At 41.7% G+C, this 288,358-nt stretch overlaps 3 protein-coding genes across 4 annotated transcripts; all 3 read left to right on the top strand.

Annotated features, from left to right (window-relative positions):
* Positions 1–7,264: 7,264 nt before the first annotated feature.
* Positions 7,265–30,408, top strand: LOC307138631 (CUB domain-containing protein 1-like; the record flags this gene model as incomplete). Its single annotated transcript, XM_079837092.1, has 12 exons — positions 7,265–7,380; positions 7,985–8,087; positions 8,183–8,402; positions 16,652–16,849; positions 17,520–17,843; positions 17,938–18,291; positions 19,486–19,683; positions 19,800–19,850; positions 22,817–23,101; positions 28,796–29,152; positions 29,265–29,346; positions 30,081–30,408. 12 exons carry the CDS (start codon positions 7,265–7,267, stop codon positions 30,406–30,408), a joined length of 2,616 nt encoding a protein of 871 aa, XP_079693218.1.
* Positions 30,409–53,316: 22,908 nt separating this feature from the next.
* On the top strand, positions 53,317–156,021 carry LOC307138040 (CUB domain-containing protein 1-like). 2 transcript variants are annotated; one of them, XM_079836144.1, is made up of 9 exons: positions 53,317–53,540; positions 58,958–59,155; positions 72,063–72,389; positions 72,481–72,834; positions 116,574–116,777; positions 152,724–153,092; positions 154,433–154,789; positions 154,891–154,972; positions 155,302–156,021. In XM_079836144.1, the coding sequence occupies exons 1-9, from the start codon at positions 53,468–53,470 to the stop codon at positions 155,627–155,629; spliced, it is 2,292 nt and encodes a 763-aa protein (XP_079692270.1). In that variant the 5' UTR covers positions 53,317–53,467; the 3' UTR covers positions 155,630–156,021. The 2 variants fall into 2 exon arrangements, with proteins under 2 accessions (XP_079692270.1, XP_079692271.1); XM_079836145.1 differs by having other exon boundaries at positions 53,321–53,540; positions 58,958–59,055; positions 155,302–155,986.
* A 26,992-nt stretch (positions 156,022–183,013) lies between these two features.
* Positions 183,014–237,520, top strand: LOC307138039 (CUB domain-containing protein 1-like). The gene is made up of 9 exons (XM_079836143.1): positions 183,014–183,206; positions 193,899–194,096; positions 200,922–201,245; positions 201,337–201,690; positions 226,391–226,588; positions 230,081–230,449; positions 230,631–230,984; positions 231,097–231,178; positions 235,723–237,520. The coding sequence occupies exons 1-9, from the start codon at positions 183,134–183,136 to the stop codon at positions 236,078–236,080; spliced, it is 2,310 nt and encodes a 769-aa protein (XP_079692269.1). The 5' UTR covers positions 183,014–183,133; the 3' UTR covers positions 236,081–237,520.
* The last annotated feature ends 50,838 nt before the right edge of the window (positions 237,521–288,358 follow it).

Raw genomic sequence — 288,358 nt, forward strand, 5'->3', positions numbered from 1 at the left:
ATAAGCGCTGTTAGCAGAGTTATTAAAAGCTACGTCCGCCATTGCATAGACTCCACTCATGTAAACAAAAGCGATAACAGATCACAATCTGACGTCAAACAAAGGAGAGAACGGCGCACACTTCGACTTAACAAGCCGAAATCTCCAGTTTAACCATCTGCACGACAACGCTGTAACCGGAGTTTCTTAAAATCAGTTTTCAAAAAAGTCCGGTTTCAGTAACCGGATACTGCGTTTGCGTCTGGACGAACAGCCAAACCGCATTGAAAAAGCTGCAGTTTTGAAAATACCCGTGTTCGTGTGGACAGGGCCTAAGAATCACTTAGGAGTTAGGAGTTGCCAGTAGGGGTTTGTGATGGCGCTGAGGAGATAGAGACGTGCGCAATCTTTTTAGAAGAGGAAGAATGTTTTTGAAATGTTTGACAATGAGCAGTTGTTTCCGGAAGAAAATTAATTGAAATAAATTGAATTATTTGTATTTATTTATTTTCTCTGTTGTGTTCAGGTCTTTCGTCCGGAAAAAACTGACCATATGAGATTCCAAGTCACAGTTCATCACTTAGCACAGCGTTCGTGGCTCGACTTGTCGAGACTGTTTTCCAAGATGGCTCCTGTCTGTATACGCATAATGTTCTGTCTTTATAAAGTATCTTCTTATTAAACTGTTTGTACACTTACAAAGTTCTCAATGCTTTGGTTTGCATGTAGGGACCCTCATTATGCTACCATGTTAGTGTGAGGCTATTTTGAGCCTTGTTAGTGGTATTAACTAGCATTTTAATTTTACTTATTCTGTGCCCCATATACTAGCGTTATAAGCTAATCTGTTTTTAGAGATAAAACTCTTTACATTCAATTTTCACGAAAACGCATCCCAGAGAAAGATCTACTCGGTAACCATGTGTTAATTACCCCTAGGTTAATTTTTCACCGGAGTTGTCCTTTAATAGCACACCAGATTTGGTTACGACATGGTGGAAAACGTGTTTATCTTTCAAATGTGTATATTCTAAGGAATTTCACCATTCAATGTGAATTTATCTGAGAATATTCTTAAATAAGGTCTATTCAGTGATTGGTTCATGCCTATGAAATCATCCAAAATCCTGTTTGTGGCACAGCAAAGTGTCGTGAATCAACTCTAAGACTGACACTTAAGATTTAGTCCTACACTTCACTTAAAGTATGATTGAGATGCTTGATAACTAACCTTTAAGCACAGCTTTGAGCAAATATTTTTTTTACTCTTAAGTCAATTCTTAGCAGTGTTCTTGTGATTAATTCTCAGATAAATACGGGCCCTGGGGTCCGTTCTTCGTACGTTGCTAACTCAGTTAGCTGGATTTGATTGTTGACGATTTGGCATGAGCTTGGATTGTTTGGTTCTTCGACGCTCATCCTGGACTTGCTGTCATAGCAACAGGTCCGTAAGATTAAACCTGCCCGCGAGCGGCTTATTTCATGTACACAGGGTTAGATTGCATCTTTTTAAAAATTGTCCCAATCAAAAAATCACTATCAAATCATGAATATAAATAATTGGGAATTATGTTTAAAAAAACACTCATTTATCATAAATTTTTCATTTATCTATTATAACTGTTATGTTGTTTTGGTTGTTTGGCTGTTTCCTTTCCTGCATCTGCCCTCTTCAGTGAACACAAGAATGTGCAGTAATCTTAGATAACTTAATCCAGATATTTTAATCCAATCCGCAAATTCGTTTGAAGAACCAAATTAGCCAGAGATCAGTTATCACGATTAGAAGATCTGGGATCTGTCAAATCATCTCAGATGTATTAAGAGAGAGGTACGAAGTAACTGAGCAATCCATGGAAAAAAAACAACACAAGCACTGAAAATTGATGAAATTACATATATTACACAGACTCTTGATATTTAATACTATTAGATTAAATATTACTAGATTAGTTAATTGCATTTGACAGATTTTATTTTAAATAAAACATTTGCAACACGTTTTACAGTATATGCATGTTTGGCCTGAGTTTTGTTGCATTTACACTGTTTTGACCAGCAGGGGTCACCAGTGTATGAAGGTATTTTTGGTGCAAAACAACCAAACAGGTGTTAGAGTGGAATTTGTAGCTGTAGAGTAATTGCTAACTGCTGTATTTATGAACCTAAATATAAACAAAGTAAGAGGGAGATTTATCAGCTACTTAATTTCATTTTTGGCCAAGCAAAGTTAGGCTGTCTCATAAAAGCAAATTAGGTGGAATGGGACAAACAGATGTGGTAGGGGAGAACGGGGTAATGTGAGACACCCCCGGTATCTGGTCAACAGAACACATTTGTGGTCATATGACCATTATGTTTTCAAGCCCCTTCAATTTCCCCTTGGCCATGAAGGAGAGGACGTCATGGTGCTGTGGCAAGCATCTTTTTTTCACAAAAATATTTTTTTGCATATAAAAGTACATTTTCTTGCTGTCAACTTAATCAACTGTTGTGCCAAAGCAAATTGATTCAGGTAGACTGAAAACTTATATCACACATGTTGATGAATTACCAACATATAAAACCATGTGATGATGTTAGCTGAAGATTAGCCTGAATTGCTAAGAGAGATCGTTTTTTCTAAAAAGGTGGGGTAAAGTGAGACAAATGCTGTTGGGGAAAGTGAGACATTAGACACAAGTTAAGTTTAGTCTTAAACATATGTTAATGTAATATTACATTACATATGTTTTAATTTTAATGTCATAAACATTGTAGAAAAGCCATCATGCCAAGGCAATACACCGGGAAGACAACCTGGGGCACATGTTCCTAAAAGTGATGTGGTGAACAAGCTGCCTCAACCTAAAAGGTCTGGAGGAGCCACACGTAGAGAGCAACTACTCATCTTTCCCTGTAATCTTCAGGAATGTAGAGTAGGCCTAGTTGTAGAGTATGACAGTAGGCTGATGTTCTAATCCAGTGGGTCTAGTCCTGTGTTCTGAGTCCCCAGGCTGTTCTAGCTGGTTCTGATTGTCCTTTGAAATCTCGGTTAAGAATAGAATTTGAATATTATTAACTGAATGAGAACATTGAGGTATTCAAATTTAATTAAAATTTTGGGGTTATAAATAATTGTATTTGGGATGGTGACTGCAATGGTAATTTACAAATGTATCTATAATTATGTATGGTGATGTTAATTCATGCAAATGGTTGTTAGAGGTGTGGGTGTCTTGTGATGTACACTCACCTAAAGGATTATTATGAACACCACACTAATACTGTGTTTGACCCCCTTTCACCTTCAGAACTGCCTTAATTCTACGTGGCATTGATTCAACAAGGTGCTGAAAGCATTCTTTAGAAATGTTGGTCCATATTGATAGGATAGCATCTTGGAGATTTGTGGGATGCACATCCAGGGCACGAAGCTCCCGTTCCACCACATCCCAAAGATGCTCTATTGGGTTGAGATCTGGTGACTGTGGGGCCATTTTAGTCCAGTGAACTCATTGTCATGTTCAAGAAACCAATTTGAAATGATTGGAGCTTTGTGACGGTGCATTATCCTGCTGGAAGTAGCCATCAGAGGATGAGGACATGGTGGTCATAAAGGGATGGACATGGTCAGAAACAATGCTCAGGTAGGCCGTGGCATTTAAACGTTGCCCAATTGGCACTAAGGGGCCTAAAGTGTGCCAAGAAAACATCCCCCACACCATTACACCACCACCACCAGCCTGCACAGTGGTAACAAGGCATGATGGATCCATGTTCTCATTCTGTTTACGCCAAATTCTGACTCTACCATCTGAATGTCTTAACAGAAATCGAGACTCATCAGACCAGACAACATTTTTCCAGTCTTCAACTGTCCAATTTTGGTGAGCTTGTGCAAATTGTAGCCTCTTTTTCCTATTTGTAGTGGAGATGAGTGGTACCCGGTGGGGTCTTCTGCTGTTGTAGCCCATCCGCCTCAAGGTTGTGCGTGTTGTGGCTTCACAAATGCTTTGCTGCATACCTCGGTTGTAACGAGTGGTTATTTCCGTCAAAGTTGCTCTTCTATCAGCTTGAATCAGTCGGACCATTCTCCTCTGACCTCTAGCATCAACAAGGCATTTTCGCCCACAGGACTGCCGCATAATGGATGTTTTTCCCTTTTCACACCATTCTTTGTAAACCCTAGAAATGGTTGTGGGTGAAAATCCCAGTAACTGAGCAGATTGTGAAATACTCAGACCGGCCCGTCTGGCACCAACAACCATGCCACGCTCAAAATTGCTTAAATCACCTTTCTTTCCCATTCTGACATTCAGTTTGGAGTTCAGGAGTTTGTCTTGACCAGGACCACACCCCTAAATGCATTGAAGCAACTGCCATGTGATTGGTTGATTAGATAATTGCATTAATGAGAAATTGAACAGGTGTTCCTAATAATCCTTTAGGTGAGTGTATTTTTATGGCTAAGTAATTAGTTTGAGGATTGTCTTATTTTTTTGTAATTAAAGTGAAGTCAAAACTCTCTCTCTCTCTCTCTCTCTCTCTCTCTCTCTCTCTCTCTCTCTCTCTCTCTCTCTCTCTCTCTCACACACACACACACACACACACACACACACACACACACACACACACACACACACACACACACACACACACACACACACACACACACACACACACACACACACACACACACACACACACACACACACAGACATCTGGATGTAAACGGCAGCTGTCATAGGTACTGTGCTGTAGGCTACTCCAGGATGATCTGTCACAAACCAGTGAGCCTCTTTGTCTTTGAGGAACATTAGAAAATAATCTCTGCGGTCAGTGGTGCACTCTTACATTTTTAGCCCACTGTAGGGAGTTTATTGGATATTAAAAAATCATGGGAATCTGGCAATGCACATGCTTTTCGCTTCTTTTGGGGATTTTCCTGTCATTCTCGGAGCTCACAGGTAACAGCCAAACTCACTCTAACATTCACAGGTACTACTACCTTAATGCCCAGTAAATCGGGGTTAATCTTTACCTCTTCACACTTGTGTTCAATCTAAATGTAATAAACTGGTTTTATAATCTCGCCCTTACTACAGGGTTACAACGTTTTGAAGCATTTGATTATCACGTTGAAGTGGTCTAGTTTGGTCAGTTGTTTTGTTCTTTTTTTTTTTTTAAATGCGCCTTTTTGAACGAAATACATGGGTTAATGAACAATGTTAGTTTACCCATATTGTAATCTCATAAGAAAGCAAGACTGACTGCATTTGGCAAGCCTTCTGAACTTGTATTCATTCTCAGAATATGAACAGTTGACGTCAATAATAATATTTTCACTAGTTAAAATGCTAATTCTTGATTCCAGAAATTGGATTTTACTAGTAACAATGTATTATCAATAATTAGGAGTGGCTAGGTCATTGTTGATATTGTTTTTGATGATGTTGAAAGTCTGTGTAAAGTCAACATTAAATATGTGTTCTAAGTTTGTCACACCACAGAAAATGTGTTATTAACCACCCAGCCAAATTTGAATGATAAAGAAAACCGCAAGTAAATAAAATAACTTATAAAAAATCTTGAACAAATAAGCAGTAGGCTATTCTCTGCTCTCAAATGCTGGGGTTAAAATGTTCACTGCAGAAATGGGTGTTGGTGGTGTTCCTCAACTTCACAAAATTAATCCACCTCTTCTTGGACCTGTTTACACCTGTTTACGCCATCTGAAATGCATTCGAGGGGTATTTCAATCCGATCGCTCAATTCACTTCAGGAGGTGGTCGGGCCGCATTCCAGACGAAACTGAACAAGTCTAAATGCACCTGGTGGTTAGCATGTTATAGGCTTTATGACATGTTATATCCAGATATGACGTGCTACTGAAGCACGCATTGCTGCAGACGAGCAGCTGACGCTCAACACACAATCATCTTTGTTATACATTATGATCTGAAGCTGGATTGGAGAGATGAATGACAGACAAATGCTTTGCCTGTTCACTTACCTTACTGAGTGCTCAATATTCACATACATACAAAACAAATGGGCGTGGCTTAACATCCCAGTCAATCAGCACATCTATAACTCCTTATAAAACCGATACAGTTAATGATTCCTTTGCACTAAAAGCATAAGTATGGTGTCATTTGAAATCCATAGTGGACGTTATTGAGTACACTCAATGAGGCTTTAGGGGGCGATTTCGGATTCAGCCGTAGGCTGTAATGCGATCTCAGCTGTGCGCTCACTACAGTGCAACAGTGAAACGGGACCCCTCTCAAACAGCGACCTGCTGCGCCGCGTTCCGAGCCTTGTTTAAAGGGTAACTCAACCCCAGCTCAGAGCCTAACTCCACCCACTGGAAATATTTGAAAAATGCTGAAAAAGTGGGCAGAGCCCAGCGGAGACAGAGGGGACGAACCGAGGGCGGGACTGAGTGGGGGGGGCGTGCACCTGTGACGGATTGATGACAACTGTTCATCAAAAAAAAATTCGCAAAGATCGAGAATGACTGGAGTGACGCCAGTAGCTTTGCAACAGAGCGGTCATTTGAAGAAGAGGACTTTTCTCCCCTACCTTCACTTGAAGTGGAGGAGGGTGGATTGTCTGTAGACACAGGGCCAGAGCCTTATCAATTCCAGCTGCTGGCTCAAACTGCGTTAATTCCCGATGATGATGATGCTAGGGAAGCAGAAGTGCAAGAGAGAATGAACAGTCAAATCCTTATACTGAATGCCACTAAAAATAGATCAGATACATGCAATGTATTTTCATTCAAATGAACTGAATCAATAAGCAGCGCAGGACCAATAGGTTCAAACCTAATAGCCTATTATAAACAGATTTCCCCAAATAAAAGTTAGCCTGTATACGCCAGCACGTTACGGTATTGTTGTTCGCTACCACAGCAACCACTTGCGTGTCACGCCGCATTCACACGGGGCTTCGGCGTCAACGCTTGACGGAGGGCGTGGCTGAAGCTTGGTGCTGACGCGACCGTCATAGTGACAACAGCCAATCACATTACTTGCCGCTTGGACCACAACACAACACAAAAAAAAGCGCCTTTTTTGACAGCTAGTCTGTGTGAGACGAAATGGATGCCGGTTTGGTTGTACGTGCAAATGCGATTGCCCGTGTACTTCTTATCTATGCACTGCATAGGCTCAGGCGACGTGGCTCTCGAAATTGTTGGGTGCACCCAATTCTGAAAAAGCGCCGACAGCGGGGAGAATATCACGTTCTGGTCCGGGAGCTGCGGCTGGATGGTTCGCTGTTTGAGCAGTACTTCAGGATGTCCCGGGACACCTTTGACGAGTTGCTCGGCAAGGTGGGTCCCCTCATCACCAAGGCTGACACAGTGATGCGGTTGGCAATTGGACCTGCCGAGCGACTCGCTATCTGCCTACGGTAAGGATCTTTTTTTTGTATTATTATTATTTGTTTTATTTAACAGACAGACATACAGACCAAAATAGTGCAGTAACGAACAATCTAGTAATTCCATAAGTGAAATAAAAGTGTGTAAATGTATAGGTGTGTGGGTGGGTGTATGCATAAGCAAAGTAACAATTTATTATTTATTACCATCTTCATTACCATCACCACCACCACTCCACTAATATAATAAGAGAATATACGAAAACCCTCCCCCCACATCTCTTCAGTCCCTATTTTTTTATCTATATTTATAGAACATAATACTTCTGTGGTTAAGTTAAGTGTTTTAAAAGTCATACTTTTTTATTTAGTTAGAAGCAGTGTTTTTACTACAAGCATTAACTCATTAACAGCTTGTTTGAGCTTGTGAAAAATTATGTAATGCTATATGTACACTACACATACATACTGTACACATGACCCGTTTGTTTTTCTAGCCTGTATGGTAACCAGTAAAAGGAGATTAGGTATGATGACCATAGACAATCTGATTATCACATGCTCATAGTAAAATACACAGTACATACATACACTTTAAATTTTATGAATTTTGTTCATTCTTTTTTTTCACCAGATACCTGGCCACTGGAGATTCCTTCCGAACAATTGCCTTCAGTTACCGTGTTGGGCACTCTACCGTCTCAGGCATTGTGAGGGAGGTGGCCAGTTCTCTGTGCGTTGGAATTTTCCAAATTGTCTTGGTGCCATCGATGGGAAACATGTAGTTCTACAAGCGCCTTCAAATTCTGGGTCCCTCTTTTTTAACTACAAGTCAACTTACTCGCTGGTTCTTCTGGCCATTGTCGATGCCAACTACCTTTTTAGGGTTGTGGATGTTGGGGGCTATGGCAAGACCAGTGACAGCGGAACTCTCCACAACTCGGCATTTGGAGAAGGCCTCAGAGATGGCACACTCGGTTTACCACCAGATGCTGCTATCCCAGGAGCAGAGCAGCATGGGCCTCTTCCATATGTGTTTGTGGGGGATGAGGGCTTCCCGCTGATGACCAACCTCTTGCGGCCATACCCTGGACATCACATCCCACCAGAGAAAAGGGTGTTCAATTACCGCCTCAGCCGGGCTAGGTTGGTAGTTGAGTGCGCCTTTGGCATCCTCTCAGCTCGGTGGCGGATGTACCGCCGCGTCATTGCAACCAGTCCAGAGGTTGCAGAGGTGTGTGTGAAGGCCACATGTGTGTTGCACAACTTCCTGCGCATGAAGACACTGGAAAGGGGGAGAAGATGCGCACACAGAGCTGAACCCACCATTGAGCCATCTTCAGCTCCTGAGGCCCTGCGAGATGCACCAAGGATGGGCTCCAACAAGGCCACCCGTAGAGCTATCCAACTCCGGGAGACGTACTGTGCCTACTTCAACCAGGAGGGTGCAGTGCCATGGCAGCCGAGTTCATAGAGTACGCCAAAGGCTCTTTTCAGAGCCACAAAACCCAAAAGCTCTTTTAAGAGCTACCTATATTTTTCTTAAAAGTGCAGATTCCAAGTGTCATAAAAATTATTTTTTACATTACAATAACATGTTTGTTTTATATTTCATTACCATGTCATAATGTACATAGCATTTGCCCTTTCAGCCCAAAAGCCTTAACAGAACAAAGAAACTCATACAGGTTTGGAACAACTTGAGGGTGAGTAAATGATGACAGAATTTAATTTTTTGGGAGAACTATCCCTTTAAGTGACTGCATTGCGTCGACAACGCTGTATGATACGACAAATTTAAAATACTTACTGTATTATTCTATATGAACATGAGAAAACAATACAGCCATACGATTATTTTAATATGTTTATTTTAGTGCTGTATGTATGTAAGTGTGTGTGTGTGCAGTTGTGAGTGTAAAAAGTAAAATGTAGATCAGTATGTGTAGAAAAAAAAGTTCACAGGAGACCCTCAGCAGCCTCCTCTTCAGCCTGGAAAACCAGACGATGTATATCAAACCGAAGCCTGGCCCTCCTCAGCACAGAAAGCCTACGAAGGGATGGCAAGAGGCTCCGAAAGAAAACCTCATCTTCATCTGGTGTTGGAGGCGGCGGTGGTGGTGGTGGTGGTGGTGGATGTGGCAGTGTGGTCATCTGCGTCAGCGGCTCAATTGCTGCCAACAGTCCTCTCTCAAAAGACGACATTTCCCTTTTTTTCCTCTTCCTACCCCTGTCATTGCTCTCGACAGTTTCCTCCTGCTCTGTCTGTCTGTCTGCATAGTTACAGCAAAAATTGATAATCAATGAACATGGCATGATTTTAATGTCAAATCATTCTTTGAAATAATTTATTATATAATGTTATTACGCATTAGGTGTCAACGGTTGTGCAACATGTGTGGCCTAAACTTTGCAGCATATGGTTCAGCTCTACACATTGACATTGATTTTCTAAATGACTTAACCCTCCTTGATAGTGCTGAAATAATAATGTATTTGAGAGCTTTGTTAGGTTCTGCCTGCCTGTGTCACTGCCTGCCTCATCTCCTCTGCTTGAAGGGGCTTGCTGGGTGATGACCTGGCTGTCCTCCTCTGGCTCTGGACTGATGGACTGATGTGAAGGGGGCAGAGGTCGTCTGGGGATGTTGCTGGACGTCTCACGGTCGGTGAGGAATGGTGTGAGAAATCCCAACACCGCCATGAAACGCCAGGGTTGGGTCCCAGATGACCCTGCCCCACTCCTTGTCATTTCCCTTTCTTTTCTCTTCTCCTTCCTAAATCTGTCCCTCAATGACTTCCAACGGGTCCTACATGTATCCTCTGACATGCAAAAATTTAAATAAACAATTCATTAAAATACAACAAGTGTTGCTCAAGTGTTTAAACTTGTTTATTTATTAAAATAAGAACTGAATTAAACATGCCAAATAAAACAGGTTCTGGTATAGATTTCTATTATGCAAGGTTCGTAATACAGTTCATAATATATTTATTTTGTTTTATGATGTGTTTATCATCTACCAGCCAACTGACAGATAAACGGTCCAAATCACCTTACACTCAAATGTAATTCATTATTATGTGTATGAAAAATGATCACTTTAATATTTTATACCTCATTTGGCTGGGGGATAGCGCCTATTTGAACCACACATGATATATGCTGCCTGTCATTCAATGATAAACACGTACAGAATACAAGCATGATTGATACATACCAGATTCTCCAACCGTCTCTGCCACCTCCTTCCAGGCCTGGTCTCTCCGGTTTGTGTCCCGGTATGTGAACAAAGATTGGTCGTAAAGGACCGGGTGATTACCAACCGCAATAATTAGTTTTTCCTCCATTTTAGATCGTTCTTCTCGTCATTTACACTCTTCATTCACCGGTGTTTTAAACGAACGCGATTGGCTAGCGTCTGCTCTAGGATATTTGCATAGGGTGATCTGATTGGATGACGCCTGCGTTGGCGCTTGAAAAGTTGAGAAATCTTCAACTTTTGCCGCTTGCAACGCGAGTGAAGCGCCACGACGGAACCCACAATTCAGTTCGGCAACGCATGACGTCACCCATTCAAAGTAAACGAGAAGCGTTGACGCCGACGCCCCGTGTGAATGCGGCGTCAGGGTTTGAAAGCACGTCTCCCACAACACACACCCTTGGTCCTCTGATAACTCATGTCGTTGTGTGAAGTATGGTTTTAGACTCTCCTCTGACACATACAGTAGTGGCCAAAAGTTTTGAGAATGACACAAATATTAATTTTCACAAAGTCTGCTTCTTCAGTGTTTTTAGATTTTTTTGTCAGATGTTACTATGGTATACTTGTATAATTACAAGCATTTTATAAGTGTCAGAGGCTTTTATTGACAATTACATTACAGTTTATGCAAAGAGTCTGTAAACCCTCTCCACCATAATGGAAAAGGCATTGTTCGTCACCAAACTGTTCTTGGATGGTTGGGAGAAGTTGCTCTCGAAGGATGTTTTTGTACCATTCTTTACTGTGTTCTTAGGCAAAATTGTGAGTGAGCCCACTTCCTTGGCTGAGAAGCAACCCCACACATGAGTGGTCTCAGGATGCTTTACTGTTGGCATGACACAGGACAGATGGTAGCGCTCACATTTTCTTCTCTGGACAAACTTTTTTCCGGATGCCCCAAACAATCGGAAAGAGGTGTAGCATTTTAGGGTTACATATATTATTAAATTTAATTTAGCTCAATAGGGAATTATGGGTATTAATATTTAGGGATTTATGATTAATCACAGAATAACCTCTAAGGAGTGGATTATTAATTCCTCTGGTCTGTTCCGTTTAATGAACGAGCAGTACAATCCTTATCAACTCTCACAAGGTCTTCTACCCAATTTTCGGTAAGTTTGTCCCTTTGGCCACAAAGGACAAACTTTCCGAACTATGATATTAATTAAAGCATTCAAAGATACTTATAAGAGCTTGTAGCTTAGATCTGACATTAAAGGGACTCGTGTTTTGTGAGCAACAACAATGACAATCAAAACGTGGATACAATGGTTTTAATAATTATTGATACTACGATTACATACGACTAAATAAAGAATACATGTATATACAGAATAATGGAAAGTATACGAGCGTATGGGATGCTCAAAGGGTTCGGTTAAGTACTAGTAGAAATGGTGGTGGGAGTTTCCGATTAGAGAAACTGGAGCGAGAGACAGTGTACCAGCTTAAAGGCCTGTTCACACCGGGACGATTTTCGCACGCGTTTATCGCCGACGTTTAACGCCTCGGGACTAAACAATGGGCGCCAATGTGAGTGTTCACACCGACGCGCAAAACGCCAGGCGTAAAAGCGTCATTTTTAAAAAAACGCCTCGGGTTCGTTTTTTTATTTTGACGCGGCGCGTAAAAAACTGGCCGACCAATGAGATCGGCGCTTTTGTTCACGTGCCTGGAGCTGCTGAAGTGACAGTAAAACACGACTTGGTGGCGCTCAAGCACAAAACGGTCTTGCCGAGCACGCATTGATACGACGAAGAAGTAGTAAGTAGACAAAGAAGAAGATGAACTGCTAATGCTGCTTGCCAGTTAGCAAAAAGTGTGTGAATGGTTTTGTCCATATACATAATATGTCTATGGTTTTGGCAAGCACGTAAATACTGTCTCTCTTCTCCTTCTGTGTGACAAGCGAGTGTCAGAGGCTTAAAGTGCCGCAGCACCATCTTGTGTACCGGGAGCGCATCGACTGAATGTGCACGTTCACTCGGCGCAGCGCCAGTGAAAATCGCTTGGGTGTGAACACTCAAGACGCGCCGAAAAACGGCACGAAAAACGCTGGCGATAAGCGCACGCGATATTCGTCCCGGTGTGTACAGGCCTTAAGGGTTTTATTCAGATTACTTCTGCATGTATGAGGTATGCACGTGGTCTACAATGAACAGAGAAAACAAAATACACTGTAAGTTTTCTAATATAAACAGTATTACAGATAACAAAACAAATAGACTATACAAAATGGGAGTAACAGTAAATCAGGTAATTAAAGTGTTAAATATGAATTATTTGTAAACCATAGGTACGCATTACTTTGGTAAAGGGTATTCAAGTATTCAATCATAAATATATAAAGCATAAATAGGCATGCAAATCTAGCCTACCTGTCTAAAGCATACTGCAGAATATATACAACTAAACAGTATTAAACTAGCTCCAACATTTTGCTTGACATGGACTATAATAGCATATAATGTAAAGCAGATAACTTACTTTTTAAATCAATCACTCACGGAATCACAAACATGCATTAGTCCATTTTGTGCAAGCAACAACAAGTCAGTCTCTTCACCTCTGTATCAATACTGCCTACTGAGACTTGTCCAGGCATGTCCTGGGTTTAAGCATTAATAACTTATATACAAAGAAATACCTGCAGGGGGCGTTGTTGGGCTTTCATACAGAAAGTAAAGAAGGAGGATGAGAAGAAAGGCAAGGAAGAAGGGTATGGTCCGATCAGAGACTTTCCAAAACATAACCACTAGAGCCAGTAAGAACCATTATCACCTTAAACAGGGGTACAATCTTAAAACGCATCTAAATTTCGATAGAATTGATACTTGCATGGTTTCTTTGTGTTGTGTAAAGCAAGATGCGTGCGTTGGCGTTTCTCAGAGTGTTTGTGCGCTGAAGCGCTCTCTCCGTTTGGTCCTTCCGGAGCTTAGTTGGTCCGCGGGAGATTTAAAGGGGTTTAGAAGCGAGTGTCTTGGAAGGGAAAGTTCATCTCGTCCACCCTGAGAAGGTTCCTCATGCGCAGTGATGCCGGTCTTTTGATGCCGGCTGTGTCGCGGAGCACGTCGATCTTCAAAGGAAACAACCAGCTTGGCTGGGCCGCGCAGGCTCGGGGCCCGAAGCCCGCGAGCCGCGCTGATGTGACGGGAGGAAAAGAAAATTTGTCTCGTCGGAGTCCTTGCAAGTTGACTGAACCAAGATGTGCTTGTGTTACTGTCCTTTAAAGTCCATTAACCTACGCCCATCTTCCCTGAGATGACCAATCATTGGTGTGAATTTCAGGTGGGAGAGAATTTCTTTGTTTGGACTTTATTACTCGATGGAATGTTCTTGCGGGAGGCCAGAATAAGTAAAGTTTCACTCCAAAAGGACTAAACATACTAATGGTACATCTCATAATCATATACTTTGCACCATTGACTAACACAAAGAAAGAGAAACCTTTAGACATCAAACATGCCTTGGTTTAAACGCATAAAAATATCTTCTTTACAGAGCCATTTTGAGCATTTAGGATGGCTTTTACATCACACAAACATAAACAATATAGGAAGCATGCATATACTTAAGAAATCATCATATACGTAATTTCTGGGATAGTTTAATTAAAGGCTAAATAAAGAGGAATGCTTGTGTATGTGCGTGTTGAGGTGATTCTCCGACCATTCTCAACTGCGGGGTGAGTTAGAGGTTCTGGCTGATTAGGATCTGATTGAAGCTCTCACAGGACCATCATCGTATCTTCTGGTCACCCTCTGGCTGGTCATTAACCAGTCAGTGGTGCAATCTAACTCAGACTTGTTGGAGCCATTGGAGCAGGGATTTAATTTATATGCAGAGCTGTGGAAGAGACGAGCTTCTCTGATGTTCCTCAAAACGACTCATCCCTTTGGTCCCGTGAGAGAGAGACTCCAGACGCTACAGAGGATTCATCAGAGAAAATGACTTTACCCCAGTCCTCAGCAGTCCAATCTCTGTACCTTTTGCAGAGTATCAGTCTGTCCCTGATGTTTTTCCTGGAGAGAAGTGGCTTCTATGCTGCCCTTCTTGACACCAGGCCATCCACCAAAAGTCTTCGCCTCACTGTGCGTGCAGATGCACACACACCTGCCTGCTGCCATTCCTGAGCAAGCTCTGCACTGGTGGTGCCCTGATCCCGCAGCTGAATCAACTTTAGGAGACGGTCCTGCCCCTTGCTGGACTTTCTTGGGCGCCCTGAAGCCTTCTTCACAAAAATTGAACATCGAACCTTGAGTCTTGATGATCCGATAAATGGTGGAGTTAGGTGCAATATTACTAGTGATCTCCTGCCTTGTCCTCACCAACACTTTCACCTGTGTTAACAAGAGAATCCCTGACATGATGTCAGCTGGTCCTTTTGTGGTAGGGCTGAAATGCAGTGGAAATGTTTTTTTTGGCATTAAGTTCATTTTCATGGCAAATAGGGACTTCAGTTTTGGGACTTCAAACTTGCAATTCATTTGATCACTCTTCAGAACATTCTGGGGTATATTCAAATTGCCATCGTAAACAATGAGGCAACAGACTTTGTGAAAATTAATATTTGTGTCATTCTCAAAACTTTTGGCCACGACTGTAGTTTGGCCAAACATTCACAGTATAATTCCACACTTTGCATAGTGTTGGATTGTTCCCTGCTGAGTTTGCTATGTGCTTAGCAGACACAGGGAGTTCATCCACCTGGGAAAAGTAGAACACAGCTCCTTCTTCCCCTTTACAGTCTTTGTCCACAGTGGGTAGTCTGGACATAGCATCAGCATTCATGTGGTCAGCTGCTTTTCGGTAAGCCATCAGCACTAATGCCCAACGCTGCATTCTCAAAGCTGCCAATGTTGGTAATGCTGATTTTGGTCCAAGTATCGCCAGCAGAGGCTTGTGGTCTGTGATGAGTGTAAATTTCCGTCCATAAATATATTTGTGGAACTTTTTCACCTACACACACCTACATACTTACATACAAATGGGCGTGGCTTAACATCCCAGTCAATCAGCACATCTATTACAATCTTCATTAAAAGTAAAGAAACAAAATGATCTTACCAGTGCCGTTGCCACGCTTTCTCCTATTGTGGTCTTTGAGTTTGAAATTAGCTGATGATCAATAAAATGCAGCTCATATCTGTTGTTTTTGGTGACGTGAACTCCATTAAATATGCATATAGTGCAGGGATTGAAGATTTATATCCGTTATGCTGAGACACATTTATGAGCCCAAGTGTAAATGGAATTGTTTGGAAAAATAAGATCTATCTGATCAGTAAAAACACATGACCAGGTGTAAACAGGCCCCTTGATATCAAAAGGTTTAGGAAATTTTATTAAGGAGACTCAGCTGTTTTGTAAATTATTACAACCATGTAATATGCATTTAGCATACAGTGCATCTGGAGAGTATTTACAGCGCTTCGCTTTTTCCACACTTTGTTACAGCCTTATTCAAAAATTGATTAAATTCATTATTTTCCTAAAATACCCAACAATGACAATGTGAAAAGTTTGTTGAAAATATTTGCACATTTATTATAAATAAATTACAAAATAATTACAATGTAATTACATAAGTATTCACAGCCTTTGCCATGACACTCAAAATTGAGCTCAGGTGCTCCTGTTTCCACTGATCATCCTTGAGATGTTTCTACAACTTGATTGGAGCCGTTTAAACTCAAGCATCTCAAGGAAACATTAACAGTATGAGAGTTGGACGCTCTAACAAGGAGGCTAAAGGCTGCAACCTCTAGCATCAATCGCAAGAGCGTCTCTTGAGATCAGAGGAGTGAGGTTTACTTGCACAGCAACTACTAGCTGGCCTCCGTTACACCATGATTTCACAAAACACAAAAATGGTGAAAAACTGTTCAACAGTCTTCCTCCAAAATTCAGCACTGCATAGTTCACAGTCTTTGTAACATGCATCAGCAATACTTTTCTAACATTTTATAATGTGTTTAGAAACAAATCTAGGAATTTACTTTTACAGGGACTGTAGGGTCTTTTTATCATTTCAGGTGGTGCAGAGCTCAATGTTGCTGTTGAACGGGGAACAAGCATCCACATCAATACCAGTGCTGGCATAGATGCACAGTGTGAAGTTTGTATAAGCCAGGTGTGCCAGTCTTCTGTGGTGCTCAAAAGTGATACCCATCTGAATTTCAGCTGTTCAGAGCCAGAGAATGTGTTCACCGTGGAGATCATGAGAGATACTGGTGAGAGCTGTCACATAATAATAATTATTTTACTCATTACGTTTCTCGTTTGGACAATGATATTTCAATCATATTTCACTGGTCATAAAGATATACATCTTTAAGCCCTAGTCCACCTGTACACAGGTATTTTTATAAACAGAGTTTTTTCTCCTTCATTAAAAAAAAAGTAGTTTTAAAAAAAGTTTGGTTTCAGCAACCTGATACTGCGTTTGCATGTGAAAATGGTGTCATGTAAACGTCCTCTCAGGTGCTGGCATTCTCAGCAACATCAAAATAAAAGTCTCCCGTCCTGTCAAATTAAAACACATCGGCTACTTTTGACCGGGAGGAGTATGAGTGTGTCCCCTAAATGAGGAGCAATAGAGGGTTAAATGAACACTGTGTGCTTGTTGTCAACTAAATAAATCTACTGTGTCTTTCTCTAACTAGGGTGACCAAACATCGTGTTTTCCCAGGACATGTCCTGTTTTCAAGTACTGTCCTGGCCCTAATATAAAAAATGTCTATCCATACAGAGGGGGCGTACTTTAAATGTATTGAAATTAATAAGGAATCTTTGAGTAAACTTCGAGTATCATTTGAGTATCTCATTGCCGGGCAGAGGGTCCTGGTTTCTGGCAATCAAAATATGGTCACCCTACTCTAACATAACACATTTATTCAACAGTGAAAAACATTGAACCCAAAGAACACAATGCCTTTCTAAAGTTCAATCGGACCTTCACCTGGAATCTGAAGCCTACAGATACAAAGAGAATCCGTTTGAATTTCGGTATAATTGGATTGCGGCAGATTCACCCGACAGACGGCTGCCCAGACAAGCACGTTTACATGATCACGACAGACAATATCAGTGTTGGGAGGTTTTGTCAGAATGGAGCCATTAAAAAAGTCGAAGTGCTTAATGTTGGCAAACTGTCTTTGGAAGTGTCTGGAGGTCAACCTCTGAACATGAATGTCATCAGTGTATCGCTGGACCATGCCGCTAAGAGTAAGTGCAATGGTGAAGCAAGCTTATATATTTAGGCACAATTGTCTAAGCAAAGTTGTCATATGTGAATTGTTGAACTTTCTTTATTTTACAGTACTGATTGGTATCTATGTTGATCTCCCAGAGAGGAGTTCAACCCAGGATTTCTTTACCCCAAACACATTTCCGGAAGATGCAGAGACAGTATGGTTTATCCACGTGCCCAACTCGTACTACACAAATGTGAGCATTGTGAGCCACACTGTTCCAACATGCCTCCAACCTGAAAACATCCCAACAATGAAATACTATTGGCAGTTGAAGGAACCTCTGGTAAAAATGCTAAATGAAACCCAGCCATCGGTGGAGCTTTACGGCTTTATTCTCCACATAAAGAACTGCAAAATGTCCTGGCCATCAAAAGACCTGATGGTGCACTTTCAAATCTCTGCCATCGAGACAAATGCAAGTATGTAACTTTTTTCCCTTCAAGAATTTGAGTTTTATGTTCTTTTATAGTAGTCATATTTCCATATACATCATAAGTTTACACACCTCTTGCAGATGGTAATAATACTAACAAAATAAAAGGGATCATGGAAATTGCATGTTATTATATATAGTTTCTTTTTTTGGGGGGGTAATAGCCTGCATTGTTTTTTCTTTCAGATATCTCCTCTTTTGCACATTCTGCAAAAGAAGCTTTAACATTTTTGCCAGTTTATTTTCAGATGACTGAATGTAGTCATGCCTCAAAAAATATTTGTCATTTAACAGCACCTTTCTCTCTTTTTTCAATTGTGGATTTTGGAACATACCTTGCCCTGGGCAAAAAACAAAGTATAGCTTCCTGCTCTGCCTCAACTCTTAACCTGTACTTATTGATTGACCCTTGCATTCTTTCTTCCATTTGCATTCCTTTCTGCCTATAACTTTTCTGTAAAACAATGATCTGTAAAAATAAAACACTTTAGCTAAATGCTACTGTCCCATTTTATCTAACACGTTAAGGTAAATTGGGACAGTAACAAAACTTGATTTAAAAAAAAAAAAAATAGAATGAGAAACTTACACATCATTGCATCAAATTGAATTATCACATTTCAGCATTTGAGTAGTTACCGGATTTACATTTGACCAATCAAATGTTGATATTCAAATTAAGTACTGTTATTACAACATTTCGTATGGAAGCTTGTTTACACCACAGAATAAAACCATTTAAAAGATAATCGCGACTTTTTATCTCACAACTCTTTACTCTTTTTCTTGCAAATTCCGACTTTATAACTCAAATATCTGACTTATTTTTTTTTAATAATTATGATATAAAGTTGCAATTATCAATTATCAGAATTTTAAGTTGTCCTGCAGCCACTCTTCTAGATATCCGTATCGACAATTGAAATATCTTGTTAGTCAACCACAAATAATTTCAACATAAAACAGTAATTCCTTTTTTATCTGTTGAATAAGCAGATGTATAATAATTGGGATAACACACAGACAGGTTGGTCAGGGCACCATCACATAATAAAATGGTTTCTTCTTTTGATCATGCTGATGGTTGTATTTTAAAATTGTCTGACTGTTCATAATGCCTTACTTATTACATATAATGTTTTTTTGACATCTATTTTTCTTATTCTTGTCACTGTTGCAGGGCGTTGTGAATGGGATGTGCTTGAGAATCAAATGCTAAAAATCCGTGTGAAGAAAAAGGGTCCCAACTCTGCCTGTTTCTTGAGACTGGGTTCAGCCATAATGGACACGGTCACCATAGCTTCAGGGAAGCCTTATCTCATTGAAACCTTTGACTGTGACGATGATGAACTACAGGGCACTGTCAACCAGACCATAGGTACTCAACTGTGTGGTACGATCCACACCTCTGAGCCATAAATAAGACAATATCCTAAATGTTTTGAGCTTTGTGTCACTGTGTAAAATGCTCTGGTGTCTCCCTGTCACTATTAGAAGGTTCACCAGTTAAATCTATATTTACCATAACTTCTATTATTCAAGCAGGTCAGGGACATGACTTTGGGCAAGAATGTTGTTTGTAGGTACTCCCTAAACTTCTCAGGTACATGATGGTGAAAACCCTTGCAAACATTTGTTTCAGTCTGTTTGGTTGTTTTTGTGGCTTAACTAATGCCGAGTTCAGACTGCACGATTTTCAAACTGGTCGGATCACTGCTCTTTTCACACTGCATGACTATCTGGGCCAGCATTCACTGCTGTGTTCACACTGCATGATAGATCGGCGACAGGGGGTTTCACACTGCATGACTTTACAAGAGGAAGAATCACCGACAGCTCTGTCCCGTCCGCAAAATTACGTTTCACAACAAAATATACGTGAGAAGTGAGAAGGAAACAACGCGAGATCCCACGAGCGTCAGACTGGAGTGCAGAAACTTGTGGTCCAAATTGTCTCTGCGCTGATTTGCAGCAAAACGAAGAAAAATAAAAAGATTATGGCGGAGGAAATGGTTGGGGAGACACAGGGAGAAAGGATTGTGTTCTGCAAAGAGAGTTTGAGGTAAATAAATAATTTTTGCAATGTGCTGCTGTTGCGGCTGGTCAAGCAAATGTTTGTGCTTTGTTTCTGTTTGATATGTATCTATTAAAATTAAAATACTGATATTATGGTCTATAACTCCTCCCCGAACCTCCCGCTGCCCTGTATCTTGCTCTCTCATTGGCTGTCGGTCATCGCCAATGTATTTTTCAGTCAGAACTCATTTCACAGAGCAGGAGTTTGAATCGCAGACAGGTCCAGATATTGAGCATGCCAAATATCTTGCGGTCGTCGGCGACTCATCTGTGATTCTCTCTGATCGCGTCTTTGATCATTCACACTGTGTGATTGTCACTCACGTGCACAAGCACCGGTTTGCCTATGATTTCGGGCATTTGTCGGCGATTTCGCAAAACCTGTCTGCGAGTCAAAATCGGGGCTAAAATCGGGCAGTCTGAACTCTGCATAAGAGAGAGGCCAAAGAATAATAATGTTAAACATAAACGTGAATGAGCAGATGGTGGTGCTATAGAGTTAAAGAAAGTCAGGCAGAACTTAAAAATGGTATAGGTACTTTTTAGATCCTCCCAAATCAGTGTGCCAAATTTTCTTCAAACGGCAGTGGGACAAGAAGAAGAAGAACTAATGAAAACAATAAAAATTGGGTTTACACCTGACCACATCAAGGAAGATAACTAATACAAAAACTAAACTTTAAATGCTATTTCATGCATACTGAGCTTTTTACACTGTTAAAGACTTGGATTCCCATGCTAAACATGGACAAAGTTTCAAAACATAAGTTGGGTGTTTGATGGAGTAGGAGAGAGTGGGGCACAACCAATGCTTTTTGACTTTCTCAGTTTGTGTAAATCCACTTGGGGTTCAGAGTATTTATATTTTCTCCCACATTAATTTCTCACATCTAGTACAGTTATGTGGTTTTCATTCATTAATACAGTGTATACTCTTTTCTTCATTTACCCCGAAAGAATCAAAGTGAAATGTGACAACATGCCTCATAGGTGGGGTATTCCAAAGATTTTTTCATTTTGGCATATTTTTTTCCTCTAAATAATGTTGATATGGCAACTAGTAAATACATTAAGTTGCATTATGCTGGCATGTGTGAAAAGTTTTAAACCATGCGTTACAACTAACGCCGCATTAGGTTGTGCCCCGCGCTCCCCTATTTCTGTGGCAAAAATACTCCTTCTGGTTGCTCACAAGTTTCGGAAAGTTTTTTTCGAGAATGGGTCTGTGTGACGACAACAAGGGCGGAATGTCCTTGTACGGGCCGTATGGGCACTTCTCCTGGAAGGGCGCGCACGCGCGACTAGAGTGAGAGAGCAAATGCACGCCCATCAAAGTGCTTTCCTCTGCTTTAGGGAAGTCGTTGGCTGCGCTGCAGTCACAGGACTTCACGAAATCAACAATGTCACCAAAGATGTGTGTTTTTGGTTGTCAGGGCAAGACAACCCTGTACAGCTTCCCAAAGAACCCAGCGTTAAGGGAATAGTGGATGGAGTTTGTTTTTCCAGAGCAGCAACAGAGTTGTGCAAGTGTTTTTGTTTGTTCCCTGCATTTTAGCAATGATTGTTTTATAAATAAGGCCCAGTTCGATGACGGATTTGTAGATCATCTAATGCTGAAAGATGGAGCGGCCCTGGTGATAGGCGATGAGTAAACTGCTTACTCAGTGTTGTTGGCTATCAGCAATAGTCCATAAACCAAATCATATCCTAATAAACCAATTTTAAAACAAGTCGTGTTGAAAAAAAGTTATGTACAAAGAATGTTATCACTCTTCTGAAAAGAATTGGCCATAAGAGGGCCATTTTCGATTGTCTAACGTTCCATTAAAATAGGTCCGCTGTTTATGCTTTGTAATTAATGCATGTATTTCTGTTGTGGTTTTAAAAATGTTATGAAATAAATATTCAAATTTTAATTACCATGTGTTATATTATTATTGAGTGAAAAATAAGTCTATTTATACATATTTGTTTAAAGTATAGGCTAAACTAAAATAACGTTATTAACCGGTATTTTTTCAAATCAAACCGTTTTCGGAACAGTAATGTTTATTGAACGCAAAAACGGAAGACCTATAATATCGATTCTGCTCGGAGTGAACCAATTGTTTTTTTGTTTTTTTCGTTTTTAAGCCCTGTTGGAATCACTTTTAGAATAAATTTTCCAACTGATAAATTAATATAAACATTGACAGCCAATCAGAATCCACCAACCTTAAAGAGCTCCAGCATTTAAAGCAGCAGACAACATAACTGCAGCTTGTGCGTATAATACAGTGCACAGAATGTTATTGTCCATTGGTGTGGATGCTAATATAGTCATTGTTATAGTATATCACTCTTGGTGTGAATGGGCCTTTATGCTCCTCCAGTTCTTGGCCCATACTAATTATACATTCCTCTATTCTTCACTTACTTTGTTTCTTTATCAACAGAATGTAAAGAATGGATAAAGTGTGCATCCACTCCATTCCCTTTAACCTTCAATTACAAGCCTGAGTGTCTCAAAGAAGTTCTGAAGAAGATGACATGGCACCTTCATGGCCCACAGAACAGTGCAGTGGAGCTACAGTCCCCTACAGACAGTCTGCGTTACTGTCCGTCTGAGGACAAATCCAATAGCATCTTCCTCCTAAATGTGTCCCACATTAACCCTGGCATCACTATTGGGCAGTTTTGTCCAAAAGGAACCATTAAGAAAATCCAGATCCGTGAATCCAGTATTGCAGTAACTGTCTCCGTTACAAGTTTCAATGACTGGAAATTGCCAGCTAAACCTTTTTTAAATTATTAATTTACACAAAACATATCAGGTAAAGGGTTTCATTATAAATTAATTATACATTACTATAAATGGAAGCTGTTTTTTCTCTTGAGGAAAATGTATAGCAAGTTCATGATTACGCAGAACAAAAATGGTGTAGAAACTGTCTGTGGCACACTACCATTCAAAGGTTTCAGTAAAATAAAAATAAAAACTTTTTACAAAAGTGCCAGTTATTGTTATAAATTAATATAACAAAAGATTTATATTTCAAATGATTGGCTTGGTCCCACTTTACATTAGATGGCCTTAACTACAATGTACTTACATAAAAAAGATAAGTACAATGTACTTATTGTGTTCATATTGTATTGCAAGACACTTTTGTTGATATTGAGGTGGGATACGGGTTAAGTTAGGGAAAGTTGTTGTGGTATGGGTAAGTTTAAAGGTAAAGTTATGGACAGGTGTGGTGGTATGGGTAAGTTTAAGGGTAAAGTTAGGGACAGGTGCGGTTGTATGGGTAAGTTTAAGGGTAAAGTTATGGACAGGTGTGGTTGTATGGGTAAGTTTAAGGGTAAAGTTAGGCACAGGTGAGGTGGGATACAGATAAAGTTATGGACAGGTGTGGTGGGATGGGTAAGTTTAAGGGTAAAGTTAGGCACAGGTGTTGTGGTGTGGGTAAGTTTAAGGGTAAAGTTAGGCACAGGTGAGGTGGGATACAGGTAAAGTTATGGACAGGTGTGGTGGGATGGGTAAGTTTAAGGGTAAAGTTAAGCACAGATGTGGTGTGGGTAAGTTTAAGGGTGAAGTTATGGACAGGTGTGGTGATGTGGGTAAGCTTAAGGGTAAAGTTAGGGACAGGTGTGGTGGCATGGGTAAGTTTAAGGGTAAAGTTACGCACAGGTATGGTGGGATGGGTAAGTTTAAGGGTAAAGTTAGGGACAGGTGTGGTGGGATGTGTAAGTTTAAGGGTGAAGTTATGGACAGGTGTGGTGGTGTGAGTAAGCTTAAGGGTAAAGTTAGGGACAGGTGTGGTGGTGTGGGTAGGTTTAAGGGTGAAGTTATGGACAGGTGAGGTGGTGTGGGTAAGTTTAAGGGTAAAGTTAGGGACAGGTGTGGTGGGATTTGTAAGTTTAAAGGTAAAGTTATGGACAGGTGTGGTGGCATGGGTAAGTTTAAGGGTAAAGTTACGCACAGGTATGGTGGGATGGGTAAGTTTAAGGGTAAAGTTAGGGACAGGTGTGGTGGGATGTGTAAGTTTAAAGGTAAAGTTATGGACAGGTGTGGTGGCATGGGTAAGTTTAAGGGTAAAGTTAAGCACAGATGTGGTGTGGGTAAGTTTAAGGGTGAAGTTATGGACAGGTGTGGTGATGTGAGTAAGCTTAAGGGTAAAGTTAGGGACAGGTGTGGTGGTATGGGTAAGTTTAAGGGTAAAGTTAGGCACAGGTGTGGTGGTGTGGGTAAGTTTAAGGGTAAAGTTAGGCACAGGTGAGGTGGGATACAGGTAAAGTTATGGACAGGTGTGGTGGGATGGGTAAGTTTAAGGGTAAAGTTAAGCACAGATGTGGTGTGGGTAAGTTTAAGGGTGAAGTTATGGACAGGTGTGGTGATGTGGGTATGCTTAAGGGTAAAGTTAGGGACAGGTGTGGTGGCATGGGTAAGTTTAAGGGTAAAGTTACGCACAGGTATGGTGGGATGGGTAAGTTTAAGGGTGAAGTTATGGACAGGTGTGGTGGTGTGGGTAAGGGTAAAGTTAGGGACAGGTGTGGTGGTGTAGGTAGGTTTAAGGGTGAAGTTATGGACAGGTGAAGTGGTGTGGGTAAGTTTAAGGGTAAAGTTAGGGACAGGTGTGGTGGGATGTGTAAGTTTAAAGGTAAAGTTATGGACAGGTGTGGTGGCATGGGTAAGTTTAAGGGTAAAGTTACGCACAGGTATGGTGGGATGGGTAAGTTTAAGGGTAAAGTTAGGGACAGGTGTGGTGGGATGTGTAAGTTTAAAGGTGAAGTTATGGACAGGTGTGGTGGCATGGGTAAGTTTAAGGGTAAAGTTACGCACAGGTATGGTGGGATGGGTAAGTTTAAGGGTAAAGTTAGGGACAGGTGTGGTGGGATGTGTAAGTTTAAGGGTGAAGTTAGGGACAGGTGTGGTGGTGTGGGTAAGTTTAAAGGTAAAGTTATGGACAGGTGTGGTGGTGTGGGTAAGCTTAAGGGTAAAGTTAGGGACAGGTGTGGTGGCATGGGTAAGTTTAAGGGTAAAGTTACGCAAAGGTATGGTGGGATGGGTAAGTTTAAGGGTAAAGTTAGGGACAGGTGTGGTGGGATGTGTAAGTTTAAAGGTAAAGTTAGGGACAGGTGTGGTGGTGTGGGTAGGTTTAAGGGTAAAGTTAGGGACAGGTGTGGTGTGGGTAAGTTTAAGAGTGAAGTTATGGACAGGTTTGGTGAAGTGGGTAAGCTTAAGGGTAAAGTTAGGGACAGGTGTGGTGGTATGGGTAAGTTTAAGGGTAAAGTTACGCACCGGTATGGTGGGATGGGTAAGTTTAAGGGTAAAGTTACGCACCGGTATGGTGGGATGGGTAAGTTTAAGGGTAAAGTTAGGGACAGGTGTGGTGGTATGGGTAAGTTTAAGGGTAAAGTTACGCACAGGTATGGTGGGATGGGTAAGTTTAAGGGTAAAGTTAAGCACAGATTTGGTGTGGGTAAGTTTAAGGGTGAAGTTATGGACAGGGCTGTAACAAGTCTTAGTTAATCTAGCACAGAACACATAGGACAGACCTTGTTTTAAAATAAATAAACAAACAGAAAATGAATAGAGTGATAAGTGCTATTCTTGATTGGTCAGGTGCTGCTGGAAAAGATGTGTCTTTAGATGTTTTTTGAAAATGGCTGCAGACTCGGCTGCACGAATAGAGATAGGCAGGTCGTTCCACCAGGTGGGAACGGTCCAGGAATAGGTCCGTGAGAGTGATTTCATGTCTCTTTGCGATGGCACCACGAGGCGTTGTTCACTTGCTGGACGCAAGTTTCTGGAGGGTGTGTAAGTCTGAACGAGTGAGTTTAGGTATATTGGTGCAGAGCCTGTGGTTGCTTTGAAGGCGAGCATCAGTGCCTTGAATTTGATGTGAGCAGCTATTGGCAGCCAGTGCAGACTGATGAAGAGAGGGGTGATGTGGGCTCTCTTCGGCTCTTTGAATACCACCCTCACCGCTGCATTCTGGATCAGTTGCAAGGGTTTGATAGTGCATGCCGGAAGGCCCGCTAGAAAAGCATTAAAGTAGTCCAGTCTGGAGAGAAAAAGAGCTTGGACCAGGAGTTGTGTGGGTTAGGTGTAAGGGAAGTGTCAAAAATGTTATTATAAATGTAATTACAGAAATTAATTACAGATGTAATTATATGCAGTTTTTTTTTAATTATATATATATATATATATATATATACAGTGGGTACGGAAAGTATAAAGAACATTTTTCACTCTTTGTTATATTGCAGCCATTTGCTAAAATCATTTAAGTTAATTTTTTGTCTCATTAATGTACACACAGCACCCCACATTGACAGAAAAACACAAAATTGTTGACATTTTTGCAGATTTATTAAAAAAGAAAAACTGAAATATCACATGGTCCTAAGTATTCAGACCCTTTGCTCAGTATTTAGTAGAAGCACCCTTTTGATCTAATACAGCCATGAGTCTTTTTGGGAAAGATGCAACAAGTTTTTCACACCTGGATTTGGGGATCCTCTGCCATTCCTCCTTGCAGATCCTCTCCAGTTCTGTCAGGTTGAATGGTAAACATTGGTGGACAGCCATTTTCAGGTCTCTCCAGAGATGCTCAATTGGGTTTAAGTCAGGGCTCTGTCTGGGCCATTCAAGAACAGTCACAGAGTTGTTGTGAAGCCACTCCTTCGTTATTTTAGCTGTGTGCTTAGGGTCGTTGTCTTGTTGGAAGGTGAACCTTCGGCCCAGTCTGAGGTCTTGAGCACTCTGGAGAAGGTTTTCGTCCAGGATATCCCTGTACTTGGACGTATTCATCTTTCCCTCGTTTGCAATCAGTCGTCCTGTCCCTGCAGCTGAAAAACACCCCCACAGCATGATGCTGCCACCACCATGCTTCACTGTTGGGACTGTATTGGACAGGTGATGAGCAGTGCCTGGTTTTCTCCACACATACCGCTTACAATTAAGGCCAAAAAGTTCTATATTGGTCTCATCAGACCAGAGAATCTTATTTGTCACCATCTTGGAGTCCTTTAGCAAACTCCATGCAGGCTTTCATGTGTCTTGCACTGATGAGAGGCTTCCGTCGGGCCACTCTGCCATAAAGCCCCGACTGGTGGAGGGCTGCAGTGATGGTTGACTTACTACAACTTTTTCCCATCTCCCGACAGCATCTCTGGAGCTCAGCTAGTGATCTTTGGGTTCTTCTTTACCTCTCTCATCAAGGCTCTTCTCCCCCGATAGCTCAGTTTGGCCGGACGGCCAGCTCTAGGAAGGGTTCTGGGTGTCCCAAACGTCTTCCATTTAAGGATTATGGAGGCCACTGTGCTCTTAGGAACCTTAAGTGCAGCAGATTTTTTTTTGTAACCATGGCCAGATCTGTGCCTTGCCACAATTCTGTCTCTGAGCTCTTCAGGCAGTTCCTTTGACCTCATGATTCTAATTTGCTCTGACATGCACTGTGAGCTGTAAGGTCTTATATAGACAGGTGTGTGGCTTTCCTAATCAAGTCCAATCAGTATAATCAAACACAGCTGGACTCAAATGAAGTTGTAGAACCATCTCAAGGATGATCAGAAGAAATGGACAGCACCTGAGTTAAATATATGAGTGTCACAGCAAAGGGTCTGAATACTTAGGACCATGTTATATTTCAGTTATTCTTTTTTAATAAATCTGCAAAAATCTCAACAATTCTGTGTTTTTCTGTCAATATGGGGTGCTGTGTGTACATTAATGAGAAAAAAATTAACTTAAATGATTTTAGCAAATGGCTGCAATATAACAAAGAGTGAAAAATTCAAAGGGGTCTGAATACTTTCCGGACCCACTGTATATAAGTACAATGTAAAAACATATATGTTCACAATAATGCATTGTACCAAATTATTCATTTAAATGTAAGTACGTAATAGTTAAGGCCACCTTATATAAAGTGACTCTAATGCTTTTCTTTTGAACTTTTTATTCATCAAATAATCGGGGAAAAAATATAATGGTCTGCATAAAAATATTATGCAGCATAACTGTTTTCAACATTGATAATAATCAGAAATGTTTCTTGAGTGGCAAATCATCATATTAGAAAGATTTCTGAAGGATCATGTGACACTGAAGACTGGAGTAATGATGCTGAAAATTCAGCTTTGATCACAGGAATACATTACATTTTAAAATACTGTATATTACAGTATAAAACAGTTCTTTTAAATTGTAATGATATTTCACAATATTTTGTTTTTACTGTATTTTTGATCAAATACATGCAGCCTTAATTAGCATAAAGAGATTTATTTTCGAAGACATTTAAAAATATAACCAACCCCAAACCTGTCAACAGTAGTGTACCTGCTCAAATAAATTAAGTGTGAGTGACTTGATATCAAAAATAAAAACAGTTATTGAGCTTTGCTGTTCTGTCTTTCTCATACAGAGCACTATATATTCACTGTGGCACCAAAAATTGATGACCCTACCGTGTTGTCGACCCCAACCTGGCCTTCTGGGATGAAACCCTCCAGCACTGTGTCCTGGATCATTAACACGGAGATAAAGAGCAATCTGAAGTTCAGGAATGTCAGCCAGCCCAAGTGTGAGGATGAGGGGGACATAAACATTGCAGTGCAGACCATTCGGTCTCAAAAGATGCTGTACAGCACTAAAAAGGATAAGAAGATTAATGATGTCCTGGTCCCAGAAAGTTTTTACCTAAACATGACTAACTGCAAGTCCCCGACAGGAGCCTTCAGGGCAATGATGGAGATCACACTTCAGAATAACACAAACACAAGTGAGAGCCTTACTTTCTTTTGTCCACTAGATTCCCACTAGAATTTACATATAATATATCAATCGGGGAAAGACTTTAAAAGATGAAGTGAAATGTATCATTATGTTTTCAGACAAGCTTCTGGAAATTATCCTGAGTATCGTGGGCATTGTGTTAATGATCATAACAGCTGTGGTGATCTGGACTGTTCTCAGGTGAGAGTTTTCCAAAAAACATTTTAAAATTAGCAGAAAGCAGCATTTACAGGGGTTCAAGCACTTCAAGGCCTTTTAGCCGCATGACATGACCTCTATAAAACTTCACATGCTTGTTGAGAATATTATTTAGAATGTCTTTTCTTCATTTTGTGAAGGTTTTAGGTTTTCGGGCAAACTGTATGGGTCACTAATGATTTACCCAGCCCCAAGGTTTCACACATGTAAAATGTGATACATTAGTTTCCTATTTAACACCGTGAAACTGCTTTGAAACAATCAGCATTGTAAAAAGCGCTATATAAGTAAAGGTGACTTGACTTGATAGCACCCATCTGATGGTAATTTCTTTCAAAATTGTCACTGTCTTTTGAGGCCAAACAGCCCAATGAGTTTCATTTGTATCAGCCATTTTCACCTTTTTCTGGTTATAGCTCCACCAAGGGGCCAAACGCTGAAAATGTGTTCATGTGACATGAGAATGAGTCCATACATACATGTGCCAAGTTTGGTTAAATTATCCCATTCCTTTCAAGAGTTACAGCCATTTAAGTGAACGTTGCACACTCTCTTCAAACATTTGGCAAGGGTTTTTTTTAATTAAAATAATTATTGATATTAGGTCTCCAGATAATCTGCACTGGTTTGGTCCGATTAGCGCTTGAAACCCTAACAGTACAAAGTATAGTACTGGAATGTTTTGATTCTTAACAAAGTATCTTAATATTGCACAGGAAAAAGAAGAGGAATAAGGCTCTCCCAGTGACCGTCTACAATCCCAGTGCTTTCCTTCCAGGCCTCCATGGTATCCCCGGAACACAAGAGGGGGAGGATCCTTACACTTATGAGTACATAGATGATAGTCTAGTATATTCACATCTGCTTAAAGATGATGCTGAAAAAGAACAATGTAAAGATGAGAGCAGCCCACCTTTACCTGACAGACCACTCAGAAAGTCAGTCACTGACAGCAAGATGGTTGACAATGAGCTCTATGGTAATACTCAGGGACAGTCAACTACATCTGGCTCACCAAAGTCTCCCATCAAAACCTCTGAATGAAACCAGACTGTGTGGGTGAGGGAAAAGAGGTCTTGATGGAATTGAATAGAAATTTTCAGCTGTAAAATAATTTGTTTTAGTTGTCTATAACGTTTATATATTTAGTGATTTTATGTACATTCATTTGCACCATTTGATGTTAAGAGATACATTTTCTAGAAAAAAGAAACCTGTTTGCTTTTAGAAATGGTTTTATATTTCAAAGTGTTCTCTGTTGCCTTTAACTGAGTGACCTCACTGGTGTAGACTGAATATGTGAGCGTTGACTCTGTAGTGACTGAGGCAAATCGGACACATAATTGCCTGTTACATTTAACAAATATGCTTTAAATACTTTGTGCTTAGTAACAGACCTTCCCCCAACACAACAGGGAAGGATCCTCGGTTACCCTGGAAACAAAACTGATAAGACGTTTTACGACCCCAAAGGAATGTGGCCACATGGAAAGTCCACAGGGGAAAGCCACAAAGCCTGTAAAACACACGCCTTTGCCTCTAGTTACAGACAAACCTTCTATAAATGAACAAGCACTCTGGGACCTTGTATGTACACACATAACTGTCTTGTAAAGGGTCCGTTGCATTGTATGTCACTTATGAATGTCTTATGAACAACTTACTATTTCAGGTCACCTCATATGTGTTGTGTCTCCTATCAAATTAATGCTCGCTTCACGACTTACACTTCCATGTATGTCACGTTCTCGTAGGAGGCAATATGTGTTTGTTGCATTAATTAGAGTATAAATGGGCACAGACCCTTTTGATTTCATGTTTGAAACAAAGGGCCATAAATCTCCAAAGGAATTTCCCGCTTGGAAATCCCAACAATCTCATTGGTCAAGTCTACTTCAGGAGGTGGTGACCTACTGCAGACTTCTTAAGGAGCGATGCACTCTTTTTTTGTCCCCTCTCTTTCTTCTCCTGCTTAACGGACACAACACGCTGTGTCTGTGGGCTCCCGCCCCGCAGGGTGCCCACATGGCAGGCCTCCACACACACACACACACCGAGCCAAAGGCCTCACAAGGCCATGGACCAGAAGGCCCAAACTCTGCACGCCATGTGCAATTTTCTCATTCTCAATGGATTCGAAGCAACCACGCAAGCTCATCATTTCTTCTTCATCCAGTGCAGAAGAACTTGATCGCCACGTCAAAGCCATCAGACGGAACCCACAAACTTTCTCCTGCGATTTCACCTCGGACGGTCTTCTACAGCTCAGGCTAAATGCAAGTAAAGTACGAAAAAGAAATCGCTGTGTAGTTAGTAAAACTGTAAACTCCTTGTTCAGACAAAGAAGTTTATTAATGGTGGTTCTTCCCAAAGGTTCGAGACTTTCTGCATAACTCCATCAATCTGTTCTGACACTTTTCCATCCAACCAATTTAACCTTACCTCTTGTCATGTATATATTGTTTATGTCATGTATGTCTACTGTTAGTTGTAGTCTTGTTCCATGATTTAGTTATTAAAGTTTGTGCACAATATATATGTTGGTCCTGACTTATTTTTCTGTGGCCATGAAAAATATCCTTTTCTAAGAATTAAATTAATAATCAGTACAGAACGTCCTTAGGACGAACTGATTGAATGATTGTAATGTTAATGTAGCTATATAAAGTTAATCTATTTAACTGATTTAAATATTCATAATTAATCATAATGAATAATCATGAGTTATGAATAATTATTAATATTTCCCCTCAGAGCTAATTCACTACAACTCAGTCTGATGATTGCTGATGATTTCATATGTATGTGTACGACTGGAATTGTACGAAGACAGATTTTTTTTTAAAAAGCAAAATGAAAGGTCCACCATTCTGATCACTGCATCAGATTGTACCAAAACATTGACCAATTGACCTATCGGTAAGCCCCACCCCCCTTAGTTACTGTTGCTAACTCGGACAAACAAACGGAGTTGCTATATTTTACAATGTACAGCTGTCAGTGTGAAAACCTTATCCCAAGATGTTTTTGGACACAGAATGTAGCGTATACCCTGTCCGAATGATGGCCAAACTTTACTGATTGGTTTATGAAGTTTATTACATCGTTTTTCACTCAAAAAATCATCGTAAGAGCTGAACAAACAAAGCATAAGTGCGCCTTAACGTCTCATTCACAAACTCTCTCTCTCTAGCCCTCTCTCCGTGGCATTACCATTAACATACACAGCAAATTACACAAAAACACTCACAGTAAACAAACATATACACAGACCTTATGCCTTTTCGGGGGTGCAGTTAATAACTGGTAAACTTTGTACATTATCTGCAAAACAACTCCGATAAACTGCGTGCAAGCTTTCCCTTTCACTAACTTACCCATAGACTATAACACCCGTCAAAATAGGAGTCCTCCTTATAAGACAGATAATGCAGAACTTTAAACATATCTAAACTCACAGAAATAAAATGGGAATAAAATAAATATGGTGAGAGATTAATTTGGAAGCGATGGTTTACAGATCTCAATGCAAACGGGAGAAGCCTCTTGTTATGATCGCAGATGATAACGTCCAGGATCAACACTGTTCATGTACTGCAGGGTAAGATTACATAAATTCACATTTAATCAGTTTAGTATGGAGAGATGCACTGAAATGTAGACCTTCGTGTTTCTTACCTACACCATTGCATGAGAACAGTTAGTTATAGTTAGTGGGTTTGTGCGTTAGCAGGGAATTACTAACTTTAATAGGAACTTAATTAGAGTATGACAACCAGAAAATCCTCTCAGGATCCCTGGAATCAGTGTTGCAGTACCTCAGACACGACGTTTACCATTTTTGTAGCATAAACACCATCAAACCGATGACAGCTTCGGATTTTCCGATGTTTCTCTATGGCGCTGACACCTAAAGATATCCGAGTTCCGGTCCCAGCGCAACTGATACTCAACTGCCATTGGCTCATCTGCATTCGATGGGAGGGGCTTACCGATAGGTCATTTGAGATCATACAAATCCATTTGAATTAGCCACCAATTTCGCCAAAGCATAAAAAAGTTACAAATTATGTTTTAGTAACAAGGTTCGGGAGAAGCACGTTCAGATAATTGACACAAGTGGAGAGCACTCAGCTAATCAACAATAAGAGTTATATATACACGCAGCAGTCTTACCTCCATTCATTGACAGTTTTCCAGCACTGACGGCATTTCCGGCAGTTCGCCCCGCCCGCCCACGCTGTCCAGCATCCTGCAATAATAAGGCATAAACATTTCAAAATAAGAGTCCATCCGGTTACACAAAGGGTTTCATTTCCATTTGTCCGTCTAACTTTTTCTCCTTTTTCTCCCACAGGAGCTCAGTTTTCTCTGGCTAATTTTCTCCACTGCCACAGCAGTGCTGTTCCCTCTGCTCCCACAGGAGCTCAGTTCTCTGGCTAATTTTCTCTACTGCCACAGCAGTGCTGTTCCCTCTGCTCCCACAGGAGCTCAGTTTCTCCGGCTAATTTTCTCCACTGCCACAGCAGTGCTGTTCCCTCTGCTCCCACAGGAGTTCAGTTCTCTGGCTAATTTTCTCTACTGCCACAGCAGTGCTGTTCCCTCTGCTCCCACAGGAGTTCAGTTCTCTGGCTAATTTTCTCTACTGCCACAGCAGTGCTGTTCCCTCTGCTCCCACAGGAGTTCAGTTCTCTGGCTAATTTTCTCTACTGCCACAGCAGTGCTGTTCTCTCTGCTCCCACAGGAGTTCAGTTTCTCCGGCTAATTTTCTCCACTGCCACAGCAGTGCTATTCCCTCTGCTCCCACAGGAGTTCAGTTTCTCCGGCTAATTTTCTCCACTGCCACAGCAGTGCTGTTCCCTCTGCTCCCACAGGAGCTCAGTTCTCTGGCTAATTTTCTCTACTGCCACAGCAGTGCTGTTCCCTCTGCTCCCACAGGAGCTCAGTTTCTCCGGCTAATTTTTTCCACTGCCACAGCAGTGCTGTTCCCTCTGCTCCCACAGGAGCTCAGTTTCTCTGGCTAGTTTTCTCCACTGCCACAGCAGTGCTATTCTCTCTGCCCCCACAGGAGCTCAGTTCTCTGGCTAATTTTCTCCACTGCCACAGCAGTGCTGTTCCCTCTGCTCCCACAGGAGCTCAGTTTTCTCTGGCTAGTTTTCTCCACTGCCAAAGCAGTGCTTTTCCTTCTGCTCCCACAGGAGCTCAGTTTCTCTGGCTAATTTTCTCCACTGCCAAAGCAGTGATGTTCTTTCCTAGAAACCTCAATCCTACGTGACGGCCTGGAGATGTTTTAAGCATTTCACTTCTCTTATAAACATGCCGTTCCCCGATTTTTCTCTCCTTTCAATCACCTCATTTATTTCCTACCTTAATACATCAAAGGTTACTTGAGCTGCATCCAGTTTTTTCCACAATTGATGTACAGCGATTCCTCCCCCGAGATAAACAATTCACCAACCTCTCTCTGATCAAAGGGATTCAAATATCCCAGCCCACCTGTTATGTACTTTTAACTGACAGGATCTGGTTAGTTATTAGATGAGTGAACCCCTCTGGGTGCCGGTCAGAGCACAGTTGTATAAGGATGAGGAGACAGGTAAGTAGTTTTTTAGGTGATGTATTTATAAAGGATAAGCTGCAGAAGTATCATTTACAGGCAGCAGAGGCATTAGTCTGAAACAAAAAATACAATAAAGAATAATTAACTTTCTAGCTTGACATATATATAATAAACCATGAAATATACAAATACACAATCCAAAGAAGGAAATGAAGGCATCACATGGTGCATTAAGCTGTACACATTCATTTAACATGATACACACTCCATATATGGATATCGCGGCATATCCGAGTGTAATCGTTCGTCTGATATAAACAGCTCAAAATAACCAAAATCACATAACAAAGGTATTATATCAACAAAGGCAGTGATATACATATCGATAAAGAAGAAATAATCACATATGGAACAGCATTATTAAGCAAATTTAACAGAAACATCGGCTGAGGGCATGTTTAGACATGTCAGAGTGACAAAGCTATAAATAACTCAATATTACCGATCTCAATAAACACCAAAATAAGGCAAACAGGCTTACTTGTAGGTCAATGACTAACACCTTGGGAACTGCTGCAGCAAATAATACAATTTAACAGGAATAAATGTCCTTTCAGCAACGGCTAGCGGACCATTTAAGTTCAGCAGGCAACAGCAGATTATCGCACCAGACTCCTCAGCCCGAAAGTGAGATATGATGTCAAAATAAAAGCCCTCTCTTAAAGGAGCCTTTACAACACCACCCGTCCCGGCACCAGACAACCTATAACGCTGGTATCCTCAAAGGTATTGACACCCTCCGCACAGACTACCAGCCCCTCAATACCGCCCGAACACTCAACGCCATGTTCTCGTAGCCTTTTCTGGTTTCCTTAGATGCTTGAATTTCATCTACATTTTCATCCTCTCATCGCCAATCTAACCATATCAGTCAGAATCAAATTCTGCATTGTTTTCCTGTTTAACACTGTGAAGCTGCTTGAAACAATCGGCATTGTAAAAAGCGCTATAAATAAAGGCGAGATGACTGACCAGTTCTGGCTTAAAGGTCCCATGGCAGGGCATTTTTCTATTATTTTATAATGTTTCCTGAGGTGTACTTATATTGTTAGCATGATTTTTACATCATAAAATGTCATAATTTAGAAATAAAAGGCATTTTTTCTGTAATGATGTTTGCCCTCTGGCTGAATGCCCTGTTTCAAGAGGCGTGTCTGCTGTGAGACTTCAGTAAAAACGCCCACTGTTGTGATTGGCTGACATCTTTGCATTTGAATGAGTATCAGATCTTGTAGCGGAGGGGGCGTGGTTTAACGAGGTCTACCAGGCACGAGCAGGCACGAGCTGCTGCCAGAGAGACGGATGGACCTGAGTTCACTTCTCATCAGTTCTGTCAGTACGTCTCAGTTCAGTGAACTGTTGTAGTTACTAGCATATACTACAGGTTATTAGTTTATTTCTAGTCGGAGGGACTGTCACTCATGTCAGAAAGTTAGTAACTCTAGTAAATTATGGATCAGCGCTGACTGGAGACGCGAACCGTTTAGAACTATTCAGTCCGATTTGGTGAACTGCTTCGGTTCACTAAAAAGAACCGGTTCAAAAGAAAGATTTGTTCGCGAACCGGACATCACGGACCAGAGACGGAGAGATTGCTAACAAAGTTATTTATAGTAACTACTGAGTTGTGAGAGCGCTGGCAGTAGTGGTGCAATGGATCGCAGTTGATGACCCACGGTTCGGCACGCATGTGACCCGCGGATTTATTGCGCTTTTTTTTTAACTTGTGGATTAATCTGAATTGTTTAGCGATCGCAGACTAAAAGACAGTTTTTCTGCCGATATTGATTTTTAAGTTATCTCATTCCTTTAAACTCGATGCTGAGTTTCAGAGAAACATTTTTTCACGTGAACAGGGCATGTTAATCAGTGGCTAGCGGAGAAGTAGAAGAACTTGAAAAGCCTTCCGCATCATTCAAATCGCGTGTACGGGAGCATTTTGGCTTCCCGGTAAAATATAATGATGACGGAAGAAGGGTGGTGGACAAAACTGTAACAGTATGTAGGCACTGTGGCACGAGAAAGCCGTATGAAAGTGGCGCATACATCGAGCATATGGCACCTGCTGACGCCCGTTTCACACTCCGTTTGCAGTGAGTATGCGGTGCGTATTTATTCCGTGCCCTTGTTAACGGATACAGCTTTCACTGCACGCGGCTTCGGTCCGTTAGTGCGTTCAGGAGCGCGTAGCCATACAGCTGTGCAGCAACAGTTTCCGCACAGATTCTATTTTTTGATGTGCTGGCGCTGAATTAAAGTGACAGCGCATCCGCATTAAAACAAACATGTATCGATGCGAAAATCTAGTAACTCCACCACAGATGCATATAATGTAAAGTCCACTCGGTTTCAAAGTCATCACATGGCTTTTTTCCTCGAGTAAAGCAAGGAAAACGGCCTTTAAGTAAACAAGGAGAAATAAGGGAGAGCACCTGTCCTTTCTTGGAGGTGGAAAAACAAAGTTCTTTATGACCTGCAGGATTTCTTGTAAAAAGATTTAAAAACGAAAGAAAAGCGTAAGTTTTAATTTAGAATGTTTGTTATTTTAACATAGTCTATTGTCTATTTTGCAATTTGCATGAGCAACGTAATATATACATCTAAAGTACGCACTAGGCCATATAAATATAAAGTAATGAATTCAATAAAAAGTTGTTTAAGTGTAGTGCGTTTAAACATGATATCTATAAAACAGTGTATAGGCCTACAAAGAGAATTGCAATGCTGACAAGTGTGAGATGTCTACTCTCCCTGAGAATGTTGACATCCTAATCTTTAAAAGAAAAAAACTCAGGCCCATTTTCAAGTCTCAGGTTGTTTTTAGCCAAATTTGATTTATTCAGATGGTTATTTATTTTATTTTTTCTTTGTTAACACCAAAAGTTCCTTGTTAACCTTATAAACCATATAGGTTATGTTAACACCAAAAGTTTTCATGTAATAAATGGAAAGCAAATAAAAATAGTCTCCTCCCCCTTTTATTCTGATCCGAAAAATGATCCGATCCGTGACTCATGATCCGTAGTCGATCCGAACCGTGAGTTTTGTGATCCGTTGCACCACTAGCTGGCAGCGCAAGTTTATTTTGTTTGTATCTGAGAGTTCTGAATAAACACAAGTCCCAGTCACGCCGAGTCCGTCTTCATCATTATTCTACCAACTTTGTAACACATACCATTACAGCTGTCGATATGAACGAGTTACGAGTAAGTGTTGATTATAGCATTATTTTTTGATATTTTCCTATCATATGAATAGCGTCAGTGACACGCATTGAGTACACAGCGAAAACAAAGACACAACAGCAGTAATCGAATGTTCCCTTTCGTTCAGTCACTACGACGTACGTTAGTGACTAACGAATGGGGGTTTCGCTTAGAAGCCAATCATCTTCGAGTATTCAACAGCGCCCAATGGCAGTGCCAATGCCATGGGCATGCGGAATTTGCATGCGTAACTCCGCCCCACCTCGTGGGTATATAAGGAAGTACGCTGGCAACATCGCATTATGTTTCTGCTTTGGAGCCAAGAGGATCTCTTCACTCCTTCAAGCCTGATCTGAGTCTTCGACAGCTTTTCGAGACGAACAGCTTTCCAGAGGCGTTGGTGTTACGGCGCGTTCCAGTGATCATCATACTGCCTGCCTGCTGATCTGCGCAGTGGTCCGCTAGACAGCTGGTGTGTGGTCTCTGGGCGCTTCGGCGTTCTCTGCGAAGCTTCCTCTCCTAAAAGAGCTTACACGTGACGCGTCCTTTTCAGGATGTCTCGTCCGTGTACTTCTGGGTGTGGCCGGTCGTTATCTCCCTCTGATGTGCACAAACACTGCCTGGTATGTTTGGGCTTTCAACATGCCCAGGCAGCGTTTGTGGATGAGTCATGTTCCCACTGCGGGAACATGACCATCGCGGTGTTGCGGTCAAGACTCCATGACCTTCGTACTGAAGTGAGAGTCCCCTCTACCACACCCCGATCTACTGAGTCCCAGAGGCCCAGTACTTCGGCTGGTGGTCAGGGTGACCTGACGGTTACGGTGTGGAACAAAGCCCCGACGCTCATGCCTCGGGCCACACCCCCGTCTTGCACACTGCAACCCGCGAGTGTTCAGACGCAGATCGCGGGGCCGGCTCCTGCCCCCCCGCGCATCTCGTTTGGCGCTCCGGAGGAAGATGCGATGTCGGTCACCGCATCACAAGGTGGGCTCGAGTCCTCTGAGGATGATGACTCGGCTGTGCTGCCGCCTTCGGGCGCGCCAGCATTGCCCGAGTCGGACCTAGAGCTGACAGCCATGTTGTCTCGGGCAGCCGCGAGCTTAGGGATAGAGTGGAACCCTCCGCCCTGTCCCGAACGCTCAAGGCTCGACGATTGGTTTTTGGGAGCGCGCGCTGACAACCGTCAGTCCCCGCCCCCAATACCTTTCTTTCCCGAGCTTCATGAGGAACTCGCGCGGTCCTGGAAGTCCCCGTTGTCTTCCCGTGACCGTTCGGCGACTTCCTCCGCCTTCTCCGTCCTCGATGGGGCGGCAGCTAAAGGGTACACTGGGGTCCCTCCAGTTGAACGTTCTGTTGCGATGCAACTGTGTCCTCAGAGCGCTTCAACCTGGCGTGGTGATCCTAAGCACCCCTCCAAAGCCTGTCGATTCACATCAACCTTGGTGGCGAAATCGCACAGAGCCGCGGGGCAGGCTGCCGCTTCGTTGCATGCCATGGCGATCCTTCAGGTCTACCAGGCCAGGATCCTCAAGGACATGCACGAGGGTGGAGTTGATCCGGGGCTCTTAAATGAGCTGCGTGCCGCCACCGACCTCGCTCTCCGGGCGACGAAGGTGACCGCACGCTCCCTGGGTCAAGTGATGTCCACAAATGTGGTCCAGGAGCGTCACCTGTGGCTGAACCTGGCCGATATGCGGGACACCGAGCGGACCCAGTTCCTCGATGCCCCCATATCCCAGGCCGGCCTCTTCGGCGGGGCGGTTGAGGACTTTGCCCAACAGTTCTCAATCGCCCAGAAGCAGACTGAGGCTATCAAACACGTACTGCCCCGGCGGCCAGCTGCTGCTTCCACCCAGCCGCCGGCACAGTCGCCTCAGTCTGCTCCACGCCGAGGACGCCCTCCTAAGGCTCCCGCCCCTCCCACCCGGTCCAAGCAGCAGCCTTCACCCGGGCCGGGTCGCGGAGGAAGCCGTAGGAAGGCGTCCAAGTCCCCTCAGGCCGCCCCGCGTCCCGCTAAACGCCAGGCCAAGCGGCGCTCCTGAGACGGACGGCTCAGGGATGGGAAATTCTTTCGAGGAGATGGTAGCAGGACCACTCCTTTGTTCTGCTGCTGGCCCCCGGGTCAGCAGCACCCTATGTTGGTCAAAGAAAGAATTAACACTCCCATCCCTGAGCCCACAGAGTCCGGTGATGACGGTGCGCGCCACCCACGGGTCCCGCCACTCGCATCCCACCACTCGCATCCCACTCTGTCGCCAGCCTCCTGGCAGAGCAGACCCCAGTGGAACGTGCGTCCTTCCCTGGTCTCCTCTGTCAGGACGCAGCAGTCAACCGTGCCCCCGCACCGGGACGCCCCTCAGCCTCCCATGTCCGGGCCGGTGACGCTGCATCGCTGCAAGCCCACACCGGGTACGTCTGTACTCCGTATGACCCCGCTGGTGCAGTTTCTGGATGTCTGGCTTCAGCTTCCAGGGCTGTCCCGCTGGATCGCGCGGACCGTCAGGCGCGGCTACGCGATTCAGTTCGCGCAGGTTCCTCCCTGCTTCCGGGGAGTCCGTTCCACTATGATCGGGGCCAACGCCCCCGTCATGCGAACGGAGATTGCCACCCTACTGGCGAAGGGTGCGATCGAACCTGTCCCTCCAGCCGAGATGAATTACGGGTTTTACAGCCCGTACTTCATTGTACCCAAAAAGGCCGGTGGGCTACGACCAATCCTGGACCTGCGCGTCTTGAACCGTTACCTTCACCGGTTTCCGTTCAAGATGTTGACAGCGAAACGCCTTTTCGAATGCGTTCGTCCAGACGATTGGTTTGCAGCGATCGACCTGAAGGACGCCTACTTCCATGTCTCCATTCTACCTCGACACAGACCGTTCCTACGGTTTGCTTTCGAGGGGCGGGCATATCAGTACGCAGTTCTACCATTCGGGCTATCTCTGTCCCCTCGCGTCTTTGCGAAGATTGCCGAGGCAGCCCTTACGCCCCTTCGGCAGCACGGGGTTCGCATCCTGAATTACCTCGACGACTGGCTCATACTGGGTCACTCTCGAGAGCAGGTTTGCGGACACAGAGATTTGGTGCTCCATCACCTAGCCCGTCTGGGCCTTCGGGTCAACTGGGAGAAGAGCAAACTTTGCCCCGCGCAGAGGATCTCTTTTCTCTGTATGGATATCGACTCGGTCGCCATGTGCGCGCAGCTTTCGAGCGAGCGCGCGCAGTCTCTGCTGACTTCCCTTCGTCAAATCGAGGGCAAGAGTGCGATTCCACTGAAACTATTTCAGAGGCTCCTGGGGCATATGGCATCTGCAGCCGCGGTGACGCCGCTCGGATTGCTTCATATGAGACCGCTTCAGCACTGGCTACGCGATCGAGTCCCGAGATGGGCATGGCGGTCTGGCACGCTCCGGGTACAAGTGACTCGGGCCTGCTTACAGACGCTCACCCCGTGGTCGAACCTCAGTTTTCTACGGACCGGAGTCTCCTTAGAACGAGTTTCCAGGCATATTGTTGTAACAACAGATGCATCATCCACAGGCTGGGGTGCCATGTGCAATGGACAAGCAGCCGCGGGCTCCTGGATAGGACCCCAGCGCCTTCTGCATGTCAATTGCCTCGAGTTACTGGCAGTACGGTTCGCCCTGCACCGCTTCCGAGCGCTGCTGAGGGGTCAACATGTACTAGTCAGGACAGACAACACGGCCGTAGTAGCGTACATCAACCACCAGGGCGGTCTACGCTCCCGCCGTATGTCTCAACTCGCCCGCCATCTCGTTTTGTGGAGTCAGAAGCACCTGAGGTCCCTTCGTGCTGTCCACATCCCCGGAGACCTGAACTGTGCAGCCGACGAGCTCTCACGGTTTCAGCCTCTCCCCGGAGAGTGGAGACTCCACCCCCAGACGGTCCAGCTGATATGGGAACGGTTCGGCGACGCACAGGTAGATCTGTTTGCCTCCCAGGACTCTTCCCATTGCTCCCTGTACTATTCCCTGACCAAGGGCACCCTTGGCACGGATGCACTGGCACACAGCTGGCCGTCAGGGCTACGCAAGTATGCGTTTCCCCCAGTGAGCCTTCTTGCACGGGTACTGTGCAAGATCAGGGAGGACAAGGAGCAGGTCATGTTGGTCGCCCCGTATTGGCACGGCCAGACCTGGTTCCCAGAACTTTTACTCCTTGCGACAGCCCCTCCCTGGCCTATTCCTCTGAGACCGGACCTCCTCACTCAGAGACGGGGCACCTTTTGGCACCCGCGTCCAGCGCTCTGGAAGCTCCATGTGTGGCTTCTGGACGGGACGCGGCAGGTTTGAGTAGCCTTCCACCTGCGGTGGTCGCTACCATCACTTCCGCTAGAGCTGAGTCTACGCGACGTCTCTATGCGTTGAAGTGGAACCTCTTCGTCACATGGTGTTCTTCCCGCCAAGAAGACCCCTGGAAATGCCCGATCGGGTCCGTGCTATCGTTTCTCCAGGAGGGGGTGGAGCGAAGGCTGTCTCCCTCCACCCTTAAAGTGTATGTGGCCGCAATATCTGCCTACCACGATCTCCTGGGAGACAAAAAGGTAAGTCAGCACGACCTGATCATCAGGTTCCTGAGGGGGGCGAGGAGACTGAATCCTCCTCGCTCTCCTCTCGTTCCCTCTTGGGACCTCTCAGTAGTCTTAAGTGCTCTGCAGAGGCCTCCCTTTGAGCCTTTGCGGTCGGCTGAGATTAAGTTCTTGTCTATGAAGATGGCTCTGCTGACCGCATTGGCCTCGCTTAAGAGGGTCGGGGACCTGCAAGCATTTTCGGTTGACGAAGCGTGCCTTGAGTTCGGGCCGGCTAACTCTCACGTGATCCTGAGACCCCGGCCCGGATATGTGCCCAAGGTTCCCACCACTCCGTTCCGAGATCAGGTGGTGAACCTGCAAGCGCTGCCTTTGGAGGAGGCAGACCCAGCCTTGGCATTGCTCTGTCCAGTACGCGCTCTCCGCGCTTACGTAGACATGACGCAGTGTTTCAGGACCTCAGACCAGCTCTTTGTCTGTTATGGTGGAGAGCGGAAGGGAAGTGCTCTCTCAAAGCAGAGGTTGTCTAACTGGATAGTGGACACCATTGTTTTGGCTTACCAGCAGCAAGGTCGACCATGTCCCCTTGGTGTGAGGGCACACTCCACCCGGAGTGTGGCCTCCTCTTGGGCTCTAGCGCATGGCGCCTCGCTAACAGACATCTGCAGAGCTGCAGGCTGGGCGACACCCAACACATTCGCCAGATTCTACAATCTCCGAGTGGAGCCAGTGTCCGACTATGTACTCGCCCCTACGGGTGGCCGGTAATGGGCCAGGCTCAGGTGTCTTCGCTTGCTCGCCATTCCACTCCAAGGACTGGATACGTGCGATATTTTCCCTCAGGTGAGCTCCCCGAGAGCCCTGAGCTCCTCCAGCACTGCTTACGCCGACATCAGTTCAGTCTGCCCTTTCGAGCCCAGACCCTCATGTCCGGCCAGGTGCTCCGTGTGCATGGTTCCCCTCCGGCGACCCCCACACGAGTATTTCCACCGTAAGCCTCCTCAGCGAGCAGGTGTCTTTCCCTTGGCAAGTCCCTGCCACCCCTAGGGTTAAAAATCCACCTTCGGCTGGTACCCTAGAGATCTTCCATATGCAGCCCTCAGCGGGTCATATGTGTATTCTCTAAGTCCTCCCCACGGGTAGGCATCTTGGCATTCCCTCACTGGGATATTCTTCCCAGTGTACCTTGGTAATCCTGTGATAAGTGGGAGTCCTTCGTCCGTACTAGTCTTACGACAGGGTACTCACACTTACGCAGGGCACTGGATGACAGCTGAGTGGCGTTGTTGTATTGGAACCCCCATTCGTTAGTCACTAACGTACGTCGTAGTGACTGAACGAAAGGGAACGTCTCGGTTACGTATGTAACCCTCGTTCCCTGAGGAGGGAACGGAGACGTACGTTTCCTTTGCCACGTCAGCTGTGCTGCCTGGAACGCGGAGTTCAGTCTTGGCTCCTGCAGCAGTAACATAATGCGATGTTGCCAGCGTACTTCCTTATATACCCACGAGGTGGGGCGGAGTTACGCATGCAAATTCCGCATGCCCATGGCATTGGCACTGCCATTGGGCGCTGTTGAATACTCGAAGATGATTGGCTTCTAAGCGAAACCCCCATTCGTTAGTCACTAACGTACGTCTCCGTTCCCTCCTCAGGGAACGAGGGTTACATACGTAACCGAGACGTAATCCAGTTTATTGTGGGGCTAGGCTGGCCTGCTTAATCTCGCGCCGCGTATGGCGCCTCCGCTGTGGGCCAGATGCAGTACTTTGGTCGGTGATGTTGAAGGCCGACCGGCCAGTGCAGCCCGAGCCTCGGCGTGTGTGAGGTTTATCTCTAAAGAGATGTGAGTCTGCTGATGTTGAGCAGAAACTCACAACTATATGCATATTTTAGAACAGATAGACGCGATGAGGACGTACAAAAACACAGACTCACAAGATAGAAAACACGAAAACACCATTCTGTCGGGAGAGAGGGAAGCCGCAGCGTGTGCACGAATAATAAAGTTCTGTGTGAACTTTTTAATAATTAGCTACACATCAGAAATCACTGATCACAGATCAGAAGGAACTGAAAAAAGACTTATGTTTTCATTTATACATCCAAACACTGAGAAACTGCCAGCATTCACTCGTTCACCAGCCATGATCTCTCGAGAACAAACAAATATGGCGCTTGCATGGGTGTGCCAAATTCTCTGGGTGGAGGAAAGGGAGGTAACCGTTCCTGTTATGACGTCATAACAGGAAAATTCCAGATCAGCTCGTCTGGGCTGTCATTTTCTCAAAGGCAGAGAAAGACACCCAGAACTCGGTTTTACACCGATCAAAATTTCTAGCCACTTGGGGGCAATATTCAAGCTAGGGGAACTCATATTAATGTTGAAAAACCTCATAAAATGAAAATGTCATGCCATGGGACCTTTCATTTTAATGGAGAACTCTCCCCCGGAACCCCAGTTTCAGATGAATCTAACAAACCCATGACTCACTTTTGGTTCCAGAAACACCTCAAATCTGTTCTCTAACTGTCAGCGTCCCAGCAAAGAATTTCTCAAGCCACTCCTTCCACATCGGGGCTACAACCTCAGCAGCTCAAAAAAGGCCTCTCCCAACAGCAGATCCAAGCCCTCGGGAGATGGTCCTCAGATGCTTTCCAAAGCTACATCAGGACCAACCGTTTCTATATCAAAGAAGCCCACCAAACCCTCATCATTAAAACCCTTCAGGCCATCCACCGGGAGTTTCTTTTCTCCGTCCAGCGAGTATTTGGTCTCCCAGTGGACACAAAACAAAGCTGCGGTTTTGAAAATACCCGTGTTCGTGTGGACAGGGCCTGAGTTTGAGACCACTGCCTTAAATGCTAAATACAATGTAGGCCTACTTCACTTTAGTTTATCATGTGATGTTATGTCAGGACATAGGATCAGCAGATCTTAAACTCATTCTGAAATTTGTAATCTGCACTCATGATTCAAATGAAACTAAGCCATTGGAGGGAGCAAGGATTAATAAAAACATAATTTGCATGTATTACATTACATTACATAACCAGACAATCAGAAATATAACCATAATTACAACTCACGTTGTGTTGACACTAAAGTCTCTTATCTCCACTGATCCTTACATAATCAGAATGTGATTTATTATAATGTATATTGTAAATAAATGGATAAAAGGACAATGTCACAGTGCCTCCTAGAGGACAACTGTTATGTTTAAAACAGTGTAGCCTATTTACAGAAACTTTAAAGTGATATTGTACATTTTAAAGTTTAAAGCACATCGTTTTGAGCAATTTTTGAACAGTTTTGAAAATTTTTTGAAACAACACGCAGCGGCTAGGCGCTCTCAGACCAACAGTATTTTATTTATTTTATTGTGTACACTATGGATTCTAAGTTTGTTATCTCAAACAATCAGTGCACATACGGTCTATGAACGGACTAAACTTCTTAGCATTAGGGAACAGTGCCAAGATTATGCTTTTGAAAATGATGAACACATTCCACCGGAGATTTTATGCCCCTCACACCTCGTTGGATTTGGTAATGTCATGACAGAAAGACGACGTAGACAGCGGAGGGAAAGAAGGCAAAAGCGGGGAAAGAGAGCCGGACTACGGGCTAGGCTACAAGCTAACCCACATAAACCACCTTTACCAAGCCTCTTCATGGCAAATGCCCAATCACTCATCAACAAGATGGATGAAATTCGCCTAAGGATTACATCGCACAATATAAGCAGCTGTGTAACAATTATGACGGAAACATGGCTAAGCAGCATTGTTCCTGACGCCGCTATTGAGCTTGAAGGCTGCGTTGTCTACCGAGCAGACAGGACGACGGATTCTGATAAGAAGAGAGGCTGCGGAGTGTGTATATATGTAAATAATGACTGGTGTAAAGCTACGGACATTATCGGAACACACTGCTCTGCAGATCTTGAATACTTGATGGTTAAGTGTAGACCGTTCTTCATACCTAGAGAGTTTACTGTCATTATAATAATGGCTGTATACATACCACCACAAGCGAATGTTAAATTAGCACTGGAGAAACTATATATTGCTATCAGTACTGTGCAGAACGTATATCCAGAGGGGGCAGTGATTGTGGCAGGAGATTTTAACCATGTTGATTTGAAGAAAATACTGCCAAAATTTTATAAAAATGTAACTATGGAGTCAAAATAGGGCCACATATATCTGCAAAATAACACAATGTTTTGCAAACAAAAAATATGTTTTGCAAAAAAAAAAAAGTTTTGCAAAAAAAAATAATAATTTTGCAAAAAAAAATAGAATATTGAGAAAAAAATGCTTTTTTGCAAGTAAAAAAATAGTAATTGCAAAAGAAAAGTTACCACTGAGAGGAAAAATTAAGTTTAGCAAAGTAAAACTTGCAGCATTGACTTTGCAACACCTTTGCGCCGCTCCTTTAAATCCGCGTTTCCGTCATCCGTGCCTCTGAGGCGCGCAAGCTTTCCTTTGCGCTTCATTTTTCTTTGCGCCTCGCTTTGTGTCCCTGATTTGACGTGGGGGAGGGGTCAAGAGGTTGGGGTGTGTACATGGGTGTGTACAAGGGACGAAGGCGCGTCCTTCTCGTTACGTCAATCAATACAATCTGACTTAAATTTGGCCACTCGCCCTTGAGGCTGAGCAACTGTGCTGATCTCTCGCTGTCTCAATTAATTTGCCCAATCTCATTCACTTTCTATGCAGAGGATGATCCATCGATGTCTAGCATTCTGGTGTAAGGGTTATAAATACCCATGTTGCATGCATGCAGCTCTCAGCTATGTTAACTAACCAAACTACATCAGGAATCATTTCTTGAATCTGTCTGACACATCATCAGTGTTGGGGTAAAGTGTTACAAGTAGAGCTGTCAATTTAACTCATTAATTAAAAAAAAACACATGATTAAAAAAATGTATGCAATTAATCATGCCCAATATATTCTTGTGTTCAAAGACAGTTAGATGATATGCAGCAGAATGACACACAGAGGTCTCGAGATCCATACGGTCTGGGGCTCGCGCTGATGACGTAACGAGAAGGACGCGCCTTCGTCCCTTGTACACACCCATGTACACACCCCAACCTCTTGACCCCTCCCCCACGTCAAATCAGGGACACAAAGCGAGGCGCAAAGAAAAATGAAGCGCAAAGGAAAGCTTGCGCCTCAGAGGCACGGATGACGGAAACGCGGATTTAAAGGAGCGGCGCAAAGGTGTTGCAAAGTCAATGCTGCAAGTTTTACTTTGCTAAACTTTATTTTTCCTCTCAGTGGTAACTTTTCTTTTGCAATTACTATTTTTTTACTTGCAAAAAAGCATTTTTTTCTCAATATTCTATTTTTTTTTGCAAATTTTTTTTTTTTTTTTGCAAAACTTTTTTTTTTTTGCAAAACATATTTTTTGTTTGCAAAACATTGTGTTATTTTGCAGATATATGTGGCCCTATTTTGACTCCATATGTAACCATTCCAACGCGTGGAAAGAATATCCTGGACCAGGTGTATACAAATGTTCCAAGAGCTTATAAAGCTATTGCATCATCTCATCTGGGCTTGTCAGATCATGTTTCATTGATGTTGTTTCCTTTCTACAAGCCTCTTATCAGCAGAACCAAACCAGTGGTTAAAACAGTCATAGTGTGGAGTGAGGAGGCCACCTCACGACTACAAGACTGTTTTGAGTCTACAAAATGGGATGTATTTGCAGAGGGGGCTGATATAGATGAATACAGCACATCAGTTTTGGCCTATATAGATTTCTGTACGGAGACGTTCTGACAACTAAAACTATTAGGATATTCCCAATCAGAAGCCATGGTTTGATGGGAGAGTTCGGTCTCTGCTTAAAGACCGAGATGCAGCATTCAAGTCTGGCAATGTACTGGCTTACAGTAATGCCAGGAGAAAATTGAAGAAAGGAATTAGAGAAGCAAAGTACAGATATAAACAGCGTCTTGAAGATCAATTCAACAACAACAATCCCCGTAGCATGTGGAGGGGAATGAAGGCCATCACTGATTATAACGGAAGGTCTCTATATAGCACTGATGATCCCTGTCTCCCTGTCTCCCTGATTCCCTGAATCACTTCTTTGCTCGCTTTAATGATCAAAATAACAGTAGAGTCCATCCTGGAGCAAAACAGAACGGGCAGGCAACTGTCCTAAAGCATCATCAAGTGAGAGGAAAATCAACATCAACAAGGCGTCAGGACCTGACAGGGTCTCAGGCCGCACACTGAGAACATGTGCAGATCAGTTAGCGGGAGTGTTTACAAGTATCTTTAATCGCTCACTACAACTGGCTATTGTCCCTACCTGCCTGAAGTCTACCACTATTATTCCTGTACCTAAAGGAGCTGCAGTTGAATGTTTTAAAGTGTAACTAAACCCTAAACCAACTTTTTTTAGTTAATGATCTGTAATACTGGGGCTTTATTAATGCTGTTCATTGATTCGAGTAAATGTTTTGACATTTGAGTATACAGTAAAGTGTTTTAATTCTATAAAATATGGTGTAAAACCGCCAAAGTGCTGCCCTCTTAAGGTTGAACGGTGGCTACTGCAGTTGAATTTTCCTATTGGACGTTGTGGTACATCGTGATGTAGGATGGTACTTCAAACGGCTCACTATAGGCTTGTTTGAGATCAGCGAAATCTGCGCAGAACCGATCACCGGTGATCAGCGCGAGATGCATTCCGGTTAGAAATGTGTCCGAGGGCGGTCCGCCTTGCTCTGATGTCATGCTGACGTATGTCAAAAAACTCTCGCGAGCGAAAGGCGGATGTGTTGGATTCTGCAGTTGAGCGCAGCTGCTCTCCACCGACTGCGCGGAGCAAAAGCATGATGGGAAACGACTTGCTGACGACACAGCTTAATGCTTATTGGTTTAAACAACCGTGATGTATGGTTCTTTTTAAAAATGTTTGATTTTAAAACTCTGATATCATGTTTTTAGGTGTGAATATTCCCAAACTCTCTAAAAAAGGCGATCTCTCTGTGGGTTATGTGATTGTTGTCATATTTATAAATATATATATATATATATATATATATATATATATATATATATATATATATATATATATACAAACATGTATGTAGGCCTAATTAAAGTAAAAATGATTGATAAATCATCATTTAGTCACGTGACTTCACTTCACCCCCGCACACACATAAACATCCAGTTTAAACATTAACATCCACATACTGCCATTGCACTTTACTTTCCTATTGTTACTGCGTAACAACCTGTAATAAACCTTGCACATTATACTTCTTTATATATACATATATATATATATTTATGTTAACCACTTATTTCTAAGTCTACAGTTTATCTCACTTATCACATCCACTTATTTTTTTATATTTTTATATTTTTATTTTTATATTTTTATTTTTATCTTATTTCCTATTTTTATCTTTTACTTGATTTATTTATAATTCTACTTATGTTAATAATTTTTATTCTAATTTTATTCTATTTCTATTTTAATTTCTTGTAACTGTTATTTGCACTGTCCATGGAGCGGACCTGTTTACATTTCACTGCCAGTTGTATAACTGTGTATGTGACAAATAAAACTCTTGAATCTTGAATCTTAAACACGTCTTTCGAATGGAAATAAATAACAAAAACTTTGGGTGTCTTGTTCATAATATTTATTTTCATATAAAAGTAACAGAACTTAAATTACATCCAGTTTATCAGCAACAAAGCGCACGAGTGTGATTCCCGCGATATCCGCCTTGGATCTCGCAGGTGTCGGATCCACTACGAGAAGATAGAACTGTCCGTCTTGCCTGCACTTTTTCCACTCCTCCCCTCACTGCAGCCGCCTAGTCTCGGCTGAACTGCAGGCGTGGCGAGGCGCATCTCAAACAAGCCTAATCGCTCACTATCCGCGCCCCTGGCACGCCCTCAGAAATGTTTTCCCCAATCACAGGTTGAGAACGGCTTCACTCCAGTATGAACTGTCATATTACATGAAGTAGAAACATTATGAATGAAACTGACTTGACACTTGCTTTAACATTGTATTGAAGAAAACACGGTTAAATAATGCAGTTGTCAGTACACGTCAAGCTTTTCTTGCGATATTATTGCCGCCCGTCATGTGTACAGATAATTTTCATACATGAGACGCGCTTTCAAACCCTGACACGCAAGTGCTTGCCGCGGACGCAGATAGATTAGGTCAGTTCTCTTGCGCGGCTGCTTCACTTGCATCGTCGGCATCGGGAGTTAACGCAGTTTGAGCCAGCGGCTCGCATTGATAAGGCTCCGGGTTTGTGTCTACAGACAATCCACCCTCCTCCACTTCAGGTGAAGGTAGGAGAAATGACCGCTCTGTTGCAAAGCTGGCATCACTCCAGTCATTCTCCATCTTTGCGACTCGCGAGTCTGACAGCTGTCAATCAATCTGTCACTGCAGGTCTCAGGTGCACGCCCTCCGCTCAGCCCTGCCCTCGGTTTGTCCCCTCTGTCTCCGCTGGCTCTGCCCACTTTTCCAGCATTTTAAAAAAATTGCCAGTGGGTGGAGTTAAGCTCTGAGCAGGGGTTTAGTTACCCTTTAATGACTTTCACCCAATTGCCCTGACTCCTGTCATTATGAAGTGCTTTGAGAGACTTATACTGTTGCACATTAAAGCTAGCATACCTAAGGATCTGGATAGCCATCAATTTGCTTATCGGGCAAACAGATCTACAGATGATGCCATCTCAATTGCACTTCATACAGCTCTGACACATCTAGAGCAGGCGAACAGTTATGTTAGGATGCTGTTTATTGATTTTAGTTCTGCTTTTAATACTGTCATCCCTCACAAACTGATATGTAAATTATGTGAGTTGGGAATAGATACAACACTCTGTTCATGGATTTCCTTACTAATAGGCCCCAGAATGTCAAAATAGGTGAGTGCACCTCTTCAACAATCATCCTGAACACGGGCGTGCCACAGGGGTGTGTGCTCAGTCCAGCATTATTCACCCTCTTTACCCACGATTGTACTCCAATCCATCCGTCCAACTCCATAATAAAGTTTGCTGATGATACGACTATTGTCGGCCTCATCTCAGAAAATGAAGAAACAGCCTACAGAGAAGAGGTTAAGCATCTGTCTCATTGGTGTACTGACCATAATTTGGTCCTGAACACCAAAAAAACCAAAGAGATCATCATAGACTTCAGGAGGTCTAGGAAGACCACCCTTTCACCGTTGTTCGTTAATGGAGAGGAAGTGGAGAGGGTAAATTACATCAAATTTCTTGGAGTCTACATTACGAAAGATCTTTCTTGGTCCATCAATACTTCCTATCTGGGTAAAAAAGCACAACAAAGGCTATTTTTTCTTTGAAAAATGAAGCAGGCCAGGTTACCCACACAGCTTTTAATTAATTTTTATCACTGTACCATAGAGAGTATTCTTTCTTATGGGATTACTGTGTGGTATGCTAGCTGTACTGGTGAAAATCACAAAGAATTTTACCGTGTTGTTAAAACAGCACAGCGCATCATAGGTACTGAGCTCCCAAGTTTGGATACGGTCTATGCTGATCGGTTATACACAAAGGCTAGCAGTATCATCATGGATCCCACCCATCCAGGATACATAATGTTTGTCCCTTTACCGTCTGGGAGGAGATATAGGGCTATTAAGTCCAGGACAAATATGTTAAAGTACAGTTTTTTTGCTAAAGCTGTATTTGCCATCGGACCTTCCACTCATCCACAGCCCCTTTATTCCCTCCAGTAACATTCAGTAACATAATCAACAAGGATTGAGGACTGTTTGTGTTCTTAAATGTGGATGGACATTCAATACATGCACTTTATCACTTTTTATATATTGTGAAATATGTTTTTAGAGTTCTTTTATGTATTTTAATGTGTATGTCTATAGTCAATGAGTAAATGTCTTTATTTATTTATTTATTTATTTATTTTCTGTTATGAGAGCTGCCAATCTAAATTTCGTTGTACTTGTACAATGACAATAAATTATCTTACTTATCTTACTTACTGTTTCCTTCTGGAGCATCAATGAATGTTTCAACCTTTTGTAAACATTGTTTGGATTTTGTCAATAGCTCAGCATTTGTTAATGATCCTGATCTATCTATCTATCTATCTATCTATCTATCTATCTATCTATCTATCTATCTATCTATCTATCTATCTATCTATCTATCTATCTATCTATCTATCTATCTATCTATCTATCTATCTATCTATCTATCTATCTCTTCAATCACTACATTATAATATACAACTTGACTACTAATACTATCCATTTCTGTCCAGTAGTTATTAAAGAAATATACTAAAGAGGTATTAATGTCAAATACGCAATAATGAACGATACACATAATATTTAATTAATTTATAATAATTATTTAAATGATATATAAATAGTCCTAAATGTAATCATTTAAAATAAAAATCCCATACGAAAATATGCTATTATCCATACGATGACACACTACTCTCTCTCTCTCTCTCTCTCTCTCTCTCTCTCTCTCTCTCTCTCTCTCTCTCTCTCTCTCTCTCTCTCTCTCTCGATGTAAACGGCAGCAGACGCCGGTTTTAGTAACTGTACTCAAGTCGCTTTATTATCTGAGGAACATTGAAAACTAATATCTGCCGTCAGTGGCTCACGCTTACATTTTTAACTGTAAGGAGTTTATTGGAAAAAGTCATGCTAATCTGGCGGTGGACGTGCTTTTCGCTTCTTTTGGGTTTTTTACTGTCGTCATTCTCGGAGCTCACAGGTAAAATCTTTACAATGCGTTTAATTTACCCATATTGTAATCTGCAAATCAACTGTTTGTTTGATTGTAATAATTTATATCGACTAATGACAATTTTATTCAGTGTTTCAATGTATTTTACTTCCAAAACATTATTAGGGTACATCCGGGGATAAAGGCACACCTTAAGAAAATTTTGATTTTCACTACTTCCGTGGTGTATGAGTGCAGAAAAAAACTTCTGAATAAAACATTTATTGAGCAACAGATTTTGTGTGAAAATAAATCATAAAAGTGGTTTATTTTGTTTAAAAATCTTATAAATGTATGAGTTGGCAAGGTGGGCCGTTTACCCCACAGACACGGGGCAAAATACACATGTTGATACACATAGCCTACTTAAAATAATTAGCAAAATACTGCTAAAATAATATGTTTTTAATAATGTTAATACTTGTTCAAAACAATAACTTTAGCTAAGTTTGTACTATTTTCTGTTTATTTTGATCAATAAAATAATACATTTTTGTTCAATAAGTAAACTATCATTCAAAGTGAATACCCATTTCAACATTCCCTAAAAGTTCTCTAAAGGTGATGGAAATCCCAAACCTTTATACAACATTAGGGACGTTCCTAAAATGTCCTCATTTGGTTATGAACATGCAGCAGTTTAAAGTTCCTGATTTGACGGAGAAGGGGCTTGCTGCAGCCTGCGGTGGATGTCCAACCCGGCCCACATCCAAGTGTGTCGTCAGAGGCCAGGCCATTGCCGCCCTGCAGCCGATTTTTACGATTTTATTGGTCTTATCAATCACAGTAGAGACTGCCTCTACACCAAACACTGATCCCTAAACCTACCCATCACTGTAACGAATTAAGTACTGATTGCCTACACCAAACTCTTTTCCCTAAACCTACCCGTCACTGTAACGAATTAAGTACTGATTGCCTACACCAAACTCTTTTCCCTAAACCTACCCGTCACTGTAACGAATTAAGTACTGATTGCCTACACCAAACTCTTTTCCCTAAACCTACCCGTCACTGTGACGAATTAAGTACTGATTGCCTATACCAAACTCTTTTCCCTAAACCTACCCGTCACTGTAACGAATTAAGTACTGATTGCCTACACCAAACTCTTTTCCCTAAACCTACCCGTCACTGTGACGAATTAAGTACTGATTGCCTATACCAAACTCTTTTCCCTAAACCTACCCGTCACTGTGACGAATTAAGTACTGATTGCCTATACCAAACTCTTTTCCCTAAACCTACCCGTCACTGTGACGAATTAAGTACTGATTGCCTATACCAAACTCTTTTCCCTAAACCTACCCGTCACTGTAACGAATTAAGTACTGATTGCCTACACCAAACTCTTTTCCCTAAACCTACCCGTCACTGTGACGAATTAAGTACTGATTGTCTATACCAAACTCTTTTCCCTAAACCTACCCGTCACTGTAACCAATGAAATTAGCTGCAGGGCGGGATTTCTGACGTCACACTTGGATGTGGGCGGAGTTGGATATCCACTGCAGGCTGCAGCGAGCCCTACTTGGTTTGACGTCCCATTTTGGTTATTCTATGGTCACACAACAACATTAGAAAGAGGATATTTGGGATGTTAACAGAGCGTTCCCACATGGCCTTCTGCTGGCGCACGTGAACTGATCTTCTGTTCTGCCTTAATATCAGCGTGAAATAAACATGAATCTGAAAGTGTGTTAAAAGATGAAAGACGAAATCCGTATCATGTCACATCACTCAATCAGTGTTTCAACCGTGGAAAGAAAAAAGTTATCTCTAGAGAGGAGCATATTATTGCATGATATATGCACCATATTACATAGGCTATTCATTATAATTTTTAATGTTCTTGATTATTTAATGCATGTATTTTTATTTTGCATGTATTTTTGCATGTATTTAATGCATGTATTTTTTCAATATATCTGGCAAGTTTTTATGACCGCCATCATTTAAATGTTTATATTTCAAAAAACGAATTGGAGTAGAAATATGATTATGCAATTATAAAGTTAATATTATAACTTTATTACTATACAAAAAAACATAATTGAGTGTAATTTAAGTGTTTGTATACAAATCAGTTTTTTTTTTTACCTTCAATATTATAGTGGGCTACTGTACCAGCTGACTCCCATAGTTTACAGCATTAGTTAAAGCTGCTGTCCGTAACTTTTTTTGTGTTCAAGATTTACAAAAATTATATAATGAGAATGTACATCATGTATCCATTTTCCAAACCGTGTTTTTATCTTAGCCTGAATCATTATGGTACACTTATAATAAGTGTTTGTATTGGGACTATTTCAGAGAAGTAGCTCCGCCTGCAATGTTCTTTTACAAGATGTATGCAGCTTTTTTTATTAACTGCTAGAGTGTAAAAAGTTACGGACTGCAGCTTTAAGAAATTAGTTTTCCTTGAGAAAAAAATATATTAATATTGAATCGAATCGAATCTCAAGCTTGTGAATCGAAATAGAATCGAATCGAATTGTGAAATTTGTGTCAATACCCAGCCCTAATATTTAGCTATGTATAAAATAGTATTTATTGAACAGTAATATTTAAATGAACAACAATAAACATTATAAAAGACAATAAGAATTAAAACACAAGCAAACAATTCAATCAAACGTACAAAACCATTGCTCTAGTAAGCCATACAGGACTAAAGTTAAATATAGCCTAAATTTAAAGTCATAAAACTTAATTTTCTTCTTAACCAAAATTGGTTTGCTCTGGAACATGTTATAGATTAAAAAGACCAAAGATTGCCCGCTTGATATACCCAAAATGAATTATATCTGTTTAACCAATATCTATATAAGAGCCAGTGGCAAATTCCAGAAGGACTGACTGAGATGAAGCTGTTCTCTGCGGGTACACGAGCGCTGAACGGCCGCTGGTGGCCTGGAGCTCGCATCTGCGAAAGCGTCTGAACAAATTGTAAAATAGACTCTATGTTTTATGAGTCACATATTTGAGGTCCAAATAACTACATCCTGACCTAAAACACTGTTAAAACTAAATTTCTTGACACAACAGTAGTATTTTTAAAACTTATGGTTGATTTGCTCAACCGCTCTGACAGTCGCTGCAAGCAGAGAAATACAAACGGTGAATCGGTTTGAGTGCCGATACTGGGTGAATATCTCACGGCTGGAAAAGGCTCTCAGCCAATCAGATTCGAGAACCAGAAAGAACTGTTGTATAAAGAGATATATTCTATGTCATGTCAACAAATGGAAAAGTCAGCCGGCTGTTAATTATCATGTCATAATTGTGCCTTTAGTCCCGACAGAAGGGGGGACTTTTACCCCAAATACCATACTTTTACATAATCCTCTGTTATTGAAAAACTTTAATTACCTTGAACAAAGCTGAAAATCAACATATATGACCTTTGTCTCAACATATATTTCATAATTTTAGCGATTCTCATTTGCTACTTAAATCTAAAACATAAAAAAAACATCAAATATTAGATCAAATCAGTGCATAATCAACTTTGCGCTGCAAAAGTGGGTCGATCGCAAGGATCACAAATATCCATCTTGAAAAGCAGATGTTTTGGAAAGTGTTACGGCAAGTTTTTTGGACCTTCTAGTGGTTTAAAGGGAAAAAAACGGTGCTATTTATCTCGGTGTGCCTTTAGACCTGATGTACCCTACAGCTTCCAATTTGTGTTGTTTTGGGGTGCACATCTAAAACAATAGCCTGAACTTGAAACCATTTTTTCTTTGTGTGAAGAACATTGTAATCATCTAAAGAGCCTTTTTCACTATATAGAAACTTTTGTGCAATAGAAAGATTCTGTGAATGTTAAAGGTTCTTCATTCATGGAACCATAAATCCCAATTAAGAACCTTCAATTTTAGGAGTGTAAACAATTACCTAGTTCTGGCGTGAAACAAATACCGGTAGTGTTGCAGTCAGCAGTCTGCAGCGCGCTTTCAGAAACCCGCCACCTTCACCAGCTCCACCTGTATAGATCTGCTGCGGAAGGGTTAATTGTTGTATATTACATGTGCGGCAGCAGTAAGGGAGAGCGGGGCACAACCTAACGCTTTTTGACTTTCTGTTTGTGTAAATCCACTTGGGGTTCAGAGTATTTATTTTTTTCCACATTAATTGCACACGTCTAGTACAATTATGTGCTTTTTTGTTTCATTAATACAGTGTATACTTTTTTCTTGACTTACCCCAAAAGAATGGAAGTGAAATGTGACAACATGCCCCATAGGTGGGGTACATTGTAACCTGTGGTGGGGCACAATGTAACATGACCAAATGAGAGCTTAAAATGTTACCTGATACAATCAAAAATTATCCAAGACAAACTAAAAAAAATTGTCAACAAAATACAATTATTAACTTTTTAAAATAAAATAATGCCATTTTTTAATCATTAAAAATATAAGCATTTTTGAGTTTGACTACAAACACATCGCTAAATACAGCTATACAGCATAGTTCAAAACATAACAATAATTAATAATTTCTGAACATTAACTCTCAGTCAATATTTACCCTTTTCTCATGGTTTCTCAAAAGAATTAATAAAAGTATAGAATATAATGGCATATTTCTAATAGGGGCTCATTGTAACGCAGTGTTACAACACACCCCATCTGCACAAGTGGGATTTAAATCACTGCTTGTGTCTTCTGCTGATTAGATCAGCATTAAAGAACGATCTCAACTGTTAAATAACAGATATAAGATTAAAATAATATTGGATTTGTCTTATTTTAAATAAACACAAAAAACAGAGATGAAAACTAAACTTAAGTAAGAAATTTACTTTTGCTATGGTTAAATACATGTTCAGTAATATCTTCCAGAGATGTTTTAATTTTGGCGCTATTTTTTCTCTAAATAATGTTTATATGGCAACTATTAAATACACTAAGTTTCGTCATTCTGGCATGTGTGGAAAGGGTTAAAACAGGCTTGTTACAACTAACCCCGCGTTAGGTTGTGCCCTGCGCTCCCCTATGTCTTACATGTTCACAGCATTTTCTGTTATTGTATCTGTACTTGCTCTGCAGCAGTGTAGCAGATCTATTCCACCAAGACCAAATACATTAACATTAACATTGCCATATCCATTACCATGCCAATCTCTTACCATACCAATCTCCTGCGAGTTGTCATGACAGAACATTATTTATAACTTAATTTCAATTGAGAAACTGCCAATTTTTATGCTTTAATAAATTAATTAAGACTATAGAATCCTTTAAGGATTAAGACTAATTGTGTCACACTCACTATATCTGTGAAAAAAGCTCAGGGTTAAAGTGTTGTGAAAGCATCTAAAATGTTTTTTTGTTTTTTTTCTTGTTATACCTAGAATCTTGATGTTTGCTTAAGAAAAGTGTGTCTTTGCATAATTTCAGGTGGTGCAGAGCTCCATGTTGCTGTTGAACAGGGAACAAGCATCCACATCAATACCAGTGCTGGCATAGACACACAGTGTGAAGTTTGTATAAGAAAGGTGTGCCAGTCTTCTGTGGTGCTCAAAAGTGATACCCATCTGAATTTCAGCTGTTCAGAGCCAGAGAATGTGTTCACTGTGGAGATCATGAGAGATACTGGTGAGAGCTGTCACATAAAAACTATACTTTAAAATTTTTCATTTAGACAATCATATTTCACTGGTCATTAACCCCTAAAACGACTGCACAGTTTTGCGGCCCTTTAGAAGTTTTGACATGCTCTTACATTTGTACTTTTTTCCATAAATTTAATTTTTTATTTTTACCGTAATATAATGTTAGAAAGTTTACGTACTTGCTTGTATTTTTTAAGGAATAATGTTTATGCGTAGTTTTTGAAAAAAAAGTAAGTCACTGAATTAATGCCACAAAATCCTCAAGACTTTTGTTTTTGCTTCAAACTATTGTGAGAATCATTGTGCCTACTCATTCACATAAAACAATATATTTATTAAAATTTTGTAAGACACTTTTTCTTTATAAAAGCCTGTATGTGAAGGGGTGTGAATGGTCATGAATAATGCTGTGATTTACACATGAGGAGACAATAGAACCACATAATAAGCCGCATAATGAGCTGCATAATGAATGGGCCTTTGAGTCAGGTATGTGAGATTGAGCTGAGGAACAGGACAAAATAAATATATTTTGTTGTAGTTTATTTAGAATATAGTTAACAATATAATGTCTGAGCCAAATGCTTATTACAAAGGCCTATTCTATTTTAAAGGTGTCATGAACTGGCTTTTTAATTTTTATACTGTTGTTTAAGGTCAACTTATGACGTTCGTCATCAGTTCAAATGTTTTTACATTAAAAAACATAATGAATAAGTAAAAGGCTATTTTCTACCCTGGTTTTGTGCCTGTCTCTTGGAGCGCTCTGTTTTTATGGGCGTGCCGCACTGAAGACTTGTAAGTAAACGCCCACTGCTATGACTGGATAATTGATGATTCGTCCCACAGGGCTCGCAAAATTTCTTTATCAAACAAACGCAATGATTTATCTCTCATCCACCCGCAATTCATTGGAATGTTATTTTGTATAACTTGGCCCGCCCGATCGGTGGATATAACCGCGAACCGTGCATCACTAAAGGCCTTTGCACACTGAGTCCGAAATTCACATTTGAAATTTTCGCACGTCAAAAAATTAATTCGACCTCACGTTATGTAAATCACGTTTGCACACTGGCTCCGAAACTTTCGTCCGTCAAAAAAAATTCGGAACAGGTTCGATTTTCTGCGTTTTTCGCATTCGTAATTGGCAATGGTGATGACTGAATCACCAGTGCTCAGATACCTACAATTATATATACAAATTTTATTGTATCAAAAATACTACAAATGTTTTTTATATCAATTGCCCCTGGCAGCATAGCAGCATTCATTATAAAGGCAGTTTGGGCAAGTGTGCAAGATACACTAGCGATGTGTGATTGACCGCTCCGAACATTATAAAGAGAGTGTTCTTTGATCGCTTCTCTGTAGTTTAATCATTTAGATAACAGTTTTGTTTCATGCTACTAACAGAAACGATGTAAACTTGATCGTTTAGTCAATGGCTTGATTCACTGATGCATAAACAGTATTAAACGATTTAGAAAGAAAGTTTGTGTGAACTTGAATAATTATAGCTAACTTACACATCAGAAATCACTGATCTCAGATCAGGCATTAATGAACACTGTTACTCACTGTTTGTGGCGGTGCTGTCGAATCCATATTGCAAAGTCTGTTTGTAAAGCCTGTGCTAACATTGCGAAACGGAATCCATTTTCTACAAATTCTCTGGGCGGGCAAAGCAGAAGAAGGGGAGGTAACCGTTCCCCGTATGACAACATACAGGGAAGATTCCAGATGGGCTCGTCTGAGCTTTATTTTCTCAAAGGCAGAGCAGGACAGCCAGAACTTGGTTTACACCTATCGAAATCTCTAGCCACTTGGGGACCATAGACAGGATAGGGGAACTCATATTAATGTTAAAAAAAAATGTCATGCCATGGGTAAAATTTAACTGAACAATCGCCTCTAACGGATGTCCTGGTTTCCCTAGAATTGTCTTTACAGAAAGTCACACAATGCTTAAGATGTGGTGTCGCAAGATCATGAATTAACTTATACATCAAACACATGCAATGATGATTACTCCTTGTTTCTTTTATCTAAAACTTTCACAGCTTGTTTATAGAGAGTATATAATGGCTTCAATGTTGTTACACTTGCTTGAGACCAGCTTGTAGCACAATAAGATAAATGCGGAAAATCATTGTGTCCATAAAGAGTTTAGCAGCAGCCAAAGGTAACTGATGCCTAATATTCCTAAAAATCATTAAGCTTGCTCTAACACAGCTAGAAACCTTTTTTATATGTTTCTTAAAATTTAAAATTTAAATTTAAGTTTGAATCTATAATCATACCCAGGTATTTGAAATGCTTAACAATATTGACTACGGACAGTACTTAAGTATTTTTACATTCCAAGTAATTTTATTTTTCAAGTATATGTACTTTATCACAGTTCTTCTTTGGAAAACTTTTACTTCACAACCTTCCCAAATAATATTGTACTTTTTACTGCCCTACACTCTAAAAAATGTTGAGTTAAAAACAACCCAAGTTGGGTTGAAAATGGACTAACCCAGCAATTGGGTTGTTTTGAGCAAACATTTAAACCAACCGCCGGGTTAAAACAACCCATTCACTGGGTTAAAAATAACCCAATTTCTGGGTTAAAACAATCCAATTGCTGGGCCCAATTTAGCAATCTTTTTGGTATGATATTTAGCTAATTTCCTTTCTCTTGTTGATATTCAAACCTACTTTTTGTTAATTTTCTTACTACTAATAGAAGATTGTGATCGGATAACCCTGTCAATAAATGAATTGACTTAGCCTAGTTATTCTTTCTGGTTTGTTACTAAATATTAGGGGTGTAACGATATTCAAACCAAACCGAAAAACCGCGATACACCACCCACGGTTCGAACCGCGATACTCTCATGTGCCCGGCTCCCTCCTGCCCCAGCCCAGCTCTCACTTCACCTTATGCCACAGAACTATTTTTTTCTTCCTTGACATTTGATTAAATAGTAATTAGTACTTTTAACAACTAATAAGACAACTAACTAAAAAATATTATTATAATATTATTTACTAAATATACAGTAAGTTTTGTCTTCCAAGTGCATGTCACGTCACTTGGGCGATCAAGCTGCATGTTGGAAGGACAAAGAAAGCCAGTTTCCCAATTTAGCCAGGCAGGCAAAATGCTACCTTGGTGTCCCAGTAACATCGTCATTTTCGTAGCTTGTTACGGAAATAAAAAGTCTCTCTCACCTCAGAAAATCGCTTTCCTGTCCTGTCGGCCATTATACTGCACTCGTAGCGCACACTCTTTAGTTACACGCGTGCCGTATATCACTCCGTATATAAAGCACAAGAGAAACTGAGCAACGTTACGATTTGTAAATAGAACTTTCGCATGATTTGTTGTTTTAAACAGATGGAAATTGCACTCGTTATGAGCACGCAGTTTGTCGCCTGCAAACTTCAGCGGGGTGTAGTTCATCACGGTTAAAATTAGGTCCAAGGTTTTGATGGATATCGCTCACCAACAAAAGAGTGACGGCTAAATAGCTAATTGTTCTCCGGAAGATTTGAGATGGCTTTCATCTGTCAATTGATCGCAGTTGCTTAGTTGGTAAAGCCGATTTCCCATAATTTAATATCACGAAAAAAGAAACGAGCTGGCCGCATGAATCAAAAGTAACAACAGCTTGCTTGTTTTGTCACCGCTGATATATGTTTGTCGGCCAACAGCAGCGTAATGATAAAATCAAGAGGAGAACAATATAACCAGCAACAATTAATTTTCTATGTCTTGTCAGCAGTAAAGTGACTTTGTTTAACTCTGGTTTTAAAATCAAGTTTATCACCAGTTTTTAGTTTAAAATCGGTATAGTTTGCACTTGCAGCTCATGCCCTTCCGTCAGCGTGCACCACCATCACGCACGCAGCCGTGTGTTGGAAAGGACGAGCGAAAAACTCTGTTTAGCCGTGCTCATAATATCAGCAGTTCAGACAGTGATGTAACACATGCCCAGTCTCTCCAGCTCATCAGTTCTGTAACATGTCCAAAAGAAACCCGGTTCAGTGTAGGCCTACTGGTGATTCGGAAACTGTTGCAACCATTTCTGGACTCGAGAACGTTTCGGTTACTAACGTAACCTCGGTTCCCTAAGAAGAGGGAACGAGTATTGCGTTTTGCTAAAACGCTAGGGGGGAATTCCTTTCCTCGAGATATTGAAGCAAATTTTTATCCAAAAATACCATGTACACGCAGTGCAGCTGCACAACTCTCAGCAGGAAGCAGCTGCGTGCTGATTGGCTGTGCCGCTGCAACTGCAGCAACCTATAGCGAGACCGTGGGGCGGGACAGACCAATCAGGTCCTTCCACAAGGGGCAACAGAATTTGCATAGCCAAGGGTATATAAGACCCACTCTCGCAAGGTTAGTCAGGTTAATCGACTGAAGCGACTCCTGAGCAAGTGAGCAAGCACGGCAAGCAAAACGCAATACTCGTTCCCTCTTCTTAGGGAACCGAGGTTACGTTAGTAACCGAAACGTTCCCTTACGAGAGTACTCTCGTATTGCGTTTTGCTAAAACGCTAGGGGGACCAATGCAAAACGCCGTGCTTGCTTAACGGCTCTAAAGCCGACGACACCAAACCCAGGCCAACCTAGGTGGGCCCGTAATATGATATCAATAATTCAGAATGAGCCAGACCTGAGTTGGGCCCTTAATGAGAATGAACACGATATACGTGTAATAATATAATGTATAGACCAGACATAGTCGGGCCAGGAAAATGAATGGCCAGATAATTCGAGCCGTATAAGGAATGTGCTATGACTTATACAATATTTAACCCAGACCGGCCTTTTCGAGCCTTAAGGGGTTAAATCTGTACACAGCAAGAAGCCCAGCCTATAAGGCCAGGACATCTAAATTATAAATCTGATAAAAGTGGACGGGGAGGCACAGCCTGCCGCCGCACAGATATCATTCAGAGAAATGCCAGTAGACCAAGCCCACGAAGAGGTCATGCCTCTAGTAGAATGGGCTTTGATGCCTAAAGGGCAGCTGAGATCTTTAGACTCATAAGCCAGCGAGATAGCATCCACTATCCATCGTGAAAAGGTCTGCTTTGTAACCGCGCACCCTTGGGTGTGGCCGCCAAAGCACACAAAGAGCTGTTCAGTTGCCTAAGCAGCGGAACGCTCTATGTATATCCTCAGCGCTCTGACAGGACAGATGAAAGTGCTGAAGAGAGAATGACCTGTTCTCTGAACGGAGTTGAAAGCACTTAGGTACATATCCATGTCTTGGTTTGAGGACGACTTGAAGTCGTTTGGCCCCAATTCAAGACACGAGGCGCTCACAGAGAGCGCGTGCAGATCACCCACTCGCTTAACTGACACGATCGCCAGCAGAAAAACGGTCTTCAGTGACATGAGCTTTAAGCTCACCGAATGCAGAGGCTCAATGCAGAGCTCTTCATGGCATCCAGGACCGTGGACAGATCCCATATAGGGACTGAAGGGGGGCGAGGTGGGTGAAGCCTTCTAGCCCCTTTTAGGAAGCGAACAATGAGATCGTTCTTTCCTAGTGACAGTCCGTTCACTTGAATGTGATACGCTGCTATAGCAGCCACATAAATTCAAGCGTGGAGGGGGAACGAGCCGCGTCCAGAAGCTCTTGTAAAAATGTAAGCACTTCTGACACTTCACAATCATGTGGGGTCAGACTTCGCGCTTTACACCGTCCGAAAAGACTGACCATTTGCCTGAAAAGAGCCGCCTGGTCGCGAGAGCTCTAGCTTCAGTAATAATATTCAATACATTTTCGGAGAGGTTCTCATGTACCCGTTGATGGGCCAGTGAGAACCAAGGTTGATTTCTCCAAAGCGGGGCTATTAAAAGCACAGCGCATTTGCTCTCCCTGATCCTCTCAATGACCTGAGGTAACATTGAGATTGGGGGAAAAGCATAAAGAGGAAGGTTGGACCATTCGTGGGCCAACGCATCCTTGTGCTTGGAGAATTATATTCGGCATTGAGCATAGTCTTGTGAGGCGAAAAGATCCACTTTTGCCTCTCCAAGAACTGCCCCAATTGTCTGAATTGCACCCGGACAGCATGTCCGGACCCAAATTCAGAATGCCTGGCGCATGAGTCGCTCTCAGCGAGCTCAGATTGTGCTCGGCCCATATTAGGACTTCTTACGCCATTGTGTGCAGATCGATAATTTTCAGACCGCCTTGGCGATTTATATAGGCTACCACCGACCTGCTGTCCGTTCGGACCAGGGCATGGTGGTGCTTTATGTACGGAAGGAACGCTCTTAGCGATAGCGTGACCGCTTTCATCTCTAGACAGTTTATGTAAAGGCTCCTCTCCGAGTCTGACCAGAGACCGGGGACTGGCCTGCCCTCGTGAAGGGCTCCCCAACCTAGGTTGGATGCATCTGTCGAGATAACTTTCCACTTCGTAACAGTGCCCAAACTCACGCCCGTCTGGTACCAGACGGGATTTTTCCAAGGAGCCAGAGCCAACACACAGCTGTGGTCTACCTTGATTTGCAATCGGCCCGAGAGCCATGTGTGAGCTGGAACGCGGCGATTCAGCCAGTGCTGTAGGGGGCGCATGTGCAACAGACCCAGTCTGAGAACTGGCGCCGCCGAGGCCATGAGACCCAGCATCCTCTGAAAGTGTTTGAGAGGAATGCATGCACCGGACCTGAGGGAAACCGCTCGGTTCTGAACAGAGAGCGCGCGCTGTGACTTCAGTCGCGCGCTCATCTGCAGTGAGTCCAATACTGTTCCCAGAAACGAAACTTTCTATGTGGGAGACAATAAACTCTTTGCCACGTTGATTCTGAGTCCCAAGCATTCTAAATGGTTGAGAAGCCAAGATCTGTGGTTTAACAACTGTATCTCTGACTGAGCTATTCTGAGCCAGTCATCAAGATAATTGAGAATTCTCATTCCCCGAAGCCTCAGCGGGGTTAGCGCCGCTTCCATGCACTTCGTGCGGGGAGTCAGAGATAGACCAAAAAGGTAGCACCTTGTATTGGTAAACTTTCCGAGCGAACTGTAGCGAGTAACCTTGTTATCGAAGCCAAGGATTTAATTAATTTGTGGGGCGGGTCACTGAATAACAGGGACCTGTTAGCCCGGATGCATTGTGCTAGTAGCACTGTGAGAGGCGGCGTGCACTGAATGGTGACGCACGCCTTATTGGGTCGCCTTGGAAGTGGCGCTTACCAAGGGGATTGTGTTTGTGTACAGAAGAGCACGTTGCTCACGGGCTCATAAATAGTAAATAGGGAAATAGTGTTCCCAGCCGCCTGAGTGCAGGGAGCTGGGGAACATAGGGAAGTGCTTGAGTGTAGGGGTACAACTTTGATGTTGGCACCTGCCTACAGATGAACTCGTAACACTGTGTTTAGTTAGTGTTACTGTAAAGTGGACGCATTCTTGCGGATTAGTCCACGTGCACGTTAGCGGCAGGGCTAATGGATAGCGCGTGCTCTGCAGGCGCGGGTCTACCTAGCCACTAGAAAAGCTCTGATTCATTGTAAATAATGTGTGGTGGCGTGCACTGTATAATGGGTGCCACTACATTAGAGTATTCGCGGCGTACGCCAGCGAGCGAATTCACAGAGATAAACGCATAACAGCGTCAATGTGCAACTGAGCATGTTTGGCCACAGGCTAGTTATTGCAATGTTACATCTCCAGTCACCTGATCTAAGGGAACTGGGAGAATATCAGGTTTATTGAGTGATTTTGTGGCACTGAATTAACAGTGCTTATGCAGGAGTGCACACTATGTAGTGGACACATTACCTACAGTGTTGAACCACTCCAGCCGCCTGAATAGGGGGACTGGGAGAAGTGATATTTGAGGGAAAAAAGGCGCAAGTTAGGCAGCCATTTTATGACATTGTTATGCTCTAGATGGAGAGCACGTGTTATGACGCGCTCTAGTCAGCGAACGTGCACTGTGCAGAGAGCGCGCGCTGCCATATAAGGCTGTTTACCTTTGGCAGCAAGCGCGCGCTGCAGCGAGAACGGCTGTGACGTAAGCGCGTTCTCGGTATATCCAGCAGCCTGAGTTCGCATGTCTCTCCTCTAGCATTCTCTGCCCGCGGCATATCAGGGCGGCGGAGTAAGAGAAGAAGCGAGTGAAAAGCCCCGTATGCCCGCGATGCCATTAGCACGGCGGGAATAACATTCTCTGTCCACGGCCATTTTAGAGCGGCGGAGGAGAGAGAGGGAGGCGCGTGTAGAGCTCCATATGTCCGCAGCGTCATCAGCGCAGCGAGGATATAACATTCTCGGTCCGCTGCGCGTTTCAGCGCGACGGAATGAGAGGAAGGGAGAGCTCTGTATGTCCGCAGCGGGTATATAACGTTCTCTGTCCACGGCCATTTTAGAGCGGTGGAGATGAGAGAGGAAGGAGTGAAACTCTGTATGTCCGCGGCGTCATCAGTGCGGCGGGGAAAACATTCTCCGTCCGCGCCGCTTCTCAGCGCGACGGAACGAGAGAAAGGGAGAGCTCCGTGGGGTATCACATTCTCTGTCCGCGGCGCATTTCAGTACGACGGAACGAGAGAAGAGGAGCGCTCCGTCTGACCTCGGCTTTATTGAAGCGGCGGAGGACCAATGTTCTCTGTTCACGGCGTAAACACGCGGCGGGCACGAGAGAAGAGAGGTGGAGAGCTAGAAGCTCTTAGAAGTGGCGTTGGCAGCAACGCACACATCATAAACACACATAAACATAGTATAAAGGATATTTTAACGCCGGATGGCTCAGCTGGAACAGCAGGCGGCTGAAGGCGGAGACCAGGTTGGAATCGGTCGTCCTCAGGGCTGCAGGGAATTCCGCTGGGTGCGTGTCGACGGCGGGCTTCGATCCGGAGCTCAACGATTGCAAGTCGCTGAAGAAGAATTAATCTGACTAACCTTGCGAGAGTGGGTCTTATATACCCTTGGCTATGCAAATTCTGTTGCCCCTTGTGGCGGGAATTTGGAAGGACCTGATTGGTCCGTCCCGCCCCACGGTCTCGCTATAGGTTGCTGCAGTTGCAGCGGCACAGCCAATCAGCACGCAGCTGCTTCCTGCTGAGAGTTGTGCAGCTGCACTGCGTGTACATGGTATTTTTGGATAAAAATTTGCTTCAATATCTCGAGGAAAGGAATTCCCCCCTAGCGTTTTAGCAAAACGCAATACGAGCGTACTCTCGTAAGGGAACCACTGTATGTGTAAGTCTACTGTTGAGCTGAGAACTGCTGCCACCTCAATATATAGTCGACAAGACTAAAAATGCAAAGCAGGTTTCCAGTATGTTCAATAGGTTTCTACTGTTTTGATGATTACATTTTAAACATTTACTTTGCCCCCTTAAAACCTTTTAGCTTTATATCAGCTTATTTATTCTAAATAAGCTGTTCCATGAAATACCATGCAATTTTACAAACCATCATTGCGTTTCCAATCTTTAAAATAATGGAGTGAGACTTCCGGTTTGGCGTTGGTAATGGCGGCAGCATAGAGTAACAACTCTCCGACTAAGGTGTTAAAATACCCCCTGTTTCAGATTAGAAACATCAAAATTAGGAAATTAAAGTAAGGGGGTAGGATCATGACAAGAGGGAAAGCGAGGAAGACTGGAAACAACACTGGAAACATGGGAGACGAAGTTTGCAAAGCCACGAGCAAAGCAGACGAGCTAGTTCGGCAGAAGTCATCTAACAACATGGCAATGTGCTGCAAGAGATAAGAGATTTTCGTAGTGAGAACGGGGAAAGCCTCAAAGTAATTCGGGAGGACATACAAAAAATGGATAGCAGGATGGATGAGGCAGAGCGGCGCATAACGGAGTCAGAAGACCGGATTCAAAATATCGAGGACGCCACTTTGGAACTTTTAGAGCTACAAAAGCAAGTTGCAGCTAAACTGACGGACCAAGAGGGCCGCATGAGAAGGGACAACATCAGGATTCACGGCTTGAAAGAAGGAGCGGAAGACGGGGCTCAGTCGATGGTAACTTTCATCGAGACCCTCCTGAGAGCTTCTGCTCCCCTGTCAGTAAGTGCGTTTACATGGAGCACTGTAATCGGTTTAAAAGTCCAATCCGAACGAAAATGCTCCATATAAACACCTCAATCGGAATAAAAATGGCCAAACCGAATGAAATTGTAATGGGTTTGAGAGGGGTGGGATAAACCTTTTCATGAACCGATCAAACGAAAAATTCCACCATGTAAACGATCTGATCCGATTACTTTGAGTGCATGTCTTTCTGTGACGTGATATTCAGCGCGATTACTTTGAGTGCACGTCTTTCTGTGACGTGATATACAGCGCGCGCCTCCTCAACTGAAGAGCGCGCGCCGCGCTCACACCAGGCTAATGTTGACAAGAGAGGAAAGTTCATTTTTCTGAGGTATTAATCGTTTTATTTCGTAACATGTTATGAACATGATGTTGGAATAATGACACAGACATAGCCTGGCTACACCATCTCATCTTGACAGCATTTGTCCTAGGCTTCAACTGCGCCTGACAGAATTTTTTTTTTCCTGAGGTGATTCTTACACTTTACGACAAATAATAAATAGCTTTTATAAAACTGTACAAGTCCTGGTGGCTGTTGAGAGCTGCCATTTCAACGGGGAACATTTAAGCTGCTCTCTGTTTCTCGTTAGTTAAGTTAGCTATAAAGAAAAATTCAACAACTGCTTCAAATTGGTTAAGTAACATTACCCACAGTCTACTTTAATTACTTTTGTTAATATTTATACTTTTGTGATTATGGTATCTTTCCTTAATCATCTGAAATATATATGTGTAGTACTACTAGTAATGATGCTGAGCACGTCTTGAATGCTTCATTCATGTTTCACCGTATATCCTATGTTTTTATTAATAATTTGAGTGCATTTTATTGTTAATTTTGTGTTTTTCAAAATAAATGAATTGAATTCATTTTTGATTCCGCATTCATCATTCACAGCTGTTGAAATAGCCATTGTATAGGACATAAATTAGATTAAACTACTGCATGTCCGCCCACAGAAAAAAAAATTAATACAAAAATTACCAACACAGAACTATTGATCCACGATACTAACGTTACGAATCTGAGGCGGCAGACAAACTGTGTGCGCAGGTCACAAAACGATCCCGACTGAAAGTCAGCACATGTAAACACCAGATCGGTTTAGATAACATCTCATGTAAACAGTCCACCGAATCTTTCAATCGGAATGATTTTAATTGGAATGACAAAAAAGTGCGCATGTAAACGTGGCTAGTGACAGCGTGTGGCAAACGGCAACCGGAATGAATCGCCCAGCCCACAGCCAGGGCTCGCAAAATGTCTTTATCAAACAAACAATGAATCATCTCTCATCCACCCACGATTGATTGGAATGTTATTTCTGTATCATTTCGCCCGATCATAAGTGAATATAACCGCGACCCGTACACGCGCGCGTCGGCTGGCCGGTGATAGCCCATCTGAAAAACACATTGGCCCGGGATTTTGGGCTTTGCGAGCTGGCATTACAAGGCCGAGTCTGATCACGAATGAACCAATAAAACCTTATCCAGCCTGTGACAGCGTGCTAAGGTATGTAATCAATAGATATCAAACGATCTGTAACAATGCAATACTAACACATTTAAAAAAACATGTTTTACTCACATAAGTGTGTTGCACCGTTCCTGTCAGATCCAATATAGAAAGCATCGCATTGTGTTTTAATCTCAATTTGTCTGCAAATCCAGTCTCAACCTCTATCTTGTTTACAATCGATTCCGCATCGTTTAGCTCCACGAGTCGGTGGGCGGGCTTGAGGTGGTGCTTCTGTGTCCTAATATGTCAATGGTCGACATATTGTGAGAGCTCTCGTTTTCTGGGCCTGGTGTCTATAAAAGCTTTTCTTTGACTAACAAGGATGTTTTCAGCTCTGAAACTTACAAGATATTCTTATATCACGATTAACTTTTATATACCAAAGGCTCAAAGGAAAGTTGATTTCTTAATTCATCACCCCTTTAACAACAATTGAAAAAAAATCTATGCAAATACTGAAACAGCCATATGAGCCTTCGTTGTGGCTGGAGCAACACACAAAATATAACAAGTGCAGATTAATTGTAATGTAAAAAATTATTTAAAGTGAGTTTGAATATAATTTTTTGTGACTTTTATAGACAATGGATTATTCACCTCATCTTGAAAATAAATTAAAGGAAACAACTATATTCAAACTGTCAACTCAAGATGTATGACAAACAAGTGTACTCTTTGATAAAAACAAATTTCAGTCAGTATGCATTTTTAATCATGCTAAAATGGTGTAAGATTTACGAATTCAATATTGTACTTATCCATTTCATTGCAAACCACACGCTCTTCTGATTGGCTGTGATTTTTGATTGATTGATCTCGGGTCGAGTCTGGTTTGCCGCTGAAAATTCTGTCATATTGCGTCTGGTTAGGACCTTTTACAGTCTGAGGTTAGGACATGGTTTGGCTGTTTAAATTTGTTTTTCAAAGCTGCAACAGAACTAACTAGCAGCATCATGAGCTGTTTGTTTCCCCTGCTTGTCTGAATGCCAGGGTATGGCAACTGCTATACGTAAACGCCGCCCCTGCTGTCAGGCATGTGCGAATGTGAGTAACTTTAGTAACTTGTGGATCAGCGCTGATTCAAGACGCAAACTGTTTAGAACGATTCAGTCCTATTTGGTGAACTGGTTCGACCAAAGATTGAATGAAAGATTTGTTCATGAACCAGACATCACTAATTTTAGGTGTTCGTCTACTTTTGACTGGGAGGATTATGAATGTGATTAACACTGTGTGCTTGTTGTCAACTCAATAAATCTACTGTGTCTTTCTCTGACATAACACATTTGTTCAACAGTGATGAACATTGAACCCAAAGAACAAGATGCCTTTCAAAAGTTCAATCGGATCTTCACCTGGAATCTGAAGCCTACAGATACAAAAAATTTTACCACGTTGAATTTCAGTACGACTGGTTTAAGGCAGATTGGACCGACAGACGGCTGCTCAGACAAGCACGTTTACATGATCACAACGGAGAATGTCACTATTGGGAGGTTTTGTCAGAATGGAACCATTAAAGAAGTCAGAGTGCGTAAAGTTGTCAAACTGTCTTTGGAAGTGTCTGGAGGTCAAACTCTGAACATGAACGTCATCGGTGTATCAATGAGATATTCCACTAACTGTAAGTGCAATGGTAAAGCTTATATATTTAAGCACAAATTGTCTAAACAAAGTTGTCAAATGCGAATTGTTGAACTTTCTTTATTTTACAGTACTGGCTCGTATCATTGTTGATCTCCCAGAGAGTCGTTTAACCCACGATTTCTTTACCCCAAACACTTTTCCTGAATATGCACGGACAATGTGGCATTTCATCGTGCCCGAGACGTACAACACAAATGTGCTCATTCTGAACCACACTATTCCAACATGCCTCCAACCTGAAAACATCCCAACAATGTGGTACTTTTGGCATTTAAGGAAATTTCTGAAAAAACCACTGAATGGAACCCAGCCATCGGGGGAGACTGGCAGCTTTATTCTCTTCTTAAAGAACTGCAAAATGTCCCGGCCATCGCAAGACCTGATGGTGCACTTTCAAATCTCTACCATCAAAAGAAGAAAGGGTATGTGACATTTTTATGCAATATATTAATAAATAATATTAACAAAATAAAAGGGATCATAAAAATTGCATGTTTTTTTATGTAGGACTGTCCTGAATAAGCTATTTTACATAACAGATGTTTACATATAGTCCTCATTTCAAAATAATAACTGAATCTACATGAATGAACATACTCTTGATTCTTGATACTTGATACTGTGTGTCGTTATCGAGGCGGTTCATACACAAATATTAAAAAAGGTGAAATCATTCACTGATGCTCCAGACAGACACATGATGCTTTAAGAGCTGGGCGGTTTTCACTACCAGTCAAAAGTTTGGACACACTTTCCCATTCTCTTCGATTCTCTATTCGGGCGGGACTAGTTTTCCAGGGCAACGTTAAAGAAATTCGTGTTTCACAGATGTCTTTGCTATTTTAATCTCACACAACCTCTGAGAATTACAGTGCAAATAACCTACTGATTTTCGCCGAACTCAACGGTCCTCTGAGAAATCTAATCCCATCCGAATGTGGATGTCTGTGATCGCTGATGTTGCATTATTCTAACCCTTCTCCTCACTTATTTTTGACCTACCTGAGCCACCGTTTGCGTGCCAATCTTCGGCATACTTTAATGTAGTTTCAATATGGATGGTAGACCATCCGATGAAAAACATACAATTAATAAATTAAGCCAAATTGTGAAAACTATCCATTTGAATATCATACTGTCTGGTAGGAATAAGATACTACGTCTAGATTTATCTGCTCATTTATGCAAGTTTATTATAAACAGCCACTATAAACTTGTGAAGTTGAATTAAATAGGGTGAAATCAGCAAAATTGGTAAACTTCACTTTTTTGCTAAACTGTGCTAAACACAATTAATGTTTTAAACAAATGCCCAAGATCTCTTGTATCTCCAACCATGGGGTTTGAAGGAATATGGGTTTATTTTGTTTTTTTTTATACAGAGAATGATATAACCCATTTTTATTATATAGCCATTTTCAGGTAAATTGGGACAGTGCAATTGGTAAAATGGGAAACATTTTCCAAAATCTTCGTTTTTTTTTCAGTAGACATTTTTCAAAATGTAAAAGATTTACTTATAAAAGAATAGAAACAGAAACACTTGTGGATTGTGTTAATGATGATGCTTTATGTTCAGAAATCCCTTTAATTCCAGCTTTTGTATATTCAAAAGCACTACGCCAAAATATTATTTGTCCCATTTTAGCTGATGTCCCACTATTGCTGACTTTATTAGTGTTAATTTCACTAACGAAAATATGACGAAAAATGTTCGTTGACAACCTTTTTTTCCATGACTAAAGGTCCTTTCACACTGGATGCGATTTTGACGCGCGAATAATTTGCGCGATGGTTTTATTTTTTGATCAGCTGTTTGTGTAATGAGAGCTTTCACACTGAACGCGAATGTGCTGTTGCGAAAAAACGATGTTTTTTTTTTTCGTTTCGATGTCGATTTTTTTAACACTCGCAACGACAGAAAAGGCTTAAACCAATCACATACAAGGAAACAAAGGTGACGAAATGTCCAGTTGATGTCACTAGCCATTCAATCAACATTAACCTTTGCCAGGTGTCGCATTTCTCACGAGATTACAGCTGTAGTTGTGTTTACAGCTGTACAGATGCAGCTGTGTTTGCCCACTATAGGCTACAGACTACGATATTATAATCAATACATTGATTTTTTTTTTTTTTTTTTATCCAATTGCGTCCGCGACTATTGAAAGTGAATGTGTTTCCGTCAGTACGACTGTGGCACTAAAATGTTTACATTGTGACTCAACTGGAAACACAGCAGCTCCGGATCGAGCCGTTCCTGAAGAGAGAGAGAGAGAGTGTGTGTGTGTGTGTGTGTGTGTGTGTGTGTGTGTGTGTGTGTGTGTGTGTGTGTGTGTGTGTGTGTGTGTGTGTGTGTGTGTGTGTGTGTGTGTGTGTGTGTGTGTGTGTGTGTGTGGTAAGATGCGCTGCTACCGTCTCTGTCTGGAGGAGCTCGTCAAATTGTCCCACGGGCATTTGAAAGTAAGTTCGGAACCGGCCATGATAAAGTTTTAGCTCCTGTACAAGATTAGCATTCTCCCCTTCAGACTCTCTGTACTTTAAGACTGGGTGTGCACCCAAAGCCTTCTTCTCTGTCTTTTAAAGAAAATTAAAAGCTCGTCTCCACTGAATGATTACGTGTCCGTGTTTCTCAGCTCTCGCGGCGAATGTTTTGGAATGTTGGAGCTCTGAAACGTCGCAAACTCGCGTCGCGGCTGGTGTGAATGGTTTTAACGCGAACTATTCGCACACGAAATATTCGCTTTTTCTGCTTCGCTTTTTCGTTACGCGTCCGGTGTGAAAGGGCCTTAAGACGAGATGACACAAACGTCATTAAAAGATAACTGTGACTATATCAATGAAAAAAGACGAGACTAAAATGTAGTTTAAAATATAAAAACGTGGCCAAAATCACCTTTGGTTTTGTCAGAAGTGGACCGTTCAAGCGTTCATGCTTGCGGTTGCCAGATTTTTCTATTAAAAGAACACGTATTATATCCAGTGTTTTACCTAAACTTTGCAATCTGGCAACCATGTGCATTCTCTCTCTCTCTCTCTCTCTCTCTCTCTCTCTCTCTCTCTCTCTCTCTCTCTCTCTCTCTCTCTCTCTCTCTCTCTGCGCATGTGCGAGTGTGGTAGGCAGAGTGGAGCGTGTTTGGTTTGAGTGAGCGGAAAAAACTGTTCTTTATTCAGGTTTCTTTTCTTTTTTCCCCCTTTTTGGTAATTGATTATAATCTAGTGAAGGTTTTTGTCCTTTAAGCCGCTCGCTGCGTTTGTCGCGTGACGGTATGGCGTCTGACCCTGTACAGGTTAATCCACACCTGTCGATGCGAAATGGTTGCAGGTGTGTGGCCGAGCCTGGCGTTAGTGTGGAGGATGTTCTCGTGGTGGTGGGAGAATTGGTTGGTTTTGAAAATATTCTCTCAGCATCACGAATGAACAAGGCTATTGTAGTGTTTTTGAAAACGGAGCAGTTAGTGAACCAGCTGACGGAGAGTGGAATCTTTTCGGAGGAGAGTGGAGAGTGGAAAGTTTGTGCCCGTGACTCCTTTAGTGGCTCCGGCTACTAAAGTAACTATTTCAAATGTGCCACCTTTCATCTCAAATGATGCAATCACTAAAGAATTGACACGATATGGAAAAATCGCAAGTCCAGTTAGAATGATCCCATTAGGGTGTAAAAACACGGCACTGAAACACGTTTTGTCTTTTAGAAGACAAGTTTTGATGTTTCTAACTTCACCTGAGCGTACGTTAGAGATCTCGTTCCGTGTGAATAATGGAGAAAATTCATACATGCTGTATGCAAGTACTGATAATCTTAAGTGCTTTGAGTGTGGAAATTTAGGCCACAAACGTTTTTCATGTCCGAATAAAATAGTGGATAATGAACAACGCTTGCCTGTCGATCCAACGGAGAGCGGATCGTCTAAAAACAACAACAGTACTGATACCGTGGAAATCCTAACGAGACGACAAATGCCAGTGACTGAGAGAAAAAGGCCTTCTGAGGGAGTCATCGGGCACAACGAGGTGAGTGAAAGCGATGGTGATGCTGAAGATGAACAAGCTGGATGTAGTTATGCTGTTGTTAGGCATTTAAGTGAAGTTGAAGAAGTGGTTAGTGAGACTGTGACTGATGTACAAGCAGAAGAAGGCTCAGTAGATGAGTTGGATGGAGTGTCTCAATGTACTGAGGATAGCATGAAAGATGATGAACAATGGTTTGAAGGAGAAGATATGTCAAAACTGATGAAGGAAGATTTGTACACTGTAGCTCAAATCAGTGAGTTTCTTGATGAAACTAAGGGTAAAAAAGTTGAAGTGAGTGATTTTTTTCCGGACTTGGATAAATTTGTAGCATCTGTTATGTGGGCAAGGAGACATAGTAATCATGAGGAGCTTTCACAGCAGAAACGTTTCAGATTAAAGAAACACATTACTGCAATCTGACAAAAAAATAAAACCGGAAAAGTTAGGCCAAAGAGGGGAAAAAAAACTAACTAATCACTATGGTTAATATGCTTTTCTTGTCTATTTTCTTTTTCATCTCTCTTCTTATGGAGACTTTAAGGGTGGGATCATTGAATGTTAATGGGATGAGGGATAAGAGTAAAGCCGATATAGTGATACAGTTCATGAGTTTAAAGAAATTAGATGTTATTTTCCTACAAGAGACTCATAGTGATGCAAACAATGAGGCTGACTGGCGATTGTGGTGGAGGAATGAATGTGTGCTCTCACATGGGACTAACCTGAGTGCAGGAACTGCTATTCTCTTTTCTCCCTCTATAAAAGCCAAAGTTTTGGAAAAAAGTGAAATTGAACCAGGAAGATGTTTAGCAGTTAAGGTTGATTTAAATGGTCTTGTTTTTATGTTTGTGAGTGTATATGCACCTAATATAGGAGCTGAGAGAATAATTTTTTTTAATAAATTGAAAGTGTTTTTAGGAAAGCAGCAAGGTAATGGTTTTATTATCTTAGCTGGTGACTGGAACTGTAGAATTAATGCGTTGCTTGATAGAAATGGAGAAGAACCCCATTTTCTGTCATCTACAGTACTTAATAATGTTATTAAAACCTCTAATCTTACTGATATATGGAGAGAAAATAATCCCTCTGTCAAACAATATACATGGGTAAAGGTTAGTGATGGGAGGATTTCAGCAGCACGACTAGATAGACTGTACTTATCAAATAGTATGAAAAGCAGAATTATTCATACAGCCATTGTCCCCACATCTTTCACTGATCACAAATTAATCACTATTGATTGTAATTTGAATTCTAAGAGAAATAGAAGTGTTTATTGGCATTTTAATGTAAAACTGCTACAAGACAAAGTTTTTTGTGAATCTTTTAAACATTTTTGGGAGAAATGGAAAAAAGAGAAAACAAGATTTGATAATGTTATTCTTTGGTGGGAAGTTGGTAAAGCTCATATAAGGGACTTTTGTCAGGAGTATACATCTCACTCTAATTTTAGTTTGAAATGGTCTCTGGAATGGCTTGAAAGAGAAATACTTGCCATTGAGAAAAACATGATAAGAGATATTTCTTCCAATGTACATGAGTGGTCTGAGAAGAAATTAAAATTAAGCTCTATTTTAAATAAAAAAGTTAAAGGAGCTCTTGTGAGAAATAGATTCTTATCTATAAAGGACATGGACAGTCCCACTTCTTTCTTTTTCAATCTGGAACGCAAGAGTGTACAAGTTAACCAAATGTATAACCTGAAGAATGACAATGGACAATGTACATCTGAACCTGTGGAAATGCGCAGACTAGCAGTGAATTTTTATTCACATTTATACTCACCTGAGGACATAGACGTCCTGACACAAAATGGATTCCTACAAGATCTTCCTTGTCTAAATGAAGAAGATAAACAAGCATTGGAGTCTGGGTTAACCTTTGCGGAATTAAGTGATGCCGTAACGGGTCTTTCGTCGGGTCGTACCCCAGGCATAGATGGACTTCCTGGGGAATTTTATAAGCATTTCTGGACAACATTTGGATCTGATTTATTTGAGGTGCTCAAGGAATGTAATCGTACTGGTTTTCTACCTAAGAGCTGCCAACGGGCTGTTTTAACATTGCTTCCAAAAAAAGGTGATCTTACCCTGTTACAGAACTGGAGACCTTTGGCAATTCTCTGCACTGATTATAAAATCCTATCAAAGTGCCTTGCCAACAGATTGAACAAAATATTGTTCAAAATTATACACAAAGATCAATCTTATTGTGTAAAAGACAGATGTATTGCTGATAACTTGCATTTAGTACGTGATGTCATTGATTATGCAATGTGTAATAATATTGATGTGGGAATACTGTCACTTGATCAGGAGAAAGCTTTTGATCGTGTTGATCATCAGTATCTTTTTAAAGTATTAGAAGCTTTTGGGTTTGGAGAGGAATTTATAAAAATGATAAAGTTGTTGTACAATAATGCAACATGTATGGTAAAGATAGCAGGAGGCCTGAGTGTCCCTGTCAAGGTACAGAGGGGTATCAGACAAGGATGCCCAATTTCTGGTCAGCTTTATAGCTTAGCTATAGAACCTCTTCTATGCAAACTAAGAGAGAGTTTAATGGGTTTGAAGGTACAAGGTGCTATTTTTAATGATTATGTAAAAGTTTCAGCTTATGCTGATGATATTACTTTTGTTTTAAGGGATGTTAAAGATGTTCAGGTTTTAAAAGAGATTTTATTAAGTTTTGGTAAAGCCTCATCTGCAAAAGTAAACTGGACAAAAAGTGATGCTTTGTGGTGTGGTTTAGACCACAACATTCCAGTTCTCCCAGGTAATTTAAAATGGGGAAAATCTGGGTTAAAATATCTGGGGGTGTTTTTAGGAAGTGAGGATTACAAGAGACAGAATTGGGAAGGCCTGGTGGAGAAGGTGTGTGCTCGGTTGTCTTGCTGGCATTGGTTGCTACCACAGTTATCCTATAGGGGAAGAGCCCTGGTCTGCAACAACCTTGTAGCCTCAACGCTATGGCACAAAATGAACATTCTGGAACCTCCTGAAGATTTGGTTGAAAAAATCCAAAAACGCTTAATAGACTTTTTTTGGTCCGGTAACCACTGGATAAAAGCATCAACTTTGTTTCTGCCCAGACAAGAAGGTGGACAAGGACTAGTGGATATAAAAAGCAGAATTAAGACTTTCAGACTACAGACAGTAAAAAGATTCCTCTACGGAGTGGATGTAAGCTGGTCTGGGGTAGCTTGTGCCCTCCTTAGAAGAGCAGGAGGGATGAGGCTGGATAAACATTTGTTTCTACTGGACATTCAAAATGTTGATTTGACTGGACTAACTTCCTTTTACCATTCAGTGTTCAAAGCCTGGAGGAATTTTAATATCTCAAGAGACATCACGGATGAGGGAGGTCTCTGGGCAAGGGAGGAACCCCTAATGCACAATTCTATAGTGGACTCAGTGATTTTAAAATCACCATCGATGAGGAATCTTATGAAGGCTGCAGGAGTTGTAAAGATTGGACATTTAATAACTTCAGATGGATGGATGTCTCCTGAAATGCTAGCCTCCAAGATTGGAATAAGATCAATTCGTCGGACACAAAGACTGTTAAATGAAATTCTTGAGAGCCTATCGACGGAATTTAAACGCAGACTGGAAACAACTAATGAAGATATGGATTTAACTTTTCCTGAACTAAGAATAACTCCGGCTGTGGGTATTTTTGAAGAAAAGGAGGGGTCTTGTTGACTTTCAAGACACCTGTACTGGACCGTTTCAGTAAAACTGAGAAGAAAGCACTGTACGTCACATGTGTAAAAGTTTCACACTCTCACCTTTTAGGAGGAGTTAAAGAGTCAAAATGGCAAGAGCTATTCGGATCAGGCTCTTCCCCGAAGGGTTGCTGGAGGGCCTTGTACAAGCCTCCCATTGAAAAAAGGTCTGGAGACCTTCAGTGGAGAGTTGTGCATGGGTTAATAGCTACAAACAGATACAGAGCACACCTCGATCCCCAGGTACAGGAGGGATGTCCTTTTTGTGGGATGACTGAAACTGTCTTTCATTTATTTTTTCAATGTGGGAGACTTGTGCCTTTATTTTCTCAATTAGAAGAATGGTGTACAGTTATGGGAGAAGTGTTTTCACCTATGTTATTTATCTATGGACCAAAGTATAGTAGAAAGAGAAAGCAGATCCATGTTTTGCTTAATTTCTTGTTTGGGCAAGCAAAAATGGGAATTTGGATTTCACGTAAAAGCAAAATGAATAATGTTGGGTCAACTGATGCAATGTTAATTTTAAAAGGGTTAATTAAAACTAGATTAAAGGTGGAGTATGCATACTATAACTTGGTTAAAGACCTGGAGACTTTCAATCACATTTGGGGAGTAAACCAGTGCATATGTGAATCTGATTTTGATGGTGTTTTGCAAATTTATATCTAATTTTGTTTTTGTTTTGTGTTTTTGTGTTTTTTTTTTGTATTATTGTATGGTTGTGTTTTAACTGTGTTTTACCATTTAAAACCTATGTAAGGTTTAGTTAAACCCTGAGAAATTTGTAATAAAGGGGGGTTTAAAGTCAAAAGTCTCTCTCTCTCTCTCTCTCTCTCTCTCTGGTGCATGCTGGGAGTGTGTGAGTGCGTGTGAGGGTGAAAACGGTGAGAGTGTTTGTTTTTTTTCTTTATCTTTTCTCTTTACTTTGAGGTTATAATGGATTAGGTTATTGATTAAGTTAGGAAAGGTAAGTTATAGTTTGGTGTAGGGTGTGGCGGAGTCGGGATGGCGTCCCTCCCTGAGAGTGGAGCGGCGTCTCTCTCGCTCCGGCATGCCGTCAGGTGTGTGGTTGAACCTGGCGTCACAGTGGAGGATGTGTTACTGGCGGCGGGCGAGCAGATCGGGTACGAGAACATCTGCTCGGCCTCCCGTATGAACAAGGCAGTAGTGATCTTTGTGAAGGAGGAAGTCTTGGTCAGTCGGCTGATAAGCAGCGGTGTTGTGGTAAGTGGCGCTTTTATTACCGTTTCACCGCTGGTTACACCGACGACGAGAGTTACAATTTCAAATGTTCCGCCTTTCATTAAAAACAGCGAGATTGAGCGATCTCTGGCGAGCTACGGGAAGTTCGCTAGCCCGATCAAAATGATTTCACTTGGGTGTAAAAATGCGGCTTTAAAGCATGTATTATCATTCAGGCGACAAGTTTTTATGTTTCTGAGTGAACCGGATTTGAATGTTTCTTTTAGACTGTGGCATGAAGGGAAATCTTATCAGGTGTATGCGAGTAGTGGAAACATGAAATGCTTTGTATGTGGAGACGTTGGGCATAAGAGGGTGGTGTGTCCACACAAAGGTCAGGACAGGGAGAATACACAGCAGGGTGCGGATGCTGCTGCAGGTGAGGGATCAAAGGAAGGGGAAGAACAGCCTCAGGTGGAGAGTGAGGTGCGTGAGGATGATGTTGATGATGGTGGTGATGGTGGTGGTGCTGCTGCTGGTGTTGTAGGTGAGGTGAGGTCTATTGTTACTATGGATAAAAATAAAAATACTGAGGGAAGGGGGATGACAGATGAAGGTGAGGTTACGGTGGGAGGAAGTGGAGAAACAGTGATTGGAGAGGATTTGGTGATGGCAAATGAAGGTGAGGTTATGGCAGGAGTAAGCGGAGAAACAGTGATTGGTGAGGATTTGGTGATGGCAGATGAAGGTGAGGTTACGGTGGGAGGAAGTGGAAAAACAGTGATTGGAGAGGATTTGGTGATGGCAGATGAAGGTGAGGTTATGGCAGGAGTAAGCGGAGAAGTGGTGATTGTTGAGGATGGTGGAAATGGAATTGAGACTCAATTAGAAACATCACAGGGGTCTATAATGAGTAATGATAACGATGATGCTTTTTCAGATGTTTCTGAAGTTGGTTCCCAGGTTGTGGAAAATGTTTACACACTGCAAGAAATAAATGATTTTTTGGATGTTACTTTTGGGAAAGTGGTGGAAGTCAGTGATTTTTTCCCGGATGTGGATAGATTTATTGCTTCAGCTACTTTGTTGCAAAGAACAGTAAGCTTTGATGAGCTAAGCAAGAAAAAGAGATTTCGTTTAAAGAAAATTTTAACGAAGTTACGTCAAGGCAGGTCTAGTGCTTCGAATAATTAAAAACAAAAAAAAAAATGGATAAGTTACAGAGAGTGTCTTTTTCACTATGGGTTCTTCTGTTTCTGTCCCTTTTTTCTCTCTTTCTCTTCTCTATGGAGTGTCTGAAGGTTGGCTCCTTAAATATAAACGGGGGTAGAGATAGGAAGAAATTAGCAGTAGTTTCAGAATTTTTAAAGATAAAACAAATTAATGTTGCTTTCCTACAGGAAACACACACTGACGTTAATAATGAGGTGGAGTGGGGTATGTGGTGGGGGGGGAAGCTGGTTTTAAGTCATGGCTCAAGCAATAGTGCTGGGGTTGCTATTTTATTCTCAAAGAACATGAATTTTAACATTTTAGCTGTGGAGGAAATTGAGAAAGGGAGGATTTTATTAACAAAGATAGAGTTTTGTGTTTTTTTGTTTGCTTTTGTTAATGTTTATGCCCCAAATAACGGGTCGGAAAGGGTGAAGTTTTTTATAAAACTAAATGAAACGTTAAAGAAGATTAATGATGGTGTGTGTGTTGTTCTGGGGGGAGACTGGAACTGTACAACGGATTTTACTGTTGATAGGAATGGGGTGGAACCACATCACCAATCCAGCTTAGCACTTTCTAAAATAATAGGAAAAAATGGTTTGATGGATGTATGGAGAATGAGGAATAAGAAGGAAAGGCAGTACACATGGGTTAAAGTGACTGACAATGTGATTTGTGGGGCTCGATTGGACCGTTTTTATCTTAAAAAAACATGGAATAATAGAGTAGCAAATGTTTTTCATTCGCCCAATGGCTTTTCAGACCATCATATGGTTAGTCTAGTTTTAAATCTGAAAGAACTGTCAAGAACAACTTATTATTGGCATCTTAACACCAAACTTTTACAAGATGCTTTGTTTACTGAAAGATTTAGATTGTTTTGGGATGAATGGCGAGTGAAGAAGAGTTCTTTTGAGAGTCTGAGCCAGTGGTGGGACGTGGGTAAAGCTCAAATACGAGTCTTTTGTCAGAACTATACCCTGCATTCTTCATCACGTATTAAAACAATAATAAAAGGACTGGAGGAAGACATTATGAAATTAGAAAAAAGCCTTATGGATGATACTGGAGCGGTGCAGAAGGACTTTCTGAAAAAGAAAAGAATGGAGCTTGGATCGTTTTTACAGGAACAGACGAAGGGGGCGCTGATCAGAGCAAGATACTGCTCCATCAAAGACATGGATGCTCCCACTTCCTATTTTTTTAATTTAGAGAAGAAAAATGTACAACAAAAACACATGTTTCACTTGCGACGTACTGATGGATCCATAACGACTGACCCAGTGGAAATAAAAAGAATGGCAGTTGACTTTTATGGGAAGCTATACAGCAAAGAACCTTGTGACTCTAACAGTGCTGCGGAATTACTCCAAGACTTGCCAAAGTTACCTGATGAACAGAAGGAATGGCTGGACAATGAGATCAGTTTTAAGGAGCTAACGGAGGCGGTGCAGCAGCTGTCCTCGGGGCGCTCTCCGGGAATAGATGGACTGCCTGTGGAGTTTTATAAACACTTTTGGAATATTATAGGAGAGGATTTACATGAAGTATTTTTAAGTTGTTTTAAAGAAAAGTTACTACCTGTAAGCTGTCGCCGTGCAGTTTTATCTTTGCTCCCAAAAAAAGGGGATTTATGCTGCCTGAAGAACTGGAGACCGGTGTCTCTTTTATGCTTGGACTATAAGATTTTATCCAAATGTCTTTCTAACAGAATCAAACATTGTTTACAGTTTTTAATTGAGAAAGAGCAAACGTACTGTGTCCCAGAGAGGTCAATTTTAGATAATATTTATTTGTTAAGAGATTTAGTTGATTTTAGCCATCTTAATAATATTAATCTGGGTATTTTATCATTAGATCAGGAAAAGGCCTTTGATAGGGTTGATCACGGGTATCTTTTTAATGTTTTAAAAAACTTTGGGTTTGGTGAAATGATGTTATCATATGTAAAGTTGTTATATTCTGATGTATTTATTATGGTTAAGGCTGGTGGGGGTCTAAGCGCTCCCGTTCCTATTGGTCGAGGGATTCGACAGGGCTGTCCGTTATCTGGTCAGTTATACAGTCTGATGATTGAACCGTTGTTACACAGACTGAAAAAAGACCTAAAAGGTCTAGAGATTCAGAATGGGGGTGAAAGTGCGAATTTTGTATTATCAGCTTATGCAGACGACATCACTGTTTTTATTACAAGGCAGGAAGACATTAGAAGACTAAACAAAAACATTAATTTATATGAAAAAGCATCTACAGCAAAAGTGAACTGGGAGAAAAGTGTGGGGTATATTATAGGCAGGTGGGAAGAGACGGGATGTCCAACACTTCCAGGTGGCTTAAGGTGGGGAAGAGAAGGGTTAAAGGTTTTAGGGGTTTTTATTGGTAGTGCGCAGTATCAGGTGAAGAATTGGGAGGGTTTGCTGGAGAAGGTGTCTAGCCGGTTGTCTAAGTGGGAATGGCTATTACCACAGTTGTCCTACAGAGGTCGAGTTCTGGTTGCTAACAACCTGGCAGCTTCTGTCCTGTGGCACAGGTGTGCCGTCCTGGATCTACCGGAAGAAGTCATATGTGAAATACAAAGAAAGCTGGTGAACTTCTTCTGGAGTGGTGAGCACTGGATCCGGGCATCGGGGATCTACTTGCCAGTCTGTGAAGGAGGACATGGACTGGTGGATGTCAAGAGCAGGATCAATGCTTTTAGACTGCAAGCAGCAAAGAGACTCTTGTATGACAAAGATTTGTTGTGGACCCATACTGCGTGTGCCATTCTACAGAGGGCAGGGGGTCTCGGACTGGACAAACACCTGTTTTTAATGAGATTGGAAGAAATGAATCTTTCTGGAATTACACCTTTTTATCAGACAATGTTTTATGTGTGGAGGAGTGTTTTTAAAGTGGACAGAGATCGGAGCAGTTCTGCTCAATGGGCTCCGGAGGAACCTTTATTTTTTAACAATATGATCCAGACAAGACTTTTATCATCAGTGACTGTCAAAACATGTCTCATTGGGAAGGGGATTGTGAAGCTGGGTCAACTCATGGATAACGATGGATGGAAAGCAGTGGGAGTTATTCAAGGAATTACGGGCCTACAGTCACAGAGACTTGCATCTAAATTGATTGAAGAAATTTCCATGGTGGTAAAAAACATGTATGGAGAGAACATGGCAAGAGGACAAATGGATAACCATAGTGGCAAACCAGAATTTCCAAGGATTGGCATTTCACTGCAAATAAGTGACGAGGACGAGGGTGAAGTCGCCAACTCAATCCTGAACTCTCGGACTCCTCAACTAGAGTATTTGGACAATGTTTCAAAGAAGGCGCTCTATCACTTTACGGTTAAAGTGATGCATCAGCGGTCACTAAAGCGACAGAAAGCCTCCAGATGGCCAGGTTTGTTGGGACCAGAATTCCTTGTGCGGGACAGGTGGAGGACCCTGTATAAACCCCCTGTAGAGAAGCGTACTGCTGATCTGCAGTGGAGGATTATCCACGGGGCCATAGCTACAGACAGACACGTGGCACACCTGAATCCAGCAGTGGGGGGGCAGTGCAGGTTTTGTGGTGAGGGAGAAGATTTAGAACATCTGTTTTTAAAATGTGGTAGATTAAATAATCTTTTTCAGTTACTAAACATTTGGTTTAATGGTTTTACAGGGGATTTTAATGATCAGGTTTTTATTGGAGGGTTGAAGTATAGTTTTGTTTTAAGGAAGAGAGTAGTTTTATTGAACTATTTAATAGGGACAGCAAAAATGGCTATATGGAAAACCAGGAAGAATAAAGGTCTAGGGTTGGCGGCGACGGATCCTAAAGTGATGCTGATGTGGATGGTGGCAGCAAGATTGAGAACTGAGTTTGCATATTACAGTCTTACCAATAATATTCCTGCTTTTTGTGAAACATGGTGTTTTAAGGAGGTTTTATGTGTTGTACATGATGATCAGTTGGTTTTAGGGTTTTAAAAATGGTAAAATGGTTCTTTTTAAATGGTAAAATGGTTTTGTTTTTTTAAGACATCATGTTTGTAACAAGTAAAAAGTAAAAAATAAAGTATTTCTAAACCTCTCTCTCTCTCTCTCTCTCTCTCTCTCTCTCTCTCGGTGCATGCTGGGAGTTTGGGGAATGTGAGTGTCTCACGGGTGAGAAGAGCGTTTCTGGGGGTAGTTTTCGTTACTATTCTCGGTTTCTTTTTGTACACAAACACTTTTTCTTCTTCTTCTTTAATTATAGGTTAGTTAAATTATATAGATTTTGGGGAAATCATTTTTGTCAGGTAAAAGTTTGTTGCCTCGGCGGAGGGCTGAGATGGAGGTTCCATCCGTGTCGCTCCGCCATGGAGTCAGGTGCGTGCCTGACGCTAGTGTGACAGTCGAGGACGTGCTCGTGGCGATTGGAGAACAAACAGGGTTCGACAATATTGTGTCCGCTTCCAGAATGAACAAGGCCGTGGTGGTGTTTCTAAAGGATCAAAGTTTTGTGAGTAAAATCATCGTGAGCGGCGTTTGGGTAAGTGGAGCATTTGTTATTGTTTCACCTTTAGTATCGCAATCGACAAGAGTGAACATTTCAAATTGTCCACCGTATATACCTAATGCATGCATTGAAAATGAACTGCAGAGGTACGGGAAAATAGTAAGCGGAATTACATTAATTCCACTCGGATGTAAAACGGAGGCTTTAAAACATGTGCTGTCTTTTAGGCGGCAGCTGTTTATGGTCTTAGAATCGCCGGTGCTAGACATCTCGTTTCGAGTTAAACACGAAGATAAATCGTATATGATCTATGCAAACACAAATCATTTGAAATGCTTCAAGTGTGGTAATATTGGCCATAAAAAAATGGAATGCCCTCATAAAACACAAGTTGAAGACGATATCAACAAAACAAATGAAAGTGAACAGGCGGCCGCTAGTGAAGCAGAGAATGCAGGTAAAAGTAAAGAAACAGAGTCGGATAATGAAATCGACAAAGAACAGAGTGAATCGAGTAACGTTACTCATGAACAAAATGAATCTACTGAAGGCATAGGCCAAAAGGAATCGGGTGAAAAAAAATCTGGGAAAAAAAGGGGAAAAAATTATAATTGTGATGAGGGAAAAAAAGAGAGCAATTGTGAAGAGGCAGGGACAAGTGATGCCAAAAAAACCAATCTTGAACGGTTGGATGATATCGTTGTAGACACTGTTGAGAATCGAGTCTATAGTATACCTCTGTCTCAGCTCTCTGAAAGCACTGATGTGACTGAAGAGATGGTTGATGATGATTGTATTTCTGAAATGTCAGATATTCCTTCCAATTTTGACGAGGACCAGTTATATTCTGTAAAAGAGATTAACGATTTCCTTGATGAAACCTTTGGAAAAAAAGCAGAAGTAAAGGAATTTTTTCCTGATGTGAAAAAGTTTTTGGCTTCAGTGATAAGGATACAAAAGACTGTCGGTTATGAAGAGTTAAGTAGAAGAAAAAGATTCAGATTGAAAAAATTGGTAACAAACCTGAGAAAAGAAAAAGTTCCTGAAAATTCTTTATAGGTTATTTATGAAGAAAGCACAAGTGGTGAATTATCTGTCTTTTTTTGTAATGTCCTCTATTTTTTTCCTTTTTCTGTCCTCTTTTTCTTTCATGGAGAGCCTTAGAATAGGATCAATTAATATTAATGGGGGAAGAGATGGCAAGAAAAGAGCATGTTTAAATGAATATATACAAAATAAGAACATTGATGTAATATTTGTACAAGAGACGCATAGCGATGTGAAGAATGAAGTGGATTGGGAAATGGAGTGGAGAAGTGATTTATATATGAGTCATGGTACAAATGTTAGTGGAGGAGTTGCTATATTATTTTCAAAGACGATTAATATAACCAATGTGTCTATTAATGAAATAGAAAGAGGGAGAATTTTGGCTGTACAAGCAAATATAAATGGTTTTTGTTTTGTTTTTATTAATATTTATGCATCAAATACTGGAGCAGAGAGGATACGAATATTTAAAAAGTTATATGAGTTTTTACAACAAAATTGTGATGAAAATGTATGGTTGGTGTTAGGGGGTGATTGGAACTGTACTGAAGATTTTACTTTGGACAGAAATGGAGAAGAACCTCATCCCTCTTCTGCAAAATGTTTAAGAGATGTTCTCAGTAATTCTAATTTAGTTGATGTATGGAGACAGCAACACCCTACAGTTAAACAGTATACGTGGGTAAAGATTTCGCATGATCATATTAGTACTGCCAGATTAGACCGTTTTTATGTTAATAAAAGTAAAAGTAACAGAATTTTAAAATCTACAATTTGTCCAAATGGGTTCTCTGATCACCATTTATGTATAATTGAAATAAATGTAAGGAAGTCACAAAGTCATAGCTATTATTGGCATTTTAATATAAAATTGTTACAAGATGTGCTTTTTTGTGAAAAGTTTAATGTGTTTTGGTTGGAGTGGAAAAAACAAAAAAATTATTATGATGATATTGTCCAGTGGTGGGAAATAGGAAAAGCACAAATTCGAATATTCTGTCAAAATTACATATATAATACAAATGGTAAGATAAAAAAAACTGTTTTTGAATTAGAAAAAGAGATAAAACAGATTGAAAGTGAGCTAATTGTTGGAGATGTTGTGACAGTTGGAAAGCTAGAAGACAAAAAAAAAGCTTTAGCCTCTTTATTCCATGAGAAAGCAAAGGGGGCTTTAATTAGAGCTCGCTTTGCATTTTTGAGAGAAATGGATGCACCAAGCTCCTTCTTTTTTAATTTAGAGAAGAAAGAAAGAGAGAAAAAAATGATGTTACATTTGAAGGATGAAAATGGGAATGTGATTTCAGATCCAAATGAAATGAGAAAAATTGCTTTGGGTTTTTATAAGGACTTATTTGGAGAAGGACAATGTGATATCGGATGCATTGAGGAGTTACATAAAGACTTATTGAAACTTTCTGATGGACAAAGTAAACAACTTGACTCTGGCCTTCAGTTAAAAGAACTGTCTGAAGCTGTTCAAAGACTTTCACCTGGAAAAACACCTGGTCTAGATGGACTTCCGGCAGAGTTCTATAAACATTTCTGGAACCTACTGAAAGACGATTTTTATGAAGTTTTTAATTATTGTTATCAACAACATGAATTGCCCACTAGTTGTAAGAGAGCTGTTTTATCTCTATTACCCAAAAAAGGTGATCTTGGTATGCTGAAAAATTGGAGACCTGTGGCTGTTTTATGTACAGATTACAAAATATTGGCAAAGTGTCTTTCTAATAGATTGAAACCTTTTTTAGAAAGTATGGTCAATGAATATCAAACATATTGCATCCCTAATAGAACAATAATGGACAATCTGTTTCTTGTAAGAGACATAATAGACATTGCAAATTTGAATGGTGAAAATGTTGGCATTTTTGCAATCGACCAAGAAAAAGCGTTTGATAGAGTTAGCCATTTTTATTTATTTAAAACGCTTGAAGCTTTTGGGGTTGGTCAGAGTTTCATTTCATGGATTAAGATGTTATACAATGATGCATCTGTAATGTTGAAAGTAGGGGGTGGGCTTAGTCGGCCTGTTCCAGTGTTGAGAGGAATTAGGCAAGGATGCCCGCTATCAGGGATGTTGTATTCATTGGCTATTGAACCCCTTCTTGGTAAGTTAAGGAAAACATTACAAGGGATTTCAGTTGAAAGGCCTATTAAGTTTGTTGCATATGCTGATGATGTTACAATTTTTATTAAGAATGAGAGAGATGTGTCTGGTTTAATAGAAACATTGGAAATGTATGAAAATGCATCAACAGCTAGAGTGAACTGGCAAAAGTGTGAAGGTTTTTATTGTGGACAAAGCAAAAATCCACCAGTGCTCCCAGGTGGTGTTAAGTGGAGTAAAGAAGGGTTCAAATGTTTAGGGGTTTATTTTGGGACTGAAACATTTAAGAAGAAGAATTGGGAAGGAATGGTGGTGAAGATGTGTAGCCGGTTGTCTAAGTGGTCATGGGTGCTACCACAGCTATCCTATAGGGGAAGAGTTTTGGTGACAAATAATCTAGCAGCTTCGGCACTGTGGCATAAAATGAATGTCTTGGACCCGCCAGATGACATCATTCATGAATTGCAAAAAAGATTAGTGGCTTTTTTTTGGACTGGACAACATTGGACTAAAGCTGCCATTCTTTTCTTACCAGTAAATGAAGGTGGACAAGGATTAATAGACATTAAAAGCAGAATTAAGACCTTCAGGCTGCAAGCAGCACAGAAGTTGCTACATTCGAATAGGTGCTGGACTGATACCGCAAAAGCCCTGTTACGCAAAGTCGATGTTTTTAAATATGATCTGCACTTGTTTTTAATTAATCTAACAGAAATGGACTTAAAAGACACTTCTACTTTTTATAAAACAATGCTGAAAACATGGACTTCAAACTTTCAAGTGAAAAGGAACTGGTCTGATTCTGAATTCTGGATAAACGAGGAGCCTCTTTTTAATAGTCCCTTACTTCAAGCTAAAGTGCTTAATTCAAAAAGCCTTCAGAAAACAATGGCAAGAGCTGGATGCACAAGGATAAAGGACTTAAAACATCATGACGAGTGGAAAAGTCCAGAGGAAATGGGTAATCTGACAGGAATCAAGTCCGTCAGATTTATGAAACATGTAATGGAGGAGATCTTATCATCTATCCCGTCTGTTTATCTTAAGAATTCAAGTGAAGAGAATTTGATCGAAGAGGAGGAAGAGAAAAAGAAGAAGTTTCCTGATCTTACTGTTTCAGCTTTGGTGGAAGAGGAACCACAAGAGGAATCAATCCTCACTTTTAAGACTCCGGAGTTGCATGGTTTCAAAGATGCTTCAAAGAGGAGTTTGTATTTGACCTGTGTAAAAGTCGCTCACCAATCAGTTCTGAAAGACTGTAGAGAAACAAAGTGGACAGATGTGCTAGGGCCAAACTCTTCTCCTAGAAGATGCTGGAGGTCATTGTATAAGTCTCCCATTGAAAAACGAACTGCAGATCTACAATGGAGAATTATACATTGGGCAGTAGCTACGAACAGACACGTGGCACATATTGATCCCACTGTAGAAAAGAAATGTCCTTTTTGTAGTGTAGACGAATCAATTGATCATCTGTTTTTATATTGTTCTAGACTGAGAGGTGTTTTTCAGACATTAGAAAACTGGGTTGAAAAACTAGGTGAAGAGTTTAATGACCATGGGTTTATTTATGGACCGAATTATAAAGCTTCTGAAAAGAGAAGAACTAGCATAATTAATAGCAGAAACTAAAATGGCAATTTGGGTAACAAGGAAAAAAATGATAAAAGAAGAAGTTTTTGTCGATCCAGAGAGAATGTTAAGAGGTTTTGTGTCTTCAAGGATCAGAGCAGAGTTTGTTTATTTTAAATTGACAAAAAATCTGGAAAGGTTTAAGGAAACATGGGGTTTAAGTGAAGTCTTGTGTACGATGGATCATGAGGAAAACCTAATTATGAATTTTTAAATGGTGGTAGGTAATGGTTTTAAATATGTTGTGTTGTGTTTGAATGAGAAAGGTTGAATAATGTTATTAATTATTTATTTACTTATTTTTTTTATTTTTCTTCTCTCTCGAGTGTCTTGAATATGTGATGTGATATATGTAAGTTGTTTGTGTTCAATTGAAAAAAAAAAAAAAAAAAAAAAAACCTTAAAGAGGAAGAAATGGGAGAAACAAAAACAAGAGTTTTTGTTTTTGTATAAATAAAGGGATTCAAACGTCTCTCTCTCTCTCTCTCTCTCTCTCTCTCTCTCTCTCTCTCTCTCTCTCTCTCTCTCTCTCTCTCTCTCTCTCTCTCTCTCTCTCTCTGAGGATTGTGGGTAGCGGCGAGAGTGTTTGGACTAGAGAACGTTATTTTTTTTGGCGTATATTTTTCTTAATATTATAATTTGTATCTAAAGTAAAGTAAAAGTGTTGGTTTATTTTGGAGCGCTGACTACGGTCAGCGCAAACGTTGTGCGCAGGTATGGAGTTAGGCGGTGACTTTTCACGTTTGACTCTCGAACACGGTTGCAAGTGCACGCCGGATGACTCCATTTCAATTGAGGACGTTTTGATCGCGATCAGCAAACAGGTCGGTGGTTTAAATATTAAATCTGCCTCGAGAATGAACAGAGCGCTGGTTATTTTTCTCAAAGAAGTTTCAATGGTCGATGAACTGTTAGAGAAAGGACTTGTTGTGAATGACAACTTTTTGCCGGTTTTGCCTTTGTCAAATCCTTCTAAGAAAGTTGTACTTTCAAATGTACCTCCATTCATAAAGGAACAAACTCTGAAAGAAATTCTCGAACGGTATGGAAAATTAACCGCTCCAATTAAGATGATTCCTTTGGGTCTCAAAAATCCAAATATTAAACATGTCATGTCTTTCCGGCGCTTCACGTATATGATACCGAACGCGCAAAATGAACCGTTGAATCTGGTGCTAAAAATAGCGGTAGAGGGTAAAGATTATACAATCTTTATCAGTTCAGATCATATGCGGTGCTTTTTGTGTGGCGAACATGGGCATCTCAGACAGACATGTCCTAAACAAGATCGTGATATTGTCGTGGCAGATTCACAAACAAACCCTCAAAATAGTGTTCAAGATACTGCCGCTGACGAAGTGACTAATAAAGAGGTTGAGACTAACGTAGGGCAAAATGATAGTAGTAGCGAGACGAATAATGTAAACATTGGAGTTGAGCAGTCAGTAGATGGCGCTGTATGTGCTAATGCTGTAGCAGAGGAGAATATAGAAGCGCAGGAAGTGCCTTCTACATCTAAAACTAGAGAAGATGAAGATCCAGTGATGGAGTATGTAGAAGCAAATGACAAAATTGACAATAAATCAGATGAAGTGAATGAAAATTTCAGTCAGTCACTCACAGCTGGCTCTGGTGTTAATAGGTCTGATTGTGATTCTGATGAATGTGAGAGTGTAGGGAGTGTTTTTGAATTTGGAGACAATGATTCTCAAACAGGTACTTCAGAATTGAGTAGCTGGGAAGGAAAACTCTATTCTGCAAGAGAGATTAGTGTTTTTCTTGATGAAACTAAAGGTGCACGAAATCCACAAATTGAATTGTTTTTTCCAGATTTGAGAAGATTTTTAGTGTCTTGTAGAGATGTTATGATAAATGCAACAGTTGAGGAGTTTAGTAGACAAAAACGGTATCGTCTCAAAAAAATAATTACTAAAGTAAAGAAGATGATTCATCAGGATATGAAAAAAAAGTAGGTATTAGGTTTTTGTAAAAGACAGGTTTGTGTAGAGGTCACTCGCTGCATTAAGAAATTATGACATCCATAAATATTGGATCCTTAAATATAAATGGATGTCGAAGTAAAGAAAAGAGAAGTGATCTCTTTAAATTTTTGGCTTTTAAAAAGTCAAGTGTGACTTTTTTACAAGAAACACACACAGATGTTTTTAACCAGACAGAATGGCTAGGTGAATGGAAAGGACAGGGTTTCCTTAGTCATGGCTCCAGTGCGAGTGCTGGGGTAGCTGTGCTCATATCGGAAAGTGTCCAGGGGAACGCTTCCAATATGATAGAGATTATTCCTGGAAGAATGCAGCGGGTAGACATTATTCTGCAAAATCTGTCTTTTTCCTTTATTAATGTATATGCTCCCAATGTTGGGTATGAACGAGTGTTATTTTTTAAAAAATTACATGATGCTATAATTAATATTCCTCGAGATAACAAAATTATTGTGGCTGGAGATTTTAATTGTACCCTTGAACATACAGTTGATAGGAATCATGATGAACCACATCCTAATTCAGCAGAAGCTCTTAAGAAAGTTATAATGTTTCATTCGCTTGTAGATGTGTGGCGTGAATCTTTTCCAAAATGTAGGCAGTACACATGGCTGAAAATGAATTCTAATATAATATCAGGGGCTAGATTAGATAGGATATATGTTCAGAAATGTCAAAGGGGATCGTTTTTTAATAGTAAAATTAGTCCTACACCAATTTCTGATCATTTTTATGTTTCAGTTATAGTGACAGTATCGAGTACTTTTTTAAAATCTTATTGGCATTTTAATAATGGTTTGTTACAAGATCGTACGTTTATGCATTTATTCACTTTCTTCTGGAGAGCATGGAGAGAGAGAAAGACAGAGTTTAAGTCCCTAAGTCAGTGGTGGGACATTGGCAAAATTCAAATTCAGTCTTTTTGTCATCAATATGCAAAAAACAACACAAAAGAAACTCAAAAGAAAATAGAACAGCTGGAGCAAGAAATTATGAGACTGAATAGTTCCATAAGCGAAAGAGGTGGAACGAGTGTGGATTTGCTTGCACAATATAATTTTCTCCTGAAAAACCTGCATGAAGAAAGAGATCAAGGGACAATAGTAAAAAAAAGATTCACTCAGCTTAATAACATGGACTCTTCAACAACATTCTTTTTTGCTTTGGAGAAAAAGGTTCGAGAAAAGAAGATAATCAGCCATCTTAAATTACCTGATGGAAGAGAGACAACAGAAAAAAGAGAAATCATTTCACAAGTCTTGTCTTTTTATGAGGAACTTTACAGTGCTCAACCTTGTGATTCTGAAGCAACAGATTTTTTTCTCACTGGAATTCCAAAATTGAGTGAAGAGGAGAAGATACAATTAGAAAAGCCACTTTCACTTAAAGAGTTGAGCGAGGCTGTTAAACAACAGGCTGCTGGACGATCTCCAGGTTTGGATGGTCTGACCCCTGAATTCTACAAAGCTTTATGGTCACTGATGGGATCAGATCTACATGCCGTGTTTCTCGAATGCGAAAAGTCAAGAATTCTCCCTCTCAGTTGTAGAAGAGCAGTAATAACGTTATTGCCAAAAAAAGGAGATTTGGGACTCTTGAAGAACTGGCGCCCTATCTCTCTTTTAGGGATAGATTATAAAATACTTTCAAAAGCTTTGACAAATCGCTTGAAGAAGGTCATGGCTTTAATAATCCACGAAGACCAGTCTTACTGCATTCCAAGACGTTCCATTTTTGATAACCTTTTTCTTGTGCGTGATTTATTACATCTGACTGAGTTATATGGACTTGATGTGGGCTTTTTGTCGCTTGACCAGGAAAAGGCATTCGACAGAGTCGATCATGGATATCTTTTTAATGCCTTGTCAGCCTTTGGATTTGGAGAACGTTTCACCTCATGGATCCAGATACTTTATACAGATGTTTATAGTATGCTGAAGATAAACGGAACTTTAACAAGAACCTTTTCTGTGCATAGAGGTGTAAGGCAAGGATGTAGCCTCTCAGGACTTTTATATGTAATATCCATAGAACCATTATTAAGAGTTCTAAGGGATAGGTTGCAAGGTATTTCAGTCCTTAATCCCAATATATCAGATGTTACTACAGTCAAGCTTCTTGCCTACGCTGATGATGTCACGGTTTTAATAAGATCTCAAGAAGATGTTCTACAACTGAGCAAGTGCTTGGATTGTTTTCAAAGAGCATCTTCAGCAAGGGTAAATTGGAGCAAAACAGAAGCATTACTTTGTGGTCAGTGGCAGGAAGAAGTTCCACCTTATCTCCCACAGCAGTGCCACTGGAATATAGAGGGATTGAGAATCCTTGGAATTTATTTTGGAAACCAACGATATATGACAAAGAACTGGGATGGAGTAGTTGAGAAGGTACTGGGAAGATTGAAGAGATGGAGCTGGATTCAACCACAATTATCTTACAGAGGCAGAGTTTTAGTGATAAACAATTTAGCTGCGTCATTGTTGTGGCATCGACTGACTGTTTTAGACCCTCCAGCGGGACTCTTACAGCTACTCCAGAAACATTTTGTGAACTTTTTCTGGGGAGGACATCATTGGCTTCATCCAGGCATACTGCATTTACCTGTGTTTGAGGGTGGTCAAGGTCTCATTGATTTAACCTCCAAATGGAAAGCTATGAGATTACAATCGGCTCAAAAATTGCTTTATAATACCGACCCGCAGCCATGGACTATGTATGGTTTGGCAATTTTACGAGCTATTAGTAAAATAGGACTTGACAAACAATTATTCTTAATGTCTAATAATGTAATCGAAGGTTCGGGTATGAATGGGTTCTATTGGTCTGTATTAAGAGTATGGGGTACATTTAAAGTGGAAAGAGAGAATCATTTTGGTCTTGAAGAACCACTATTTTATAATTCATGGATATGTGATCAGTCTAAATTGCCAAATATTGAAATCAACACTTTTATTTCATCTGGTGTCTTAAAGTTGGGAGATTTGATTGACACAGAACAAAATAAGTGGTTTTCTGCACATGAAATAACTAAACAAATGGGAAGAAGGTCAGAAAGGATAGTGAAGGGTGTTTTAAGTAAGCTGAAATCATCTTTTCCTACTTCACTAAATACGTTTCTTGAAGATTTTCTTATAAATGGTTTAAATCAATGTCCCTTTCCTGAATTATTTATCACACCTCATAATTGGCAGGATAATGGGGATATAAGACAACTCTTTTCCTTACGAGAACTTCAACGTGTGTCCTTTTTAGAAAGCACTAAGCGACTTTTGTACATAGCATGTGTAAAGTCAAGATTTTGTGAGCATTTTAAAAATAAGACTGATACGAAATGGAGGAGTTACCTGTCTGTCCCTGAGGTACAATCACCTTCATGGCATTTGTTTTATAAAAGTCCATTGCCAAAACGATCAGGGGATTTACAGTGGCGTATAGTGCATTGTGTATTAGCTACAAAAACTTTTTTGTTTAAGTGTAATTTTAGTACATCTTCAGTTTGCAAATTTTGTAATGTGCCAGACACTGTTTTTCACATTTTTTCTGATTGTTGCAGAATTATACCTCTCTTGGACCTCTTAGAAAATATTTTTAAAGGCTTTGGTTGGAAATTTTCAAAAACAGCCTTAATTTTCGGGTTTAAATATGTTAAGTCTCAAAGTGAGCGTTGTACTTTCTCCAATTTTTTAATTGGCCAAGCAAAGTTAACAATTTGGAAAGCATATAAAATGGAAAATGAAGACAAAAGAATTAATGTAGTAAAACTGTTTAAAGCCTTGGTGGAATCTAGAGTTAAAATAGAGTATGAGTTTTATAAAATGAATAATGATATGTTCAATTTTAAAAGGAAATGGTGTATAGATGAAAATTTTATTTTTGTGGATGATGATGATGATGATGGTAAATTAGTCTTATTTTGGTGTTTTTGAATTTTTGATGGAATGAATGTTGAACTAAAATTTGTATATTGGCTTAAGAATTGGTATTATATGTAAAAATGTTTGTATAATATGATAGAAAATAAAAGGTGTTAGACGTCTCTCTCTCTCTCTCTCTCTCTCTCTCTCTCTCTCTCTCTCTCGTTCTACTAACGGCCGTTTCATTCTGCAAGCGTGAGCAGTGAGTGAGCAGCGCATATTTTTTCGGTGCCCATGTTAATCAATGAGTGCATTCATATGGAACGCCAGAACGGTAAACGGTATTTACTTTGAAGGTAAATTGATGCCATAAAGAATCGCAAGCGCAGGGTAAGATTTGTGAAAGTGTACATAAGATTGCAAGCGTAAATTAAATTTGCATGCGCAAGATAAGTTTTGTAAAGGTGTAAATTGCTTATCAAGTGTAAGAAAAAAAATATTTGCAGCATTTTACTGTTATTCGTAAGTGTAATTCATGTATTGTGAAACTGCAGCTTCATGTTAACGCAAAATAAATATGATCTGTATTCTTCTGACTTTTTTTTCCGTGCTAAGACTTTTGACATGTTTCTTTTGCCAAGATACGGCCAAAATCATTGCACGACTGTGAACATCGATTTGCAAGCGAAAACATCAGAGTCAGGAACTGCAAAACAGATTGACCGGGTAAAACCAACCTTTGTGTAAAAAATATAAACTGCTGCAAATGTCTAAATGACTTGTTGTGTACGTAGGGCAAAAAAGTTCCCGAAAAAAAACGATTTGTACAGTTCCATCTTTGTTTTAGCTGCGCTTAAAGGAACACTCCACCGGTTTTAGAAATAGGGCTTATTCAACTTCTTTCCTACATTTAGATATGTGGGCAAATGCATTTTTGTCTCAGTGCATGCATTGTTTTAGTTTGGCAGGGTCGCCGCTAGCTTAGCTTAGCATAATGAATGTAATCCTATGTTGCCAGCTAGCATGTCCCGAGTAAAAGTGATCCAAAAAAAACCTAATTACTTCTTGTGGCCTGCGTATTCACAACGAGTACAAATAGCGATGCAGATTAAGACTAGGCGATTTCCTAGGCAGATATTGACTTGGGACTTTATTATGGGGAAGCACAGGCGAAGCACTGCTACTTGGGCGCAGAGATATCACGCAACACATGAAATCCCACAACTTCGCCTTGTCTTAATCTGCATCGCTATTTGTACTCGTTGTGAATACGCAGGCCACAAGAAGTAATTAGGTTTTTTTTGGATCACTTTTACTCTGGACATGCTAGCTGGCAACATAGAATTCCATTCATTATGCTAAGCTAAGCTAGCGGCGACCCTGCCAAACTAAAACAATGCATGCACTGAGACAAAAATGCATTTGCCCACATATCTAAATGTAGGAAAGAAATTGAATAAGCCCTATTTCTAAAAACGGTGAAGTGTTTCTTTAAAGTTTTGGCACGATTCTCTCACTCGCTGAGTTTTGCAAGCGCAAGGAGGAAGGCGGGTCCACCTTCTTCTATAGCCAATCAAATGAGCTGCTCACTGACTCTCGATTTACCCTTATCTGATTGGTTCAATAAACACCCCAGACGCCAGAACATATCTTTATCTTCATTTGGCTCAGCATTCCGAGCTAGTGTGTTAAGAAAGAAAATGTATATTCAGTATATCCTTATCATCATCATCATCATGCCATGATATTAGTTTGTTATCTTGATGCTGCTAAAAGTATAGTATCTGCACTACTGCATGCATAGTTTCACCTGTCTACTGATCAGGGGCGATTCCAGAATTATTATTATTATTATTATTATTATTATTATTATTAGTAGTAGTAGTAGTAGTAGTAGTAGTGTTAGTATTAAATTATTGTTTTTCCTTTAACATGTATTTTAAGGGCCATTTATCATCTGTAATACAATCGTTGGTAACACTTTACAATAAGGTTCGTTAGTTAACATTAGTTAACTATATTAGTTAACATGAACTAATAATGAATTGCACTTATAAAGCATTTATTTATCTTTGTTAATATTAATTTCAACATTTACTAATTCATTATTAAAATCTTGCTAACATAAGTTAATGCAGTGTGAACTAACATGAACAAACCATGAACAGCTGGATTTTTATTAACTAACGTTAACAAAGATTAACTAATGCTGAACAGAGGTGTTGTTCATGGTTAGTTCATGTTAACTAATGCATTAACTAATGTTAACTAATACAACCTTATTGTAAAGTGTTAACCTCTAGATGGCTGTATATCCCTATATATATTAATAATAATAAGTTTATTTTATATAGCGCCTTTCTCAAACCCAAGGTCGCTTAACAGTAGAAGGAAGCCTAGCAACAAACAGACATACAAAATAATATCAATAACAATACAACAAAACAAGCTGTGTATGGAGCTATGTGTTGGGTGTAGAGGAGAAGTGATCATTAAACAAAAAGGTCTTGAGATGTGCTTTGAAGAAGGGAAGAGATGGACAGTCACGAAGAGGTTGGGGGAGGGAGTTCCAGAATTTGGGGGCCAAGGCACTGAAGGACCTGCCACCCAGAGTGGAGAGTCTGGTGCGGGGGATGACTAGGAGGTTTTGGTCAGAGGATCTGAGTGAGCGGGAAGGAGTATAAGGGGTCAAGAGGTCACAGATGTAGGGGGGAGCAAGGTTGTGGAGTGCTTTGAAAGTAAGTAGTAATACTTTGTATTTAATCCGGGACCGAACTGGTAGCCAATGAAGTTGATGGAGAATGGGGGTGATGTGTGCCGATCGTTTGGTATGGGTAAGGAGCCTGGCTGCAGAGTTTTGAATATATTGCAATCTTTGAAGGGATTTAGAGGGGAGACCAAGGAAGAGTGAGTTGCAGTAATCTAGACGGGACATAATGAAGGAGTGGACCAAAGTCTGTGCATCACTAACAGAGAGGAAGGGTCGGAGGCGGGCAATGTTGCGGAGGTGAAAGAAGGCAGTCTTAGTGATTGATTTGATATGGTGATTAAAGGTGAGGGTTGAATCAAGGTGAATGCCAAGGTTTTTGACAACCGGGGTGGAGTGGACAAGTGAACCATCAATGTTAAGAGTGAGAGTTTGAGATTTGGAGAGCATGCTTTTGGGGCCAATCAGCAGAATTTCTGTTTTATCTGTATTGAGTTTGAGAAAGTTGTTTTGCATCCATGATTTTAAATCAGAAAGGCAGTCAGTGAGGGAGCGTGGTGGGGGGTCAGAGGGAGAGGGAGTGGTAAGATAGAGTTGAATGTCATCTGCATAGCAGTGGAAATTTAGACCGTGTCTGCGGATGATCTGGCCAAGAGGGAGGATGTATATGAGAAAGAGGAGTGGCCCAAGAACAGAACCCTGGGGGACACCACGAGTGACTGGAGACTTGGTAGACTGATGTGGACCAAGTGTGACAAACTGTTTTCTGTTAGTGAGGTTTCTGTTATAAACATAAACATGGCTGTGTATTGCCTGTTTGCTGGGTCTTGATTCAGACATAATTAGTTAGTTTTCATTTTATTTGGATTATATATATATATATATATATATATATATATATATATATACACTCACCTAAAGGATTATTAGGAACACCTGTTCAATTTCTCATTAATGCAATTATCTAATCAACCAATCACATGGCAGTTGCTTCAATGCATTTAGGGGTGTGGTCCTGGTCAAGACAATCTCCTGAACTCCACTGAATGTCAGAATGGGAAAGAAAGGTGATTTAAGCAATTTTGAGTGTGGCATGGTTGTTGGTGCCAGACGGGCCGGTCTGAGTATTTCACAATCTGCTCAGTTACTGGGATTTTCACGCACAACCATTTCTAGGGTTTACAAAGAATGGTGTGAAAAGGGAAAAACATCCAGTATGCGGCAGTCCTGTGGGCGAAAATGCCTTGTTGATGCTAGAGGTCAGAGAAGAATGGGCCGACTGATTCAAGCTGATAGAAGAGCAACTTTGACTGAAATAACCACTCGTTACAACCGAGGTATGCAGCAAAGTATTTGTGAAGCCACAACATGCACAACCTTGAGGCGGATGGGCTACAACAGCAGAAGACCCCACCGGGTACCACTCATCTCCACAACAAATAGGAAAAAGAGGCTACAATTTGCAGGAGCTCACCAAAATTGGACAGTTGAAGACTGGAAAAATGTTGCCTGGTCTGATGAGTCTCGATTTCTGTTGAGACATTCAGATGGTAGAGTCAGAAATTGGCGTAAACAGAATGAGAACATGGATCCATCATGCCTTGTTACCACTGTGCAGGCTGCTGGTGGTTTAAAAATCCACCTGCCGCAGTGACTTTTTACCAGCCACTTTTTTTTCCTTTCTCCTTGACATTAAGCCTGTTCACGTGCTTGTCCGGGTTTGTGTGTGTGTGTGTTGTAAATATAATTTATTCTGAAGAAATAGCCTATTCTCAACAGTGTTCAGTCAGCTTTGACATATTTAAATCTGCATATCTTTGATATTTTTACCTTTTATAAAGGGCTTTTTTTCATAATCTTATTAAATATAGGCTATGCTTCAGCTTTCAGTTTATATTCTTAAATTTGATCTATAAATTAAATTAGAATAATAAGACACTGTAGGGCTGTCAAATTAAATAATTTACACTGAAAAATTACAACTGCATTAAAACATGTTATGAGATTGTTTTAAATAGTTTTGAATATACAAATAAGAAAAGTTGGAAAGAATGTTTAAACATGAGAGTAAACCACCAGTAGGTGGCAGCAGGTGACCATTTTAATGAGTGAGTCATTGAGTCGATTCGTTCAAACACTGAATCATTCAGCGCAACATTATTACCGTCAGTTTATTATACATTAGGCTATTATTATCCACTATCGATCGCCACTTACGTTAAATTAATGCAGAATCATTCTTGCATTTTGTTGATTCCCTAGTTTTTTGTTATTGATGTTTTAATCTGTCTAGTAAAATTCTCTAACACTTGCCCCTTCAAAAAATCCACTAGTCCCACAAACATTGTTCTTTAACTTGTAAGAATACACATTTAAGTGCTGTCAAGTTATTAACGAAATCAATATATGTAATAATTCTACATTTTTAAAAATATTTTTGATGTCCCGTGTCACAGACAGTCATACTGACTGCTGCTAATCCAGATATAGACCTGCCGCGGCTCGTATTTGTGAACACATCACACGCGGCTGTGTTGATGGCTGATTGAGTCATGTTCAGGAACGGTTAAACAGAACTAAATTAATATTATTATTACTGGTAAAGTTACCGCGTACCGGACTTTTTCTCACCGCTTCCCAACTCCCAACATGCACACGCATACGACGCACACACATCTGTGCAATTGTCATTGTACTGTAGCCTACGTCAGCGTTGCATTATTATCTCATCCCATCTCACCAACAGTTTAATACTCGCACTTAATACTCGCCCATCCAAACGTAGTCAGAGAAGGGCCTCATCTTCTTTCCGATCGCATGAACGTAGTCACAAGCTGCCCAATGAATCACTCAATTCTCATTAGCTACCTGCCAATGTGGCAGGTAGATTGACAGTGTTACCTGCCAATTGCAAAATTCTCCCGCATTTGGCGCGTGGTCGGGTGTTAATTTCATGCCCTGGGTGTGGGGGATGTTTTCTTGGCACACTTTAGGCCCCTTAGTGCCAATTGGGCATCGTTTAAATGCCACGGCCTACCTGAGCATTGTTTCTGACCATGTCCATCCCTTTATGACCACCATGTCCCCATCCTCTGATGGCTACTTCCAGCAGGATAATGCACCATGTCACAAAGCTCCAATCATTTCAAATTGGTTTCTTGAACATGACAATGAGTTCACTGTACTAAAATGGCCCCCACAGTCACCAGATCTCAACCCAATAGAGCATCTTTGGGATGTGGTGGAACAGGAGCTTCGTGCCCTGGATGTGCTTCCCACAAATCTCCATCAACTGCAAGATGCTATCCTATCAATATGGGCCAACATTTCTAAAGAATGCTTTCAGCACCTTGTTGAATCAATGCCAAGTAGAATTAAGGCAGTTCTGAAGGCGAAAGGGGGTCAAACACAGTATTAGTATGGTGTTCCTAATAATCCTTTAGGTGTGTGTATAGCCTAATGTATAATAAACTGACGGTAACAATGTTGCGCTGTTGACGCTCGCGGAGCCTCTCGAGGAGTAATCAATGTTACTGAATGATTCAGCGTTTGAATGAATCGTTTGTATCAAAGATTCAATGACCTATTCATAAACGACTGCCTCATTCTTAAATGAATCAGCCATTTGAACGAATCGACTCAATGACTCACTCATTAAAACGGTCACCTGCTCCCACCTACTGGTGGTTTACTTTCATGTTTAAACATTCTTTCCAACTTTTCTTATTTGTATATTCAAAACTATTTAAAACAATCTCATACATTTTTTTTAATGCTGTTGTAATTATTCAGTGTAAATTATTTAATTTGATTGGTAACAGCCCTACTGTTACAAACAAAGGTGACAGAGGTGCCTACTGTATGCAGTAAATGGAAAATCTCTACAGCAAAAGGCCAACCGCTACATGCATTCGGTTTGTTTCTACCATTTATTAGTAATGATTTACACAGTTTGTTTACTATTTACCTGAGCATTCAGTATTGTGTAATATAGCATACAGAAGGTGAGGGACATTTTGGGGGCAAAGAAGTGCTGCATTTTATCATTTAAACATTTGACTTTTCATGAAAATTCTATAATCCACGATGGCCACCACCATATGACGTCATAAAATGCAAATTAGATGGTAAAATGTAATCCCTACATAAACTTTGGGTCATCCTTAATATTTCTCTAATTTACAGAAAGTCTCTATCTTTTATCACTTTTAAGATATAGCCTTTTGAAATTAAAGGGTAACTAAACCCTAAACCAACTTTTTTTAGTAAATGATCTGTAATACTGGGGCTTTATTAATGCTGTTCATTGATTCGAGTAAATGTTTTGACATTTGAGTATAAAGTGTTTTAATTCTATAAAATATGGTGTAAAACTGCCAAAGTGCTGCCCTCTTAAGGTTGAACGGTGGCTACTGCAGTTGAATTTTCCTATTGGACGTTGTGGTACATCGTGACGTAGGATGGCACTCCCAACGGCTCACTATCCGCGCCCCTGGCACGAGCTCACCACGCCCTCAGAAATGTTTTCCCCAATCACAGGATGAGAACGGCTTTACTCCAGTATGAACTTTCATGTAACATGAAGTAGAAACATTATGAATGAAACTGACTTGACACTTGCTTTAACATTGTATTGAAGAAAATACGGTTAAATAATGCAGTTGTCAGTACACGTCAGGCTTTTCTTGCGATATTATTGCCGCCCGTCATGTGTACAGAATAGATCATCTTCATACATGAGACGTGCTTTCAAACCCTGACTCCGCTGGGCTCTGCCCACTTTTCCAGCATTTTTCAAAAATTGCCAGTGGGTGGAGTTAAGCTCTGAGCAGGGGTTTAGTTACCCTTTAAGATGTCAAAATCGAATGTTTTAGGAAAAAAACTCTGGCGCCTAAAGGGTTAAGGAGAGACACATGGAAAGTGGGGTGAATCCGATACTGAGGTGGGAGTTGGAGCTTGTAGGTGACGGGATTGATCTGCTGCAGGATGGTGAAGGGGCCAACGAATCTGGGACTCAACTTCCTGCATTGCAGACGCAGTCTGATGTCCCGCATTGACAGCCAGACCTTCTGCCCAACCTGGAATGTGGGAGTCTCTGAGCGGCGAAGGTCGGCTGCCATCCTGCGTCTGCGGAGGGCCCGCTGGAGTTGGTGATGTGCAGAGTCCCTGACCCTCTCACAGAACCAGTAGTCGACTGCAGGGACGTCGGAGGGATCCCCTGACCACGGGAATAGGGGAGGTTGATAGCCGAGTACGCACTGGAACGGAGTGAGGCCGGTGGTAGGTTGACGTAGAGAGTTTTGTGCGTACTCGGCCCATCCAAGGAACTGGTTCCAGGAGTCCTGGTGGCCGTGACAGAAGGTACGGAGGAAACGGCCAATCTCCTGGATTTTGCGTTCCGTCTGCCCGTTCGATTGGGGATGGTAACCTGATGAGAGGCTGACGGTCACACCTAGGAGGGAGAAAAAGGCCTTCCATACCTTGGAAATAAACTGGGGACCCCTGTCCAACACGATGTCTTCAGGGATGCCATAGTACCGGAAGATGTGATTGAACATGAGCTCTGCGGTTTCCATGGCAGTGGGCAAACCTCGTAACGGGAGAAGGCGGCAGGATTTCGAGAATCAGTCCACCACTACGAGAACACAGGTACAGTTGTCCGAGACAGGGAGATCAGTGATAAAATCCACTCCTAGGTGTGACCAGGGGCGGTTGGGAATGGGCAGAGGATGGAGTTTCCCAGCAGGCAGAAGACGTGGACTTTTGGACATGGCACATTCCCTACATCCCTGCACGTACCTTCTGACATCTGATGTCATGTGTGGCCACCAGAAGCGTTGTCGTAGCAGCGAGAGGCCAGTGCCCAGTGAGGCCAGTGCCCAGTGCCCAGTTGGCCAGTGCCCAGTGACGTGTGGGAAGAGTGAATGAGAGGAGTGCGACGTGATCGGGTGACATACTGCAAGCCTGGGGGGGCAACCCGGCGGAACGCTGGCGGAGGCATTGGCAGAGGGCAAGGTTTCTTCAGACCAGATGATGGGATTAACGAACAGCTGTGTCGTGAGAATAGGCTCAGTATCTTTGGGTCTCTCCACTGGACTATGGATGCGGGAAAGGGCGTCCGCCTTGACATTCTTGGAACCTGGCCGGTAGGAGATGGTAAAATGGAAACGGGTAAAGAATAGCGCCCACCTAGCTTGGGGGGGATTCAGGCGCTTAGCTTATCGGAGGTAACCCAGGTTCTTATGGTCGGTAAATACCAAGAATGGATGTTTTGCGCCCTCTAGCCAGTGCCTCCACTCCTCCAGGGCTAGCTTGATGGCGAGGAGTTTGCGGTTGCTGATGTCATAATTGATTTCTGCCGGGTTGAGTTTGCAGGAGAAGAAGGCACATGGGTGGAGACGACTGGGGTTCCCCTGCTGCTGAGACAGGACCGCTCCCACTTTGGTGGTCGAGGCATCCACCTCCACGACGAAAGGCAGCTCTGGGTTGGGGTGGATGAGGAGGGGAGCAGTGGTGAGGGCGGTCTTGAGCATCTGGAAGGCTTCGGTGGCAGATGGTGTCCAGGACAGAGACTTGGGCTTATTTCGCAAGTGTTAAGGCTGGTGAGTGGACTGGAGATGGAACTGTAACTTTGGATGAATCGACGATAGAAATTGGCGAAGCCGAACAATCTTTGCAGCTCTTTAATGGTGGAGGGAATTGGCCAGGACCGGATGGCTTCCACCTTCCCCTCGTCCATCCGGATGCCACTGCGATCGATGTTAAATCCGAGGAACTGCACTGAGGGCTGATGGAATGAGCATTTCTCGGCTTTTAGGAATAGCTGGAAGCTCCTCAGGGGTTGAAGGACCTCCACAACATGGTGGCGATGTTCGGCCAGGCTCCGGGAGTAGATCAGGATATCATCGATGTAGACCAGCACGAACTTATGGAGAAACTCCCGGAGCACCTCATGGATAAAATCCTGGAATACGGTACTCGTAGTGGCCGGTGGGCGTGACGAAGGCGGTCTTCCACTTGTCCCCCTCACGTATTCGGATGAGGTTATACACGCTGCGAAGGTCCAGCTTTGTGAACACAGTGGCACCATGGAGATGTTCCAGGGCAGCTGGGACGAGAGGAAGGGTATAATGAACTTGATGGTGATATTGTTGAGAGCACGGTAATCGATGCAGGGCCGCAAACCTCCGTCCTTTTTACCACGAAGAAGAAGCTCGAAGCAGCAGGGGAAGTGGACGGATGGATGTAGCCTTGCTCCAGCGCCTCCTTGATGTACTCCTCCATGGCCTTCTCCTCCGGGAGTAAGAGAGGGTAGATCTTTCCTCGGGGCACTGGCTCACCTGGCAGAAGATCGATGGCACAGTCCCATGGCCGGTGGGGAGGCAGCTTGGAAGCCCGTTGGGGACAGAAGACGTCGCTGAAGGGGGCGTAGCAGGAAGGGACATCCACCGAACGTCTCTCTACCGGACTCTCGATGGACATGGCATAGACGGGAAGATTTTGGGAACGAGGAGATCGACGCACAGGTGGAGATGGGAAACAGTCCGGGAAACAGCTATCGCCCCACTTCAGGATTTCTCCTGTCTTCCAGGAGATGACGGGGCTGTGCTGCTCCAACCATGGGAGCCCTAGAATGATGTCAGCGGTGGATTCCTCCAGAACCAGCAGGTGTTGATGTTCCACATGGAGGATTCCCACTTGGATGCAGATGGGGCCCACAGAGTGACTGACCTGTTTACGACTGAGTGGCCTTCCGGTTATCGATTGGATCTGGTAGATAGTCGGAGTGGCAGTCGTGCAGAGTTTGAGCTGGCGGCAGATGGTGCCCGAGATGAAGTTGCGGGCTGACCCAGAGTCGAGGAGGGCAGTAACTGGAAGGGATACACTGGCAGCAGTAAGGTTTACAGTAGTGGTGAGGGGTTGCATTTTACGTAGAGATGGAATGATAGCACTCACCAGAGGACGTGGAAACTCTGGTCGGCGGAGGAAGGGAGAGAATGACTGCTGGCCCTGGTGTTCTTCGATACACGACTGCATACGAGTGGCGAAGCGGATGGAGAGTTGGATAAATCGTTCAAGCCCTATGGTATCCTCGTATGCAGCGAGATGCAGCCACACCCAAGGATCCAGACCCTGTCGGAAGGTTGTCATCAGGGATTGTTCGCTCCAACCACTGGCTGCAGCAAGGGTTCTAAACTGGAGGGCATACTCATTTACAGACAGAGATCCTTGTTTTAAATGATAGAGCTGCTCACCAATAGATGAGTCCCAGGAGGGTTTTCCAAACACTTCCTTGAAATGTGCGGTGAAACTGGAGAGAGATTGGATTACAGGGTTGTTATTGGACCACAGAGATTCTGCCCAATGGAGTGCTTTACCAGATAGCTGCGAAGTGATGAACGCCACTTTGGCGCGATCGTGTGGGTAAAGGTGCGGCTGCATCTCCAGGACTAACGAACATTGTAGTAGGAATCCGTTGCATTCCTCCGCCGAACCAGAGAAGGGCGTCGGTCTGGCCATGGGACTGGCACACTTGGAGGGCGAAGAAGCGGTGGTGTTGTTCCCGGAAGTGCTCGCTGGTGAAGGTGCAGGTGGGCTGGAGGGAAGAGCTCGCCGAACGCCGTTGACAAGCTCCTTGAAGGGATCCGGGGTGCTCATCCTGGTGAGGTGCGGTGTTGGTCCGGTCTTCTGTTACAAACAGAGGTGACACAGAGAACAGATGGAAGTGGTAAACAGAGTTTATTTGCAGAACCAGGAAGTGAGCGGATAAGGTGAGTGTCAGAAGTGCAAGTCCAGCTGAATGTCAATGTAGATGGGGGATACTTTACTCTTGATTGCATGTTGAGTCGGGGATCAGGATGATGGAGCGATGGAGACGAAGGAGCCTGGAGACAAGACGAGTTAACACTCAGGAGACTAGGCGATACGAGGGAACACTAAGGAGACTAGGAGGTACGAGGGAACAGGTAGGTAAGGCAGTTGAGTCCGTAGAAGCAAGCAGTAGCGTGAGCATGTGCAAACGAGACCGGACAGTGACTGAGTGAATGCGTGGGGCTTAAGTGCAGGCAGTGATTGCAGTGATGATGACGTGCAGGTGCGTGTGATCAGTACTCAGGTGAAGGTGCATGTTGTGTCTGGGAGAGGGTGGAGCCTGGCGTGCTTGTGACACCTACAGTGTCTTATTATTCTAATTTAATTTATAGATCAAATTTAAGAGTATAAACTGAAAGATGAAGCATAGCCTATATTTAATAAGATGCCCTTTATAAAATGCCCTTTATAAAAGGTAAAAATATAAAAGATATGCCGATTTAAATATGTCAAAGCTGATTGAACACTGGTCAGAATATTTTTTCAGAAAAGATAATATTTACAACATACACACAAAAAAATCCTGACAAGCACGTGAACAGGCTTAATATCGAGGAGGAAAAAAAAAGTGGCTGGTAAAAAGTCACTGTGGCAGGTGGTCAAAAAAAGTTAATTCAGGCCCTGGTTGTGTACAATGTTTTTAGGATTTTTTGAAAGTTTTTTATTTCAGAGAAATGCTGTTCTTCTGAACCTTCTATTCATCAAAGAATCCTGGGGAAAAGTGAGCATATTCAGCATAAGAGACTACTTAAAAAAAAAAAAAAAAAGTACATATGCATTTCCGACCTGTAGTACTGTAAGGCTTTGAATATTAACACAACTGACCACTCTTGTGGGTTTGCTACTGTTACAATTAAAAACCGTATAAGGGCAAAAACATGACAACCAAACACGATGTAAGCAACACAGCTACAACTACTAACATTGATACTGAGTGTGCAAATGATCAAGAATGGACAATAGTCAATCGTATTGGTGGCACCGAGGGGCCCCCAAATAAAATTCTGCTTAGGGCCCTATAAGGGCTTGGGCCGGCCCTGCTCTGGAGCTAATTACCCCCCTCCATCCCCAGCTCCTCCTCTCATCAGTCAGGATTTGGTATTCTGATTCCCCTTGAATCAGACTAAATTCCCGAAATAGGTTGTACATTTTAATATTGACATTACTGCTATCTGCAATACATCATTGGTTCTGTTCTGTTTACCCTAGGGGGGTTTATCACTGCTCTCACTGGTCTTATCTATGCTAGGCTGCATGGATGCACAGGGAGTTCTTGCCCAGAACAGAACCATACCGCCAATCTAAACTATATGCTTATTAACAATCATCTTTGACAATAGTGGTCCTGACAGAACTATCGTTATGAATTTGCAGTGCAAATCCAAGATTTCAAAATTGTCAAAAAGTTGACTCTTCAATAGTATACGTTTGTATTTGACCGATTCGACTGGCTTTGGAATTTTAGAACACCAAATTTCAGAATGTTCAGCAACATTTCCTATGCAATGCTTTGTCCGAATGAATTATTCAGTCACACTTAAAGGGATAGTTCACCCAAAAACGAAAATGTGATGTTTTTCTGCTTACCCCCAGGGCATCCAAGATGTAGGTGTCTTTGTTTCTTCAGTAGAACACAAATAAAGAATTTTAACTCCAACCGTTGCCGTCTGTCAGTCGTATAATGCATGTGAATGGGGTCTAATTCTATTAAAATAAAAAAAACATGCACAGACAACTTCAAATTAAACCCTATGGCTCCTGACAACACATTGATGTCTTAAGACACGAAACGATCGGTTTCTGCGAGAAACCAAGCGGTACTTATGCTATTATTTCATCTCATATCAGACGAATGTCATCAGCTCTCCAGACCGCCATAACTTCCTGCGAATAAGCTCAAAATACCAGCGCGTCATAGATATATACATAGATGCCTCATTAGTACCTGCGCACATCGGTCGAATGAGGAATCTACGTATATATTTCTATGACCGCGCTGGTTTTTTGACCTTACTCACAGGAAGTTATGGCGGTCTGGAGAGCTGATGACATTCGTCTGATATGAGATGAAATAATAGCATAAGTACCGCTTGGTTTCTCACAGAAACCGATCGTTTCGTGTCTTAAGACATCAATGTGTTGTCACGAGCCATAGGGTTTAATTTGAAGTTGTCTGTGCATGTTTTTTTTACTCTAATAGAATTAGACCCCATTCACATGCATTGTACGACTGACAGACGGCAACGGTTGGGGGGGTAAGCAGAAAAACATCAAATTTTCGTTTTTGGGTGAGCTATCCCTTTAAATGTGCATCTCATTCCTAATAAATGAACTAATATGTTTCTAATCCATCACAGTTTATGTGCATTTTTTTGTCGAATAATAGGCTAAATGATCCACCTCGAGCAAGTGTTCATTTTAGAGATTTTGTTTGTCGCTTCCCTGCCATTGACAATATTTAACTGGCTTTCCATCCATCCATCCATCCATCCATCTTCTTCCGCTTTATCCAGGGCCGGGTCGCGGGGGCAGCAGTCCAAGCAGAGATGCCCAGACTTCCCTCTCCCTAGACACTTCCTCCAGCTCTTCCGGGGGGACACCGAGGCGTTCCCAGGCCAGCCGGAAGACATAGTCCCTCCAGCGTGTCCTAGGTCTTCCCCGGGGCCTCCTCCCGGTTGGACATGCCCGAAACACCTTCCCGGGAAGGCGCTCAGGAGGCATCCGGAACAGATGCCCGAGCCACCTCAACTGACCCCTCTCGATGTGGAGGAGCAGCGGCTCTACTCCGAGTTCCTCCCGAGTGACTGAGCTCCTCACCCTATCTCTAAGGGAGCGTCCAGCCACCCTGCGGAGAAAACTCATATCGGCCGCCTGTATCCGGGATCTTGTCCTTTCGGTCATGACCCAAAGTTCATGACCATAGGTGAGAGTAGGAACGTAGATTGACCGGTAAATCGAGAGCTTCGCCTTACGGCTTAGCTCTTTCTTCACCACAACAGACCGGTACATCGACCGCATTACTGCAGAAGCTGCACCGATTCGTTTGTCAATCTCCCGTTCCATCCTCCCCTCACTCGTGAACAAGACCCCTAGATACTTGAACTCCTCCACTTGAGGCAGGAACTCTCCACCAACCTGAAGAGGGCAAACCACCCTTTTCCGACTGAGGATCATGGCCTCGGATTTGGAGGTGCTGATCCTCATCCCAGCCGCTTCACACTCGGCTGCAAACCGTCCCAGTGCATGCTGAAGGTCCTGGTTAGAAGGGGCCAACACGACAACGTCATCCGCAAAGAGCAGAGACGAAACCGCGTGGTCCCCAAACCTGACACCCTCCGGCCCCTGGCTGCGCCTAGAAATTCTGTCCATAAAAATTATGAACAGAACCGGCGACAAAGGGCAGCCCTGCCGGAGTCCAACATGCACCGGGAACAAGTCTGACTTACTGCCGGCAATGCGGACCAAACTCCTGCTTTGGTCGTACAGGGACCGGACAGCCCTTAGCAAAGGACCCCGGACCCCATACTCCCCGAGCACCCTCCAAAGGATGCCGCGAGGGACACAGTCGAATGCCTTCTCCAAATCCACAAAACACATGTGGACTGGTTGAGCAAACTCCCATGAACCCTCCAGCACCCTGTAGAGGGTATAGAGCTGGTCCAGTGTACCACGGCCCGGACGAAAACCAGACTGTTCCTCCTGAATCCGAGGTTCTACTATCGGCCGTATTCTCCTCTCCAGTACCCTGGCATAGACTTTCCCGGGGAGGCTGAGAAGTGTGATCCCCCTGTAGTTGGAACACACCCTCCGGTCCCCCTTCTTAAAAAGAGGGACCACCACCCCGGTCTGCCATCCCAGAGGCACTGTCCCCGACCGCCACGCGATGTTGCAGAGGCGTGTCAGCCAAGACAGCCCCACAACATCCAGAGACTTGAGGTACTCAGGGCGGATCTCATCCACCCCCGGTGCCTTGCCACCGAGGAGTTTCTTGACCACCTCGGTGACTTCAGCCCGGGTGATGGACGAGTCCTCCTCTGAGCCCCCAGCCTCTGCTTCCTCAATGGAAGGCGTGATGGCGGGATTGAGGAGATCCTCAAAGTATTCCTTCCACCGTCCGACGATATCCCCAGTTGAGGTCAACAGCCGCCCATCGCCACTGTAAACAGCGTTGGTAGGGCACTCCTGAGGCGCCGGACGGTTTGCCAGAATTTCTTCGAGGCCAGCCGATAGTCCTTTTCCATGGCCTCACCGAACTCCTCCCAGGCCCGAGTTTTTGCCTCCACAACCACCCGGGCTGCAGTCCGCTTAGCCTGCCGGCACATGTCAGCTGCCTCAGGAGTCCCACAAGCCAACCAGGCCCGATAGGACTCCTTCTTCAGCTTGACGGCATCCCTTACTTCCGGTGTCCACCACCGAGTTCGGGGATTGCCGCCTCGACATGCACCGGAGACCTTACGGCCACAGCTCCGAGCGGCAGCTTTGACAATGGAGGTGGAGAACATGGTCCATTTGGACTCAATATCTCCAGCCTCCCTCGGGATCCGGTCGAAGTTCTGCCGGAGGTGGGAGTTGAAGATCTCTCTGACAGGGGGCTCGGCCAAACGTTCCCAGCAGACCCTTACAGTACGCTTGGGTCTACCGGGTCTGTCCAGCTTCCTCCCCCGCCATCGGATCCAACTCACCACCAGGTGGTGATCAGTTGACAGCTCCGCCCCTCTCTTCACCCGAGTGTCCAAGACATACGGCCGCAGGTCAGATGAAACGACCACAAAGTCGATCATTGACCTACGACCTAGAGTGTCCTGGTGCCATGTGCACTGATGGACACTCTTATGCCTGAACATGGTGTTCGTTATGGACAACCGTGACTAGCACAGAAGTCCAATAACTGAACACCACTTGGGTTCAGATCAGGGGGGCCGTTCCTCCCAATCACGCCCCTCCAGGTGTCACTGTCATTGCCCACGTGGGCGTTGAAGTCCCCCAGTAGAACGACGGAGTCCCCAGTCGGAGCACTTTCCAGCACCCCTCCCAGGGACACCAAAAAGGCCGGGTACTCTGCACTGCCGTTCGGCCCGTAGGCACAAACAACAGTGAGAGACCTATCCCTGAGCCGAAGCCGCAGGGAAACGACCCTCTCGTTCACCGGGGTAAACTCCAACACATGGCGGCAGAGCTGGGGGGCTTTAAGCAAACCCACACCAGCCCGCCGCCTCTCACCATGGGCAACTCCAGAGTGGTGAAGAGTCCATCCTCTCTCGAGGAGTGTGGTTCCAGAGCCCAAGCCGTGCGTAGAGGTGATTCCGACTATCTCTAGTCGGAACCTCTCAACCTCACGCACAATCTCAGGCTCCTTCCCCGCCAGTGAGGTGACATTCCATGTCCCAAGAGCCAGTTTCCGTGTCCAGGGATCGGGTTGTCCAGGCTCCTGCCTTCGACTGCCGCCCGATCTTCTCCGCACCGGCCCCTTACGGTCCCTCCTGTGAGTGGTGGGCCCACGGGAAGGTGTCCCCACGTCGCTCCTTCGGGCTGAGCCCGGCCGGACCCCGTGGGGGAAGGCCCGGCCACCAGGCGCTCGCATACGAGCCCCAACCCCAGGCCTGGCTCCAGGGTGGGGCCCCGGCTGCGCCGTACCGGGCGACGTCACGGTCCTCGTTTTCCTTGTCGTCATAAGGGGTTTTAGTGTACTCCTCCTTGAACTGCCACCTTAACGTGGTGGAGGGGTTTGAGTACCCGAATGAACCTAGGAGCTATGTTGTCCGGGGCTATATGCCCCTGGTAGGGTCTCCCAAGGCAAACAGGTCCTAGGGGACGGGTCAGACTAAGAGCAGTTCAAAAACCCCTTATAACTGGCTTTCCGTTTTTTCAATTTTATACAGTAGGGGCCGCTATTACACATCTTCTGAAAGAGTATAGAATCTCTTGATCAAAACACAGGCGAAGAAGAAGTAGAAACCAGCGATCTCATGATGCATATGTAAAATAACATGATCGTCAAAAAATAAATCAAAACTGTCTAATGTTACTGTCGACCCAGGATGAGCTGTAGGACTGTAAAGCTGTGAATGTTGATGGACTCGATCTACTCCATCTGTGTTTTGATCATTGTTCTGAATCCAACCTGTAGTGTTTGACAAAAACGTGATTTTCTCAGTATTTTGCTCAAAATAAATTCAAGTGTTGATAAAGAATGCATGTAGCTAGAATAAAGCAGAGGGTATGTTCTTTCTTTTGATATATTGTGTTCATATATTTATAAAAAAAATATTCTGTGGGCCATGAAACTCGACAAGACAGGCATTTTGACATATTTTTGTGTGAATATTCATGCACTGTGAGGCGCTTGGGCGCGCGTTCATATCGGTGGCATATCTGCAGTATACGTTGATGCCGATATATCTGTGTGACAGTCTCATATCGGTCGATAAAATCGGCTAACCGATAAATCAGTCGGGCTCTAGATCAACACTAATGTTGGAAAGCAGGTGAGCGGAGCCAGAAAGCTTTGCCTTTTGTTTACATCGTAGCAAAAACATTAAACTTACTAAAAGAAATAAGACAACTAGACTTACTAGTTGTGATCCATAAACAACAAAGAATTGTCCCGATAAAGTGGGAACTGCTCCATTTCAGGAAAAGCATTTGTGCGTATCCTGCATTTTGGTTCTGGAAGCTGTTCTCCGTAAATTGTGCAGCACACAGATACACATTGGAGTTATAATGTTCAGGAGCTGTGTTAAATAAATACATCTAACCACTCTAAGTATGTCAGCCTAAGGAAGGTCAAACTAATTGGAAACAGAGTAGAGTCTCTGACATTGTGACAACTAATAATATAATAAGTCAAATAAGTCTTCTCTAATGCAGCTCAACCAGGCATTGACCCCTTTTTTGCGTATTCCGTGGAGGGAGATAATTTAAATTAAAATTACATTGTGACTTCGTAAGATCAGTTCAATTGCAGATCTTTTTTATGCTCAAACATCAACATTTACATTTTACATTTTTACATTTATGCATTTGGCAGACGCTTTTATCCAAAGCGACTTACATTGCATTCAAGAAACACATTTTACATTTTTCTCAATTCTTGCTTTGCCTGGGAATCAAACCCATGACCTTGGCGTTGCTAGCGCCATGCTCTACTGTTTGAGCTATAGGAAAACATTACACACTAACTAAAGTTGAAAAAGTGGACAAGCATAATAGGACCCCATTAATCTTTTGATCACTCAGCTGACTGTTCATTATGCCTTACTTATTTATTTAATGTTTATTTGACATCTGTTTTTCTTATTCTTGTCACTGTTGCAGTGCAGTGTGAAGAGGATCTGCCTGAGAATCAAATGCTACAGGTCCGTGTGAAGAAAAAGCATTTCAGCTCCACCTGTTTGTTGAGACTGAATTCTGTCCCAATGAACACAGTCACCTTAACTTCAGGGAAGCGTTATGGCCTTGAGTACTTCGACTGTGACGATGAAGAACTACAGTGGACTGTCACCCAGACCATAGGCCCAGGTGAAAAGGAAATATATTTAAATTGTGCTTATTTGGACATACTTCATATATTTAAATTATACTATACTAAATGCATATTAAATGTATTATTTTGAAACAACTTTAAGTATATTAAGTGCATTTTCAGTTTTGAGCTATTTGCAATATATTTTAATATATTAAATTGTGCTACAATGGAACAACTTTAACTACATTTAGTGTAATTTAAATGTATTTCTATAGCATTTTAGTTCATTAGAAATGCATTAGTACTACACTACTAGTATATTATAAAGCAGTTTTTTTTCAGTATTCAAGATGGTATAAAAAGTACCCAATCATTCAATATAAATGTTAAGACACGTATACACTTTGAAATATAGAAAACTTTAACCCCTAGGAGTCTGAGCTCTTTTGGGGCCCTTTAGAAGTTTTGACATGCTCTGACATTTGGGGGGGGGGTTTTTCAGTTGCTTATAAACACATTAATGGCAAAAGTGTAATTACTGTTAGTGCTGAAGGATGATGGGAGACCAGGGAGAGGTGCAATTCACAGTCTTTAATAAACTTAGACAATCGTCCTTAATGGCAAAAACAAAGAACAAACTGTGGGCAACAATCAGTGCCAGAAATGAAACTGCTGAATGGCAGGGAGAGGATAACGGAAAATCCCACAAGGACGATAGCCAGGATCCCCGAGACTCCTACGACCGATCAGGGAAGTCCTTTGAGGCAGTGAGGGTGAACAGCCACGAGCAACAGCCGGTAAAAGAAGGCAGGTACTCTGCAAACAGGCAAAGCTGGATAACATGTAGTAGCTAAGCAGTCAGCTTACAAACAGTATACAGTCTGCAGACAGGACAGGACAAGACAAGACAGATCGTAATACAAACGTATCTCAAGTGTAGAGAGTGAATAATCCGACAACAAGACTAGAAAGTAGAGGGAATAAGAGGCTGAGGAAATCAAGGGAAAAGAGGGAACAGGTGGGGAATCGGAGCGGGAAGGGGAAACAGCTGTAAGAGATAATGAGCAATAAGAGGATGAGTGAGCGTAATGTGTAAGTGAGAGCGTGAGTGACCACAAGAGGGAGACAGAGAGAAAGGGAAGAGAAGCCCAGGATCATAACAATTACGCTGTATTCAGCACAAACTTGGCTACAATAATATATGAGCAACATGTATGTACATGCTTGTATTGTTGAGATAAAAATGTTTATGCACGGTTTTTGAAAAAACAAAAAAAATATTTGTTTTAAAATTAAGGCCTCAAAACACACAATAGATATGTGTTCACAAGACTTTTGACTAATGGGTGTAATTGCATAGAGTTTTTTCTTTAAACTGATGTGAGAATCCTTGAGCCTACTCATTCACATAAAACAATATATTAATTTATAAATTGTAAGACAGTTTTTCTTCACAAAGCCAATATGCGAGGAGACGTGGAGAGGACAAAAGAACATAATAGCCCGCATAATGAGCTACATAAGGAATGAGCTTCAGGTAGGCCTATGTGACAGAGAGCAACAGAGCAAAGGAAATATATATATTTTTTTATTTTATTTTATTTGGAATGTAGTCAACAAAAGCCTATTATATTTTAAATGATCAAAAGATTTGACTACAAAGCAAAAAAATGCTCTTCTTATTTGTATTTTTTCTTGTTTCCAGTCCAAATATTTAAAATTCTTAAATCAAGAATAATTTACTAGATAAGTAAAAAAAAAATCAAAATCAAATGAAGTGAGTTTTTGCTTAAAACAATCTATATTATCTGCCACAACAATTTATGATTTATTAAACCATTATTTATGATTTATTAAAACACAACAATTAATGAGATTACAACCATGTTTTTACACCAAACTTACTTGATATCACAAGTCAAATGTTTTAAATAACCTTATGTGATCTCATTTGGCTTTGGATCAAAAAATCAGACAGAAAATATATCATTTTACAATATTCTGCATAATTATAAAAGCTTGAATAGCATTGGATGGTAACACTTTACAATAAGGTTGTATTAGTTAACATTAGTTAATGCATTAGTTAACATGAACTAACCATGAACAACACCTCTGTTCAGCATTAGTTAATCTTTGTTAACGTTAGTTAATAAAAATCCAGCTATTCATGGTTTGTTCATGTTAGTTCACAGTGCATTAACTAATGTTAACAAGATTTTAATAATGCATTAGTAAATGTTGAAATTAACATTAACAAAGATAAATAAATGCTTTATAAGTGCAGTTCATTATTAGTTCATGTAAACGTCTCGGTTACATATGGTAACCCACGTTCCCTGAAGGAGGGAACGGAGACGTACGTCGGACGTACCGACGAATTGGGATCACTTCAGGGAGCCCCTATCAGCTTCGAGATATAGAGAACAGGCCAATGGGCCATTGGCGTGCGAGATTTGCATCTCGCGCTCCGCCCCGCGGGTATAAACAGGAAGCGAGAGCGAATGCACGCTGTTTTTCACTGAGGAGCCGAACTTAGTGGCTCAAGCTGCAGTGATGGTACAGCAACTGTGGCGACGGGACGTACGTCTCCGTTCCCTCCTTCAGGGAACGTGGGTTACCATACGTAACCGAGACGTTCCCATTCAGTCGGTCACGTTCGACGTACGTCGGACGTACCGACGAATTGGGATCCCTTATGGAAAACGCCATAGTTACTACCACTTCCAGCGCCCAGCGATGAGCCCCTCAGACCCCGATCTGATGCGGGCGGGGAATTCACGCAGGGAGAGTCCAAGCTGCTGTTCCGCAAAAGCCCATTCAGCTGACTGTATTGGATAACGCTGGGAAAGCGTGCCTGTGAAGGCCGCTGCGGAAGCCACATCATGCCCAGAGTTATGATGTTACCATGTGGAGAATACACGTATGGGCTGGCCGTGGGCAGCACAACATACGGAAGTCCCAGGGGTGGCCCCGGCCAATTAGTGGAGGGGGACAACACGTACGTGGGACGGCAGAGGATACTCTGCCGAGGGAAAGACACGGGCTCGCCGTAGGGAGCCGTACCGTGGAAGAATACACATATGGGACCGCCGTGGGTGTCACTATATATGGAACCCAGCCTAACACAAGTTCCACCAATGCATACGAGTGTTAGACCTGGCGTCAAACGCTCCGCCACGTCCGACTGCCGTGGGTTGCAGAGGACTCAACAGGGTTCGCCGATCCGGGGAACTCGACTGGAGCAGAATAAGCGCACGCATCCGTCTACCATAGGGGAGGGAATGGCGCAGCAAGCCGACACTAGAACAGGCATTTCGGTGTTACTGACCAGTGTTGGGGGTAACGCATTACAAGTAACTTGAGTTACGTAATAATATTACTTTTTCCAAGTAACTATTAAAGTAACGCATTACTTTTCAAATTTACAACAAAATATCTGAGTTACTTTTTCAAAAAAGTATGATGATGAAAATAAATAGATTTTTTGTTTTTATTGGTAAAACTTCTTTTTCCTGCATTTCCTGCACTTGCTCCCTGACGTTGCACAGTGTCTGTGCAAGAAGGCTCACTGGGGGAAACGCATTTCTGCGCAAATCCGAGCCGAGGGTCCCCCCGGTCAGGGAATAAAACAACTGGCAATGGGTCGTGTCTGGGGCGGCAAACAGGTCTACCTGTGCGCTCCCGAAGCGACTCCAGATGAGCTGGACCACCTGGGGATGGAGTCTCCACTCTCCCGGGAGCACTGGCTGTCGTGAGAGCTCGTCGGCTGCACAATTGATCTGGCCCAGAATGTGAATGGAAAGAAGCGACCTCAGATGCTTCTGACTCCAGAGGAGGAGATGGCGGGCGAGTTGTAACATGCGACGGAAGCGTAGACCACACTGTTTTTTTTTACGTACACAACGGCCGCAGTGTTGTCCGTACGGACCAGAACGTGCTTGCCTAGTAGTGGCGTTTTGAAGCGGCCCAGCGCAAGACGAACTGCTAACAACAGCCATTGCAGGTGAGGCCCCGTCCACAGACCAAAACGACAAGCCCGTTGTACGTGGCACCCCAGCCGGTGGATGAGGCATCCGTGGAGACAACAGCATGCCTGGACACTTGTTCTAGAGGCACTCCTGCCCGTAGAAATGAAGGGTCCGACCACGGGCTGAAGGTTTGGCGGCATCTCGGCGTCACTTGGACACGGAGGGATCGGCTGTGCCACGGCCATCTCGGGACTTTGTTGTGTAGCCAGCGTTGAAGCTGTCTCATATGAAGCAATCCCACCAGCGTTACTGCGGCTGCAGATGCCATATGCCCCAGGAGCCACTGAAAATGTTTCAGTGGTACCGCTGTCCTGCATTTGAACGAAATTCAAGCAGTTCAACACCGACTGGACGCGCTCCTCTGTGAGGTGCACTGTCAGCCCGACCGATTCCAGCTCCGTACAGAGAAAAGAGATCCTCTGCGTGGGGCAGAGTTTGCTCTTTTCTCCATTGACCTGAAACCCCAATTGGCTGAGGTGCCCCATGCTCTCTCATGGGAGCAATGGCCGCCTCCGTGACTTTCTTGTAGACACGGGGTGACAGGGACAGCCCAAAGGGTAAGACTCTGTACTGATATGCCCGTCCCTCGAACGCAACGCGAAGTAACGGTCTGCGTCTATCGCGTCCTTCGCCAGTAGGACTGCAATCTCAGCCTGGAGCACAGGGGCGTCCTCCTTCGACACTGAGGTGAAGTGAACGCCCCTGAACTTGGGGGACGCCGGGCGAACTGAATCGCATAGCCGAGTCTGATAGTACGGATGAGCCGGCGAGATGCCCTGGGAAGCACTAGCCAGGCTCCCAGAGACCGTGCAAGCGGGACCAACGGTACCACAGATGTACCCGCAGCGTAGCGGCGTGCAGGGACCCGACTCGGACGGCATGGTAGGTCGCAGTGGGGTCTGAGTGTGCTGTGCAACACTACCTGCTTCCGCTGAGGGGATGTCGGAAGGCCGCTTGTGTGCGTTCCCACAGCCAGCACCCCCTGCTGGCGATTTGGAGAGGCACCAGAGGCTGACAAGGCATGAGCGTGGCAAGGCTTTGTGACGTTGCACACGGCCTGCCTCACCTTCTTCCTCAGCGGGGAACAAGAGCGGCGAGGCATAGCGTCGCGCACTGTTGTCCACGCACCGCTGAGAAGAGGGGAATGAGAGTGGCGAGGCTTTGTAGTATCACACACTGCCATTCTCGCCCTCTTGTGGGGAGGGGAATGAGAGCGGTGAGGCTTTGTAGCGTCACACGCTGCCATTCCTGAACTCCCGAGACCCAGAGGTATTGGAATTGCTCTTGAGAATTTGGATACCACTGGCTGTTTTTTAACACCAGTGGCAGAACAGAATTACCAATGGTTTTCCACCCGGCCCTCCTCCGGGGGAAGAGCAGCTCCTGACCAAATCATGGTCAATGGTGTTTCTGGAGCAGGGTGGACATCGTCTGGCCAAGGGCCAGTGCTTTGCACAGCTCAACCTCGGCTTAGAACTACCCTCGTGCACTAAGCAGGGCGGAGGTGGCCTGCCAGTGGCACTGCCACCCCACCGATGAGGGTAGTGAGAGAGAGGAAAACTTTATACAGATTATGGCCCTTTTGGTGTTCCATATTTTGGCACCAAATAGTTCCACAATGCCAAAGCCTTCCAATGCTCATCCGGGAAAAGGCAAGGGGCGGGCAAGGCGATATTTTTCGCCTTATTTTTCACTACGCCTCAGCCACGCGGGAAAGCATGGCTGTCAAGTATGAATCTGATTGAGCATGAGCGCCCACTATTATAGTGGGAATCTCAGCATTATCTTCATTTTCAACACATAACAGCCCTCTCTCCGATGCAGCGATCGACATCTGTCCTCTGCTAGAGCCCCAAATGGCTCTTTTTAAGGACCAGCAATCCCATCTGTAAGTTACCAGCAGGCATGTGAGATAGTGTTACGTCCCTGGTCTAGGTCAGGGAAGCAGCATAAAGAAAATGTTCTGGAGAAATCAGTTTAAACAATAATTTCGTTTTATTGTTTCTCTTTCTTTTTTTTTTTTCGTTAAGTTTCGTCACAACGGATAATTGAAGCAATTGTTCAGGGCCGGGCAAGGCCAACACAATAAACAAAACGGCCACTGACTAAACCCCAATTTGTTGCTAACTAAACCCTGTAAAAGAAAGAAAAAGAAAATACAGTGATCTTAACCTAACTTCCTGGCTAGCTCAACACAGGAGAAAAGATGTACACAAAATAAAAGGCACCCAACCCCTACCGCTTCAGTAATCCAGAAAAGTTGTATATACAATATTTACAGAGGGATGGCAACACAACTGCCACGGGAAAGAAACAAAGAAAATAATAATAAACAAGTGAAAACAGTATGGACAAGGTAAAAGTCAAAATGAGAGGGCTTTAGAGAAGTAAATCAGAATTAGTGACAACCAGACACGATTTAGCTGATCACAAGCCAACAACAACAGTTACTCTCTCGATACTAGCTACAACGCCGCCAGCAATAACACTCTCCCCTCTGCCACGTCCACATCCCGGGCGTTCTTTCAAAGGATCGTTCCATTCCAGTCCACCAATCACTGGGTACGTCTCCACTACGTCCAATCAAGGCGGAGCTACCTGAGAGAGCGAGAGAGAGAAAGAGAGAGAGAGAGAGACGCGCACACGCACGTCTCTACAGACAGGGAGGGGAAGGAAAAACAACAATACGTCCCCTGACGTAACAATAGTGAGCGTGGCCGTGAGACGGCACACGGCGCGCTGAACACTCAAGCCCTTATGAAAAAGGCAAGATGAACAACGCGCCAACGTGGTTATGCTCTCATGAGAGAACATAAACCACCCACAAACACAGTCTCAACATGCTTGCGATGCGATAGAGGAGTGGGGGTCCACGGAGATTTACTCGGCGGGGAAGCCTCACTGTAATCCTCAGGTCACCCAGGCTTATCAGCCAAAGTAGCCCCTTTTCTGGTGCACCAGAAAATAAACCAGTTCGGGGTATAAGCGAAGGGACTCAACCCCGTTTGAGGTTTCATAGTCTCGACCGCGCATCTGAAGCACCGAGCGACGCGCTGGCACCCGGCAGCTAGACGGCACACGGCGCGCTGAACATTCAAACCCTCACGAGGAAGGTGAGACGAACACCACGTCGACGTGATCCCGTTCCCCTGAGAGAACATGGATCACCCACGAACGCAGTCTCAACATGTTTATGCGAGAGGTATCGTGGCCGTCAGGACAGGAAACAAACCGCATCCAGAAACGCACGGGTGGAATGACATCTTGAAAAAGGCATGTTGCTCTTTTGTGAGGAAACGCTCTTTCATCAGTGCTGAAGCACCCAGGGGAAGACCACGGCAGCACACAGGAGATAGTGTAGTCCTGTGTCTGCACTCTCTGAGACAAACGCTCTCACCGAACCGACAGTTGCTGTGAGAACAGCAGTTTGTTATGCAGATGCAGTGGTGAGCACGCGGTCGCGCTGATTGTGCCTTTTCGCCAACACAAAACGTCCCTCTCGTTCTCTGGAGTATCTCTCTAGTAGATAGGCTCTCTTTTAGAAAAGCAGTCTTGCTTCATCAACGCTGTTTGGCTCCGAAGTGAATGACAATAGTGCGTTGCTCTCGCTTCCTGTTTAAACCCGCGGTGCGGAGCACGAGATGCAAATCTCGCACGCCAATGGCCCATTGGCCTGTTCTCTATATCTCGAAGCTGATAGGGGCTCCCTGAAGTGATCCCAATTTGTCGGTGACGTCCGACGTACGTCGAACGTGACAGACTGAAAGGGAACTACATTTTGCAAATAAAAAGAATGTTAATGTATTGTTGTTCATGTTAGAATGACTAATTATGTTTTCTGCCGATGCATTGGACGAAGTTTTATAGTTGTTTTCAAACAGACAAATGTCACCACATCAATTTTAAACAGATTCATCAAAGTTTTTAGAAAGGGAGTTTATATATGACTGCCCAGTGCTGAAGTTGCTAGATATCTAGCTGGTGTCAGTATCATGTTACAGCGGTTAACGTCCACTGTTAGCTAGCAAATGCATTGCAGCCCTATCCACCTAAGAAAAAACTAAACAGTGAGCTATTTATTTATGCAAACAGCAACTAAAACGTATCAGTTCCCTTTCGAGGGAACTTCACACTGCGTCCACTAGGGACAGCTCTGGGAATGCCTACAGCGTGATAGCATCTGATGCACGTATGTCAACTCAGCCAACGGCGAGAGTGAGCGTCACGGGCGGGTTACGTCACGACCAGGAAAGGATAAATACACATCCGGTCCGATCGCACTTCAGCTTTTCTGCCTCAGCTAAAGCGATCTGTGTGAAAACTGTCTCTGTCCATTTATTGTTGTCTGTTCGATATTATCAGCTCAATAAGTCTCAGTTTAAAATGGCAAATGCATCACAGTTCAAACAATGTACACCTCCGTGTCCCCGTTTCCTTACGGGTGGAGATACACATGATTTGTGTGTGATGTGTTTGGGAGTGGAGCATGCTCTATTAGCCTTCGAGGGGGCTGATTGTGAGCATTGTGAGAAGCTACCGCTTCGCATGCTCCGCTCCCGCCTGTCACTCTTTGAGAAGGGTGATCAGGATCGCGTTCCCTCTGGTTCTGGACCCGCTGCTGCCGAGGCACAGTGGAGAAGGACATCATGGGGATTGCAGATGGATCTCTCGGCGGGGTTTGAGACGGGCGCGAGCGCCCTTTCTCTGCCTTCACCCAAGAGATCTGTCGCTCAATCTCTGGTGTCGGAAGCCCGCATTACGGCTTCTTCTGCCCAGGGTGAGAGCCCGACGCTTCAACACTCCAGTTCTGAGGAGGTGGATGTGTTGAGCGTCGGATTGGGGGAAGATGATTCGCCATCTCTTTCCCCAACACACGAAGAGCTGGTGGAGGTGATTACTCGCGCTGTGGCGAAATTAAATATTGAATGGCCAGCCGAGAAACAAGGCGCTCGTCCTAAAAGCAAATTAGACGAGCGCTTTCTATCATCAAATGTGTCACCTTCACCACGGGGCCTTCCTTTCTGTCCTGATTTACACAGCGAGCTGTGTAGATCATGGAGGAAGCCATATTCATCACATCTCTTCAGCCCTCAAGTTAAAACATACAGTGATATAAGGGGGCTGAAGGAATATTGTTATGGGGCGATGCCTAAAGTGGATCAGACGCCTGCGAGCTATCTGTCCCCTGCTTCGGCATCGTCCCTGAAGGCCCCCACGCTCCCCACTAAGCCATTAAAAACAACATCAGGGCTGGTGGGGAAAGCGTACACGGCAGCAGGGCAGGCTGGTGCTTGTTTGCATATGATCAAAAGTCAAAGTCAAAGTCAAAGAGTTTTATTTGTCACATACACAGTTACATACAAGTATACAGCTGGCAGTGAAATGTATTTGGTGTTGTGCGAGTCACACCGAGTCGCCATTTGCGGCGCCATCTTAAGTTGGACAGAAAATACAGCATAACATGAGGATAGGTAGGTAGGGGTGAGGAGATGAAAAAAAAAAACAACCCCCAGACTATGCTCCTACGGGAGCACAGTTTGAGAACAGTAAAAAAACATCTCAGCAACATAAGCACACATTACGACATGAAACACGACTTGCAACAGGGGAGAGGAATTGTGGGGGTTGAGGTGTCCCAGCACAGCCAGGCGTCCCGGTCCTGCAGCCTTCTTAGGCGCTGGTCACAGACCCGCTTGTCAGACTGGGGGTACAAAGCGGCGAAGGTGAGAGATGGGTGAGTGCATAAGTGTGTGTGTGTCTGTAAAGTTCATGTGCATGTTTGTGTAGGCCTGAAGAGTCACGCCTGGCACCATAATCTCGGTGCTATGATGAGTATTTTGCAAGCGTACCATGCTGAACTGCTGGGGGATTTGGATGCTCTTTCACCCTGCACTTTCATGAAATGCGTAGATGCAGCTCTGGCCCCGCTCAGGCTGCAGGGCATACGCATTCTGAACTATATAGACGACTGGCTGAGACTGGCACAGTCGCAGGAGATGGCGGTTCGGGATAGAGATGTCCTTGCTCATATTCAAAAGTTGGGGTTGAGGCTGAACGCGAAGAAGAGTGTGCTTTCTCCAGTACAGAGGACCACTTTTCTAGGCGTAGTTTGGGATTCCATAGCAAAGGGCACAGGCAGTGCTTTCACCCACGCACATTGCTGCGATTCTGTCAGCTGTAAAGAGAGTAAAACTAGGCCAGTCATTCACTGTAAAGCAGCTTCAGAAGTTGCTGGGGTTAATCTCTTAACCGGATTGAGGGCACATTCGTCCTCAAGCTTTATTTGTTTAAATTAGCTCAAATCACTGTCAGATGTAAGTAATTACCATGACAATCTATACATCATTTAAAATATCTAACAGTCAAGCTTCCATTTTTTACCTCTGTTTTATTCTCAAAGTCTTATAGTGACAGTAATTTGTTAATATGTGTCAGGAGTTATGAATATGAAAACCGCGTCGGTACCGTTTGATTGTAATATGAGCCTCAGCTGATCTCATTCATAAAAAACCTCCTCTTTTCTCGTCACGAAGACTCGCAACAAATCAACATCCCTCAGGGCTTTTAGTTCAAAAGTGTGCAGATGAGGAGAAATCTTGATAGATTCTCATATGTCTGTGTCAAATTTCTAAACAGAGGAGTATTTTTTTATTCAATACTTCCTCAAAATGCGCAGATGTAGCTTATTCATGAGCGACGGAGTCTCTTATGTGTTGTTTTCAATTCATACTGGCAGCCGGAGGGCGCTCTGTGCACATGTAGTCCATATATGGTACAGACAGACGAAGAAGATACCATGTGCCATAATAGAAGTCCATAATAAAAGCTTCCTGAGATCGCGAAACATGCAAATAGAGACATTTGAAGATAATAAACACAATCGCGACGATGTATGGTTTGTCTGTGTTCTTTATACCATGTTGGGTGTATTCATAATAGATTATATTTATAATGCAATGCTATTCGACATAGCTTTTATCAATATGCAGAATATTGTAAAATGATATATTTTCTGTCTGATTTTTTTATCCGAAGCCAAATGAGACCACAGAAGGTTATTTAAAACATCCCACTTGTGATATAAAGTAATTTTGGAGAACAAACATGGTTTTAATCTTTATTGTACTTTGATTGTGTGCTAAGCTAACATGCTAGCTAGCCAATGCACCTGCCACCTGGGCAAATACGTTATTTTTATTAATAATTTTTAATAGACTGAAATGATAAACCAACTGAAATGTTTCTATTGTCAACAACGGCATTTGAGGCACTTTAGAAGGTGAAGTGAGAAGTTTGATCATAAATGAGGTTTGAATAGAACAGTTTGAATAGAGAGTCGTCAGTGATTACAATGAAGACAAAAGAATAAGATAACTAGCCATAACCTGGCCAGAGAGGTGTGAAAGTGTTTTAAGGGAGACTGCAACTGAATGGGCAGTTTGCACCTCAAAACAATAGAGACAATAAACTGAATGGTAGCTCAGAAGAGAAGGCAATAAACATCAGTTAACATTTTAGAGAAATCTCAAAATAAAATCATATGACATGATCTTGAAAAACATTTAATAAAATTCAGAGTTTTAGACTTATCATCTTCAGATTTGAAATATAACATGGTCAGACATGTGGCTTCAGCTGTAGTGCACTTCTAGATTGCTAAAATGCCAACTTCAATTTTATTTTCATAAAGATATTTCATACAAATATATTTCTAATAACTTTACAAGACTTTAAAGCTTATTATAGCTATTTTTGAATATGAAAATAATTATAATTTTGAATTTACGGTAAACTGCCAAGTGTCTGCTTTCAAATGACGCCACACTTATGATTTTAGTGCAAAGGAATCATTAACTGTAACGGTTTTAGTCTGATTAGGCCATTTCTTAGGATTTTTTCAAAAGCGGGGGTGAAGGCTAACAGGTTAATGGCAGCGGCGTCCAACGTGATTCCTTTTGGCCTGTTGTACATTAGACCCTTACAGTGGTGGCTCAGGACCAGAGGGTTTTCCCCGAGGGGGAACCCTTTTCGTATGATCAAGATTACGTGGCGGTGTCTCCACGCCTTGGTCATATGGAAGAAAGCCTGGTTCCTGTCCCAGGGTCCTGTGTTGGGGGCACAATGTCGTCGAGTCACCCTTACGACCGATGCCTCTCTCACGGAGGGATAAAGGGATAAAGCTACTGCTAGTAGCTCCTTACTGGCCGAGCCAGATTTGGTTCTCGAACCTTGTAGTTCTGCTCGATGGCTCACCTTGGAAGATTCCGATCAGGAGGGATCTTCTATCTAAGGCGGAGGGCTCAATATTTCACCCCCGCCCAAAAATGTGGAACCTGTGGGTTTGGCCTCTTAGGGGGCCGAGCTCATAGAGTCTGGTCTTTCTACCGAGGTAGTGGAGACCATTCTTAGCTCCAGAGCGCCGTCCACAAGGAAACTATATGCCCTGAAGTGGAGATTGTTCACTTCTTGGTGTCAAGAACGACAATTAGATCCAGTCAGCTGTCCTGTTGGTTCAGTGCTAGATTTTCTACAAGAGCGTTTCTCTTCTGGGTTGACCCCTGCTACACTAAAGGTGTATGTGTCATCTATTTCTGCTCACCATGCCCATGTGGATGGTACTGTGGGGAGGAACCCGTTGATAACTCGTTTCCTGTGTGGCACCAGGAGGCTGAGGCCTGCTGTGCGCACTAGAGTTCCTGCTTGGGATTTGACTATAGTGTTGGTGTAGGATGTATCTGCGACTCCGTTTGAGCCACTTAACATCATATCTGAGAAGTTTCTGACTCTAAAAAACATCTTCCTTCTTGCCATCTCTTCTATTAAGAGAGTAGGAGACCTTCAGGCCTTATCAATATCCCCCACGTGCTTGGAGTTTGCACCAGGGATGGTTAAAGCTTTCCTCTACCCTAGATTATGGTATGTTCCAAAGGTTTTAACCAATGTTCCACGTCCTATAGTGCTGCAGGCTCTCTGTCCTCCTCCATTTGTTAATCCAGGCCAGGAAATATTGAACCTTGTATGTCCAGTGCGAGCACTGGATGCTTATGTCCACAGAGCTGCCCTGTGGAGGAAAGCGGATCAATTATTTGTTTGTTTTGGACCTCAGAACAGTGGTCTCCCTGCGTCCAAACATACAATGAGCAAGTGGATAGTCGAGGCTATCTCACTGGCTTATGGGTCTTCTGGTCAGCAGAGCTCACTCTACTAGGAGTATGGCGGCCTCTAAGGCCTTGGTGTCGGGGTTTCCCTCAAAGAAGTATGCGATGTGGCCGGTTGGTCCTCGCCTCTTATGTTTGTGAGATACTATGATCTTGACCTGGAATGTGCTCCAGGTTCTTCAGTGCTCCTGTCTTGAATGTGCCACAGTTTCACACAACAGGCATTTGGTATTATGGCGTTTTGGTATTTCGTTCCCAGAGCTATCCCTGGTGGACGCAGTGTGAAGTTCCCTCGAAAGGAAATTTCTCAGGTTATGACTATAACCATAGTTCCCTGAGAAGGGAACGAAACACTCCGTCCCTTTGCCATACTCCTTGCATCCCTGTGATCCTTTGCTTCGGCAGTTTAGCTGAAGTGCGATCGGACCGGATGTGTATTTATCCTTTCCTGGTCATGACGTCACCCGCCCGTCACGGCACGCTCCCGTAGCGTCACGCTCACTCTTGCCATTGGCTGAGTTGACATACGTGCATCAGACGCTATCATTCTCTAGGCGTTCCCAGAGCTTTCCCTAGTGGACGCAGTGTTTCGTTCCCTTCTCAGGGAACTAGGGTTATAATCATAACCTGAGACGTAACTTCTGTGGGCAGTCTCTTCATCTCTTCGCATCTGCTTTGATTAAATATAGATTTGAATAGTTTGGCTCTGATTGGTCAAATTGTATGTACGTTAGCTGAAAACGAAAAAGAAGTGCTGTTACAGTTACATTTTGTGTCAAAAATACAGTGGGCAGAGGCCAGCGGAGACAGAGGGGACAAACCAAGGGCGGGGCTGATCGGGGGACGTGCACCTGAGACCCGCAGTGATGGATTGATTGACTGCTGTCAGACTTGCAAAGAAGGAGAGTGACTGTCTGTGTACACAGGGCCAGAGCCATATAAATTTGAGCCTCTGGCTCAAACTGCGGTCTTAACTCCCGATGCCGACGATGCTAGCGAAGCAGCAGCGCAAGAGAGAATGAGACCACTGACCTAATCTATGAACAGTCAAAACTTTATACTGAATGCCACTAAAAATAGATCAGATACATGTATTTTCATTCAAATGAACTGAATCAATAGGCAGTGCAGGACCAATAAGTTCAAACCTAATAGCCTATTATATATATTATATATTTCTTCATTAGAATGTTGATAGCAAGTTTCAAGTAAGTTTCATTCATAATGTTTCTACATCATGTAATGAGTGTGATCACGGGAAAACATTTCTTAGGGTGTGGTGAGCTGGTGCCAGGGGCGTGGGTACTGAGACGTTGGAAGAGCCAACATACAAACAACGTCCAATAGGAAAATTCAACTGCAGTAGCCACCGTTCACTCTTAAGTGGGCAGCACTCAGACGTTTTTACACCATATATTGTAGAATTAAAACACTTTATACCCAAATGTCAAAACATTTACTCGAATCAATGAACAGCACTAATAATGTCCCAGTCTTCCAGATCATTAACTAAAAGTATAAAATATTAAGAAGTATGCATATTGCAATGCTTAATAATACTTGACAAATGTTTATAATACATTATAATTTGGAACATTTTAAATGTTCAATGTTGTTAAAAATATCTTACTTTTGAAAATATTAAATATAGGGCTGCAACCAATGATTATTTTGATAATCGATTAGTTGGCCGATTATTTATATATATATATATATATATATATATATATATATATATATATATATATATATATATATATATATATATATATATATATATATATATATATATATATATATACATATATATACATAATAATTTTTTTTTTTGATTAATCGATTAATTAGATAAAGAGCCCATTTTTTTATTTATTGGCAAAACACACTATTCCACATCCAGTCCAATGCTGTCCTTCAAACAAACGTGTCAGCTGACAGCTATGAACACATACAGTGAATCGTTACATGGTTAAATAATGATCGTGCACTGTTTGAGTGATGAAACTGACATGGGCATTTTCACAAGGCAGCTTTTTACTGACTCGTTCTCTATATATGAAAAACACTGAGTTGTTCTGCGCATGTACAATACAACAGGGAACCAGTACGGTGTCGTAAGGACAAAACATGCAACTTTAGAAATGCAATACTCAACATACTCTTCCACTTTTACTTTTAACATCAACCTCAACAAATAAATGCTTTTGATATCATACATTATTCATTTTTTTTATTTTTTTTTATAAACACTTTATACAACTGTTCTAACACTAGGGAAAGATGGTAGACTGCCTCATTTCCCTGGCTGAACCCTGGGGATTATTCTGCCCCAACGTTGTGGGTTAGCCACTAAACTAGAGGTCTAATCTCTGTGGTGGTTTTCGCACTCTAGTCGTATAACAAAGAAGAACAGGCACAGGTGGTGTTTCTACTAGAGTGTCTGTAACAGTCACTGGGGAAGGAGATGTATTCTCAGATGGAACTCTTACCCATGGTTCACTTGAAAATGGTGTGGGTAAGATTTCTGGTACCACATGTCGATCAGAGTTGATGTGAGATGTGTGTTTTTGTGTCTCCTAGGCTTGGGCGGTATCCAAATTTTGATACTGTCAAACCTCCTCCCTATTTTACCTCGGTATACGGTATTACCGTGAATAATTAAAAAGATATGACGTAAGGCTCAGACAGCGTCACCAAACTGTTGGCTTGTGCCTAAACCGTCCAGAAACTGAATACCAAACACTAATACTGAAACAATAACAAAATAACATGCACAACAATATTAACAACTTTTATTAGACACAAATAGCAATTTATAAAAAGTGCAAATACAACAGTCAAAAAGAATTAAATTAACATAAACATCCAGAACAGTTTTCGCGCAGAGACGCAACACACACAAATCAATTCACGAGTTGACACGTACATCAAATTAAATGGAGTAAAGATTATGCGTATTTGGCGTGCTGTCCGGGGGAGGGCTCCGGGCTCGGAATTTGGCCCGAACCCAGAGTTTCCCCCCCATGATGAAGATAGTCTAGAACTAGACTGTATTTTATTATGGATTGTGTTGACGTCTAATGAGTTTATTAAATCAAAGTGAGGAGATGGGGTGGTGGAGGGATGCTAAAAATAAAAACGGTCAACGAAAGAAGGTAAATATGCTGTATATATACACACACCTCTTATCGTTGATTAAATCGATTGGCTTGATATGCTCCACATGTGTTTAATTAGGTTTAATTATCTGAGGGTGCTCCACTTGGGTTTGATTAGGTTACATTATCTGGCGTGCTCCATTGTTTAGATAGGTTTAATTATCTGGACGTGCTCCTCCCGAAATTAGTTACTAAAACTTCACTTCACGAGTTCACACGTACATCAAATTAAATTGCGTAAAGATTATGCGTATTTGGCGTGCTGTCCGGGGGAGGGCTCCGGGCTCGGAATTTGGCCCGAACCCAGAGTATCCCCCAAAATGCAAATAACCGGACAGCCACCACGAAACCCCCCCAAATACGCAGATAATTGGTGGCCTGGCGTTTTGATAGGCCTGGTTGCTAGACCAGTAGGGCCCGTGTTGCCTCTGATGGGAGCAACTAACACCGTCGGGCGGAACGGGTCCTACTGGCCGATGTACTGGGAGCAACCTTGATTTGGAACGGTCGATCGGGAAGGCTCTTACAACATTTGAGGGGGGCCCGGCTCACTGCAACAGACGAGAAACAATCCTACCGGCTGATAAATGAGGAGCATCCTCACAAATTTCCGATTGGGAAAGCTCGTGCGACGTCTGAGGGGGGTCAGGCTCACTGCAACAGACGAGAAACAACCCTACCGGCCGATAAACGAGGAGCGGTCTTAAATTAAAATTACAGATCGGGAAGGCTCTTGCAACATCTGAGGGGGGCCCGGCTCACTGCAACAGACGAGAAACAATCCTACCGGCTGATAAATGAGGAGCATCTTCACAAATTACCGATTGGGAAAGCTCTTGCGACGTCTGAGGGGGGTCAGGCTCACTGCAACAGACGAGTAACAACCCTACCGGCCGATAAACGAGGAGCAGTCTTAAATAAAAAATTACCGATCGGGAAGGCTCTTGCAACATCTGAGGGGGGCCCGGCTCACTGCAACAGACGAGAAACAATCCTACCGGCTTATAAATGAGGAGCATCCTCAAAAATTACCGATTGGGAAGGTTCTTGCGACGTCTGAGGGGGGTCAGGCTCACTGCAACAGACGAGAAACAACCCTACTGGCCGATAAACGAGGAGCAGCCTTAAATTAAAATTACCGATCGGGAAGGCCCTTGCAACATCTGAGGGGGGCCTGGCTCACTGCAACAGACGAGAAACAATCCTACCGGCTGATAAATGAGGAGCATCCTCAAATTACCGATTGGGAAAGCTCTTGAGGCGTCTGAGGGGGGTCAGGCTCACTGCAACAGACGAGAAACAACCCTACCGACCAATAAACGAGGAGCAGCCTTGAATTAGAATGACCGATCGGGAAGGTTCTTGCAAGGTCTGAGGGGGGCCAGGCTCACTGCAACAGACGAGAAACAATCCTACCGGCTGATAAATGAGGAGCATCCTCAGAAATTACCGATTGGGAAGGCTCTTGCAAGGTCTGAGGGGGGCCCGGCTCACTGCAACAGACGAGAAAAAACCCTACCGGCCGGAAAAGACGGAGCAACGAGATTTAACATGCGCATAATTTTTTGAAACGGCCAATCGGGAGGGTTCAAGCCACATCTGGCGGGAGATTAGACTCTCGGCGTCAGATGGGTGAGCCCTACCAACCGATAAACGGAGCGTCTTAATTAAAGAGGAAGACTGACCGAGGGGGCCCACCCAGCCTCTGTCTGGAGCGGCTTACTGGCATCAGGTGAGTGGGTCCTATCGGTCAATGGTACAGTGAAAGAGATGTGAAACACCCGGCAGGAGAGCTCTCACAGCATCCGACGGGAGATCGAGACTCACTGCAATCGGATGGGTAATCCTCGCTGGCAGACGGGTGGAAGGTAAACGTAGAGGTTTGTCCAGGAGAGCCCTCGCTGGACAGAAAAAGAGGAAAGATAAGCATTTGACCAGGAGAGCTCTAGCAGCATCCGAAAGTCAAGTCAAGTCAAGTCAACTTTATTTATATAGCGCTTTTAACAATGTAGATTGTTTCAAAGCAGCTTTACAGTGTTAAACAGGAAAATAATGCAGCATCATTTTATTCAGCTGTATAGCCATTCTGGAAAAAACGCTGATGTCATCAGTTCATTTCAATTATCATACAGCGACAGTGTGGGCTTTAGATCAATAATTCGATCAGTAATTTTGTTTAAATGGTTAATTTAGTTTATTATTTAGATTTATTTCGATGTTTAGTTGAAAAATGTAGTGTCCCCAACTGAGCACGCCAAGCCAGAGGCAACAGTGGCAAGGAAACCAAAACCCCATTAGGTGACCTAATGGAGAAAAATAAACCTTGGGAGAAACCAGGCTCAGTCGGGGTGCCAGTTCTCCTCAACAAGTCAACGCCTCCCGATGCAGGACCAACAACATCTAGGTCCACCTAGACCTAGATGTTGTTGGTCCTGCATCGGGAGGCGTTGAAACTGTTGCACTGCGTGAACTCGGGTCCATCCTCGCATCAGTGAGTGGATGGTGGTTTCGTATATGCGGCCTTAGGTTCGAAGTATTTCCATCTCTCGCGGTCACCTTTTTGTTGCACAATTTGCAAATTGCCTCGTCCGTATTTACCGCCTCTCCTTTCTCGTTCGGTCGAAACCCGAAATACTGCCAAATTGCAGATGTTGTGTTTTTTTTTGAGACCAGGTCACTCGGTGCGCAACTCGCCATCTTTCCCCCCCTCTCTCTTTCTCCTCCACTGTCACGTGGTGACAACCACGCATACGCATTTTTAGGCATTAAATAAATTATATTTAATATTTATTCCTTGTCTCCTTTTTATGACGGTATGAAGGTATTGAAACTTATACCGTTGCTATTTTTAGATCCCGCGGTATACCATATTACCGTATTACCGCCCAAGCCTAGTGTCTCCATTTCACAGGGATCTTCACAGGAAGTTGTCGAGGACAACAACTGGTCAACATGTCTCCTCCATGTCAGATTTTCCTTTGTTTCAATGATGCACGAAACGGGGCCGGTTTGTGCAAGAACTGTTGTGGGTACCCATTTTGCTCCGTTTCCATAATTACGAGCAAGTATGCTGTCACCCCTGTTGAAACTCCTGAGCTTCGCTTTGGATCGCCTCTCCACCGGCACTCGCTGTTGTGACAATACAACCTGTTTGGTTCCTGTTGGTCTCAGAAGATCCAGTCAGCTGCGTATTTGTCGTTTCAGCAATGCTGTAGCTGGGGAGACTTTTGTGACTGCATGGGGTGTGTTTCTATAAGCCAATAGAAATGTATTCAGTCTTTGGTTTAGGGAACCCTTACCCAGAGATGTCTTTAAAGCCTTCTTCAGGGTCTGAACGAATCGTTCCGCTAGGCCATTTGTGGAAGGATGATATGGGGCAGAACTGATGTGCTGAATTCCATTTACGCTCAGAAAGGACTGGAACTCTTCAGACACCAGCTGGGGGCCATTATCACTTACAAGCTGTTGTGGTAGCCCAAAATGACTGAAAACAGTTCTAAGCTCCTCAATGGTTTTCTCAGAGGATGTGTTATGCATGACTGCAACCTTAGGCCATTTGCTGTGAGCGTCCACAATCACCAGAAACATGTGGTTGTCCAGTGGTCCTGCGGAGTCTATATGTATTCTTTGCCATGGCACCTCTGGAAAATCCCATGGATGTAAGGGGGCATGTCTGTGGCATGTTCCTTACATTCTGGCACTCTGAACAACCCTTTACTTCCTCTTCAATCTCTGAATCTAAGCCAGGCCACCAGAAGTAGCTGTGTGCCATCTCTTTCATCCTCACTATTCCCGAATGACCAGTGTGAAGTTCTATCAGCAAGAGGCTCCTCAGGGGCGGGGATATAATGACACGATAACCCCACAGTAAGCAACCAGACTGAACTGTCAACTAATTTCATCGAAACAGATAAGGTTTGAATTTTTCTTCCATCTTTCCTCTCCCGCCATGAGATATCCAGGCCAGAACTTCTGACAAAACTGGGTCAGTTCTTGTGAATCGTTTCACTTGGGCAGCATTAACAGGAGCACAGGAGAAGATGTTGACTTGAGGGCATTCTGTTTTTGTGTCTGGCAGACACAGCCTGGAAAGTCCATCTGCATTGCAATGCTGCTCAGACCTCTTATATTTGATGTCGTATTGGTGAGCTGACAGCAACAGAGCCCAACGCTGCATGTGATTCGCTGCCAGAGAGGGAATGCCAGTTTGGGGACCAAAGATAGAGGTAAGTGGTTTGTGGTCTGTGAGCAGGGTAAATCTGCGCCCAAACAGGTACTGGTGAAATTTCTTTACACCAAATACGATTGCTAAAGCTTCTCGCTCAATTTGAGCGTAATTACTCTCTGCTGAGTTCAGGGTACTTGACGCAAAGGCGATTGGCCTTTCTTCACCGGATGGCATTACACTTGAAAGTACCGCACCGACACCATACGGTGAAGCATCACATGCCAACTGTATCGGTAGTGTAGGGTTGTAATGTATGAGGACCTCTGATTATGTTAATGTGCATTTCACATCCCTGAATGCCTTCTCACATTTGTCAGACCATTTCCATTGTTTGGACTTGTTTAACAGTTCATGCAGTGGACAAAGTTTACTGTAAAGGTTTGGCATGAACTTTGCATAGTATGTTAGCAATCCTAGGAATGATCACAGCTGGCTTACATTCTTTGGAGATGGTGCATCCATGATAGCTTTTACCTTTGATGGTGCTTTGTGAAGACCAGCACTGTCAATTACGTGTCCTAGATACTCTATGGTGGGCTGGAAGAAGTCACATTTGTCTTTCTTCACCCGAAGGCCATACTTTTTTAGTCTTTGTAGTGTTGCATTCAGGTTCCCGAGATGATCCTCATCATCTTTTCCTGTGATTAACAGATCATCAAGATAACACTGTACTCCATTCAATCCACTCAGAATCTGGTCCATGGCACGCTGAAACAACGCTGGAGCCGAAGTTATGCCGAAAGGCCCTTGTGTGTCACGATGGTCAGTAACTTTTGGGAAATAGGGTCGACCTGCATTTGGAGGGAAGCTTGACATAAGTCTATCTTGCTGAATTTCTGGCCGCCTGCTAATTCAGCAAAAAGATCTTCAATTAGAGGCAAGGGGTATTGTTCTAAAGTTAACACAGGGTTAACAGTAACCTTGAAATCGCCAAAAATCCTAACTGATCCATCTGTTGTGAACTTCAGTTGTTTGTTGAAGAATAGACCAGGAGACGTCGGATCAAGACAGAAGTGATTCTTTTAATGAGAACTCTCTGTGCTGCAGGTCGTACGAAAACAGTCTGATTTAACAGTATACCTGATAGGTTATATACATTCCAAAGGGGGAGGGATTTACATTGAGGTTGAACAAAGCATGTTAATTAAATATACAGGGGAAAACCTGCCCAGACAGAGTATCACCTACTCCTAATCAGCATAACTATTCAAACGCTTAGATGCTAGCCAGGAACTCCAATTCCAAGAGCCATTCCAGAGCCATTAAAGACAAAAGGGGCAACGTCTGGGCTCCCAAAGGTGGACTCTCAGTGATCTGACTCATTTAAAACACAATAGAGAAAACAGGTCTGGCAGGAAAAGGAGACTCTTGCTAGAGAAATCAGTAAAACAGGTCTGGAAGATTTGCGTAGCAGACTAATTCATCGGACATCATCATTTTTACCTAAAATGCTAAATGCAATGTACTTTCTAAAATTTGTAATCCCACACATCCTTCTTCAATACAGGAACAATTGGTGTTGCCCACTCGCTAACACTCACTTTCTTATCACTGCTTATCACAATACAATATCATATTTCACACAATGGTGCACAGACAATTTTCTCCTTCTCGATGTTGAGAAAACAAAAGAACTGGTCTTTAATGCACCCAGTCTAAGTCAGATCTCCATTCATGGCAACATGATAGAACAGGTTGAGAAATTCAAGTATCTTGGACTTACCTTGGATAACAAGCTCACTTTTGACCATCACATAACAAACATCCATAAACACTCACAACAACGTTTACATGTTCTACGAAAACTCAGTTCCCTTTACATTACCCCTCATCTTTTGTTACTATTGTACACAAGCATTATTCAGCCCATCTTGTTATACTGCTCCACTAGTTTTTACACCATGCTGTCAGTCACCAACAAAAATAAACTGAACAAAATAACACACATAGCTTCAAAAATAATACATTCCACTGCACCCAACATCTCAGAACTCAATGACAGAGCAATAGCTCGCCTTGCCCAAACCATAATAACAGACCCAGAGCACCCCCTCAACTTTCACTTCACTCTCCTGCCCTCCGGGCGCAGGTACAGGACCCTGACATCCCTGACAAGGGCTCGCTTCAAAAAGAGCTTTGTACCATCTGCAATTTCAATTCTTAACAGACTACAAAGCTGAAATTTCAGCTTTTGGTGTTTTTCTTGTTGTTTTGTTCTGTGTACATATGTTTTTGCCAGTCGCGTGTACTGTATGACAGTCTGTGAAAACAAATTTCCCGTTAAGGGACAATAAATATCTATCTATCTATCTTCTTCAGTACTCCGTTTTCCTCCAGACAGTCTAGTTAAATTTCTACTTTAGGCTTTATCGCGTAAGGAAGGGGGTGAGCTTTTAAGCTCTTAGGTTTACTATCAGACTTAATGGCCAGCTTTACCGTGATGTCTTTCATGTTTCCCAATTCCTCTTGAAACACCTCTGCATGCTTCTTCAGGATGTGTTGTAGGCTGGTAGACTCTTTTGCCACTAAATGTACTTCCTGCCAATTTAGCTTTATTTTCTCTAGCCATGATCGGCCCATTAGAGCTGTGTGACTACTGCCTTTCACAATGTACAGTGGTAAGTTCACCTTCTGTTTGTTTAGATCTACAGTCACATCCACGACTCCTGAAAGAGGTACAAGCTCACCTGTGTATGTTTTCAAGGTCAAATTTGCTTCCTTGAGACAGGTATGGCCACTTCTCTTGGTAAGTTGACTCCGCCATGAGCGATACAGAAGCTCCTGTGTCCACTTGCATGGGAACAGCCTTTCCATCTAGCAGTGGCGTCACCCAGTAGCCATCAGAATTTGAAGACACAGACATTACATGTGAGTATTCATTTTCATCAGATTCATCCTCTTGTTGTTTCCCTGTATATTCCACCTGATTAATGTTTTTCTTTTTGAATTTCCTGACATAGCTTTTCTTAAACTCCACAGGTTAAGCTGGATTTACTTTCTAATTTTGCTTTTTGTTTTGGCATACACGTTCAATATGCCCTTTTTTTCCACAGTTTTTGCTGTCTTTGAACCAGCATTCCGGTGCCAGATGACCACTCTTTCCACAGCTGTGACATGCTTTCTTAACATCATGTTTAATTCTTTCACTGTACACTTCGTGGACTTGACTGGATGTGCTTAACTCTTGTGCATCTTTTGCAGCCATTTCCATGGATACATCAATTTCCATCGCTCGCTCTAGAGTTAGATTACTTTCACATAGGAGTCGCTTTTGATTGCTACGCAATCCGCACACAAATCTGTCTCTTATCGTGTCGCTCTGTGCCAAACTCACAGTGTTCCAACAGACGCTTCAGGACAGCAACAAATTGTGCGATCAATTCTCCCTCAAGCTGATTACGTTTATGAAAGCGGAATCTTTCAGCGATGATGATGATGATGCATAATGTTCCTGGAGCATTGTTACAATGTCCTTGAATGAGAAAAGTTGGTACTAGAAACTCATTTTTTATCCCGTTGGCTGTGACAAAATAATCAAATCGCTCTGTATATACGAGCTCCACTGCTCGACAGTTTCATCATATGGTCCGATTTGCCCCACTAGACCCGCCATTTTCTTTTTTTTTGGTCTATTTGTCAGTTTACTTTACCACTCACTCCTCTTTTGTAGCGATCTCTTTTCCCTCCTGTGCCGTTTTGCGTCGTCTTCGTGATGTGCAGCTGTTGTTTCTTTCTCTGGTTGCGCTATTTCCTTAGCGCGACGAGCTTCACACTGACACATTTGCGTTATGCCAGTTAGCTACCGATGAATGCATGCTGCCACGGTTACCAAGCCGCTGTCAGCTGAATAGCACATACTTTTTAAGTATCACGGAGAGAGAAGAGAGTATTTATCCTCGTCGCCAGTTTTGTTAAATCGTTAAATGATGACCATGCACTGAGTGATGACACTGACACGATCATTTTCAGTTGTTCTTCGCATGTACAATACAACAGGGAACCAGTACGGTGTGTCGTAAGGACAAAACATGCAACTTTAGAAATGCAATACACAACAGAATATATCTACTATTACATAAATTAACCATGGTTTTACAATGAACAAAACAAACAATAATAATAATATACAAATAACAGGGTTATTTTAGTTATTCAATGGTAACCACAGCCATTGTTTTGCTTCAAATCCATAGTGTAAATAAGCCGGTGCTCATTCAGTGAAGTTACACAAGACTGTCAGGACCATGACGCACGTGCTTTCATGCAAAATGGAAATACTTGCTTGAATTAGTAGAATTTCAGATGAGGATATAACTGCTGTTCTCTATATAGATCAGTGGATATAACCTGTAAAATTAACGTTTTGCGCCGAGGACAAAGACGCACACCCACATCTCTCAAAGAGCATGACAGGGTGTGTTAAACGCCAATGCATTTGCGTGAAGCTTAAAATAAACAATCCTCATGTTTTGGGCACTTGGATCACATACCTTTCCTGCATCAGCTCACTCTGTTTCCACTCCACTATTTCTAGATGCACATTTTGTCTTTAAAAATGTGTTATTCATTGCTGTAATTTGGTGCGACTGGTGAAAGCTTTGCGTACAGAGAGCAGACCCGACTAATCGATAATGAGAATCGGTATCGATGATTTTCATTATCGATTAGTTGTTGCAGCCCTAATTAAACGATAAATGCATAAATATTTAATAAATATTGCATTATATATGTATTAGGGGTGTCACAATATACCGACACCCGTGATATTCAAAGCACAAAATATCAACATTGTGTTAATTTAGGGTGTGGCAATATACCAGTATTGGTGATAACCACAATATTGAAAATAAATAGGACTCATATGATAACATGACACATAAATACTCCAGTGTCCTGAGTCCGACTGGAGCACACATTGTTGCAGCCATAAAAATAGTTCAGCTTTGTTTTTAATGTCAAAGTAGTTATATTTTGTTTCGTTTATTTATTAAGTTAATTTAGAAAAAATGTTTGGAGCAATATTTGTTTGTTAAATTAAAGTTTTTGTTTTTTTAAAGTAATGACCAAGCGGCCAGCCGCCGACAGTGAGTTAACCACTTGTTTGATCAATTTATCCTCTCAAATCAACTCTTGACTTGTCTTTCCTATAATAAAAATCCATAGATATAAAACACTTCAAGCTTATCACAATGTTAGTTTAAATGTTTACTATCACCACCACAGTAAAAACGCATTTTTGACAAGCTGAGGCAGATACAGCTCACAGCTTGCATCGGCGCTTGCGAACGAAACAGCCTATACAATCTAAACTAATAAACAAAATACAAATAAAAAAACATGCAGGGTGTCTTACCTTACACCTCTCCGCAAAATGAATATAAATCCGATCTTCAATTCCCGCGCCGGCTATACAAATTCAGTTCACGTCAACGAAAGCAAAATATTCAAGCTGTATTTTATTTGTCATCAGCTCATTTCAAGATCAAATGCCGCAATATGCGAAAGAGCGACCTAAGCACTGCAAGAGCATCTGAGACTTAGGCTACTTTCAGTTTAACTGGCAGCCGTTTGCGTGGTTTTTTTTGCATTTTCTTGTGGTGCCCCCCTCAGCACTCGGTGCCCTATGCGCAGCGCGTGATGCGCGTGGTCGGAGCGGCGGCTCTGAGTGATTGGATTTAAATCCGCCTTGAAAGAATTTAGGAAGACATTTACTCCTGATACCTTCACAATGTTATAAATATCTGATCAGAGAAAACGAATGAAGTGAACAGGTGTAAAAAGGCCTTAAGTCTTGCAGCTGCGCTGAAGGAATGCTCGCTACTGCTGCTGCTCCTGGTGCGGACTGTAAACACCAGAGCATGTCTTGACGGTCGTGGTAGCATGGGCTTGTGTTGTTTCCACCAGTGCAGCACATCTCAGTTTCTTTTAATAAATTAATGTCTATTTACATAATGTCTATTCTTGTATTAGTTTTTGCAATCTAGTCATGGCCAATAACATTTATGTTAATATTTATTCTATTTATATATTTTAACTTGACTGTATGTTCTCTCTTGTTATTTCAGAGGGAGCTTCAAAGAAGATTTATCAGTAACAGAGGATTACCCTGTGTTTATCAGTATCCAATTATGTTTGTTGGGTAAAAAAACCCCCCTGACATAAACGAAGTAAAAATTTATTTGATAACGTTTCTATAGATATCGCGATATATCGATATCGTGATTTCTTTTGGCCACAATAACCGTGGTGTGAAAAATCTAATATTGTGACAGCCCTAATTTGTTTTATATATTGCATATATAAATATACTAAAACTTCACTAAAAGTACGTTTGTGTTTAGCATTTTTCTTAAAAGTGTAATTAAGCATATATTTATTACCAAAGTATTTCTAATATACTTTTAGAAATATATTAAAAGTATGTATAATGAGGACTCGGCAAGCTGGTGTGGATTCATTTACAGAGAGTTTATTAAATCGACAGGCAGTACACAGCATAGGTAAACAGTCAGGGTCAGTAACCAGGGTAGACAATCCGAACAAAGCAAACAAATCCAAGTCATGCGGCTAACGGGAGAAACACAAGAAAGAAACACAGGGAAATCAAACAGTAATCAGAATCGCTCAGAAATGTACTCAAATAGAATAACAAGACTTTGCAACTCAAGTGTGTGCAAGCTGAGCTATATATAGCCACACTGAAAAGCCTAATGCAGTTCAGGTGCACAGTAACCCAGAAGTCAATATTCAGGCGACGGTTACTTCAGATACAGGTGCAGTTCTGACAGAAGGGGAGATCCGAGACCGAGGCCGGCCACGAGGTCTGGGACGTGGCTGATCCGGATGGCAGGCATGGAAATCAGCGATGAGAGAAGGATCCAGGATATCACTGGCTACTACCCAAGAACACTCCTCTGGTCCGTAACCTTCCCAATCTACCAGGTAGTACATGTGTCGCCCTCTTCAACGAGAATCCAGGAGAGAGTGGACCCGATATGCTGTCTGACCCTCTATCTCGAGAGGAGGTGGAGGAACAGGATCCTCCATTGGCTGCCGACCAGGCCCTCCCGTCGGTTTCAACAGGGAAACATGGTGGTAGAAATACGATAGTGAGAAAGCAGCAATAGCTTATAAGTAACAGCATTTACTTGTTTGATAATTTTGAAAGGGCCGATATACCTGGGACTCAGCTTACGGCACGGGAGACGGATGGTCGGTGGTCTCGGATAGACAGCCAGACCCGCTGTCCAGGGTGGAGAGTAGGAAATGAGCGGGGACGACGGTCCGTCTGGATCTTTTGCTGATGGACAGACCGCTATAGATGTACATGTGCAGCATCCCAGACCTGTTTGCTACGTTGAAGCCAATGTCGTCCCATAAGCCAGTCGTTCAATAAGCAATAAGTACGAAGAAAACAACTTATATCCTGGTTGAGGCGCTCCACCTGTCCATTTGCCTGCGGGTGATAGCCTGAAGTAAGACTCACGTTAATCCCCAGTAACTCAGAAAAAGCTCTCCACACACAGGAGAAAAACTGAGGTCCCCGGTCCAAAACAATGTCCTCCGGCAGGCCAAAAGAGCGAAACATGTTTTGAAACAGTGCTTCTGCAGTCTCAAGGGCCGAGGGCAATTTTCTGAGAGGCACAAGACAACAAGCTTCTGAAAATCAACATATAATGACCAGAATTGTGGTGTTCCCCTGAGATGGAGGAAGATCAGTGAGGAAGTCCACCCCTAAATGAGACCAGGAACAATGAGGAATGGGCAATGGATGAAGTAGGCCTGAAGGACGTTGACAAGAGGCTTTTACTTGAGCACATATAGCACAGTTCTTTACAAAGTTTGTCACATCAGACGCAAGGCAGGGCCACCAAAACTTGTTTCTCACCAGCTGAAAATAGCAGCTCTCCCCAGGATGACCGGAGTTGAGCAAAGTGTGTACCCACTGTATGACTCAGCTGCGAAGAGATTGCGGAATGTAAATATGTCCTTCTGGGCAAATGGGAGGGGTAGGGTCGGCCTGCTTTGCTTGCGAAATTTCATTGAAGATATTCCAACGAATTGGTGATACCACAAGTGACGGAGCTAAGATAGTAGTAGGGGCTTCAGAGCAAGCCGAACCAGAATATATACGAGAGAGCGTATCAGCTTTGACATTCTTGGACCCAGGGCGGTAGGATACAGAGAAGTTAAATCTAGAGAAGAAGAGTGCCCACCTGGCCTGATGAGGGTTTAGTCTTTTAGCTCCTTGAATGTATTCCAGATTTTTATTAATCATGTCCTTGAAAATCTCATTCATGAACGACAGGAAAACTGCAGGAGCATTAGATAACCCAAAAGGCAAGACCAGATACTCATAATGGCCTGTGTTGGTGATGAAGGCAGTCTTCCAGTCATCCCCTTCACGAACACGAATGAGATTATAAGCACTGCGCAAGTCCAATTTAGTGAACATCTGAGCTTCATGCATTTGCTCAAGAGCAGAGCGGACCAAAGGCAATGGATAAGCAAATGTAACAGTAATTGCATTGAGACCTCTATAGTCGATTCAAGGCCTCAAGGGATGCCAGGAGCAGTATAAATGAACAGTTTTTTAACCAAGGATACATCAATAAAATTCCCAGCAGACCCTGAATCCATGAGAGCATAAACGGCCATTTGATTCCGCTTGTATCTGATAATAGCAGAAATGGAAAGACAACAGTTAGAAACAGAACTCACCGGGGAAGGACTAGACGCAGTAGCACCAGGGCGTTTCTGGCAGGCGGAGAGAAAGTGGCCAGCTTCACCACAGTAAATGCATAGTCCCATCCGAATTTGGTGCTGACGTTCCACAAGAGATAGACGAGTGCGTTCTAGTTGTATGGGCTCATGAGCAGAGAGATCGCTTCCGCTGTGAGTGCGGGGCTCAGACGGCAGAGAAATAGGGCTTTGCATACATATCAGATTATCAATGTGGATAGAAAGTTGAATGAATAGTTCGATAGACAACTGTTCATCGCGACTGGCAAGCTCACTCTGCAGGGAATGCGATAACCCGCACCGAAAAGAGTTTTAAGCGGCGCGTCAGGCCAACCACTCTGAGAAAAATGCAAGAGCATAGTCTGCTGCAGTATCAGTACCTTGTTTAAAGGGGTCTTGAACTGGCTTTTTAAATTTTTTTATACTGTTATCTGAGGTCAACTTATGGCGTTTATGTGGTTTTTACATTCAAAAACATAATAATGAATAAGTAATAGGCTATTTTCTGCCTTGGTTTTGAGGCTCTCTGAGAAACACTAGGATTTGATGGGCGTGCCAAACTGAAGACTTGGAAGTAAACGCCCACGGCTAGGATTGGATAATATTTGCATATTTAATGAGCTTCAGCTACCGTCTGTCCCAGGAATCGTCTAGGGGAAATGCTCAGAGAACTCACAAAATATCAAACAAACACTAAATCTCTCTCACACACACACACACACGCGCGCGCGCGGGGAGACACACACACACACACACATTTGTGTCCTGATATTTCACAAAAACATGCCCACTCGCGCGGAAACACACACACACACACACTCGCGCGGGGAGACACACACACACACACACTCGCGTGGAGACACACACACATACACACACACTCGCGCGGGGAGACACTCACGCGGAGACACACACACACACTCACGCGGAGACACACACACACACTCGCGCGGAGACACACACACACTCGCGGACACACTCTCACTCACGCGGACACACACATAACGTTACAACAAGTCTCTCTACACATAATCAATACACAATCGTACACATATCAAACGATCTGTAACAATGCAATACTATCACGTATAAAAAACATGTTTTACTCACATAAGTGTGCTGCACCATTCCTGTCAGGTCCGATATAGAAGGCACACCATTGTGTTTCAATCTCAATATGTCTGCAAATCCCCACGTGAGCTGGAACTTCATTAAAAATAAAGTTCAACCGCATATTCCTAATATTAGGATCCGAGGGAAGCTTATGCAGCGACTGTGTTCTTCCACAACCAGGAATAGCCAAAATCGTGATATCCTCGGCATGTTTATTGCTGCTGGCTAGCTCAATCCAGCTCTATGAGTCGGTGGGCGGGGCTACTGAATTACGCGTGCTTATTATTCTGTAGAGGTGGTGTTTCGTCGCACGATGACGTAAAGGTGAAGCACAAGATCGTTTTCAGGGTCTGGTGTCTATAAAAGCTTTTCTTTGACTAACAAGAAAGTTTTCAGCTCTGAAACTTACAGGATATTCTTATATTTGCCATGACCTCTTATATATCAAAAGCTCAAGGGAAAGTTGATTTCTCAATTCATCACCCCTTTAATGGAAAAAAGACGATCCTCCACACTAATTCCGCCCGCGGGATGTTCAATTACGTCACTGAGACGAGCGGCAAACAAATCCAAAAAAACGTGAATGGCGATGTCATGTTGCCAAATCGAGCGCCTTGCCACTCAACAGATTAATCACAAACACCACCTTAGATTGTTCAGAGGGGGATGTCTGTGTCACGTTGCACAAGGAAAAAATGGGAGTGAGGAATCATTAGCAGAAAGGTGGACTTTATTGAAAAAATAATAAACATAAACACAAAACAAAACCTACGAGGGGAAAAAATCTAACTCCAAATATAAAACCAACCGGAGAAGAACAAGAAGCACAACGGGGAGACAGGAGACAATGACAACGATCCGACACAAGACTGCAAACAAAAGGAGACTAAAAAGGGTTACAAATCAAGGGAGGAACAGGTGGGTCCAATCAAACAATTATCAGATAACAAGAGGGGAGGGGTCCAGACAGAAGACAAGAGCACATGGCCCAGAAATAAACCAAAACACCACATGTGCTACACAAGACAAGACAGACATGTGACAGACATGTGGAGTAGCTGAGCAAAATATAGTGAACACTGAAGAAAAGATCCTTTACAACGACCCGGAGAGCCATCAAACTTCTCAAGGGAGCGGGAGGATCGGGTGCTGCAGCGCTGGCAGCAGTTGATGCAGACATTGCAGACTGCTGACGAAGATGGCCTAAAACCTCATCCATGGCGGCTGAAAAACGAGCGAGCTGGTAGTGGTGCTCACATAATTTGGACGCCTGAGCCGCCAGCACCGGAGCGGAGCGCTGGATGCAAAGGTGGCAAAGTCTTCTGTGATGAGGACTGGGCAAGCTGGTGTGGATCCATTTGAAGAGAGTTTATTAAATCGACAGGCAGTACACAGTAGGGGTGTCGAAATGAATCGTTTCTATGATACATCTCGATGCAGACGAGGACGAATCGGTATCGGTTCAGTAATAAACCATAACCGATTATAATGTACTGATTATTTTCTGACGTCATTTGTCGCTTACGTGCTGTGTTGCGGTAGCACACAATGGTAGAGGGAGGCGAGACGCAAGTGCGAGTAATTAAAAATGCTCTTAATACTTTAAAAGCAGACATCTGGGCACATTTCGGCTTTTATGAACAACCTGGTAAGCATGGCCTGGAGAACACACACGCTGTGTGTAAATCTGATTTATCACAACGATTTCATTTACACTTGGGCACATAAATGTATATCCGCAAAATGTATAAATCCGATCTTCAATTCCCGCACTATATGCAGATTTATTGGAGTTCACGTCACCGAAAACAACAGATATGAGCTGCATTTTATTGATCATCAGCTAATTTCAAAATCAAAGACCGCAATGGAAACGAGCGCGGCAACAGCACTGGTAAGATCATTCCGTTTCTTTAGATTAGATTAGATTAGATTAGATTCAAGTTTATTGTCATTACACATGTACATGCACAAGTACAATGCAACGCAATAAAATGCTTTACTTTTAATGAATATGATTGTATGTTGAGCACCTACGACTTTACTTTCAGTAGTTTTTGCATTGGCTTGATGAAGAGATACGCAGCTGCTCGTCTGCGGCGATGCGTGCTTCAGTAGCGCTGTCATATCTGGCTATAACATGTCATATAGCCCATAACATGCTCTCACATGCACGTGAATTTTTTTTAGCATTGTTGCAAGAAGTAAAATTTACATATGTGGTTTCAACAACCAGATGCATTTAGACTTTAGATTTGACTGTAATGCCGCCCAGACCACCTCCTGAAGTGGCTTTTAGTATTTTGTGTATTTGTTCTAAACGCTCCTGTTGTCTTCTGTGCCCAGACTAGATTTTTGTTTGATACATTCAAGAAGCGTGTTTTCTTTGAGCAGGAAAAGGTTTAGTTCATATAACTGACTGACAAAATTGTATACATGAGGATGCAATGCATTGTCAATGGATTGTGATGCATTGTGATATCGAATTGAACCGAATCGATGGCATGATAATCGTAATCGAACCAAACTGTGAGACCAGTGTAGGTTCACACTAGAGGGCTGCATTGGGATTGAGTCCCGTCGGGTCCCGCGGGACCCAATGCAAATCTCGCGGGAGCGGGCGGTTTGAATTTTGCTGCGGGCGGGAATGGGCGGCTAAAAAAAACACCGCGGGAATCGGCGGGATAGGGAGGTTGCCTAACGACATGATGGAGAAGATGTCAATAGATGATGTAGAAAAGAACCTCAAACGAGGTATTTACAGCACAAAAGCTAAGCAAGGAAAGTCTGACATTTGGAGAAGTTTCTCAATTGTTTTGGTAGGCAAAATCATGCGGTATAACGTTATATGTATCCACATATTGCGCAGCTGGCAAATACATAGCTACTTGATCATACCTCACCAAAAACGCTCAGCACTCCCTGCAGGTCAAGTTGACTGTTTGGTGTTTTTGACAAACAATACATAGAAGTTTAGTGAGTGGAAATGGATTGTTTCTAAATGTCCGTTTGCTATTTTGTGTTCACATTACGCTGTTGAAGCATGTTTTCTCAGGTTTCCTTTCAGTCGGTCACGTTCGACGTACGTCGGAACTGACCGACGAATTGGGATCTGTTTTTTGTTTCTCAATCTGTTTTTCTGTTTTGCAAAGCAGTCTATTTTTATGTGCAAAGTTTTTGATAAAAACGAAATTATATTTGAATGTATTTGTCTTTTTTTTTTTTTACATGCAGGCCAGGGAAACGAAACAAACAAGCCCATGAATCTCTTTAATAATATCAATACAAATACGTGTTTTTTTTCCCCTGCGGGACGGGAGAAGACACAAAATCAATGCATCTCTATTATTGTGCGGGAATAAATTCTCAGAGTTTTGCGGGAGCGGGCGGGAGTGTAACACATACGTTGCGGGAGCGGGCGGGAATGGTCAGAAATTCGGCGGGTGCGGGCGGGAGCGGGATGAAGAAAACAGTCCCGCGCAGGGCTCTAGTTCACACCCTTAGTACACAGCATAGGTAAACAGTCAGGGTCAGTAACCAGGGTAGACAATCCGAACGAAGCAAACAAATCCAAGTCATGCGGCTAACGGGAGAAACACAAGGCAGGCCAAGGCAGAAACGCAGGGAAATCCAACAGTAATCAGAATCGCTCAGAAATGTACTCAAATAGAATAACAAGACTTTGTAACTCATGTGTGTGCAAGCTGAGTTATATATAACCAGACTGAAAAGCCTAATGCAGTTCAGGTGCGCAGTAGCCCGGAAGTCAATATTAAGGCTACAGTTCCCTCCTGTGGTGAAGAGGTCTATACTGTACAGGTGCAGTTATGACCATAGATATACATACATAATAAAGGTTAGAAGTCTTACGGCGGAGTCTCTAACGTCATCACCATCTTGTCACAGGCAAGCTTTCTGGCGGGCTCTGTGGTATCTGATGTTAGGTGAGTGATCTGCACGAACACAAATACTCTTATCTCGCTGAAATCTTGACGGATTTACAAATGGTTTGGTTTCTTACAAACGTTATTAACGTGGCTATAATTCTGGATGCTTGAATAAATTATGAATAATTATTCATAAGTATGCAGTGTCATAACTACATCTCTGACGTTTATAACAAAGCAAACAGTTTGAAAATCGGTAGAAAATTGAGCAAGTTATGGTTATTTAAAAAGTACATGCACCATTAAAACACAATGTTACAAGTAAGCGAGCTGACTGTGACAAGATGGCCGCCAGGTGCGGACGTCGACCTCCATTGGCCAGCAGCGCGGACGAGACATCTAGCCTTTATTATGTATATCTATGGTTATGACAGTATGCTTGTGTTTAGCATATTTCTTAAAAGTATAATTAAGCCTATATTAAAGTACTTCCTATTATACTTTTTAGAAATATATTAAAATGCAATTCAATATATTTTTTATGCACTTCAAATAAGCATGTTGGGAATACAAATGTATTATAAGCATACTACTTTAATTTCAACTATATTTTAAATATATTTAATAGTATGACTTTTTCACCTGGGGGTACTGAACTGTGTGGTACAATCCACACCTCTGAGCCATAAATAAGACAATATCCTAAATGTTTGTGTCACTGTGTAAAATGCTCTGGTGTCTCCCAGTCACTGTTAGAAGGTTCATCAGTTAAATCTGTATTTACCATAACTTCTATTATTTAAGCAGGTCAGGGACATGACTTTGGGCCAGAATGTTATTAGTAGGTGCTCCCTAAACTTCTCAGGTACATGATGGTGAAAACCCCTTGCAAACATTTGTTTCAGTCTGTTTGGTTGTTTTTGTGGCTTATTGCGATGATTATCTGAGCCAAATTTGGTGGTGGTGGTGTTTTTGGCAGAAATCCAAGATGGCAAGCAAAATAATAGGGAGGATACAAACTATTTAGTTAATTCTAGTTTGCAATATCAAGAGAACCATAGAGAAATATAAATATGTTCCAAGACCCTTAGATAATAATGATAAATATAAACATGTGAATCTTGAGCAGATGGTGGTGCTATGAGAGAGAACTTAAGGTAGAACTTAAAAATGGTCTAGGTACTTTTTAGACCCTCCCCAATCAGTTTGCCAAATTTCACAACTTTCCTTCCAGTGGCACAAGAAGAAGAAGAAGAAAACTAATGAAAACAATAGGGTTAAGGCCTGACCACATAAAGGAAGATAACTAATAGGATAACTATAACTATAACGTTTTAATAATCATTAACTATATCGATAACGGAGAAACTAAATTTTTTGAATCACTTTTAGAATAGATTTTCCTGCTGATAAAATAATATAAACATTGACAGCCAATCAGAATCCACCGACTTTAAAGAGCTCCAGCATTTAAAGCGGGAAACGACATAACTGCAGCTCATGCTTATAATAAAGTACACAGAATGTTAACGTCCATTCGTGTGGACGCTAATATAGTTATTGTTATAGTATATCTTTAAAGTTATCATTCTTGGTGTGAATGGGCCTTCACGCTCTTTCAGTCCAAAGCCCATAATATTTAAACTTACCCCTATTCATCACTTACTTTGTTTTATCAACAGAATGTAAAGAATGGAGAAACTGTGCATCCACTCCAAATCAATTACACTTCAAATACAAGCTTAATTGTAAAGGAGTTGTGGAGACGATGACATGGCACCTTCATGACCCACAGAACAGTGCAGTGGAGCTACAGTCCCCTACAGGTCTGCGTTACTGTCCACCTGAGGACAAATCCAATAGCATCCTCATCCTAAATGTGTCCCACAACCCTGGCATCACTATTGGGCAGTTTTGTCCAAACGGAAACATTGAGAAAATCCAGATCCGTGAATCCAGTATTACAGTAACTGCCTCCATTACAAGTTTCAACTTCCGGAATTTGGAAAATACACTCTTTTTAAATTATTCATTTACACAAAACATATCAGGTAAAGTGTTTCATTATACATTCATTACATTACTGTAAATGGAAGCTGCTTTTTATTTTGAGGAAACTCTTGAGGAAAAATGGTGCAAAATCTGTCTGTGATTGTCAAGTTTTAAATTGACATTAGCCCTATTTAGACGGTAATTGTTTCTCACGTGGAAGTCTGTAAAAATAAATGTGCAGCCACCTCAGTGATAAACTCGTGCATTCGGATGGTGATTATTCCCGTTGGAGCAGCAAGTTTTGTGATCCTGCGAACCTGGGAACGCTGCTCACGTGGTCAATAACATGATAATAAGAATAAATGCATATTTAATTTAATAATAGGAAAATAATATCCTAATTATTATTTAATTATTTAAATCTGTTTAAAAATAGGAAGATCTATAGATGCACATTATAGTTAAAATAGTTTTCTGTCTTGTATTTTATCTCAAAATAAAGTATGTAATTTTATTCCACATGGAAATAAGCGGAAATTAGTTAATATTTACATGAGTAAACATAATGCTGCTTGGTTATTTTAACATAGATAATTGCTGCTGTTATACCGGCCCTTTACAAAGAAATATATTGCTCTTGTAAATAAGTACTCACCAGCATTTCGGTAATATAAGTCTAGATCTTTAAAATGCATCCAAATTACAGCAAAGCGCAACCGTACGGTGCTCTGCAGGGGTCAAAAAGGATATAAACAGTGAATTTTGAAGTGAATTATTCTTGAAAACTCAGAGATGTGGATTCGGACGGCAATTCAATTACCACACAACCTTGGTGTTTGTCTAAAAACAGAAGGTATTTCGGCCGGGGATTTTTATGCGGGTGGTGGGAGAAAAACACTGACATACTGGATTCGGATGGCAATAAAATCACTGACTAGCCCCTGACAATGATGAAAATACCTTATGACCCCACGAGAAACAATTACCGCCCGAATAGGGCTAAACACTACCGTTAAAAAGTTTAGTAAGATTTAAACAAAAATACTTTTTACAAAAGTGCCAGTAGGCATTTATAACAATAAAATATTTATATTTCAAATAAATGTTTTTCTTTTGAACTTTCAATTCATCAAAGAATAATGTCACTAACACTGAAGACTGGAGTAATGATTCTGAAATTCCAGCATTGATCGCAGGACTGAATTACATTTTACAATATATTTATTTTTGATCAAATATATGCAGCCTTAATTAGCATGAAGATATTTCTTTCAAGGACATTTACCAACCCCAAACCTTTCAACAGTAGTGTACCTGCTCAAATAAATTCAGTGTGAGTGACTTGATATCAAAAATCAAAACAGTTATTGAGTTTTGCTGTTCTGCCTTTCTCATACAGAGCACTATATATTCACTGTGGCACCAAAAATTGATGACCCTACCGTGCTGGCGACCCCAACCTGGCCATCTGGGATGAAACCCTCCAGCACTGTGTCCTGGATCATTAACACAGAGATAAAGAGCAATCTGAAGTTCAGGAATGTCACCCAGCCCAAGTGTGAGGAGGAGGGGAACACAAACATTGCAGTGCAGACCATTCGGTCTCAAAAGATGCTGTACAGCACTAAAAAAGATGAGAAAATTAATGATGTCCTGGTTCCAGAAAGTTTTTACCTAAACATGACTAACTGCAAGTTCCCGACAGGAGCCTTTGGGGCAATGATGGAGATCACACTGCAGAAAAACACAAACACAAGTGAGAGCCTTACTTTCTTCTGTCCACTAGATTCCCACTAGAATTTACATATAATATATCAATTGGGGAAAGACTTTATGAAGTGAAATGTATGTTTTCAGACACACTTCTGGGAATCATCCTGAGTATCGTGGGCATTGTGTTCATGATCATGACAGCCATGGCAATCTGGATTATTCTCAGGTGAGAGTTTTCCAAAAAACATTTTAAATTTAGTTGAAAGCAGCATTTACAGGGGTTCAAGCACTTTAAAGGGATAGTTAAAATATAAGATATAAAGTCAAATATCTCGTAATATACAATCAGTATACAAGTTCCACACATGTAATATGTGATAGCACCTGATGGCAATTTCTTTCAAATTTATAAATAATTATTAATATTAGGTCTCCAGAGTATATTCACTGGTTTGGTTCCGGATCTGGATCAGGATCTGGGCGTTGTGCTTGAAACCCTAACAAGTATTCTACTGTAATATTTGATTCTTAACAAAGTATCTTAATATTGCACAGGAAAATGAAGAGGAATAAAGCTCCCCCAGTGACCGGCTACAATCCCAATGCTTTCCTTCCAGGCCTCCATGGTATCCCCAAAACACAGGAGGAGGAGGATCCTCACACTTATACGTACATAGATGATAGTCTAGTATATTCACATCTGCTTAAACGTAATGCTGAAAATGAACAATGTACCGATGAGAGCAGCCCATCTTTACCTGACAGACCACTCAGAGAGTCAGTCACTGACAGCGAGATGATTGACAATGAGCTCTATGGTTATACTCAGGGAGAGTCAACTACATCTGGCTCACCAAAGTCTCCCATCAAAACCTCTGAATGAAACCAGACTGTGTGGGTGAGGGAAAAGAGGCCTTGATGGAATTGAATTTTCTACTCTAACATCTTGTCAAGTGTCAATTACTTTGTTTATATATTTAGTGATTTTATGTACATTCATTGGCACCATGTGAAGTTAGGAGATGCGTTTTCTATAAGAAGAAACCTGTTTGCGATTAGAAATGTTATTATATTGCAAAGCGTTCTCTGTTGCCTTTAACCGAGTGACCTCACTGGAGTAGCCTGAATATGTGAGCGTTTACTCGGTCTCATGGGAAAATAACTATTTCACAAGTTCACAATTTCATATGAATGTGTACGATTGGAATTTTTATAAAAAAAATAAAAAAACTTTTCGTACAATAAAAAGATCCACCATACGGATCACTGAGGCATAAGCAGATTGTACTAAAACATAGAAATGAGATCACCAATTCACCAAAACATAAAATAGTTACACGTTGCCTTATTTGGCCATTTGACATGACGTTAGAGGCTCAACTGCAAACCCATCAACACTACTCTTGTTTTATGGCTTTTGTGAAATCTGATCAGATACTTAAATAGATAGTTCACCCAGAAAATTATAATTCTGTCATTATTTACTCACCCTCAAGTTTTCACAGACCTGTATGAGTTTCTTCTGTTGAACACAAAATATATTTTGAAGAATGTTGGTAACCACACAGTTGATGGTAGCCATTGACTTCTGTAGTAGGAAAAAAAAATACTATGGAAGTTAATGATTACCGTCAACTGTCTGGTTACCAACATTCTTTAAAATATCTACTTTTGTGTTCAACATAAGAAAGAAACTCATACGGGGTTGGAACAACTTGAGGGTGAGCAAATGAGAGAATTTTCATTTTTGGGTGAACTATCCCTTTAAGAAATCCCTTTTCTGCTGTCTGGTTGTTAAACTGATGATTCTTCAATCTAGATTTAAAACTAAACTAAAGAGTGAACCGTGCAGCTGGGACGCTGTTGCCAGGCTACTAAGGATCAATATTTTTTTACTTTTTTTAGGGGAAATTTTTATAATTACTTTATTAAATGCTTATGTGTTTTATTTCAAATACTTACATTTAACTATTTGCTTCAGTCATTCAGAATGTCTATATTACAGCCTATATTACCAATAAAATTCTCTCAATATTAATGTGGCGGGGTGGTGCTACGAGGGTACCAGGGGTTTATCCTAACGAATAATACTAAATGAATAAGATGATACTATATAGACTCCGACTACGCCACCTTGGGAATTTCACCCAAAGAATTAGAATGTGTCCCTACCAAAAAGGCATAAACAGGTTCGTATCACCAATCAGTGTCAGAGAAATGGGTTATCGTATCAAAACATCTTTTATTAACAATCTTAAAATATTAAAATTTAGGTGAAGACATTTATTCCAAAAGGAATTTCAAACACAGTCAAGGCCAGGGCTTGGAGCTTACCAACAGAGGCAGAAAGTCAGACCTCGCTACCTAGAGATGAAAAACCACTGGGTCCCGCGTTGGCACTGCCATAACAAATTTACTAAACACATCAGTCATAACTAATACGTTCGGTAACACTTTATTTTGATGGTCCCTTTTGAACATTATGTTGACTATAAGTCAATTTGCAACTACATGTCAACTAACTCTCATTAGATTATCAGTAGACTGTCTGCTTAATGTCTGCTAACTCTTTATTGTGATGGTCCTCCAACAGACATTCTACTGACTATAAGTAACTTTGCAAGTACATGTCAACTTATTCTAACCCTAACCCTACCAGTCTACTAATACTCTACTAACACTCTAATGAGAATTAGTAGACATGTAGGTGCAATGTTATTTATAGTCAACAGAATGTGTTAAAGGGACCATCAAAATAAAGTGAAACCATACGTTCTCTTGTCCAGAAAAAGAAGGTTCAAGCATTGTAAAGTCGGTGGCAAGGACCTCATTTGGCCTTGAAGCTAACAGATGACCCATAAAACCCCTTGCTACTGGCCGATTATCTTTGGCAAGCTGACAACGTTCACATTCTTGGCACCAACGGGTAATATTGGCCAACATATTTGGCCAATAGCACCATTGTCGAATCAACTCGCTGGTGCGCTCAACCCACTGATGCCCATGCTGTTAGTGCAGCTGCATAAAAACCTCTTCCCTCAAAACATCAGGCAGCACTAGTTGATAACACTCTTCACCTCCATTGGGACGAAATATCTTCCGATACAACACGCTTTCCCTCGTTTCTAATCGATTCCATTGCTGGAGGAGAGTCAAACCTGGTTTGGTCAACTGACGCCGCGCTTCGGTCCCGGGACGTTGGCCCTGTTCCCATAACTGTATTACTGGTCCTATAACGGGATCAGTCACCCCCATAAAATGCAGATCGGGGGCAGGATAGCCTGGCAGCGCACTTACCATCCTCACATCTGCCTGTGCTGCACCCCCTATACCTAGGGCCTGCTGCAACATCTCTGGGATTACAACACCCGCAGCTAGACCCTCGATTTCACCTCGAACCACTGGGTTCTGGCGAGAGAGAGCATCTGCGTTACCATTGCTCTTCCTCGACCTATGTCTTACCTCGAAATCAAAAAGCGGCCAACTCTGCAGCCCAACGTTGTTCTGTGGCTCCGAGCTTTGCCGTGGCTAAATGACTCAGGGGTTTATTATCTGTGCACACGATACACTTGTGCCCTAGAAGGTACTCCCTACATTTTTCAACCATGGCCCACTTAAGCGCTACAAACTCCAGTTTCATTGAGCTGTAATTGGTCATATTACGCTCCGTGGGCCTCAGGCTATAGCTGGCATATGCTATAGGTCGAATTTTCCCTTCAACTTCTTGGGAGAGAACTGCCCCCAAACCCCCATGACTAGCGTCTACTTCTAGAATGAAGGTTTTGGAAAAATCTGCATAAGCCAGTACTGGAGCTGATGTTAACCTTCTCTTCAGGGCCTCAAATGCTGCTTGACACTGCTCGGTCCACACATGAGTCAAACTCTGCCCTCTTCGCTTACCTGACTTACCTCCCATCACCTCAGCAACCAGCTTATGCAGAGGGAATGCCAATTTGGAAAACCCCTCCACAAATCGCCTATAGTAACTCACAAAACCAAGGAATGTTCGTAACTCAGAGACAGTCTCAGAGCAACACCATTGTGCAACAGCCTTGATTTTTCCTAGATCAGTTGCCACCCCTTCCACGGATATAACATGCCCCAAGTACGTAACCTTGGGCTGGAAGAAAGCACATTTCTCCAGCTTTGCTTTGAGCCCTTCTCTCTCTAGGCGACCCAAGACCATCTCCAGTCTCTCCAAATGCTGAGCTATAGAAGAGGAAAACACCACAACATCATCAAGATATAAAAGGAGGGACTGACACCTCTACACTGAACAGGCGCTCCATTAGCCTTTGGAACATACTCGGAGCGTTACAAAGTCCAAAAGTAATACGGTTCCATTCAAATAATCCAAACGGTGTACAGAAAGCAGTTTTCGGCTTATCCTGCTCAGAAACAGGAACCTGAAGATAACCACTGGCCAGATCCAGCGTAGAAAAACAGCGAGCCCTGGCTAGTGAATCCAGAGACTCCTCAATACGAGGCAGGGGAAATGCATCCCTTCTAGTCTTGGCATTCAGGTGACAGTAGTCTACGCACATGCGCAAACTACCGTCCTTTTTCTTAACCAACACTATCGGTGATGCATACGGGCTACAACTTTCCCGAACTATTCTCCACACGCACACACCTATCTTGATCGGAAAGCTTCCTAGCACTTACTTGCTGACAATACTGTAATGCACTTCACACACCTGGTAACTGGGTAACTACAGGCAGGTCAAAGAGAGCAGTGCCATGCTGCCCGAAAAGCTCCTGATATCACCGACCAAGGATGTTCATCCCCAGCACCCCAGGGACATCCAAACTCATGCCACCAGGAGGATCCCGAACCACCAAGACACCGCACCCAATGACCAACTTGCCACAAAGTTCCACATCCAACTCTAACTATCCAATGTATGGGATCGTGAGCCCATTGGCTGCTCAAAGCTGTAGCCACTGACAATTTTGAAGACGATCATGACCCCAAGGTTCGAAATGTTGGCGAAAACAACTCTCAGTTATTGTCGACACCATAGAACCTGTGTCCACCAAGCAGGGCACTGAAACACCCCCCAAGAAAGCAACCACATGTGGACAAGAAGAAATAAGGTGGGAAGCTAAGTTAAGTGCGCCTACCATATTAGAGTCAATTTCTTCCCCACCCAGGCTGTGACTCCGTGTCCTGGTGGGAACTAGTTTTCCGACGGTCGAGGGGAACGTAACGGCCTATTTTCAGCTGTGGAGGGACCTTCCACAGGCCGGGGAGGGTGTGAGAAACTTCGTTCTCCATCACACTCACGAGCAAAATGGCCCGGTCGTTGACACCACCTACATATAACCGGACCAGAACGAGGGAAATGACTACGTACGTGTGATGGTTGGAAACGGGTGACAGTTTGGGTAAGCTGGTTCAACTGCTTTTGCTGTTGTCTCAGCATTTCTCTCAATTCGCCCAACTCTGACTGCTGTGATGGACTAGCAGTTTCAACCGATGGCCCACCGCGCACCCCATATTGAATGCCATATGCTAGTGGAACCGACGGGCTACGCCCTCTCGCTCCCCCAGGCATCCCCTCTCATTCCCATCTAATTGCTTTGTCGCAAATCTTTAATAATGTAGCAGTAGGCTCACGACGAACTAACTGCTTCAGCTCTCGCCTCAGGGAACTATCAGCAACATGCTCGACAAATTGGTCCCGCAACAAGTTTTCCGCATTAGGCATAACATGCGGCGCCCGGTTCTTAACATTTTCCAAAAGCCCCATAAGCGCTAGAGAAAATTCTAACAGAGTTTCACTCTCTTGCTGCTTCCTAGAAAAGAAGGCCTCTTGTAATGCTACGTAAGATTGAGAACACCCATAAAGATCACGTAAGGCCTTAATGATTTTCTCGGGGTCTCCGCGTTCTAGATCAGGGCGATACCTGATTTCTTCTCGGGCTTCTCCCTCCAAATGGTCAAAAAGAAAGAAAGCCTGGTCTGCAGCTGACATGTAACGCACCCTCATACACGCCTGTGCCTCTCCAACCCATTCATCAATACCCAAACCTGATCTGCCATTGAACTTTGGGCATCGCCGATCTCATGGCACAAAAACGAATCGTTCAGGTGCAACAGCACCAAGTGGTTGGGGCGTCACAGGCGGAAAGGGCAAGGCTGCATCAGGACCAGGCAACCCAACCGGTGCCTGTGCCTGCTGCAACCTCGCGTTGTCAGCCTTCAGTTGGGGCACCAAATCTCTCAATTCCTGTAATTCATCCTCCATTTTTGAATTTCCTCCCCTTTCTTTAAAAAAAAACACTGCAGGAAGAAGTCACCAATGAAACAACTCCGACACAATGCACTGCTGCCCTGTTTCCAAAAAAAACAAACCCAAAATACACTAAACAAAATTAGGGGGGGGGGAGGCAATGTCTCTGACGCAAAATTGTAGTGAACCCTGCCGACTACGCCACTATGTGGCGGGGTGGTGCTACGAGGGTACCAGGGGTTTATCCTAACGAATAATACTAAATTAATAAGATGATACTATTTAGACTCCGACTACGCCACCTTGGGTATTTCACCCAAAGAATTAGAGTGTGTCCCTACCAAAAAGGCATAAACAGGTTTGTATCACCGATCAGAGTCATGGGTTATCGTATCAAAACATCTTTTATTAACAATCTTAAAATATTACAATTTAGGTGAAGACATTTATTCCAAAATGAATTTTAAACACAGTCAAGGCCAGGGCCTGGAGCTTATCAACAGAGGCAGAAAGTCAGACCACGATACCTAGAGATGAAAAACCACTGCAATTCACTGTGCTCTCTCACACACACACACACACACACACACACACACACACACACACACACACACACACACACACACACGTGTGGCTACACAATCGCACACTTGGTGGGGTGGTCGAAACACACGGTGAGGAAGATATCACCACCTAATAAGAGCTAGCCCTCTGCCCCTGGTGCTCAGGCCCTGCCAAGACAAAGAAAATACACATAAAATAATCGCACTTAAAAGGGTTGTTCAAACTCAATCAACCAGTCAAAATACAAAACCCAAAATAAACAAATAAATCACTTTACAACTAATGTCAGTCAGTAAAGAAACAGTTAATTGAAACAAAAACATAATACCAACTAAATACAAAAGAGTAATGTCAAAGAAAATGTTGCAAGCTTGTGCAGCAGAAAACCGACACAAGCTCTCCGATCAAAACACTATCTCGTCTCGAGTACTCGCATCCGGTTTCCGGCAGCGATGATGCACGCGCTTTAACGACGCCGCAGTTCCCCAATAGTGACGCATCCCAGGCAGCACGTAACTGAGAGTCGCTGATAGGCTAAGACGGCAAATACGGTGACGAAAACAGAATCACCTTTCATGCCACATTAACAAAAGCATCACTGCAAAGGTGGAACAGAATCTGCATCTGACATGTCGTTTATGTCAGTGATGGGCAACAGTGGTCGAGTAATCGAGTACTCGAACGTGACAGCGATCATCGATCATGAGAACGATCATCGCCCTGAAAAAAAAATATTTGTCTCTTTTTTATTGGTTATTGCGTCGTTTTGCGCGGTACCGGAGGTCTGATTGGTTAGCGTTATACAGCACGCCTCCTGACTGCTGTGAAATAAAGTGAAACTGAGGCGTGCACTGCAGTGATGTCTGGAATCACTGTGATCATTGAATGGTTAGTGCAAGATGTGCAGCGCCAATCTGTCATAGCCTACATAGCATTATAATGAGAACACGATGGAAATAGAATGCTGTAAATGATCTGTGCTTAGTTCCCCATGTATCAGCTGATCCACAGAGAAACTAGCGAGAACACTCAGACTATAGCGCGTGAAGTTCATGTGCGCATTCGCGTCCTTTTCTGCATATGCACGTTGTAAGATTACTTTTATGTTGTCTATCTGATTAATCTAATATAAGAAGCGTTTGGTTGAGCTTAATAAGCTAGCAAAGCACTGCCGTTATACCGGCTGCTGTTCATTCTCTTCAGTTTCAGCTCAAACGCATTAATGCTCGACATGATGGTTTAGAGACAGTCATATTCTTTTTAGATAGGCTATTTCTTTCTCAGAATCATTGATATTAGTAATGCAGCACTGCTATACTGTTCTCGTATTTTTTAACAGTAGACCTAGTTTATTTAAAGTTGTTTTTCGTTATGAGTTCGAAAACGCGCAGTGATGTCTGTAAACGCTTCGATCATGAATAATAAAATTAAGTGCATGATGTGCAGAGTCAATCTGTCAAAGCATTATAATGAGAACACGATTTTAATAAAATGTTGTTTCTGTGTGCTTTCGTTGTCCGTGTATCAGCATTGTTAAGGGAAGAGCGCATTCAAAATGTTCCGTTTCAAACCCTTCGCCTGTAAAATCTAGCACGCTGAAGTTCACGTGCGCATTCACGTCCTTTTGTGTTGATTTATGTCGTAATAGGTTCATAATAATCTTCATATTAATATTGATATAGGGTGCGTTTGGTTGAGTTTATTAACCAGATAGCAAGCTCTGCAGGGTGGTGTTATTTCACAGTTTCAGCTCAAAGCAATGCTCGATATTACTGACTTGGTTTTTTGAGATGGTCATTTTATAAAGATGTTTCTTTTTCAAAGACATTTATGCATCATAATCTAGCAGTTATTTTTTGTTTTATATGTTCATGTTTTCATATACCTGTTTTCATGTCACGTTTGTATTTGTCAACAACCATTTTCATAACAGTTTTCATTATCTCAATGACGGACATGCCCCGCCCCCTGCACATGCCCCGCCCCCTGGTACTCGTTTTTGAGACCTATCGATGATCGAAATGAGAAATTGACAAAAATACCCATCCCTAGTTTATGTTAATTTACACCAACTGTTTAATGCTGCTCAAAGGTGGCATACTCAGTAAATATCCCACAAAGTATATAAAGTATGTAATGAATCTAAACGGCTCCGTTTGGCCACTGCATTCACAAACAGAAACGTGTGATTGGTTCTAATACTCAACACTGAGGGGAAAAAAAGGCATAAAAAGAAAACACAAAAACAATCTTTAGACTTTTATTCCCAGATTTTAGTGGAAAATCTTCTGAAAGAATTAAAATATGGTAATACGTGTTACACAAAGGTAATAGATACTTGTTAGTAGCCGAAAGCCAAATGAATAGGTCAATGTCATGTAGTTTGTCATCAAGAGGCCAGGGAGGAGTTAGGAAGGCTCAGTAAAACAGAGTAGTTAGTTTCCCAAATGTGCCAGATGTGGTTTATTTACAAGCTGCATTTCAAAAAGGTGCAGTCTACATAAAGTACAAAAAACAAAGAAACGAACATAAAAAAACATACAAAATGTATTCAACTTATACTTGTGCTAAAAACACAAAGAAAAATGTAATGATCAGCAAAACCAGGCACTAAACAATGCCTCCAAGTCAAACTTTAACAAGTTGAACTATTGATGTTGATGAACTCATGCGTTTTGCCAACCGCCCATCTCTGACACTCGGCCCAGATTTCGAACTGTCAACACCCATACTTGCCATAGACTCTGAACCATTGGTTTTGTCACATGAATCAGTCACAGATGAAGATGAAACTGTGTCGGATACTGCACACTCCGCTTTGTCCAATGGTAAAAAGTTCACACGTAGCAAAAGGTTGCGATGCACAACCTTTTCCTGACCAGTGCTCATATCCTTTGAGTGTCAACCTTTCTATCCACCACGACGAAGATGGCGGCGGACATCCACCGGTCAGCTAGCTTCTGCTTGCCTCGTCCAGTCTTGTTTGCTAAAAGAACATGATCACCAGCATCAATGTCCTGACCTTTGACTCTTTATTATAGTATACAGTTTGTTAGAGAGTCTGTGATACAATGTTGTAATGCAAACACATTTAAGAACCATAACGTTGCGTGCCCTTGTAACAGCTAGAGATGAAATTCAATCATATTTTCTATACAGGTATTATATGTACACAATTTACTACGTGAATACGACATATAAGAAAAGAGATATTTAGCTATAATGAAAACATAATACAGAAATCCTCTCTTCTGTTCAATTGTGAAAGATTGTAATTTGTAAATGCCATTTATTCCACTAGCAGATGAGGCTGTTTACATTTTTTGTTCAGTTGTTTTTGTACAGTTTTAGATGAACAATGTTCTCTGAATGTGGTCAAACATGCAGCCACTCGCAGGAATGAATGAAAACATGAACAAACAACACTCAGGACATATTTCTGCTCTGTGTACAAAGCACAAGACACATAATGCATCAACATGAAAAGTGAGTCTTGACGTGAACTATTGTGTTTAAAACACATCTGTCTATTACACTTAGTTACACATTTCGAGTTGAGCATGTTGTGGAAACACTATTTTTGTAAGCGTCTCTAAATACTCCTTCAATAAATAAGTAAACTTGATAAGTAGTTATTTTAGGTAAAAGGTTTGTTGATTCAGACCGTTTAATGTGTTTTAGCCGTCTTCCTTTTAGGTTTGATCCATGAAACAGGCACAGCTACGACGTGTTGTAATTTGTTCTTTTTTTAGGAAGACATGCGGTAATGTGATTTTTGTCCCTCATCAGCAGAATACCAAAATTGTTTAAAGGGATAGTTCACCCAATAATGAAAATGTCCCCATGATTTATTCACCCTCAAGTCATCCTAGGTGTACATGACATTCTTCTTTCAGACAAATACAATCAGAATTAAATTAAAATGCCCTGTCTCTTGCGCGGGTATAAATGAGACACAGGTGATTGCATCAAATCAGCCTTTTGCTGAGGAGCCAAGTAGGTAGACGGCACCCCAGCAGGGTACAGAGGACATGGCGATCGGACGTGAGAACGAGGGTTACATACATAACCGAGGTGTTCCCATTCAGTCGGTCACTCTCGACGCCACATCAGAGTACCGACGAATACATGCTCATGTGCAACACTTACCTGATTCCACAGGTGGGCAGAAGGAACGTGAGGAGGTCGTCCACTGCTGCCCGCTGGCGAAGGAGGAAGATGAGTGGGGTCCGGCGTTTGACCAGCCACAACTCACCGAGCACCCTGGGGACCCGGAGATAGAGGAAACTACTCTTTTATTGAAAATTTGGGTACCCAATTTTTTGGCGGAACAGAAATAAAATGGAACAAAGGATTCTCTGCCCTCCTACGGCCCTCCTCCGGGGGATGGAGCGGTGCAGTCACTGTCTCCTGAAGAGCAGTCCTCCCCATCTCCAGGTCACCCGTCTTAGGCCGCTTGCCCTTGCCACCCCTCTCGGCAGAGGCCTGGACGGCCAGGGTGGCCTGCTTGCGCCCGGCTCCACGACGTCGCTTGGGTGGAGGCTGCTGCTGCAACGCAGGCGGCCGTCCTCGGCGACGGGCAGACAGGGTGGTGACTGATCGCCTCAGTCTGCTTTTGTGTGGCCGTGATCTGCTGGGTGAAGTTGCCGTATCACCGAAGAGGCCGGTCTGGGACAAGGGGGAATTAAGGAACCTGATCTTGTCGGTTTCCCTCATGTCAGCCAGACACAGCCAGAGATGGCATTCCTGGACCACCATCGTGGACATCGCACGACCCATTGCCCACGCCGTAACCTTCGTCGCACAAAGCGCGAGGTCCGTTGTGGTTCTCAGTTCTTGGAGAACTGCGGGATCAGGACCACCCTCGTGCAAGGTCTTCAGTGCCTGGGGCTGATGGACCTGCAATAATGCCATAGCGTGTAAGGTGGATCCTGCCCCTCCACAAGCCTGGTAGGCCTTTTCGATCAGATCGGACGAGTACCTACAGGCCCGGGAGGGGTGACACGGGTTCCCCCTGTATATGGCATTAGGGCACATTTGCATAGCAACAGCCCGTTCCATGGGAGGAACCTGCATGTAACCCTTTGCAGGTCCGCCATCGAGGGTGGTGAGGGAGGAGGATCCACTAGGCCGGTTTCGGACAGTAAAAGGTGCCGTCCATGACCTAGTGAGTTCCTCGTGCACCTCTGGGAAGAAAGGAGCCGGGGTGGGGCGTTGAAAACCAGCACGGGCCACCCTGAGAAACCAATCATCCAACCTTGAGGGATTGGGACACGGTGGAGGGTTCCACACGAGCCCGACTCTCTCGGCGGCCCGGGAAAGCATGGCCATCATTTCTGGATCAGTATCGGGCACAGTGAATCTTCCCGAAGGAGCCCCCTGCGCCGGCATGTCATCTCCAGAAAATTCTGACCCTCCCTCCGATGCAGCAATGGACATCTAATCATCAAGAGGAGCCCCGAAGGATACGGATGGTGCACATCTCGAGGACGGCCCACCGCGTTCCAACAGCAGCTCTACTGGCTGCGGAGTGTGAGAGGGATGAGGGTTCCCCGGGGGTTGGTTACCTGGGGGAAGCGCGCTCACCATAACCCTCAAATCGCCCGGGCTACTTCCTGAAGTAACCCTCTGTGGAGGGTTAGATCGAGGCAGAGTCACGGGGACTCCCCCCCATGTGAGATGGAGTCTCGACCGCAATTCCGAGATGGTCATGTTCCCGCAGTGAGAACATGAGTCCTCCACCAGCGCTGCCTCAGCGTGCTGAACGCCCAAACACGAGATACAGCGCTGGTGACAGGTAACCACCGCATCCAGAAACACACAGAAAGAATGTCATCTTGTAAAAGACGCAAGCTCTTTCTGTGTAAGCTCTTTTAGGAGGACGCTCTCCTTGGTGCTGAAGCACGTAGGGGGAAGGGTCGCGGCAACACAGTCAGGGAATAGTGCAGGCTTCAGTCAGTTCCACTGCGTAGAAGAGAGTGATATTTGTATGAACCATCTACCACTCGGCTCCGAAGCAAAATGCTGATTTGATGCAATCACCTGTGTCTCATTTATACCCGCGCTGCGTGGCATGAGCACCTGGTGCAATCACTGCATGCCAATGTGCATTGGCTCTTCGTAGTTACACTCGAAGTAGATTGGCTCTCGCGAGCAAGATTCCTATCCGTCCCGATGTGGCGTCGAGAGTGACTGACTGAATGGGAACATATTTTCTTAGCGATAGATGATATTTACACTAAGTGCAAATAGCTGTAGATGCTATTTACTAAGTGAAATAGCATACTAAGTTGATATATTCTATTTACACCATATTAAAGTAACAGTTCTTTGCAATATGTGTAAATAGTAATTATTGTCCCTTAATGGGACAATAAAAGCCCTCCCAACACCTACCCGTAACCCTACCCAATAAATGCTTTTATTATTATTAAACATTTCGTTAGCCACTTTATTTCCACATTTAGAAATTTTTCTTAATTTTTATTGAAAGTAGATGCATTTCTGGTGTAATTTGTGATGAGAAAAGAGATTTTTTCTGAAACAGTGTTTTACCACAGTTTAACTTTTTTTAAACATCACTATTCTTTTTCGTAATTTTAATTATGTGCATGTATGTTTTCCTTTATTGTTTTCCCTTTCCACTTTGTCAGGAAAACTATGAGTCATTTACATAGTATATCATCCTAGTTTATACTACCATAAATATATTTTGGGGGTATAGAATGCAGTGCAAGGTTCTTTAAAACATTTTATCTTGTAAAATTTAAATGACCTTAATTGATTTAAACCGTTTTACTGCACAAAGAACAGGTGTTATGTCATAAGATGTTTAATGAATTCAGACACAGCCATAAAATAACAAGTAAAGTGATTCAGCCTTTTATTTCAACAATATGTTGTTGAAAATACATTCATACATTGAAGTAGTGAAGTTGAAATGGAAGAAAACCTTCCTTAAGCACGACAGAAAAAACAGAGGATCGTTTTACCAAGTTTCTTCATGAAGATGAAGATTATATCTGATGGCCGATGTTTATAGGCAGAATTGTTTTTGACAAGCTATCATGGTCAAACTCTACTTTTTTGAAGAATAATTTACATCACAAACACCTTGTGTGCTTTTGCCTGCTAAACACTGGTCATTTTGCTACAATCGTGTTTGGACCGATCTGAATGATAGTAAAACCTTTTACATCAGCGACCCCAAATGTGCAGAACGAGGTTACAAAAGACAGTGAGGAACCAAAGCCTGATGATTGTGTACTCATGTCAACCTGTTTAAACAAGACACTACATGACCAAAACCGCCTTATGTTGATGAAACGCCGTGAGGAGGCCAAAATGAACTTTTGGTTACAAAGCAGCGATGGGTCCCTAAAAAAAGAACAAATTATTGAGATGTTGTCGTAGCTGTGCCTGTTTCCTGGATCAAACCTAACAGGCAGACGCCTAAAACACATTCAATGCTCTAAATCAACAAACCTTTCACTTAAAATAACTACTTATCAAGTTTATTTATTTATTGAAGTGGTGTTTAGAGACGCATACAAAAATAGTGTTTCCCCGTCATAGTTCAAACTAAGATAGATGTGTTTTAAACACAATAGTTCACGTCAAGACTCACTTTTCATGTTGATGCATTATGTGTCTTGTGCTTCGTACACAGAGCAGAAATATGTCCTGAAAGAACCTCCCAGTTTCAGTGTAAACTCTCATGTAGAAGGAGTGTCGTTTGTTCCTGTTTTCATACATTCCTGCGAGTAGCTGCATGTCTTAATGCCAAAATAAAAACATAATCAAAAAAACTACAAAATATGGTAACATTTTTAAATTCTACATGTATTTTTGAGCAGGTAACCGATAATATATTTTCACCCTTATATTTAGGGCCAGTTCTGAAGACATCATACAGCTTATAAGAATGTTGGATGTTGAGATATGAGCAGTTTTAATTAAAGTTTAAAGAAAGATCATTTTTGAAATATGACAAGTGAAATAAAATATTCACTCAAGACAAACTTTTTCATGGGGTCAGCACAGAAACTTTTAGTCCTGGCAGCTCACAGGTCAATGCTTCGGCAGGTCAAGCTGCTACTCAAGGCCAAACTGGAGGATTGCGCTAATCTTTGTGATATCAGACTCAGAAACACTTTGGCAACTGGAGCTCCCTGGTCAAGGAAAAGGTAAGAAAAATATAAAATTGCAACTTAACAGTACCTAATGAAGTTAAACGTATGTTCCCTTTCAAAAGCTACACTCAATGCTGCATAAGCTTATGCAAATGGGGATGTCTTTGACATAACCAGCTGTGAAAATAGTGTGAAAACATGTCAATGAAATTGACCCGGGAGGTATTTATAGCCTCGGCTGGTGACGTCATAGGCGCACCTGCTGCACGAGGCTATAAATAGATGAGCTTCAGCTGGAGCAAACCAGGTCTTTTTGTTTTCAGACCAACTCTGTGTTATGGTGTGTTACAAAGTCTCTGAAAAAAAAAAAAATTCTCTCTCTCTTTCAAGACTCAACTCGAGATCTTTGTTAGGAGTTAGTTTTCAACATGGCAGTGTGCAGATTTCTCTCTCTTTCTCATCTCTGTTACAAAGAAACATTAGTGGAAAGAGTTCTAGTTAAATCTGATCAGTTGGAAACGAGTCAGCAGAGTAAAACGCTGTATATCCATGTTCTCTTTCAAATAACAGAACTGGATGCACACGTTTATTGCTGTGTGTGTTTGGGGAAGAGCATGCGGTCGCTGCATTGAGTCAGACGAGTGCGAGCATTGCAAGCCTTTGCAGTTAGAATGCTTTATGCTCTGGGCTACTTTCAGTCCGCACCAGTTTTCGGAGCTCTCGAATGGGTTTGTTGACGAGCAAGAGACGGGTCCGTCCCTTTCGCTTGCTCGCTCAACAAATGCATGTTTCCCCGCGTGATCCCGAAGCGCGCTCCAGCGTTTCTTCGGCTCGCGCGGGGAATGATGATGAATCTCTGGGTCCGCGGACCTCGAGCAGCCGCCTGCGATCGTTCCTCACATGATAGTGAATCCATACGAGGAATTTATCGAGGTGGTTGTTCGCGCGGTGGCCAGGGCAGTTTGTCTGGTACCGTGAATGAGAGATCCCCGAACGCAGTGAGCTTGAGGTTTCTGTCTAGAAAAAAAACATTTACTTCACGTGTTTTTGTACCCTTGACGTCGACATTTTCGACTATCATGGGTGCGAAATCGCGTTGATATGTGAGAATACCCCAGGTGGGAGACGCTCACGAGCTATCTCTCGCCTGGGTCTGCATTTTCATTAAAGAGACATACCTCCCCACGAAGCCATGTAGAAAATAAACGTCGGCTGTCGTGGGCAAAGCTTATATATGTATGAATGATATATTGTATATTATTTTATATGGAATATATATATATATATATAATATATATTGTATATGATTTATATAAGAATTATAAATATAAAGGGACAGGCTGGTGCTGCGCTGCACACAATGGCTGTCTTGCAGGCATATCAGGCTGATCTTCTGAAGGATTTGAGTGGTTCATTTGGTGACTCAGTTAACTCTGTAGTGGCCAGATTTAAAGGAGTGGAAGAAACATGAGGAAGTGTTCACTCAGTTTCTTCCTCAATGCACTCAAGGGGAGGGGCTGTCAGCCACATAACCTCTCTTCGGTCCTTCAAGATTTAGGGGGGTAATAAGCAGAGTGTGGCGAGTCGTGCTCTCCCTCGTAAAGACTGGGGACCAGCTCGTCATCCTCAACAACCTCTCAGGGCAGACCTCGGGACTGTCATCAATATAAGAAGTCCGGTGGTCTGGTGCCCAGTCTGCCCCCACGGGACAGGGCATGTCAAACATTTGCTTGCCCAACCCCGTTATCCTCAAAACTACTCCATCCCCGCCGCCTCTGGTGATTCGGGGGGGCAGTGGTTTCCAGTGAAATGTTAGACGTTCAGTGTTTAAATCCTGCTATCATCCAGGACATAGAACGTCTAACATCCCCTAGACAGGAAGTGTTAAAATTGTCACTCTCAGAGTCTCAGGCAGCGTGTGAACTTCTGCCAGGCGTTTCTGCATGGGTGTTAAGCACAGTAAAAATTAGTAAACTAATTTATTTGTCGTCCTCCGTGTTTGAACGGCGTGGTCTCCACTTCCGTGAAGGCGGAGTTGGCGTTCGTACTGTCACAAGTGACAGCAGTTACTTCCTGGTCCCCAGTAGGGTGGGGGGGTGTCCAATCTTAGATCTTCGAGTCTTAAACCGTGAAGCAGTTAAAGTACTCAAGGTTAAGATGTTACAGTGAAGGCGGTCGTGTCGCATATTCAACATTGTGATTGGATTCGGCACGATTGATCCGAAGGACGCATGTATTCGCATATAAAGACTGCCACAACACAGGAAGTTCCTGAGTTTCGCTCTTGGGGGCAAAAGCTTACCAATTTCGGGTCTTCCATTCGGCTAGCCTTGTAACCGCACGTATACGAAATGTATGGATGTATTACCGGCTCCATTGGGATTCCGGGGCATTCAAATTTTGAATTACAGAGGCGATTGCTAAAATTAGCACAATCACATGAGATGGTGCTTCAACACAGTGTGTTAGCTCATCTAGTTTCTCTAGGGTTGAGACTCAACACCAAGAAAAGTGTTCTTTCTCCTGCCCAGAGAACGACTTATCTAGGGTTTGTTCGGTTTTTGGTCACCAAGGTGGCTTGAATCAAGACCATTCAGTATTCCCTGAGCAAAGTCAGGCTAGACCAAGATCTTACTGATCATCAGCACCAGAGTGTTAGGTCTAATGGCATCAGCATCCACGGGTTTCCCTTTGGGGTTGTTGCACATAAGACCGTTTCAGTTGTGGCTCAAAGCCAGAGGGCTTAGGGCCAATCCTCAGGCAAATAAAGTGGCGCGCCATGTGGCTTCGTACACTAACTATGTGGTTCAGACCCCGGTTTTTGCCTTGGGTCCCACTCTAGGCGTACCTTGTCGTCGCAAGTTGCTAACGACGGACGCTTCCCTGACGGGCTGGGGTGCGGCCTTGAGTGGTCGTCCAGCCCAACGGGAATGGGAGGGTCATCAACTAAGTTGGCACATTAACTGCCTCGAGTTGACGGCTGTATTTCTGGTCCTGAAATACTTTCTCCCCCAATTGAGGGGCTGTCATGTCCTAGTGCGGGTGGACAGTACAGCTAAATATCTCATATATAATCACCAGGGGGGTCTGTGCTCACGCTATCAGAATAGCGAGACAGATTTTTCTCTGGGCTCAGAACAAGTTCCTGTCACTCGAGCAGTGTACATTCAAGGGCGGTTGAATGTGGGAGCAGATTTACTGTCCAGACAGAGTTACAGATGGGGGGGTGGAAACTCCACCCAGAAGTAGTCAAGCAGATCTGGATCAGATTTTACAGAGCTGACCACAGGGATTGGACCTCTTCGCCTCTTCTCAGACAGCGCAATGTCCCTGCTTCTCTCTGTCACCCAGCCCCGCTGGGTCTGGATGTGATGGTTCATACATGGCCCAAAATGCGTCTGTATGCCCTCCTTCCAGTCGCTCTGCTCCTGGGAGTTCTAGCCGGGGTTCGCCAACAAGGGTCTTGCTTCTTATCGATAGCGCTGCGTTGGTCAAACAGGGTTTGGTTCTCGGAGATAGTGTCTCTCCTCAACGGCTCGCCTTGGGCGATTCCGGCGAAGAGAGGGATCTTCTGTCTCAGGCAGAGGGCACGATATTCCATTCCAGGCCCGACCTGTGGAACCTTCATGTTTGGCCCCTGAAGGGCACCAACTGAGGGACACGGGGCTTTCGCCTGCAGTTATTGAGACCATCCTAAGTGCTAGAGCTTCCTCCACTCGGAAAGTTTATGCTAATAAATGGGGTGTCTTTGAAAGGTGGTGTACGACACAATGTAGATTCAGTCAACTGCCAGGTTACTTCAGTTCTGGATTTTCTGCAAGAAAAGTTGTCATCAGGCACCTGCCCCTCCACTCTCAGGGTTCATGTGGCCGCTCTTTCGGCTTGCCACGGCTTGGTGGATGGGGTGCCGCTCGGGAGACATCCTCTACTCGCTCGCTTCATTCGTGGGGTAGGCGGTTGAGGCCACCTGTTAGAACCAAGATCCCTTCATGGGACTTAGCTTTAGTCCTCGAGGGTCTGGTTGAGACCCCCTTTGAAACATTAGCTTGCCCCTCCACTCAGGGTTTATGTAGCCGCTCTTTTGGCTTGCCATGCCCTGGTGGATGGGGTGCCGCTTGGGAGGCATCTTCTGCCTGCTCACTTTGTTGTGCCAAGATCCCTTCATGGGACTTAGTTTTAGCCCTCGAGGGTCTGGTTGAGACCCCCTTTGAACCTCTAGAATCAGCGTCTGACAAACTTCTGACTCTAAAGATGTTTTTTCTTATGGCTATAACTTCTCTGTAAAGAATTGGGGACATGCAGGCTCTGTCAATATCGCCATTCTGCTTAGATTTTGCCCCAGGTTTGGTGAAAGTGATTTTGCATCCCTGACTACCTGCCTAAGGTTCCTTTGTCGACTGTACATTCTGTCACTCTTGAAACCTTCTGCCCTCTGCCATTCACAACGCCGGATCAGGAGAAACTTCATAGACTGTGTCCAGTCCATGCTCTTCAGGCCTACGTCCACCGCACTAGCCAGTGGCGTAAGTCAGAGCAACTGTTTGTTTGCCATGGGGGCCGTAACAGAGGTTCTGCCTTCACCAAACAATGTCACATTGGGTCAGGGATGCTACTGCTCTTGCCTATGAGGCGCGCGGTCAAGCTTCGCCTATAGGATTAAGGGCTCACTCCACCAGGGGAGTCGCCTCTTCTACTGTGTTAGCAAGGGGTGCTCCCTTACAAAGTGTTTGTGATGCGGCAGGTTGGTCCTCTCCGCACACATTCATAAGACTTTATAGCTTGGATGCTCATGCCACTCCGGGCTCTCATGTCCTTGAGTCGATATCACAGGCTAATGCCGAGGCTTCTTGCGTTCTTGTACACACCTACACAGCACGGCGGCGTGGGTATTCTCGTTCCCATTTGCATAAGCTTATGCAGCATTGAGTGTAGCTTTTGAAAGGGAACACTTGGGGTTACTTGACTGTAACCCTGTTCCCTGATAAAGCGGAACGAGATGCTGCATTGCTAGGCCGTGCTGATGATGCTTCAGGACTGGTCTTCAAACAAAGAAGATCTGGTTTGCTCCAGCTGAAGCTCATCTATTTATAGCCTCGTGCAGCAGGTGCGCCTATGACGTCACCAGCCGAGGCTATAAATACCTCCCGGGTCAATTTCATTGACGTGTTTTCACACTATTTTCACAGCTGGTTATGTCAAAGACATCCCCATTTGCATAAGCTTATGCAGCATCTCGTTCCGCTTTATCAGGGAACAGGGCTACAGTCAAGTAACCCCAAGTGTTTGCAGGCCAAAACTGTTTACCATACAGTACGTGATGGATTACACGGTAGGCCTCTGCACACTTTGGCATCGCCATCAATACTGTAGTGTTAGATAATATTTTCAAAAACCATACCCGTAATAAAAACAGTAAAGGCTGTTAAAAATTATTAGAATGACATAAAATATCAGAGGCTGTTTTGATGAATGCAATGTGAAGATAATAAACACACGATTGCGACAATATGATTTCTGTGTTTTTCAAGCCATCTCGGGGTATTTTCACAATGATAAAGTATATGAGTAATAAAGTTCTAATGCCTTTATAGAAACTATAAGATATAGGCCTTCTGAATTTTTTTTTTTTTTTACAATTTAAGTTTTTGTAGTACATAAGCACAAAAATGGTCCTATTGTAGTTCATTGTACACTCAAAAAAATGACTTGTTGAAATTACTCAAAAAAGCAGCGTCAAGTGGTTCCACAAAACTATATTGAGTAATTTTTACAAATAACAATTTAGTTATATGAACAAAAGAAAGTAAAGTAAAGCTGACAAAATTTCTTTGAGTAAATACAAACCATTTGAATTTGTCACTGTTACATAATATTTATATGTGCAGTTTACTTAATAATGTTATGTTAAATTTATAAAAGTTTATGATGTTAGGTGAACACATTTATCAATTTAATTTACCTTATTAAATTAACTACTTGCTCTACAAGTCTAAGTGGAAAACTATTAAATAACAACCATATTTTTAGAAACAAAATGTAAAAATAACTTAATTGAGGGCAGGAATTCCACTGCCCAGTTTGTTCGTTTCACTCAGCAATGTTAAGTTGACCGAACAAACACTTATTAAGTAAAGCTGACAATACTCATTTTTAGTAGAAACAACTTATTCAATTCAAGTTAATTTAGTTACATGAGTTTTTAAGTAATGCGAACAAGGATGATTTGAGTGCAACTAACAACAGTGAAAGTAATTTTTTTTTTAGTAGGACAGCATTTTATGATTTCTAGTTCTGTCTTTGTTCCTCCATCAAATTGTTAATTTAAATGAAAGTGATATGATGCACTCTCTGTCACTAGTTTTAGTGTAGGGTTAAAGTGCATGAATAATGAAATGAATGATCGCCAACTTGAATAAATGGATGAATAAATATCAAATATAATATCTGCTTTGTTTTTCTAGGGCCAAAATACATTTTCACGATTCTCAAGCCCCCCATTAGACCATCATTTTGATAAATTACATCACATTTGAATTGACCTACAGAGCATTGTTATAACAACAATCCTTAATTAGAGTATAAACCCATGCAGATTAAATGTTTTCATTTATCTCTGAGCTGTGTAATCTCAGTTCAGTTAATATTTAATTTCTGCTTTGTAGCTATGAACTTTGAGAAACTATGTAATTTGTTTAACTCATTGTAGTGAAGTCCCACTACAATCAATATTTCAGCTGGTTGAGGCGGCCAAATATGAATCAGATTCCAATTAGAGAATCAGGAATGGAGAAGAGATTCTTAGTAATGAGGCATTTATTTGCAATATTGAATATGCATCTGCAGTATGCAGCTGTGATATTGTATGGTCTACAGAAAGAAATAAAGAGAAATCATTTACAATGATATTCGTCTAACATGTATGTCTCATTGCACAATTACACTTAGTGAAATCAAATAAACAATACAAGAAATATATATTCAACAGAAATGTCAGTATTAATAATCACAAAGTTGACGAAAATACAGCAGTACACTGATGACACTGCTATAAGCAATTGTAAACAAACACTCCCGCTGTATCGGAACAGGGGCCCGTTTCAATAAGGAGGTTCAACCAACTCTGAGTTCAAACTTGAACTCTGAGTTGAATTACTCTGAGATGGGAAACTCTGAGTTTTGGGTTCCAGAACAGCTGAATTGAGGTAGTTCAATCAACTCTGAGTAGACTGACTCTGAGTTAAGCACGTGCACCCCAACTATGAAAAGCCACAATCAATGGAGTTCTGAAATTATGATTCACCATGGCAACAGCACACAACAAAAACAGTTTTGCATACTTCCAGTTCAATACATAAGTTTAATTCTTAATTAGTTTAATAAAGTTTAATCTTCATGGTATCCAAAAGGCAAAAAAAGAATGTGGCAGCAGCTTAAAATGAAAAATAAAAACTTAATTCAATCAGGTAAAGCTTTAAGCATAAAAGGTTCAGGAGTGAAGGTTTAAAGGGATAGTTCACCCAAAAATGAAAATTCTGTCATCATTTACTCACCCTCAAGTTGTTCCAAACCTGTATGAGTTTCTTTGTTCTGCTGAAAATTTTGCATCAAATTACAAAAAACAAGTTTTTTCTTTCTAATTCAGGGTCTATGGGAGTGATGGTAAAAAATAATATCTTTCTCTCTTTTCACTTCCGTTATCAATCTTACTCTATTGTTTTCCCTCTTTTTGAAAGTTGTCAAATCACTATTGTGGAGTTTTTCACAAAAAATATATGTAATGTATACTCTCATTCACCACTATAAAAGTTAACCCAACTATGACTGAGAAACCCGGACATGTGAAAAGGGTCTATGCTCTTTTCACATAATTAAATGTTCTCTGATCCAACCTGTTACAGTAATTAATCAGGGTAATGACATTAACATTTGATTTCCACTCAGGCCAGCCAAACACCAGCACCACTGACAGATGAAGAGGAGATGGAGGAAAAATATTAAAATCCAACAGGAAAAAGAATCAAGTATTTGGAAATAAAGATGACCATAAAAAATGTAAATAAATGTATTTAACTTCTGTGGTTATGGCATTTATCTCGTACCCATCTGGCAGCATCCTTCCATCCCATACAGTAATCCGTTTTAAGAAAGTGTGATGAGTGTCATCAATGCGTCCAACCACTTGAAATCCTAAAGGAAATTCTAATTATTAGGATACTTCCAGAGTTTTATCAAGTGAACGTTAGGATCCTTCCTGTATAAAAGGACATGCCATTTTTGTCATTTTGACAGTGTCCTCATGATGAAAATATGAGCAATGAATGAATGTTCCTGCACTGCAAACAATGCTTTTCTTACTTTGTATTTTTGTCAAGTGGCAGATAATATAAAAAAAATGTAAGTAAACTTAGCTTACTTTAGATTTATATTTAATTCATAATTTTTTTTATATTTGGTCTTGAAATACGACAAAGACTGCATTTGTGCAGTTTGAATGAATGAATAAAGTATTTAAACACTGCTGGCACTTTAAAAAGGGGGAGGAGACCAAAAGAAACTCTGGGTTTACCAAAGAGAACCGGCTCCTGACCAGGGGCCTGTTTCAGAAAGGAGGTTCAACAAACTCTGAGTTTAAACCTGAACTCTGAGTTGACTTACTCTGAGATGGGAAACTCTGAGTTTTGGGTTTCAGAACAGCTGAATTGAGGTAGTTCAATCAACTCTGAGTAGACTGACTCTGAGTTAAGCTCATGCATTCCAACTATGAAAAGCCACGATCAATGGAGCTCCGAAATTACGATTCACCATGGCAACAGCACCCAACAAAAAGACGTTTGCATACTTCCGGGTCAATACACAAGTTTAATTCTTATTTATTTTAATTAAGTTTAATTTTCATGGTATCCAAAAGGCAAACAAAGAATGTGGCAGCAGCTAAAAAAAAAAAAAAAAAAAAACATAATTCAATCAGGAAAAGCTTTAAGCATAAAATGTTCATGGGTGTAGGTTTAATGACTTTACAAACATTTGACATATTAAATAAATATCATTCAGTGTCCAATGTGCAGCAGCTTTTCCCACATAGACCCTTTTCACAGACTGTGATGACGTGTTTTAATGGTCATCAATATCGTAAATCCTGCAATGTTTTTTTTATTTATTTTTTATGTGTGTACATTTATAACACTAATACATTGTATTATATTACTTTTGCATCAAATTACAAAAATCAAGTTACCGCTGCTGTGAGAGTGTTTCTAATACAGCGTCTATGGGAGTGATAGTTAAAATTAACATCTTTCTCTCTTTTCACTGCAGTTATCAATCTCACTTTAATTTTTCCATCTTTTTGAAAGTTGTGAAATCACTATTGTGGAGTTTTTCTTTTGCTATTTGAGCAAATGGAGACACAAAAATATATATTTAATGTATTCTCTCATTCACCGCTATAAGAGTTAACCCAACTATGACGACTTCAGCTTCGGAAACCCAAAAATGTGAAAAGGGTCTATGCTCTTTTCACATAATGAAATGTTCTCTGATCCTACCTGTTACATTTATTAATCAGGGTAATGACATTATTGACTTCTACTCAGGCCAGCCAAACTCCAGCACCACTGACAGATGAAAAGGAGATGGAGGAAGAATATTAACACCCAACAGGAAAAAGAATAAAGTATTTGTAGGAAATAAAGATGACTATAAAAATGTAAATAAATGTATTTAACAGCTGTGGTGGTGGTTATGCCATATATCTCGTACTACCATCTGGCAGCATCCTTCCATACCATACAGTAATCCGTTTTCAGAAAGTGTGATGATGGGTATATGAGTGTCATAAATGTGTCCAACCACTGGAAATCCTAAAGGAAATTCTAATTATTAGGTTACTTCTAGAGGATTATCAAGTGAACGTCAGGATCTTGTATAAAACATGCCATTTTTGTCACTTTGACAGTGTCCTCATGTGCTTTTCTTACTTTGTATTTTTGTCAAGTGGCAGAAAATTTAATTTGTTTTAAGTAAACTTTGCTTGCTTTAGATTTAGATTAAATTTATAATTTTTTTTATATTTATACTTGAAATATGACCAAAATACTCAGTAAGAAAAGCATTTGTGGCGTTTGAATGAATGAATAAAGTATTTAAACACTGCTGGTGCTTTAAAAAGGGGGAGGAGAACGAAAGAAACTCTGGGTTTACCAAAGAAAACCTGCCTCTGACCAGGTTAGGTTCACAGAGTAAGTTACCCTGGTAACTGACTCTGAGTATAAGTTACCTCTCTTTCAGAAACGGGCTTGGCTTACCCTGCTTTCTCGGGTTTGACATACCTCCCATTCTGAAACAGAAAACCCAGAGTTTCCCTTATTTCAGGGTTAACCTACTCAGAGTTTTCACTTAACCTCCTTTCTGAAACGGGCCCCAGGTTAGGTTCACAGAGTAATTGACCCTGGTAACTGACTCTGAGTATAAGTTACCTCTCTTTCAGAAGCGGACTTGACTTACCCTGCTTTCTCAGGTTTAACATACCTCCCATTCTGAAACAGAAAACCCAGAGTTTCCCTCATTTCAGGGTTAACATACTCACTTGTTTTTCAAGTGACAGAGTTTTCACTTAACCTCCTTTCTGAAACGGGCCCCTGGTCCCAACCAGAGAAAGTTTTCCAAAACATTGATAATATGTGCTTTTCTCTCAGTGAGAGATACAGACAATGGTACACACCACATTCATCTTGATTCTTTAGGGTTTCAGTAAAAGGAAATATAAAATGAAATTAAAATAAAATAAAATAAATGAAATCCATATTTCATCTCTGGAAGCCAGGCTGAATGAGCAATCACTGTTACTGCATTCCTGTCAAGTTAGAGGTGTGTGATGCCTCCAAAATCCAAACAGATGACAACATGTTCTGAAATCAAGCGTTTTAGCGAAACATCACAGACGCCCAGGACAGACCCATAACTTCTTGGAGGAAACACAAAATATCAGAAACTGAGCACTGATATGATGTGAGACCACGCCCTTCACACCACTCATCGAACACCTGCCACTTACAGCCATATAAGGACCGCGAAGAAACGGCCCTGGCATTCTGTATAGTAGCAACCACATGCAGGGGAAGCCCTAGTGCGTTTAGGTTCATCCTCTCATGGGCCAGGCCCAGAGAGCCACACTGTCCAGGTGTGGGTGATAAATCTCCCCGTTCGCTTGAGACAATAGGTCTGTGCGGAGGGGAAGGCGCCATGGCTGGGCATGTAACAGAGGAATTATCTCCGCCAACCATGGTGCTTTGGGCCACCTGGGTACTATCAGAATGAGTGACAGGCCCTTCTCTCTCACACTGGCCAGTGAGGAATTAACAGGCACAGGGGAGGAAAGGCATACAGCAGCACTCTGGGCCATGGGTGGGCAAGTGCTTCCACCCCGAGGGGCGCGTTCATGTCCTTTAGCGAGAAGAATTTAGAACAATGGCTGTTTTCGCACGAGGCGAATAGATTTATGGATGCCTTTACGAATGCCCAGCTGGCTTATTTGTGATGCAATAATGCCCTCTAGTGGGGAAACTAGGGACGGCATGCGGGGGCTCAGAGAGATGTCCACCCTTTGCAGATAAAAGTGCTTTCCCTGCAGAGAGAGGATATCTCTCTGTAACGAATTCATATGATTCGTTTGATTTAATGTGTTTTTTGTGTTTTGTTTTGGGAAACACTGGGGCCGAAGCCTTTATTAGCTGAGTGAAGGGAACACAGTATGTGCGGTGTGGTGACACTGCTCTTGCACTTTTCCTCACAACAGACCCCCTGAACGACAGGGAATGGACAGGGGCTCTGAGGCAGGAAGAGAGTCCAAAGAGCTTGCCACTCGTGAACGTGGACCCGAAGACCCCATCAGCCAAATATCAGGCAGGCCGCTTGCATTTCGAGTCGGTGGGGGTAGAGTTTGCGGGTTTTCCTGCCACGGCAGGAGTAGATTTTCCCCAGGGCTTAGCAGAGGGTGGGTTGCTCTGCCATGGTTGGGGCTTGTCAGGAGCAATTGAATGTTGATTGATTGCTCCTGATCGTTTGCTCCTGTCTCATGTCTGCCTCCTTAAAAATATTCCATATTTCCTTGGCATTCTATGAAAAGACATTGATACAAATAGAATGCATAACACATCAAACAAAAACAGGGAAATTATGATAATATTACTTTAATATATATATATATATATATATATATATATATATATATATATATATATATATATATATATATATATATATATATATATATATATATATATATATATATATATATATTTATATAATTATTTACTTTTACTTTGCTAAACAAAACAGTGAGGATCAAGCAGGTAATTATGAGGAATTCATGTTCAGTTTTGTTGATGTTGTAAACCTGTATTATAAGTATGAAGGTATTTGCTATCATGAAATAGGTAACATTTTACAATAAGATTTCATTAGTTAACTACATTTGTTAACATGAACTAATAATAAACTGCCCTTCTACAGCATTTATTAATCTTAGTTTATATTAATTTCAGCATTTACTAATACATTATTAAAATAAAAAGTTGTATATGTTAAATTAGTTAATGCATGTCAAGTAACATGAACAAACAATGAACAGCTGTATTTTTACTAACTAACATTGACAAAGATTAAAATATTAATATACAATAACAAATGTATATTGCTCATGGTTAGTTCATTTTTGTAATCAAGCAGATAGAGCAACCATTGACTACCATAGTAGGGAAAAAAATACTATGGTATGGTTGCTTGTATCTGCTTGGTTACAAACATTCGTCAAAATATCTTCTTTTGTGTTCAGCAGAACAAAGAAAACTTTGGAACAACTTGAGGGTGAGTAAATGATGACAGAATTTTCATTTTTGGGTGAACTATTCCTTTAACATTTTTTTTTTATTGTAGCCTCAAATATACACACAGAGATAAGAGTGAGCTGAGTGACGCTATCAAGAACGCTGCTGTACCATTTGCAGAATTAACGGACTTTTCCTCCCGTCCTCGGGAGTTCGTTCTCCTAGACCTAGGTGAACGATACACATATATTTAATTAATTTATAATAAATATATAAATTATATATAAATAGTCCTAAATTTAATCATTTAAAAAAAAATCCCAATTATGAGTATTATTCATACGATGACTCTCTTGTCATTACTTGCTCTCTCTCTCTCTCTCTCTCTCTCTCTCTCTCTCTCTCTCTCTCTCTCTCTCTCTCTCTCTCTCTCTCTCTCTCTCTCTCTCTCTCTCTCTCTCTCTACCTCCCACTTCTGGATGTAAACGGCAGCAGACGTCCGGTTTTAGTTACTGTAGCCTACTGTACTCCAGGGAGACGTTCTCTGAGGAACAGTGGAAACTAATATCTGCTGTCAGTGGCGCACGCTTACATTTTTAACTGTAAGGAGTTTATTGGATATTAAAGAGTCATGCAAGTCTGGCGGTGGACGTGCTTTTCACTTCTTTTGGGGATTTTCCCGTCATCATTCTCGGAGCTCACAGGTAACAGCCTCAAACTCACTCTAACTTTTACAGACACTACACTAATATCCATTTTGATGCCCAGTAAGTTGGTTAATCTTTACAATGCATTTGATTTACATTTACCCATATCGTAATCTTCCAAGAACTGACTGCAGGGTGTTGGATTTGTTTGAAAGAATTTATATTGGCTAATGGCAAATTTTATTTAGTGTTTCAATGTCTTTTCACACAACATCATTAGGGTACATCCGGGGCTAAAGGCACACCTTAAGAAAAACTTAATTCTCACTACTTCCATTGTATAGGCTATGAGTGCAGAAAAAACTTTTGAATTCAACATTTATGGAGCAACAGCTGTTTATTTTGTTTAAAAATCTTATAAATGTATGAGTTGGCAAGGTGGACCGTTTACCCCACAGACACGGGGCAAAAGGCACACAGTATTGATAAACATACTTTAGCTAAAATATGTTTTTCATAATGTTAACACTTGTTCAAAACAATAACTTTAGCTAAGTTTGTACTATTTTCTGTTTATTTTGATCAATAAAATAATTAATTTTTGTTCAATAAATATACTATCATTAAAAGTGAATACCCACATAGGAGGGGACGTTCCCTAAAGGTAATGAAAATCCCAAACCTTTATAGAACATTAGGGACGTTCCTAAAATGTCCTCTTTTGGCTATGAACATGCTGCAGTTTAAGGTTCCTTAAATGACTTTAGGGGGACCTTCCATTTTGGTTATTCTATGGTCACACAGTGCACTGCTCCGAGAGACAAAGGTTGAGAATCCAAACACAGCTTAACTTTAAAATAATCCACAATCTTAGTCAAAAACAGGCAAACAAGGCAAGAGAGACTACAGGCAAGTAATACAAGACCAAGAGACAAGAAACCAGGGAGAATGCTCAGAAATTCAGCGTTACACAAAACAAGACTTCGCAATAAATGACTGAGATAACCAGGCTTATATAGGGTGAAGCGAACAGGGTAATGAGACACAGGTGGATGTCATCAGGGATAATGAGTAGAGAGTATTATGGGTAATGTAGTTTGTGGTGATATGGTAATAGTCTGAGGTGGAGTGCCCTCTGGTGATTGTGACATAGCCCCCCCTCCTAAGGAGTGGCTTCCAGACACTCCTATAATAAGCCCGGAGGGAGGTGGAGCGGAGGCGGACCGTGGGGTGGGAGGGAGGGTCAGGCCCCTGGAGACTGAGGCAGAGCAGAAGGCCAGGAAGGAGCAGGCTGGACAGATAACCAGGGTGGCGTAGGCAGAGCAGGCGGCCAGGGTGGAGTAGGCAACCAGGATGGAGCAGGCTGGGCAGATGACCAGGGTGGCTCAGGCAGCCAGGGCGGAGCAGACGACCACCACAGTAGCGCAGACGAGGTTGAAGACCCCCACAGTGGAGCAGATGACCACCACAGCAGCGCAGATGAGGTTGAAGACCCCCACTGTGGAGCAGATGACCACCACAGCAGCGCAGATGAGGTTGAAGACCCCCACTGTGGAGCAGACGACCACCACAGCAGCGCAGATGAGGTTGAAGACCCCCACGGTGGAGCAGACGACCACCACAGCAGTGCAGACGAGGTTGAAGACCCCCACGGTGGAGCAGACGACCACCACAGCAGTGCAGACGAGGTTGAAGACCCCCAAGGTGGAGCAGACGACCACCACAGCAGCGCAGATGAGGTTGAAGACCCCCAAGGTGGAGCAGACGACCACCACAGCAGCGCAGATGAGGTTGAAGACCCCTCCGGGTGAAGCAGATGACCACCACAGCAGCGCAGACGAGGTTGAAGACCCCCACTGTGGAGCAGATGACCACCACAGCAGCGCAGACGAGGTTGAAGACCCACACTGTGGAGCAGACGACCACCACAGCAGCGCAGACGAGGTTGAAGACCCCCACGGTGGAGCAGACGACCACCACAGCAGCGCAGATGAGGTTGAAGACCCCCACGGTGGAGCAGACGACCACCACAGCAGCGCAGATGAGGTTGAAGACCCCCCCGGGTGAAGCAGATGACCACCACAGCAGCGCAGATGAGGTTGAAGACCCCCACGGTGGAGCAGACGACCACCACAGCAGCGCAGACGAGGTTGAAGACCCCCACGGTGGAGCAGACGACCACCACAGCAGCGCAGATGAGGTTGAAGACCCCCCCGGGTGAAGCAGATGACCACCACAGCAGCGCAGATGAGGTTGAAGACCCCCCCGGGTGAAGCAGATGACCACCACAGCAGCGCAGATGAGGTTGAAGACCCCCACGGTGGAGCAGACGACCACCACAGCAGCGCAGATGAGGTTGAAGACCCCCACGGTGGAGCAGATGACCACCACAGCAGCGCAGATGAGGTTGAAGACCCCCACTGTGGAGCAGATGACCACCACAGCAGCGCAGACGAGGTTGAAGACCCCCACGGTGGAGCAGACGACCACCACAGCAGCGCAGACGAGGTTGAAGACCCCCACGGTGGAGCAGACGACCACCACAGCAGCGCAGATGAGGTTGAAGACCCCCACGGTGGAGCAGACGACCACCACAGCAGCGCAGATGAGGTTGAAGACCCCCCCGGGTGAAGCAGATGACCACCACAGCAGCGCAGATGAGGTTGAAGACCCCCACGGTGGAGCAGATGACCACCACAGCAGCGCAGATGAGGTTGAAGACCCCCACGGTGGAGCAGACGACCACCACAGCAGCGCAGATGAGGTTGAAGACCCCCCCGGGTGAAGCAGATGACCACCACAGTAGCGCAGACGAGGTTGAAGACCCCCACAGTGGAGTAGATGACCACCACAGCAGTGCAGATGAGGTTGAAGACCCCGCGGGTGGAGCAGATGACCACCACAGCAGCGCAGACGAGGTTGAAGACCCCCTGGGTGAAGCAGACGACCACCACAGCAGCGCAGATGAGGTTGAAGACCCCCAAGGTGGAGCAGACGACCACCACAGCAGCGCAGATGAGGTTGAAGACCCCCAAGGTGGAGCAGACGACCACCACAGCAGCGCAGATGAGGTTGAAGACCCCTCCGGGTGAAGCAGATGACCACCACAGCAGCGCAGACGAGGTTGAAGACCCCCACTGTGGAGCAGATGACCACCACAGCAGCGCAGACGAGGTTGAAGACCCACACTGTGGAGCAGACGACCACCACAGCAGCGCAGACGAGGTTGAAGACCCCCACGGTGGAGCAGACGACCACCACAGCAGCGCAGATGAGGTTGAAGACCCCCACGGTGGAGCAGACGACCACCACAGCAGCGCAGATGAGGTTGAAGACCCCCCCGGGTGAAGCAGATGACCACCACAGCAGCGCAGATGAGGTTGAAGACCCCCACGGTGGAGCAGATGACCACCACAGCAGCGCAGATGAGGTTGAAGACCCCCACTGTGGAGCAGATGACCACCACAGCAGCGCAGACGAGGTTGAAGACCCCCACGGTGGAGCAGACGACCACCACAGCAGCGCAGACGAGGTTGAAGACCCCCACGGTGGAGCAGACGACCACCACAGCAGCGCAGATGAGGTTGAAGACCCCCACGGTGGAGCAGACGACCACCACAGCAGCGCAGATGAGGTTGAAGACCCCCCCGGGTGAAGCAGATGACCACCACAGCAGCGCAGATGAGGTTGAAGACCCCCACGGTGGAGCAGATGACCACCACAGCAGCGCAGATGAGGTTGAAGACCCCCACGGTGGAGCAGACGACCACCACAGCAGCGCAGATGAGGTTGAAGACCCCCCCGGGTGAAGCAGATGACCACCACAGTAGCGCAGACGAGGTTGAAGACCCCCACAGTGGAGTAGATGACCACCACAGCAGTGCAGATGAGGTTGAAGACCCCGCGGGTGGAGCAGATGACCACCACAGCAGCGCAGACGAGGTTGAAGACCCCCTGGGTGAAGCAGACGACCACCACAGCAGCGCAGATGAGGTTGAAGACCCCCACGGTGGAGCAGATGACCACCACAGCAGCGCAGATGAGGTTGAAGACCCCCCGGGTGGAGCAGATGACCACCACAGCAATGCAGACGATCTTGAAGCCCATGGCGGAGCAGACGACCACCAAAGAAGTGCAGATGGGCTTGAAGACCCCCACAGCGGAGCAAGCTGAGCAAGTGGCCCGGCTAGACTCCTCTCTGGACTCGGGACAGGAAGCAAAGTCCTCTCTGGACTCGTAACAGGAAGTGAAGTCCTCTCTTGGCTCGGTGCAGGGGACAGAGTCCACTCTGGTTTCGTGGCAGGGGCTAGTCATGGCAATGCAATGCACCTCGGCAGCTCTGGAAACTCCTTCCAGGACGACCGCGGGCTGCTCAGGAATAACCCCCTAGTTCTGAAGGATGTCCTGTGCTCCTCCCAAGCACGCAAGACCACCACCACATAAAACACCAGCATAGCACTCCTGGCCATGTCAGGACTCGGGACCACCGGACTCGAAACAGGAAATGTCACTGGGGTCTGACAGAGACCAAGATGGGACTAGATCCTGGAATGGCGGCCATTGCTACATTCGTACTCTGCGACTCCGACAGTGAATGCAGAGCCGCTTACCTGAAGGGCATAATCAAGGAACTCACTCAGAGACCCTCGAGGACCATCACGGACGAGTTTGGTTTGTAACAGTTTGTGGAGTCCATGGCAAAAAAACCAAAACAATCAACATAAAGTCTGGGAGGTTGGTGATGTTTGCGTTGTTCAGAAAGTATCTGATGTGGTCCTCGAGTGAGAGAGTTCCTTGGCATAGACGGACAAGACATACTGCTGGATCCATGTTATGGCGAAGTCTTCTGTTCTGTAACGTACTGCTCCGAGAGACAAAGGTTGAGAATCCAAACGCAGCTTTATTTTAGAATAATCCACAATCGTAGTCAAAAACAGGCAAAAGGTCATACACAGGAAAGCAGTCCAAACAGGCAAACAAGGCAGGAGAGACAGGCAAAAGGGTAATCCACAGAACAGGCAAGTAATCCAAGACCAAAAAACAAGAATCCAGGGAGAATGCTCAAAAAAGCAGTGTTACACAAAACAAGACTTCGCGGTAACACTTTATAATAACTACACGCTATGAAGCATTAGTTAAGCATTAGTACATAGTTAATTCATTATTTATAAATCATTAATAGACATTAATAGGCAGTTTATAAATACAGCTATAAATGCTCTATTCTTGATTTATAAGCATATCTATAATGTGTTTAATAATTGTATTTTCATACTTTATAAATGATCAATTAATCATTTCTATATTAAGTATTACATTATTTATAAACCAGTTATTTAGGAGTTGTCCGTGGTTCATCAGATCGTTTAGAAAGTGTAAGTAAATGATTAATAAACGATTTAAATGTACATTTATAAATCTTATTATTTAGACATATAATAATAGTTACTCAGTGTGTTAATAAATGCTTTATTAACATGTATTCATACTATAATTCATGATTAATTCAGGTAGTTATAAAACATTTAGTAGTTGTCAGTTAACTATTTCTGTGAGCTCATCTAAAGTGCCTCGTAAAGCTTTTACAAAGGAGATTTTTGTAGGCACATCCCCCCCCCCCCCCCCCAATTCTACCCAAGCGCCTTTGATGACGTGGATGATTACGTTACTGTTTATCATCTGTCCATCATCGTCTAAAGCCCGCCCTGACAATTTGATTGGTCCGAACAGTTTCTGTTCGGGCATAATTACTTCTCTACCGATCAAGTCCAGACCGAACTGCCCGAGTTAAAATGTTGTGGGCTGGGCTAAGTTCGGCTGGCATCCAGGCTAGACAGCAACATTACAAAGAGGATATTTGGAATGTTAAAGGGATAGTTCACCCAAAAATGACATTTCTGTCATCATTTACTCACCCTCAAGGTGTTCCAAACCTGTATGAGTTTCTTTGTTCTGCTGAACACAAAATAAGATATTTAGAAAGATGTTTGTAACCAAACAGAGAGAGCAACCATTGACTACCATAGTAGGGAAAAAATACTATGGTAGTCAAACAAATTGGATTAGAAATATGATTATGTAATTGTAAAGCTAATATTATAACTTTCATCATTATTAAAAAAAACATCATTGAGTGTAATTTAAGTGTTTGTATGCAAATAATTTAATTTTTAAATATTATACCTTAAATATTATAGTGGGCTAATGTAGTACCAGCTGACTCCCATAGTTTACAGCATTAGTTAAGAAATTAGTTTTCCTTGAGAAAAATAAAATAAAATTAATATTGAATCGAATTTAATCGAATTGCAAGCTTGTGAATTGAAATAGAATTTTGTGTCAATACCCAGCCCTAATATTTAGCTATATATAAAATAATATTTATTGAAAATAATATTTAAATTAACAACAATAAACATTATAAAAAACAATAAGAAATAAAACACAAGCAAACAATTCAGTCAAACGTACAACCCCAAATCAGAAAAAGTTGGGACAGTATGGAAAACACAAAAGAAAAAGAAAAGAAGTGATTTCTACATTTACTTTGACTTGTATTTCATTGCAGACAATATGAACACAAAATATTTCATGTTTTGTCTGGTCAACTTCATGTCATTTGTAAATATGCATCCTTTCCTGTGATTCAGACCTGCAACACATTTAAAAAAAAGTTGGGACAGGAGCAATTTAGGGCTAGTAATGAGGTAAAATGGTTAAATAATGATGTGATTTGAAACAGGTGATTGTAATTATGATTTGGTACTAAAGCAGCATCTAAGAAAGGTCTAATCCTTTAGGAGCAAAGATGGGCAGAGGATCGCCAGTTTGCCAACAAATACGTGAGAAAATTATTGAAATGTTTAAAAACAATGTTCCTCAAAGAAAGATAGGAAGAGATTTGGATATTTCACATTCAACAGTGCATAACATAATTAAATGATTCAAGGAATCTGGAGGAATTTCAGTGCGTAAAGGACAAGGGCGCAAGCCTAAGCTGAACAACCGTGATCTCCGATCCCTCAGGCGGCACTGCATCAAGAATCATCATTCATCTATAAGTGATATCACCACATGGGCTCAGGACTACTTTGGCAAACCTTTGTCAAGTACCACAATACGTAGTTACATCCACAAATTCCAGTTAAAACTGTACTGTGCCAAAAGGAAGCCCTATGTTAACAGTGTCCAGAAGCGCCGTCGACTTCTCTGGGCTCGGAGGCATCTGGGATGGACCATCACACAGTGGAAACGTGTACTGTGGTCAGATGAATCAGTATTTCAGGTAATTTTTGGGAGGAATGGACGCCGTGTGCTCCGGACCAAAGAAGAAAAGGATCATCCAGACTGTTACCAGCAACAAGTCCAAAAGCCAGGGTCTGTCATGGTATGGGGTTGTGTCAGTGCCCTTGGCAAAGGTAACTTGCACTTCTGTGAAGGCACCATTAATGCTGAAAAGTACATAGAGATTTTGGAGCATAATATGCTGCCTTCAAGAAGACATCTTTTCCAGGGACGTCCATGCATATTTCAACAAGACAATGCAAAACCACATTCTGCACACATTACAAAGTCCTGGCTGCGGAGAAAGAGGGTACGGGTACTTGACTGGCCTGCCTGCAGTCCCGACCTGTCTCCAATAGAGAATGTGTGGCGCATTTTGAAGTGCAAAATGCGACAACGAAGACCCCGTACTGTTGCCCACCTTAAGACTTGTTTGCAGGAAGAATGGGACAAAATTACACCTGAAACACTTCATTACTTGGTGTCTTCAGTCCCTAAACGTCTTTTAAGTGTTGTGAAAAGGAATGGCAACATTACAAAGTGGTAAATGCTTTACTGTCCCAACTTTTTTTTAAATGTGTTGCAGGTCTGAATGACAGGAAAGGATGCATATTTACAAATGACATGAAGTTGACCAGACAAAACATGAAATATTTTGTGTTCATATTGTCTGCAATGAAATACAAGTCAAAGTAAATTTAGAAATCACTTCTTTCTTTTTTTTTTTTGGCGTTTTCCATACTGTCCCAACTTTTGCTGATTTGGGGTTGTACAAAAGCAGTGCTCTAGTAAACCATACAGGACTTAAGTTAAATATGGCCTAAATATAAAGTCATAAAACTTAATTTTCCTCTTAACCAAAATTGGTTTGCTCTGGAACACGTTATAGATTAAAGAGACCAAAGATTGCCCGCTTGATATACCCAAAATGAATTATATATGTTTAACAAATATCTACATAAGAGCCAGTGGCAAATTACAGAAGGACTGACTGAGATGAAGCTGTTCTCTGCGGGTACACGAGCGCTGAACGGCCGCTGGTGGCCTGGAGCTCGCATCTGCGAAAGCGTCTGAACAAATTGTAAAATAGGCTCTATGTTTTATGAGTCACATATTTGAGGTCCAAATAACTACATCCTCACCTAAAACACTGTTAAAACTACATTTCGTGACACAACAGTAGTATTTTTTTTAAAACTTATGGTCGATTTGCTCGACCACCATGACAGTTGCTGCAAGTAGAGAGATACAAACGGTGAATCGGTTTGAGATAAAGGGTGAATATCTCATGGCTGGAAAAGGCTCTCAGCCAATCAGATTCGAGAACCAGAAAGAACTGTTGTATAAAGAGATATATTATATGTCACATCAACAAATGGAAAAGTCAGCCGGCCGTTAATTATCATGTCATAATTGTGCCTTTAGTCCCGACAGCAGGGGTGCCTTTTACCACAAATACCATACTTTTACATAATCCTCTGTTATATTTAATAATTTTAGCGATTCTAATTTGCTACTTAAATCTAAAACATAAAAAAAACATCAAATATTAGATCAAATCAGTGCATAATCAACTTTGTGCTGCAAAAGTGGGTCGATCGCAAGGTGCCTTCTAGTGGTTTAAAGGGGGAAAAATGTATGGTGCTATTTATCTCTGTGTGCCTTTAGACCCGATGTACCCTACAGCTTCCAATACATTTGAACTGTGTTGTTTTAGGGTGCACATCTTAAACAATAGCCTATACTTGAAACCATTTTTTCTTTGTGTGAAGAACATTGTAATCATCTAAAGAGCCTTTTTCACTATATAGAAACTTTTGTGCAATAGAAAGATTCTGTGAATGTTAAAGGTTCTTCATTCATGGAACCATAAATCCCAATTAAGAACCTTCAATTTTAAGAGTGTAAACAATTACCTAGTTCTGGCGTGAAACAAATACCGGTAGTGTTGCAGTCAGCAGTCTGCAGCGCGCTTACAGAAACCCTCCACCTTCCCCAGCTCCACCTGTATAGATCTGCTGCGGAAGGGTTAATTGTTGTATGTTACATGTGCGGCAGCAGTATGTCTTGCATGTTTACAATTGCATGTCTTTGTAATTTGTAATTGTAATTTTTTATGCTTTTAAAAAAAGCCTAATTGTGTCACACTCACTATATATGTGAAAAAAGCTCAAGGTTAAAGGGTTAGTTAACCCAAAAATGAAAATTCTGTCATTAATTACTCACCCTCATGTCGTTCGACACCCGTAAGACCTCCGTTCATATTCGGAACACAAATTAAGATATTTTAGTTGAAAGCTGATGGCTCTGAAAGGCTTCAGATAGGCCTCCATTGGCATTCAGTACATTCACACTTCCAAGATCCATGAAAGGCACTTAAAACGTCGTTACAAAGTCCATCTCACCACAGTGGCTCTACAATAATTTTACGATGCGACGACAATAGTTTTTGTGCGCAAAAAAAAATTAAAATAACACCTTTATCAAACTTGTTACTGTCTTCCGTGTGTGCCTCCACGACGCATGCGCAAGAATATGACGTAGCGCCGGCGTTTGGGAATCCATGAAATGCACACTTAAGCCCCATTTTGAGCACTACGCCGAGCCCTGAAGCACGATCAATGTAGAATCCAACAGCTTAGACACGCGCGTCTTCCTCTGCTTGTAAACAAATCGCTTCTGGGTCATGTGTTCGAACGCCGGATCTGCATCATATTCTCGCGCATGCGTCGTGGAGGCACACACGGAAGACAAGAACAAGTTGGATAAAGGTGTTATTTTGATTTTTTTTGCGCACAAAAACTATTGTCGTCGCATCGTAAAATTATTGTAGAGTCACTGTGGTGAGATGGTGGTGAGATGTGGTGAGACTTTGTAACGACGTTTTAAGTGCCTTTCATGGATCTTGGAAGTGTGAATGTACTGAATGCCAATGGAGGCCTATCTGAAGCCTTTCTCAGCCATCAGCTTTCAACTAAAATATCTTCATTTGTGTTCCGAATATGAACGGAGGTGTGACGGGTGTCGAACGACATGAGGGTGAGTAATTAATGACAGAATTTTCATTTTTGGGTGAACTAACCCTTTAAAGTGATGTGACAGCATCTAAAATGTTTTTTGGTAACACTTTACAATAAGGTTTATTAGGTTACGTTAGTTAACATGAACTAATAATGAACTGCACTTATAAAGCATTTATTTATCTTTGTTAATGTTAATTTCAACATTTACTAATGCATTATTAAAATCTTGTTAACATTAGTTAATGCACTGTGAACTAACATGAACAGCTGTATTTTTATTTACTAACATTAACAAAGATTAACTAATGCTGAACAGAGGTGTTGTTCGTGGTTAGTTCATGTTAACTAATGCCTTAACTAATGTTAACAAATACAACCTTATTGTAAAGTGTTACCTTTTTTTCTTGTTATACCTAAAAAGTGTGTCTTTGCATAATTTCAGGTGGTGCAGAGCTCTATGTTGCTGTTGAACAGGGAACAAGCATCCACATCAATACCAGTGCTGGCATAGACACACAGTGTGAAGTTTGTATAAGCCAGGTGTGCCAGTCTTCTGTGGTGCTCAAAAGTGATACCCATCTGAATTTCAGCTGTTCAGAGCCAGAGAATGTGTTCACCGTGGAGATCATCAGCGATAATGGTGAGAGCTGTCACATAAAAATAATACTTTTACATTTTTAATTTTTACTGTAATATGTAAGAAACATGTACGTACATGCTTGTATTTTTTAAAGAATAATGTGTATGCGTGGTTTAAAAAAAAAAAAGAAAAAAGTAAGTCACTGAATTAAGGCCACAAAACACAATAGATATGTGTCCACAAGACTTGTGACTAATATAAGTCTAGAGTTTTATCTGAGAATCATTGTGCCTACTCATTCACATAAAACAATATATTGATTAAAATTTTGTAAGGCACTTTTTCTTTACAAAGCCCGTATGTGAAGGGGTGTGAATGATCATGAATAATGCTGTGAATTACACCTGAGGAGACAATAGAACCACATAATGAGCCGCATAATGAATGAGCCTTTGAGTCAGGTATGTGAGGGAGCTAAGGAACAGGATTGTGTTTTGCTGTAGTTTATTTAAAATATAGTTAACAATATAAAGTGAGACCCAAAGGCACATTTCAAAGGCCCATTATATTTTAAATTATAAAAAGATTTGACATTACTATTCTTAATTTTTTTTAAAGAAGTTTCATGCTAAAAAAAACATTAATATCTTTACAGTAATAACATTGAACACAATTCAGTACTCAGTAAATGCAAATTAACTGAATAATTGGTAATGATTAATGTTATCAGTAAAAAATATTTGGGTTTTAAAACAACATAATACAAAGCAATTATGATTTCATAGAGTATAGGGTAAGTACAGGTTGATTGGGACACTTTTCCCTTTCATTGATTTCAATGGCAAACATTTTCTGAATCATTTGATTTTGTAAACTATGCGATACACACAATACTCAAATATAATTTCGAGTTTCGGTTCATTTATGACACACGCCGTGCAATGCATGTCTGCTATACTTGCTATCCAGGCCAATGGCTGATGAAACATTGATTAAGATTAAGATACAATTTATACAAAAGGAAATTTTTAACCAAAACTTAATGAAGTGGTCAAAATCATTTCTGACCCACTCCATGTCTCCCCACATATTGCACATCTTATGATGTGTGCTTTCTTACTTATGGTGTGCACTTTTCATAATCAACATTGATTAAATTAAAAAATAACATTAGGCTATAATATTTAAACATAAATATGAAATGTTTTAATTGATGTGACACTAGGCTATTTTACTGTAAACACTTCATAATCTGTCAAAAAGAGGCCAAAATAATTTAGACAGTCAGTAAATAACAGTCAGTAAATGTGAATCCTGCAGCAGGATTCATATTTAAATGGTCTTTTGCGGTTTAATATTCACAGGCACTAACAGAATAAACTTACCTCACAATCCTCAGGCTGGATCCGTTGCTGTTTTAAATTTAACAGCTTTTCTTCTGAAGTTATTCCAGGATTATTCCTCATTGTGTCTTAAAACTATGTAAAGTATATGCCCTGATGTGTCTATTCGAGATGATGCGGGCGGGGATATACTTGCATAGACTGTGTCAGAATTTGCCTTTGAAAAGAATGTGTGCTCTGTGGGCGTGGCCGCATTAGTGTATAATGAGCAGTGTTGTGAAGGATACTTTCAAAATGTATTTCGTTACAGAATACAGAATACATGCCCAAAAATGTAATTTGTAACATATTCTGTTACATATTTCATATTCTATTACATATTTCTGTGTATTCTGAATACTTGGATTACTTCCATTAGGGTTGTGCCGATAATGGCTGATCACAATGGAGTGCCTCCCCACGTCGCGAGTCTTGCGCAAGCGACACACACTAATCCTAGTCTATATAGTTAACCTAAAAACTTTGCACTACAGGGATTGCGCTGTAAATTAAAGTGAGAATATAACTAATGCAGATATGCTATTTTAAATATTGTAGTCTATGCCAGAGACGTGGCAGTCTGTGAAAATACCGTGTCAGGCAGGCTACACACAAATAACCTACTGATCATGACATTGTTAGCCTCTTGTCTTACACTGTGAATTTAACTTAAAATATTTAATATTTAATTTGATACAAGAAAACATAAGGAATAATAATTCCTTATTAATGAATTATTATTATACAAGCATATTGTAGTGTCTGAAATCGTCCTCATTGTCACAACTCTTGCTCCTGCACTGAAGCGGCAGTTTAATATAAACCCAGACTTCAGCGAACGTCAAATAACTCTTGTCTGGTTATTACTTTTAAAGACAATTTGCCTTAGCCATAATGTCAAATCAAATGAAAGAATGAAGGTGATTCTGATAACACACATAGAACACAGAAGAACAACAAATCAAGAACAAGAAAACGGGAACAACACTCAGACCGAAACTCGGGATTTACATTTCACTTATAATTGGCAGCACAATTAACTTTTTGTTGTGCAAAGCATAGGCTCTAAAATAAATGATGTTATTGAAATATTGTAAGGTGGTTGTATGAACTACACGAAAGAATCAAAATTGATCAGCGCCGTAATGGATTGTGAAAAGTGCGTGTAACCTATTGGAAAGCCAGTAATTAGAGTAAAATAACGAAATTATAGTTTTTAAGTAGAAAATAATATTTATGTAAAGAGATACAGTAAAATAAAATGTACTTAAAAGTACACAACTCTTCTTAAGTGGAAGAAAGCTACGTTTTCCCCTTTCACGTGCAAACTATTGGAAAGCCCGGATGAGTCATTAGTTGGGTTAGTAAAATAACGAAATTATAATTTTTAAGTTGAAAATAATATTTATTTAAAGAGATACAGTAAAATAAAAATTGCTTAAAAGTGCACAACTCTGTGGAAGAAAACTACGTTTTCCCATCATGTGCAAACTATTGGAAAGCCCATATGAGTCATTAGTTGGGTTAGTAAAATAATGAAATTATCATTTTTAAATAGAAAATAATATGTATGTAAAGAGATAGGCCTACAGTAAAATAAAAATTGAAGTGGAAGAAAGCTACGTTTCCCCCCTATAGGGCGGATGAGTAGTTGGGTTTTTAAAATAGCCTAACGAAATTATAGTTTTAAATAGAAAATAATATTTATGTAAAGAGATATAGTAAAATATAGAAACTCTTTTAAGTTCTTCAAGCCTTCTCGGGTATTTTCATAATAATAAAGAAAAAAACAGCTCTTCACTGACGCTGCACCGTTATATTTCGTTCTCCATTCTCTTTCTTTAATGTGAAGTGCTGTTTGAATTTCCAGGATATAAACGCGTTCTTGCCCTGGCTCTGTTGTTCTCTGTTGTCTAACTCTAGCTCCCGCTGCTCCTCTTCCGACTCCATTGTGATTTAAAAAAACGTGCGTTTTCATATTGGGGCGTTCTGGGAAATGTATGGAGTTGTCTTCATTTATTTAGAGAGTGAAACAGAGAAGTATCGTAATGTAATCCATTGATTTCAACAATGTAACTGTATTCTAAATACCAACTATTTAAAGTGTAACTGTAACGGAATACAGTTACTCATAATTTGTATTCTGAATACGTAACGCCGGTACATGTATTCCGTTGCTCCCCAACACTGATAATGAGACTCTCGCGAACGACTGACATCTCTCGCTTTTCAAATAGATTACATAAACAGAGAATATTTGTTTTTTAATTTAATTTACAATATTTAAAAACCTGACATTTCAACATATGTCGTCAGACATATGTCTCATGTTTGTGTGACAAGTATTCACTAAGTTACAGTTCATTTTCAGACAAGTATCAGATTGGACTTCATTGACAGAGAGAATGCAGATTGCGCGTCATGTTTGTTTGTTTATTTTATTTTGCAAAAAGCACAACATTTTGTTTTTATTGTGAGTGCACACAAATAAAAGTAGATACTTAACAGATTATAATGATGTATAACACTTGCCTGAATGATAAAAATCAAAAGGTTATTTGAGTCTCTTTGGCACTGATAAGAATAAAACCGAGGCGGATGCGCCGGTTTGATCTTCGACCTCTAGGGGTTAAATACCCAGACCAGAACAAAAGGGTTGTAAATATATACTACACAAACACTGGGTTTTGGGGGAGAGGATTAGATATCTTGAAGAGACACCATTTAAAAAGGAGAACAGAATTCTCATTAGTTTTCAATCTTTCTCATACTACCAGTGACTGCAGTGCAACTGAGACCATTTTACCAATCACACTGAGACATTTAAAATGATACCAAACATGAAAAATGGGAAAAAAATAGACTCTTAAGATACTTCATACGTGGTATATCTTAGAGATCTTTCTGTGACTTGAATCAGGGGTAAAGGAAGGGAATCGGGAGAGGGGGGATGCAAGGAGAGAAGTTTGGGCAAGGCATTGCTTCTGAGATCTTCTCTCCAGATTAGTGAGTTGTATTGTTTTATTGCAGAGTGTTGGATCTCTGCTTTTGTCTTAGCAGTAAAAACCAACCCTTACAGTTTTTGCACCCAAAAAGTATTCTCGTCGCTTCATAAAATTAAAGTTGAACCACTGGAGTCACATGGACTATTTTAACAATGTCTTTACTACCTTTCTGGGCCTTGAAAGTGTTAATTAAATTGCTGTCTATGGAGGGGCCTGAGAGTTGTCGGATTTCATCAAAAATATCTTCATTTGTGTTCTGAAGATGAACGAAGGTCTTACGGGTTTGGAACGACATGAGGGTGAGTAATTAATGACAGACTTTTCATTTTTGGGTGAACTATCCCTTTAGACCTTAAGTTAAATAATAATAATCATCATCATCATCATCATCATCATCATCACCATCTTGGGTTTATAACATTTACGTTTTGCAACTTTAGCTCCTAATACAGGCACTGATGTGCAGATGTGGATGTTTTACAAGTTTTGTTTGTTTTTGAATAAACATAAATTTCGCCAAATTTGCCCCTCAATCAAGTCCTCGGTTCAGCCGTGCTCATAGTATCAGCAGTTCAGATGGTGATGTAACGCATGCCCAGTCTCTAGCTCATCGGTTGTGTAACATGTCCAAAAGAAACTCGGTTCAGTGTACTGGTGATTCGGAAACTGTTGCAACCAATTCTGGACTCGAGAACCACTGTATCTGTAAGTCTACTGTTGAGCTGAGAAATGCTGCCACCTCAATATATAGTCAACAAAACTAAAAATTCAAAGCAGGTTTCCAGTATGTTCAATACGTTTCTACTGTTTTGATGAATACATTTTAAACATTTGCTTTGCCCCCTTAAAACCATGACAAAATGTGTAAATTGTTTTGCTTTATATCAACATATTTAGAAATTAAATAAGCTGCTCCTGGAAATACCATGCGATTTTACAAACCATTCATTGCGTTTCCAATCTTTAAAATAATGGAGTGATAAGACATTAATTAAGTCATAATCATTTCTCCAATAGGTTTTATTTTGTTTCACTTTCTGATGTTTTTAAATACTTAAGAAACATGCATTTTGTCCCCCTGAAAAAAACATGCATAATTAGTATCAATCAATCAATCAATCAATCAATCAATCAATCAATCAATCAATCAATCAGTTTATTTCAAGAGCACATTTAAACACAATCAAGGTTGACCAAAGTGCTTTACAAGGTATAAAAGAAAACAAAGAGTAACACGAGTGAGAAAAAAGAAGTAAAAGAGCAAAAATAAACACTCAAATAAACAATCAACAGTAAACAAGGAATCCCAAGATAACGTACTAAGGAGTGTTAAAAGCCAAGGAAAATAAATATGTCTTGAGATAAGATTTAAAAGTAGTGAGTGATGGAGCCTGCCTAATATAGGGAGGAAGGCTATTCCAAAGTTTGGGTCCAGCAGTAGCGAAAGCACAATCACCGCGATTTTTAAGTCTAACTCTGGGTACTGTCAGTAGGCCACGGTCACGTGATCTCAAATTTCTTGTTGGGTTATACGGAATTAATAGATCAGTTAGATAACGAGGTGCTAGGTCATTGAGGGCTTTATAGACAAATAAAAAGATTTTAAAATCAATCCTATACTTGACAGGGAGCCAGTGCAGAGACATTAAAATAGGTGTTATGATCATATTTTCGTTTCCTGTCGAGCAGTCTTGGACCAGCTGCAGACGAGAGATAGAGGCCTGAGAGATACCATAATACGGTGAGTTACAGTAGTCAAGCCAAGATGTTACAAAAGCATGGATTGCGATTTCAAAATTGCTCCTGCATAAAAAGGGCTTAACTTTATTGAGAAGGCGAAGTTGAAAAAAGCACGATTTGACAACAGCAGTGATCTGTTTGTCAAATTTTAAACTGGAGTCAAATAGGATGCCCAGATTCCTGGCACACTGTGTATTATACAGGGTGAGAAATGCGAGATCAAAATCAAATACACAAAATCAAAAACACAGTATGTCCAGCTCATCGGTTCTCAGTATGTCGAGCATGTCCGACAGAAAAAGTTCTCGGTTTAGTGTACTAATTATGCGATAACTGATGCAATTCTTGACTCGAGCCGCTGTGTCAGTGTACTGTTACTATTCGGTAGTACACGCGTGCTCAGTATCAGCTGTTCATGCTCATCAGTTCTCTCAGCTCAACATGTCTGAATTCAGTGAACTGCTGGAGTAACTGGAGTGACATATACTCCGTAATATTGGTTTATTTTGAGTCGGAGGGACTGTCAGGCATGAGTAACTTGTGGATCAGCGCTGATTCAAGACGCAAACTGTTTAGAACGATTCAGTCCAATTTGGTGAACTAGTTCGACCAGTTCACTAAAAAGAACCAGTCCCCTAATTTGAGGTTTTTGTCTACTTTTGACCGGAGCACCAGAGGGTTAAATTAACACTATGTGCTTGTTGTAAACACAATAAATTGACTGTGTCTTTCTCTGACATAACACATTTGTTCAACAGTGATAAATATTGAAGACAAAGAACACGATGTCTTTCAAAAGTTCAATCGGATCTTCACCTGGAATCTGAAGCCTACAGGTATATGGGCATTCCGTTTGAATTTCAGTACAACTGGTTTAAGGCAGATTGGACCGACAGACGGCTGCCCAGACAAGCACGTTTACATGATCACAACTGAGAATGTCACTATTGGGAGGTTTTGTCAGAATGGAACCATTAAAAAAGTTGAAGTGCTTAAAGTTGTCAAACTGTCTTTGGAAGTGTCTGGAGGTCAACCTCTGAACATGACAGTTGTCAGTGTATCAATGGGAGTTCCCTCTTACTGTAAGTGCAATGGTAAAGCTTATATACTTAAGCACAAATTGTCTAAACACAGTTGTCAAATGTGAATTGTTGAACTTTATTTATTTTACAGCACTGGCTCGTATCATTGTTGTTCTCCCAGAGATGAGTTCAACCCACGATTTCTTTACCCCAAACACTTTTCCTGAAGATGCAAAGACAGAGTGGCTTTTCCAAGTGCACGAGACGTACTACACAAGTGTGCTCATTCTGAACCACACTGTTCCAACATGCCTCCAACCTGAAAACATCCCAAAAATGTTGTACTCTTGGCCATCCAGGGAGAGTCTGGAAAAACCAGTGAACGGAACCCAGCCATCGGAGGAGGCTGGCAGCTTTAGACTCAACATAAAGAACTGCAAAATGTCCCGGCCATCGCAAGACCTGATGGTGCACTTTCAAATCTCTACCATCAAAAGAACAAAGGGTATGTGACATTTTTATGCAACATATTAATAAATAATATTAACAAAATAAAAGGGAACATAAAAATTGCATGTTTTTTTTATGTAGGACTGTCCTTAATAAGCTATTTTACATAACAGATGTTTACATATAGGCCTCGTTTCAAAATAACTGAATCTACATGAATGAACCAGCTCAAAAGTTTACAAACTCTTGATTCTTGATACTGTGTGTCGTTACCTGGATGATCAAGTCAAGTCAAGTCACCTTTATTTATGAAGCGCTTTATATTTTACGCATTGTTCGGTTGCATTTCGGCTGATGTTCAGCAGAATCAGTTCAGTGTTGATTTAGATTGTCAAATATTTAATTAGTAATATTTCATCTATAAAGCATTTCTGCAAGAAAAAAAATGTCATCGTCCAGCTCAGTCCAGTTCTTCTCAAACAGCAGAATCAGCACAATCAGATCAATAATATTGTTGAGTTTTAAGTGGTCAATGACTGGTTTTATGTTTGTGTTTATGTTTGACCTGAGCAGTTAAACTGTCCACTGTTCTTCAAAAATATCCTCCAGATCCTGTACATTCCTTGGTTTTCCAGCATATTTTGCATATTTGAATCCATTCTAACAGTGACTGTATGATTTTGATCCATCTTTTCAGGACAATTGAAGGACTCACAGCAAACAATTGTGCATTTAAAAGACTTATAATAGCCGTCCAAACACAGCCCTGGCATGTAACTGAATTCAAGGTTATTTTGGGTAGAAGTGGGTTACTCTGCACGGACAATATCGAGCCTATAGTTAATCGAGACGGTTCATACACAACTATTAAAAATGCTTCTCCTCACTTGTTTTTGACCTACCTGAGCTACCGTTTGCACGCCAATCTTCGGCATACTTTAATGTAGTTTCAATATGGATGGTAGACCATCTAATGAAAAAAATGTAATTAATAAATCGAGCCAAATTGCAAAAACTATCAATTGATATATCATACTTTCTGATAGGAGTAAGATACTACGTCTAGATTTATCTGCTCATTTATGCAAGGTTATTATAAAAAGTAGGAATGCAAAGAAATGCACATTTTTGTCCGAAGCCGAATATATTGAAACACTTGGCCGAATACCGAACGTGGTTTTTCCAATTTTTTTCCTTTTTTTCCCCCCATTTTTTTCACCATTGCATAAATTAAATGGCAAAAATTAACTTTTTACTATTTTGTCTTGCTTTTCAGAGAAAAAAATCAATTACAAAACTACAATTTTAATATATATATTAAAAAAAATTACATTCCAGCAGACATACTAACATAGGACAATGTAACTTAAAATAAATAAATTAGTAAAATAAAAAAACATTTTTATTTGGCCATCTTTGAAGCCCCCTTCTTGAATAACCTATATTAGGCCTATACTGTTGTAAGAATGTAACGCTACAACAAAAAGTCTGTCTTGCATATGGGTTATTCTCTTGGAGGATCTCATGGAACATGTCATACAGCAAGGCTGTGGCTCATCAGTAGTACACGCCCGTTTTCTCTCTGTGCTGTTTCCATCCTCTGCACTGTGCATCCCCTGGCCGTCTCTATCATCAAGAAGCTTTCCAAATCCAACTCAGCCTGAATAATTTCTCGTGTGTGCAGATTTTTCTCCACATCCAAGTAATGATCTTTATATCGTGGATCAAGTACAGTCGCGATGCAGTACAGGGCCTCTAAGAGCATACTTTTAGTTGTTTTCTGTGGTCTGTTTCAGCCTCTTTGTTTAAAATACGCTTTAGTGCTGCAAGTAAAGGAATAACATCTGCCACAGATGTATCAGATGAGCTTATCTCTTTTGTTAGCTGCTCCAAACAGGCGAGAAGAGGGAGAACGTTCTCGATTATTCTTGTTTTTGCTTCTTTCTCGTACACGTTAAAAGGCTTCCACACTGCTGACATGTTTGCTGCATAAAGCTTGCGTCTCTCACTCTATGCTGGTTGCTATTTAATCACGTCATTAAAAACATCATTGTTCTGCAAAATGTATTAGGCCGAACACCGAAAGTGCTTTTTTTGCTATTTTCGGCCAAATAATTTCAGTTTGCGAACATTCGGTTCATCCCTAATAAACAGCCACTATAAACTTGTGAAGTTGAATTAAATAGGGTGAAATCAGCAAAATTGGTAAACTTCACTTTTTGCTAAACTGTGTATTAAATACAAATAAATCTATTCTACTTACATTTTTAAAGGGATAGTTTACCCAAAAATGAAAGTTAACCCATGATTTACTCACCCTCAAGTCATCCTAGGTGTATATGACATTCTTCTTTCAGACGAATATAATCAGAGATATATTTAAAAAGTCCTGGCTAATCCAAGCTTTATAATTGCAGTAATTGTTGCTCTGTTTTTGAAGTTCATAAAAGTGCATCTATCCATCATATAACTGCTCCACACAGCTCCGGGGGGTTAATAAAGGCCTTCTGAAGCGAATCGATGTGTTTGTGTAAGAAAAATATCCATATTTAAAACTTTATAAAGTAAAGTTCCAGCCGATCGCCTTCTGTGGAAATTTTTTTGAAAGTGCCTCTTGCAGTTCAAAATGCTTACTCTATGTCTGACGAGGGTGAGTAAATCATGGGATAATTTTCATTTTTGGGTGAATTAACCCTTTTTTTTTAGCAGAAACACTAATGGATTGGGTTAATGATGATGTTTTATGTCCAGCTCTGGGTTTATAAAAAAGTTTTGGAACCAGTAATAGCCTGCTTTGTTTTTTGTTTGTTTCTGAATTTTTTGCACATCTTAGTGAAATAAGCTTTAACATTTTTGCCAGTTCCTTCTCAGATGACTCTGGATGTAGACATGGCTCTGGCAGAAAACCATTTTTTGTTACTCAACAGCACCTTTCACTCTTTTTTTAAGGGTGGATTTTGGAACATACCATGCCCTGGGCAAAAAACAAAGTATAGGTTCCTGCTCTGCCTCCACTCTTAACCTGTACTCATGTATTGCCCCTTGCATTCTTTCTTCACTCCACTGATTATACCTTTCTCTTCTGTTAGGCTGACATGTTTTTTTTTCTTTTTTTCTTTTTTCATTTTTTCTTTCTGCCTATAGCTTTGTGACATTTTCTATAAAACAAAATAATTTCTCACATTAGGATATATATATTATATATAACAGTCTTGAATTGTAAACTCTTAAGCGTTGGCTTTCTAGATATACTTAAGTGTATATTAAGAAAGACTTGCGAGCAGCAACCCTTTTATTTGAGGTATGTCAAAATGCCCTACGTGCCAAAATGGGGGGTGACAGGCAAGGAGTTAATGTGAGAATTTGTTTTGTTTTACAGAAAATGTCACAAAGCTAAAAAAAAAATCATGTCAGCCTAACAGAAGAGAAAGTTATAACAAACATTAAAACAAAAATAAAAATATTAATAATGTATTTTTAAATGTATAAAAAATATTATGCGAATGTAGTATAACAACTTAGAACCACAACTAAAGTGAATCCACAAGTGTGGTCATGCTTCATTTCAAATCTGAGGATGAAATCTGTAAAATTATGCATTTTATGAAGCATATTGTATGGCATGTCATGTGAGTCTTTAGCGAATGCTAAGATGAGATGTTATCATTATGTTATTGGCCTGTAAAACACATACTTGCATGCAGTCATCTAACTAGTCTTTCAACTGCTTAATTCATACTCTATTGTTTTCACTCAATGACCCTTTCACACGTCTGTCATGAATGACTAAATCTTCATTATTCTTTTATAGTATAATAATGATTATTTTGTTATTTTTTATTGAGCCATTATAACCTATTCAGACATTCTGGATGGCCCACCAACCCCACATTCATCCCACTTTACATTAAAACCTACTATCTGAAGTATTTTTTTGCAAACAGACAAACAAAAAAGCATCCTTTTGGTACCTTATGTGAAATAAAATATACCTCCTGGCGTAACAGGTGCATTAGAGCTACAGTTGGCATTAAGCTACATAACACAAAATAAAAGATTCATATTACACTTTAACTCCAAACTCCCTTTAAACAGCCAGCGAGTGTTAGTATTTACTATCGATTGCGATATAATGGGGGTTTCAGTGATGTTCAATGATGTTAAAATTGTATATTTAGCCTTTATATGGAGCTAATCGATACACCTGCTTAGCAGTTATAATGTAGACATCCATTATTGATATAAAATAGCCGAAATCACACAAAAAAAAATCACACAAAAACCTTAAGCCATAGTTATCGTGTTTATTAGCTTCTTAGTTCACGCGTAGAAATGTAGAATTGGTTCGTTCTTCACAGAGACAGAATGAGGAAGTACAACCCCAAATCAGAAAAAGTTGGGACAGTATGGAAAATGCAAAAAAAAAAAAAAAGAAGTGATTTCTAAATTTACTTTGACTTGTATTTCATTGCAGACAATATGAACACAAAGTATTTCATGTTTTGTCTGGTCAACTTCATGTCATTTGTAAATATGCATCCTTTCCTGTCATTCAAGTCAAGTCAACTTTATTTATATAGCGCTTTTAACAATGTAGATTGTTTCAAAGCAGCTTTACAGTGTTAAACAGGAAAATAATGCAGCATAATTTTATTCAGCTGTATAGCCATTCTGGAAAAAACGCTGATGTCATCAGTTCATTTCAATTATCATACAGTGACAGTGTGGGCTTTAGATCAATAATTTGATCAGTAATTTAGTTTAAATGGTTAATTTAGTTTATTAATTAGATTTATTTCGATGTTTAGTTGAAAAATGTAGTGTCCCCAACTGAGCACGCCAAGCCAGAGGCAACAGTGGCAAGGAAACCAAAACCCCATTAGGTGACCTAATGGAGAAAAATAAACCTTGGGAGAAACCAGGCTCAGTCAGGGTGCCAGTTCTCCTCTGGCCAATTAACAAACAGCGTATTATTATTATTATTCTGGCAGCTTTACAGCTCAGAGGTCATAATAGATCAGAATATTCGAGGGACCGGGGGCAACATGCTGGAGACGGGTTTATTGAGGATGATGTTGATTAAATAATTATTAAAGTGCAATATTCGAATGATCGGAGGCAACACGCTGGAGACGGGTTTATTGAGGATGACATATCGATTTAAGTATTATTTAATTGTAATATTCGAACAATCTGAGTCAACACGCCGGAGACGGGTTTATTGAGATGACGTGTCGATGAGGCAGTTGCAGGGGGAGTCTAATCACGGTCTCTCAGACACTTCAGGGTCCTGTGTTGGTCTTCTCTGGGTGCAGGTCCTCCATCTGATCTGGATACGGCCCGGATCCGGCTGACTGCAGTAAACCTCGGGATAAAACAGAGAGACTATCATTAGCGTAGATGCCATTCTTCTGATGATGTAACGAGTACATCAGGTGTTATGGGAAGTGTTCCCGGTTCCGGCTGACCGAGTTAATGCAGCCTAACAATCATTTCATTGAAAAAGTGTTTTATGTGTATGCCACAGTAAAGAGATGTGTTTTTAGTTTAGATTTAAACTGACAGAGTGTCTGCTTCCCGAACAATGTTAGGAAGACTGTTCCAGAGTTTCGGAGCTAAATAGGAAAAGGATCGACCGCCTGCAGTTGATTTGGATATTCTAGGTATTATCAACTGGCCAGAATTTTGAGACCGCAGTAGACGTGATGGAGTATAATATGTAAAGAGCTCGCTCAAGTATTGGGGAGCTAAACCATTTAGTGCTTTGTAAGTAATAAGTAAGATTTTAAAATGTATGCAATGTTTAATAGGCAGCCAGTGCAGTGTTGACAGAACTGGGCTAATATGGTCATAGTTCTTACTAGTACATGGTTCTAGTAAGAACTCGAGCTGCTGCGTTTCGGACCAGCTGGAGTTTATTTATTAAGCGAGCAGGGCAACCACCCAGTAGAGCATTACAATAATCTAGCCTTGAGGTCATGAACGCATGAACTAACTGTTCAGCATTTTGCATTGAGAGCATGTGCCGTGATTTAGATATATTTTTAAGATGGTAGAAAGCAGTTTTACAGATGCTAGAAACGTGGCTTTCAAACGAAAGATTGGTATCAAAGAGCACACCCAGGTTCCTCACTGACGACGAGGACTTGACAGAACAGCCATCAAGTGTTAGACAGTATTCTAGGTTACTACTTGTGGAGCTTTTTTGTCCAATAATTAAAAATTCAGTTTTTTCCAAATTGAGTTGCAGGAAATTACCGGTCATCCAATGTTTTATATCAGCTATGCATTCCGTTAATCTTGTGAATTGGTAATTTTCTTCAGGGCGTGAAGAAATATAGAGCTGAGTATCGTCAGCATAACAATGAAAACTAACGCCATGCTTCCTAATGATATCTCCCAGTGGTAGCATGTACAGGGTGAAGAGCAACAGTCCTAGCACTGAGCTTTGTGGTACTCCATACTGAACTTGGGATCGGTGTGACATATCTTCATTTACTACTACAAACTGATAACGGTCGCATAGGTATGATTTAAACCATGACAAAGCAATTCCACTAATACCTACATTATTTTCGAGTCTATTCAAAAGAATGTTGTGGTCGATAGTATCAAATGCAGCGCTAAGATCGAGTAACACTAATAGAGAGATACAGCCACGATCGGATGATAAGAGTAAATCATTTGTAACTCTGATGAGAGCAGTCTCAGTGCTATGATACGGTCTAAATCCTGACTGGAAATCCTCACAGATACCATTTCCTTCTAAAAAGGAACATAATTGTGAAGACACTGCCTTTTCAAGTATTTTTGACAGAAAGGGTAGATTTGAGATTGGTCTATAATTGACTAATTCTGTAGGATCAAGTTGCGGTTTTTTAATAAGTGGTTTAATAATAGCCAACTTAAAAGTTTTCGGTACATATCCTAATGACAAAGATGATTTAATTATATTAAGAAGAGGATCTATGACCTCTGGTAGCATCTCTTTTAATAGCTTAGTCGGTATAGGGTCGAGCATACATGTTGTCGATTTTGATGATTTAACGAGTTTAGCCAATTCTTCTTCTCCTATAGCAGTGAATGAGTGTAATTTTTCCTCAGTGACACTACAATGCTCTGTCTGATGTGATACTGTAGTAGACGGCTGCATGGTTAAAAATGTTTTCCTAATATTATCAATCTTACATGTGAAGAAGTTCATAAAGTCATTACTGCTGTGCTGTGTACAATCATCAGCAGTTGAAGCTTTATTTTTGGTTAATTTAGCCATTGTATCGAATAAATACCTAGGGTTGTGTTTGTTTTCTTCCAAGAGAGTTGATAAATAAGCAGATCTAGCTGTTTTTACGGCCTTTCTGTATGTGATCATGTGCTCTTTCCACGAATTACGAATTACCTCTAATTTTGTTTTCTTCCAGCTGCGCTCCATTTTTCTGGCTGCTGTTTTAAGGGCCCGGGTGTGCTCGTTGTACCACGGCGTTGGACTATTTTCTTTAATCTTCTTTAAGCGCAGAGGAGCAACTGTGTCTAAAGTACTGGAAAAGAGAGAGTCAATAGTTTCTGTTGCAACATCGAGTTCTTCTATACTATCTGGGATGCTGAGCAGATGATACTGATGTGGAAGATTATTTAAAAAGCAATCTTTAGTGGCAGCAGTGATTGTCCTGCCATTTTTGAAGCGAGGGGGCGGCTTTGCAACCTTAGCTAAATTAAGTATACATGATACTAGGTAATGATCTGAGATGTCATCGCTCTGCTGCAGAATTTCAACGGTATCAACATTTATTCCATGTGACAATATTAGGTCTAAAGTATGATTATGGCGATGAGTGGCTCCTGACACGTGTTGCCTAGCTCCAATAGAGTTTAGTGTGTCTTTAAATGCTAATCCCAATACGTCTTTTCCGTTGTCTACATGGATATTAAAATCACCAACAATTAGTACTTTATCTACGGCCAGTACTAACTCTGATAGAAAATCAGCAAATTCTTTGATAAAGTCTGTATTATGCCCTGGTGGCCTGTATACAGTAGCTAACACAAATGTTGAACGGGTTTTATCATGTACACTACGTAGCGTTACATAAAGCACCAAAACTTAGAAGGAATTATATTTGAATCTAGACTTCTGAGTAATACTGAAGATATTATTATAAATTACAGCAACCCCTCCCCCTTTACCTTTCAGATGCGGCTCATGTTTATAACAATAATCTTGGGGGGTGGACTCATTTAAGGTAATGTAGTCGTCAGGTTTTAGCCAGGTTTCTGTCAAACAGAGCACATCTAGATTATTTTCTGTAATAATATCATTAACAATAAGCGCTTTTGGGGAAAGGGATCTAATATTCAGCAATCCAAGCTTTATCAATTGTTCATCTGTATTATATCTTTTGTTTATTTGTTGGACATCAATTAAATTTTTACTGTTGAATGGTTTTGATGTTTTTTTGTATTTACTAATTCGGGGAACAGACACAGTCTCTATATGATAATATCTAGGTGAAAGAGTCTCTATGTGCTGGGATTTATCTGACTCCGGTAACGTGAGACAGCTAGCAGACGGTCGGTTTAGCCAGTTTGTCTGCTTCCTGACCTGGGCCCTAGTGAGTCAAGGTTTAGCTCTAAGACTATGTGCCGAATTACTAGAGAGAAGAGCGGCACCACCCCAAGAGGGATGGATGCCATCCTTCTTCAACAGGTCAGGTCTGCCCCAAAAACTTTTCCAATTGTCTATGAACCCTATGTTATTTTGCAGACACCACTTAGACAACCAGCCATTGAGTGATGATAGTCTGCTAACTATCTCATCACTCCTTTTTACAGGGAGCGGTCCAGAACAAAAAACAGCCTCTGACATCGTACTAGCGAGTTCACACACCTCTTTAATGTTAATTTTGGTGATCTTCGACTGGCGAAGTCGAACATCATTAGTGCCGACGTGAATAATAATCTTAGAGAATTTACGATTAGCTTTAGCCAGCACTTTTAAATTTGCTTTGATGTCAGGTGCTCTGGCACCCGGTAAACAAGTGACTATGGTGGCTGGTGTCTCTATCTTCACGTTCCGTGTAATAGAATCGCCAATGACTAGGGCACTTTCAACAGGATACTCAGTGGGTGCTTCACTGAGAGGGGAGAACCTGTTTGATGTTCTAACCGGAACGGAAAAGCGGTTCTTTGGTCTGCGACTATGCTGCCTCACTGTTACCCAGTTTCCCTGCTGCGAGGGCCCTGCAGCCGGAACCGAAGAATGTACAGAGTTCACTAAGCTATTCGCATCCAAATCAGTGTCTAAAGCTGTTACATCCTCACTACTCTCAGATAAAGTATGGATGCGTGTTTCTAATTCTGAAATCTTCTCCGTCAGCCTAACTATCTCCTTACATTTATCACATGTGAAGCCCTGTTCGCCAGCGGAGAAGCCTATACTGAACATGTGGCTTGCGCTGCAAGTGATAATGACAGGAGAAGACATGACTTACCGTGTTTGTTGATTAATCCAACTTACCACTTACCACAATTGTTTGCTGGACACAATTTACTAATCCAAGTTATGAACTCAGAAAAAGGGAGACCCGGGTGCAGAGATAACAAGCTAACAGGCTAGCAAAATGCTAACATGTGATGGTGATTTAGATTAAAAGCTAGCGATGTCAAATTTAACGTGATAGGCAATTTTTAAACAATGTATGGTGATGAGTAAGTTATATTTAGCAGTAGAAGAAAGAGGAAATATCAAAATAAAGATTCAAACATAAACAAGGCTCTACAGAGCTACAGACTTGAGCTACAGAGCAACAGACACAGCAGGAGACAGACAGGAGCAATCGATCAGGCAGGAGCAATCTCAGGCAGGAGCAAATCAGTGAGGAACCTGCAACACATTTAAAAAAAAGTTGGGACAGTAAAGCATTTACCACTTTGTAATTTTGCCATTCCTTTTCACAACACTTAAAAGAGGTTTAGGGACTGAAGACACCAAGTGATGAAGTGTTTCAGGTGTAATTTTGTCCCATTCTTCCTGCAAACAAGTCTTAAGGTGGGCAACAGTACGGGGTCTTCGTTGTCGCATTTTGCGCTTCAAAATGCGCCACACATTCTCTATAGGAGACAGGTCGGGACTGCAGGCAGGCCAGTCAAGTACCCGTACCCTCTTCCTCCGCAGCCAGGACTTTGTACTGTGTGCAGAATGTGGTTTTGCATTCTCTTGTTGAAATATGCATGGACGTCCCTGGAAAAGATGTCTTCTTGAAGGCAGCATATTATGCTCCAAAATCTCTATGTACTTTTCAGGATTAATGATGCCTTCACAGAAGTGCAAGTTACCTTTGCCAAGGGCACTGACACAACCCCATACCATGACAGACCCTGGCTTTTGGACTTGTTGCTGGTAACAGTCTGGATGATCCTTTTCTTCTTTGGTCCGGATCACACGGTGTCCATTCCTCCCAAAAATACCTGAAATACTGATTCATCTGACCACAGTACACATTTCCACTGTGTGATGGTCCATCCCAGATGCCTCCGAGCCCAGAGAAGTCGACGGCGCTTCTGGACACTGTTAACATAGGGCTTCCTTTTGGCACAGTACAGTTTTAACTGGCATTTGTGGATGTAACTACGTATTGTGGTACTTGACAAAGGTTTGCCAAAGTAGTCCTGAGCCCATGTGGTGATATCACTTATAGATGAATGACGATTCTTGATGCAGTGCCGCCTGAGGGATCGGAGATCATGGTTGTTCAGCTTAGGCTTGCGCCCTTGTCCTTTACGCACTGAAATTCCTCCAGATTCCTTGAATCTATTAAATATGTTATGCACTGTTGAATGTGAAATATCCAAATCTCTTCCTATCTTTCTTTGAGGAACATTGTTTTTAAACATTTCAATAATTTTCTCACGTATTTGTTGGCAAACTGGTGATCCTCGGCCCATCTTTGCTCCTAAAGGATTAGACCTTTCTTGGATGCTGCTTTTGTACCAAATCATAATTACAATCACCTGATGACATCACCTGTTTCAAATCACATCATTATTTAACCATTTTACCTCATTACTAGCCCTATATTGCTCCTGTCCCAACTTTGTTTGAAATGTGTTGTAGGTCTAAATGACAGGAAAGGATGCATATTTACAAATTTACAAATTTTTTTGCGTTTTCCATACTGTCCCAACTTTTTCTGATTTGGGGTTGTAAACACACAGAAGAGCCTCATGCAGGAGGGCAGGATTGAGCATGTAAGATGATTGACAGCTCCAGAGGATGAATGACTGTATGATGACTCATATCTGATGCAAATCAGGAAGAGGAGAGAGAGAGCCCTGTACATGTTTCAGCTGAATGGAGATCAGATAATTCAGTGAGAAATGAATAGAAATGGTATTCTGTATGACAAAATATTTTGCAAAATCAATATTTCTCCAAATATGTGCACTTTTGAACCAAGAGCTGAACTAAAATCTATTATTTGCAAGCTGTGTGGACACAACTGAACCGCTGCAGACGAGAAATAATTAATTTGCGTGTGATATTCCATTCAAAATATTGTTCATTACAGATTATTTTGCACTCCTGACATATCACTGTTTTATCATAAACAGTGTTCAAATATCGAAGCTGTTGAGTCTTTATTCTGTCTAATGATACTGAGTTTGTCCAGATAAAGTAAGACTGTGATGTTTTAACGAGTTGTGAATGTTGAACAACATTAATCTGGGGCTGTCAGCGATCTTTGACACTCAAGGGGTTAAGCAAAGTATTATCTTTTATTTAATATGATGTCCCACTTTAGCTGAATGCTACTGTTCCTTTTTTATCTAACACGTTAAGGTAAATTGGGACAGTAACAAAACTCGATTTAAAAAAATAGAACGTGGAAACTTGCACATCATTGTATTAAATTGAATTATCACATGAACAGATTATTATTATGAATTATTTAAAAAAAGATGTATTGTATATTGAAATACTGTTTGTATTAGATTTTAAACCTTAACAATTTTATTAGACTTTACAGGCACTTACCATGTGCTTTCTTAGACATTCCAGCACTTGAATTGTAACCAAGCCCAAATTATATACATTTGACCAATCAAATGTTGATATTCATAAGTACTGTTTTTACCCACCCGTGTAGATTCCACTGGTCGGGACGCGGGTGCCATATGGTGCCCCGTCTCTGACAAAAGAGGTCCTTCCTCAGAGGAATCAACCAATGAGGAGCTGTCGCGAGGACTACAAGTTTGGTGAACCAGGTCCGGCCGTGCCAATATGGGGCGACCAAAAGGACCTGCTCCTCGTCCTTCCTGATCTTGCATGGGACCTGTCCTGTAGAAAAGTGAGGTTTGACCACGGGGTGAAGGTAGGCCCGAGTGACTGGGACCTGAAACGTGCCTGGTTGCCATGCCCATCTCAGGACTCAATCGCGAAGCCTGTGCTGAAGTGGTCTCATATGAAGCAAACCAAGTGGCGTGACTGTGGCTGCGGATGCCATATGCCCCAGGAGCCTCTGAAATAACTTCAGTGGAACCACATTCTTGAGGAACTTTGTTCTCTCAGCTTCTCGCATATCCGCCAGGTTGAGCCATAGATGAAGTTCCTGGACAGTCGCTGCACGCAGCTCATGCATTAAAGCAGGGTTAGCATTTCCCTCGTGAATGTTTCTGAGCACCTTCGCCTGATGGACTTGAAGGATGGCCATAGCATGTAAGGTGGACACGGCCTGGCCCGCAGCTCTATAAGTCTTCGCCATCAAAGTAAACGTAAATTTACAGGCCTTGGACAATTGCTTTGGGTCACCATGCCACGTCGCAGCACTCTGAGGACACAGTCGCATCTTAACGTTCAGCACTCAATGGTGGGAACCCTAGTGTACCCTTTCACCGCGGCACTATTGAGGGCAGTGAAGGCGGAGGAGGCTGCAGAGCGATCCCGGTAAGTTAACGGGAACTTCCACGATTTCGACACCTCCTCATGCACTTCCGGGAAGAAAAGCACTGGGGGCTGACAAGTGCTTTCAGCACGGGCCGCCCCCAAGAACCAATCATCCATTTTTTATGCATTTCAGCAATCTCCATTTGAGATCTTCTGCTTAAATTAAAGTGTCATTCAGTCTGTCTGTGTTCCGTCTCGTGCTGTTTGTGCGACTAAATCTGCCATCAAAACCTTCTCAGTGATGAACTAGTAAATCCAAGCATGGATCTCTCGACTATTTGCGATTGTGTTTGCTGAATACGCTACCTCTGTGTGACAATACAAAGTCTTTTTTGCCGTTGTTTTAATAGAAAAACATTGAAGCAATGTGGAATTTCAGAGTTTTCTCCAATAGGCCTATATGATAAATAACCTATAATAAATCATTAAACTAGAAATGGTAAAAGAAACCATGCATATGGGTCGACATTCTCTTGATTGGTGAAAAAATCAACAATTGCAACAATTCTGATGAAATGCAAAAACACATTTCTCAAATGACATTATTGTTGTGATTTATCATTTTGAGTAAATAATCGGGATTATCAATGCAGTATGATGAAAATGTGACTAAAATTTTCAGACATTTAGTCGACTATACAAAAACAGGACATGGTTGACTAAATATGATGATAACTAAAAAGCACATTTGGCACAGGATTAAGACTGAGACTAAATTTAAAAATAGCTGAAGAAATTAAATAGTTTTTATAATACATTTTAAACAAATAATAAATTAAATTTATTCTACGGGGCTGTTGAATGCTTGAATCTGATTGGTTGACGAACGTTCTAATGTGTGCAATTATTTTCAAAAAAACGCACGGCTAAAGTAGTTCCAGGCAGGTCTTGACCGCATTACAGTTCGACCAGAAAGATTCGGGAGAATTAATGCTGTAACAATAAACATTTATTTAGGAGCTCAGCAAGCAATCAAGTTCGTAATTCGCATTCCGAGGGTACGGAATCTGCGTATCCTGCCTGAAGACGAAGGCAGGGGCGCAGCCCACCCCCACGAAGTAAGGGGGTGGTGGGGTAGATGGAGGAAAAGAACATCCTGAAGTCTTCGGGGTAGAGGGGAGAGCCCATCTGGTGGTGTTGAGGATGATAGGAGGGCCCGACTGGTGGTGTAGGTGGGGATGGAGGAAAGGTCCCATCTTGGTGGTGGTGGGGAGGATGGTGTTGCTGAAGCGACAGTTTCTGCAAACTCAGACATGAGTAATTACTACCTATTTATGCTACAGAAAAGGATATGATTGGATAGATGAGAAGGTAATTAGTGACGTAACGATTGAGTCTTCCTGGCAGAACTTGCGCTAGCTTCATTTCCATATCACTTCGCCAATTTATCATATCAAAGATCCTTACTGTAATGTATAAAGAGTTGTTACTTTAAAGGGGTGGTTGCATGCGATTTCACTTTTTAAACTTTAGTTAGTGTGTAATGTTGCTGCTTGAGCATAAACAGTATCTGCAAAGTTACAGCACTGAAAGTTCAATGCAAATGGAGATATTGTCTTTTAAAGTTATGGCAGTTTATTGCCTACAAAAACGGCCGGTTTGGACTACAACAAGCTTCTTCCCGGGTTGGTAACATCATATACCCTTGCTATTAACATAAACACTGCCCCCGCGAACACGCAACAAAGTGGGAGAGGCCACGTCGCAGTCATTACGAAAGAGAGAGAGCTGTTGCAGAACTAAAAACTACATTTGGCCATCTAACCAATCTAAGATCATGGGCTTCATAGAAGCAGGAAGCAAACAAGCCATTCAAAGGACAGTGGAGACAGCGGTGTGGAATAAAGGTAAAATATTAGAAAAATACGGCGTTTAAAAAAAAGAAGTATTAAGACATGTTTTACTGCGCCCCATAAACAAAACCAAGCCTAGAAAAAAAACACGGAACCACCCCTTTAATACATAAGTAATGGGTGGAGTCATGTCATGATGACGAAGTGATGTGCTTGAGAGAATAAACAATGTGAGCATTAAAAAGATGCAAGTTCTTTCGTTCCTGAATTGAGGTTTCTGACTCTTATTTAGTGTCCTCTGTCTTTATAAAAAAAGATAAAGTAGGCCCAGCTGGAGTACTGAGGCCATGAGGCCTAATACCCTTAGAAATGTTCTCAGAGGAGAAGTTCCTACTCTGAATTATGTAGCGAGCTGCTGAATAGTGAGAGCACGTTCCTGCGTGAGCCAGGCTCTCATTTGAATAGAGTCGAGGACTGTACCCAGGAAAGCTATCTGCTAGCTGGGAGACAGTGAGCTCTTGGATGGGTTGATCCTGAGCCCAAGGCATTCCAGATGGCTGAGGAGCCAGGATCTGTGAGTTTTCAACTCGGCCTCCAACTGGGCCAAAATGAGCCAGTTGTCAAGGTAATTCAGGATGTGCATTCCCCGCTGTCTCAGAGGGGAGAGAGCTGCATCCATATATTTCGTAAAAGTATAAGGACCCAGAGACAGTCTGAATAGAAGGACAGTATTCTGGTAAGCCACCCCCTCGAATCTCAAGAACGGTCTGTGATGATGGGCTATTTGGATATGAAAGTAAGCATCTTTTAGATCTACTGAGAAAAAACAATTCCCTGAGCGTATTTGCGAGAGGATTTGTTTGGATGTAAGCATCTTAAATGGTCATCTCATAAGGGCCTTCTTCAGCGCTCGCTGTGGGGAGGGCGAACTGTCTTGACAGCTCCCTTTGGCAATAAGCATATTACTTCTGTGTGGAGGACGTGAGCCACCTTGCTCCTTACCGATCTATTGACCATGCCATTGAAGCCTGGGGGTCTGCCAGCGAATTGGAGTGAACCCAACACAGAATTCAGAACCCATTCTGACACATCGGGGATGGCTTCCCAAGCCTTGACTCGAGTGAGTAGGGGCTGAATTAGTTTGGGAGACGGCCCGCTGCAGTGAGGCGAGGGCCCGATGCCCGAAATGCTTGTGCTCACTCTCACAGAGAATGAGACACGCGGGAATAGACCGGCGTGAGAAAGAGAATGTTGGAGAATGAGGGGAGAACTCGTTTTCTTTTAGATAAAGTTGTCCGTGAATGCAGCGAGGCGAGACTCATGCTCTCATAGTTTTAGCATCAGTCTTCAAAGAAAGCGGCTTTGCATGGGTGGTGCCTGGCAAGCGACACGCTCAGAGGCGTGGCATTTTTAGAGGCCAAAAACTCTTTTGGAGATAATATGCTATATGAGTCCCAACTGATAAGACACGGGAGAACATAATATTGGCACTGTTTAGTCAGCATTGTGCTCGTTCTCACAGAGAGTGAAACAAGCATCAAATAGCCCCGCATGAGCTCACTAGTTCCGTTCATTCAGCCCTGCGGCTCCATTGTTTCTTCATCTCATGATTGAAAGAAAGAGAATGTTGGAGAACGATGGGAGAAGTCGTTTTCTTTTAGAGAAAACGGTCCATGAACGCAGCGAGGCAAGACTGTGTGAAAGTGTGTTAATCTGTGGGGATCTAAATGCCAGAAAGGGATCCCTTCAGATAACGGGGAATAACTATATTTTTGGACAGAAATTCCCAAAAAGATGTAATTCTGATGCCCAAGTAAATAAGAACGGGAAAGTTCTACTTGAGCTCTGTCAAAGCCTCGGCCTATACCTCGTCAATGGCAGGGTGAGCGGGCCCAGTAGAGGATGGATGGCCTGTCAGTTGGAGTGGTGGAGACCATACTCAGTTCCAGAACTTCTTCCACAAGGATATTGTAGTGGAAAGTGGAATGTATTTTCCAATTGGTGTAGAGAATGTGAATTAGACCCAGTTAACTGCCCAGTGGCTTCAGTTCAAGATTGCTTCTCTGCTGGTCTTACCCCGTACACACTTAAGATGTACGTGGCTGCCATTGCGGCTTTCCATTCTCCTGTAGGTGATGGGCCTCTGGGGAGGCACCAGCTGGTCGCACGATTCCTCCGTGGTACTTGGAGGATGAGGCCTGCGACTTGTACCAGAGTCCCAACCTGGGATCTTGCAGTGGTTCTTGAAGAGCTGGCTGAGGCTCCCTTTGAACCTCTTGAGTCTGCGACAGTGAATAACTTTTAAAATGGCCTTTTTCTTGGCGATCCTAGACCTGGCTATGTGCCTAAGGTGCCATCTAATGTTGCACAGTCAGTAGTTCTTCAAGCCTTCCATCCTCCACCGCATGTGTTGGTGGAAACGTAGAGGCTTCATCTGCTCTGCCCTGTCAGGGCATTGAGTATTTATACACAGAAGTCTTCTCAGTGGAGGAAGTCAGACCATTTGTTGGTGTGCTTTGGGGCACCCAAAAAGGGGCTGCCTGCATCTAAGCAGACGATAAGTAATTGGATTAATACAGGCAAATTGCCTTTGCCAACCAGGTGCACGGTTTGCCTTCACCTGTGGCCTTGAGGGCACATTCTACTAGAAGCATGGCGTCTTCTAGAGACCTCCTCTCAGGGGTCCCTCTTCAGGAGATTTGTGATGCGGCTGGCTGGACCACTCCACACACATTCATAAGATTTTACAGTCTGCATCTTCCTTCCACACCTGGTGCACAAGTGCTCTCATCCTAAGTTATGCCTAAAATAACTTCACACAGGCATGTTTTGTTGTGGCATAGTGGGTATTCGTTTCCCAAAGTGTTGTTAATGACGCAGTGCGAGTTCCCTCAAAAGAGAACATCTCGGGTTATGTCTGTAACCCTTGTTCCCTAAGAAGGGAATGAGACACTGCGTCACATTGCCTGGGATCGACTTAATTTATCGCGAAAGCTAACTCTGTTGTCTGCCGGTAATGGATGGATGGACACATCCAGAGTCCCAACCATAAAGAGAAAGAAAACAACTATCAATATAAATGAGTATATAGTGTAATGTATGTGCTGTGAGTGAATGAATGTGTGCGAGTTACCCTTATCAATGTTTGGCCGCAGCTTCGGCCATCACACACCCCCTCCCTTCAGACATCTCGTTGGTATGACGAGAGAAGTAGTCAGTGATCACATTAGACTTGTCTGGAACATGTTGGACTGTAAACCGGAAAGGCTGCATAGCCAGGTACAATTGTGTGATCCTCCCATTGGTGTCTCTCATCTTTTCCAACCACTGGAGAGATTTATGGTCTGTTTCTAATTTGAACTCCCTTCCCAGCAGGTAATATCAAGGAGTCTAGGGCCCATTTAACCTTCCATTCTCTTGGAAGGAGTTTGCAGCTAATGAAAACCACTGGCCATTGCTCACCCGGAGATCCCTTTAGCAGCACGGCCCCTATGCCCCTCTCAGAGGCATCCATCTGGACAACAAATTCTTGCTTAAAGTCTGGACTATACAGCACCGCATTCTTTCTTAAGACATTTTGAATATCTCGGAAGGCTGCCATCCTTTCTTCTGACCACTGACATTGATTTGGACATTGGGCCCCCACCATATCCGTCAACGGGGCGGCCCTACTGGAGAAATTCAGGATAAAACGATTATAAAATCCTGCCTTTCCCAAAAAGGATCGGAGTTCCTTACGGGTCTGTGGAACGGTCGCACTGTTCCGTTGCCGGTGACGAAGCCCAGGTATTACGTTTCCTTCCTGGCCACGGCACACTTGGCAGGGTTCACTGTGAGGCCTGCTTTTTGGAGACGCTGGAGGACCTCTTGAAGGTGTTGAACATGCTCCTCCCAGGTGCTACTATAGATGACTCATCTAAATGTCATCTAAATATGCCACAGCAAAGGTCAATATCAATAAGCCTTTGAAGGTGGCCGGTGCCCCATGCAGGCCAAAGGGTAGAACCCGGAAATGAAATAGGCCCCAGGGTGTCCTGAATGCTGTTAAAGGACGTGCATGCTGCATTAGTGGTATCTGCCAATACCCCTTGGACAGATCAATGGTCGTCAGGTGTTCGGCCTTTCCTAGTCGATCAATTAAGGCATCGATATGGGGAGTAGGATAAGAGTCAAACTGTGATACAAAGTTCAAGTACCTGAAGTCAATACAAAATTGGATACTCCCATCATTTTTTGGTACCAGGACCACCGGATGACACCCGCGCTTACAGAGGGTTCAATAATTCCTAATCTCAGCATCAAGATCACTTCCTCCTTCAAGGCCTCTTGGAGTCTCTCGGGTATCCTGTAACTCAAACGTCTAACATCTGCCTCAGGTTTATTTATCACATCATGCTGCATCAAAGATGTTAAGACACCCATTTCTTTAAAAGGTTCACGTGAAGTACTTGACTAGCACGGTCTTGCCAAGGAGTGACCACCTCATATGTGGTGGGGCCCAGCTGGTTCTTAATCTCAAAGGGGCCCTGCCATTTGGCCAACAGCTTACTCTCCTGGCTCGGCAGCATCACAAGCACTTTCTCGCCAACCTTAAAGCTTCTTTCACATGCAAATTGGTCATACCATGCTTTTTGGTGCTTCTGAGTCTCTGTCAGGCAAGTTTGGGCCAAGGTCCACATTTTCTTCAGACGTTCACTCATTTGTAAGACATACGAAACAATGTTAGTTGGCTCACTCTTACCTGGATCTCCTTCCCAGACTTCTTTAAGGAATGACAGAGGCCCCAAACTTCATGACCATATACAACCCCAAATCAGAAAAATTTGTGATTTCTAAATTTACTTTGACTTGTATTTCATTGCAGACAATATGAACACAAAATATTTCATGTTTTGTCTGGTCAACTTCATGTCATTTGTAAATAAGCATCCTTTCCTGTCATTCAGACCTGCAACACATTTAAAAAAAAAAGTTGGGACAGGAGCAATTTAGGGATAGTAATGAGGTAAAATGGTTAAATAATGATGTGATTTGAAACATGTGATGTCAACAGGTGATTGTAATTATGATTTGGTACAAAAGCAGCATCCAAGAAAGGTCTAATCCTTTAGGAGCAAAGATGGGCAGAGGATCGCCAGTTTGCCAACAAATACGTGAGAAAATTATTGAAATGTTTAAAAATAATTTTCCTCATAGAAAGATAGGAAGAGATTTGGACATTTCACATTCAACAGTGCATAACATAATTAAAAGATTCAAGGAATCTGGAGGAATTTCAGTGCGTAAAGGACAAGGGCGCAAGCCTAAGCTGAACAACCGTGATCTCCGATTCCCTCAGACGGCACTGCATCAAGAATCGTCATTCTTCTATAAGCAATATCACCACATGGGTTCAGGACTACTTTGGCAAACCTTTGTCAAGTACCACAATACGTAGTTACATCCACAAATGCCAGTTAAATCTGTACTGTGCCAAAAGGAAGCCTATGTTAACAGTGTCCAGAAGCGCCGTCAACTTCTCTGGGCTCGGAGGCATCTGGGATGGACCATCACACAGTGGAAACGTGTACTGTGGTCAGATGAATCAGTATTTCAGGTAATTTTTGGGAGGAATGGACACCGTGTGCTCCGGACCAAAGAAGAAAAGGATCATCCAGACTGTTACCAGAAACAAGTCCAAAAGCCAGGGTCTGTCATGGTATGGGGTTGTGTCAGTGCCCTTGGCAAAGGTAACTTGCACATCTGTGAAGGCACCGTTAATGCTGAAAAGTACATAGAGATTTTGGAGCATAATATGCTGCCTTCAAGAAGACATCTTTTCCAGGGACGTCCATGCATATTTCAACAAGACAATGCAAAACCATATTCTGCACACATTACAAAGTCATGGCTGCGGAGGAAGAGGGTATGGGTACTTGACTGGCCTGCCTGCAGTACCGACCTGTCTCCAATAGAGAATTTTGAAGCGCAAAATGCGACAACGAAGACCCCGTACTGTTGCCCACTTTAAGACTTGTTTGCATGAAGAATGGGACAAAATTACACCTGAAACACTTCATCACTTGGTGTCTTCAGTCCCTAAACGTCTTTTAAGTGTTGTGAAAAGGAATGGCAACATTATAAAGTGGTAAATGCTTTACTGTCCCAACTTTTTTTGAAATGTGTTGCAGGTCTGAATGACAGGAAAGAATGCATATTTACAAATGACATGAAGTTGACCAGACAAAACATGAAATATTTTGTGTTCATATTGTCTGCAATGAAATACAAGTCAAAGTAAATTTAGAAATCACGTCTTTTGTTTTTTATTTTCGTTTTCCATACTGTCCCAACTTTTTCTGATTTGGGGTTGTAATAATTAAAATGGGGAAAACCCAGTAGATGCCTGGGGTACTTCTCTGTACGCAAAAAGGAGATATGGGAGCCATTGGTCCCAGTCCTGGCCAGCATCATCAATAAATTTACGTAGCATTTGTTTTAATGTCTAATTAAACCATTCTGTGAGCCCATCAGTTTGAGGACAACTCATGATACCCAGCAACTGGTAGACCTACTTCAGAAGATTGGACATAAAATTGGTCCCTTGGTCAGTGAGAACCTCTGCACGCAACCCGACTCTGGAAAAGAACTGGATTAAACAAGTTGCAACATATTTGGCTTTGATATACTTTAAGGGAAAAACCTCTGGGTACCTTGTAGCATAATCAATGATGACCAGTAAAAAACGGTTACCTGCAAGGCTCTTTTCCACTGGGCCAACGATATCCATGCCTAGCCTTTCAAATGGTGTATTTATTACAGGAAGGGGCTGGAGGGGCACTGTTGATGGACGCTTGATAAATACTTTTTGGCACTCTGGCAGCTTTTACAGTATTGGGCAACATCCGCTTCCAGGCCGGGCCAGCTGGACCTGTGGAGTTAGATTACATACACTCTCTACGGGCATTCGGGAGGCATTATATTCATGCTTGCTTCTTTTTGGTGTCAGGACTTTTTTGACTTTGCAGCACCCAACTCCCAGTCGGCATCATAAAATGGCAGTGTTGATAGAGTCTGTATGGTGTCCTCTGGCTTCTTTGCTCTGGCCCTGGTTAACACCACATTGCATTGTTGTGAAGGCCAGACCAGATCTAGGAGAACTGGTAGATCATGACCCATAACTACGGGATAAGGAAGATTATCGGCTACTCCTACCTCTAACAGGTAGGTCTGACCTTCTACCCCAATGTATGGGTCTGCAGTGAGCACCATTCGTTCTTCCCCATGAACGCAGCAGATGGGTAATTTATTAAAGGATCTGCCTAAAGATGGAGCCACAAACTTCCTGTTCACCAACGTCTGGTCACTCCCAGGATCAATTAGGGCCTTCAGCTCATTACCATTTACGGTCACTGTCATTGTCTGTAGCAGTACATTGGCTTGTTTATATCCACTGCCCCACCTCTTGGAACATAGCACAAATTTGTAAGCTTGGCTGCATTTTTTGGGCAGACTGGCCTTGTATGGCCCTCGTGTCCACATTGGAAACATACAAAAAAGTCCTCTTAGACTTTTATTTGATTTAATTTCTGGAAAATCTCCTTTGAAAGACTTGCCCGACCCAGCCACAGGTTTCTGATGGAACTGAGAGAACTGTGGCCGTCGGGTCTCATTACCCGTTTTCCAGCCCCAAGGTTGATTCTTCCTCCTTGCAGCCACAAAGACATCTGCCAATGACGCAGGTTCCGCTGCTGTCCTAGGGTCCCGTTCCCGGACCCAGACCTGGAGTTCAGGAGAGAGCGTGCGAAGGTGGCGTGGCGATGAATGGATGGACGTACACACCGCAAACAGCGCCATTGCTCCTCATAGTAACTTAAACTCAACAGAAACAAAGATCAGAAAACAGAAATAGCACAACGCAAGCCAGTAAGTGTGCACATCAAACCGACGTACAAAGTACTACATAAATAAAGCATTGAAAATGTCAAATAAAATATGTGTAGCGTTTTTATTATATGTCGATATAACAAAACCTCAAATGCTATATTATAAACTTAAAGAAAAAGAAAATAACTATCAATATATCAGTATATAGTGAAATGTATGCACTGTGAGTGAATGAATGAATGCGTGCGAGTTTCCCTTATCAATGTGTGGCCGTGGGTTTGGCCATCACAGCGGCTATCCAGCTGAATAAAATTTTGTTGCATTATTTTCCTGTTACCACTGTAAAGCTGCTTTGAAACAATCTGTATTGTAAAAAGCACTATATAAATAAAGGTTACTTGACTTGACACCATAGACTGTAAAAAAATATGGACATAATATGGAAATAATGTCCGTGACGTAACCCATAGGATTCTGATGAGCCGTTCTGAAGCACAAAGTATGGACAAGATGGCCGTTGCCATCTTGTCAGCGCGTCATCGCGCGTCACTCCCGGATAATAGAAAATGGGCAAAAAGGCGGGATGTGGGCGGAGCTGAAGTGACGCGATGACTAACAGACAGCAGATAAATGGCTATCCACCTGTCACTCGAAGTGGCCACGCCCTTAATTATGCAGAACTTTAATGCTTTATATAATGTAAACGAATGAGTTATAAAAAAATTCACCCCCCTCACAGTTGTCATGTAGGTCAAAATTAGCCGTATAGACCAAAACCACAATTTGTCCCAGACTGTAAACATGTGTTCTTCTGCTGTAAAGTTGGGCATTTTAACATAGGGCTCAATGAGATTCTGCTCCCTTCTGGAGTCTGTCCCTAGCGGCCAGTCGATGAATTGCAGTTTAAGTCACTTCCGTATTGGCTTCAAGAGAAACTGCGGGAGGTTGCCGCTTGCTTGACATGCAATTATGTCTAAATATGCTCTAACATTAATTAGGTAAATGTGTGCATATCCAAGTGTTTGTGCAGAGTACTGATAGATTTTGTATTTAAATCTTCCAGGCCAGTTCCTGTTTGTAAAATGAGCACCATTTGTCTTTAATGGCCCTTGGAGCCCATGAGTGATTGGATTAGCATCTATGCATTTTAATGTCACTGTTATGCTGATTGGATCAGTATCGATGGCAGGAACGTTTGGGGTGTGTAAGAACGATCTCCTGTGGGAGGTCCTAACAGTTTCCCTTTGTCTGAAGCCCTTTGTCTTCCCTGTATAAAGTTCTGTCTCAGAACACAGAACGTTGGGTTAAGATTGTTGAAGGGCGGCATGATAACATCGATGCTGAAAGACTGCTACACTACAAACCTTCAATAAAATCTTCTCCCCACAAGATCTCTGGTCAAGCTTACTTATTTTATGTATTGGAGAAATCTAATACATTGGCGAGCCACCCAAACGACTGCTCGGCCAAATACACCAAAATCTAACAGTACAGAACGTTTTTACTGCATGATAGATGCGCTGGTGCGATCACTAGTTTTCACTTAAAATACTTCTACTTAAATAAATTCTACTAGATATAAGACACTTACAAGTTGTGATCTATAAACAACAAAAAATTGTCCCAACACAGTGGGAAATACTCAATTTCAGGAGAAGCTTTTGTGCGTATCCTGCATTTTGGTTCTGGAAGCTGTTATCCGTAAAATGTGCAGCACACAGATACACATTGTTATATGTGAGTTATAATGTTCAGGAGCAGTGTTGAATAAATACATCTAACCACTCTAAGTTTATCAGCCTAAGGAAGGTTAAACAAATAAGTTTTGGAAACAGGGTAGATAAAGTCTCTCTTTGACATTGTAACGACACTGTCTTCTCTAATGCAGCTCAACCAGGCCGTGTCCCCTTTTTTGCGTATTCCGTGGGCAGAGATCATTTAAATTTAAATGACATTGTGACTTCATAAGATCAGTTCAATTACAGTTTTTTATGCTCAAACATCAACATTACACACTAACTAAAGTTGAAAAAGTGGACAAGCATAATAGGACCCATTTAATCTTTTGATCACTCAGCTGACTTTTCATTATGCTTTACTTATATTATATAATGTTTATTTGACATCTGTTTTTCTTATTCTTGTCACTGTTGCAGGGCAGTGTGAAGAGGATCTGCCTGAGAATCAAATGCTACAGATCCGTGTGAAGAAAAACATTCACACATCCACCTGTTTGTTGAGACTGGATTCAGTCAGAGTGTACGAGGTCACCATAGCTTCAGGGAAGCGTTATGGGTTTGAGTACTCTGACTGTGACGATGATGAACTACAGTGGACTGTCACCCAGACTATAGGTACTCAACTGTGTGGTACAATCCACACCTCTGAGCCATAAATAAGACAATATCCTAAATGTTTGTGTCACTGTGTAAAATGCTCTGGTGTCTCCAGTCACTGTTAGAAGGTTCACCAGTTAAATCTGTATTTACCATAACTTGTATTATTTAAGATGGTCAGGGACATGACTTTGGGCCAGAATGTTGTTAGTAGGTGATCCCTAAACTTCTCAGGTACATGATGGTGAAAACCTCCGCAAAAATTTGTTTCAGTCTGTTTGGTTGTTTTTGTGGCTTATTACGACGATTATCTGAACCAAGTTTATTGAGCAGATGGTGGTGCTAATTTCACAATTTTACTTTGAACGGTAGTGGCACAAGAAGAAGAAAATGAATGGAAACAATAGGGTTAAGGCCTGACATCAAGGAAGATAACTATTAGGATAACTATTACTATAAAGTTTTAATAATCGTTAACTATCGATAATGGGGTAAATTAAATAGTTTGAGCTCCAGCATTTAAAGTGGAAGACGACATAACTGACATAGCTCAAACTATTTCATTTCACCCGTTTTCGATAGTTAACGCAAAGGCTGTGATTTTAATGAAATAAATAAATGCACAGCATGTTGTAAACGCTGCTCCGTCTGAAAACACTGCGAGTTTGAGTCTCTTATAACATGCGTTTGAAAAAGCAACACACGCCAAACATCTTCAAGCATTCATAAACATGTTGTCCAACAAAATAACATGTTTTAACTCACTTCATATAGTCAGTCGAGCTGATGTGGCTTCTTATCACAGAATGTCAATCAGCACTGAATACTTTATTATTATGAAAATACCTGAGAAGGCTTGAAGAACTCAAATACACCATATCTTGTCGCTATAGTATGTTCTTCATGTTTAATCAGTTAAAGCGTTTCTATCTTCGTTTTAATCAGTTTACAGCGCGAGCTTCACATTAGCGATTTCCTGAAAACTATTACTTCACTGAGGCAAATGTGGAGTTTCTGCTCGAGGGCGCCCTCTGGCTTCCAGTATGAATTAAACTTTTGGGTAGAAAATAAGAAAAATAATACTTCTAAATAAATTGATTTAACAATCCATATGTTTTTCTTCAATGTACAGGAGTTTTGATCCCCATAAGTGGCTCATATTTCATATTAAAGACATAGACTTTAAGAAATTGATATCACAGATAAAAAGCACAGAGTTTATAAATATATATATTTTTTACAATAAATCCTTAGACCTTTCTAATGATTTTTAGTCATAGGCTGTCTGCATACTAATAGGTAACCCATAATTTTTTTTGTAAAATAAGTTTTTGTAAAATAAGTTTTTTGTAAAATGTAATAATAATTATTATTATTATTAATATTATTATTATTATTATACAGATTTTTTTATTCTTAAATGCTATTTTACATTTTTAATAATGAAAATGTTATTGTAATAGTAATATTTCTTATTTTTATTTAGCAATAATAATAATCATAATACTTATTATTAGCCATATTAATATATAAACACAAAATGTTATATACACACTTTTAATTTGAAAAAAATAAATCACATTTAAATCGCAATCGCAATTTTAACCAGAATAATCGCAATTAGACATTTTCCCCAAATATATATATATATATATATATATATATATATATATATATATATATATATATATATATATATATATATATATATATATATATATATATATATATATATATATACACAGTCCCCTCCAAAAGTATTGGAACAGTGAGGACTATTCCTTTATTTTTTCTGTAGACTGAAAACATTTGGGTTTGACATCCAAAAATTTATATGAGACAAAAGATCAATCTTTCAGCTTTTATTTCCAGGCATTTACATCTGGATCTGATACACAACTTAGAAGATATAACCTTTTGTTTGAACCCACCCATTTCTCATGTTACCAAAAGTATTGGAACATGTGACTGACAGGTGTGTTTTGTTGCCCTGGTGTGTCCTATTACATTGATTATTCAAACAATAAATAGCACTAAATGTCTGCCCTCAGTTTCAGATTTGGGTTTTGCTTGTGCAGACTGCATTTATAGTTAGACGTGTAACCAACATGAAAACCAGAGAGCTGTCTATGGGTGAAAAACAAGCAATTGTGAAGCTGAGAGAAGATGGAAAATCAATCAGAGCCCAAACATTGACCATAGCAAGAACAACCATTTGGAATGTCCTGAAGAAGAAAGAAACCACTGGTGTACTAAGTAACAGACCTCGAATGGGTAGACCAAGAAAAACATCAGCTGTTGACGACAGAAACATTGTGAGAGCTGTAAAGAAAGACCCTAAAACAACTGTTAGTGACATCAGCAACAACCTCAAGAGGGCAGGAGTGAAGGTATCACAGTCCGCAGAAGACTTCATGAACAAAAGTACAGAGGCTACACCAGAAGATGCAAACCTCTCATTAGCAAGAAGAATAAGAAGGCCAGGCTGGAATTTGCCAAAAACTACAGAGACAAGCCTCAAACATTCTGGGGCAAAGTTTTATGGACTGATGAGACAAAGATTAACCTCTACCAAAGTGATGGAAAGGCTAAAGTTTGGAGAAAAAAAGGATCTGCTCATGACCCCAAACATACAAGCTCATCTGTGAAACACGGTGGAGGTAATTTCATGGCTTGGGCTTGCATGGCTTCTTGGACGGGCTCATTGATCTTCATTGAGGATGTAACACATGATGGCAGCAGCAAAATGAACTCTGAAGTGTACAGAAACATTTTGTCTGCCAATTTACTGGAAAATGCAACCAAACTGATTGGGAGATCCTTCATCATGCAGCAAGATAATGATCCAAAACACAGTGCCAAAGCAACAAAGGAGTTCATCAGGGGCAAAAAGTGGAAGGTTTTAGACTGGCCAAGTCAATCTCCAGACTTAAACCCTATAGAGCATGCATTTTACCTGCTAAATAAGAGACTGAAGGGAGTAACCCCCCAAAACAAACAACAACTGAAAGAGGCTGCAGTGGAAGCCTGGTAAAGCATTACAAACGAAGAATGCAAAAGTTTGGTGATGTCAATGGGTCATAGGCTTGATGCAGTTATTGCAAGCAAAGGATTTTTAACTAAATATTAAGTCTTTTTCACTTTAATCTATTTTAAGTTAATCTGTTCCAATACTTTTGGTCACATGAGAAATGGGTGGGTTCAAACAAAAGGTTATATCTTCTAAGTTGTGTATCAGATCCAGATGTAAATACCTGGAAATAAAAGCTGAAATGTTGATCTTTTGTCTCATATACATTTTTGGATGTCAAACCCAAATGTTTTCAGTCTACAGAAAAAATAAAGGAATAGTCCTCACTGTTCCAATACTTTTGGAGGGAACTGTATTCTTATAGTATATCTCTAAATTTTCAGTCTTGATGTGAATGGGCCAAAACACTCTTTCAGTCCATAGCCCATAATATTTAAACTTTCCCCTATTCATCACTTACTTTGTTTCTTTATCAACAGAATGTAAAGAATGGGGAAAATGTGCATCCACATTGCCATTACACTTCAAATACAAGCTTAATTGTAAAGGAGTTGTGGAGACGATGACATGGCACCTTAATGGCCCACAGAACAGTGCAGTGGAGCTACAGTCCCCAACAGGTCTGCGTTACTGTCCGCCTGAGGACAAATCCAATAGCATCCTCATCCTAGATGTGTCCCACATTAACTCTGGCATCACTATTGGGCACTTTTGTCCAAACGGAACCATTGAGAAAATCCAGATCCGTGAATCCAGTATTGCAGTAACTGCCTCCGTTACAAATTTCAACATCCGGAATTTGGAAAATACACTCTTTTTAAATTATTCATTTACACAAAATATATCAGGTAAAGTGTTTCATTATACATTCATTGTACATTACTGTAAATGGAAGCTGCTTTTTATTTTGAGGAAATCTTGAGGTCTGTGACTGTCAAGATTTTGAGTTTTAAATTGACATACACAACCATTATACATAATGTCATTGACACTGAAGACATGGAGTAATGTTCTGCTTTTCTCATACAGAGCACTATATATTCACTGTGGCACCAAAAATGTATGACCCTACCGTGCTGGCGACCCCAACCTGGCCGTCTGGGATGAAACCCTCCAGCACTGTGTCCTGGATCATTAACACAGAGATAAAGAGCAATCTGAAGTTCAGGAATGTCAGCCAGCCCAAGTGTAAGGAGGTGCACACAAACATTTCAGTGCAGACCATTCGGTCTCAAAAGATGCTGTACAGCACTAAAAAGGATAAGAAGATTAATGATGTCCTGGTTCCAGAAAGTTTTTACCTAAACATGACTAACTGCAAGTCCCCGACAGGAGCTTTCAGGGCAATGATGGAGATCACACTGCAGAATAACACAAACACAAGTGAGAGCCTTACTTTCTTTTGTCCACTAGATTCCCACTAGAATTTACATATAATATATCAATTGGGGAAAGACTTTAAAAGATGAAGTGAAATGTATTGTCGTGTTTTCAGACAAGCTTCTGGAAATTATCCTGAGTATCGTGGGCATTGTGTTAATGATCATAACAGCTGTGGCGATCTGGATTGTTCTCAGGTGAGAGTTTTCCAAAAAACATTTTTAATTTAGCTGAAAGCAGCATTTACAAGGGTTCAAGTACTTTAAAGGGTTAGTTCACCCAAAAAAATAATAATTTACTCACCCTCAAGTTGTTACAAACCTGTATACATTTCTTTGTTCTGTTGAACACAACAGAAGATATTTGGAAGAATGTTTGTAACCAGGCAGATCTCGGCAGCCATTGACCACTATAGTATTTTTCCCCCACTATAGTAGTCAATGGCTGCCGAGAGTGTGACTAAATGATAACAGAATTTAAATTTTTGGGTGAACTATCCCTTTAAGGACTTAAGGCACATGGTCTGACCTGGCCTCCATAAAAGTTTACTTTTTTGTTTAGTATCATAATTATGTCACATGTCCTTTCTTTATTCTGTGAAGGTTTGAGGTTTTGTTTAGGAATTTTAGGCTTTCGGGTAAACTATAGGGGCCACGGCCATTTTGAAATTACTATGCTATTGCCATCCAAATACTACAGGTATTTTATATCTATATCTATTATTATTAATCTAGGGAGTCCTGAGATTTGTACTACACTGTTTTATTACAGTTGAGCAAAAAACCTTGGACTAGTTTGCAAAAGTAGTTTTTTGTTTAGTTTTTTTCTTGAGGCAACACTTTAAAAGACACTGGGTTGTTTTTAACCCAATGGCTGGGTAAATATAGGACAGAACACATGTTGGGTTAATTTTACCCAGAAAATTTGGTTATTTATATAAACCAGCATAATGAGTAGATTTACCCAGAATTTCTCTTCTTTATCTTCATATTTAACTTAAATAAAAATAAAAAAAAATACTCCACACAACCACTGGTTTGCTTGATAATTCCTTTATTTTAGATCATATTTTATATCGCTTCGATACACATTGCTTATATTTAAGCTTGTTTAACAAATATTAGAAGTAAAAATGAAACATTTAGAAGTAATTCAAGTGTTATCGACCAGTCTCTGTTATCCCGTTTCCACTGTAACGGTGCTGGATCTCATGCCGGAGCCTGTATCATGTTCGGCAGGGGAACTTCTAACTTCAGATCATCGCCCTGCCTTTCACTCATAGCCGAGATATGCGGTGACTGGCTCCATAACCTGTCCATACACAAACAGTGACCAGCTCCGAGGACCCCTGTGTCACAGTTCTATGAGAGAGGACTCAAATGCAGGAATGAGTGATAAGGGGTTTATTGACAAACAGCAGACAAGACAAAAAATGGTGAGGAGGTGAACACAGTCCAAACAGTAGGCGGGTTAGGAGCACAATCACAGGCAGGAAGAGCAGCCACTATTACGAGCTCCAGAGGGTGCTAGACTGCAGAGCAGTATGAGACCAGAGGATACCAGCGATGGGAATCCTAGGAAAATGGAGTCAGGTCTTATCAGGAAACTCACCAAGCTTGCAGCTAGGCAAGGAGAGTAAGCTGCCAGGGAAGCTCTACTTGCAGGACAGGAACTAGAGACACAGAAAACAAGACAAGACCAAAAGGCAGCACAAACACTTAGCAATATTAGCATAACACACATAGGTACAGCGTATAATGAACCAGCAACCACATGAGGGAAAGAACACACTGTATAAAGGGAACAGAGAACATGAGGAACAGGTGAACGCACTCAGACAAACAAGGAGCAGAGAACATGAGGAACAGGTGAACACACTCAGACAAACAAGGAGCAGAGAACATGAGGAACAGGTGAACACACTCAGACAAACAAGGAGCAGAGAACATGAGGAACAGGTGAACACACTCAGACAAACAAGGAGCAGAGAACATGAGGAACAGGTGAACACACTCAGACAAACAAGGAGCAGAGAACATGAGGAACAGGTGAACACACTCAGACAAACAAGGAGCAGAGAACATGAGGAACAGGTGAACACACTCAGACAAACAAGGAGCAGAGAACATGAGGAACAGGTGAACACACTCAGACAAACAAGGAGCAGAGAACATGAGGAACAGGTGAACACACTCAGACAAGGAACAAGGTGAGCACACAATCAGTTAATCAATGAGGACTAGACAAGGGCTGTGTTCGAAATCGCCCCCTTACCCTTAAATAGGGCACTATTTGAGTGAACATCCATTTGTAGTGGTGTCCGAAACAATAGTGGACGTTTTTGAGTGCACTCATTCAATCCCACAATGCACCACAATAACGAGTGTACAGTAGATGTACGCGCTGGAGAATATGCTTGTTCGATGCCCTATCGGCGTATGACGGCAAAGTCCCGTGCGAGCGTTTCGAGAGCAAACGAGAAACGACTCCTTATGCTTTTGAATCGCTCTCCCTGTCAACCAGACGGTGTAGTGTACTCTCACCGCACTGTGAGAGTCGCGCCCTGAATTAATTAACTTACCGCTGTCCGATTCGCCCAGTACCCTCATTCTCCATTACGAGCCAACAAGCTTAAAGTTAACCCTATAGCTCTTTTGTGTGGCACTGGACTTACTTGGAAAGGGTAATGAATAATAAACTAATAAGCATTTAATTAAAAAAAAGAAAGACTTAATATTTTGATGTACAAATTGTATAGTATAATATATATATATATATATATATATATATATATATATATATATATATATATATATATATATAGTATAGTATACTACTATATACTATATTGTATGGGCGTCAGAAGCAAAAAATGTGGGTGGGTCCTTTAACAGAAACATTTTACTGGAGTAGATGCAATTTACAATAAATATATTTAAATATATCGGCTTGTTTAAACGTCTGGTTGAGGCAGACAAAACTATGGGAAACTCAATTCTCATCAGCAGCAATAGTGTAGGGGTAAGAATTAATTCAATGCACGGCGCGACTCTCACGGTGCATTATGGGTATTCTCTAGCCGTCGAGCATACATCGGTTGTAAACTCGTTATTGTAGTGCATTGTGGGATTGAATGAGTGCACTTAATAACGTCCACTATGGTTTCGGACACCAGTAAATGGCTGTACCCTCAAATAGTGCCCACAGCTGAATCAATCATCCATCTTCCAAACCGCACTGGTTCAGCGCAATATCATGCATACAGGTATAAATTATCCTTTTTAAAATTATTATTAAATTGTATGAATAAGGTTACATACTAGTTTCCGTGGCAGAGTTCAAGAAAAATCTTTTCATTATTACTGGAGCTGCCAAACAGCAAGCACAAACTGCAAAAACGGCAGCCTTTCTGGCGCACTTACCCCCGGTTTCACAGACAATGCTTAAGCTAATCCTAGACTAAAATGCATGTTTGAGCTGTTTTAACTGAAAGAATCTTGCACTGACAAATCTTAAAATATGTCAGTGGCATTGTTTTGTCTCAAGATGCACACCAGTAATGTTTTTTTCTTGGGCACGTTTATAAAAGTTACTTAAATGTCCTAATTGAACTAAGGCCTAGTCCTGGCTTAGTCTAAGCCCTGTCTGTGAAACCGGGCCATAGTGTCTGAAATCACTCACTCGTTTTCGAAGTGGACTATATCAGTGGACTAATGTAGGGAATAGTGAATGAGGGTATAGGGGGCGATTTCGAACACAGCTAAGGACTAAACAAGGGGGCGTGGTAACAGGAAACAAGGAGGCAGGACACAGGGAGCACATGGCAAACACAAACCAAGACAAAGCCATGTGTTCATGCACAACACAAACAAAGACACATTAAACAAAGACAAAACATACAGAGCTGTCAGAGGAGAACCCTGACACCCTGGGTTATGTCGGACCCAGGATCTAGGTAACACATAAACTACCCAAACACTGAAAAAATATCCCCCAAAAACATGACCTAAAAGGCTCAACCCAGGATTTGTGAGTAAAAGTTGTTCCGAAGGAAAAGATCCAACATATGATTTGAAAAATGTGTGTATGTGTAAAATATCTCGTCAAATATAGAAGTTCCACACATGTAAAATGTGATAGCCATCTAATGGCAATTTCTTTCAAATTTGTCACTGTCTTTTGAGGCCATGAGTCAAATGAGCCCACTGAGTTTCATTTTGATCGGCCTCTGTTAACCTTGCCTAATAGCTCCTGAATGTTGATTGGCTGATGGTAGCCTTATTTTTCAAGTCAGTGACCTTATAGACAATTATGGTACCCTGGACAAAGACACTGAATGCCAATTTTTCGAGACAGTCGGCCCATCTGTTGTGTAGTTAGAGACATTTTCAAGTATTTTTCCGGTTATATATCACCACCAAGTGGCCAAACGCTGCGATTTTGTTCATGTTACATGAGAATGAGCCCATACACACGTGTACCATGTTTGGTGAAATTATCTCATTCCATTCAAGAGTTACAGCCATTTAAGTTAAAGTGTCCACACCCACTTCAAACATTTGGCAATATTTTTCTTTTTTAAAATAATTATTGATATTAGGTCTCCAGAGAATCTGCACTGGTTTGGTTTGGTTTGGTTTGGTTCCGGATCTGGATCATGATCTGGGCTTTGCACTTGAAACCCTATCAAGTATTGTACTGTAATATTTGATTCTTAACAAAGTATCTTAATATTGCACAGGAAAATGAAGAGGAATAAGGCTCCCCCAGTGACCGGCTACAATCCCAATGCTTTCCTTCCAGGCCTCCATGGTGTCCCCAAAACACAGGAGGAGGATCCTCACACTTATACATGCATAGATGATAGTCTAGTATATTCACATCTGTTTAAACGTAATGCTGAAAATGAACAATATACCGATGAGAGCAGCCCACCTTTACCTGACAGACCACTCAGAGAGTCAGTCACTGAAGGCAGTGAGATGGTTGACAATGAGCTCTATGGTTTTACTCAGGGAGAGTCAACTACATCTGGCTCACCAAAGTCTCCCATTAAAACCTCGGAGGAACGAGCCAATGAAACCAGACTGTGTGGGTGAGGGAAAAGAGGCCTTGATGGAATTTAATTGAAAGGTTCTACTGTAAAATTAATTATTTAGGAGTCTATGCAAAATGAGTTGCAAAGAGAAAATTCTCTATTTAAACAAAATGATGTATAAAGTTGATAGAGTCAAAGTAAATTTTGAGAAAAATCAAGTTAAAGTTTTCTGAAGGTTCCAAAACATAACCACCTAGCAACCATACTTTAAAGTACCTGGTAATAACACCAAATTTGGCCCCCCAAAAAAACTATTATCTATATATATTCAACTTTTTTTCCATGATACCACAATTGTTTGATTAACATCAATGAAACAGACAGCCTATATTAAGACCTTCTGTACCGCATGGACCTAAAATAATGTTACACATCAGATGTTTTCCCTAACTGTTAACCAAACGTTCACATAAGACATAAGAGATCATGTTTGTGTGAATACTCACCAATACAGATATTTCGAAGCACTGTAATTCTGTGTATGTGTGTATATCGGGATTGCACACTGTCTGAGGCATCTTTGTGCGCAGATACAGATCGTCAGATCTGTCAGTCAGCGCGAGTAAGATCGGAGAGACAAAAGAAAGGTACTCCTCTCTGAAAACTTACAAATAAAGATACTTTTAATTGCTATTTGGAGCATTGGGATTGATAGACGAAGGCTTTATTAACACATTTTGGTGAAAAACTCAAAATCAACATTAGCTAGAAATAATCCTGTGCGCATTCCGACTCATTTTGCCAGCACATGTCACATTTAGTGATTTTATGTACATTAATTTGCACCACGTGAAGTTAGGAGATACATTTTCTATACTGAATATGTGAGTGTTGACTAGAAAATAACTATTTCACAAGTTGGCGATTTCATATGAATGTGTACGCTTGGAATTGTACAAACATATGATTTGTTTTTTTTTAAAAGGGGCTATATGCGTTTTTCTGAAATTTAAACTCGCGACTGACACCTGTGGCCAAAAAACAGAACTGCTCTTATTTTCTGCTCGCTCTCGCAGCGGTGGTGACGTCACATCCGCAGACAGCGCGGGAAAAAACGACCCGCCAGAAAATAGGAAAAATAGGATACAGGCTTATAGGTGCACCCACTGTGAGCGGACAAGCTGTCAGTATGCTCATCAGGAGATGTTTGAGTCATAAATGGTAAAATAAAAAGGCTATTGTTACGCTTATTTTGGGGGAAAAGTTGCATATAGCCCCTTTAAGTAAACTGAAAAGTTCCACCATATGATCACTGAGGCATAAGCAGATTGTACTAAAACATACAAATTAGATCATACAAATCCATATGAATTAGCCACCAATTCAACAAAGAATAAAATAGTTACACATTGTCATTTGACATGATGTTAGAGGCCCAACTACAAACCCTTGTTTTATGGCTTTTTGTGAATCTGCTCAAAAACTTAAGGGATAGTTAACCAAAAAAAGGAAATTCTATTATTTACTCACCCTCAAGTTGTCACAAACCTGTATGAGTTTCTTCTGTTGAACACAAAAGAAGATATTTAAAAAAATGTTGGTAACCAGACAGTTGACGGTAGCCATTGACTTCCGTAGTTGGAAAAAAAGTAAACTGTCTGGTTACCAACATTCTTCAAAATATCTTCTTTTGTGTTCAACAGAAGAAAGAAACTCATACGGGCTTGGAACAACTTGAGGGTGAATTTTATCAGCATCAACAAAAGCATCACTGCAAAAGTGGAACAGAATCTGACATGGCGTTTATGTTTATCTACACCAACTGTTTAATGCTGCTCAAAGGTGGCATACTAAACAATCATATACTGTACAACAGCCCACATAAAGTATATAAATTATGTAATGAATTTAAATGCCTCAGATTGGCCACTGCATTCACAAACAGAAACATGTGACTGGTTCTAATGCTCAACACTGAGGGGAAAACGCATATAAAGAAAACATAAACACAATCTTTAGACTTCTGCCTTTTATTCCCTGATTTAGGGAACAATCTTCAGAAAGAATTATAATATGTAATACGTGTTACACAAAGATATATGTCTATGTTGGTAGCCGAAAGGCAAATTAATAGGTCAAACTAATTAATAAAACAATACAAAACAGTCTCATCTTCACCTGGAATCTAAAGCAGTGTTAATATTTTAAGTGTTCTGTTTTCATTGTAGTTGTAGTTAAAGTTTTAGTAATTTTTATTCATTTTGTCATTTTGTTATTTTTATTATTTTCAACCCTCAACGGTATACAGTGTTGTTTTAGTTTATGTTTAATAAGATGAAACACCAATTTATTGGTCAAACCTGACTCAGGGGAGAAGAACTCAAATACTAATCAATGAAAGTCATTCAAAGTGCAAAAAAGTGTTCACATGACACAGGTTTCCTGTTTTTTTTTTCAGGTTCGCACATGTGCACAGGTCACATGGCTCAATATTTTCTCCAATGAAAAGTGCATTTTTCACTAATTTGTGTCCAGTTAATCACCCACAAAAAAATATGAGTTACCTTCACTGGTAAGTAAAGAAGTATTTTCAAGAACTTTACACTATATAGGCCAGGGGTCTCCAAACTCGGTCCTGGAGGGCCACTGTCCTGCAGAGTTTAGCTCCAACCCCAAATAAACACACCTGAACCAGCAAATCACTGTCTCACTAGGCCTAAGTAAGACACTGATTAGCTGGTTCAGGTGTGTTTATTTGGGGTTGGAGCTAAACTCTGCAGGACAGTGGCCCTCCAGGACCAAGTTTGGAGACCCCTGATATAGGCCAATCATCAAATGTTTTGGAGTAAACAACAAAAAACTGCGAGTTGCCATTGTACCATAATGGAATCGTATAAGGCCATACTAGACATACTAGGTTGGATACAAAAATGTGATATTTATAAGGAAAAAAGTTAGAATTATCTAAATATATTTGCATTTTTGCATGATTTTGTTAGAATAGTACAGTATAGAATAGTAATTCACATACTGTATAATTGCACATATTATGATCTGCACATTTTCTATAGCATTTAAATAAAGGTATAATGCACAACTGCCAGTTGATGAGGGCAAAGATGAGGTGTCATGTGATGAGGAAGATGAGGTCATAGTGACAATCAGACATGGAGAGAGTGAGGGTGAGATCGAAGATGGTGATGAGGATGAAGATGGATATGATAACTTGATATGATGGTTTGTGTTCCACGGTGGTACAATGTTGCCTGAGAGCAACAGCTGAATGTAAAATGTTACTTTTTATTAAATATGACATTTGTAGTACATTAAAAACTGTATAAATGTGTTTGTTCAGGTGTCTGGTTAAAGAATATTGTTTTCAATAAATATATTTCTTTTTTTCTACATGAAAATGTCAAATGTTTCAATTTGTCCGTTGTGGTACAATGTTGCCTTGAGGCAACTTTAAAAAATATGTATACCGTATATATGAATTTTTGGACGCACTTTATATTAGGTGGCCTTAACTACTATGTACTAACATTTTAATTAATCATTTGATACAATGCACTTATTGTGTACATACATGTATTTACATTGTACTTACATTTAAAAAAATACCTGCATGTAATTACGTCTGTAATTAATTTATGTAGTTACATTTGTAATTACACAGTTGACACTTCCCTTACACCTAACCCTACCCTTAAACTTACCCATACCACAACACCTGTCCCTAACCCTTCCCGTATCCCACCTCAATATCAGCAAAGGTATTTTGCAATACAATTTGAACACAGTAAGTACATTGTACTTATTTTTTGATGTAAGTACATAGTACCTAAGGCCACCTAATATAAAGTGGGGCCGAATTTTTTTATTGATATTGCTATAGTGTCCAATTTTAAGCAGGAAAAACACCACAAATATTTTTTTTCCCTTCAATGATATAATATATTTTACACCATTGTGGTTTAAAAAATGTATATAGTTAAAAAAAAAAGATTTTTATTTTAAGTTTTAGCAAAATAGCCATAAGGAATTACTAATTAAATTGCAAAATGTTAAGTTTTCTTATAATGGCACCATCTGCGGGACACAAAAAAAACCTAGTAAAAATCGAGGTTGAGACGCTTAATTTTGACAATGCATGGTTGTAAGAATGTGATATAGCTTAGTGCGATCATCAAATCGCAACAGTTGTGATGTAATTATATAAATATATAGTCTGATGCGCTGCATGTTTCAGAGTAAAGCACAGCACTGTGTTCAATTTAAGTGTCGATTCACTACTTTGAGTGTTTGAGTCGCTAATAATTTCCATTTGGGAGCGCAACATGTGCCAACCATCTTCTCAAATTCATAATAAGAATCGTTTATAAAACTGTTATGTAGCGAAGTATTAAGGTCTCTCTGCAGTGATCACATGCCTGAGCTACAAAGACATTTTCAGTTAGAATGGGGTAGATTCAACCAGACTTGTCTCCAGACTGTTTGTGCTAAATTATGATCATCTCTTACAAATTTAGATATTCAACAATGACCTAGAATCAGCCATGGCTTGTGTCATTTTGGAAGTTGAATTTTAAGAGCCTCAAACCACACAGGAACTGCTAGTCATCTGTTCGCCATTCATGAAACACAAAATGGACAAACACAAAAAAAATTACTAGCCATTCATTTCTGTTTTCTATCTGAAGAGTTGCCTTTCGCCATCCTTGATGTTTAAATGGTCCTTCCAACACCACAACTCACTAACTTGGGTCTGAAATGTCTGCTTATAGGGATGTGAAACAGAGCTGGGCTAATATTCAACAACATTATTGATTTGACAGCAATGACTCTATTGGATGAGAACTGAAAATGTAGCTGTTTTCTGCAGAGCTGATTTAAAGAAATTAACTAATTTATTAATTGATTATCCTTACAACGTAACTGAATCAACACCTAACTGACTTCAGCTGAACAATGACACTATTTTCTTTTAATGTTTGCATCATTAAATATCACTGTAATATCACTAACAATCTGTTTTATATAAAGCGCTAAAAAAAATATAGGTGACGACTGGACTAATTAGCAATGCTCTGAATGTTCAAGTGCAGGAGAACATGGGAATTACTTGACTCCAATAAACAATTTGATGCTACAGATGAACGTGTAAGACTGAATTTGAGGATTATTTTCAGTGAATTCCTTGAAGCGCTTGAGGTTTATTTCCACTGAATAATGTTACACACTGAATGCCTGTTACACACGGATGCAATAAAGGTGGTTCCATGTCACAGTGTCTGGTTGTGTTTCCCTGGGTTGTCACTAGAGGTCCTCGTTCTCACGGTGTCTTTCACATTTGACTTCAATTCCCAGCATTCTGTCTGTCACTCATCAGTTCATTGCACTCCAGCTGTTTCCCATCACCTTGTTAGATCTGTGTGTGTGTATATATACCCTGGCTGTTTCTGTGTTAGTTGTCGAGTCCTTGTTAGATGTCCTCACACTTCCTGGTTGGTTTCTTGCCTGTTCCTGTATTTTGTTATTCTTGTTGGATTGCTCACATGATATTTGACCCTTGCCTGGACTGGATTACGCTTTACGGATTACCCCAAATAAATATATCTAACTGCACTTGGATCTGTTGTCTTTCCATTGTGTGTGTCGTGACAGAAGGACTCGACCACTAATAGATCCAGCAGTACGGGTACGGTCCGGTCGGTATGTGGAGCCCGCGTAGCGAGATTTGTCCTCCGGGAGTGGATGAAGGATCCTCGATTTCTTTGTTTGCATATTTGTCAATGTGTGCTAGAAGGAATGAGGAGACCATAGCCGCCAGGCTCGTACAGGAGACGGTAACTTCCCCAGAGGTGGTAAGTTCGATGCCACCGACACGCCATCATGGACGGAGGAGGAGGAGGAGACACAGGCCGTCTGCCCAGCCAGAGACTGTTCACGTTCCATCTGCCCAGCCAGAGACGGTTCACGTCCAGTCTGCCCAGTCAGAGACTGCTCACGTCACGTCTGCTGAGACAGAGACTGTTCATGTCCCGTCTGCCCAGTCAGAGACTGTTCAGGTCACATCTGCCCAGCCAGAGATGGTTCAAGCCACATCTGCCCAGTCGGAGACAGATCGGGAGATGCCCATTCTCATGGCCGGGGGGGGCACTGATCGGCTATTTAAAGCGTTTAGCTCGGATCCTGGAGACGCCCTTCAAAGCTTCAGTGTCGTCTGTTCCAGAGCCGGAGCCAGGGTCGTCTGTTCCAGAGCCGGAGCCAGGGTCGTCTGTTCCAGAGCCGGAGCCAGTGTCTGTTCCAGAGCCGGAGCCAGTGTCTGTTCCAGAGCCGGAGCCAGTGTCTGTTCCAGAGCCGGAGCCAGTGTCTGTTCCTGAGCCGGAGCCAGTGTCTGTTCCTGAGCCGGAGCCAGTGTCTGTTCCTGAGCCGGAGCCAGTGTCTGTTCCTGAGCCGGAGCCAGTGTCTGTTCCTGAGCCGGAGCCAGTGTCTGTTCCTGAGTCTGAGTCTGTGCCTGTGCTTTTGTCTGTTTCCGAGTCTGTGCCTGCGCTTGTGTCTGTTTCTGAGCCGGAGGCGTCTGTTCCTGAGGCCTCAGTGACCGCGACACTGGCCATTATGGCCACAGCCATGTGGTGTGTGTGGGCCACGCACACACTTGGACCGGTGGTGTCTGTTCCTGGGCCGGTGGTGTCTGTTCCTGAACCGGTGGTGCCAGTTCCCGAGCCGGTGGTGCCAGTTCCAGTGCCCGAGCCGGTGGTGTCGGTTCCAGTGCCCGAGCCAGTGGTGTCGGTTCCAGTGCCCGAGCCGGTGGTGTCGGTTCCAGTGCCCGAACCGGTGGTGTCGGTTCCAGTGCCTGAGCCGGTGGTGCCTGTTCCAGTGCCTGAGCCGGTGGTGCCTGTTCCTGAGCCGGAGCCGGTGGTGTCTGTTCCTGTTCCTGAGCCGGTGGTGTCTGTTCCAGTGCCTGAGCCGGTGGTGTCTGTTCCAGTGCCTGAGCCGGTGGTGTCTGTTCCAGTGCCTGAGTTGGTGTCTGTTCCAGTGCCGTGGCCGCCCGAGGGAGAGTCTCCACCCTAGCCGCCTGAGGGAAAGTCTCCACCGCCCTGGCCGCCCGATGGACTGTCATCGCCGCCCTGGCCGCCAGACGGACCATCGTCTCCGCCCTGGCCGCCAGACGAGCTGTCATCTCCACCATGGCCGCCTGAAGGGTCGTCTGCTCCGCCCTGGCCACCAGATGGACTGTCCTCTCCGCCCTGGCCGCCAGATGGACTGTCGTTTCCGCCCTGGCCAGATGGACTGTCATCTCCGCCCTGGCCGCCAGATGGACTGTCGTCTCCGCCCTGGCCGCCCGATGGACTGTCGTCTCCGCCCTGGCCGCCCGATGGACTGTCGTTTCCACCCTGGCCAGATGGACTGTCATCTCTGCCCTGGCCGCCAGATGGACTGTCGTCTCTGCCCTGGCCGCCAGATGGACTGTCGTCTCTGCCCTGGCCGCCCGATGGACTGTCGTCTCCGCCCTGGCCGCCAGATGAACTGTCATCTCCGTCCTGGCCGCCAGTTAAGCCATCACCCCCTGTCCTTGTTCCTCTCCATGGACCTGGCCCACCGTCCCTCCCCCTGATCCTCCACCGTTCCACCTCCCTCCTGAACTCTTGTGTTATGTTGTAGTTACGTTATGGAGCGTCTGGTAGCCGCTCCGTAGGGAAGGGGTACTGTCACAGTGTCTGGTTGTGTTTCCCTGGGTTGTCACTAGAGGTCCTCGTTCTCACGGTGTCTTTCACATTTGACTTCAATTCCCAGCATTCTGTCTGTCACTCATCAGTTCATTGCACTCCAGCTGTTTCCCATCACCTTGTTAGATCTGTGTGTGTGTATATATACCCTGGCTGTTTCTGTGTTAGTTGTCGAGTCCTTGTTAGATGTCCTCACACTTCCTGGTTGGTTTCTTGCCTGTTCCTGTATTTTGTTATTCTTGTTGGATTGCTCACATGATATTTGACCCTTGCCTGGACTGGATTACGCTTTACGGATTACCCCAAATAAATATATCTAACTGCACTTGGATCTGTTGTCTTTCCAATGTGTGTGTCGTGACATTCCATTAAAGCTCCATTTCCAGAAGTATGTTATGTAATACTTTTCTCATGATTGTGCACAAGCCTTGTAATATTTATTGTGTTTCTGTTATTGTCAATAAAAGTTAAGAAGCCATTAAATAGACAGAAAAACATTTGCAGAATGTGGCAGGGGGGCATGGTTTAGCGAAGTCTGCATGAGTGCCCAGTCCGTCCCTGGCAAGGCAGCATTTTGTGCATGAAGGCACCTCACGAAACTGATTTCGGACAGACTTCTAAGGCAGTGTAACAGTTTAATGATCTACAGCAAAATAGAGAGTGCTTTGGTGAGAACTAAATACATATTTAATAACTACATTAGTAATTTCTCGCTAGAAATGACATCATAAGTAGAAAATACTTAAAGGAACTGTATGTAAGAAATGTATTTCAATTAATCATAAAATGGCCCTGATATGTCACTAGACATTAAGAAATCATGTTAATTTCTAATACTTATATCACTGACAACGGTTGTCCGGCCAAGATATTGTCATTTTAAAAGTGAAGTTGCAGCCCTCAACTGATGTTGACATGTTGTGTTTTGGCCTGAAGCGCCACCCTCCACCTGTCTACCAATCACGAAGTCAGTAGTGTTTCTGCATTCGGGTTGCCAGCTCTGCTCTAGTTACCACAGCTGCAGCTACAAACTTTTTGGATAAACAATGTCTAACTTTACGAAACCTAAACGACCTCATTATGAATCAGAAAAACGTTGCGACAGTGTCCGAAATAAAACAAGGATTTGTATAAGAGATGCCTTTGAAAGATGGAGACGGCTGAAAACGGTGAATAATTTGAAGACTGATACCAACGTTGCTAATTTTCTCCTGGACAGGTAAGGTTCATCTATGTTTGACTAACTTGTACTTAATGTAAATGGACATTTCAAATATTCTTGACAGTCGAACAAAGTTATGCATGTTCGTGCAAAATAATGTTAGGTTAGCGCAGATGGAGGAGGTTGGTCATTGAATTGAAAAGGTAACGTTAAGGAATTGTTTGGTAAATAAAAACGGCGAGTCGTCATTGCTAACATATAGTAATGCATTATCAGAGCCCGTTTCTCTGTCATTATGCTGGGACGCTGAGGATAACAACATTAGCACGCCTATTATGGCAATGTGAAAACGTATTTGAGACAGTAGCCTAACGTTACCTCGGTAAAAATTATTCCTCATTCGTTCTTCGCATATATAGTGGACAAAACATGCTGCAAGTTGACCTGTATGACCATTGCTAATGTTATTTAGCTTTGCTGTAATTTTACTATAATATATGCTCTAAATTATGCTCTTGAAGCATAAACATAATTAACAGAAAGAAAAAAAACGTACTGTGTACGACTCGTCACTTGCCATTGAAAGCTCCTTGTAGCAGCCTACGTTCCTGCTGGATCCTGCAGCCTATCTGGCAACCTCGAGTCAGGGGGAGGGGGAGAGGGGATACACCGCTCTACAGTAATTTGAAAGTGATTGCAGTACCAGTTTTGGCCACAGTCCTACATACAGCTCCTTTAAAAAACGGTAAAAGTATTAAACGGTAAAAAAACGGACATTAACACACAAACTGCCGATTAATGACCGCTGATGAAATTCTAGCAGTGTAAGGCCCCGATCACACAGAACGCGTTTTTCAGGTTCGAAAACGTGAGGCGCACTGCACTGCCTTTTATTGGTCGACGTTTTTCAATTTAGGAAATAGCAGTGCGCTGCAGGGGTTTTTTTATGTTGCTAAGAAACCCCCGAATCAGCTGTCCTGTCAGTCTCATCAAGGTAACGGTCACCACAACGGAAGGCCGGCCTCTCCAGTCATTCGATTGGACAATAGAAAACAAACGCGATGACGTCGTGTGCTTTTCCGCACAGAGTTGATTTTTTTTCAGCTTCAGGCACTCAGAGTGCTCCTTCTAAAACACAAGGTGCAGCAGGCGGTTAAAACGTGAGGTGCCCGGGGCGCATAAGCAGTGTGCATAACGCTCTCTGCCAACAGAAATCTATTTAAAGATTAGCTTCTCGCTGCAAAAACGCGTTCTGTGTGATTGGGCCCTAAGGGCGTTTTCACACCTGAAAGTCCGCACCAAGGTCTGAACCGAAGTTCGTGTTTTTATACATTTGGTTAGTTTTGGTTTGGTTTCACATTGCAATTATGCGAGCGCACTAAAGAACTTTACATGACTCACTTGCGTCCCCTCATCCTCATCTATGTGGGCTGCATCTGGACGTTGATTGGTTTGACATCGTCAGCGTCTCTGACAAAAATGAATGAACGGACGCATATCGTTGCCACTATTGAACAGTGCGCATTGCTTGACTATTTTCTTTTTGTTACATTTAAAAGTGCACATTTCAAGCTTTCTTTACACATACACTCACCTAAAGGATTATTAGGAACACCATATCAATACTGTGTTCGACCCCCTTTCGCCTTCAGAACTGCCTTAATTCTACGTGGCATTGATTCAACAAGGTGCTGAAAACATTCTTTAGAAATGTTGGCCCATATTGATAGGATAGCATCTTGCAGTTGATGGAGATTTGTGGGCTGCACATCCAGGGCACGAAGCTCCCGTTCCACCACATCCCAAAGATGCTCTATTGGGTTGAGATCTGGTGACTGTGGGGGCCATTTTAGTTCAGTGAACTCATTGTCATGTTCAAGAAACCAATTTGAAATGATTCCAGCTCTGTGACATGGTGCATTATCCTGCTGGAAGTAGCCAACAGAGGATGGGTACATGGTGGTCATAAAGGGATGGACATGGTCAGAAACAATGCTCAGGTAGGCTGTGGCATTTAAACGATGCCCAATTGGCACTAATGGGCCTAAAGTGTGCCAAGAAAACATCCCCCACACCATTACACCACCACCACCAGCCTGCACAGGGGTAACAATGCATGATGGATCCATGTTCTCATTCTGTTTACGCCAAATTCTGACTCTACCATCTGAATGTCTCAACAGAAATCGAGACTCATCAGACCAGACAACATTTTTCCAGGCTTCAATTGTCCAATTTTGGTGAGCTCGTGCAAATTGTAGCCTCTTTGTCCTATTTGTAGTGGAGATGAGTGGTACCCGGTGGGGTCTTCTGCTGTTGTAGCCCATCCGCCTCAAGGTTGTGTGTGTTGTGGCTTCACAAATGCTTTGCTGCATACCTCGGTTGTAACGAGTGGTTATTTCAGTCAAAGTTGCTCTTCTATCAGCTTGAATCAGTTGGCCCATTCTCCTCTGACCTCTAGCATCAACAAGGCATTTTTGCCCACAGGACTGCCGCATACTGGATGTTTTTCCCTTTTCACACCATTCTTTGTAAACCCTAGAAATGGTTGTGCGTGAAAATCCCAGTAACTGATTAGATTGTGAAATACTCAGACCGGCCCGTCTGGCACCAACAACCATGCCACACTCAAAATTGCTTAAATCACCTTTCTTTCCCATTCTGACATTCAGTTTGGAGTTCAGTAGATTGTCTTGACCAGGACCACACCCCTAAATGCATTGAAACATTTACATTTACATTTACATTTAGTCATTTAGCAGACGCTTTTATCCAAAGCGACTTACAAATGAGAGCAAAAGAAGCAACTAGAACAGTCAAGGGCAACAGTATGCAAGTGCTGTAGCAAGTCTCAGTTAATCTAGCTCAGAACACACAGGACAGTTTTTTTTTTTTTTTTTTTTTTTTTAATAAATTAGACAGACAGAAAATGAATAGAATGATAAGTGCTATTCTTGATTGGTCAGGTGCTGTTGGAATAGATGTGTCTTTAGGTGTTTTTTGAAAGTGGCTACAGACTCGGCCGCACGAATTGAGATAGGCAGGTCATTCCACCAGGTGGGAACGGCCCAGGAAAAGGTCCGTGAGAGCGATTTCATGCCTCTCTGATATGGCACCACAAGGCGTCGTTCACTAGCAGAACGTAAGTTCCTGGAGGGTGTGTGTGAGGGAGGGTAACAACTGCCATGTGATTGGTTTATTAGATAATTGCATTAATGAGAAATTGAACAGGTATTCCTAATAATCCTTTAGGTGAGTGTTTTTCTCATGTTTGTATCTGCTGAGTTCCGGTTTATTTGAGACGCGCTCCAGTTCATGTGCAAAGCATGTGATCGCTCCCGCGATTATTGTCTGCTATAGACTATTTGCTTCTTATTTAATTTAATTTAAAAATAACATTATAATATTTAAACATAAACAGGAACTTCCTGTAAATGGTCTGAAAGTACGAACCATACAGAAAATGTTTTCACACTAGAAACAAACCAAACCAAACCTTTGTTCAGTTTGATCCGGACCGAGACTACCTCTTTTCATCAGACCAAATTTCGGACCGTGGTACGGGGGAGGTTTCACACCTGTAATTTGGATTCGGACCAAACTGAAAAGTCCAAAAATCTGGACCAAACAAGGTAGGTGTGAAAACGCCCTAAGAAGATTTGGTGCACAACTAATGATAAAAATAAGTTCCCATTAAATACGATACTTAAGTAAGGGATAATGTACATCCAGTCGGTTGTTATCGCAGAATAAACCCCGACAGAGTGATCAGGGGGTCTTGCGTCACTCTGAAGGGGTTTATTCTGCAATAACAACATGCTGGATGAACATTATCCCACTTATTACATGGCTACTTGTCTCAAGTAAATTAGACACGAAATACTGTCTTGAGTTTAAATATTTTATTAGCTCTTACGCAAAGCTTCCATGAAGAAAAACAGTTCCAAACTACTTTAAGCCTTTATCTATTGCTGAAAAGATTTGTTTTTACCATATATGTTGAAATTAATGCTAAAAGGGATAGTTCATCCAAAAATTAAAATTAGCCCATGATTTACTCACCCTCAAGTCATCCTAGGTGTATATCACATTCTTCTTTCAGACGAATAAAATTGAAGTTATATTTTTTTTAAGTCCATAAAAATGCAGCTGTCCATCAAATAACGTGCTCCACACGGCTCTGGAAGGTTAATAAAGGCTTCTGAAGCGAATTGATGCGTTTGTGTAAGAAAAATATCCACATTTAAAACTTTATAAAGTTAAATTCCTGCCGTGAAACCCTTGAAGTCTTCCATTGTAACCCGTGGTGGTTAAGTGTTTTTCAGTCACAAGATGGCGCCAGACAGTCAACGACAGCTAAGCATATAAGTAGTACTGGTCAAGATAACTCGTAGTACCCGGATGAGCGGTGTGTTATTCACTTTAGCGGCTGTTATCTGGGAATAACACACCGCTGGAATGCGCAATTGACCAATCAGAATCAAGCATTCCACAGAGCCGTGGAATAATCATGAATAACAGAAGTGCTTTTATATATAAATAACATTCAGAAACTGTAGGCTATTTGAAACGAAATTGGGATCAATAAATAAATACTGAAACAAAAAATTACATTTATTTATTATGTCTGATTTTATTTGACATGCACAGACATCCCAAGTCTCCCGGAAGTTAATACTGATAATTGCTCACTCAAACCCCTTTATCTAATCCTCTCTACTTAACCGTCAGATTCGCGTAACCGTCATGTTTGTAGTTTTTTGTAACACTTTTTATCCGCGTCCATTTCGCAATGGGTTGTGGGCAATATGAGCCGTTAGAGTGCACATCGATCTGCACTTCGAATTATGACCGGAAATAGTAGACCATCCGGGAATCTTTGGAATACTCTTTTCAACATACTACGATTTAGGACATACTAATTATTTTTTCAAATACTATTTAGTATGGATAGTGTGCGAATTGGGACGCAGCACTTGTGTGTGTGTGTGTGTGTGCTAGTGGGCGTGTATGCCTCAAGAAGCGCATGTAAGAAAGAGAGCATCCTGATTGGCCTGTTAATGCCGAGTTCACACTGCCCGATTTTAGCCCTGATTTTGACTCGCCGACAGGTTTTGTGAAATCGCCGACAAATGCCCGAAATCATAGGCAGTGTGAATGAGCAAAGATGTGATCAGAGAGACTCGCCGACGAGTCTATTGGCATGCTAAATATCTGCTGTGTGAAATGTGTTTTGACTGAAAAATACATCGCAGATGGCCGACAGCCAATGAGGTAAAAATGGTAAATGGACTGCATTTATTTAGTGCTTTCAAAAGACCCATGGCCACCAAAGCGCTTTAGATATTGCCTCACATTCACCCATTCATTCACTCATTCATACATCGATGGCGGTGTCAGCCATGCAAGGCGCCATCCAGCTCGTCGGGAGCAGCTGTAGTTAGGTGTCTTGCTCATGGACACCTCGACACTTGGTCAGGTGGAACCGGGGATAGAACCACTCCACCAACCTTCCGGTTAGTAGACAACCTACAAGACTACAAGACACATTTTACGCCAGACTACACGAAAGTGTACCCCTGTCTTATAAGCGTTAATCATAATGACAATCTTGCACAGTGTACATTTGGCGTGTAGGTAAATAGTTATTTTATTCATTCATTGTTCTGTTATATTCAATTGTATTACAGTATACAAGGAAAGTCATGTTCTGTGGTGAAATGTCATATCCTTGTCCTTTCTTCACATTTTTTGGGTTGGTGGGAGGAGGGGACAGATGAACTGATGGGACAGATGCACACAACGGATTGCTGTTTTGGACAGGTTCATGTTAACCGCTAACATAGTAACGTTAATCTATTCACATAAAGTTTTCTCTTTTAAAATGTAAGCAAGTTTATATGTCAGCATTATCATATACGTGTAAAGAATTGAAGTCATCTAAAACAAGAGCTTATTGATGCAGTTCAGTCTGTCTGCTATTTTATTCTATCCGTTAACGTTACTCTTGGAGGCTTCCGTAAATATTTAGTTTATACGTAGATTTAGGCTTCAACTAAGTTTAATGGTAGCCTACAATGAAAAAATATTTAGTAGTGCATAAATTGTAACTTTGTGCCCATTTATGTCAAAACTAGGCTAGTTGTAACATGCGCACAGCTGATGCCCTGACAGGAAAGCTATCCGTTCCATTAAGTTTTGCTATGTACAGGTCTATGTCTTTTGAATTAAACTGCACAGTGAACTCTGTTGCCTTGAAACTCATGCTGGCATCATTCATTTCATATTCGCTCCCCGCTGTTCCTGCCTGCAAATATGGCGTTGTAAAACAGAATGGGTCACGTGACGTCCGGAGCTCTATTGGCACCGATGGTTCCATGAAGAACCTTTAAAGGAACACGCCAACTTTTTGGGACTTTGGCTTATTAACTGTATTCCCCAGAGTTAGATAAGTCCATACATACCATTCTCATTTCCGTGCGTGCCATAACTGACGCACCCACCGCTAGCCTAGCTTAGCACAAAGACTGGAGGGACATGGCTCCAGCTAGCCTACTGCTCAATAAGTGACAAAATAACGCCAATATTTTCCTATTTACATGTTGTGATGTGTATAGTCTCAGTGTGTACAAATAACAAGGTTACATGAGACACAGCCATCTTATAAACGTATACATACTGGGGACTAATAAGCCAAAGTCCCAAAAAGTTGGCGTGTTCCTTTAACATCCATGGAAACTTTCCATTCCATGAAAGGTTATTTATAGTGGAAAAGGTTCTTCACAATAAGACAATTAATCTTTCCATAAGTTTCTTTTAAGAAAGGTTTACTGAAAGGTTCTTTGGGGAACCCAAATGGTTCTTCTAATAGCTGTGGAAAAGCCTGTTTGAGCCTTTATTTTTGAAGGGTAACTAAACCCCTGCTCAGAGCTTAACTCCACCCACTGGCAATTTTTAAAAAATGCTGGAAAAGTAGGCAGAGCCCAGCGGAGACAGAGGGGACGAACCGAGGGCGGGGCTGAGCGGAGGGCGTGCACCTGAGACCCGCGGGGACGGATTGATTGACAGCTGTCAGACTCGCGAGTCGCAAAGATGGAGAATGACTGGAGTGACGCCAGCTTTGTAACAGAGCGGTCATTTCTCCTACCTTCACCTGAAGTGGAGGAGGGTGGATTGTCTGTGGACACAAACCCGGAGCCTTATCAATGCGAGCCGCTGCTCAAACTGCTTTAACTCCCGATACCGACTATGCAAGTGAAGCAGCAGCGCAAGAGAACTGACCTAATCTATGAACAGTCAAATCCTTACACTGAATGCCACTAAAAATAGATCAGATATCTTATATACATTCGATTTTCATTCAAATGAACTGAATCAATAAGCAGCGCATGACCAATAAGTTCAGACCTAAAAGCCTATTATAAACAGATTTCCTCAAATAAGTTAGACTACAGAATATACACCAGCACGTTACGGTATTGTTGTTCGTTAACGTTAACGCGGCAACCACGTGCGTGTCAGGGTTTGAAAGTGCGTCTCATGTATGAAACTTATCTGTACACATGACGGGCGGCAATAATATCGCAAGAAAAGCCTGTACTGGCAACTGCATTATTTAACCGCATTTTCTTCATTACAATGTTAAAGCAAGTGTCAAGTGAGTTTCATTCATAATTTTTCATGTAACATGAGGTACTGGAGTGAAGCCGTTCTCATCATGTGAGTTGGGGAAACATTTCTGAGGGCGTGGTGAGCTCGTGCCAGGGGCGCGGATAGTGAGCCGTTGGAAGTGCCATCCTACGTCACGATGTACCACAACGTCCAATAGGAAAATTCAACTGCAGTAGCCACCGTTCAACCTTAAGAGGGCAGCACTTTGGCGGTTTTACACCATATTTTATAGAATTAAAACACTTTATACTCAAATGTCAAAACATTTACTCGAATCAATGAACAGCATTGATAAAGCCCCAGTATTACAGATCATTAACTAAAAAAAGTTGGTTTAGGGTTTAGTTACCCTTTAAGAGTCTAAGGACATTGCAGTGCCCACATACTTTTCTATAGCATGTAGCTCTAAGAGCTCCAATGTTGAACTGGCAGACAGACGCCTTTTCACCACGGCAGTCCCTCTGTTCTTCACATGAAGATATCGTATGACTTCAGAAGACTTGGAATGCAACACGAATTAATACTTTTATACTGTTTTTGGGCAGTTTTTGCAATAAATACCTGTGACTGTACTTTTATTTGCCTGTTATGTGTTTTATATTGTTGAGAAGTGTGTAGGTTTAGGGTAGGAGTGGGGTTAGTTGCTCCAAAATATAAAGATAGCCCATAAATATTCATAAACTCATGTGTGCTTTTACAAATGCAAATAATTAAATGTGTCTTGATCTGATGCATTGGGCAAACAACTGAAATCCATGGTGCACCTGCGCGATATAAATTCATTGTGACGCGGAATCTGACCATGCTTCAGATTTTGACGCCTTGGGAGTGAGAATGGGTTGATTGACAGCACTAATATATATACAGTATGTACACAAGACTAGTTGAGTTATATGACTGCTATGCATTCTTATTGTATATGCTCACCATACATTCTGTACATGCATCATCCTAAATCATGTTGCTCTACTAAAGGCCAATTCACACTGGACCGGCAGACACAGAACATCGGCAACAGAGACTTTGTCGGATCAGTGTTCAGTGTTCAGGATCGGTTCAGTGCTTGTTTTCAGCGATTGAACATGTTTAATCACCGTTTGTCGGATTGTGGAATGTTTGAGAAGGGACGTCCTGTAATCTGGTGGCTGTCCACTGCCAGTGCAGTGTGAATTGGCCTTAAAAGCTTAGACGATCAAATTTGTCATACAAAATAATAGAGTCCTGAGATGATATTGATAACAATACAATAATGTATTTCCTTGCAGATAAAGTGATAGAGAACGCGTTATACTCGTAGCTCAACAGCGGCTGCTGGACGGCCAGCCGTTAGTAAGTGATCACGTTCATTTGACATGCTTTAATTGTGAGAAACCCCCCTAAACCGTCTATCATACAATAGAATAGAGTGCCTTCTGTGTTCAACAAAGAGTTATGACCCTTACACGTTTTGTCTATCAAGATAATCTTTACAAATTAATCCAAAATGTATAAATTTTGAAGCTTAAATAAAGCCGTCAGATATAAAATGCTAACGGTAGGCTATAAACGGACTACAGCACACCATGGTCGCGGATCAAGCTTCCTCAAACTTTATTTAAAAAACACGCTCGCTAATTATGATCTGCGCTGTGTATGAACACTTATCCACTTTTTCATGAGAAATATTGCCCATTCGTTTTTTCCAAAAATGTTAGAAACTAATTTTGTTTATGCGTGCCTCTCTGAGATTTATCTTTTGTTAATGTTTTTTCAGACAATATGATTATCACTGTGATAACATTAAATGACATGAAACACAACCCAGTCTCTTTTTGTTAAATGCAAGTTTATGTATGATCAATAATACAAAAGTATAAGTAAAATGTATAATAAGCTATACATTAAATAAAGCGAACAATTCAGTCAAACATTCAAAGTCAGTGCTAGTCGGCTAACTTACAACGGTAACGTACAGTTATAGCCTAAAAATAAACAAGTAATGAAACTTCACTTTGCCCTCAGCCTAAACGATTTGCCAGGGAACAAATTATAGATCCATGAGAGCAAATATGGGCCGTTAAATCTCCACATGACGAATTATAGCTGGAGACGCCACAGAGACATCAGAGCCAGCGGCAGACATCAGAAGGACTAGCCGAGGAAAGGCTGCTCTCGCCGGCTAAACAAGCGCGGAGCGCCGCTGACTCACTGGAGCTCACAACTCCGAAAACACCAGATAAAATGTTTAAATAGGCACTCTTCTTATAAATAAACCACAGATTTGAGCTTTAAACAACTACATTATCGACTGAAAAAGTCTTAAAACTACGTTTTGTCACACATTAACAGTAATTTAAACACAAAAAGACGTGTAAACACAGCCCATGTCAGCCATTTCTCAACGAGACGAACATGTGAAGAGAGTAAACTCCAAATGTTCAAGCATCCAACTTTGCGCGAATAGCGCAATTTATTCACGCCACATAAGTTCTTCATAAGGCTGAAACGCGGGCTACGGGGCTAGTGAGAGATTGCCTGTTTGTCACGATGACGTCTAAAGTCCCCGCCAAAGGATGTAGTCCCTTTTAGCAACTTGTTAGCAACCACCGTTTTTAAGACACAATAAAGTTTAAAAAAATCACAAGCAGGTTTTAACTAATGTGTTTTATGTCATAGATCAAAACGTGAAAATATTTAGAGGCTTTGTTAACCACAGACCTTATTTCAGGCGATTTAGCAAAAACCCATTCAAAAAACCCATAGACTTTAGGGCGAGGGAACCGGAAGGGCTAAAATGCTAACTCACTTCCGCGTTTTGGCCTACAAAGTGACGTCATAACTTCTGCACTCTATAGAGTCCTGAGATTATCTTAATAACAATACAATCAATAATGTATTTCCTTCCAGATATAGTGATAGAGAACGCGTTATACTCGTAGCTCAACAGCGGCTGGCTGAACTGTGGCATGAGTCGCATTGGAGGGACGTAAACTTCCCTCTTCGATTGATTGGCTTGAGGATGAACTGTCAATCCAGAACTAGTGGACCAATGGTGATGCTAAGACCCGCCCTAATGCATATGAAACTCTAACTGCAACATTTGAAACCGCAAGCGCAGAATGTGGAAACAAGAGCAAAGGAGAAAAGAGCACGGGCATACAAAAACTGAAAATAAGAGCAGAAAACATGATTTTGTGAGCGATTCAGATCATTTTGAATTCCTGCTTCAGTTTTGAGCAATATCATTTTAAACTTATTTAAATTATTTTTATTTCCATGACTGCGTTTTTTGTGATTCTGGTTAACTTTGCATTGATTTTTCAGTTTTGCGCATTATATTTTCCCATGTGTTTTTAAAACTTTGATTCACGCTTATTATTTTTTTATGTGTGACATCAATACATTAGGCGGGAATCTGGTCCCATACATTAACGCAGTGAACGCACCCCATGTTTAAAAATCTTATGTATGAATTGGCAAGGTGTGGGGTAAACATGTACCACATAGACACAGGGCAAAATACAAAGTATTTTGATACACATACTTTAGCTAAAATAATAAACAAAATAAAATAATGTTTTGTATTATGTTAATACTTATTCAAAACAATAGCCTAACTTTAGCAAAGTTTTTGTACTAATTTCTGTTTATTTTTATCAATAAAATAATAAATTTTTAAATAATACAATGTGATTATGTGTGAGGTATGATGAAGTGTTCGTTTTTTAGATTGTTTTAATAAAGTGTGTTATAAGTCAATCTCTCTCTCTCTCTCTCTCTCTCTCTCAGTCTCTCTCTCTCTCTCTCTCTCTCTCTCTCTCTCTCTCTCTCTCTCTCTCTCTCTCTCTCTCTCTCTCTCTCTCTCTCTCTCTCGATGTAAACGGCAGCAGACGTCCGGTTTTAGTAACTGTAGCCTACTGTACTCCAGGGAGACGTTCTCTGAGGAACAGTGGAAACTAATATCTGCTGTCAGTGGTGCACGCTTACATTTTTAACTGTAAGGAGTTTATTGGATATTAAAGAGTCATGCGAATCTGGCGGTGGACGTGCTTTTCGCTTCTTTTGGGGGTTTTCCTGTCGTCATTCTCGGAGCTCACAGGTAACAGCCTCAAACTCACCGTTACTACACTAATATCCATGTTGATGCCCAGTAAATCGGGTTAATCTTTACAATGCGTTTGATTTACCATATCGTAATCTCCCAATAACTGACTGCAGGGTGTTGGATTTGTATGATTGTAAGAATGTATATTGGCTAATGGCAAATTTTATTTAGTGTTTTAATGTCTTTTCATACAAAACATCATTATGGTACATCCGGGGCTTCAGGCACACCTTAAGAAAACCTTGCGCAACGTTCCCTAAAAGTTCTCTAAAGGTGATGAAAATCCCAAACCTTTATTGAACATTATAGGGACGTTTCTAAAATGTTTTGGTTATGAACATGGTGCAGTTTAAAGTTCCTTAAATGACTTATAGGGGGATGTTCCATTTCGGTTATTCTATGGTCACACAGCAACATTACAAAGAGGACATTTGGGATGTTAACAAAACGTTCCAACATGGTCCTCTGTTGGTCATATAATAACGTTTCCCGATATGACTTTAGGGGGATGTTATATATATATTTTTCTCTTTGTGTGAAGGACATTGTAATCATCTAAAGAGCCTTTTTCACAATATAGATTTTTTTTGTACAATAAAAAGATTCTGTGAATGTTAAAGGTTCTTCATTCATGGAACAATACATTTTAGACCAACCAATCAAGAGCCTTCAATTTTAAGAGCATAAACAATTAGGCTACCTAGTTCTGGCATGAAACAAATACCGGTAGTGTTGCAGTCAGCAGTCTATATTATCTATATTTATTTATACATTTATTTTTACATTTATGTATTTATAAATGTATTAATTTATACATGTATTTTTACATTTATGTATTTCTACATTTATTTATTTCTACATTTATTTGTCCGTAGTAAATGAGGATTACCACAGAATAAGCAATCGAGCTCAGAGTAGGCGAGGACGAAGCGTTGAGGCCACAGTGACGAAAGTGGTTGAAATACAATAAGTATAGCCTACTGAAGTTGATACTGTCAATCCCGTTAAATGGTTTTTGGGAGCGTTGTATACTTACTGTAGACTGATAAAATGAAAATAAAAATATAAAAATAACATTTTGAATGACATCTGTTTCAAAATAAATAAAGCAGTATTTTATTTTGTTGTAACCGGTAACTCTGGAAACAGAATGAAAAAAAATGCGTTTTAGTTTTTTTTACATAAATCTAAAAATAAATAAATGAATAAATGTGGAAATAAATAAAAATAGAAATGAACAAATGTATAAATAAATAAAAGAATAAATAAATAAATATGGATAAAAAATTATATACATAAATAAGGAAAATTATATTATTTATTTATTTTTTGCTTTTCTATGTATATTTATTTGTATATATTTATTTATTTTTATATAATATTGGCAGCTTTGGAAATCCATACATCCCTACTATATATGTGAAAAGCTCAAGGTTAAAGTGTTGTTGCAGCATCTAAAATATTTTTTTTCTTGTTATCTTGATGTTTGCTTAAGAAAAGTGTGTCTTTGCATAATTTCAGGTGGTGCAGAGCTCAACGTTGCTGTTGAACAGGGAACAAGCATCCACATTAATACCAGTGCTGGCATAGATGCACAGTGTGAAGATTGTATAAGCCAGGTGTGCCAGTCTTCTGTGGTGCTCAAAAGTGACACCCGTCTCAACTGTTCACAGCCAGAGAATGTGTTCACCTTGGAGATCGTCCGAAATACTGGTGAGAGCTGTCACATAAAAATAATACTTTTACATTTTTAATTTAGAAAATCATATTTGACTGATCATTAACCCCTCAATCGACTGGACAGTTTTGCTGCCCTTTAGAAGTTTTGACATGCTCTAACACTTGTGTTTTTTTTAAGTTATAAACATATTAATGACATATAAAGGTGTCATTACACTGTATTCAGCACAAATTGAGCTACCATAAAATGTTAGCAACATGAATGTACATGTGTGCATATTTGAAAGAATAACGTTTATGCAGGTTTAAAAATAAATGTAAGTCACTGAATTAAGGCCACATAACAAGTCCACAAGACTTGTGACTAATGGGTGTTGTTGCCTAGAGTTTTTGCTTCAAACCGATGTGAGAATCAATGTGCCTACTCATTCACATAAAACAATATATTCATTTACATTTTGTAAGACACTTTTTTCTTTACAAAGCCTGTATGCGAAGAGGCGTGAATGATCATGAATAATGCTGTGATTTACACCTGAGGAGACAATAGAACCGCATAATGAGTTGCATAATGAATGAGCCTTTGAGTCAGGTATGTGAGGGAGCTAAGGAACAGGACTGTGTTTTGCTGTAGTTTATTTAAAATATACAACCCCAAATCAGAAAAAGTTGGGACAGTATGGAAAACGCAAAAAAAAAAAGAAGTGATTTCTAAATTTACTTTGACTTGCATTTCATTGCAGACAATATGAACACAAAATATTTCATGTTTTTTCTGGTCAACTTCATGTCATTTGTAAATATGCATCCTTTCCTGTCATTCAGACCTGCAACACATTTAAAAAAAAGTTGGGACAGTAAAGCATTTACCACTTTGTAATGTTGCCATTCCTTTTCACAACACTTAAAAGACGTTTAGGGACTGAAGACACCAAGTGATGAAGTGTTTCACACTGCATGAAAAAAGGTGTATCCGGACCAGTATACTCCTGTATACACTGCTGAAATTCGGAAGAATCCAGGAGTATACTGGCCGGATAGGTCAAATTCCATGGATCCGTATATGTCCGTATTCATCCGAAATGGTACCAAATCGGATGTATGTTGTGGCCGTATACTCCCATGCTACAGCCATTTGTTGCCATGGCAAATAATCCCATAAAGTTTTTCCCAGTAGACATTTTCACACCTCTAAACAGCTTTGCCTTCCCCCCCTCCCCTATTGGTCCTTCATCTCAAACTGGATTGGTTGTTTTTTTAAAACCACTCCCAAAACCCAGACTGCTATTGGAGAACAGGGCGCATTGAAAACCCAGTCAAGTGACTTTATTGGTTACTTCTAAGGCTAAGGGTGGGCTAGGTTTTGTAGCATAGTGAATTGATTGGTTATAGGCCAGCTATGCAGATTTTGCTCATTAAAATATATATATATATAAATAATCCCCTCTCCCTCCCAAAAGAAAAATACACACAAAACTATTTTAAAATGTCTGAAATATTTATTAAAAAGGTATAAAAAAATAAAAAATTCTTAACAGCATTATAAACGAACATTAAAACAATGGTGAAACAAAAAACAAGTGAACTAAATGTATTTAAAAGGGATGAAAATGTAAAGGAACAAATGTAAAAATATAAACAGTCCAAAGAACATAAACATACGTTAAAATGAATTGGCAAAGAAACAAAAAGGAAAAAAAGTGAACAAAATGCATTTAAAGGACAGAGATGTAAAGGAATATAATACACAGTGTACATAAAAAGGAAAATAATAAATATACAAATTAAACAATATAAAATGAGAACAATACATTTATAAGACAAAAAAAAGTGTATATAAAATACACAAATATTCCAAGTAAACATTATAACCAAGTAAAAAGAACAAAGAGCATTATAAACATACATTAAAGTAAATGGTGAAAAAGATAAGTGAACAAAATGTATCTAAAGGAAGGCGACGTAAGAGAAACAATACAAAACGTGGAGATCAAAAGCAACATGGACATCTAAAAAGGAACAAACATACAAAATATACATTATAAAACGAGACTAAGAAATCTATAAATTAAAAAGTGTATATAAAATATATGTAAATACTCTATATATGGGAACCAATAAAAGTATAAGTATATAAACATAGGAATAAAGAAAATATTAAAGCTGCGAGCAGCGATGACGGGCCCAAGCCGGTGGCACCGCCACGCCGGTGGCATCAGCTTAACTGTGCACGGCAGGCAATATGCATTTAAACAGGAGAATATTTTAGAATCGCTCGAATGTGCCACATTTACCGCAGCAACTGGTGCCACTATCACCACAAGCCACACCCATGATGTAATTTAAATTTAGATTAATTTTAATATCATAGGATAAAATAGATAAAAGTTATATTTTCCTGCTCAAAATTTTGTAAGTCCAGAAGGCCAGTATTTAATTCAAGGTGTTTGTAGTTCTTTTTTACTTATTCACACTAAAGTAGGGATGAAACGGTATGGAAATTTAACATCACGATTATAGTGACCCAAATTATCACGGTTATCAATATTATCACGGTTTTGTTCAAACAAGATGAAAGTGTTCAAAAAGAACAGATGCACACACTTAAAACATTTCAACAAGTTTTATATTTGAAATTAAACAAACAACAAATAACTAAAGCAGCTCTAAGCACTTTTTTAAGCTAGATTCTGTGGGATTTCTTTACTTAATGGCCGTCGTCAATAGCAACGCATAACGCATAAATAATAATAATTTGTCGTAAATATAATCTCTAATATTATCTCTGTAAATATATTCTCAAGAAATATTCTCATCAGTGTTCAGCTATGATGCATTTAAATCTAGCATATTTTGTGTTAGAGCCCAAACAGTATCCAAGTGAAATAATGCACATCCATATTTCCATATGATTTGACAGTTTATTTTATTAAATATCAAAATGTGTGCATCATACCTGACACCTAGATGAACACTTTACAGTCAGTTTTATGACTGTCATTCTCTTTAAATGCTAGTGAAGTTTGGTAACGTTATACACGTTTCAATGTTGTATGTAACTTTGCAGACGGTCCCTAACTTCGCCAGCGTTATGCCAGTCATATCAGATGCGCTGTGGTTCTGCTGTGTTTTTTTAAACCATTTTACCTAAATCACCAAAATAATAAATGTTATATTTACCCATGGCCTTCCCTGTTATACAGAAATGTAATAGTTATCAAACCTTCCTTAACTGCATAAATAATAAATGAAGTATAGATGAATCATCATTAAAGCTACAATTTTCTCTGTTCCCGTTGTTCTTTGATGAACATTAATGACAGGCATCATCAGTGCTCCTGTCACTTTAAGAACAGCCGCGGATCTCACGCGCTGTCCCGCGTATCTCATTTCCTCACAACTCTTTAAGTTCATTTAAGACGTTATTTAACTAATTTAAGACTCGAATATGAGAATACTCACAATCCTCTGTGTTATGGTTTGTTCAAGAGCAAAAGAGAACTCGATGTGAGCAGGAAACTGACGCGAGTCTATCTATGCGTCGAGTGTGTGTGTGTGTGTGTGTGTGTGTGTGTGTGTGTCAGTGTCCCTTGATTAGCTGACATGAGACGCATCCATACAGATAGGACACTGACACACACACACACACACACACACACACACACACACACACACACACACACACACACACACACACACACACACACACACACACACACACACACACACACACACACATCATACCGCAGCATAGCCATACAGTTTAAGTTCACCCACACTTTATATTAATAAAAAGGTTTACAGTGCAAATACTGTTGTTGCATATACTGTGCATAAAATTTGAAAACATTTGCAAAAAACACCACTGTATCATTAATTAATTTTTTTAAACCTTTAAGTAACCATTTTTTAAACATCTATAAACATTACTTTTACATAGATAGACGGACCAGATATTCCTAACACTTTGGGAATACTTAAGGGTTACTAGTTGTTTTTTAAACTGTCTATAAACATTATCTGGATGGTTATTATAAAGTTGCAACCGATGACTATAATACCTTGTTAAATAGTTAATAAACAGTACCAGTAAAACGTGGGCAGTACCAGTAAAACATGTAAACAGTACCAGTCAAACATGTGGGTTGTCCTGATACTGTACTTCAAAATGTAATAGTGTAAAAATTGCCACAGAATAAAGTAATTGTTCAAGATCTATTGGTAACTCATAAAAATAATGTCATATTTGCATAAACTGTCACTACCGTATATATCCCGACACTAGCACATTAAGATAAGCTATGAAAAAAATCATGTTCCTCTGCCTCTTTCTGGTTAAATAATGTTTATAATAATTGTTAATATAGCAAGCTATATTAACTATTCCAGGTTATTTATGCATAGCATAAATAATAGTTAGTAGAGCATGCTATGCCACTTTCATCAAAACCTATTACAAAGCTATAGCAATCTCATGTCATTCCGTCTGTTCGAAAAAAAAGTTGCACTAACTGTTCGTTACAAGCAGCATTTGCCATCAGGCAGGTAACGATAGCTAACATAAACATATTTTTGCTAGCCTACCTGCTGCAAACTTACACTTTTTTTGTACAAGACAAGTAGAGCTATTTTATCCAGTGTAATTTATCACATACCACTATCTTGTTTTTTCTTATCCTCCTCTTCCTTTCTCTTTTTTCTTTTCTGGCTTCCTGAAGCATAAAATTCCGCTTAAAATCCGAAGATTTTGTATTTTGCCGCAGCAGAGATCGCGTGGTTGGCTGGCTGCTGTCAGCGACTTCTGAGAGGGGCCCCTTAAGGGGGATCCCGATAACAGTGTCATTGCACTTTACTGCATTGACTATCAATGGGGCGCTCACACAGTTTGTCGTTTCATTTTATTCTTAACCTGTCGCTGTCTTGGGGCCCCAGGCCAGCTCGGGGCCCCAAGCAATTGCTTGGTTTGCCTGCCTTGTCGCGACGGGCCTGCACACACACACACACACACACACACACACACACACACACACACACACACACACACACACACACACACACACACACACACACACACACACACACACACACACACACACACACACACACACACACACACACACACAGAAAGAGAGTTTAAAAAATAACACAACACTGCCACCCTTTAGTGAGGGGAGGGCAGACAGAGAATAAATATTCAGAAGAAATATATTAAATAAAATAAATATATTGATCTGAAAAATAGTATGATTATTTTAAAGCTATTTGGTTACATTTTAATAAAACATTGTTTTAGTATGTTTTTAAACACACACACATACACGTTGTAATACCAGTGTAATACCCATGTCATTATACAAATTTGTGTCCTCATAAATCACATAAACAAGAGAGAGAGAGAGAGAGAAACAAGTTTTTTTTTTATCCTGCTTCAAAACTAATACAATGCTGCCATCTTGTGTTCATTGAGGGGAGAGCAGCAGACACAGAGAATTTCTGTTCCCCTTTTTTGTCCTTATTTAATCCCTTGCCATGGAAACACCGTTTGAGATATCCAATATCCGTTCACATTTTAGCATCTTCAGTATCTTTGTTTCATGTTGACCGAGTTTGGTGGAGATTGAATAAATCGCCTACGAGGAGAACGTAAAAACTCAGACCCCAATTTAACCAAACATTCACCTTCAAACCAAAATATCTGACTTCCTGTTGGTCGGAGCTAATGACTGTAAATTAGAAAGTTACAATGCTGCCATCTTGTGTTCATTGAGGGGAGAGCAGCACAGACAGATACAGAATTGATTATTTAAAAAAATATTTAAAATAAATATATATATTCATCTGAAAAATAGTATAGTCATTTTAAATTAATCTAAGTTCAATTACCAAACATACAATCTTAATTTAATTTAAATCAAAATATTATTTTACAAGATATGAGACAATTTCTGTTCCCCTTTTTTTGTCCTTATTTAATCCCTCGCCATGGCAACACCGTTTGAGATATCCAATATTCGTTCGCATTTTAGCATCTTCCGTATCTTTGTTTCATGTTGACCGAGTTTGGTGGAGATTGAATAAATCGCCTACGAGGAGAACGTAAAAACTCAGACCCTGAATTACATAAATATTCACCTTCAAACCAAAATATCTGATTTCCTGTTGGTCGGAGCTAATGACTGTAAATTAGAAAGTTGTCCGGCTCGAAGAGAACAATATATGTACCGAGTTTGGTGACTGAAGATAAAACTAACCCCCCCACTTTTGTCAAAAGGTGGCGCTAGAGAGCCCCTCATCCCCGCCCATTTCTGATGCTTTGCCAATGTGTACTGACTGACATCTCTGATGTGTGTGTTGAGTTTCAAGCAGTTTCAAGCAATTTCAAGCATGCTAAGAGCCTCAAAACAGCCAAAAGATTATTAAACTTTGACACGTTGCCATGGCAACAGTATTTGAAATTTCAGGAATCCATTTCATACGTCTCTATCTGTCATGTTTTCACATTATACTGATGAAGTTTGAAGAAAATGGGGTGAAAATAAGATGGTGATTCAAAGCATTTTTGAAAGTGACACACTTCCTGCTGCCAGTTGGTGGCGCTATAACTTTGACTCACAAAAGTCATATCCATGTGATCGGCCTCTTACAACGAACACACAGCTGAAGTTTCATCCAAACCAGTCAATGTTTGCACAAGTTATAACACACTTCCTGTTTCCCTTTTCTCGCCATAAATTCGTTGCTTCGCCACGGCCAAACCATTTGAGATATCAAAAATCCGCTCGCAATTTAGCATCCTGGATATGTTCACTTCATGCTGACCGAGTTTGGCAATGATCGAAACAATGGCCTCGGAGGAGTATATTAAATTCCAGAGCATGGGTTTTCCGAACAACCCATTATAGCTCACTTCCTGTTGGGCTGACGCATAACTATGAGCACGAAAGTTGTTCGGCCCGATGAGGTCTATATGTGTACCGAGTTTCATACATGTACGTGCAAGTGTGTTTGATACATGGACCAAGTTTCTAAGTGCGTTCTAGGGGGCGCTGTCGAGTCCCCCTGCCACGCCCGGGTACCAGCTTCAGCCCGGCTCTGATGGCCGCGCATTCCGACGCCTGTGCGAAGTTTCAAGAGTTTTCGAGCATGTTAAGTGCCCCAAAAGTACCCGAGAAGTCGAAAAAAAAAAAAAAAAAAAAAAAAAAAAAAAAAAACAAAGAATAATCTGAGGAAGAACAATAGGGCTCTGCGCCCTTTCAGGGCTTGGGCCCTAATAAAATGGAACAATTGAATATTAAAATTATACAAGAATTGTGACCAACTCTAACACAATGTTGTTTGAGTTTTGAACATTTTTTCAAACTGCGGTGATGGGCTGGTGATGTAATACGTAGTGTGGGTCAGCCGTGTCTGGTTTGTAGTAGCTAGCCTAACCATCCACACTGGCCTTCCATCAACAACAGCATCATCATCTTCAGACATCAGGTCTATAGTTGCGGTCTTCCACAGGTTCGGTGTTGGTTTGTGCAACCCTGGACCTGGTCTCCAGCAACTGCAAAACATGACAGTAAATTAACCACTAAAACTCAGAGAGGAGTATAGTAACATTCTGGGGGGAAAACTGCTGAACCACTTTCTTAACTTACCTGTCTCTTTCTCTGACGGTTCTGTGTGATGTTCTTCATAGTGTTCTTCTTTTTTGGGCCTTTTCAGACTGAGCCAAAGAATACTTCCTCAGCAAAGTCTCACAAAATAAAATACATCTTGCAACCTGCCAAATAAATCATGAATAATATATGTAATGCCAATAAAAGTAAGTAAAACAATTCAATTCAATTCAAATTTATTTGTATAACGCTTTTCACAATACATATCGTTTCAAAGCAACTTCACAGAAAATGCATGCGTCTACATTACAGAAAAAAACAGAGAACATTAAAATAATTACAACATTTTTAAGATTACCTTTTACACTTTCAGGGTCAACATCTGTAAAAGTTCTTCAGGATCATGGATCCCAAAACTTCTGGATCATGAGGGGGGAAGAAACATGCACACACACAAATGAATATTAATTTGTTTGATAAAACATTAATATTAATTATCAACTTACTGACATGGACTTGCAAGACGTAATCACCAGGCCCATACAAAAACTTCACAGTAGAGACAAAATACTGGTTTTCCTGTAATTCTTCGGAGTCCAAGGATGGTGGATTCCTGTCCTCTCTGCTGAATGAGTACATGATCTCAGATTATTCATTCCAAAGCTCCTCTACATTTTATGACAAGCTTAATCTTAAAACTTGCTGACAGTAGGGATGGGCATTATGACCATATTATTCTACATACATGAGAAATTTTATTTTACAATAACGATATCACAATATATTTGTTTTGATGGATATTTTATTAAAATGCTACAGAATAATACTGCTTTAAAAGTCTTCACTGTATGAAATTCAATTAATTAATATCACATGATTCTTAAAGAAGCAGAAGGTCTTCTCTATTCTTTTGTTGTTTGATTAAAATTATGACAAAGCTGCAGCCCCTTTAAGAACGGATGCACTGAATGACACGCATCCGGGATTCCCCACGTTAACTTGAACTGTTTGACTTTACTTTAGACATAAGTGACTGTTTAAATCAAGTGAATACCTCACATGACAAGGTTTCTGAGATAATTGTGAGCATTTTACAGAAAGATAATTGATTTCGGGATCGCATGCTGTCTGGGAGAGGCTTATTTTAACACATGCATGTCCAACTCATTATTCTACATTCATTCATGTTTCCTTGTCAAAATGTCAAAAACTTTTAGTACAGTCAGTGCTGCGTTATATACACTATATTCACATTCCACGATATAAAAAGGTAATGTTAACGTTTAACGTACTGCAAAATCGCTAACAATAGTCAGTATCAGATCGTCATAACCTCCAGCCCTATCTTAACAATATTACAACACAACAAAACACAGAAACAGAATATGTAAGTTAATCATGATTAGCATATGACTTTAATGCACTAACGTTATATCTTGATGAGCAGTAGAAACAATATAAAGGGATTTACGTTACCTTCTGCCGTCTGCCATTGGAAACTTAGTCTGTTCGTATTCATGTTTTTTCGTTCTCAGTCGACATCCCACAATCAAAATTCGTCCAAAATAAGATTTTAACAGATTTAAAATGATCCATGCAATGCCATTAATGGACCAAAGAAGCCGTCCTGTTGCAGATTAGAAGCCGCGACCGCGTCCCCGCGAGACACTCCAACGACAATGGGTTTATAATTCAAATTTAAGGCGCGCACTGTCATTGGCCAGATTTCTGGATGACGTTCAGATTGACCAATCACGCTCAAAATAACACGGAAAGACAGCAAATAGCCTTGCAAATATAGAAAAAAAAAACTTGTTTTAAACAACAGTTCGAAAATGTGTATATTTATTTTTATTTGCTGTTAGATTTAATTTATTGGTCAAATGGTGTTTTGTGGTGTGGGCAGAGGCCTGGAAGTTTTTTTCCAGTTTTTTTAGGTTTTTATTTTTATAGTGTAAATATAAAACTAATAAGATTTACTTTAAAATGACAAAGAATAATGTTAAATTGTTAGTATGGACATAAACCTAAACCTTTAATATAATGAGCTAAATATTTTATTACAGTTGTTAATTTACAGATATTGTTTGTAATTTTGCATGAATTTGTTATTTATGAAAACAGAAAAATAATACAGTGATGTTCCTGTATAAAAAAATGAGAATTACTGTAATTTGTCATTAATGATATAATCCTTAAAATAACAGTCAAGTTGTTTATTTAGATATTGTTTGTAATTTTACATAGTTTTAAACATAATTCAAAATTACAAGAAAATACTGTAAAAAACTGAAGTTTTTTTCTGTAAAATTAGGATTATTTTTATTGGTTGCCTTATTTTTATTGGTAACCTTATTGGTTGCACCTACATCTATTGTGAGTGGTGGATTTCAAACCTCAAAACCCAACTTTTTTGCAGCGTGTTAAAGTTAAGAATCTTAGAGTGACACTTTTTGTTAACAGTTGCAGAGCTGAAAGATCTGCTTGTGTTTCTGTGTTTCTTGAGCAAGTGAATCCCTTTTTGTTATTCCATATTTTTATTTTGAGCATATCAGTTTTTGGTGTTTTTAAAACAAACTTTTTTATATTCCACATTTCATCTCCTTTTTATTTAATGCTATTATTGCCTACAATTTGTAAAACTTTGCAAAAATTGTTTGGTGATAGTCTAAAATGTTTGGTTAATTATCCTTTGTTAATTCCATTACATTTCTTTGTTTATTTCATTACATATTCAGATTTTTTTGTGAACATATATGTTCAGTCAGGGTTTTTATTTTGTACTGCTTTTATAAAAAATATTTGATTAAGAGACTTTTCATGCAGTGGTTTTAAGGCCCTGACACACCATTCTGATGGTTTGACCCAGACCCAGGCAACGTGAACCCAACCCCACAGACGGCTTTAGTCATTGCTAGTACGGTTTAGTGTTTCAGGGCCTTAAGAATTATTTTTTTTGTACAAAAAGCTTGTTTGCTGTAGCCTACAGTAGACCAGAGATAATTCTCAATCCTGAAGTCCCCCCCCCCCCCCCCTCCCTCTGAAAACAGCCAGCTCCTAGTGTCAGTCATTAACATATGAAAGGTCTTCTTCACACCTAACAGTCTTCAGTCCTAGCACACCCAGCAGTGTTTCAGCTGTATATGTCCGTGAAATTCCACGGATTCCTGTATACGTCCGCATACGTGAGGTTTCCGGGTTTTTCTGGAAATATACTGTTCCGTGTTACTCTGATCCGCTTTTTCCCACATACATCCGTTAAACATCAAATTACACATGAGTATACCATGCCCGGATATTGCCGGATTTCAGTGTTTTCATGCAGTGTCAGGTGTAATTTTGTCCCATTCTTCAAGTCTTAAGGTGGGCAACAGTACGGGGTCTCTGTTGTCGCATTTTGCGCTTCAAAATGCGCCACACATTCTCTATTGGAGACAGGTCGGGACTGCAGGCAGGCCAGTCAAGTACCCGTACCCTCTTCCTCGGCAGCCAGGACTTTGTAATGTGTGCAGAATGTGGTTTTGCATTGTCTTGTTGAAATATGCATGGACGTCCCTGGAAAAGATGTCTTCTTGAAGGCAGCATATTATGCTCCAAAATCTCTATGTACGTTTCAGCATTAATGGTGCCTTCACAGATGTGCAAGTTACCTTTGCCAAGGGCACTGACACAACCCCATACCATGACAGACCCTGGCTTTTGGACTTGTTGCTGGTAACAGTCTGGATGATCCTTTTCTTCTTTGGTCCGGAGCACACAGCGTCCATTCCTCCCAAAAAATACCTGAAATACTGATTCATCTGACCACAGTACACGTTTCCACTGTGTGATGGTCCATCCCAGATGCCTCCGAGCCCAGAGAAGTCGACGGCGCTTCTGGACACTGTTAATATAGGGCTTCCTTTTGGCACAGTACAGTTTTAACTGGCATTTGTGGATGTAACTACGTATTGTGGTACTTGACAAAGGTTTACCAAAGTAGTCCTGAGCCCATGTGGTGATATCGCTTATAGATGAATGACGATTCTTGATGCAGTGCCGCCTGAGGGATCGGAGATCACGGTTGTTCAGCTTAGGCTTGCGCCCTTGTCCTTTACTCACTGAAATTCCTCCAGATTCCTTGAATCTTTTAATTATGTTATGCACTGTTGAATGTGAAATATCCAAATATCTTCCTATCTTTCTTTGAGGAACATTGTTTTTAAACATTTCAATAATTTTCTCACGTATTTGTTGGCAAACTGGCGATCCTCTGCCCATCTTTGCTCCTAAAGGATTAGACCTTTCTTGGATGCTGCTTTTGTACCAAATCATAATTACAATCACCTGTTGACATCACCTGTTTCAAATCACATCATTATTTAACCATTTTACCTCATTACTAGCCCTAAATTGCTCCTGTCCCAACTTTTTTTGAAATGTGTTGCAGGTCTGAATGACAGGAAAGGATGCATATTTACAAATGACATGAAGTTGACCAGACAAAACATGAAATATTTTGTGTTCATATTGTCTGCAATGAAATACAAGTCAAAGTCAATTTAGAAATCACTTCTTTTTTTTTTTTTTTGCGTTTTCCATACTGTCCCAACTTTTTCTGATTTGGGGTTGTAGTTAACAATATAAAATGAGACCCAAAGGCACATTTCAAAGGCCCATTATATTTTAAATTATCAAAACATTTGACATCAATATTTTTTATGTTTTTGAAAGAAGTCTCATGCTAAATTTGTTTTTATATATTTACAGTAATAACATTGAACACTGAATAATTGGCAATGATGAATGTTATAAGTAAAATATTTGGAATTTAAAACAACATAATGCAATGCAATTCTATTTCATAGAGTATTGGGTAAATTTAGGTTGATTGGGAAACTTTCCCCATTCATTTTAATGGCAAAAAAATTCTGTATCATTTGATTCAGTAAACTATCAGATACACACAATACTCAAATATAATTTTGAGTTTCGGTTCATTTCATGTATTGCACGGTTTCGGCGCAGTGCAATGCATGATCGCACCTATTATAGGCTATTTTCTGCTATATTTGCTTCTTATTTATTAAATCCAGGCAATTGGCTGATGAAACATTGTTCCCATTCAGTCGGTCACGTTCGACGTACGTCGGACGTACCGACGAATTGGGATCACTTCTGGGAGCCCCTATCAGCTTCGAGCTATCTAGAACCGGCCAATGAACAATTGTCGTGCGAGATTTGAACCTGAGACGGGCCGCCCAGAGATGGAGGAAACTGCTCTTCGGGAGATGGCTGCAGCACCACTCCCTCCCCCGGAGGAGGGCCGGGGGAGAATCTTTTGTTTTTCTGTTCCGCCGCTGGCCCCAGTGCCAGCGGCACCCAAAACTTCAATAAAAGAGCAGTTTCCAATATCTCTGGGTGCCAAGAGAGCGCGCTTGGCGGTGGTCGACGCTCCCATGCCTCGCCACCCTCAAGTACCTCTCCCTTCGCCAGCAGGGGACGCCGGCTGTCGGGACGCACACAGGCAGCCTCCCCACACTCGCACGTAGCGCTTCCCAGCCCGTCTCGGTGGCTCCTCCGTACCATCAGACTCGGCTATGCGATTCAGTTTGCCCGGCGTCCCCCCAAGTTCAGGGGCGTTCACTTCACAACTGTAGTGGATGCGAACGCCCCCGTGCTCAGGGCGGAGATTTCTGTCCTACTGGTGCCGGTCCCTCAAGCCGATATGAGGTCCGGGTTCTACAGCCCGTACTTCATTGTACCCAAGAAAGGTGGCGGGTTACGACCGATCTTGGACCTGCGATTCCTGAACCGGTCCCTTCACAGGCTGCCGTTCACGATGTTAACGCAGAAGCGCATCTTCAGGTGCATCCGTCCCCGAGATTGGTTTGCAGCGATCGACCTGAAGGACGCGTACTTTCATGTCTCGATTCTCCCTCGACACCTGCCCTTTCTGCGCTTCGCGTTCGAGGGACGGGCATATCAGTACCGTGTCTTACCCTTCGGCCTGTCCCTGTCGCCCCGCGTCTTTACGAAGGTTGCGGAGGCGGCCATTGCTCCCGTGAGAGAGCATGGCGTTCGCATCCTCAACTACCTCGACGACTGGCTGATCCTTGCCCAGTCGCGAGAGCAGTTGTGCGAACACAGGGACAAGGTGCTCAGTCACCTCAGCCAGTTGGGACTTCGGGTCAACTGGGAGAAGAGCAAACTCTGTCCCACACAGAGGATCTCTTTTCTCGGTATGGAGATAGACTAGGTTGCCATGACAGCGCGCCTCACCGAGGAGCGCGTCCAGTCGGTGTTGAACTGCTTGAATTCGTTCAAAGGCAGGACAGCGGTACCACTGAAACATTTTCAGAGGCTCCTGGGGCATATGGCATCCGCAGCCGCAGTAACGCCGCTCGGGTTGCTTCATATGAGACCGCTTCAACGCTGGCTACACGATCGAGTCCCGAGATGGGCGTGGCACAGCGGATCCGTCCGTGTCCAAGTGACTCCGAGGTGCCTCCAAACCTTCGGCCTGTGGTCGGACCCTTTGTCCAGGGCACTCCGTTGTCTCCACGGATGCCTCATCCACGGGTTGGGGTGCCACGTACAACGGGCTTGCAGTTTCGGTCTGTGGACGGGGCCTCAACTGCAATGGCATATCAATTGCCTCGAGTTGTTAGCAGTTCGTCTTGCACTCAGCCGCTTCAAAGTGCCGCTCAGAGGCAAGTACGTTCTGGTCCGGACGGACAATACTGCGGCCGTAGCGTACATCAACAAACAGGGTGATCTACACTCCCGTCGCATGTCGCAACTCGCCCGCCATCTCCTCTTATGGAGTCAGAAGCATCTGAGGTCGCTTCGTGCCGTTCATATTCCGGGCCTGCTCAATCGTGCGGCCGATGAGCTGTCACGTCAGCAGGTGCTTCCGGGAGAATGGCGACTCCATCCCCAGGCGGTCCAGCTAATCTGGAGTCGTTTCGGGGCCGCACAGGTAGACCTGTTTGCCTCCCCAGAGACGACCCACTGTCAGTGGTTTTATTCCTTGACCGAGGGAACCCTCGGTTCGGATGCCCTGGCCCCCAGCTGGCCCCGGGAAGAACGCAAGTATGTGTTTCCCCCAGTGAGCCTTCTTGCGCAGACACTGTGCAAAGTCAGGGAGGACGAGGAGCAGGTCCTGTTGGTCGCTCCGTATTGGCCCAACCGGACTTGGTTCCCGGAACTAGTGCTCCTTGCGACAGCACCTCCCTGGCCCATTCCTCTGAGGCAGGACCTCCTGACTCAGAGACGGGGCACCCTATGGCAATTGTTCATTGGCCAGTTCTAGATAGCTCGAAGCTGATAGGGGCTCCCAGAAGTGATCCCAATTCGTCGGTACGTCCGACGTACGTCTCCGTTCCCTCCTTCAGGGAACAAGGGTTACCATACGTAACCGAGACGATTTTTTTACATACCCGCCTGTCCTGGACTCCATTTCCCATAATCCTCCCTGTCCCACACCTGAACTCACTCCATTATTATCTCTCCCGCTCTCCCCGGATTCCCTGCACCTGGTCCTCGTCATTTGCACTCCCTTTATATTGTGCTGCGTCCCAATTCGCCTACTTATACTACGTCCTAAAAGTATGTACTCTTTTTGTGAAGAAAAAGTACATACTTTTGAGTGTGAAGTAGAAGAGTATGCAAGCTTTGGGACATACTACTTCGTCATCTATAACGGACTCTGTCGCTTAGTTACGTGCATCCCGTCACCGTTTAAACTGCCCTGTCAATCATCTTCACAGTTCAAATCCTCCACATTCAATTTAATTTCCTACCGTATCGGAGAGAAATGTAGACGCACGTTGATCTGCCATTCTTGGGTCTTTAATGCAGAGACTCTCCGTGTTTGCAGTTTAAATATAATGATGCATTTAAAAGCCAAAACGTATCATTACAAAAGTTCTCAATGCTGCTGCAGGTGAAATATAATGTGGATAATATTTAATAAATATCTTTTCGTCTGGTTAAATACTGATAATTGCTCACTAAAACCGCTTTATCTAACCCTCTCTACTTAACCGTCCGACTCGCATAACCGTCATGTTTGTAGTTTTTAAACACTTTTTATCCGTGTTTGTAGTTCTAATTGAATCCTCGTCCATTTCGCAATGGGTTGTGGGCAATATCAGCCATTAGAGTGAGCATCGATCTTCACTTCGAATTCTGACCGGAAATAGTAGACCATGCGGGAATCTTTGGAATACTCTTTTCAGCATACTACGATTTGGGACATACTATTTCTTTTTCGAATACTATTTAGTACGGAAAGTATGCAAATTGGGACAAAGCATTGGACTCACTTCTCTGCACTGCCTGTCCGTTCTTGATGTTATTGTTAGATTCCCTATTGTTGGTAGTGTTTGTTTTGGTTGCTGTATAATCCCTTTGTTGAATAAACCCGTCTATTGTTTGGAAGTCTGATTCTGCTTCATCCCTACTGCACTACACCAACCCGTGACAGAAGAACGGACCTAGAACTGCAAAGGACTTCTACACAAAGATGGGATTTTTCCTGTCCCCAATCCCTCCTGTGCTCCCTCAGAGAGACGTGTCAGTGGTGGATCACCTGTGGGGGCTTTGGCAGGACGGTCGCCCGCTGGAGAGGTACATGGAGGAATTTGCTGAGCTGTCTAGTTTGCTGAACTGGCCAGACGCCCCACTGAACGCGTGCTTTCTGATGGGCCTGGACGAGGATACTATTTTTTATATTGAACCTGCCTGTTACTTTTCCCTAGTCATCGGATTCTTTATTTAAATGGTCCTTATTTTGAAATTGAAGAGTGTAACGAGGTTGGTTTGTGTGGGAAGAAGGAGGTGGGAACCGGCGAACAATAAACAACAAACTTTAATCAAATGAACAAACAAAGTGAAAGTAAAAGCGGCAGCCCCTCACGGACGACTGCCGCACACATACACAAACAAAACGTAAACAAAATACAAATCATAATCCAGGCCTGGTCCTCTCTCGTCCTTCACTGTCGTTGCTCCTCCTTTATACTCCCGTCACTCCTCCGTGAGACACGAGGCCGACGGCACGCAGCTGGCGCTCATCATCACTAATGACCGCGGCCTCGTCCAGCTCTCACGGTCCCTCAGCCTCGCTGCTCGCCACATACCCCCAACGCCCTTCGCAAGAGCGACAGAGACGAGAGAGTGGAGAGAGGAGAAAAAAAAAAAAAAAAGTCCGGTTCCCTGACACACTGCCGCTCGGTCCTCAGCCCGCCGAGAGGCTCTTCCTCGCGGTGCCATGCGATGGCACTGGACGCTTGGTGGACGGCTCGATCCTCCTCCGCCCCCTGGCGGCCGGCGGTGGCTCCTCCTGTCGAGGGCAGCCGGCAGCGAGTCCCACACGCTCCCTGCTCCTCCCCTACACGGCGGATGGACACAGGCTCCGGCCCACGGCGAACGCCAGCAACTCCTCCGCTCCCTCTAGGACGGCAGCCACCCCACCTCGACTCAGGGGCACGGCAGCGAGCTCTCCGTCCCACCGGATCTGCACTCGCTCCAGCACCACCGCCTCGGGCAGCTCCTCGCAGTCTTCTCTCTTCCGCGCTGCCCGAACTCCTCAGCACCGCGATCCCCCTCAGCAGCGAGGGCTCTTCGACAGCATGTCTCTCCTTCCTCCCGGGCTTCGGCACCAATGTAACGAGGTTAGTTTGTGTGGGAAGGAGGCGGGAACCGGCGAACAATAAACTTTAATCAAATGAACAAACAAAGTGAAAGTAAAAGCGGCAGCCCCTCACGGATGACTGCCGCACACATACACAAACAAAACGTAAACAAAATACAAATCATAATCCAGGCCTGGTCCTCTCTCGTCCTTCACTGTCGTCGCTCCTCCTTTATACTCCCGTCACTCCTCCGTGAGACAGATGAGTGGGGATAGGATCAAGCGGACAGGTAGTGCAGTGATTGGAAAGGATGAGTTTGGTGACTTCTGCCTCGGAGAGCAGAGAGAAGGAGGGGAGCGTGTGTGTGATGGTTGTTGAGATATGTTTGTCAGTTTGTGTTGTGGAGAATTGGCTGCTGATGGCGGAGGTTTTGTTTGTGAAGAATGATGCAAAGTCGTCAGCTGTAAGAGTTAATGAAGGGGGGGGGGACAAAGAAGCGAAGAGAATGTTTTGAAAAGTGTGTGAGAGTCAGAGCAGTTGTTGATTTTGTTGTGATAGTATGTAGTTTTAGCAGTGGAGACATTGGCAGAGAAAGAAGCGAGAAGAGACTGATACAGGGTAAGGTCAGTTACGTTTTTAGTTTTGCACAACTTCCTCTCTGCCGCCCGGAGTCCAGAGTTCTTCTAAAGTCAATTATAACTCAGATAGTTCACTAGAGAATTTACATTTGAGTTTGTGATGGGGAAGTTCTTTTAGACAGTTTGTTTCAATGAACCGGTTAAAAAAAACCTGTTCATCAGTTCTTTAGGTCCTCACGTAATGATGTCAATTCTGTCATAAAGTACACTCAGGCACATTCAAATAAAGTAATTTGTAATAGACCTTATTCAGAGCAGTGCCATGACAGATGTGAAAGCGAGGTTGTGAGGGATAGACTTAGTGTTTTCATTGGCATCTTCTGTAAAAAGCTGTATACAGCTCATTGATCACTTATAATTTTTCACAGCTCATGTTGTCTGGAGTTTTTTCTACTGACACTTATAGATAAGTATTAGATATAAATATTAGATAGATATTTTGGTGACACTTTACAATACGGTTCATTAGTTAACTACATTAGTTAACATGAACTAATAATGAACTGCACTTATAAACCATTTATTTATCTTTGTTAATGTTGATTTCAACATTTACTAATGCATTATTGAAATCTTGTTAACATTAGTTAATGCACTGTGAACTAACATGAACAAACCATGAACAGCTGGGTTTTTAATAACTAACGTTAAAGGGGTCATATAATGGTACATGCACTTTTACAAGTTAATTGTACGGAAATGTGTGTTGGCAGTGCCTGTACACAACCATCCTATAATGATAAAAATCCATCCAGTGTTTTTTTTTTTTAAATCTCCTTATATGTTTTCCCCTGTCTCAAATCGAGCCGTCTGACCGTGTGATGTCACACGGTGTATGCCCCTCCAACGATTGTTGATTGACAGCAGCGTTTCAACACAGACCCGCCCTGAGTGAGCTGTCATTATAGTCCGCCATTGTTGATACGCTGGAGCAGAATGGCGTCTAAGCGATTGTGGTGTTGTGTTCTTGGGTGTAATAACGAACACAGCAGTCATTTTGATGTTCCTAAATCCGAATCGCTGAAGACGCAGTGGCTGAGTTTTGTTTTCGAAGGGAATATTCCCCCCGATCAACATCAATTCTTTCATGTTTGCGCGAATCATTTCTCACCAGACTGCTTTATAAACGAGGGTCAGTATAAAGCAGGTTTTGCTAAGAAGCTGCTCCTGAAAAAAGGATCGATACCAACTATTCGTGTTCCTGCTGCACCTCCAGAAAAAGTGAGTTTAACGTTTTATTAACCCTTATAGTAATCTTTGCACATCGCTTGCACGCTTCAATCAATCAATCAAGTTTTATTTATATAGCGCCTTACAACAACCAAAAGGAGCACAAGGCGCTTTCCAGAAAAACATCATTAGACAACATAATGTAACAACATTAATGTACATAAAATAGCAGTCCAGTCAGAGGCTACGTGTTAAAAGCTTGTATGAATAAATGTGTTTTCAACTGTGATTTAAAACCACTCAGCACAGTGATGCTTCGTAAGTGTGCTGGAAGTGCGTTCCACAGCTTAGGTCCCAGGACGGCAAATGACCGGCCTCCAAACTTTTTGTACTTGAACTTTGGAATAACCAGAGAGGTATATTTAGAGGAGCGGAGAGTTCTGGCTTGCTGGTAGACCGTTACTAATTCGGCGAGGTAGGCCGGGGCCAGACCATAAATGGCCTTGAACACGAACAGCAGGACCTTATACTCCACCCTAAGCCGCACCGGGAGCCAGTGAAGCGAGCGGAGGACAGGGGTGATGTGTGAACGTTTGGAGGTGTTGGAGAGAAGACGTGCTGCCGCGTTTTGTACCAGTTGAAGCCGACTGAGGAGTGAAAGATTTAGTCCAGCGTAGAGGGCATTGCAGTAATCTATCCTCGAGCTGATGAAGGCATGAATTGCTTTTTCAAGGTCAGCTTGGGACAAGAATGATTTGACCTTACTGAGTAGTCTTAGCTGGTAAAAGCTCGCCCTCACAACTGCACCAATCTGTTTATCGTACTGCAAGCTTTGGTCAAAAATAACACCCAGGTTACGTATAGTGGGAGCAAACTGAGGTGTTAGAGGACCAAAATTCAAATTAAAAGAACTGCTGGATGAGTCCGGGCTGAACAGGATGTACTCAGTCTTTTCTTCATTCAAATGAAGGAAATTCTGGGAAAGCCACTGTTTGACGTCCTGAAGACAATTATGGAGAGGGTCCAGTGCAGAACGGTTACTCAGAATCACAGGGAGATAGATCTGGAGGTCGTCGGCATAGAAATGAAATTGAACGTTATGATTAGAGATGAGTTGACCAAGTGGCAGCATATAAAGTGAGAACAAAATAGGACCGAGAATGGAACCTTGAGGCACACCAGATGACATAGGGGCAACCGAGGAGGAAAAGTCATTAAGCATTACTGAGAAAGTTCTGTTAGTGAGGTATGAGGAGAACCAATTTAGCACCGCACCCTGCAGACCAGCAACATGTTGAAGACGAGAGATGAGGATGGCATGATCCACGGTGTCAAATGCAGCGGTAAGGTCCAGTAACACCAGAACCACGGAGCTTTTACAATCAAGGGCTCCAAGAATGTCATTATGGACCCTCAGTAAGGCTGATTCGGTGCTATGTCTAGACCTGAAACCGGACTGAAATGTATCACCAATCACGTGAAGTTGAAGGTGAGCCTGGAGCTGGGCGAAAACAAGCTTCTCCATCAACTTAGACAGAAATGACAGGTGAGAAATAGGGCGGAAGTTGGACAGTATGGAAGGATCAAGGTTGGATTTCTTGAGCAGCGGTCTAACACGGAGCTTCACGATGAATGCGGCGAAAGTTTACAGGGTAAGTTACATTACGGAATGCTTTCTATGCATGACGTTCATAAATAGGGTTGGGAATCGTGAGAAATTTTCCGGTTCCGGTTCTGGTTCCGGTTCCGCCTAACGATTCCAGTTCCATTAAAATGATTAAACAAATAGTGGTAAAGGAAAAAGACACAATACGCAACTCAAACAATCCATTTTGTGTTTATTACTTGCTCAAATTAATTTACAGGTTGGCAATGTCAAAAAAGTCCTGTACATATATTACAGTATTAATTAAGCCATTCTTGCAACACATTTTTTTTCAAATGAACACCTCTGAAATGATCTTATTACATTTTATCTCTCGGTCTCTGAATAAAAAAAAAAGTTATAAATAATATTTATTAGTTATATTTATTAATTAGATGTATATTCATTTAATAGTAATTCAGTTATTCAGTGAACTTGTAAATAATAAATTGCAATTCAGCATTACAAAGGTAATTGTGCCTAAACACTTACCTAAACCATGGTGACTCAACGGTTGACAAATAAAATGTTTCAGGGGGGCTTCTTCGCATTTAATAATAATAATAATAATAATAATAATAATAATAATAATAAGTGTTTCGCTTTTTTATTGCATTTCTGCTGTGTTGGACTGTCGCAACTGCATCAAAATATTTCTCATACGACAGTGCCCCCCCGCCGATGACCCAATGCCCCTCCAGTAGATCTGCTCTGGCGCCGACTCTGCTGTAACATCAATCTGTCAATGAACTAGCGTATACATCAGTAAACACATAGTATTCGTATCTCACTACACTACCCTGCCAGTACATACAAAGATAGATTAAAGTGACATTACGTTAACCAACCATTCAGAAACATCCTGTTCGAGCCTTAATTGTCGAACTTCGTTGGGACCGTCGTCTTGTTCCGGGTCCGACTCAGGTTCAAATTGATACGGTTGCACAGATGTGTCCTCAGAGACTCCCGTTGCCATTCTTTTTCCAAAATATACCCTCAACTGTTGTTAAGGCAACACTCCACGTATGTTGTGTCAAAATGCCCCACAGAACAGAGGGGCGGGGTGAGCAAAGCTCATTATCATTTAAAGACACATGCACTGAAATGGCTTGCTGAAAACAGAGCTGTTTTTGACCAGGTAAAATTAGTGTTTTCTTACAATACTAATGAGAATTTTTAATTAAAGTATATTACAAACTTTTCATTTAGACACTAAAGAATCATATTAACTTGTACAAAAATGGCATTAAATGACCTAGGGCTGGGCAATATGGCTGAAAACTGTATCACGATATAAGGGTTTCATATCGGTCGATATCGATAATTATTGATATTTATGACCTATTTAAAATAAGGACCAGGAGAAAAATATTTTACATTTAAACATTTTTATTTTAAACGTAACCTTCCTCTGATTATAATCCCCTCAGTTATAAAGGCAGAAATGGCAACACAACCATGGAAACACTCAAATAATTAAAATATAAACACAAGTCTAAAATCACAATGAACACTTCTGAACAATTATCTCTTAACATTAAGGTGCAGTGCCTCCGTTATTTCTTTGTAACTGTTACCGTTTAGATGCTTTGTCATTAGGCACTGATGCAGAGTAACATTACCTCTCCATGTAGTTTCAAAGGCTGAATCCGAAATCACCCCCTACACCCTTAAATAGGGCACTATTTGAGGGGACAGCCATTTGTAGTGGTGTCCGAAACGATAGTGGACGTTATTGAGTGCACTCATTCTATTCTACTTTGCACCGCAATAGCGAGTGTACAGCCGATGTACACACAGCGGCTGTCCGAATTCGCTCATTTGTTTTCATTCACTCCTTCACGTGAACTGTATTAGTAGATTAAAGTAGGCAGGGAATAGTGATGGTTTAGGGGGCGATTTCGGATTCAGCCAAAGTCAAGAATAGCACAATGGCGAGCACTTCAAATATAAACACGTCCCTTAACGAACGCGCTGCAGAGCCAGACGAAATTATAAACAAGGCTGGTAAAACAAGTTATATTACCAGTCTTGGTGGGGACGACAGTCTTGCAGACGACATTGGTCTGACTATGGTCAGACTTATAAAATCCAAAAACCTGCCGTACTGGCGAGCTGACTTGTTTTCCTGTTTTCAATCAATTTCCTGTTTTCAATCAACGATTTCCTCGCTCGCTGCATCACTTGTTTTCCACTTATCACTCCACGCCAGTTCTGTTTACCGAAGAATTAATCCAACACGAGACAACGATATGGTGCAACCAAACATGATACAGCCTGTAATTCCCTACGTTGCTAGGTTACAAGAGAGTGAGTGCCTTTGTTCATGCAACTAAACTTGCTTCACAACCTCTGGTTTCTTCCGGCGACGAAGAAAAAAAAATTGTTGAACGTTTTATCGAACGCATTTTTTATTGATATCGATGACGTGTCTATCGCGATACATATCGTTATCGTTTTATCACCTAGCCCTAAAATGACCCCTTTAACAAAGATTAACTAATGCTGAACAGAGGGTTTGTTCATGGTTAGTTCATGTTAACTAATACATCCTTATTGTAAAGTGTTATCGGTATTTTTGTGGTGTTTCATCAGCATAACAATTCAAAAACACATAGACAAAGATGGCACTGCTTTGAATAAGGTCTATTAAAGGGTTAGTTTAATGAAAAAATGAAAATTCTGTCATTAATTACTCACCCTCATGTCGTTCCAACCCCGTAAGATCTTCATTCATCTTCAGAACAGAAATTAAGATATTTTTCATCTCTCTGACCCCTCCATAGACAGCAATTTAATTAACACTTTCAAGGTCCAGAAAAATAGTCCATGTGACTCCAGTGGTTCAACCTTAATTTTATGAAGCGACGAGAATAATTTGTGTGTGCAAAAACAATAAAAAAAAACAACTATATGCCTTTTCAGCGTTTCTGTAAAGTTCACTTAATTTTTTGTGGCTAAGCTTTAGTTAAAGTACAACCCAAATATTCGACTGTGTGCTGCACATCCCATTTATATTTCTACGTCTTTGTCATTTCTAAGATAACAAATGCAAACTTACCAATCTGATACTTTCTGGTTCAGTCCTGCTGGCAATGTTGACCGATCAGCTTGGTCATCATCCGGATTAGATTCAGGCTTGAATTGAAGCAACATTATCATCTGTCAATATTGCTTGCTTTAGGAGCTGATATTCCAAATATGGTAATAAGCGTGACATTTCCGTCAGATGCATTATGGTATTCTGGCCAATCACAATGAATTGGATTGCTGGACAATCAAAGTACACCTCACTTTTCAGAACAACAAGCTTTGAGAGATGAGACTTGTTAGCCCATTTGTGTAGAATCTCATCTCTTACCTCTATTTAGCTTTGCCTTATGAGGCATGTTTGTTAAACCATTTTGTTATAAGCTTTTGTTAAATCACATATTCAATTATATGCAGCACCTCAAGGAACTTTTGTTTTCTCTTTTAATTAGTGTTAATACCGTAGGCCAATCACTTTTATTTCATTGGGCCTAATGTGGTAAAAAAAAAAAAAAACTGTGGTTCACCTGATCTAAGCACAAAACACGGCGGGTTACGCAATACTCGTTCCCTTCTCTTGGTTAAATAACCGAGACCTTTCGAGAGTACTCTTGTTTTGCGTAAGTTTAGCTTACGCTATGGGAACCCAATTTAAAATGCTGTGCGTGCTTATAAACCATACATAGCCTGGGACAAGAGCCTGAGGCCCATAGAAGAGTAAAATCCCAAAAGTCCCAAAAAGATGGCAATGAATAGTGAGCCTCATATAGGGGTATATTGCAGGGAAATTTCTATTCCTGTGTCATATAATTATGATAAAACTAGACTGTTTGGCCATGGTGTGCAGGTTGCTTGACAGGTTGAGTCGACCCTGGCGATTTATATAGGATACCACTGACATGTTGTCTGTTCGGACTAGAACTTGGTACCCCTTTATGTATGGGAAGAAAGCTCTCAGAGACACTCTCATCTCTAGGCAGTTTGTGCAACCGTCTCTCCGAGCTTGAACAAAGGCTGGAGATGGGCCTGCCTTCGTGCAGGGCCCCTCTAACTTAAGTTGGAGGCATCTGTTGAGATCACTTTCAACTGCCATACTCACGCCAGACTGGTACCAGTCGGCTGCTTTGGGAAATGTAGTTTGTGATGGAGTGACAGTGGAGGTGGAGTGCCCTCTGGTGGTAACCACGGGCACTCTCACTGGTGATTGTGACATAGCCCCTCAAAGGAGCAGCTTCCAGACGCTCCTAAACTGTCCAGGAGGGAGGTGGAACGGAGGCGGAACTGGGGGCGGGATGGAGGGCCAGGCCCGTGGAGCAGAAGAGGGCTTGGAGACTCAGGCAGCTAGGGTGGAACAGGCTGTGTAGATGACCAGGGGGGCACAGGCTGGGCAGGCGGCCAAGGCAGAGAAGGCTGGGCATATAACCAGGGCGGAGCAGGCCAGGCAGATGACTAGGGTAGAAGGGCTGAGGCAGAGCAGACGACCCCCACAGCAGTGCAGATGGTCTTGAAGACCCCCATGGTGGAGCAGATGACCACCAAAGCAGTGCAGACTCCCCTTGAAGACCCCCACGGCGGAGCAGATGACCACCACAGTAGTGCAGATGGTCTTAAACCCCATGGCGGAGCAGACGACCACTACAGCAGCGTAGACGGTCTTGAAAACCTCCACGACGGAGCAGACAACCACCACAGTAGCGCAGGCAGGTTTGAAGACCTCCCTGGTGGAACAGACCACCACCACGGGTGGCCCTGTCGGAGTCTTCTCTGGACTCAGGACAGGAGACGAGGTCCTCTCTGGACTCGGGACAGGAGACAAGGTCCTCTCTGGACTCGGGACAGGAGACAAGGTCCTCTCTGGACTCGGGAGAGGAGACAGAGTCCTCTCTGGACTCGGGACAGGAGACGAGGTCCTCTCTGGACTCGGGACAGGAGACCTCTGTGGACTCGGGACAGGAGACGGAGCTGTCTCTGGACGCTGGTCAGTGGCTGGTAGGGCTGAACGATTAATTGCATTTGCGATAATATCGCGATATGCTATAACGCGATTTCCTAACCGCAAAGGCTGCGATTACAGTCTGGTCACGTGACACGCGAGAGTAAAGTCTGCAGAAGAAGCATCAACTTGGCACGTTACACATATCATATGCCTGGCCTAAAAGAAAAAAACTATTTGTGTTTGATCTATCTAATATGGTGTTTTTCATACTTTAGGCTACTATCATCTCTCCAATGATTCTGGATCGATTCTGAGCTTAGATTTTAACTGCAGGTGCGCGGTGGCGCTGCGTGTGTTTTAGAAACACCCGTATTCTGATTGCTTCCATTATATCTCTCTCTCTCTCACACACACACACACAATCACGCACGAACCATAAAATAATATTTCATAACGTTCGGAAAGGTTGATGGCGCGAATTGCAATGACATTCGCAGGCTTCTTTGCACAGGATAAGCGCTGTGAGAAACTGATGTCACGCTTACAGTGTGTGTTCTCGCCCGCCGGTATTTTCCTTACAAATGCTCAACGAAGGCTTCATTCATGTCGTTAGAAACTCACTGACAGAAGGCTTTCCATTTCAAATGCTCACGCGGCGCATTGTGAAGAGTGCTTGCGAGCACGCGTCTGTGCGCGTCTCAAAATGCTTTTAAGACGCAAAATTAATGTTAACACCATCAGTAATGTCTTAATGAATTAAACAGACAGGGCAAAAACATCTTATATTTCAAAAGAGATCTGTGCATTAGTGTGAATGCAGGTCTCCCGCTGTCTATGATATCATGATTAATAATCAAACAACAGTAAAGCTGAGAAAGAGAAAAATCACTCACAGTTCAGACACTCTTAAATACTGAAAGCACTCTTTGTTCATTGCTTGTAATATGTTTTTTTGTTTGTCTTTATGATTTACTACTTTATGTTTTGCAGCTATATTAGTTTATATATTAAAAATTATTAACATGCAATTGTTTTAATTAAAATGTTATAATGTGTAGTTATTTTAAAAAGCTTATAATTACATATATCATAATAAAAACATATTAATTATTAATATTAATCTTATTAATTTATTAAAAACTTAAAAAGGAAAAAGTTCAAGAATTGTTTTGGAATCGGATCGTGACTCCCAGAATCGGAATCGGATTGTGAGGTACCAATTAAAGATTTCCACCATTACTATACAATAATGTATTGTTGAATAATACAGAAGATAAAGAGTTTAAAAAATAATCGAATATTAAATCGCAATCGCAATATTGGTTAAAAAAAAAAATAATAATAATAATAATAATTCGCAATTAGATTTTTTTCCAAAATCGTTCAGCCCTAGTGGCTGGAGCCATCTCTGGACTGGAGACAGGAGATATCACTGGGCTCTGGACGAAGACAGGGGATGTCACTGGGCTCTGGACAATGACAGGGGACGTCACTGGGCTCTGGACAAAGACAGTGGGACGTCACTGGGCTCTGGACAAAGACAGTGGGACGTCACTGGGCTCTGGACAAAGACAGTGGGACGTCACTGGGCTCTGGACAAAGACAGTGGGACGTCACTGGGCTCTGGACAAAGACAGTGGGACGTCACTGGGCTCTGGACAAAGACAGTGGGACGTCACTGGGCTCTGGACAAAGACAGTGGGACGTCACTGGGCTCTGGACAATGACAGGGGACGTCACTGGGCTATGGACAAAGACAGTGGGACGTCACTGGGCTCTGGACAAAGACGGGATGTTTCTGGGCTCTGGACGAAGACAGGGGACATTACTGGGCTCTGGACGAAGACTGGGGATGTCACTGGGCCCTGGACGGTGACTGTGATGGAAGGATACTCTGGATTGGCGGGTACTGTGGGAGTGAAGTGTTCCTCCTCCTCTGTGTCTCCCACAGTAAATGCAGAACCACACAGTTGCAGTGCCAGAGTCCAATTAGGGTCTTGCAATGGCATGATTGAGTGGCTCAGATAGATTAGGAATCCCTCCAAGCTTCACTTCAGTAGGCCTCTACATAAGATCAGGGCAGCTCCAACTTCCTCTGTCATCCGTAGTTGAGGAATTCAAAGTTGCAAAGTGCAGAGTCGTAATGACATATAGAGACTCACAGGATGAACAAGTCAGACATGCAGGCGTCATCACAAGATCAGGTCGCAAGTGGGCAGCTGATTCATCTGTTGCACAAGCTGAGAGCATGCTGAAGCTACGTGATGTCATTGGAGCACCCTGCTCAGGAAGACAGGGTCTTGGAACCTCACATTTTCAACAGTGGAGGAAGGCAGGAACCAGTGAAAGAAGAGCCATGATTCAAGAGGAGGTTCGGAACCTGGAAGAGGAAGGACGAAGATCAAGGGCAGTGGACCTAGCTTCTCAGGGGGCCTGGACCAGATGGGATCTTCCCAAGAGGAAGATTACCTGGGCAGACCTATGGAGACTGGAGCCGTTCCGCATCTCCTTCCTGCTGAGGTCAGTGTATGATACACTCCCAACCCCAACAAACTTGCACAAGTGGGGCATGAGAGAGGACCCATTGTGCAAGCTTTGTGGGGAGAGGGGCACCATGGCACACATCTTGGCCGGGTGTAAAAAAGCACTTACTCAGGGAAGGTACAGGTGGCGCCACGATAGGGTGCTCATGACACTCGCTAACACCTTAGAGCAGGAGAGGAAAAAGAGACGCCAGCCTCTTCGGAAAACAACTTCGATCCAGTTTGTAAGGGAGGGGGAAATTCCACCAACCACAGCAACAACAAGAACCAGTCTGCTACAAAAGGCCCAATCATGGGAAATGAAGGTCGACCTGAGAGGAAGGCTGCAATTCCCCCAGTTTGTCCAGACAACCCTGAGGCCGGATGTGGTACTGTGGTCAGAAGAGGGAAAAAAGATCATCCTCATAGAACTTACAGTCCCATGGGAAGAGGGGTGTGAACAGGCCTTTGAAAGAAAGAGTGCCAAATATCAAGACCTGCTGCACGACTGCAGGGGAAAAGGATGGCAGGCCTGGCTTTTCCCGGCCGAGGTCGGCTGTAGAGGATTCCCTGCTCAGTCAGTGTGGAGAATGCTCACAGCCATTGGAATAACAGGGAAGGAGAGGAAGGCAGCAGCTCGCAGGATGGGGGAGGCAGCGGAAAGAGCCTCTTGCTGGTTATGGAGCAAGAGGGAGGAGTTGAGCTGGAAGCCAGGAGGGGAAGATGGGCAGTGACTTGGCCACCACTGCCGACCCACCATCGGGAGGGTGTTGCGGATAAGGGTCGAAACACCCAATGAACGATGGGTACCGCCTGATGACATCAACCCCTCCTGGCCAAGGCTATATTCACTTAAGGTGAACGAATGGGAGAAGCATTTCCGAATGTATTTGTAATTTACAATTAATTAATTTGCTACTTACCAGATGTGTTTTATTAATGCCTACACCTACCCCAATGCTAAACCTACCCTTACAATAATGTAAATACAAAAATGTAATTAAGGAATATTGATGTGCGCATGCCCAGTGCCCGTAGTTCATGTCTTTCCCGTGCGTGACGTGGTATGACGACATCACCGTTTCACAAAATATACCGATTGGCTGTACACTAGTGATGTTACGTATGACACTGAAGTTTCGATGCGCGTATCACGCATGCGAGACAATTTCTAGTGAAACTCCGTATCGGGGTGTGTATTGGTTTCCCAGAGTCGCGTGATCGATGACAAATGAAGCCTCACTTTCTGCCCTGCACGATCTTTATGAATACGGGCCCAGATCCGTGTGGACGAAACACTTATACGAGACAAAATTTGTACGTATACAGCTAAACGCATCTCCTTGTGGACGGAGCCTGAGATAACCAGGGCCCGTATTCATAAAGATTCTAAGAGTCCTCTCAGAAAACTCCTAATTTAGCTTTAAAACCTTTACGTAGGAGTCTTAGCTTAAGAGCTATTCGGGACCAATCTGAGAGCAACTCTTGAGCAAGGAAAATACAAAAACTTTTATCTCAGTGAAGAGGCGGGGCTGACCCCGTTGCTACGTATGACACAGTCTTTTGAAGACTGTGATTGGTTGGTTGTCCAAAAAGGGGAAAAAAGGAGCGCTTTTAAGTATAGGGTCTATTCTAAGCCTTCACTTTGAAATTACAAGCGCAAATTGTCCTATTTTACAGTTCTCTCACACACACACACACACACACACACACACACACACACACACACACACACACACACACACACACACACACACACACACACACACACACACACACACACACACACACACACACACACACACACACACACACACACACACTATATATATATGAATATAAATCCT

The sequence above is a fragment of the Gobio gobio genome (genome assembly GCF_949357685.1).
Source record: "Gobio gobio genome assembly, chromosome: 15".
In the NCBI taxonomy this organism is placed as follows: Eukaryota; Metazoa; Chordata; class Actinopteri; order Cypriniformes; family Gobionidae; genus Gobio; species Gobio gobio.

Bases quoted from the DNA above. Each gene is read 5' to 3' on its own strand.
- LOC307138040 (XM_079836144.1), top strand. From the start codon at position 53,468: ATGCTAATCTGGCGGTGGACGTGCTTTTCGCTTCTTTTGGGTTTTTTA. The intron at 59,156-72,062 runs GTGAGAGCTGTC...TTTGTTCAACAG, and splicing joins GGAGATCATGAGAGATACTG to TGATGAACATTGAACCCAAA. The intron at 154,790-154,890 runs GTGAGAGCCTTA...GTATGTTTTCAG, and splicing joins GCAGAAAAACACAAACACAA to ACACACTTCTGGGAATCATC.
- LOC307138039 (XM_079836143.1), top strand. From the start codon at position 183,134: ATGCAAGTCTGGCGGTGGACGTGCTTTTCACTTCTTTTGGGGATTTTC. The intron at 194,097-200,921 runs GTGAGAGCTGTC...TTTGTTCAACAG, and splicing joins GGAGATCATCAGCGATAATG to TGATAAATATTGAAGACAAA. The intron at 226,589-230,080 runs GTACTCAACTGT...CTTTATCAACAG, and splicing joins GACTGTCACCCAGACTATAG to AATGTAAAGAATGGGGAAAA.